This window comes from Haliotis cracherodii, unplaced genomic scaffold (assembly GCF_022045235.1).
Source record: "Haliotis cracherodii isolate W230 unplaced genomic scaffold, xgHalCrac1.p SCAF_1, whole genome shotgun sequence".
Lineage (NCBI taxonomy): Eukaryota > Metazoa > Mollusca > Gastropoda > Lepetellida > Haliotidae > Haliotis > Haliotis cracherodii.
The window spans coordinates 23,860,777-24,096,990 of NW_027266264.1; the positions used below are offsets into that span (position 1 = coordinate 23,860,777).

General features: G+C 40.1%; 3 protein-coding genes across 7 annotated transcripts; all 3 read right to left on the bottom strand.

Annotated features, from left to right (window-relative positions):
• Positions 1–468: 468 nt before the first annotated feature.
• Positions 469–144,032, bottom strand: LOC139474770 (solute carrier organic anion transporter family member 4A1-like). Of its 5 annotated transcripts, XR_011653993.1 has the most exons (16): positions 143,590–144,032; positions 113,253–113,466; positions 91,857–91,901; positions 60,193–60,992; positions 22,764–23,217; positions 20,864–20,966; positions 19,890–20,011; positions 18,416–18,589; positions 17,248–17,337; positions 14,069–14,276; positions 13,355–13,511; positions 12,675–12,689; positions 9,912–10,078; positions 7,583–7,647; positions 4,908–5,562; positions 469–4,863 (listed from the first exon to the last, which is right to left on the bottom strand). XR_011653993.1 is itself a non-coding variant. In XM_071257904.1 (15 exons), exons 4-15 carry the CDS (start codon positions 60,421–60,423, stop codon positions 5,177–5,179), a joined length of 2,172 nt encoding a protein of 723 aa, XP_071114005.1. In that variant the 5' UTR covers positions 60,424–60,992; positions 91,857–91,901; positions 113,253–113,466; positions 143,590–144,032; the 3' UTR covers positions 4,880–5,176. The 5 variants fall into 5 exon arrangements, 1 of the variants encoding a protein (XP_071114005.1); XR_011653996.1 differs by lacking the exon at positions 12,675–12,689 and having other exon boundaries at positions 143,590–144,031; XR_011653995.1 differs by lacking the exons at positions 113,253–113,466; positions 143,590–144,032 and adding an exon at positions 109,431–109,450.
• On the bottom strand, positions 106,840–107,483 carry LOC139454872 (A-kinase anchor protein 5-like). Its single transcript, XM_071236491.1, has 2 exons — positions 107,176–107,483; positions 106,840–107,083 (listed from the first exon to the last, which is right to left on the bottom strand). Exons 1-2 carry the CDS (start codon positions 107,481–107,483, stop codon positions 106,840–106,842), a joined length of 552 nt encoding a protein of 183 aa, XP_071092592.1.
• On the bottom strand, positions 107,583–108,505 carry LOC139454883 (A-kinase anchor protein 5-like). Its single transcript, XM_071236501.1, has 2 exons — positions 107,879–108,505; positions 107,583–107,672 (listed from the first exon to the last, which is right to left on the bottom strand). The coding sequence occupies exons 1-2, from the start codon at positions 108,503–108,505 to the stop codon at positions 107,583–107,585; spliced, it is 717 nt and encodes a 238-aa protein (XP_071092602.1).
• Positions 144,033–236,214: the final 92,182 nt, after the last annotated feature.

Here is a 236,214-nt window from a genome sequence, read left to right on the forward strand (position 1 = left end):
CCTGACAATGACATGGTCTGCTTGTTCCAGTGTTGTTCCTGACAATGACATGGTCTGCTTGTTCCAGTGTTGTTCCTGACAATGACATGGTCTGCTTGTTCCAGAGTTGTTCCTGACAATGACATGGTCTGCTTGTTCCAGTGTTGTTCCTGACAATGACATGGTCTGCTTGTTCCAGTGTTGTTCCCGACAATGACATGGTCTGCTTGTTGCAGTGTTGTTCCTGACAATGACATGGTCTGCTTGTTCCAGAGTTGTTCCTGACAATGACATGGTCTGCTTGTTCCAGTGTTGTTCACGACAATGACATGGTCTGCTTGTTACAGTGTTGTTCCTGACAATGACATGGTCTGCTTGTTGTTAGAGGGTTGCTGTCAGTCATGTTGTTTCTTGTGTACCAATTATTTTCCACGCTGCTGTGAAGATTCATGAAGGTAAGGAATACAGCAATAAAACTTTGTATTAAATACAAAACAGTTTATTCAACAAAAATAATTTGTACAACCTCTGATAATCACTCACAACTCTCTCACTCATCAACTCTACCACACCAATGAACTTGACAGCACACGTACAATGCTGGTGGTGTCGACACATACTATACCAGCACGTTGCTGTAAAATGTACTATAATTTTCCCCTTACACTGACTGAAGTATCATCTGAAGTTGCATCACAAAAAAAATTGAAATTGTAAACATCAAACTTTAAAAAAAGCAACGAGAATTATCAGTCAGGATTGTCTCCCGAAACAGATTCATTTAGATTTGGTTTAAAACTAAACATTTTTCACCATCATGTTTAAATTACACACTAACCTTTGCAATGACAAAAAGACAGACATAAACAATTTCATATTGTCATCAAGAAATAAGAAAACAAATTTTGTCATAAGATACTTTAAGATGACAAATGTATAAATGGAACATTCGTAGCCTCCTGTAATGAAGTCATCAGCCAAACCTCCCCCCACTCCCCCAGCAATGTTCAACCCCCAACACCACCAGTTGACACACCCATATTACAGCTAGTCATGCCTTGAGCACAAGCATCAACAGCTTTGTGTTTCTTCTACATTATATTTATCACAATTTCTATTTACAAACTGAAACAGATCAAATAAATATAACTGTGATTTGCTAACATAAAGTACAAGAACAGCAGACCTTTGAGTTATGCTTCTGGCCATATTATGTGAAAGAGCTGGATTTGTTATTTCCAAACTCAGCCTCCCTGAAGAACTGTCACTGAAACCCTCAAAGATTTCTAGCAAATACTTTCTTTCATCCAACATTATAGTAGCTGCCATCTCACCATCTCCTAGTCTTTGTTAACAATCAGCAACACAAATAAACCACATGTAATGTTTCAAAATTCTTTCATAAAGCAGGAAACACTGCTTTAACAGTAAAGACCATACCTATCTGATTCTTGTCTTACAGACTTCATCTTTGACAATATGACCCAAAAAACAATGGTTTCATTCCAATTTGCAAACTTAACAGTAGATTCATTTGTGAATTGAAAAACGCAGTTGCCTTGTCTATTTATTTAAATTCAATTCAAAGATATAAAACACATACTTAAATGTCAAAATATGTGTCAAGTATGATGAAATACCTTACCAAAATGGCCTGAATTTCGATTAGTACATCACATCTGAAAACTAAGGACAAACATATTGCTCCAGGTTGTGTTGGCCAACAAACAACAGCAAAACAAACTGAATAAAATCCTCAACTAAATGATCAGTTAGATACAAAATATTCTCAACAAGAATGAACCAAAATATTGATGTACAAATTAAATGATCTGATTTGTAATGAACACAGTAAATCGAGTATTCAATTCAATATTGTGCCTTTTCAGTTGTCAGTTAACAATGTGATGCCCTATATACACTTGTGAGGTTTTGTAGTGTGTTAAATAGTATTGATGAGATGACTATATACAACCACATGCACATTTTAATGTAATCAACAATTCACATTTCTGTCTTTTTTATATCCTTAGCTGTTCAAATCATGTATCTAAAGACTTTGACCTAAGAATCATATCCACTGACTACTACAGTAAAACAGCCATTAAGTATCGTCATGTCCGATGACTGCGAGAGTCTCATGCACAACCAAATTGTTTGGATAAACGGAAGCCTCGTTTCACACAGTGTGTGAAACTATCATGCAAAGGTAAATACACAGAGTCACAACATCCACTCATGAACATGATAACTTGATACTGTGACATGGAGAAGCACAAAAATGTTCATGTTATTCACAGTAAATGCTGCCTTTTAAACAAAGAATGTTGAAACAGGCTTCGAGTAATCTGATGGTCAGCTGTAGCTCAAAATGGTTGGTTTGTTGTTTTACATCGCACACAGCAATATTCCAGCTATATGGCGGCAGTCTGTAAATAATTGAGTCTGGACCAGACAATCCAGTGACTGATATCATGAGCATCAATCCACGCAATTGGGATCGATGACATGCTTCAACCAAGTCAGCGAGTCTGACCACCCGATCCCATTAGTCGGCTCTTACGACAAGCATAGTCGCCTTTTACAGCAAGCTCAAATTAACTGTATATCATCTGATATCAACAAAATGTATGCCAAGCTAACCTCTGTTCATAAGCCCAAAGTTCAATGATTCTCTTGTATGAATAATTTTTGTTAATTTCCTTGTTTGTGCTCAGTCTCTTTAATGCTCTCTTCTCATAGTCAATTTGGAAGGGAAGAAGATAAGCTCAGAATCTACACAATTTGGACAGACCAATTTTATTTCTTGGTAGCCATTGATCAATATTCAAAGGCATGAAAACCTCAAGTAACATGTGACCAAAATATATCATGTGTAACAGAATTTCCAATTTGTACACGACTCCCTTTACTGTTTGTTTGTAAGCACCTTGCCTATGGACTTGTAGGTAGAAAACCTGCGATGTTAAAAATATCCTGATAATGTCAGCCCAGCCTAAGTTTTAATTAGAGCTAGAAACAAGCCGTCACCTCAACAGATTGTCAATAACAAAGACACAAAAATAATAATTAGTACTGGGGTAAGAATTGACTTAAATACAGCATGGCAAAAAACAAAGAAGAATTCTGTCAAACTAAACAAATAATTTTGAAAATTGTCCATTTGTTGTTAAGCTTGATATTATACTTTTTGCCCTTGAACTAGAAGTCATAGAAACTGTTCACTTGTAAGATTGGTTCATAAGGAGCATACTTTTGAATCAAACATGATTTCTTTTATTGCCTTTGCATCATTTAGGGCAAGGTTGTCTATAAGACATGAACAAAATGGTCTGGTCCTATTATACTACTCAAAAGAAGCCAAAGAACACCCAATCCTTTCATACTACTACATGTATAGTTAATCTATACATAGATTAATGCCATGGCAGAATAACTAAAACAATATGAATTGATCATGTTTTCTCTAACTTCTTTGGACAAGTATACATAAAAGTACAAATGAAAAGTATCCTCAGAAAATAACCATGAAATGTGCAAAAACAACAGTGTTGTATTGTAAAATATATTTGTTCAAAAGCATTAAAATATGGCACTGATAACTGATGTGTCATGTGATGTGTCATGTGACATAAATCCTACAACATGAACAGACAACATAATATATTGCATTGATAATATCACAGTTATTGTAACAATCAAACTTGTGTGACACACATGGTAAAGCTCTCTACACAAACATATGACAACATCTTTATACTGCATTGTTATTCAATCTACATACAGTCTTGTTGCTTTCTTACAAACATTAACCCACAAGGTCTTTATGCGGTCTTTATTATGTATTATTATGCTAGATCTACAACTAACATATAACTTTCACATGTTTTCTTTTGTAAAGCAACCATTGAGCACACAAACATATTCCATAAGAACAACTGAGATATCCACTGAGAGTATGAATGAAAGATATCCCGTAGTTCTAGGTCATGCACTGACTAATATCACCCATATGTCATTATCACCAGAAAGTAGTGTTTAAAAACATGGGACTTATATAGTCTCTAAAACTAAGTGCCTGTGGCAGGCATCTTTCGTTTAAGAATTCTACCAATTTGGAATTTTTGTAAAGTTAATATCCTTTGCAAAACAAAGAAACGCAAAAAGTAGCAAAATCATAAATATCTGACAAAGTGTTGCCAACATCCACACCAAATTAATACCAATTTATACCAGTTCAAGGGGTCATTTTGATGGACCTGCATTGTTGGCCAATTTGGCATCTTGACAAGTGAGAAAATTATAAACAAACACCTAAACCTCCATCTGATGCATTGTCTGTGCAACCATCTGGACCTCTGAGGATACCTCCATTGCATTGTCTGTGCAACCATCTGGACCTCTGAGGATACCTCCGTTGCATTGTCTGTGCAACCATCTGGACCTCTAAGGATGCGTCCGTTGCAATGTCTGTGCAACCATCTGGACCTCTGAGGATACCTCCATTGCATTGTCTGTGCAACCATCTGGACCTCTAAGGATACCTCCGTTGCATTGTCTGTGCAACCATCTGGACCTCTAAGGATGCCTCCGTTGCAATGTCTGTGCAATCATCTGGACCTCTAAGGATGCGTCCGTTGCAATGTCTTTGCAATCATCTGGACCTCTAAGGATCCCTCCGTTGCAATGTCTGTGCAATCATCTGGACCTCTGATGATGCCTCCGTTGCAATGTCTGTGCAACCATCTGGACCTCTATGGATGCCTCCTTTGCAATGTCTGTGCAATCATCTGGACCTCTGAGGATGCCTCCGTTGCAATGTCTGTGCAACCATCTGGATGTCTAAGTATGCCTCTGTTGCAATGTCAGTCCAGCCATCTGGACCTCTGATGATGCATCCGTTGCAATGTCTGTGCAACCATCTGGACCTCCATGGATGCCTTTGTTGTTGCAGTCAGTGTAGGTGTAGTCTAAACCATCTGAATGTTTCATGGTTGCCATTGATCAGGGACACAGTATTGACTGTGTTGACCTTAATGAAAGTTAGTTCTCTTCTGCAACATTGGCAACAAGTGGGAGACCCACAATATTCTCTCAATGTCATTTCCATTTTATACAATTACGCCACTGATATTTACAAACACTATTTATTCCTTACTGTACTACGTACAGTCTCAGTAGTGCTCTAAGACACCAACTATAAACTTGTTTTAACGATATTTCCATTGGACTTTGCAGTTCCGTTGGCAACACTGTCAGGAACTCTAATCACTGTGTTAATTTCAGTGCCATTTGTCTGAGCATTGAGAGTTGTTCGGCTGGTGGATGATATGGCTGACACAGAAGTGTTGTCATTCAATCCTACTTCTTCAATATTTTCAGGAGGTTTTTTATACATCACAAGAGCAAGAAAGAAGAATAGAGATGACAATGCTTTCAGGGACAACCCAAGTGCCAGAAGATAGTAACTCATTTTTCTGTTGTCATAGAAAAAACAAGCCCCATCACCATCACATTTCTTCTGCCACAGGAGACAGGTCAAGTCAATCATCTTCCCAAACAGGATTGGCCCTGGGATGGAACCTGTGTTCAAACAGAGCAATGAGTTGGTTTTGTCATACAGCAATGAGTTGGTTTTGTCATACTGCAAGTGAGTTGAACTGTTTTGTCATACAGCAATGACTTGAATTGTTTTGTCATACAGCAAGTGAGTTGAATTGTTTTGTCATACAGCAATGAGTTGGTTTTGTCATACAGCAATGAGTTGGTTTTGTCATACAGCAATGAGTTGAATTGTTTTGTCATACAGCAATGACTTGAATTGTTTTGTCATACAGCGAGTGAGTTGAATTGTTTTGTCATACAGCAATGAGTTGAATTGTTTTGTCTTACAGCAATGACTTGAATTGTTTTGTCATACAGCAATGACTTGAATTGTTTTGTCATACAGCAATGAGTTGAATTGTTTTGTCATACAGCAATGAGTTGAATTGTTTTGCCATACAGCAATGAGTTGAATTGTTTTGTCATACAGCAAGTGAGTTGAATTGTTTTGTCATACAGCAATGAGTTGAATTGTTTTGTCTTACAGCGAGCGAGTTGAATTGTTTTGTCTTACAGCGAGCGAGTTGAACTGTTTTGTCATACAGCAATGAATTGATTTGTTTTGTCATACAGCAATGAGTTGAATTGTTTTGCCATACAGCAAGTGAGTTGAACTGTTTTGTCATACAGCAATGAGTTGAATTGTTTTGTCATACAGCAAGTGAGTTGAATTGTTTTGTCATATAGCGAGTGAGTTGAATTGTTTTGTCATATAGCGAGTGAGTTGAATTGTTTTGTCATACAGCAAGTGAGTTGAATTGTTTTGTCATACAGCAATGAGTTGAATTGTTTTGTCATACAGCAAGTGAGTTGAATTGTTTTGTCATACAGCAAGTGAGTTTAATTGTTTTGTCATACAGCAATGAGTTGAATTGTTTTGTCATACAGCGAGTGAGTTGAATTGTTTTGTCATATAGCGAGTGAGTTGAATTGTTTTGTCATATAGCGAGTGAGTTGAATTGTTTTGTCATACAGCAAGTGAGTTGAATTGTTTTGTCATACAGCAATGAGTTGAATTGTTTTGTCATACAGCAAGTGAGTTGAATTGTTTTGTCATACAGCAAGTGAGTTTAATTGTTTTGTCATATAGCGAGTGAGTTGAATTGTTTTGTCATACAGCGAGTGAGTTGAATTGTTTTGTCATACAGCGAGTGAGTTGAATTATTTTGTCATACAGCAATGAGTTGAATTGTTTTGTCAGACAGCAAGAGAGTGAATTGTTTTGTCATACAGCGAGTGAGTTGAATTGTATTCTGTGATAATGGACTTTCAACCGTGAAAAGCTTTTTCTCATCAAATGACAAATAGAAATAAACTTCTTGATGATATATACCAGTACATATTAATTTAGCCATTCATTTCTAATAATTGTCATCTATGCTATGTTTCATTACATTACAGGCAGTGTAGGCCTCCCTTCTGGTCAAACTCATGTTGACAAAAGTACAAAACAACTCTGTTGATACTAACATGTGGGTTCGAATCCTGGATGGGCCTCAATCCCAAAAAGTACAAGAATCTGTACTTTACTAAGAAAGTGTTATCCCAAATATAACATCTGTTAGGCTAAAAAAAATAATAATCTTGGTTCTCAGGCACCGCCTGCATCATCATAAAGTTTGCTATATGGTCCTTTTTTTATTTCTATATAAATTTTTGTTTAGAAAATCCTAATAAGTAAAACAAATGCAATCCAATATAGCACACAGTTACTTCCCTTTACATACGCATTGCTTTACTGTGCATCTCATGTTATTGTCATGGCGGCAATAGGAGTTTGTATGGTTGTTTATGTAGGGATGCCCTTTCCCAGGTTGATGGTACACAACTGTTTATTTGGTTACATACTAGTTTGAACAAGCGAAAAAAACAAAAACACAGCCCGCCTGCACTATATTTTCAAAAATCATTGCCAGAGAACCAATTCTCTTTTTTAAGGCTTAGATATTAACATGGCAAGCATTCTTCATAAAACAGAAAAGATATTCCTCTACATTACCTAGACAACGAGCTATAATCCACTGTATTCCAAGACCAAATGACCGCTGTTTTTCTGGCACACATCTAAACAAAATGAAGAGAAAGATTATGGATTGGCAAAATCAAAGAAGGGAATTTGCCCAAGGAGTTTAACTTAAGTATACTGATTATCTGATTGCGTTCAATAATGGTCAAATAACCAATTTCCCTTCGACTGATTCACCCACCTGAACTAGAAATAAAGGAGACCAGTGAAGCAAACCTCACCTGATCCATATTTACATCTATGCATTAAGAATCACAGTGACAAAAACTATCAACAAGACTATTTTACAAGAAGTATGACTTCAACTTTCCAATAGTCATCTTTCCCTCCATGCCGTGACATATTCCATCAGCTCCAGCCTTTGGTGTCTACATTTCACAACTTTTGATGTATAATCAGGCATGCTCTTTCTATGAAGATTTCAAAGAGCATCTTACGATTCTTCCTCAAAATATGTTTGATCAGGGTTAGAACATTCAAGACCTCATTACAGCTTTATAACTGTTGTATAGAAGACATGTGGTGGACATTGCCCAATTTGATACTTCTTTGACAATAATGATGTCTGATGCAATTCCCTATTTGGACTTGTATCTTGTGTTCACATGTTTTCCAGGCCACAGTTGACTTGCCTTTGGGCCACCAGTGGGGAAGGATATGCTCACCTTTTCACAAACGCCTCTGTCCTAACTATTTGACAGTGATTCATAAACACATGCTCATGATACAGTTTGAATCATACAATTGACTCTGTTTTGGGCAGAGATTCTTGTGGCTATGGAAACCATAACTACCAAGAAGTCTCTGAGAACCATGACTATCAAGAAGTCTCTGAGAACAATGACTACCTGAAGTCTCTATAAAGATTGACTACCAAGATGTCTCTGAGAACTATGACTACCAAGAAGTCTCTGAGAACCATGACTACCAAGTTGTTTCTGAGAACCATGACTACCAAAATTGTCTTCAAGAAGCATGACTACCGAGACATCTCTGAAAACCATGACTACCAAGAAGTCTCTGAGAACCATGACTACCAAGATGTTTCTGAGAACCATGAATATCAAGAGGTCTCTGAGAACCATGACTTCCAAGAAGTCTATGAGAACCATGACTACCAAGATGTTTCTGAGAACCATGACTACCAAAATTGTCTTCAAGAAGCATGACTACCGAGACATCTCTGAGAACCATGACTACCAAGAGGTCTCTGAGAACCATGACTACCAAGATGTTTCTGAGAACCATGAATATCAAGAAGTCTCTGAGAACCATGACTACCAAGATGTTTCTGAGAACCATGACTACCAAAATTGTCTTCAAGAAGCATGACTACCGAGACATCTCTGAAAACCATGACTACCAAGAAGTCTCTGAGAACCATGACTACCAAAATTGTCTTCAAGAAGCATGACTACCGAGACATCTCTGAAAACCATGACTACCAAGAAGTCTCTGAGAACCATGACTACCAAGATGTTTCTGAGAACCATGAATATCAAGAAGTCTCTGAGAACCATGACTTCCAAGAAGTCTATGAGAACCATGACTACCAAGATGTTTCTGAGAACCATGACTACCAAAATTGTCTTCAAGAAGCATGACTACCGAGACATCTCTGAGAACCATGACTACCAAGAGGTCTCTGAGAACCATGACTACCAAGATGTTTCTGAGAACCATGACTACCAAAATTGTCTTCAAGAAGCATGACTACCGAGACATCTCTGAAAACCATGACTACCAAGAAGTCTCTGAGAACCATGACTACCAAGATGTTTCTGAGAACCATGAATATCAAGAAGTCTCTGAGAACCATGACTACCAAAAAGTCTCTGAGAATCATGACTACCAAGACGTCTTCAAGAAGCATGACTAACGAGAAAGCACTGAAACCATGACTTCCAAGAAGTCTCTGAAACCAAGACTTCCAAGAAGTCTCTGAAACCATGACCACCAATAAGTCTCTGAAAACCATGACTACCAGGAAGTCTCTCAAAATTATGACCACCAAGGATCCTCTGAACCATGACCACCAAGAAGCCTTTTAACCATGACTACCAAGAATTCTCTGAACCATGACCACCAAGAAGCCTTTTAACCATGACTACCAAGAATTCTCTGAAACATTACTACCAAAACACCTCTGAACCATGACTACCAAGAAGTCTTTAAGAATCATGATAACCAGGATGTCTCTGAAAACCATATCTACAAGACTGTCTCTGAAAATCGTGACGACCCAATAAGTCTTTGAACCATGACTACCAAGAAGTCATGACCCATGCTATAAACCACTGACCTGAGTGTTGCTGACAGTGCAGGCATGCTGGTGACAAAGGTGAGTAGCATCATCATGGCAAAGAACGGCATGAAGAGAGGTAGCCAGATGCAAGATGTCTCACACTTGCCAAACTCTGCCATGTAGTCTGAGGTGTTACTGTTTATACAGGAGCAGTTGGAGTAGCGCTGAAACAAAGCAACACAGTCTTACATTTGCTCATGGCTGCTGTACAATAGGAGCGATTGAGTGTTTGCCAGAAAAAGGCCTTATTCTATCACCATTAAGTTAAGATTACTGGTAATACCAGCCATCATTCAATGGGTGCATTCTGGGTATACACGTAATATAGGATAGCGTACGGATTCTCATGTTAGTGTGCAAATGTTTCAGCATATATTATTGTCACAAAAAATGGTTTCAGAAAATATCCTATTATCCCAACTATATATCACTTTAGTTGTTGATACATACTTGTCAACTTGTAGTGGTAAAGATTATTTGTTTCTGTTATTGAATGATATATTTGAGTTAGCTATGAGAATATATCTTCATATGCATCAAACTTGAACAGGGCGACTAATCCTGGCATTATCAACACAGAAGGCAGGATATGAACATACTTTCGTACTGTTACACTGTGAAACATTATGTCACAATGAATCAAATTATATTGTGCAAGATGGACATATCACATACCATGGATACACTTAGTAAAAATGAACTATCATTGAAATTGTATTTTGAAATAGATATAATCAGTTTTACTGTAACTATCATATATTAAGGATGTCTGCTGGTAGCTGTCATAATGATATATTTTAAAGGGCATGAAAGGTCAACATAGCAACTATGCAGATTAATCGGTAATTCTTGACCAAAATTATAGTTTAAAAATGGAAATAGTGTAAAACAGACAATAGAAAATGAGGACATGAGGACATTGTCGTCCAAACAAAAAAATCCTCCAGTAATGGGAATCTCTTATTTGGTAATACATTATGCTGTTTTTGATTACCATGTCAACAACTAATGTCAGCTAAGTAACAACACTGAAGATGCCTTCAGTTTATGAGGGTATTAATCCATGACAGGCATTTATTGTGTGGAATTGCTGTGCGCAGCTTGTGTTTTTATTACCTGAACAGGACGTAATAATGAAAAGCTAGTTACCAATCGTTAAATTAATCACAGTGTCAAAATCAAACCCCATTTCACAGATTCAACAATGTATGCAATGTCGTTATTTTTTTAGAATTAGCACAGAAAGCAGAAACAGAATATGTATAACGGCTAAGAATCACAACAAAGGTAAACAAAGCGAACATATCAGCCAATGAAAACAGTTGTTAGCTTTAGGCCATGCCCCCAAATAGGTTTGTTTGGAAGCAGAGCATGAGGTTTCAGCACTTTCACTTGGACATTTAAATACTCTCTGTGAATATTATGAATTTTTCTCTCTCGGAAATTGCCTAAATGTATCGAGGAAAATCGCACTTTATTGGCCCTTTTAGTTAATCTATCACCAGTATGAACTGGCTTCGCTGTGCATCATGGACCAAACGTATAAGATCTTAAAAACATTGTATTACATATCCTACACACGGTGAATAATTCCCATTATACAACAGGTTGCATATTGTTTATGACAAAAGTGAGTAGCAAAGAATGATGTCACAGCACTGGAAATTCCTTGTATGATGTCATGGAGGGAAGTATGGGATGGATCACGATTTTATTCATTTGCTCAAAATTAACAAAATAATCACTTAGATCTTTATATACATTAACCTTTTATCCAAATGTAGATAAAATATCTTAAATGTTGAATATGATTATACCTTTATTGGAAACTGATACCACAGTGACAGATTTCCCCAAATCCGTATACAGTAAACTACGTTTATAGTGAACACTTTATAACAAATTTATGTTTTGGTTCTGACTGTATGCTGCATATATGCTGCATATATGCTTATAACGAACTGCGGTTGTTACAAACTAAAATTAGTGGTCCCTTAGAGTTTGTTTTAACCGTAGTTTACTGTACGTCCCTCAATTCTGAACTTGGCGCTGTGAGTTAATAAGTGCACCAGGCATAATAGAGCACAACATTACATTTTTCATTTAAACATTAAGATTATATCATGTCAATTTGAAAAATACCTATCTAAAAAAAATATAGATCTCCTGACACAGACAAGCAAACATCCCTAAGAAACTACACTGATAATATATAAAAGACACAACTGAAATGGCTATATGATCAGTGCTACCTGTCACCAGGGTGACTGTAGAAGACAAATATCAGCATACAAGTGACATTGGTTAATATTTCACACTTATACTAAGGTGCAGTGTAGAAGCAGAGAAAAAAAGTGTATGTTATTGCAGGTTATTCTATTAGAACCAGTGCTGAAATTCTTGTGCACAAAAACTGGGAAATATGTGTTGGGTGGCCACAATGAACCAGTCTATTAAGGCACTGGTCATTGTCATCAGCTTAGAAAAAAGCTGTCAAAATGAAACTTACCTGACTTACCTAATCACCATTCTACATACAGATGACTTAAACTATTATCACCATGCAATTATGATAATGTGGATTGTGTTAGTATTTAACCAGCTAAAAGAAAAGGTGTTTAGTGATGATGTGACTGGTGGAAATTGGAACAAATTTGATTTGACAAAAGTTGCAGTGAACATTTGTCATTCTACAAATGACAAAGTCAGTCCAACAAAGGGAGACAACCTGGCTGCCGAGATGATATGGGTGATAATTACCTCTTCTATTCCACTCTGTTTGGGGAGAAATTTCAGAATGTGAAAACAACTAACTACATAATAGAGAATCAGATTGCAAAAGAACCGGAACAAAATTCTAGGAAGCCTTTGGATAAATCAGGAGGAATTCATGCACGAAACAGCTCAGGCAAACAAACAGAATTCAACAGAACATTTCCAAAGAGAATAAAAAAATTTCTACTGAAGGTAGTTCCAAAACAGATGACATATATATTACTGCCTTACATTAGTCACAAACTGCAGAAACATAACATATGCTTAAGTTTTGTTCCTAATCAAAAAATTAGTATTTTTTACCCAGGTGTTGCATTTTTGACTGAAAAGAAATTGCTGGTATAATTTCAACCTCATAAAAAGCCCTGTATCACGTGTTTGATCATGTTTATTTTTTCTTGAAAGAGGTATAATCACCTGTATTCATAAGAAACAAGTTCAAATATGGCAGTTTGAAGTAAAAATAAATTTTAAATTTTTTTTCTATAAAATTTTCATGATACATTTAATACAAAATACCCCCCAAAAGGAAATCAACAATCAGTGGTAAAGAAACGGATATAAACACACGCCAACAGGCAAATGGTAACATAAATAAATACAGTGAACACAACTGACACTACCATGCTGACATTGACATAACTCGGTCTATATTTGGTGCTGACCTTGACATCGCCAGTCTCAGACACCTGGCATCCAGCATAGCAGGGGGAGAAGTACATGAGGCCGTCCCGCCCACACACCGGGTGATAGTCATCTTCTGTACACGCACAGTTGCTGTTGCATGTGTTGTCCAGCCTCTTGCCCAGGAATCCTATTGCCCTGTTCGTGAAAGAGTCAGCGAGTGAGTTTTTATGTTGCTTTGGACAAAATTTCAGCTATATCGTGAGGTGAGGTGAAATGGGGTTTAACATCGCGTCCACTTATATAGCGATGTGCATGCATGTACAAGACTGTACAAGTCCGGACTGATGCAGATTTATAGTGCTAGCTCACTGAGATACCATGCCACAGTTTAACATGAATACCCCACTCAGACACAGTATACTGACTCCGAGCCTCGTTTAGCCCCTTATTGCTGTGTGCCAGACAGGGTAACAACAAGTACCATTTTTTTTCCGTCTTTTGGTATGACGCGGCCGGGGATCAAACCCCTGAACCTTCAGCTCTCCGGGTGGACGCTCTGTAATAATCGAGTCTGGACCAGACAATCCAGTGATTGACATCATGTGTATCGATCCACACAATTGGATCGATGACACGCATCAACCAAGTCAGCGAGCCTGACCACCCGATCCCTTTAGTCGCCCTTTACGACAAGCATAGTCGCCTGTTATGGCAAGCATGGGTTGCTGAAGACCTAGGATGTATGTACTCACATGTTATTGGCACTGGCATTGTACTCTACATTGACACCAGCGAAGGGGACGTTTTCACAGTTGATCAAGAAGACTAAGGCAACAAATAGGACGATTAATGTAGCACCGAGACAGAATCTGATGATCCCGGACACCTTCATATTGAAGCGTTTGACAATGTAACCTCCAAGAAATGTACCGCCTCCACCGGCTGGGATGGCTGCATAACCTGCAGAGATAGGACATAGGTCTTGACACATACATTCACAAGATTAGTAGGAGCAAGATAGGCATCGCTGCTGATGACATAAACAATAGGCATCACATCTGATGACATCAACCATCATCATCACATCTGATGATACAAAATCGTGATGCTGTGACTTATCGGTACACCGGTTCATCCTCAGCAAACTTTGCATGATACAATTTAACCTAGCTCCTATCAATTTTCCTTGTTGATCTGTTTATTTGTTGTTTTGATAAAACAGACTGAACAGATTATTGAAACCGAAAGAAAAATTTGTTTGTTTCTTATTATTTTCTGATACAGAATACTTGACTTGACTCAGTGTCCAGTTGATGGGTATCAGCCAGTTGTCCTTCCTTAGCTTTATAAGTGAGTCTATGGACTCCATTCTCAGTCTAATGACTGGGCCTTCCACAAACAATGTTGCATATATGCCATATCGAGATACTTATCGTATCATGGCTTCTGTATTAAGATATGTATCGTATCACACCTGTATCGTGACATCCCTTATACCGACAATAGCCATCACATCTGATGATACCAACATCAGGCATCACATCTGATGATACCAACATCAGGCATCACATCTGATGATACCAACATTAGGCATCACATCTGATGATACCAACATTAACCATCACATCTGATGACATCAACCAACATCAGGCATCACATCTGATGATACCAACATCAGGCATCACATCTGATGATACCAACATTAACCATCACATCTGATGACATCAACCAACATTAAGTATCACATCTGATGATACCAACATCAGACATCACATCTGATGATACCAACAATAGGCATCATAGCGGTTGGCACAAACAATAGAAGCATCAAATCTGATGGCAGCTAAACTGCCATTACATTTATACCATTTAATTATGTGTGACCACCCTCACAGTGGTACAAGGCTGACCCTCACAGTGGTACAAGGACGATCCTCACAGTGGTATAAGGACAACCCTCACAGTGGTACAATTACAACCCTCACAGTGGCATAAGGACAACCATCACAGTGGTATAAGGACAACCCACATTGTGGTATAAGGACAACCCACATTGTGGTATAAGGACAACCCTAACAGTGGTATAAGGACGACCCTCACAGTGGTATAAGGACGACCCTCACAGTGGTATAAGGACCACCCTCACAGTGGTATAAGAATGACCCTCACAGTGGTATAAGGATGACCCTCACAGTGGTATAAGGACGATCCTCACAGTGGTATAAGAATGACCCTCACAGTGGTATAAGAATGACCCTCACAGTGGTATAAGGATGACCCTCACAGTGGTATAAGGACAACCCTCACAGTGGTACAAGGACAACCCTCATTGTGGTATAAGGACGATCCTCACAGTGGTATAAGGACGATCCTCACAGTGGTATAAGGACAACCCTCACAGTGGTACAATTACAACCCTCACAGTGGTATAAGGACAACCATCACAGTGGTATAAGAATGACCCTCACAGTGGTATAAGAATGACCCTCACAGTGGCATAAGGACAACCCTCACAGTGGTATAAGAATGACCCTCACAGTGGTATAAGGACAACCCTTACAGTGGTACAAGGACAACCCTCATTGTGGTACAAGGACAACCCTCACAGTGGTATAAGGACGACCCTCACAGTGGTATAAGGACAACCCTCACAGAGGTATAAGGACAACCCTCACAGTGGTACAGGGTCGACCCTTACAGTGGTATAAGGACGACCCTCACAGAGGTATAAGGACAACCCTAACAGTGGTATAAGGACGACCCTCACAGCGGTATAAGGACAACCCTCACAGTGGTACAGGGAAGACCCTCACAGTGGTATAAGGATGAACCTCACAGTGGTATAAGGATGACCCTCACAGTGGTACAAGGACGACCCTCACAGTGGTACAAGGACAACCCTCACAGTGGTATAAGGACAACCCTCACAGAGGTATAAGGACAACCCTCACATTGGTACAAGGACAACCCTCACAGTTGTACAAGGATGACCCTCACAGTGTTATAAGGACGACCCTCACAGTGGTATAAGGACAACCCTCACATTGGTACAAGGACAACCCTCACAGTGGTATAAGGACGACCCTCACAGTGTTATAAGGACGACCCTCACAGTGGTATAAGGACGACCCTCACAGTGGTACAAGGACGACCCTCACAGAGGTACAAGGACGACCCTCACAGTGGTACAAGGACGACCCTCACAGTGGTACAAGGACGACCCTCACAGAGGTATAAGGACGACCCTCACAGTGGTACAAGGACGACCCTCACAGTGGTACAAGGACGACCCTCACAGTGGTATAAGGACAACCCTCACAGAGGTATAAGGACGACCCTCACAGTGGTACAAGGACGACCCTCACAGTGGTATAAGGACAACCCTCACAGAGGTATAAGGACGACCCTCACAGTGGTACAAGGACGACCCTCACAGAGGTATAAGGACGACCCTCACAGAGGTATAAGGACGACCCTCACAGTGGTATAAGGACAACCCTCACAGAGGTATAAGGACGACCCTCACAGTGGTATAAGGACGACCCTCACAGTGGTATAAGGACGACCCTCATAGAGGTATAAGGACGACCCTCACAGTGGTACAAGGACGACCCTCACAGTGGTACAAGGACAACCCTCACAGTGGTACAAGGACGACCCTCACAGAGGTATAAGGACGACCCTCACAGTGGTACAAGGACGACCCTCACAGTGGTATAAGGACAACCCTCACAGTGGTACAAGGACGACCCTCACAGTGGTACAAGGACAACCCTCACAGAGGTGTAAGGACAATCCTCACAATGGTACAAGGACCACCCTCACAGAGGTATAAGGACGACCCTCACAGTGGTATAAGGACAACCCTCACAGTGGTACAAGGACGACCCTCACAGTGTACAAGGACGACCCTCACATGAACTAGACTTACCGACAAACTGGGCTGCACTTGCTGCTGGCAAACTGAACTGAGACTCGATGAACTTGGGAGCAAACGTGGAGAAGCCACTGAGGAGGATACCTGCAACAGGGAGAACACACAGTAGGAAAGTGAGGATGGTCTTATGCCCCTTTAGCTATATTTCAGCAATATTCCAGCAATTTCACAGAGGGGGACACCAGAAATGGGCTCCACACATTGTGGGGAAACGAACCCAGGCCTTCAGCATGATGATCAACACTGTAACCACTAGGCTACATCATCACTCTCAACAGTGAGGATAGCGTGGCTGTTACATTTGTTCTAAATACTTTTAATAGTTTTTGACTGCATAATAAGTATTTTTCATATGATCTAAGTGGTGTGTTTGATGTGGCAAGCATCAGGGCATCAATGTTACACTCAAATCAGGTAAAAACAATTTTCACTAGTATGATCTCCACAAGGATATGTCACAAGACTTGCAATGTTAACATAGAACCTTCCAAATGAAGTTTGTAGATACGTTAAGAGTGAGAAGAGTGAGAAGTTTCACTGGTGATTAGCTACAGCAGTTTCTCAGAGGTAACAACTATTATTATCTTCTACAAATGGTCAAAGATGTGAAAATGATGATGCCTCCTAGAAACATTCCTCAGTGTGTTGTCAGCAATATTCCAGATCTGGATCAGACAATCCAGTGATTGATGTCATGAGCATCGATCCACGCAATTAGGATACAATGACACGCATCAACCAAGTCAGCGAGCTTGACCACCCGATCCCATTAGTCACCTCTTAAAACAAGCATAGTTATTTTAACCTCATAGTTGCTGAAGACTTATTCTAACCCAGATCTTCACAGGGTGTTGGCTGACATCAACAATCTTCAGCTATGACAATGTTTCTAGTGGGACATTATTCTGACCTTACATCACAAAGAATCAAATTGCGCTAACAATACGGACGACGTAAACAATACACAGGTGTGTAAGAAGCGATATTTGCACTAGTGCACATACAATTTTTATGAACACGGTAATTTCTAACCCTAAGGGAAAAAAATAATTTTATTTCAGGGACTATATGACAGTCTGTGATCATGGTTGTGGAGTATCAGTATAACATACCAGAGTGTGTTGAGGATATGACAATGTAGAGGAGATAAAAACGGATGTACCTTCACTGGCTGCTGCAAAGTTGAGGAACATGAATGTCGGGTTGGTGACAAGTAGTTTGATGGAGAGTAGTATGTCTTTGATCCCTCTCTTATTGCCGATCTTGTTGGCTTCATCTTCAGTGCTGCCCTTGTTGTGCACCTCCTTGCCACGCTCGGCCATATACTTGCTGGAGCCTGCACACAACAATTAATTAATGCTACGTCCGCTAGGGATGGGATTGGAGGTTTAAAGCGTATCACAATATTTTGCAATGCACAAGGTCGTATTGCGATACGTATCACGATATGTTGTACAATTCTATATATTTTTAATTCAGAAGCAATCTGATACATGGAGGTATGAACTGAAGTTCATCAAATGAAGAATATATACGCAGCCATCTTGGAGCCCCAGCGAAGGCATTTGTCAAGTATATAACGTTAAACACACGTTAAAAATCGAAATCTGAAATCATCCGATATATCTTGCATGAAAAATGATATTGAGATACATATCGTGGAAAGAATGAGCCTCAATTTACCGATATACCGATAATGTCCCCACTCTAGGGGTCTGCATACAACACACTAATGTGAGCTCATGGTGCTATGTTGGGAAATGTTCTGTGTGCTCTTAATTTGTACACAAAAGAGAAAGAGGAACAAAACCAATGTTATTTTCACATCAGAGGCGGATTCATAATTTGTGTTTGTGTGTGTCTGTGTTCATATTCATGGGAGGGGACTTTACAACTTTACATGGGTGGTTAGTGATCTTATTAATACAGTAAGATTTAACATCTTAAATTTGACCATCAGTGTGGTCTTTGATCCGACCATATTAGATAAAAAAAACATCAGATGTGGTACAAGGACGACCCTCACAGTGGTACAAGGATGACCCTCACAGAGGTAGAAGGACAACCCTCACAGAGGTAGAAGGACAACCCTCACAGTGGTAGAAGGACAACCCTCACAGTGGTACAAGGACAACCCTCACAGTGGTACAAGGACAACCCTCACAGTGGTACAAGGACAACCCTCACAGTGGTACAAGGACAACCCTCACAGTGGTACAAGGACAACCCTCACAGTGGTACAAGGACGACCCTCACATTGGTACAAGGACGGCCCTCACAGTGGTACAAGGACAACCCTCACAGTGGTACAAGGACAACCCTCAAAGTGGTACAAGGACAACCCTCACAGTGGTACAAGGACAACCCTCAAAGTGGTACAAGGACAACCCTCACAGTGGTATAAGGATCTACTTCATGCCACTGGCATCCACAAGTGATTTAGGTCTCCCGGATCCACCATTCCACGGATGACTTACACTCTCAACAAAATTCTTGCCTCATGACCAACGCATGGTTCAACGCACATTCTGGTCTATGGGAGACACTGTACTCTGGTTTGGGTGTGCTGTTTCTGAGGGCAATTCTGATTGTGATCCTAGCTAGGTGTTAAACCAGATATTGATGTATGTGTTTACCTGGCAATGCTCGCGGGAATCCAAACAGGGGGACAGAGACAAAGAAAGCGAGGGCGCCACTGAACAGGAAGCCAATCCACCATGCCCCAACCCAGCGTGGGTTGTCCGGTGTAATGGAGAGACTGAAACACATGGCATGACTTTATACACCTCCATCATCAACAAAAGTGCTGACTACACCACAGATTCTACGTATGTGTGTGCTTGTATCAATAGCACCAGTGTCTGTGAACACCTGCTTGTATCAATAGCACCAGTGTCTGTGAACACCTGCATGTATCAATAGCACCGTAGTCTATGAACACCTGCATTACCTGGATGTATTAATAGCACCGGTGTCTATGAACACTTGCATTACCTGGATGTATTAATGGCACCAGAGTCTGTAAACACCTGCATTACTTGGATGTATTAATAGCACCGGTGTCTATGAACACCTGCATTACCTGGATGTATTAATAGCACCGGTGTCTGTGAACACCTGCATTACCTGGATGTATTAATGGCACCGGTGTCTGTGAACACCTGCATTACCTGGATGTATTAATGGCACCGGTGTCTGTGAACACCTGCATTACCTGGATGTATTAATGGCACCAGTGTCTGTGAACACCTGCATTACCTGGATGTATTAATAGCACCGGAGTCTGTAAACACCTGTGTTACCTGGTTGTATTAATAGCACCAGTGTCTGTGAACACCTGCATTACCTGTATGTATTAATAGCACCAGTGTCTGTGAACACCTGCATTACCTGGATGTATTAATAGCACCGGTGTCTGTGAACACCTGCATTACTTGGATGTATTAATAGCACCGGTGTCTGTGAACACCTGCATTACCTGGATGTATTAATGGCACCGGTGTCTGTGAACACCTGCATTACCTGGATGTATTAATGGCACCAGTGTCTGTGAACACCTGCATTACCTGGATGTATTAATAGCAATGGTGTCTGTGAACACCTGTATTACCTGGATGTATCAATAGCACCGGTGTCTGTGAATATCTTAAGGAACTCGCCACCTGCCATATATCCAATTGCTGGACCAATGATAGCAAAGGAGTAGAAGATTCCTGAAAGTCAAAGACATACACAGAATTAACACAGGACAAAAAGTGAGATGGTAACTGTATTTGATGAATACAGGATATCCATGGCCTATTTATGACAAAAAAACTAAAACAGGAAACCAACAGGACATGTATCGGACTTCAGAGAACATCAATGATATTCTTTAACCATGTCTTATATATATTTAAAGCATATGCTTGATGTTATTTAGAAGAAACCCTGTGGAGATCCATGTTAGGGATCGAACATTTGATATTCTGTGGTGGAGATTACATATTTTTTCAGGAACAGCTACAGATTTGAATTTTATTTTTAACAAAACCACCTTGCAGCAATGTAATTTTGTAGCAGGCAATTTTGGGGACATTTTATCTTTTTCAATAAAATCCTAGCACCCCCACCCCCAGAATATGAAATGGTCAGTCCTTCAGAATTGATCCCCCTGTGAAGAACCGTGTTAGAACAGATGTCTGATCTAAATCTACCAGGTGTCTGACAGATGTCTGATCTATATCTACCAGGTGTCTGACAGATGTCTGATCTATATCTACCATGTTTCTGACAGATGTTTGATCTATATCTACCAGGTGTCTCATCTATATCTACCATTTTTTTGACAGATGTCTAATCTATATCTACCATGTTTCTGACACATGTCTGATCTATATCTACCATGTTTCTGACAGATGTCTGATCTATACCTACCATGTTTCTGACAGATGTCTGATCTATATCTACCATGTTTCTGACACATGTCTGATCTATATCTACCATGTTTCTGACACATGTCTGATCTATATCTACCATGTTTCTGACAGATGTCTGATCTATATCGACCAGGTGTTTGACAGATGTCTGATCTATATCGACCAGGTGTTTGACAGATGTCTGATCTATATCTACCAGGTGTTTGACAGATGTCTGATCTATATCGACCAGGTGTTTGACAGATGTCTGATCTATATCTATCAGGTGTTTGACAGATGTCTGATCTATATCTACCATGTTTCTGACAGATGTCTGATCTATACCTACCATGTTTCTGACAGATGTCTGATCTATATCTATCAGGTGTTTTACAGATGTCTGATCTATATCTACCATGTTTCTGACACATGTCTGATCTATATCGACCAGGTGTTTGACAGATGTCTGATCTATATCTACCAGGTGTTTGACAGATGTCTGATCTATATCTACCAGGTGTTTGACAGATGTCTGATCTATATCTATCAGGTGTTTGACAGATGTCTGATCTATATCTACCATGTTTCTGACAGATGTCTGATCTATATCGACCAGATGTTTGACAGATGTCTGATCTATATCTACCATGTTTCTGACAGATGTCTGATCTATATCTACAAGGTGTTTGACAGATGTCTGATCTATATCTACCATGTTTCTGACAGATGTCTGATCTATATCTACCAGGTGTTTGACAGATGTCTGATCTATATCTCCCTAGTGTCTAACGGATGTCTGATCTATATCTACCTAGTGTCTAACGGATGTCTGATCTATATCTACCAGGTGTTTGACAGATGTCTGATCTATATCTATCTAGTGTCTAACGGATGTCTGATCTTTATCTACCAGGTGTTTGACAGATGTCTGATCTATATCTACCTAGTGTCTAACGGATGTCTGATCTATATCTACCTAGTGTCTAACGGATGTCTGATCTATATCTACCTAGTGTCTAAAGGATGTCTAAGAAAAGAATAATTTTGTGTGACTAGTGTTGTAGTGGTATCTGGTATTTTGGTGTCGTCCAACTTCCAGCAGCCTCCACTCACCCACATAGAATGACGATGACCGTAGAGGCAGGTTTTCATCAAGGTACGTGACTCCGAGTGTGTAGAGGGGCGACGCCCCAGCACCATGGAGCAGTTGGCCCAGGAAGAACACATACTTGTAGTCGGACAAAGACTCTGCTGAAACTGTGTCACAAGTCCCTGTAGTGTTGCCACCTATTCGACAAATGTTCTCCTGACTGCTCTGAACGGTGTACAGGGGTGTTGTGAAATGTGGCAAAGAGAACACAAAGGAACCAACTCCAAGAATGAATATTCCAATGCCGAGATATCTGGGCTTGATCCCGAGACCTCCGAAGTAGCTGACCGGTATAAGACAGAGAACTGATGCAATGTCATAGCAGCTGGCTATTGTGCCTGACTGGGTACTGCTGATCTCAAACCGTCTCTCAATGTTGGATATCACCACGTTCACGAAGCCATTGACCACCATGCCCTGCAACAAGAAGTAGATCACATTAGTTTCTTTTTGTGTTTTGTGTTTGATGTTTAATGCTGCACTCAGCAATATTCCAGCTATATAACAGAGGTTTTTAAATAATTGAGTCTGGACAAGACAATCCAGTCATTGACCGTGAACATCGATCCACGCAATTGGGATATGATGACATGCATCAACCAAGTCAGGTAGCCTGACCTCCCGATCCCATTAGTCGCCTCTTATGACAAGCATAGTCACACAAAACTAACACACCATGACATAACTGACACGTTGTTCAAACTGACATCAAACCCTCTCACTCAGTGTATCTATGTCCCTGCTGTTTATAACACAAACAATGATATATTAAGCACACTAATTTTGAAAGAAACACAATTTTGTTCTCGGAAACAAATATTTGCTATGAGCCTCATTGCTGCTGTAGGTTGGATAATCAAGGGAGATAACTCATGTAGCTCTAAAACTCAACCAGTGTTTGAAGTGCAGTAAAATATCCTTCCAGTTTCTGGATGTGTTGTTTTTTCTCTGAAATCAACTCTGAATAAGTGCATCCCTTTCCACACAGTAACTTTAGCCTGCCAACATCTGTAACAATACATCACCTACACCACTGTCATCCTGTCTGCCTGCTTCTATGAAATACCTGCTGAAGGTCTTACAGTGTACAAAAACACTTCACACACTGCCAAGTTATTTTTTTTCCAAAGATCTTGAGATTTTCAGAATTCTAAATAGGCTCCTAAGTGAGGAAAAGACTTTCACATTAGCACATTTTTTCAACCTGATTGCTTATACAACAGGTATAAGTTATTGCCAATGTCTCTGATTTGACAAAGAATCATTTACACAATTATCCCAAGGAGTTTTTGTCATTCTTTCAGACAGATGCTGTTATTTTACATACCTGACGAAATACAGAAAAACTATGCTGAAAGGTCATTCACACCTCTTCCTTAAGAAGCAATACAAATACTATTTTCTAATTACATACATGTGGTTAGAATATTTTGAAACCTGGATAACAAAAAACAGGATAATAACACGGATTTGGTGTACCTTCTCCACTGTGCACCGCCAGCCACACAGTACATACAATGATGCTAACTAGTATTGCCCTCAGAATATACTGTTATACGAAAAAAACTGCATTGGGCCAAGATGATACGATACAGTGAAGACTGGCTCCATGGTCTTGTGGACAGAGGGTCTCCCCAGGGAGGGGAAGGTTCGGGGTTCGATCCTCGGACACGTCACACCAAAAGACATCAAAGGACGATACTTGATCTTACTCTGCTTGGTGCTAGTGGAACACTTGGTTTTTTTTTGGTTTTGGTTTGTTGTTTAACGCCGCACTCAGCAATATTCCAGCTATATGACGGCGGTCTGTAAATAATCGACAACATGATTGACAACATGAGCATAGATCCACACAGTTGGGACCGATGACATGCATCAACCAAGTCAGCCAGCCTGACCACACGATCCCGTTAGTCGCCTTTTACGACAAGCATAGTCACCTTTTATGGCAAGCATGGGTTGCTGAAGAACTATTCTACCTCGAATCTTCACAGGCCAGTGGAACGCTTGATAACCTTACTTAGTTGTGTGTTATGGAAATACACATAGTTGTTGTTTCTCCTTCTCTTGGCAGACATTATTATATCTAAGGTTGTACTGGATGGGTTTTATTTCAGGCACTGCCCTAAGTTATCGTGGATTAACACTGGTGAATAGAGTCACCCTGGCCGCCTGAAATGTGGCAAACTCGGGTGACTCAGGTGACCCAATCTTAAACTAATCAAATGCACGTACAGGGAAATGCTCGTAAACATAATTCAGTCATGTAAAACTATTACAGGAATGGGTAACTCGGGTACCTGGGTTGGGTGGGTACTTAGTAGGACCCGGGTACCCACAGGACTACTGGACCCATGGTTAGTCACGTGATATATTGTTTAATGACAAAAATGATCTAGAACTCTATAGTTACACTACAAGTGACTAATGTTCACATTTCTTTCTGACTATGCACCCATTCCTTCTGATTTTTCATATTGTTGAATAAAGATATAACTTAAATCAACTTCAGTGTATGAATGACCAGATTGTTTAATACTTGTATCGGAATACATTTTGCCAGGGCTATGCTACAAATGTTCCCAATCTGACATTTTGAGACATCTCCTGAGACCTACAGTGGGTTCCCAGGTCACTTAGGGTCGGGTAATAGGGGGATGGGTACCCGGGCAGTAAATCTGGATTCGTCCCAGCCCTAAACACCATGCTATTACCAAAAAAACAACACATGATTGAGGTTTGTTTGTTTCCTTGTTGTTTTACGCCGCACTCAGCAAGAAACCAGCAAAATGACGGTGGTCAGTAAATAATTGAGTCTGGACCAGACAATCCAGTCATTGATGTGATGAGCATTGATCCACGCAATCGGGATACGATGACATGCATCAACCAAGTCAGCGAGTCTGACCACCCGATCCCGTTAGTCGCCTCTTACGACAAGCATAGTCACACAAAACTAACACACCATGACATAACTGACACATTGTTCAAACTGACATTAAACCCAACTCACTCACTCACTCACTCACTCAGTGTATCCATGTCCCTGCTGTTTATAACACAAACAATGATATATTAAGCACACTAATTTTGAAAGAAACACAATTTTGTTCTCGGAAACAAATATTTGCTATGAGCCTCATTCCTGCTGTAGGTTGGATCTTTTACGGCAAGCACAGGTTGAAGATTTATTCTACCCCAGATCTTCATATGATTGAGCTATACTCAATAAATTAAATGTAAAATAGAAACAGATATCTGAAAAAGCTGTGCCATGTATCCATTAACATTAAATCTGGAATGAATCTGTGTCAGTGTTGAACAAAGTCGGGTGACACAGCATGATTCAAAGCCATGACCCTGTATGTTTATTTTGACTTAAAGGCCTACTGTTGACACATCATGGTCCACACAGTGGAAATACCAGCCGACCCCCAGGCTACCAACTGTCTATACCATGTACATATAATCCTAATCATTTTGCCTTGTGTAAATAATATTATAATCACAGAAATATATTGTACTCTGCCCTATAGAACCCTATTAAAATGTCTTCAGTATTAACAGTAAAGTCTCAATGTTTATTGGTCTCCAGGACAGTCTATCATTGACATTACACTAAATGGTTTTACAGACTTGTTACAACCAAATTAACTAAGTCTAGTCTGAAATAAAATGAGCATAAATGAGCCTATCTGTATATGAGGGCAATGGGGTCGCTTAGTGGTTGAAGCAATTGATCTTCATGCTTAAGGCCAGGGTTCTATTCTCCATATAAGTTAACGTGTGAAACCCATTTCTGGTGATATTGGTTGAATATTGCTTAAAGCAGCATAAAATCCAACTCACTCACTCACTCACAAGTCACTTTCTGCATAACTCTTGTTTCCTTGTCCTTAGTATGGGTCAGGCATACCAGAGAAAACACTAAATGCAAATACTGATTCATAAATTGATATACTAAATTATAACCTAAAGCTGTTTTAAGCAGTTTTATAGTTGTTTTATTTTTTTCTTATTAATCAGGATCAGAACTAAACAAACTTCTCCTTGTTTCATAAATATATACTGAACAAAAAAAGTTAGCGATCATGAATATTTTCTGATAATTTTATGAAATTGTGTGCTCAGTCTTCACCTACAACAACAAAAATCCCCAAATGTATTCATGATCCCCAACCCTTTTGTAGCTCAGTATATTTTGATGGGAGCTTTTAGCTCCTATCTATCAATTTATAAGCCAAGAACACGTGTCTCCCTTCCCTCAAATAACATATATCTAGCCTATAGCAAGGAGGAAATGGCAAGTATAAAAACTTCACCTCCCAGAATCTCCTGAGTGAGCCAGAACGTTTGCTAACTGTGTTGGAGCTGTCCATTGCTGCTTTGTTGAGTTTAGAGCCACATGACAAAGTACACCCTTGTTTCATTCAAACGTCCCAGTTTCACTGGATAATCTATTTCACCACGATTTAACAAAATGTTTCCAAAATGTCACAAGAGGTAAGACAATATGTGAAATGGCAACCTCTATGATCAGCGTCAGACAGACAAACACACCACTTCCCCTTCTTCCACTTAACATGGAAAAGTAAATATCACAGTGCACCTGTATAAGTAGAGCTGTGCAGGGAACTACTTCCATGGTTCTACCGGACAGACAGATAGGTAGGTACCGCTTGACAGCCAACTGGAATCATCTCCAGTTTGATGTATCTCTCTCCAAGATGCTGTACCTATATTTTGCGTATTTGTTTGTTTGTTTGTTGTTTAACGCCCCATTCAGTAATATTGCAAATATATGGTTGTAAACATGAAATAATCCAATCTGGATCAAACAATCCAGTGACTGACATCATGAGCATCGATTTATGCAATTGGGATACAATGATATACATCATCCAAGTCAGCAAGCCTGACGTCTTACAAGGAGCATGGGCTGCTGAAGACCTATACTAACCTGGATCTTTATGGGGTGTACCTATAACAGTGTTTGTACCAGGTGTGTGCAGCAATACTGTGAAATCCTGAGTTAAGTTTCTGTATGACTACTGTTGGAAAGTTTATTATTGTTAACAGACAGACCTTCATGCTTTGTTATCTGGAAGACTTAACAGAAGCTATGCTGTCTGGATGAATTGTGGCCCCTTAGACAACTGGGCCATCCATACCCCGAATGCCTTCTGGGTGAATTGTGGCCCCTTAGACAACTGGGCCATCCATACCCCCAATACCTTCTGGGTGAATTGTGGCCCCTTAGACAACTGGGCCATCCATACCCCGAATGCCTTCTGGGTGAATTGTGGCCCCTTAGACAACTGGGCCATCCATACCCCCAATACCTTCTGGGTGAATTGTGGCCCCTTAGACAACTGGGCCATCCATACCCCCAATACCTTCTGGGTGAATTGTGGCCCCTTAGACAACTGGGCCATCCATACCCCCAATACCTTCTGGGTGAATTGTGGCCCCTTAGACAACTGGGCCATCCATACCCCCAATACCTTCTGGGTGAATTGTGGCCCCTTAGACAACCGGGCCATCCATACCCCCAATACCTTCTGGGTGAATTGTGGCCCCTTAGACAACTGGGCCATCCATACCCCCAGTGCCTTCTGGGTGAATTGTGGCCGCTAACAGACGACTGGGCCATCCATACCCCCAATGCCTTTTGGATGAATTGTGGCCCCTTAGACAACTGGGCCATCCATACCCCCAATGCCTTCTGGGTGAATTGTGGGCCCTAATAGACGACTAGGCTCCCTATGCTGTCTGGATTACGAGGTTTCATTGTATATGGAACTACCAGCTATTTAGTCATTTGACAACCACAAGATGTCCAATGATACCCTTGTAACTTAGAATGTTCTGATGTGTAATATCTGCCAATAACTTACTCATGTTAACTGATCCACTTACCAAAACAATCTAAGATAAAATAGAACTCTATTAACATATCAAGAATCAATATTCTGAGAAGCATCCCAGAGAAATGTCAGAAGACAAACATTGAGATGTTTCATGAGACTGCCCAGCATTTCAGATTCCCAACTCAAATTCTGTGTATTCATCTATAAAAACTTATTTTTTCTCTTGGTCCTAAACATTATGACATATGAACGTATCTGCTTCCCCTTGCTCTATCAGCTGCATGAGTTATGGGATGGGAGATTACTGCTGCTGATTGGTTGAGAGCTGTAGGTAGCAGACGGCCATCTTGATACCTGGCGGCCATGTTGATAAAGTTGTGAAGAGGGTGTTTCAACACTGATATAAACATCTTTCACTGGTGATGACATGATAGCAGAGTTCAAGAAACTCACGACAAACATATTAAAACTGTTGGAGTTACCAGAATCATTTACTTCACATCACTTAGTCTGATAGATGGCAGCAGGGCTCTGCCAATGAAATTACTGATTTGCAAGAACCTTAAAGTTTACTCACTAGTATCAAGAAAGCAGGGCCAACCTTATCAAGTGTAAATAGAATGTGATAACACTTGTCTTGTCTTGACCATACTTTGTTGTGAACTAATGTTTTTTTCAGTTAATTTTCCTGAATGAGAACAAAGTAATTAACTCACTTTCATTCTAAAAATGTCCTAATAATGACACATTTTCTTGTTAAAAACAAGTGAAAATTTGGATCAAAATGTAAATACAACTGATGTTTATGACATCAATTTGAAACATTAACCATCCAGAAAGAACTTAACAGGAGAACAAGAGATAATGACATAATATGATAAAGTCCACTAAGACAATATGAAAACAGTGCTGATCTAGATTTCATCAAAAGTCTGAATGTGTACAAACAAGGCAAAAAGTGAGCAGGGCTCTCTTATACACCCGACCTCCAACATATTTGTAAGTTCAAAACAGGAAAAAAGCAATGTTTTCTCAGAAAATCAACTTATCGAAATCAAACTGTACACTGCACCTTTAGGTAATAAATATAAACGAGACTAATAGGTCACCAGTCATTACCACCCCTATCCCATGACCACGTCTGAAGTTTGTGATTCCACTGTTCCGGTATCCACATCTGTAGCTACGTGGGCGGTCGGGTAGCCTGGTGGTTCAAGCGTTCGCTCGTCACGCCGAAGACCCGGGTTCGATCCCCCACATGGGTACAATGTGTGAAGCCCATTACTGGTGTCCCCCGCTGTGATATTGCAGAAATATTGCTAAAAGCGGCGTAAAACCTCACTCCCTCACTCACTGTAGCTACATGGGTGAGACAATCTTGTAAAGGTCTCTGAAACTGCTACCCGACTAACCTGACATCAACATGACATAGAACACCAGCCCCCTTTAACACAGGTAGCTGTAGGGTCACATGTTGGTATCTTCATTACAACTTTATAGGCTGTGTAATCAAGTGGCCATTTTCAGGTTTTAAGAATTTATTGAGTATATTGTCCTACTGTCATGTCAATATTTATTTGAGACCACCTCCACTGTCGAGAAGATAGAGGGTGTGAGTGAGTGAGTATGGTTTTACATCGCTTTTAGCAGTATTCCAGCAATATCATGGCGGGGGACTCCGGAAATGGACTTCACACATTATACCCATGTCGGGAATCGAACCTGGGTCTTCAGCGTGACGGGATAGAGGGTGTGACCGGAGAGTGAAATGTCGTTGGTTTGATACCCGCCGTGTCTTACCAAAAGATGTTAAAAGATGTACTTAATGCTACCCTGCCTGGCGCTTAGCATTAAGAGGATAAAACAAGGACTGGTCAGCTCAGGGTCAGTATACTGTGTCTGAGTGGGGTATCCATGTTAAACTGCCGCATAGTATCTCAGTGGGCTATCAGTATAAAACCAGTATTATTCCAGACTAGTACAAGCAGCCACATACAGACACACACGTGCCTGCCTGCACATCACTATCTAAGTGCAATAATCTTGGACCCCATTTCACCTCACCTCACCTCACCTCAGTTCACCCCACCTCATATTATTTATTTCATGACGTAAAAGAGCACATCCTATTTTGTTCTTATCTTCTCTCCAACAGAGAGAAATTCTGAGCACTATCTTGTCTGAAATTACATCATGTAAATATACAGATAACACAGCCATTGGACCCCATTAGGATGACTCAGTGGCTTAGATCATTGATGTAGATGAAAGATGTACAGTCGGTCAAGATGTGTCTCATCAAACCTTTGATGTACCTCGAGCAACCCTACCCAGGTAAACTGACGAAAGTTACACAGCACCCAGTGCAATCCTACCCTGGTAAACTGACGAAAGTTACACAGCACCCAGTGCAACCCTACCCAGGTATACTGACGAAAGTTACACTGCACCCAGCACAAACCTACCCAGGTAAACTGACGAAAGTTACACAGCACCCAGCACAAACCTACCCAGGTAAACTGACGAAAGTTTCACAGCACCCAGTGCAACCCTACCCAGGTAAACTGACGAAAGTTACACAGTACCCAGTGCAACCCTACCCAGGTAAACTGACGAAAGTTACACTGCACCCAGCACAAACCTACCTAGGTAAACTGACGAAAGTTACACAGCACCCAGTGCAACCCTACCTAGGTAAACTGACGAAAGTTACACTGCACCCAGTGCAACCCTACCTAGGTAAACTGACGAAAGTTACACTGCACCCAGTGCAACCCTACCTAGGTAAACTGACGAAAGTTACACTGCACCCAGCACAAACCTACCTAGGTAAACTGACGAAAGTTACACAGCACCCAGTGCAACCCTACCTAGGTAAACTGACGAAAGTTACACTGCACCCAGTGCAACCCTACCTAGGTAAACTGACGAAAGTTACACTGCACCCAGTGCAACCCTACCTAGGTAAACTGACGAAAGTTACACTGCACCCAGCACAAACCTACCTAGGTAAACTGACGAAAGTTACACAGCACCCAGTGCAACCCTACCTAGGTAAACTGACGAAAGTTACACTGCACCCAGTGCAACCCTACCTAGGTAAACTGACGAAAGTTACACTGCACCCAGTGCAACCCTACCTAGGTAAACTGACGAAAGTTACACTGCACCCAGTGCAACCCTACCCAGGTAAACCGACACAAGCAACACTATAGCCTGGTGGGTTTAAACCTATCCAGGTAGATTGATGAAGGCTTTACTACATGTATACCCTTTATGAAAGCTTTACTGAAGCCTTGAATGTCATTATCACATGGCGCTCTTTGAAATCCTCGAAATCTGCATCTCAAAAGTTGTGAAATGTAGACACCACAAGTTGTAGCTTCTGGAATATTGCTCAACATAAATGGAAAACTGACTATTGAAAAGTTGAAGTCATCAGGTTTTTTTTATAACTATCATGCCTACATTCGTAGAAAGTGCACTTTTCCCTTTTTTCCAAATATTTGAGGGTGTTGACAAACCTTAAACCAACAACAAAAAGTATCACCTTCACAAACATCAATTCTAATGTTTACCTGTTAAACCATCAATCAACCATTTTTCTTTCTTCACCCAGTTGAACTATAAACAAACACAGCATAAAACAAACAGACACTGTTTACAATGAAAACCTTTGATAAGTTTTATCAAGACCTTTACCTCATAATTTTTAGTACTTAAGAGATAAATGAATTAATTTTTTTAATATCCGGTTTATGTTTTGACACAGAGACTCTGATACAAACATGCCCCAGTGGGCCTGCATATCAACATGCATGCTGCACAGTTCTTGGACGCCATGTTTGCTATTTTTCGGAATTATCTTGTGTCACAGATACAAACTTGTGACAGCCATCAAGATTGGGCAACATATATATTAATTACAGCTGGTTGGATGCAGACTTCTCGTCAATGCCTCCAAGTTGTATCTGCATCACGGTATCCACATCTCACTGACAGGCCCAACAGGTTTTCAGCTGCGAACACATCAGAAAACCAAACTGTTCACTGTGAGTCTTAACTTATACTTCATCCAAATTAAAGGGGGCACGGGTGGCCCAGTCCTCTAAGGCGCCGCGATTCGCTGTGCAGAGTTGCGTTCCTTGGGCATGCCAGAAACCTATGATTGTGGGTTCGAATCCCGGTTCGCCCCGATTATGTTTCTAGGTTTGTCAGCACCATACCCATGCTCGTGGGTTTCACCGAAGTGGTAAACGTCTGAGACATGCATCACTTCGGGCTTTCCTCCCACATTAAGCTGACACGCCGCGATTTAACAGGAATACTGTTAAAAGCGGCATTAAACCCAACTCACTCACTCACTCACTCATCCAAATTAAAAGAGAATTTACTGCGAAATAAAGGGCATACTGATATAAAATGATGTACCATTGCAAAAGCCTTTGTTTTTTATCTAAATAAGTCAGTGAGTGACAAAGTGAATGTGTTGAGATTTACGTATGCTGTATGCTGTGTGGTGGTTCTAAGGTGTCAAAGCCCCCAGCTAAAAAATGATTTGAACCATTTGGACTTCTCTGGTTGAAAATTGATCATAAATTCTACTATGAATTTGGAATTTTACTCAATCCAGATTGGTTAGTCAGAGGTATCAAATCACAATAACCACCTCTGATTGAAACAGCCATGCTTAATTTAACATTTGAAACCTCATGTTGCATGTTTGGTTCCAAATTCAATTCAGCATGGTAAAATGAACAGGTAACTTAGCTCTACATTGAAAACACATTATGTTTATTTCCTAATTTTCTTAACTAAGAGATGTAGAAAAATAACTCTGAAGTACCAGTGATCATGTATAAACTAATGTACAACTTCCTGTAGTGATAATGAGAGCTTGATCTGTGATGTACAGACTGATCTGAACACTGAAGAGCAGGGGGGATTTGTGTCAATATGTAACCGACAACAGTTTACTTAGCCTACAATCCATCTCAACCCCTTAATCAGGGCGGTCAGGTAGCCTAGTGGTTAAAGCGTTCGCTCATCACACCGAAGACCCGGGTTCGAATCCCGACATGGGTACAATGTGTGAGGCCCATTTCTGGTGTCCCCCGCCGTGATATTGCTGGAATATTGCTAAAAGCGGCATTAAACCAAAGTCACTCACTCACTCAATCTGCTTATCACTTTACAGAGCTTTCTAGAGGCTTCTATTCCATTCAAGGCATTATTGAAATATCATTATCATGGTTTGTGAGTCAATTAATTTATGTGTTAAACACAATATTATTATTATTTAGCTCCTGTATATTGCTTGGCAACCAGCAGGTGCTTCCCTCTGCTTCATTACCCCAGGACATGGTCTAGACAAGAAGCTGCAGAATGTGCATGTAATTTCCATCTAGTCTGTAAACACATTAACCAATAATCATTTAAACACTTTAAACATCTTTAAGAACGGAACACACCAAAAAAATGAGAAACTAATATTATTCTGTTGCGCAAAAGCAGGATGTTTCACACTTGGTTAATGAGGCCAATGTATGCACTTTTAGCTGGTGATGAGAATTTGAAGAATGTAATGAAAAATTGAAGATGATTCCACCTGTGAGACACTTAAACTGTAATAAACATAAGATGCATCCATCAAGCCTTTCACCACACCACTTCAGCTCTATCGGCAGTGACCATGAAATTGTTGTACCACTGACACAATGACCATTCACATCTTGTCAAGATTAGGCAAAAAAATATAAAATAAATGCTTCTAGTCAGTGTACAGGTTATTTCAAAACAAGTGGGTTAATCCTTTTTACCGGTTCCAAATTCAGCCATTCCTAATTTTGCACATTTTAGATACTAATCTTCAATTAGAGTTATCTTTCCTTTACTGCGTTACCGCCATGTTATGTACATTCACTAAAGTATTATAGTTTGGTTGTATGCAAATTCATGGAATCTATAGCTACTACAATTTTTTTCCTTGTAGGGATTAAATACTCACTATTATATTAGCGTCTCTGGTTGTCTTCCTTCATTTGCTGTTTGAAAACATGACCATGCACACAAAATGTTGTTAAAAAGAAGCCTAAAATAACTGCCTGGCCACCTTGTTATTTTTATAATTTGGAATTAATGAGGAACATTTTTGTGTGTGGCCTAATCTGTAATTCAGGCAATTTGAAAAAAGAAAAAGAAATGAAAGACAATCATTAGGTACGTACTTCAAAGGATCCTTTGCAGAATTGTTTTATAGAATTCAATCAATCCTTTCTATTGTGCATGTACACAATATTGTTATTTGGCAAGACTAAGTTAGGTCATTGCTTTCAGATTTTCAGGGTCAGTATTCCAAGCCTGATCAGGCTAAATATAAAGAGAAACGGTCAAGTTTGATATTAGGTTAATTTCATAAAAAAGAATAATGAAAAAATACAAAAACTAAAATGTTAAAAAGAATAAGCTATTTTACAATGGATCACAGAATTTATCATTTGTTTGCTAACTGTATGATAGACTCATTCATCAAACAATAAGAAAACTGTCCAGGATACAAATGTCAAAAGTAGTAGGAATAATGATAACTGCCACCAGGCAACACTACATCCTTCTGTTCTCCACATCAATATTTCAGTTATATCATGACAATTGTTTGGTTCAAGTTGTGACAGTCTGATATGAGGAGATGCTGTTAGATCCTCATCATGCTCGATCCAGTACTTAACAGCACCATCTCTCTCACCACAGTGACATGGGAGATATAGGATATAGCCCACAGGGACAGATCACCTTTCTGTCATGATATACACAAAGTAACCACAAAGAGAAACATAGTTCTACTTTCCATTCCTGCCAAATGTCAAAACCAGCATTGCTAACCCTGAAGAGTTCCTCCTCAGATAAATGGCAATAAGATCCTTGTATAAATGCCAAAGCACTGAGAATCTTTCAGGGTGAAATGGTTATTGCACAAATAGATGATGACTTCTCAAAGAAAATAGCGTACTACAGGAAAAGAAATGTGAAAAAAAATGAAAAAGGGATAGCAGACTGTTGTTTTTGTCAGTCAAGAAGACAAATTTTCTATGGCTGGGTTTGTCTAAGAATTCAACTCCTATGATCAGTTTTCCCAACACGATGTTCCAAGAATATTTTCTTTTCTTCTTCTCACTTGATGTCCTAAGAATGTTTTCATTTCCCCTTTCTAACATGATGCTCCAAGAATAAACTCTTGGCCTACTACACAATGTGTTGAAGGTATCAAGAGATGTGTATGAAACATGTATGTAGAAGAATATGAGGAAATCTATCAACGATCAGGATCACATTTGCACATCTGTTAATGAGCTAAAACAACATTCAATCCAATTTTTAGGTGGTAATGCTGCTGAAGGAGTGGTTTTTGGCATGGGTACTACAGATATGTAACCCGGGTACTACAGATATGTAACCCGGGTACTACAGATATGTAACCCAGGTACTACAGATATGTAACCGGGGTACTACAGATATGTAACACGTGTACAACAGATATGTAACCAAGGTACTACAGATATGTAACCCGGGTACTACAGATATGTAACACGTGTACAACAGATATGTAACCAAGGTACTACAGATATGTAACCCGGGTACTACAGATATGTAACCCGGGTACTACAGATATGTATCCCAGGTATCTAGCATGCCGTAAGGCTAATCATACAACAGTATGACAGTTCCGATCCAGAAACTGAAGAAAAGCTTCTATGTCAAGAAACTAGTTGAGCGCACTGCACAATGCAGAATGGACTCATCCTACGGTACTGTTCTGTATTCTGATTTTGGCTAGGATACATTTCTGTATACCTAGGGTACATATCTGTAGTAGCGTTGCCGACAATGACCCCTTCAGCTGTGTCTGGCAAACAACCTGTACAAGTATACGCTAAGAAGTCAAGGAGACAGGAATTGTAGAGTGTTGTTACTTCTGGCTCCTCATAGAGTTTCATGACATACAAATCGGATAAGTTGACGCAATATCAACGTCAGCACTGCTATCAGGATCATCAGAGCCAATGGGGGTTTCATCATGGGAGGTCGACCTCACAGCTGTCACAACGTCACAACACAACGTCACAACACAACTTTCATGCTTCTCTGAACATTGATATAGTTCACATGAGGTGTTTCCAGTGTGTACCACTTAATGACAAAACTAACAATCAATCAAGTCTTACCACAGAGTGACTTTATTCTGATCACAATATGCTGCTCTGTGATTTCCAAACATAACATGCTAATCCTGCACGAGGAAAATAGTGCATCTCGAGTCATGGATCGATGAGGTCACATGTGATGTGTTCATGAGCATCGGTTCACATAACTTGTCAGTATGTTCACTTGTGAATCAAACCAATTGAATATCTCTTGACCATGAGATCATATATCAATCAACATGTATGATGTTGGCATTTCTTTTGGCGGTGAGTATACTTGGTCTCGTTACTCTACTTACAGTGAGTGAGTATGGTTTTACGCCGCCTTTAGCAATATTCCAGCAATATCAAGGCGGGGGACACCAGAAATGGGCTTCACACATTGTACCCATGTCGGGAATCGAACACGGGTCTTCGGCGTGACAAGCGAACGCTTTAACCACTGGGCTACCCGACCGCCCCCTCTACTTACAAGTTTGTTACCAATTTTAGATTTTGCTGTGACAGTTTGCGATTTTAGGCACTAGCAGCATGAGTCCTGTAAAATGCTGTCTGGTCTAGGTAATAATACTCCATATACATGTATCAACACCAACCTACTGAAAGTGAAACTGTCATATCAGACAAAAACACTTTCAACAAGGAAGCAACATCTACAAAGAGGAAATCAGTTTTCAAACAGAATAATATCAAGTACTGTGATGAAATACATACAATTTCGTGAAAAAAAACCAAGAATGATTTACGAGAAATTGACATAAGTTGTGGCCCCTCTTTTCCTGTAGTCTGAACTCAGCTCTGCGACACTTCTCTTAGGTTATGTCATGAATACATTGTGACATGCCGACCACATGCCCTCCATTCCCCGCTGTGGAATGAGAAGCCTGAAGTGACGAGATGAATGGTTACGCAGACCCCAACATCCGGAAAACTAATATGGGTTGTTACATAATACTGCTCGTAATACATATAGGTTTCCTTAGGAATCTGACCGACTTTTTTTTTAAGGTAAAATCTGTTACATTCATAAACCTTTCTATTTACAAGGCTGTAATATCTCCATCATCATCAACAGAAAGAAGAACATTGATGGTGAGATCACTATCAGCAGGTCTACTGAAGTTGTGCCGCAACTGACTGGTGCCAACATCCTCGACAATTACCTATCGCAGCTCATTCGTGACCAACTCGTGTTATTCTGGGACAAGCCGAATAGCGACTCTTGCCCCTCTCGTGGCCATTTTTGCGACTGGGTTCCGTTTTAGCGCAAACGGGCATACCTAAAACAATTGTCATCTCGTTGCGTAAAGTGTGGAATTATACAGTATGATTGAACACATTTAACTGTGCCTTGGGTATATTTTTGGATACAAGATGCAAAAATTATTAAGAGGGATTATTTGACAAAGAACTCGAAATCATACGCCCATTCTGATTGGTTTGTTGTATTTTCGCACATACAGTCATCGATAGAGGGACGAGTCTTCTTGCAGGTTACGGAAAGGGGTGAGTGGTGACGAATGATCGCAGCTCTACTCAACATCAAGTTAACTTTTCAATCTAACATATCAGTGATACCTTTCAAAAAATGTTTACACATTTCCTATCCGAAACAAGAATCATCAGAGAGATGACATATCCCCCTGGCAGCTGTCTGTAAAGTAACCACAAGTAAATGTGCAATTCTGACAGCAAAAGCGTACTGATCCAGAAATACTCTGAGAAAGAAACTGTGAGAGAGACAACTTCTAGAAAGGAAAAGCAAAATGATCCAGAATATTCGTGCAACATTATCCGTGAAACTAGCAATTGTGTCCTTGTCCAATTTCTTTCCATAAAGATTTTTTTAAATAAATTTTTAAAAAATCATAAAATAGCAAAAGGCACCACTTCAGCATGTGACTGATACATCTTTCAAGTTTCGATCAAATGCACTGAATCGTTTTGGAATAATGCCCCGGAAACGAACCCCATCCCCAATTTTACTCTCAAAAAACCTGTGCGATCAATCACTGCAACAAATCTGTCTGTGCATTCACTGCAACAAATCTATCTGTGCATTCACTGCATCAATTCTATCTGTGCATTCACTGCAACAAATCTGTCTGTACATTCACTGCAACAAATCTGTCTGTACTATCACTGCAACAAATATATTTGTGCATTCACTGCAACAAATATATCTGTGCATTCACTGCAACAAATCTGTCTGTACATTCACTGCAACAAATCTATCTCTGCATTCACTGCAACAGATCTGTCTGTACATTCACTGCAACAAATCTGTCGGTACATTCACTGCAACAAATCTGTCTGTACTATCACTGCAACAAATCTATCTGTGCATTCACTGCAACAAATCTATCTGTGCATTCACTGCAACAAATCTGCCTGTTAGGGCTGGGACGAGTCCCTATTTATGACCCAGGTCCTCGACCCCCTATTACCCGACCCTTCCTATGTACCGTATATCTCTGTGTATTAGGCGATTTTTTCGTACCTAGAATGAGGGGGTTAAGAAGGGGGGTCGTCTTATACACAGAGTCGAAGATCTCACGTTTTTTTCCAGGTGTGTCACTTTCAGCTTCCACTGACGATGTCATCCGGCGTCCGATAGCAAGCCCAGCATTTGACAATAAAACTTCGCATTTCGTCCTAAATAACTGTTCCAATAACTATTTCCATACATAAACATGATTTGTATCTGTTTTGCTTGAATAAAGTTGAATATTTTTTGCAAATAAAGTCGAAATGACCCTCGCCTCGATCCAGAATGTCAAGTCAGCTGACACGGTAAAACAATCAACATCCGTGAGTAGAGAGCCGGAAGTACCGGTAAGCATTTGCATATTTCACATGTGACCTAACATGTGATAACCGGTGAAGCTGAAATCAATTCCAGTTGTTTTTACAGTTGTATTAACAACTGTTGGAGACGGTGTGTATAAGTGAATGTTGAATAAACACACTAAATGTGACGCAAACATAAGCCTAGTTAGATACAACATAGTTAATTGGCGATTTAATTACCCCCATTATCTCACCAAAGATCCAAACCCATTGTTTCTTTTCATAGTCGGAGGGAAGCCGTGTAGTGTAGTGGGTACCTACCCATTGTAGGTCTCAAGAGTTTGGACATAATGTCCGATTGGGAATTGTTTTTCCCGGCGCACTGGCAAATGCTACTTACATACACACATAAAACGAACAGATCGGGCATTCACTGAAGTTGACTGAAGTTATATCTTTACAAAAACGTATCAGGTGAGGTGAAATGGGGTTTAACGTTGCGTTCAAGATTATTGCACTTATATAGCGACTTGCATGTACTTGTGTGTGTGGCTGCTTGTACTAGTCCGGACTGATGCCGATTTATAGTGCTAGCTCACTGAGATACCATGCCGCAGTTTAACATGAATACCCCAGTCAGGCACGGTATACTCACTCCGAGCCGACCAGTCCTTGTTTTAGTCCCATAATGCCGAGCGCCAGACAGGGTATTAAAGTCAGAAACAGTGTGTGCATAGTTAGAAAGAAATGCAAACATAAGCAACTTTTATTGTTATTGTATTTAAACAATATATAACGTGACTAACCACAGGTCTGGGTAGTCTTGGTGTCTTGACAGCAAAGTGGAAGTGAGAGTTAATCATTATCAGTGAAGTTCAACATCAAACACTTCCGATGACATTGTAGCATTCCTTCATGCTTTTTCATCTAATGTAAATAGCTCCCAGAATCGTTTTTTACCAAAATAAATTCAGAATAATTGGCCCCATTTGTCTCCTTGATCTCACACACGAACCACCAGCAGACCAATAAGCAAGATAACTGTTCCCTGATTGGCATCTTTTTATTTCCAATCATGTGTTTTTTATCAAAGAAAATGTTGTTGGCATTAAAGGTGCAGGCTTAAGATCAGAATTATATCATAGAATTATATCATGTACAATACACAATAAACACCTCTAACTGTGGCCACCCTATTTAATACTCATGTTCCTGGTGACACATTCTGATTTTTGACATTGCAAATGTTTTGGATTTCTGTCTAAATTTTGAATGAGTTGCGCCATACAACTTTGCAAGCAGGAAAAAAACAATAAGAGATTTTCAGATTTTCATTTCTTACTTTACATTTTTTTAGGGTTGAAAATCTGTAAACCAATTAAGAAATATGTCTGCCAAAAAATGTCATTGAGGAGGGGATTTAGGTCCCCCCCCCTGCTTGTTTGTTTGTTTGGCGTTTAACGCTGCACTCAGCAATTTTCTAGCTATATGACAGAGGTCTGTAAATAATCGAGTCTGGACCAGACAATCCAGTGATTGACATCATGAGTATTGATCTACGCAGTTGGGATACGATGATATCCCTCAACCAAGTCAGAGAGCCTGATCATCGATCCCATTAGTCGCCTTTTATGACAAGCATAGTCGCATTTTGTAGCAAGTATGGGTTGCTGAAGACCTATTTACCTCCGATCTTCACGGGTCGTTTCCTACCTGCAAACTACAAAACACATTTTCAGCCCAGCGTCTGTCTGTGAGATGATGTGTGTGACACTGTGAGTGCCAGTTAGAAACAGGCATAGCACTAATGGACTGGACGGATATTCTCATTCAGGGGAGATAATTTGTCTCCACAGGCTTTATTGCAAGTTTTTATAAAGGTTTTTCTTACCTATATTCTGTACACCAAGACAATTACCCCTGTGTGACTATGTTTGTCCATGAAAAATAGGGTACACTAGATGTTAGATTATCACTATTATCACACACAGCGGACACATACTTGGAAGTGATAAAGTTCTCTGGTCGCTTGATGCTACAATGGTTGAACAGAGAATTTCCTTGCGTCCTTGAATTTTTGTTTTGAAGCCTGGTTTTAGTGCAGCAGTGGATCAACCCGACCACCATGAATCCCAGAGTTATCTCCCCCTATCACCCCCAAACACGTCTTCCTTACATGACCCCAACCCCCCAAATCACCCTGTCTCCCCTTCACTCAGCACGCTTCAAACACTCCATTCATCATGCTTTGAATAGACAGTAGGTAAAGTCGTCATGAAGAAATAAATACCCCTACAGCAACATGATGGTAGACACGTTTGTTTAAACAACGGAAACTTAATGAAAGTGTGAGCCACAGCCTTCGCCGACATCATCAAGATGCGTCAGTTGTATCAGGTGGATCATGGTACAACATGCACACACACGGTGAGGTGGATCATGGTACAACATGCACACACACGGTGAGGTGGATCATGGTACAACATGCACACACACGGTGAGGTGGATCATGGTACAACATGCACACACACGGTGAGGTGGATCATGGTACAACATGCACACACACGGTGAGGTGGATCATGGTACAACATGCACACACACGGTGAGGTGGATCATGGTACAACATGCACACACACGGTGAGGTGGATCATGGTACAACATGCACACACACGGTGAGGTGGATCATGGTACAACATGCACACACACGGTGAGGTGGATCATGGTACAACATGCACACACACGGTGAGAGGAATCAGGCAGATGATCCAATCAGGCAGCTGCAGTTTTTATATCCCTCTTAAAAATTAGCTGTATGATAAAAAGAGGATTTTTCACGAGTTTTTTATAATATGGGAAATGGGGCGGTCGTGTAGCCTGATGGTTTAAGCGTTCGATCGTCACACTGAAGACCCGGGTTCGATTCCCGACATGGGTACAATGTGTGAAGCCCATTTCTGGTGTCCCCCGCCATGATATTGCTGGAATATTGCTAAAAGCGGCATAAAACCATACTCACTCACTCACTATTATGGGAAATATCAACCGAGTCTAAGTTCATCGGTATTTGCCGAGACTATGAACAAGCAAATATTGATGATGTTGATATTTCCCATATTAAAAAACACTCGTGATGAATTCTAATTATCATTTTCACCTTTTAAGAAATTAATGCATTAAAATTAACATCAGTAACTTGTCGTATGGATTGTGCGTTGTGATACATGTTTACCATTGCTGTGGGAAGTTACTGTCAACCAAAATAAACAACCTCTTAACTCTGTCATGGCATATTCCTTTGCTGAGAAAAGATATTCCTCGGGTTATTTAAACAAAATACTTGAACAGAGTTTTGCAGAATAATTGAAACTTTAATAACGGTAAATACAACTATTCTGTGTCGTCTTATTATATCTCTGGTATATTTTCACTGATATATATAGCTTTCAAATCAAACCACGCTAACAAAAACATTTAGACTTGGGTTTGAAGGAAAAATACAAAATTGTCCTCTGGTACATGTTTTACGTTCATCTTGTCGTGTGAGAAAACATTGTACGTCTAAAAAACATATTCTGTCTCCAACATAAATCTCAGGTGTCCCTTGGGAGAGGAATGTTTTTGTTATGTTTAGAGTGTGCCAAATTCTGCTGTAAAAGCAAGATTTTATGTATATTTTTACAACCACATACTTTGCTGATACGTATCCTTGAATGAACGTACCTGTAAACCACATCTGTCTGTCTCCCACATATGTCTGTCTCCCACATATGAATGCCCTTCACCAATTCAGATCCGATATTTTTGCTACAGATATTTCCTGCTTCCAACGAGGCACTACAGTCCCTTATGTCAACAATTTCCATTTTCACATTTACAGCAGATTAGGACCTTGTCAATATTTACAAGGATATTTTGGGTGTGCTTGATAAAAACAAACACATTAGGCAGCTAAGTGTTTTTGCCACTGACATTAAAACAACCAAGCCAAATAGCAAACATTTTCTTTCTCAGCACACAAGCCATGCTTTTCCATTAACACCTACACAGCATGTGCAGAATATGCAGCTGAGTGTCAAAGCCATTCCTTTACCTTGAGGAAAATCTTACACAAAAACATTGATACACGTTGCATTAACAAAAACTTCGGCAAATGCCTCCACCAGGCTGAGTGACTTTGTTTACCGGGGCTAGTTCGCCTAACACAAGCAAACAGGTCCCCTGTGCAAGAACAACCCACCTACAATTATGTCTGATCCTTTAACTTTAATGAACGGTGCCTCCAAACTTTCCTCCGGAATGGTCACGTTGTAATCGACATGCAACACGTTTCATGTACATTTCAACAGGGGCCAATTAGCTTAACGAGGGTATTTGAATAATGGCATTCATTTCAAAGGTGATATTTCCCAGCTGTGTCGCACTCTTGATTAACCACTAACTTGCATCTAAAGGCAATTTTACATAGCAACTTGTTTTTTTCTTTCAGTGCTGTACAAACATTTAGAAAATGTGTTGCCAGTATTCAGTGAGCCACTAGATATGTTTTAAAGTAATCATGGCCATATGGATGTAAGCAAATGATTTCATCATGCCAGATAGCCTGCAGGTGGCTTCAAAACTAACCTAAAAATAGTTTCTTGTTTACTTTGACTTTTTTTTACCTTCAGAAAAAAACCCACAAAGAATTCTGTTACTTAACAGATACAGGATTTGCATTCTTCATAAATTCCTACTGCCACATAGTCTGTCAGACAGAGGGGATGCTAAGTCTCTCAAAAATGAGAAACGTTAACACAAAAAATCTATCTATTTATATTTGTGAAACAACTTAGAAACATTTGAAATAGTGAACCCCCCCGCTGAAGGCTATCTTGCCAGAGTGACTGAACATCATCTGGACAGAGTGACTGAACATCATCTGGTCAAAGTGACTGAACATCATCTGGACAGAGTGACTGAACATCATCTGGTCAGAGTTACTGAACATCATCTGGTCAGAGTTACTGCACATCATCTGGTCAAAGTGACTGAACATCATCTGGACAGAGTGACTGAACATCATCTGATAATAATGAATTTCTTGAGACAAATGAACTTGGAACTAATGACCAAACCAATAGAGGACATTACTATGTCCAGTAAGTTTTAGTGTTTTATTTTAAAGACTTGCACATCTTAATTTCATCCAATTCAATATTGTTTCTAAAGATCCAAGCAATTATTCAAAACCTGTATGTGTATATTGCAATCTAGACTTTCTAAATCATTCTAAACTTCAGTTTTATTCCTTTTTTAATTATTCTCTAGTGTCTGGGAGAAGATATTACACCATACATCCCAGCTGGATGTTACATGACCCATCTCCGCTGTGTTCAACCTCCTCCACCCTTCCTCATCACCACCACATGTCTGGCTACAAAGGCTACAGGTATTGATACCAGACACTGAACTTTCAAAGGTTGCACCAGTTTCAGAAGGAAGAATGCCTTTGCCACGCTCAAGTCTTCAATTATTGAAATTCTTTACTGGGCAAACAGGTCCCTTGGGACAATAAAATAGGATTAGACATTATGACATGCAGAAGAGAATTAGGAGCCTGCACTTAAAATAATGAAAACTACACTTTGTATTCAAAATTTGCAAAGTCCTCATTTTAAGGAATGATAACAGTGTGGTGTCACAAAGCTATTGGCGTAACGTTTGACAATCACAAAGCTACAACAACTAATCTACATTTTACAGATTTTTAGAACAATACCGAAGATTCAAGAGGCTCCCAAAAGTGATAACTCTTGACCATAAAACAGTTTGGGTCAAGAAGAATTAAGGACAATTATTCACAAAAGCATAAATATGTGTCTAAATATAGGACAATGTCCTTGCACTGTGTTTGGTCTTTGTGAGTAAAGGTATTTATGCTAATTATACTTGAAATCGAATTCACATGATTTCTTCACAAAAGCTCAATATCTTAAGCCAAATATGGATAAACTGTTTTAAGGACCATCAACACACAGAACCTTACGCAAGGGACTTGCATTTCCTCACAGCTATCAGACTCATTACAATGCCCAAGCTGCCGACACATAAGGCGATAATGTGCCATTCTTTCCTGTCTGAAATATTATCGAATATCATTGATTTTTCAACCATTATGTTCCATTAGACTGAAGGCAATATCAACCATTAGGCCATTGCCAGTAATTACCTACTGCTGCCTGATGTTGTTACCTGGTGTATTTTGTTTTATTTATCAGCCAGGTACACAGCATTTAGTAATTGACTGCTGCATAAATCACCAAGACCATGGATGAAAGATGGTGTCATTAGAGGATGGATCTAACCATGGACAAGAAAGAAAGTGTTGAGCAGTTGTTTGTTTGACTTTGCTGCTTTAGAAAAGTTCACACTTCCATTAGGAGCAGATTCGCCACAACCTGATTCTCATCAAGGGTTCTGCTGTCTAACCAAATGGCCCTAAGGCTGCATAGATAATCTAAGTAGCAGTGTTTTACCGCATTATCAATCCATAGTCATACATAAGTGACGAATATCATACTGTAGAATGTATGTCCTTTCCTTTCCTTTCCTTGGTCATCTCGTTTATCTCCTTTCCATCATGACATATACTCTGGACCTATTCACCACCAAACTATGGCATACCTTTACATTGCTGACTGCCATTGTACAAAGTGATGTTACTGCTAAGGTGATCGTAACTCCCATACTTTAACATAGACTTACAACAGTCATGGCGCTAAGGTTGTTTTGTCCAACAGCATCCTCATAGGTTTGTGGTTCATGACACTTAGACAACAATGACCTTGACAAATAGCAATGAAAGGTCAAGAGGCTCTGTAGCTCACTTGAAAATTGTTTTCCGTGAGCTTGACCTTACCATACTGACGGGACCTTACTTCGATGTAACATTGTTCAGTAACCAGAACAATACTTCCATATACAGTAATATGATGCAAGTTATGTAAGCTTTTTTTATCATTGTTTTATAAAGATGCATGAAACATAAATAAAATATGATTTTCTAGTTTTTTACAATTTCTGTTTTTTGGTTTTTTTTTAATACTTACTTTCTTTTACTTTTTTCTTATCTCCTCTTTGAATCTATTCTTTTTTGTCTCATTATTGTATTTATTATTCATTTTTCTGTATGATTCATTATTCACTTATTTCATATTATTATGTTTACTCTCTCTCTCTTGAACATATCCAACAGCTTCAGTCTCAGAGAGGCTGACTTTCTCCGTCACTCACCCTTTCTTCCCTCCCCCTCTCTCCCAAATACAAAAATTACATATGAAATGTTCTCTTTAAAGAATGAAAATGCTGCTTATATTTATATTCCTCTTAAATCCTATTTCATATTAGTGTATGCATTTCTTATATGATAATAGACAATATCACTTTCTCCCTGGCAAGACCTCAGCTGAAAGCTAAAGTCATGTTCCCCTAGGAACAAATCCATCTCTACCTTCCACAGCTATCCCTATAACATCCACATTACAAATAACATGTATTGCTTCAGGGCAATAACATAGCATATAAATAGCATGTCCGTACTCTATATCCCATGGCTGTGTAATAACTGACACCTTGATAAGGAGCCTGGACAATGTTTCAACCCTGGTGTACAGGTGATACACGTGTCGATGCCTGGTGGTTGTGGTACAGAAGAGGATGTTGATGCACAGTGTGCCCAGGTATATCCCTACAGACCTGTTCATCAACATGAGTGGTAGCAACACATAACAGACCCAAGGCAGCGACCAAATCGGTCCTATTTGTGGCTAAATTAAATCTGGCAGCTCATGCTTCATATGGGGAGGCCCCCAGGCTTTCTTACAAAATACAAGCACTGAATATCTAAATATTAACTCTCAATTTCAATTTCAAATTGTCTTAAAGAGAAAGCACTAATTTTTTGGTGTCAGTGATCCATTCACATAATTTTAGACTTAAAGGAATCTGTTTGGCAGGTAATAGAGACCGATTATTCTCTGGCTTTGATGTTAAATCTTTACATTAAACATGTTAAACACTTGCTACTGATGGATTGAATTGTCACATAGATTTTTTCACATAGGAGTAACTTTTTATACCCCTTACTGACACTTGTTGCTAAGGAGGGATAAGAATGTCTTAGAATTTCACGAATCATGATTGTTGTGTCTTAGTGACATACTCTCTGAAGCCTTGCATGCCGACTGCTTTACACTCCTTTCATTTTCTGCTTCTAAATGGAACAAAAGAAGTCATATTAGGTGACTAGACTGCGGCCTCTTCACAGTCTTCACACTAACTCAAGCTGTTCCACTACCACCTTGTTTGCATGCTAACTCAAATATTAAATATTATGATATATTATGATTATATATATATCATGTATAAGTGAGTTTGGTTTGACACCCTTTTGAGACATATCTCAGTTATTTCCACGACGTCTCAGCTTGTGATGGGAGGAAAGCCCGAAGTGATGCCGGTCTTAGACATCCATCACTTTGGTTGAACCCATTATGTGCAAACAGATTGAAAATCTTTATAAGCATAAACACATGGAGAGGATATTCTGTTCAGTATAACTTCCCAATCCTGTTCACTTTCATTAATAAAATCTATATCTGTCTTTACATTTAATCTATAACTGTCTGCATACAACGGCTGACTAATGCGTTGAAATGCCACAGGGAGCATTCAGCCAAACAAACAGACAAACAAACAGACAAACAAACAAACAAACAAACAAACAAACAAACAAACAAACAAACGACCACTGACATTTGCAGGGTATTAAGTCATTGGTATGTATTCATTAGCAGCAGGTCACCGTGAACTGGATGTCCATGTGTCAACACGGCGTTCAGTTAGTGCAGAGACTGACTCCATCTTGTCTGTCAAAACAGTCTCAGTCAGCTAACACCAATGAGTTGATGCTACATTTTACCTGGAGAATCTAAAATTCCAATCACTGCCTATTCAATGTTATTGACAACAAGTATACTACTCAATAAAGGTAAGGATCCCCCATTTCTTCCATGTTACTATAGTTAACCTGTCCTGGCATGACAGATTAACTATAGTAATATGAAAGAATAATATGTACTCTGTATGGCCTTTCATACCAGCATACTGACACAAGGCATGTTAGGCTTAGTATGGGGGACATACTTGCACAAGTCTCTAAGGCAATAATGATTAGTTTAAATCATAATTTCTGGATCATATAAATAATAAGAACAAGTTGTCCCTATACTTATCTCAACTACCAATTATAAGGATAGAATTACTACACATCCATGGCCTTATCTTACAGTACAGCCTTGGAGCAAGGCTACATTGTGTGCCGACAGCAGTCTTGGACTACTGGGCAGGGAGATCCCAATACATGCTGGCATCGGACCAGGAATCATGCATGTGTGTCACACACACACTTAATAAACATGGGCACAGTACCCGGTGAGGTGGACATTTGTCAGGGAGCCAACTAACGCTGTGACGTTTTCGTCTTAATTACTTTAACATAGTTGTATTCGTAGAGGGATAGTAGCAGATAGAGCGTATGCCTGGTATGGTGTATGGCATTAAGGGATAAAACGTGGACTGGTGGGCTGAGCGTCTATCATGTCTGAGTAGGGTGTGCTGTGGCATGGTATCTCAGCACTGTAGCTACTTCAATACACCTAGCCTGGACAGACACTTTACGGACACTGACACTGCTACATATCAACACACCAATAATAATAAATCAACAGTAAGTATCAGAAGTAAGAAAGGCAGCATGAGATACAATAGCACCTCATTGTCTCAACTTCTTGGACCTCACAAAAGGTGGGGTAGTCTAGTGGTTGAAGCGCTGGCTTGCCACATCAAGGACCTGGGTCTGATTTTGTTGTATGGATGTGTGTGAAAACCCTGTCTTGGTGTCCATGCGATATTTCTGGAATATTGCTACAAGCATCTTCGCTGACTCACTCTGTAATGCTACATGATGCTATATCAATTTGTCCTATATTTCACAATACTTCCTCTTCAAGGTGGGAAACAACCCTCTGAAAACAAGGGTGAAAAGTCAAGAATGCTGTGAAACATACACCTGTCATTGACTGGAGAAAATAACGTGTAGATGACAGCTTAGTCACGATGATTCAGTGCAAGCACCTAGCTGCAATACCTTACATCAGAATGTACAGGCACATACAAGCACCTGCTTCAACTAACATCAGAATGTACAGGCACATACAAGCACCTGCTTCAACTAACATCAAAATGTACAGGCACATACAAGCACCTGCTTCAACTAACATCAAAATGTACAGGCACATACAAGCACCTGCTTCAACTAACATCAAAATGTACAGGCACATACAAGCACCTGCTACAACTAACATCAAAATGTACAGGCACATACAAGCACCTGCTTCAACTAACATCAGAATGTACAGGCACATACAAGCACCTGCTTCAACTAACATCAAAATGTACATGTACATACAAGCACCTGCTTCAACTAACATCAGAATGTACAGGCACATACAAGCACCTGCTACAACTAACATCAGAATGTACAGGCTCATATAAGCACCTGCTTCAACTAACATCAGAATGTACAGGCACATACAAGCACCTGCTACAACTAACATCAGAATGTACTGGCACATACAAGCACCTGCTTCAACTAACATCAGAATGTACAGGCACATACAAGCACCTGCTACAACTAACATCAGAATGTACAGGCTCATACAAGCACCTGCTGCAACTACCATCAGAATGTACAGGCACATACAAGCACCTGCTACAACTAACATCAGAATGTACAGGCACATACAATCAGATCATACACACAGATCAGGGTGAGTCACCAGTGTTGGTAGTTATACATCTTCAGATCCATATTATACAATCCAAACAGTCATTGATGTGTAAAGTCCCAGTGAGGTAAGATTCCCGGGTGACTGTTACTCCCCCTGAGATAGCACCTTCAGAAACTCTGATGCCATGTATTATGATGGTGGGTAATGTCAGTTATTGAGTATGTGAGGTCACATCAACTTGGGAAAAATAGCTCATCTGTAGCTCCCCTGGATATGAAGTCAGCAGTCAACAACGACAGCCGTTTAACAAAGGTTGCTGTCAATACTGATATTGAAATATTTTCTGCATAAATTTTGAAAAAGGATACAAACTAATACTAAAATCTAATGATTTGAACAAAATAAGTCCTGAGTAACTGAAACTGTCTCACTCACACTGAAATAAACGTGTTACCCTGGGATGATATGATGTTGTTACATACATTTTTAGCAAAATGCAGCAGAAAATTAACAAAATAGAATATTCATTTTAACATTAAACAAGTCAAACACAATATATACTACTCAAATGAAGTTGGGGAACACCAGCATTTTCAAAGAACTAAAGTAAATCTGTCATAGCCGTCAGACATACTGCGCTTAAGAAAAGCATTCATATTCATATTCAGTCTTCAAATTCCTATAACAAGTTTTCTAACAATGATATTGCAGCACACACTCCATTTATTTGATTTGTTTCCTGGTCCACTGTATTGGCTCCTCGGCAAGAGGTCCATAAATCAGAAACGCCATCTATCACCAGTCTCAAGAGTGTGTTTTAGCACAGTGCAATATCTCACCCAACACACAGGTCAAGGTGACAGGTCAGCATGCAGAGTTACAACAACACATTCAATGTCCACTGCATTCTCACTTGTTGGCATCCACTTTCCCATTGATCTAACAGGTCCTCACACTCAAACCTACCATGTTTACTGGTAACAGAATTTTAAGGTATTCTCCTGCCTGTGAGTGTTTCACGAAGACTATTACATGCGTAAAAATATATATGTGTGTATGCTTGCTGTTCTTGGAATGTTTGTAAAATTCTCACAAATTGTTGATGACAGATTGTGTGTGTGTTGTTTAATGCTGCACTCAGCAATATTTCGGCTATATGACTGGGGTGGGGTGGGTGAGTTTGGGTGAGTTTGGTGGGGTGGGGTTTGGGTGGTTTTTTTTAGGTGGGTTGTCAGAAGGTAATCAAGTCAATCCATGGCCAGTGATTGACATAAAAAATATTGATCTATGCAAATGAGAAATGAAATTCATCAACCAAGTCAGCGAGTCTGACCACCTGATGCTGTTTGTCGCCCCTTATGACAAGCATGGGTTGCTGAAGACCTATTCTAAGCCTGATCTTCACGGGAGACATAGCTAATGCTTCAGTTAAAATTTGTTAAATAAATATGCAAAGCAAACCAAATCTACCATGATATATATTAACACCAAAGAAAATCTACAGTGATATATATTGACACCAGATCACATCTACTGTGATATATATTGACACCAGAATGCACTTACTATGATTTATCATATAACGGGTAGGTTTCTCGGCAGGATCACCTGATGAATACGATATCTGTTGGGGTCATATGTAAATTGAGATGTAAATATCAAAGGGCAAGTAGGGACAACTTTCAGTGTTTACAAGCAAACATGGTGTCGTCCTTGTCCTTAGGCGATTGAGTCAGAAATATCCATCGGGAATCTGGAGAAACTACTGGGATAATTGCTATCATTAACACCACAATAGTCTAATATACTGAAAATCAGTGTCTTAATGCGACGTAGCTAAGGCATTTTCCAGGTTTTGGCAACTTTGGAGATATAAATTGCGAAACAATTTAGTGATTTCACTAGGCATTGGAATCAGATTCCAGATATATGCCTGTAGACCTCTGTAGTTTGGTACCCTGAATAGACACTATGTATTTAGCTCGGCAAAGCTCACTGAGTACAGTGTTTATTTCTAATACAGGATATTTGCCATCGCTAATGATAACCTCTCTATATATTGACACCAGACCTCATCTACCATGGTAAATATGGACACCAGACCGCATCTACCATGGTATATATTGACACCAGACCATATCTACCATGGTAAATATTGACACCAGACCACATCTACCATGGTATATATTGACACCAGACCACATCTACCATGGTATATATTGACCCCTGACCAAAACTACCATGGTATATATATATATATATATATATACCGTATTTTCTTGAGTATAGTGCGCACTTTTTTTCCAAAAAACACAGCTGTGTAGAAGGGGGTGCGCATTAAACACGAATTATGAGTTTGGATGTTTTTTTCCCCCATGGAAAGATATTACCGTGAGCACGAAACGCCGGAAATACCATGTCAACAAATCCATACTAAAGTACGCAAAATAATTATGTAATTACACTGTCTGTCTATTAAAAGTGTTCTTTGTATTTCTGGACTTATGTTTGTAACTTACTTTATTAATTTTATTCAAAATTCCTTATAATATTGTTTTTATTAATTTCGGCGAAATCGTGTGTGAAGCGATCGGAAGATCGCACAACTCACCGTTATTAACAGCAACCACGGTCAGAATACCGCTGTTGACGCCTTGAAACGAACTTTAGTTGACAGAGAATGGATACATATATCATAAATGACATACTTTGACTCGTTAAAAGTCATATTTGTTTTTGTTTGACGATTCTATGTCAACATGAAATTCTCGCGCTCACGTGATCCCGTGCGCGTGAGCCTTGACGGTGACTGGTCAGACATGTTCCATGTAAAAAATAATACCCGGGAATAGCGATCAGCTGCTTCGCTTAGGGTTATTATCATTTTAAATATGTTTAGTAAAGGCTGCATTTAATTAAGAAAATAATGGAATATATTATTCATGATAAATAAAATAGTTTCAGATACAATTGTTGCCGATCCTTGCATTAAAAATCCTGTAAAGTTATATCATTGGGTGTGTCTTGACCGAATCACCGGTCGATTCCAAGAAAACGTGTGTACAGCTGATTGCTGTTTCCGGCTTAGTTTACGAGAAAATACACAAGGTAATCTTAATCCCTAGATATAAAACAATGCCTAGCAGAACAATACTATTTAAACGGTAAATAAACATGTCTGGTGATTTTTTATCTCAAATTTCGAATTTGTACTGACGGAAGTTTCTCAGCACCCGTTCGTTTGCCGGACTTCGCTGAAAGGGTACGGTGTAAATTTTTTTCTGCGCATAATATTCAAATTTCTTTTTTTCCAAAATATTGAACCCGCTAGAGGGGGGTGCGCATTATACATGGGTGCGCACTATACTCAAGAAAATACGGTATATATATTGACACCAGACCACTTCTACAATGGTATATATTGACACCAAACCACATCTACCATGGTATATATTGACACCAGACCATGTCTACTGTGATATATATTGACACCAGACCACATATACTGTGACATATTCTGAAAGCTTCTGAAGGAAGGGCTTCACCTTCCACCTTGAACCACCTTGAACTAAATATGTTGGTATACAACATCCACTTGAACACAAATACAGTTCAGCACAATGTTTACCAACACTATTTGTACATGCAAATACAGTTCTTAAAGAGACATGAACTGGGTAGAACTGAGTGGGATTACTTTTGAAATCAAGATTGGCCAACATTCAAAAGTCAGTATTTAATGGATCAGAAAACAGATTATACACATGACATGATGGTGACAGGATTTATACTATACTAAATTTTGAAGTAGATTTTGTTTGCACAACTAATATAATTTTAACAAAGTAAGCTTAAAAGCTTTGGTTTGTTGTTTGTTTGTTGAACGCCGTATTCAGCAATATTCCAGCTATATGATTGCGGTCTGAAAATAATCGAGTCTGGACAAGACAATCCAGTGATTGACATCATGAGCATCGATCCACACAATTGGGATCGATGACATGCATCAACCAAGTCAGCGAGCCTGACCACCCGATCCCATTAGTCGCCTCTTATGACAAGCATAGTCACCTTTTAGGGCAAGCTTGGGTTGCTGAAGACCTATTCTACCCCAGATCTATCAGGGTGCTGTTCCACAAAGTGATGTTAGTACTAAGAAAATATAACTCGCATATTTTAATACTGGCCATGGCGCACGACAATCATGATCACATTGCGGAACAGTGCACTGATGGATACTATGTTAGCCAAACCAAAATCTGGAAACTTGTTTGACAAGTCTGAAACATGTAGGCCCTTTTTAACAAAGCAATCTTAGTGCAAAGACAATCAGAGGTGAGGTGAAATTGGGTTTAATGTCGAGTCCAAGATTATATAGCGACGTTGTGTGCGTGTGTGCGCGCGTACGTGCGCGCTCGTGTGCATGCTTGCTTGCACTTATTCAGACTGATGCCTATTTATAGTGCTAGCTCACGGAGATACCATGCCGCAGTTTAACATGAATACCCCACTCAGACACAGTATACTGACTCCAAGCCAACCAGTGCTTGTTTTCGCCCTTTATGCCGAGTGCCAGACAGGGTAACAAGTAGCAACTCTTAACGTTTTTTGGTATGACGTGGCCGGGGATCGAACCCTGGACGTTCTGCTATCCAGGCAGATGGAGGCAGTCAAAATAATCATAAAAAATCGTAATCATACTCTAACAGAATCATCATCATCATCATCATCATCATCATCATCATCATCTTGGTGCTATGACTGCCATACATAACAGAACCCTGGTTTCAACAATGTGGTTCAGTTTTCAGATTACTGTTGAAAATAGTCTTGTAATTGGGGCTCAACTATTCTTTTTTTTTCTGAACAAAATACGGAACCTAACATTTTGCACAACCTCTAACAAGCTGACCAATTGATCATTTTAGATTCATCGGTCCTGCATTCTTTATACTGGTATTTGTCCAGTTGAGTATTTGTCAAGCCTTGTTATAGTGCTGTAACTAGTGCACCTGCCTTACCAACAGCAAGCGTATTACGTGTACAGATGTAATTTGATATCATGCTTTGGATTCTAGTTTTAAAATCTCCCCAAATTGATACATTATTACTTTTTAAAATTGCAAAAAATGTCACACAAATTTTTTCTCCCTATATTTCCTCCATTCAGATGCTTAAAATATAATTGTCGGCTCTCGGCTTCAACTCAGACAATGTGAAAAGGGAATGTATTGAATAAGAACAAGTTACAAAGGCTATGCAGGGTGTATGTCCCTAGTGAAGGGGTAGGTCCTAAGTCTATAGTCATGGACTTATGACACTGAAGGGCAGATCAAGCATTCTTAAAAGGGAGGGGTCCAAAATATCAAAATCCTCTCTGGATCCACCTATAGAACTCATTCACAAAGAACGGAACACCTGTAGTTCTGAGAAGGTTATTCCACATACATGTATCACACAGTCATTTGATTAATTGTGGGGAGAAAACAATTTGTAATATCATGAACAATGAAAAACATTGTGACATTGTTCTCAACAACTGAATGATATGACATCAGGTGATTTCAGCTGACCAATAAAATAAAATTAACTAAAGCGTATGTTTATCACATGACCTAGTGTGGTATAATGGGGAAGTCCGTACTGTTACACTAACATGCCAGAAAAATGTGAAGTCATTCCACAATACAATTCATACTCTAAACTATAAGGAAAAAATCATGACACATGACATCTTTGGAGAATCATATCGAAATATTTGGCTCTGATATTTGAGCAATTATTTTTTAGGTATTGAAAACGCCTTGAATTCGGCACACAAAGGGCTCACTGAAGCATGTACTCTCATGATATTTATACATACAATTATGTCTGCATGGACATTTCTCAGGGACAAAAGTGACCTCACGTGAACTTACAGAACATTATGCCTTCCTGTATGCTACAGTCGTAATGTGACAGATCTGCTGTAAGCCAGATTGTAATACCCGTCAGCTCAGCCTTCAGAATACATTAAAAGTAGCTTCATGGTCCTTGGTCCTATCAGAACTTGCCACTCTGCTTGTCTCAAGCTAAGTTTGTTGCTCGTTTCTTGTTAAAGCTGCACTCAGCAATATTCCAGATATATGACGGAAGTCAGTATAAATAATCTAATCGGGACCAGACAATCCAGTGATTGACATCATGAGCATTGATCTACACAAGTTTGGGATACGATGACATGCATCAACCAGGTCAGCGAGTCTGACAACCCGATCCTGTTAGTCGCCTCTTACGACAAGCATGGGTTGCTGAAGACCAATTCTAACCCGGAATCTTCATGGGTCTCAAGCTAAGAATTCTATGGTATGCTACAAGTTAACAAAGTTCCTCCATCTTCAACTGCACTGAACATATCCAAACACATCCTCGATTGTCCAGGGTATAATACCTCCACTCATTTAGGATATATACCTTGGCCCAAATTGCCACAATAGCTTTGTTTAGGAAACATAAAATGTCCATTCAAGAGAAAGGGCAAAATAGCTGTTAAAATTATACGAAAGGACCACAGAAAGTCAGTGATGACACCAGGTGTCTGAGAAAATGGTGAGCATGTCCTGCCTGACTGGCAGAACCTGCATGTCTCCATCACTGATTTGGTACAGAATTTCTCTCACTTATTTGATTGGTCAGCTATTTTATGCATTGTGACATTCAAAATGAAACGAAGGGGGTGATTGGTCCAGTTTTATTATTGTAACAGAATGGAGTATTTACACACTGGATAAATGAGGGTGATTCAAACATGGTAACTACTCAATTGATAACACCCCACTTATTTCAATGTGTACAGAGAAACCTCACTAGTCTGGAGTGTGTTAATCTGAAACCCCTGCTTTCCGGATGATTCTTGTAGGTGAGGTGAGGTGAGGTGAGGTGAGGTGAGGTGAGGTGAGGTGAGGTGAGCTGAAAAGGGTTTAATGTCGCATTCAAGATTATTGCTCTTCTATAGCAGCAAGTGTGCATGTCTGTTTGTACAAGTCCTGTACAATACTGGTTTTATAGTGCTAGCCCACTGAGATACCATGAAGCAGTGTAATATAGATACCCCACTCAGACACAGCATACCGACTGCCAGGCAGGGTAACAAGTACCTTCTTTTAATGTGTTTTGGTATGATGCAGCCAGGGATTGAAAAAAACCAAAAAATCTCGAAAATTATGTCAAACCGTAACATCAAACCAGGGCAAAATGAATTGTCATTGTTTTCTAGTCTTAATTTCAGTCACAATGACCTTCCACGGCTCCCCTCATTGCCCCGTCCCTGAACTTGAAGAGGTTGCTAATGGCACTATACATGAGCATGCATGACAGGAAGACTGTTCTCATAGAAGAGCAAGATTTGCAATTTCTTAAAGCCATACCTTGACAACTAACAAATCTATTTGCCAAAATTTTCTTACCAAATATTTTCAAAAGAAAGTTTTTGATTAATCACTCTGCTTCTAATATGAGAACATTATCATAAAACATTATTAAAGTTTCTATTTCGAAATGATTCCACAATTATTGATTAACCATATCTTGCAGCCAACAGAACAACTCTTTGCAAATTTAGTTAAAGTTATGAAAAGTTATATTTAGATATTTAACCACATATAATCCTATCTATTAACAAAAGAAACAACTTAAAAAATCAATATTTTTGACCAGTAGAAATAGATACGAACACTGAGTTAGTCTAATTAAATATCTCAATAGAATTTTGCCATCATTTTTTATCCTTAGTTTGTCAGCATAATACCGAGTGGTAGCATCTAGGATTTGCATCACTTTGGGTTTTTAACCCACGCTAATGAATTAGAGGCACAGTCCTGGATTTTTATAGAGGTTTACAGGGTGGTGCTTCATTGAGAGAGAGTGAGTGAGTATAGATTTACGCCGCTTTTAGCAATATTCCAGAGATGGGCTTCACACATTGTACCCATGTCGGGAATCGAATCCGGGTCTTCGGTGTGACGAGTGAACGCTTTAACCACCAGGCTACCCGCCCGCCCCGGTTCATGGAGAAACTATGTATACGACTCAAAAGAAGCTGGAACACTCCATTCTTTCATATGAATTTCATCTGACCATGGTTAATCTGACATATCAAATTAAGTATAATCATATGAAAAAGTTGGTAGTTCTTTAACTTCTCTTGAATACCAGTGTTGTGGACTTCCAATTTCATTTAGACATGAGCACAGATTTTATACCCTATTAGACTGACCAAAAAAAAATTTTCAAGTTCATTCAAGTTTTTGTTCACTTTGGTCAAAGCAATTATTTGCTAGTCACTGCTATATCATCAGAAAATATATATTTTATCAAAATATTACATTACCATGACTTTTCCAAAAGTTTATAACCACAATTTTCTAAAACTATCCCAGACCTAGGAAACTCAAACTAAAACTTAGTCAATTTTCCGTACATAATGAGCCTTAGGAATCCTGCACTTGATGTATGAGATGTATAAAGACGACAGAAGTTGAATCATGGCATCTTTATACTCCTGTCTACTGCTAAGTATCAGGTAATATTGGGGTAACGTTGGTCTACTGACACGTGTGATATATGAGCTGTATTAATTGGTCCTGCCTAACTAACATAATAACATGGAGGTGCGATTTGTTTCAAATTGGTCATAAAACCCTCATGCATCATACCATATTTGCTGCAATATGCACCCGGGGGCACTAAGGAAATTGACACAACGGGGTGCTCATTAAAAGGAGTATAATTTGTTGTCAGAGATTGAGTGGTCGTAAACAAACTTAGTTCAAACGACAAGGAAACTAAATGATTTCAAAAAAAATTAACACGTAAATATATTCCCCTTGTACATAGCTGTCTTCTGAATATAATCTGCAATACTTACAACAAAATACAAACAGTCACTTATAAAGATTACTTACACTGGTCTAGAAGTTGGTCAGGGGTATTTACTGTAGCGGGGCACCTGACATGGTGAATATGGTGTATAATTTCCAGACCCCAGAAATAACAATTAAACATTCAGGGCATATTATTTATATATGGTACGACTTGTTTGTGTATATGTTTTACAAGCATCCAGAATGCTCCATTTGATATAAAAGTAGCAATACATTAATTTTATGTGAAAACTGGAAAAAACTGTTCATCACTTCAATTTCTGGTGTGTTTACAATATAAGTAGAAAACATCACAGGATCATGGAGTACGTTTAGCGATGTACTTGACAAATGAGGCTTGTCTGACAGTAGCTGTAATTCACAAGATTGATTTATTGATTAATCCATTTCTAAACAGAACATCTCAACTTGTCACATAATAGAAACCACATTGCATTATTTGTGACTTCAATAAGAAAAATGCTTCGCTAAAATCCTGTTATTCATGTTATGAATTAAAATGGAGTGTCAGGACCATTCAGGGTGTGTTTATTCAATGACTCAGTCATACGTAACAACGCATGTAATGTTAAACATCCCTGATCCAATGATCTCAAATGACCATTAAACTACTGAAAGAGGTATTAACTCACTCTACCTGACTAAACACCAAGGGGTCATCAATACATCACCACTGATCCAGAAAATTGACATCAGTTTGATGACCGTTGAACGGCATGTCAATATTACCTGCAATAACACCTGTTTCTACTAAGCCGTAATCATCAAAGTGGCCACTCACCTGTATTGCCCCTGCCCAGCAAAGCCAGAATAAAACCCATTTAGGGTTTCTGAAACGCTGACAACAACCAGGCTTGAATGGTCCCCATCCACATGACCCCCCATCATCCTCGGGGGCGTTTTTCTGGACATACGTCAGCTCATCGATGGGAGACACGGCATTCTTCGACTCCGCCATGGTCCCTTCCATGGCTGTGTAATCCACAACGGGGCGAGCTTTAAGCTTTGTCATGGTGAGCGATCTAGGTCAAGTTATTCAAGCGGCAATTTGACAAGTAGACTTCAGGTGAGATGTAGACAAGCTTTCTCACTCCCTTAACATTGCACGGACTAATCACTTAAGCCCTTATCACATCTGCATAGTTTTCATAAATGTGTTTGTAGGACATGAGACAATTGTAACTGCTTGTCTTCAATGTGGTACAGAAATTAATATGATATTTGATATTCTTTTGCACTTTATATCAGTGTTTGTCTCTCCTGCACAGATGATCACTGATGAGGACTAATCAATTAATTAATTAATTAATTAATTAATTTATTAATCAGTTGTACCAATATTTGTTCTCACACAAGGTGTTATTTCTCTTCCTGGGCACTTTGTTTATGAACAAACAATTATAAGATTTTCTTGAAGACGATGTGGATGTTGAGGTGAAGGATTCCTATGTCCATCAGGAGGCAGTTTGCCAGTGTGGCCGGGTACATATAGAGTGGTCACACACCAGCTGCATGTCACACAACACCTCCGGCACCGCTGTGCTCCTCCCCATCATTCATCACAGTACCAGTGATGGCTACCTGCAAACACAAGTACATACTGTTTACCACAACATCAACATAGAAATGAAATATTTGATGAGGACAATCATCACATATATATTCAACCACAAGTACACATTGTTTACCACAACATTAACATAGAAATGAAATACTTAATGTTAGTTGGTTTGTTGTTTAACGCCACACTCAGCAATATTCCAGCTATATGACGGCGGTCTGTAAATAATGGAGGCTGGCCCAAGCAATCCAGTGATTAATGTCATGAGCATCAATCCACACAATTGTAATGGTGAGATAACTACATATATACATTGTATTACATTGCACACAATTATTACAGACTTTGTACTGTGGGAAATGTTGTACAAACTAATACAATCATCACACCTGCACACATTGTATTACATTGTACACGATTTATTACCAATAGTCATCACACCTGCAAACATTGTATTAGATTGCATAACATTACCCAAATACAGTACAATTATCACATATGTATATACAATGTATAAGATTGTATAAATATTTACTAACAGTACAATGTCATATATGTATACATGGCATAAGATCCATAACACTTACAAACAGAATACTACTGTTAGAGGAAATAATCAGTGTGTGGTAGGTCAGCGACAGTGCATGTGATACATACTGTATACATAATATAATACATAAACTGTAAATGATGCTTGACATAAGGAATATATAACAGATATCAGATCATTATCACATTCAAAATTACAGCAATCTAGAAAATGTCATCCTTGGATGAGAAATCCATGACATTATACCGGTATAGTGCATGAACATATATTTGGGTAAAATCATATTTATTTTCAAAACAAAAACTGGATTGTTCAACAGGAAAAGGCCTATTTTAAGACATCTCCCACACAAATATGTTTACAACAGCTGGAAGTATAGTACACGATGTGGGTCCAATCAATCAAATATATGCATAATTTAAAGTATGTTCTTGTGTATGCAAATAAATATTCTATAAATACTCTGTGGCTAACCAAAATGTTTAGTAAGGCTGACAAATTCATGGACAGATGCTTTTGTTTAATCACTGTTCAGATACCTTGCATCTTGACCTCAGGCTCATTTCTTCAAATCTTTAATCAGTTATACAATTCTCTACACACTAACATTGGTACCTTTCATACGTCTAAAAACCTGATTATGTCTGATTGATAAATTAATCTGCTATTAACATTTGTCTGCTCCAAATATTTTCTATGTTTGAAAGCCAACTTCATCTTTACAACAGTCGTGTTAATCGATACCTCTATTACGAAACACTAGAGCATGATTTACAGATATCCGATAAACAGCTTTATATGTCAACAGATCTGTGTGGAGTTTTTTATTCACATAACACAGACTGTTGAAACATGACTGGTAAACATTTAAAGGTCAGTGTGTCAACATGACCTTGTGTCTCACTGTCGCCTAATATGTGAGTGAGTGAGTGAGTGAGTGAGTGAGTGAGTCTGCAACTCAGAATGTTTAATTTTGATGTTGTCAGATCATGTTGAAGTAAGAATAACCTTAGCTGATAGCTTTATATAAAAGCTTCAACCAGAAACTGAATGTGATACAGATATGAAATATGACCATACAAATCTAGCTTATATAAGGAAATAACACATCTCATATTCAAACACTGATGTATCAGTCACAAATACATCAACAAAGCAATGAAATGAGTTTGACCTGGCTAACAAGGCCTATGGTATGGTATATGCCATATTCACCTTCTGAAGTAAGTAATACTTGGCTAACAAGGCCTATGGTATGGTATATGCCATATTCACCTTCTTAAGTAAGTAATACCTGGCTAACGAGGCCTATGGTATAGTATATGCCATATTTACCTTCTTAAGTAAGTAATACCTGGCTAACAAAGCCTATATTTACCTTATTAAGTAAGTAATACCTGGTTAACAAGGCCTATGGTATGGTATATGCCATATTTACCTTCTTAAGTAAGTAATACCTGACTAACAAGGCCTATAGTATGGTATATGCCATATTCACCTTCTTAAGTAAGTAATACCTGGCTAACAAGGCCTATGCAGTGAGCCATGACATGAGCATCAAAAAGGACATGAACAGTAAAGATATGTAGCCATCTACTGTCTGTTCATACCAGGGGAGCACAGTGAGTGAGTTGTTCAGTTCAGTTGGGGGACATCACTGATGGGGCTTGACTGGGAATGAGCTGTTGGGTAGGAGTCATATCACAGAGCATCGGCTTAATGTGGGAGAAAAGCGTTGCAGGTGATAGTTCACCACTGCGGTGAACCATAGGTTTGGTGCTGACAAACCAAAGATCGTAATCAGGGAGAATCTGGGATTTGTACACACGATCATTTAATCCTGTTAGCCTAAGGGATGCAACTCTGTACAGCGAATTGTAGCACCTCAGACTACAGGACCCTGGTTCAGTGTAAGGCTGATGACAGACTTAGTAATAATATAAACTTGTGAATGCATGAATTAAGGCACACAGCTTGGGCAAATAATGCTATATCAGTGGTTCTTCATTTTGAAAATTACAACTGAAAACCAAATATTTTGAAATTAATATAATTCATTCCTCATCTCCAGGCAAGCCCCTACTCTACAAGCTATGGTATGGACATATAATCCTAACCACCAACCAGATGTTTCTGACAGTATTACTGGCTACACATATGGACTGTAGCTAAACAAATATACATTCATATATCACATTTCTAAATGCTGATCCTATCGTAAAAAGATTAATTTCATGTTCCTTTGCTTGAGCCAAATGAAGAAATAGGAACAGCTCATATCTAAACCTTGAATATAAACAGGCAATTTCCTCTCTAAACAGAGCGAGTTGAATTACTTTAAGATATGCTTTTTTGGTAAATATTTACATGTGAAGTGAAATTGTGGTCAGGTGTTTTTAACTCAGTGTGGAAAGCAGGCGTAAGGGAAGCTTATGTATTACGTAAATCCAGTCAAATGTTTCACAGATAGGCCTACCCTAAATATTGCCAATGTTTCACAGATAGGCCTACCCTAAATATTGCCAATGTTTCACAGATAGGCCTACCCTAAATATTGCCAATGCTTCACAGATAGGCCTACCCTAAATATTGCCAATGTTTCACAGATAGGCCTACCCTAAATATTGCCAATGCTTCACAGATAGGCCTACCCTAAATATTGCCAATGTTTCACAGATAGGCCGACCCTAAATATTGCCATGTAAAACAATAGAAGTGAGTGCATTTTACCCTCTTTCAGCAATATTCCAGCAATATCACAGAGCGTGACACCTGAAATGGGCTTCACACGAATGTGAGGAATCAAATCCAGGCCTTTGGCATGGTGAGCAAACACTTTAACCACTAGGCTACCCACCTCCCTTAAAAAAATAGAATGTAAGTCTGTTTGATTTAACTATATCATTAATTCAAATATCTACTTTTTTGTATTCAATGCCTTTATAGGTCAATATTATGATATAAATGTCAAAAATACATTTTTAAAACGACCTGTCAGTTCTATTTAGTTTCCATTTAACCTTCTGTGTTTTGTCATATTGGTCTTCCAATTTTATTAAACAGGAAACATAAATTGTTGGCTTAATGTTTACAATCTGTGACTGAGACTGATAAAGATTTCAGAAAACACATAAAAGTGTGAGGACTGCACGAGGCTGCAGGTGTTTGCTGCATGATGCACTATTGCACCATCAGGCGACACCACTACACCATCACCTGTTGGGGTCGATCACCAATTGACAGACTGCCATGTCCAGATAAAATCATAACTTTATATTCTCACTCTCTAGATCAACATTTGACGATACACTACATCAAAGTATATCTTAGGAGAGCTAATTCTTTATGAATTTATGTGCAATGAAGTGTTATGGTGATATCAGTTTCATAAATACTGCTAATGCTACTTCATGGCAATTTGAGGTCTTTTCATCTATAGTCTGCTACTACAGAAACAGGTGTTGAATGATGTACATGAGAACAGTGTCATGGAGCTGTCTACATATATAAGTGAAATATCCGGATGGTTCAACTGTGTTGTCAGAATGAGGCAATAGTGTTGATATGCAGTGGTGTTGATGCAATAGGTTTTTTTTGTGGCTAACAATTTTTTTTATTCTTCGTAATGACATTTCTGACTGACTGACTGACTGACTGACTTGCCCTGGAAGCAACTCTGTCTATGAACTACTGCTGGTTACAGCATGTCAGTCCCTCAACTGAACACCAGACCATCACCATCAGCACGTGCCCTGGAAGCAACTCTGTCTATGAACTACTGCTGGTTACAGCATGTCAGTCCCTCAACTGAACACCAGACCATCACCATCAACACGTGCCCTGGAAGCAACTCTGTCTATGAACTACTGCTGGTTACAGCATGTCAGTCCCTCAACTGAACACCAGACCATCACCATCAGCACGTGCCCTGGAAGCAACTCTGTCTATGAACTACTGCTGGTTACAGCATGTCAGTCCCTCAACTGAACACCAGACCATCACCATCAGCACGTGCCCTGGAAGTAACTCTGTCTATGAACTACTGCTGGTTACAGCATGTCAGTCCCTCAACTGAACACCAGACCATCACCATCAGCACGTGCCCTGGAAGCAACTCTGTCTATGAACTACTGCTGGTTACATCATGTCAGTCCCTCAACTGAACACCAGACCATCACCATCAGCACGTGCCCTGGAAGCAACTCTGTCTATGAACTACTGCTGGTTACAGCATGTCAGTCCCTCAACTGAACACCTCACCATCAGCACGTGCCCTGGAAGCAACTCTGTCTATGAACTACTGCTGGTTACAGCATGTCAGTCCCTCAACTGAACACCAGACCATCACCATCAGCACGTGCCCTGGAAGCAACTCTGTCTATGAACTACTGCTGGTTACAGCATGTCAGTCCCTCAACTGAACACCAGACCATCACCATCAGCACGTGCCCTGGAAGTAACTCTGTCTATGAACTACTGCTGGTTACAGCATGTCAGTCCCTCAACTGAACACCAGACCATCACCATCAGCACGTGCCCTGGAAGTAACTCTGTCTATGAACTACTGCTGGTTACAGCATGTCAGTCCCTCAACTGAACACCTCACCATCAGCATGTGCCCTGGAAGTAACTCTGTCTATGAACTACTGCTGGTTACAGCATGTCAGTCCCTCAACTGAACACCAGACCATCTCCATCAGCACGTGCCCTGGAAGTAACTCTGTCTATGAACTACTGCTGGTTACAGCATGTCAGTCCCTCAACTGAACACCAGACCATCACCATCAGCACGTGCCCTGGAAGCAACTCTGTCTATGAACTACTTCAGATATAAAATTATATCAGAATACTACCCAAAAGAAGCTAAGGACCACCCAATTCTTTCATATTACAAAAGGTAATCTGTCATATAGACTAACATCTAGCCTTCTGAAATGAACATATCTTACAGAAAAAACAAGGCATCTTAATAAAAATATAATAAAAAGGAGCGCAGTCTGGGCTCTTCATTTTCAAATAGTAATCTACACTTGCCAAACATTATAGACTTGCATTGGCTGTATTGGATATATTTCTATCAGGATCTGAATGACAGATTAACTATTGTAATATGCAAGAATTGGGTGGTCCTTAACTTCTTTTGAGTAGTATATATCCAACATGCTCATGTCACTGATGACATGCAATACACATACAGCAATAGTTTTTTCCTATATACAAGTAATTCAATACAAACCGATAATTTAAGAAATATTTTTTGTCCCAGTACCAATTAAACTTTTAAATTGAAAGTTACAACTTGTGCCATCTACCTTTCTAGGTGAGCCAGAAGACCCAGGAGAGCCTGTGTACACAGTGCTCCTATCTCTACATGCTGGAACTGACATGGGGCATGTTGTGATGTCAACATCTGGTAACTCTACCTCCTCGGGCCCACTTTCTAATTAATGTCTGCACAATTCAGCAACAGGCTGTGCAGAGGAAGGGAGATAACTCTTGGACCTGTCACCTACTTCTGTGACCGAGATAACAGACTTCACATCAGCGTGGGAGTGAGTGAGTGAGTGAGTGAGAGAATTTTGGAATACTGAGTAATAAATCCAGGACAGCATAACAAAGATATCTTTGGCATTGATGCATGCTTTAGTGGCGTGTTATACGAACCTGTTCACTGCTAGATTGTGTTTCAGGCTGTTTGTTATTAAATGGGAACGGTACAGATAATCTGCTGACACACTGAAGGGAGACAGGCTGACCATAAACAGTGTCATTTGTACACCATGTGGTCCAGTTATTAAATTTGTTGAGTGACTTTGACACCACTTTGCACAGCATTTCAGTTACATCTAGGATCTTAGCCTACTGCATCGAGCATCTTAGCCTACTGCATCTGGCATCTGAGCCTACTACATCTAGCATCTTAGCCTACTGCATCTAGCATCTTAGCCTACTGCATCTGGCATCTTAGCCTACTATATCTAGCATCTTAGCCCACTGCATCTAGCATCTTAGCCTACTGCATCTGGCATTTTAGCCTACTGCATCTAGCATCTTAGCCTAATGTTTGAAGAAAGCCCAAAGTTATGTTTACCACTTTGGTGAAACCCACGAGTTTTGAAATGACAAACCAAACATCATAATGAGGGTGAATCTGGGATTCGAACCCACGATTGTACGATTTGGCACGCGGGATGAATGATACTGTGCAGCAAACCACAGTGTCTTACATGAGTGGCCACACACACACGCCTAAATAAAACATCAGCTCTCGTGGAAATCAGCATCACAAGGCATTCCATACAAAACCAGACAATATTAGGGATCGAGGGTCACTATTAAATTGATACATTTTAGGTTAGATTCAAATCTATGATAAGATCCTTGTGGGTCAAAACATGTCCGATGACAAATGACTTTTCAACAGCAGGAAGTCCTTGGGCTTCGCTGTGTCAATCAATCACTGTAAGGAATGTCCATGTGGACTTCAGCTCGCCATTGTATACTCAACTAAAAACTTAGTGATCATGAATATTTGGGGGGATATTTTTATGAAATTGTGTGCTCAGTCTTCTCTACAAAAAAACATCCCTCAAAATATTCATGATTCATAACTTTTTTTGTTCAGTGTATATAATGATAGGAGATATTTTAACAGCGACAATTTGTAGTTGGTGTAGTGGACATAAAATTTCTGAGCCCACTGACAGGATTCAAACCACGAACCTTCTGATCCACGGTCAGACGCCTTGTCCACCTGACAAAAGAGGTTAACCCCATCTGTGGGATGACTCCACGACTCCACGACCTGCTACATACTCAACTAAAGGCTCTAAAGGCTGCAGAGTAGAATACTGAGACTTATGTTGCTCAAATTTAATATGAATGTGCTAAGCCCCATGTTGGGCGCCAATGTATGCGGCCATAAAATTTCTGAGTCCCTTGATGGGATTCGAACCTGGGACCTTCTGATTCAAGGTCGGACGCCTTCTCAACATGACCAAAGAGGTTAACCCTGTGGGATGACTCCACACCCTACTACATAAGCAACAGCTAGCTGCTAGAATGATTTCATCTCAATAGACACTCTAATCAATGCCAGCCATAAAAAAAGAAAAAAAAACATCCAAATGAAAAAAAAATAAATTTACCGGAGCAAGCATTTACTCCACCAACTGATACCAAACACTGATGGAATCAGAGTTTATGGCAAGTTTATAGTAAAGATGGGTTTAGGATAGAAAGAGTAAAATAATAAATCTTGTTGTAATGGTTCCACAATCAACAATATTCTGATAGTTGCATTTAACACCTTATCATTACTCTCAGCAGCTGTAACGCGAACACACACGATTGCAAACTTATCTTCAAGTTATCAGTGGTTTGCATGTTTTTATAGCATCAAATATGTATTTCACTCTGTGTGAGTTTGATATACCCTGCACAATGAGGGCCCCAGTGCTGTTAGAACTGTGTGAATGGCCATTGTAAACAGGGTTTTACACCATCAACAGCAGCATAGTGACAGCTACTTACTCCCACCCAATAAGAACATCCCACTTTATGCAAAGTAGTGAGTGGGTAACATTCTCTTAACGCTATATCATGGCAGGGTTCCATGAATGGGATTCACACACTGTAACCATATGGGAAGTCAAACCCGGGTCTACATAGTGACAAGTGAACACTTTGACCACTAGGCTACCTTCCATGTACATGTACATTCTCAGAGAGCACCAGCACAGACTTTCCTCAAGGCATTGTATGGACGTTATTGATAGCATATGAATCATACATAAAAGTTCTCATTATCACAACCTTAGAGCCCTTTTCAAGAAAGCAATGAAAGACCTTATAGAAGAGGCAGATCCAGGATTTTGAAAAAACGGGGTGAACATTACACCCGCGTCACAAGTTGAAGAGAAACCCATGATTGGACGGTATGTTAGGTGTCTGAAAAATGGCCACGCCTCATCACCTGTTGATGAGCATTATATATATATATTGTATATGTCTTGATACATTTCATGAAGTGTGAAGCAATCATTAGACATGTAGAAACTGCTGTTATACCACAGCTACTCCACTGCTAAGAATAATATGCTGACATGACTATTTTACCTCATTTCAGCTTGTCGTCCAATAAAGAATTTGATAGAAACTAATGTAAATTGATTTAGCTTGTCGGGAATCTGTAGGAAATGTTTCTCTGATACATTCTGGCTTCGCTAATTGAATCCTTGATAATTGAATGTCAATAAACCTGAATAGCAAATAAACAGCTGTGACAAATATATATATTCTTAATGAAATTTGCCTTAATTAGAGACACATTTCAGATGGAATCCCACCACACTGATGAAAACCAACAGCCATTGATTGACTTGTTGAGGTAAAAAAGCAATTAAAAAGTCCTTTAATAAATATTTTCCGCATGAATGTTTAGCTGTAGGTGACTGCATAGCATCAACTCTGACGTGAACACAAGCGATAATTGATGCAATCATGTGGGTGATGTAAATAGGCCATTTAAACCCAGCATGGCCAACACAAGCAATCTCCTTCATCCTGGATACACGCGGAAGTGTGCCAACTCTATCTGTTATATAATCCTGGCTGTTTATCTTGAACAGACCTACACTGCATGTAAATAGTAACTGTTTAAGCAAAACGTCAGCTTTTAAAACAGCCTGAATCAATTCTACCTATAAACAAAGACAAGACATTTCCCAGGCCTATGTAATACAAGGACATGCTTTTACCGAAAGAGAAATAAGCAAGAAACTTTTCCAAGCACTATCACGTGAATCATGCCTGTAGTCAGCTGTCTAAAATAATATTCTCCTTCTACTTAGCTTGATCTAATTACACAAAACAATTCAGAATAATTAGTGGGAGTTATTAATCCCCTTGTTAATGAGAAAGTGAATGTTTTTCTGGCGTGGCATGTGTTCGGCCCGATTATGAAGCTCTCGCTCTGGATAATCACTTTCTACTATTCCTGTTATTACATATTTAACAGTTGCAGGTTGCAGGTTGCAATAAACAACAGGTTTTAGTGGCTTTTAACATACCAATTTGACCCAGAATTTCATGCATTTCCATATTTTTGTATGCCAGCATCACTTCTCTACAGTACGTAGTAACGAACTAAGAAACTCTTCCAGATAGGTAGCAACTTCATAATTTGTTCACCTGCTTGCAATCAGTTTTCTTAGGTGTAAAATAAATACTCAGAATTCCTGCCTTTGATATCTATCCAACTGGTTTAATAATTTGGCAAGCATGAAACCCAGAGCTGAACCAAACATTACATGGCCAATTCAAAACTTCAGAAGTAAAGTCATTCTGACGATATGCCCTAGTTAATGTCTCTGAATGTGACTTTTCCCTTCCATTCAGGTTGATACTAGATAGCCAACTGGTACAAATCCAGACCTCATCAGACCCTGCATGTCTCAACCATAGATGCTACTGATAATACAACCAACTCCAGATGCCAACACACACAAGGGAATTGAAATCACATTTCCGGAAATATCCCCCCACCCCTGCAAAAAACTGACATGAAATCCTATGATTATCATTGACAACATTGCCCTAGGGTCATGTGCAGGCTGTCTTCCTGGGTAACAAGAATGGCACATCTCGGGATTCACCTGAGCACCTCCGCCATTACCAGATACTGTAGAGGACTCTTGTTTCTGCCACTGAGGAATTCCTATGACAAGATAGAGGGGCCACATGACTGCATATGTCACACTGTGGCTGTTCTACTAGATCTGTTTCGTACAAATTGTCAGCCACCTCCTGCAGATCAGTCAGCCCAGGAACAACTTGCACAAACTTATTGTTGTACAACTTTTGCAGGTGTATGCTATGGATGGTGATGCAAGAGCCAGCATAATACGATAGCTCTTGACAATGCCCTTGACAACCTGATTCTGAGTGACAAACTGTCCGGAGGGTAACATGTGAATTACCTGGTGGTCCTCGGTAGGTAATGTTTAGTGCCACAGTCTGAGTGAGTGAGTGATGTATTTTGAGTGAGTGAGTGAGTGATTGATGTATTTGGAGTGAGTGAGTGAGTGAGTGATGTATTTGGAGTGAGTGAGTGAGTGAGTGATGTATTTGGAGTGAGTGAGTAGGTGAGTGATGTATTTGGAGTGAGTGATGTATTTGGAGTGCGTGAGTGATGTACTTTGAGTGAGTGAGTGAGGTATTTGGAGTGAGTGAGTGAGTGAGTGAGTGATGTATTTGGAGTGAGTGAGTAGGTGAGTGATGTATTTGGAGTGCGTGAGTGATGTACTTTGAGTGAGTGAGTGAGGTATTTGGAGTGAGTGAGTGAGTGATGTATTTGGAGTGAGTGAGTGAGTGATGTATTTGGAGTGAGTTAGTGAGTGAGTGAGTGAGTGAGTCTAGAGTTGAAAAGGGGGATGAACACGGGATGGAGTGGCAATGGGATTGTTTTACACAAATACATGTTTGGTGCCTGTCAGAGAAACTATATAACATCCCCTCCCCTATACACCATGTGGTGATCCAATTTACCTCCAACATCAGTCAGGCTATCAGTGTGACATCATCTGGTTACCCAGTTCATCCTCCATACAATCACATAAGTCCTGGTTCAAACAGTTCTACGATGGGGTGATATGTACATGTCTTAAGGTCTGTCTGATCTGATGGCAACAGCTTTTGTGATTTTTTTGCCATATTTCCTGTTTTGACAGATGTACATGCGTACTGAGTTTGTGTTGGTATATAGCCTGTGTATGCACAGCAGGGTTCCCCAGTACACCACAATGATGGTGTTTGGAAATCACCCTATTTTTCCCTATGAACACACCAGTCTCAATATACATCAACATTAAACTCTGACTTTATATTTCCGGTCCTCATCAATATAATATCTCCAAGAATGATGCACTGAAATAACATGAACCCTGGTTCAAGCTAATATGCTTTTATAGCAGTATCTTGATTCCAGGACATGACAGGGTCCTGGTACCACGGCTGGCTTCTACACGGAACCTCAACACCAGCAGTGCAGAAGGTCAAACCTGGCAATGTCAGGAAATGAAATGTTGAAAAAATCCTAACTTGACATATGTGTGAATTCAGTGAAAGGCTTGAGGTATCTGGTATCTTACACACAAGGTACACAATACACATGTGTTTGTTGTTTGGTCAGTCTAATGTTATGGAGAATCGGGCTGGATTTGGCAGCTACAGTTCAGATGCTGTGACTGGCAACGATAGAGAAGGTGGAGGCAAGAACCATATGTATACATTGTCTCACAGTGTCACTACGATGTCAACACTGTCTCACAGTGTCACTACGATGTCAACACTGTCTCACAGTGTCACTACGATGTCAACACTGTCTCACAGTTTCACTACGATGTGAACACTGTCTCACAGTGTCACTACGATGTCAACACTGTCTCACAGTGTCACTACGATGTCAACACTGTCTCACATTGTCACTACGATGTCAACACTGTCTCACAGTGTCACTACGATGTCAACACTGTCTCACAGTTTCACTACGATGTGAACACTGTCTCACAGTTTCACTACGATGTGAACACTATCTCAGATTAACACTGCCATGTATACATTGTCTCAGATTAACACTACCATGTATATATTGTCTCAGATTAACACTGCCATGTATACACTGTTTCAGATTAACACTACCATGTATATATTGTCTCAGAGTGACATGCCATGTGTATATATTGTTTCAAATCTACACTGAGATTCATCATGTATACAATGTTTCAGATTAACACTACCATGTATATATTGTCTCAGAGTGACATGCCATGTGTATACATTGTTTCAAATCTACACTGAGATTCATCATGTATACAATGTTTCAGATTAACACTAGTAAGTATACACTGATTCAGATTAACACTACCAAGTATTGACTATTTCAGATTAACACTACCAAGTATACACTGTTTCAGATTAACACTACCAAGTATACACTGATTCAGATTAACACTACCAAGTATTGACTATTTCAGATTAACACTACCAAGTATAAACTGTTTCAGATTAACACTACCAAGTATACACTGTCTCAGATTAGCACTACCAAGTATTGACTGTTTCAGATTAACACTACCAAGTATACACTGTTTCAGATTAACATTACCAAGTATACACTGTTTCAGTTAACACTACCAAGTATTCACTGTTTCAGATTAACACTACAAAGTATACACTGTTTCAGATTAACACTTCCAAGTATACACTGTTTCAGATTAACATTACCAAGTATACCAGGCGAGACTTGCTACTAGAAAATATTACATGTTCTTGTCTCAAAGTATAAAGAATCAAAAAGTGGTGATTGATCTCTTTTTGTGTTGCCTGTTACTGTGAACTTGAATTAGGGTCGTTTAGTTTTTCTACAAAAGAAACATTTTGGAAATATGTATTACAAACTGGCAGAAGAACATGGCCAGGTAAACTCTGTATTTCACGTGGAATGGATTGGCCACGGGCTGTGGGACGGGCTGCAACTCTAGCATACACTGTCTGCATCTGTCTTAGCATGTGTATACACTGTTTCAGCTCATATAATATTCAAAAGTACAGGAAACTACGTTTATAACAAACTCACACCAACAGGAAAATAACATCATTACTCGTGAGTCAACTCCATGACATCTCAATGCTAATCGAGCATGCTCAGTGAAATGAAATGGGGTTTAATGTCATGTTTGAGAATACTGCACTTACCGGGTATAAAGCATGTGTTGTACCTGCGCTTGGACCAGTCCAGGCTAATTTTTATTTTAAGTTTAATTGCGCTGTCCCACTGACATACCGTGCAACATTTTAACATGGATACCCCACTCACACACTCTCATAAATCATGGGTCCAGTTTCAATATCCTTGAGCCTTACTCTTGTGGTTATGATATTCATGCTGAATGTGAAACATCACAAAAGCTGAAATATCTGTTGAGTATAGAAACAGCTTAGAGGAAATTCTGTCCTCAAAACAAATATATTTCCCTGTTATGACCTTTGAGAGGATAATACAGACATTCTTCACCTATGTTCTGCAACGTTCACATCATATTTGCAAAGTCAAATATGCAGCCACATAACGGATTATTTAAAAACATATGGAAAAACAGTTGTGTAACAAAAAGCATCCTTCACAAGTGATTGGTGGCACGACTCGGGGTCAAATGTCATCCATAGTTATATGAGATATATATACCGTATTCGACGTAATAAGCGCCCTGCTCTAATAAGCGCCCACGGTGATATTTGCTAATATATTGACTAGTGAACAATCCCAATTAGCACCCCTTTGGATTGATGAATGTACGCAAGACATATTTATTCGCGTATAATACACACTCGTGTGTTATATGCACCCTTAATTACAGGCAATTAAATTCTGGAAAAATATATATGTCGTATATAAACATTTCAGGCTGTCAGCATAAACCACAAAATATATCTTTCAACTCTGTTGTTTTTTCACCAGAATTATATTCTAATAAGAGCCCCCTTTTTCTAATTTTGAGAGCGCCCTGGGCGCTTATTACGTAGAATACGGTACTCAAAGTAAGTGATGAAAAAGGTTCAGTGAAAACTGAGACTGATAATAATTTGGATGATATGATATACAATTGTACCAGACTGATCAGTCCTTGTACTGTGCAGACAGTAAGGCCACTTTATTGATGCGGTTATAAAATGTAACAGAAAGTTACATCTCACTATTCCAACAAACTGATCCACAACTCAGATGAATGGGATTGAGTGAGTGAGTATGGTTTTTCACTGCTTATTACTCCAGCAATCTGATGGCGGGAGATACCAGAAATGGGCTTCACACATTGTAACCACGTCGGCGATCAGCATGGCGATCGAAACGCTTTAACCACTAGGCTACCTGACTGTCCCTCTGACGAATGGAAATAACCAGGCATATCACAAAAACTTGTGTAAACAGAAAGAACATCTATTTGGCAGAATTTGAATTTGTTGAATTTTTAATATGATTTCTTTTATAAATTATTTCCGTTTTATGTTAAATAAAAATCACAAAATGTTAGACAGGATGGGTGGGACAGACATGGTCACAGCTACTGGATGCCACTGATCAACATGACATCAAAATACATAATCTGCAACAGTTCTGGTAGGTCAACCACGATTCAGAAAATAAATTAATAAAAAAAACTATGTAGCTCACCTAGCACACCGATTTTGCAAATTCAACAAATAAGGCCAAGAATAAAAAAAAAGTAGTAAAAGCATGGGCAAGTCAAGATGAAACTAAACTAAGACTATAGTTTCTATGAAAACAGTTCCTTTGAAAAGAATAAATTAACATTACTTACTTTATATTTAATAAATAATTTGAAAAACAGTTAACAGAAATTCCATCCATGTCACGACCATATACCAGCAGTTGACCACATTGATGTCTAGTCATAATCAAATGACCACCCATGTTGATATGAAATGTCAATGCCAGAGAAAAATAAGTCCAGATTATCTGCCCAGATTCCACAGGGTGTAAAAAGTAAAACAGTTTTGAAAATTATATAAACTGATCACTGAAAATTGATAATGACACCAGGCATTTGTGAAAAGGGTAAGCATGTCCTGCCCTACCAAAAGCAGGGAAATTAGTGACTTGTGTCAAACTTTAACAGAAAACAAACGATGCATTCTCACTTGTTTCAGTCTAGTCCAGCACCCTTGTATTTCTTCATCTTTTGAAATTGACATAAATGCTCCCCTGGTCACATGACACATATAAAGTATCAAGAATTTATTCAAACAGGGGCTTAAAATGCCAAAATAATGCAGCAACATCTGTGATCAACTTGTTGAAAAGAAGCAACCTAAAAACATTACTGCATTGTTCAACAGTCAGTTTTATCAGAGAAAAACATGTGAAATGTCCGCAAACCTTCAGAGGCCATGATGGTTGAATTCTGCAGGGTGTACAATGTGGTTCCTATACAAAAGCCAAATGTATTAGTGGCAATGCCAGCTGAATAAATCGGCAACACACGGAGGAATCTCTATCGTGATACAACGGAAAACATATTTCCGTTAATTTCCGCATGCGTAACACTGTGTGCTGGAGTCGACCATTTTAATATTGGATACAATTGACAGAAGAATGCTTTGAGAAATATACCAATTTCCAACTATACTTCTACAACACATCATGAAGAATGTTGCATGCTGATGTATCATGAATGTAACCAGCATTAAGGAATGAAATCATAGTTTACCAGAAAATTCATTCTTCATGACAAACACAGGAGTATTATAAAGCCATGATGAGAAGCCTCGCTGTGTAGAATATATAGGAAAATATCTTGTTACATGGAGTGAGTGAGTATGGTTTTACGCCGCTTTTAGCAATATTCCAGCAAAATCACAGCAGGGAATACCGGAAACAGTCTTCAAACATTGTACCCATGTCGGGAATCGAACCCGGGTCTCTGGTGTGACGAGCTAACGCTTTAACCACTGGGCTACCCGACTGCCCACCTGGAGTAAGACAAGACGAGTGCAAATATAAAAATATAAAACGTCAATGCCAGAGAATAACCAGGTAGACTGTCTGCTGAAACAGATTCCTTTGGGCATACAAGGCAAAATAACAGAGAAACTTATATGAATGGATCACTGAAACTCAGCCATGACACTGGGTGTTCACAAAAAGGGTAAGCATGTCCTGCCATACAGGTAGCACACGCCACTCACGTAGATGTTGTATCATGACCAGAGAGTTCAAGAACAAGAGGTCACACTGAACATGTGATCTACTCCATACTAAGAGACTATGCTGTGTCAATTAGACCAGTCCATGAAAGCCAAATAACGATAGACTAGAACTATAATTTCCTTTAAACCTCCTATTGATTCAATTTTATGTTTACAAGTTTGAGAAACCTTTGTTCTCTATTGTTTACCCAGAGATGTTTGTAGCACAGTCTCAGTCTCACATGTAATCCCTAATTTCAGTTTTTGGACAATCAAAAGCAAGCACACCATCAGTTTTGTCTCCTCCGATGGGCCAACATTCTGGACAGAAAACACATAGATTATTTTCTGTTTCCTTGGTTTAAAAAAATTTGATTTTTTTCCTTTTCACAAGGAAATAATACAAGGTGTTGACAAGAACCAGAAGGCCCTAAGAACAATGTACAGTAAGCTGCTATCTTATCAACTCATTACAGGATGTGCAGTTCACCTGATACAATCTTGTCTCAATTTCAACTAAAACAAATAATTTGAAGACATGCATTACGGAAATATATAACTGGCAGGAGGTGACCAAGGTAGGATTATTAGGGGAATTCCACCATGTGAATTATTTACTTACAAAGGAGTGTACGCCTCCGAGGTGCTGATTGTCATGGGCCCCTGACGTGATGTATGCCTATTTATATACTCCGACTACATTTACCGCACATAATTCAGATGAAGCGAGAGATAGGACGGACATGCTCCTCCTTCCTGCATCTAATCACTTCCATAAATTTCTGATAAAATTCCCCGCCTGCTGAAAGTTAATTCAACTGCATCATAGCACAGGCAAAAAAAACCCAACAATGGTGACTCACATCTTGAAGTGACTGTTGACAGTTACCGATAGTATTGTTAGACAGTGTTGGGGTCTTGGAAGCCCTCATCTGTTTGAATTGTCATTGAGGATGGTCATTGGAGTGAGTGAGTGAGTGAGTGAGTGAGTGAGTGAGTGAGTGAGTGAGTGAGTGAGTGGGCGGGATTTGGGTAGGTGAGTGAGTGAGTGAGTGAGTTGATGGGTGGGTGTGTGGGTGGGTGAGTGAGTGAGGGAGAGAGGGAGCAAGCAAGAGTATGGTTTTACGCCACTTTTAGCAATATTCCAGTAATATCACGGTAGAGGACAGCAGAAATGGGCTTCACACAATGTACCAAACACGGGCCTTCAGCGTCATGAGCAAACCACTAGGCTACCCCACCACACCTGATGTTCACAAAAATACAGCAAGGCATGTTGCTTGTGATTGTAGGGTCAGTCACACTTGTACTGCACATGTAACACTGCTGCTGTCACACACTACATTGCTGTCAATGATGGGCATGTTGGTGCATGAGGGCCCAGCTTCTAATGAATGACTTCGTGAAATATCACAGAGTTGACATGGAGGGAGTGAGTGAGTTGGGTTAATGCCAGTTTGAGGAGTATTCCAGTTGTATCAAGGTGTGTCAGCTTTATGTGGGAAGAAAGCCTGAAGTGATGCAGATCTTAGATCTTACCACTGAAGTGATGCAGATCTTACCACTTTGGTGAAACCCACGAGCATGAGTATGGTGCTGACAAACCTAGAAACATAACTTGGGCGAACTGGGAATGGAACCTCCAATCATAGGTTTCTGGCGTGCCCAAGGGACGCAACTCTGCACATCAAATTGGAGCACCTTAGACGGCTGGGCCACCCGTGCCCCTGAGTTGACATAGAGAAGGAATCACTGGTCAAGACTAGAGAGAATGTCTTGACATGAAGAAAGTTATTTAAAATATTTGTATAACTTTGGTACGATGTTGACAGATCAAAGTGATAACTGGGGCAAATTAGTAATAACAAACACAGACAATTGGCCCTGGCAGCTAAGAGGTGCACTAACTGTGCACAGCAAGCCTTAGACCACCGGCCACTTGAGCAGATAACGTGTGTAAATAATTAGATGGTTAACTGGTTGGATTAGTTGGTTTCTTGATGGGTGACAAGACGTTTTGGAGAGTTCCATGAGTGTTTACATGTGTGGATGACAAGTGTAACAAAGTCTATAGCATATGGATGGGTAGCCGCGAGGGATGATAAATGATTAAAACCACATAGTCAGTGAGTAGTTTGATGGATAAATTAATTGACTAGAAAGATGTCGACTGCATAAAATAAAAGCCTAACTGGCCACAAAAATTCCCACCTGAACAAGTCCCCTGCAACCTGTTCCATAAAGTAATCGTAACATTAAGATGATTGTAACTAATATACTTAAACATTGGCTTACGAGTCAGTGAGTATGGTTTTATGCTGCTTTTAGCAATATTCCTGCAATATCAAGGCAGGGCACACCAGAAATGGGCTTCACACATTGTACCCATGTCAGGATTTGAACCCAGGTCTTTGGAGTGACAAGCAAACGCTTTAACCACTAAGCTACCCCACCGCCCCACATTGACTTGTGACTGTTGTAGCACTACGACTGCTCTGAGGAACAGGACTGTGAATATGTTGCACTTCACCAAATCAGCTGCTTGGCCACCTCACCAATATCTATCTATCATCATCTTTGACCTATAAAGCTGTCTAATGAAGTACAGATGCAGTGCAAAAACGTCTCTACCTAAATAACAAAGTTTATAACCATTACCTAGTCTGTCTTACAGACCCTGATACAAATATATCCAATACAGCCCATGCAAGTCCATAATGTTTGGCAAGTCTAGATTACTGCAGTATCAGGAAAATGAAGAGAGTCTTTGTGCTCCTTTTTATTAAATTTTTATTAAGATAATTTAACAACTGTTTTTTTCTGTATGATATGTTCATTTCAGAGACTAGATGTTTGTCTAAACCACTACCTTTAGAGGTGTACTGAAAGAAAAAAGAGGTTGCAATCCCATCAGTCACTCATCTTCAATACTACAACTTGCCTGTTGAGACATCAGTGGTATTGTTTGTCAGCCTATGTGAGGCTGTGAATGAAATGCCTGGCATGCCTTCACCTCTTGGTGGACTTTCAGGGTTGGATTGAGTCCCCTGCATCAGTGACATTGAACAAGCAGATTATTGTAGCATAATGATGGCTTGCAATAGTCACAGAATAGAAGACATACTGTGTGGCAGCACACTTCATCAACACTGTAGAAATGGGTATATAAACGTGTTCCAGTTGATGGCATCTCCTTGCTGAATCTACCAGCACCAGTGATCCCTGCGTGTGGATGCTCTCAAGCAATCAAAATGATGAATGATTTTCAACAAGGTCACTACGTATGCTAAACAAATATCAACATAATTATACATGGGATACAATCACGGGTTAGCTATATCAGCTTAAATAGAACTGCTTATTTTATGGATTTCTAGACCATTATTCCATTGTTAAAATGTACCTCCTTTGTATCTGGAATATATGTGTGTTTGTATTCACTAGGCATATATTTGGTATTGTGTAGAATATTTCCACTTTCTTCCAAGAATATTTCTTCTCTTTTCTACCATGCTGAAGGAGGAAAAATCAAATTAACCGTTTGTAAATCATAAACAAAGGATGAAATAACTCAAATAAAATAACATGCGAATTCAAGATAAAAGCATGTTTTAATAGTATAGATTTACCTCAAAGCGGTCTAAATTTAAAACGTGTTAAAAAGTAACAAAAAGAAGGTTCAAATGGGCTTACTTCAACAAAGGCCATATTACTCTTTTCACTGTTTTCATAAATTTAAGTAAAGCCTCGTTAAACAATGTTAACAAACTGGTGTGATGCTATGATGAGTAAATATAAGGCTTTACATGAATACACTGATAGAATACACAAATAGGTACAGTATTTTCTAAAGTGGCATGAAATTAAGATCAGGAGACCAAACAACCCAGAACAAATTCTTGAAATCTTACATACAATTTCTAACATAGGGACAAACTAAACTATCACACAGAATACTTCTGAACACAAATATGTTCTGGTCCAACACAAAGCGATCTTAGCGCTATAAATATTGTTAGCCTATGTTAAAATATGGAAGTTACGATCATCGTAGCGCTAAGATCGCTTGGTGCAAGTGGGCCCAGGTCAGGCAGGTCAGAAGCCTATGGTTGTTGGTTCGAATCCTGGTTCACCCCGATTATGTTTCGAGGTATGTCAGCACATACCTAGATAACATCTAGTTTCTAAAATGAACATATCTTACAGAAAAAAACAGCTGTTAAATCATCTTAATAAAATATATTAAAAAGTAGCCCAGAGATTCTGTTCATTTTTAGACAGTAATCTAGACTTGCCAAACATTATAGACTTGCATCAGGGTCTGTATGATAGACTACACCATAACCATACTCTTGGGTTTCGCCAAAGTGGTAAACGCATAAGACCTGCACCACTTCGGGCTTTCCTCCCGCATTAACACATGATTAAGCTGACACGCCCTGATATAACTGGAATACTGATGAAGAGGCATTAAACTCAACTTACTCACCCACTCACTCGCTCAAAAGACACACACTTGTATACATAAAATACTTCAAATACACAATGGAGAAGAAGAGTCTTGACATTACCTGGACTTGAAGGAATGGACTATCTGGATCCCCTACAGAGGTTGGCTGCTGTGTGTTACTGTTAAGTGCATAAACCAACAAACTAGCTCATGTAATCCTTCCAGTCTTCATGTCTCTCCTGAAGGCATCACCAGCTTGAACTTTAATTATGTTCAGCAGACAGACAGAGTTATGTGACTTCAATTAAAGCAGCATTCCCATAGAAGCCCCGGAGCAGTCAGCTGTGGATGTCCTACAACACTCAGGCTGGGGAGATGCTGCTCGGGGTGAGAGAAGCTGCTCGGGGCTCAACATGCTCCTTCCATGGTGCCTGAACCAGAGTCTTTGTATTGTCATTCAGTGTTTCTTCAATGGATTGTCACTGACAGAAGGAGCGAGGGAGCTGAGTTGTGCTTTTAACGGTATTTCAGTCATGGCACGGAGTGAGAAACAAGTGTGGGAGGAGGAGAACCCAAAGTGATGAAGGTCTTATGCATTTACACTTTGATGAAACCCAGGAACATTAATATTGACAAACCATGGATCACAGTCAGGAGGAATCTGGTGACTGAACTTCTAGCAGTGGATCCTGAGAGTTAAAGGGCTGCAACTGAATTGAATTATAGAATGGAAATAAACAAAATATTTCTTTTACATGACATACTTTTATGTGTCCTGAAGATTATCTGAGGCAGAGAGGTAATATCAATGTTCTTGTTGATATGAAGTGTAAATGTTAAACACAACAACCTTCCTTCTACACTCATGGGGCGGTTCGGGTAGCCTAGTGGTTAAAGCGTTTGCTCCTTATGCCGAAGACCCGGGTTCGAATCCCGACATGGGTACAATGTGTGAAGCCCATTTCTAGTGTCCCCCGCCGTGATATTGCTGGAATATTGCTAAAAGCGGCGTAAAACCAAACTCACTCACTCTACACTCATGCCATGTATTCCCCTTGATTCACAGAGGGGCTGGGCCATTGACCATTGAAACAACAAATGCCACTCCATTCTGGCCCAATATATCTTATACATGGTCCGCATTTTCACAGACACTTTCTTTACAATAAGTATTTGAATCAATCTGAAACTCCTGTATAAATAAAGTGTCTTATGTTTTTAAATATGTGACGCTAGCAGAAAATAAGAATACAAAGATAGAGTTATATAAATCATGAATAAAAAAATGGTACCATTATACATTGTACATTAAATGTATATTTTCCTTTCAAAGAAAATCTGCATCTCCTCTCTAGCAATATCAGCATCTCCTCTCTAGCAATATAATCATAGCAATATTTGTATTCTATTGTGTATGTCAACAATGTCAATGGTTTTTAATAAGTCATGTTCATGTTTTGTACCCTGCCCCCATGGGTATTTATGTATAATAAATCTTCTACTTCTTCTGATTGCAATTATATTTACTCCAAATGTAGCTAATTTGAACTCTGTCCTATTAAAGTGTTTTGTACAGTACAATTCTTGATTCTTGATGCCTACAAGAGCAACCGAGCAACATGGTTGACATGTTCATATCAGATAGCCATTTATCTTTTGCTGATTCCTAGAAACATGAGATATATGGATTTCAACTACTGGGTTCCTTGCACACAAGTTTCTGGGTAGTCCTGCACCATGACCGTGGAAAATATTTATTTTATGAAAAAATAATAATCTAGATATGCATACAAAAGCAAGTCTAGCCAGCTCAAGCTAGCTCTATTCCACATCTGAAATCAGCATGCATAGGGAATTTTTTTAATTTTTAGAGTCAAGAAGGGTATTGTATATTATAAGATTTCAGAGACTAAATGTTAGTCTAGTTTCTGGGCTACTTCTTGGTTGAAATGTTTCTCAAATATGACAAACTGTGTTTGCAAGGCCCTGCTGTGGCTAGCAGTCAACAGACAAGGATTTCAGTAATGCCTGTTCCAGACAGCTCAACTGATGACTACTGACAGACTAGGTGCAGGGTCTTGTTGATGTATGTCCAGGTGACCAGGCTCTGAACCCTGTTGGCTGGCAGTGTTTATTTGGCAGCGTCTTGCCCAATTTCATGCTTAATTGCCCCAATTAGCCATCTCGTTTGCGAGGTTGATACAATCAGGGAACACTAATCAGGTAGTACTTGGAGTAAATGACTTGATTAAAGTCACACATCAAAGTGTTCACCTTCACCATGGGAGCCTCTCCCTGAGACCACGGGCAGATAGCACCTCATGCCATGTTTCTTACAAAGGACTGCCTTTTCTTGTTGCTGTGTCCTTATAGACTAACATCTAGTCTCTGAAATGAACATATCAAACCGAAAAAAATTGTTGTTCAATTATCTTAATAAATATATGATAAAAAGGAGCCCAGAGACTCTCTTCATCATTCAGTAGTCTGTCTGTCTTACAGACCCTGATACAAATATATCAAATACAGTCCATGCAAGTCTATAATGTTTGGCAAGTCTAGATTACTGCAGTATCAGGGTCTCTGAAAATGAAAGTCTCTGGGCTCCTTTTTATTATATCTTTATTAAGATAATTGAACAACTGTTTTTCTTCAGAAACTAGATGTTATCTAGACTTGCCAAACATTATAGACTTGCAAGGGCTGTATTTGATCATGATATATTTGTATCAGGGTCTGTAAGACAGACTAGTGTCTTCAGTGGATGGAGGTACATTCCAGGATATCAGCTGATGATCAGCTGGCTCAGTTTGCAGGAGGTTTTGTATTTTATTCAATATGACATTGATCTACTGACATAACACAGTATGGATTACCAAATTATCTACTGATGCGGACACTATCAAACTTCGTTAAACTGAAGACCCGGGTTCAATTCCCGACATGGGTACAATGTGTGAGGCCCATTTCTGGTGTCCCCCGCCGTGATATTGCTGGAATATCGCTAAAAGCGGCATAAAACCAAACTCACTCACTCACTCAATGGACAGTCAAACCCCCCCAAATAATCTCTTTTCCAATGAAATTTCCATTGAAAGCAAACAACTTTCTAAAAATGGCAAGCATTCATGGCTTCGCCCATGCAACCTTACAACATTATTGCTACTTTGCTTCAGAAGAAGATCTTCAAAATTTGAAGTCTTTTCCAAAAGTTTAAGCTCAATCCTTCAAGGAGTTTTGGAGATGAAAAGTACTTTCTGCAACATCGTCTACAAAGGCCAAAGTTGATAATCAATCATGAAGCTTCGAACAGACCAAAAGATACTTATAGTCATTGCCAAGGATAAAACATTTAAATATCTTGTTCCCCGAGATGATATTTAAGAACATTAATTATTACAATTAGATTTTTTTTTTACAGAAAATCAAAACGCCAATTCAAAATCTTGAGTAAGCGAGCCTTTTGTGGTCAGGAACACTTTGGAAACATTTGAGCACAATTATCAAGTGGTTTAGGAGTAGCAGCTAAAAATGTGTTAGGTTATGGACATGAAGCTCTTGTGTCCCTCTGGACCAGATGAGATAAAAGCGTAACTCTCAACCTATATCTCAAAGAGATTTACATTCCTAAATACCCGTCCATCAACCTACTACTCAATTGGAATCTTAGTGATGTGAATCATGCTATTTACTTTTTAAGCCGTAGTGCGAGATGCTGGATAGAGCAATGTATCAACCAGTCTAGCCATGCTAAACGAATGACATTGGGATGAGTAAGGTCACATTTGACCAACCATGTATGTTCAAGTAACACTGTTAAGTATGTAACAGGGTCTCGATAGAAGAAGTCCTAGACAGGAAAACAAACCATGGCACACACTGGTAGAGATTGGTGTAAAAGATAGCACCCCAGACATGACAGTGAGTCTTTAAGTTGCATTACATGAAATAGATAGCGTATTCTTCCTCTGCACATTTCAAGGGTTAGAGAAAATAATCACCCACCATTGACTGGATCAATACGGTTTGTAAAGTCCTGGAATTCCTTCTTTTATTGGACTGATGAGCTGGACAGGCAACAGACTGAGATGGAGTCTATACACTTTATTGACACAAGGAAGGAAGGCCCTGTGGCCAGGCATTTCTGTGTGAGGGTGTGGTGTGTGGTGTGTGGTGTGTGGTGTGTGGTGATGTGTGGTGTGGTGTGGTGTGGTGTGGTGTGGTGTGGTGTGGTGTGGTGTGGTGTGTGGTGTGTGGTGTGTGGTGTGGTGTGTGGTGTGTGGTGTGGTGTGTGGTGTGTGGTGTGTGGTGTGGTGTGGTGTGGTGTGGTGTGGTGTGGTGTGTGGTGTGGTGTGGTGTGGTATGGTGTGGTGTGTGGTGTGGTGTGGAGTGGTCAGTCATTCAGTCAGTCAGTCAGTCAGTCACCACTTCCCTTCTATCACACCTATGACAAGCATGGGATATTGGGGATGCCCACTGGGAATGGAAGTGAATGGGATTAACGCTTCATAAGCACTTCCATAACAAGTTTAATTAAAATGATTCAGAGCAGCAAAACAAATCATGTCATCCATGGGTCAATTATCAGTGGATATAGGTTCTATTAATGGCTGTCCATCCTAGTACCAATAGCTGTCTCGCCCGCCTGAGTACCAACAAAATGCACAGCTCTGTTGAGCTAGCTATTGCGACTACGAATCTGAAACAGTTATGTCATGACATATTCACGGTGTAACTGGTGACATACTCTGCCTATAGTTCCATCAGGGTGACATTTATTGACCCAACAGCACATTACATCTGAAGACCTATTTGCCCCGGAATTACAAGAGTGACATTTAGTGGCAACAGCTTTGTAATTGCCTCAATGAGGTGAGTGGTTCTGGGTTAGAACAGGTTCTCAGCAACCTATGCTGGTCGTACTGGGTGACTAAATGGAACATGTAGTAAGCCCTAGTCCTGCAACATAACTGGAATTTGTATTTTTTAGGTATTTTCTTTTTACTAAAAGCCTAGGCAAGTCTAGATCAAACTAACCAAGTTTAGTTTGCTTCATTCCACATACAGTAAACTACGGTTATAACGAACTCATAGGGACTACTAATGTTAGTTCATTATAACCGTAGTTCGTTATAAGCATATATACAGCATAACCACAGCAAATAGTCGTGACCAAAAAAGTAAGTTTGTTATATCCGTCAGTTTGTTATAAGCGTGTTCGTTATAACCGTAGTTTACTGTATATGAAAACAGCAGATAAGGAAAGGATCTTTCGAAGAATGTTTTTTTAACATTACTGAAAGACATGTTTTCATTGACTAAGTGTCAGTCTAGGGGAGCCCCATTACCCTGGTTTATTGCACATCATTGTAACCCAACTGTGAGGGACGTTGCTTATAATATCAAAGACTGGTGTCTGGTCTAGACACAATTATTTCCATGCTGTAGTCTTAAAACAACCAACTGAACAATGGTTTATGAAAACCAGTCCAAAAAATCATGACCTCAGTATCTTCCTTTTGTCAGCCTCAGTGACAATATAATTATGAAATGAACTTGTTACACAAACATACTCAATCCTGATTGTCCAAGAGATTTTGCAAACTTGCATTCATACTTCGATGAATGCAAAACAAGATGCATTCATACTTCGATAAAAGGAGGTTTTCTCTATGTCAACTCAGGGGCACGGGTGGCCAAGCCGTCTGAGGTGCTGCAATTTGATGTGCAGAGTTGCGTCCCCTGGGCAAGCCAGAAACCTATGATTGTGGGTTTGAATCCCGGTTTGCCCTGATTATGTTTCTAGGTTTGTCAGCACCATACCCGTGCTCGTGGGTTTCCCCGAAGTGGTAAACGTCTGAGACCTGCATCACTTCAGGCTTTCCTCCCACATTAAGCTGACACGCCGCGATATAACTGGAATACTGTTAAAAGCGGCGTTAAACCCAACTCACTCACTCACTCACACACTAGTTGACCTTGACAGGTTACGTGTTTATATCTATAAATAGATCATGTCAGGGATTCCTTATCAAAATGCCCCATGATATTTTAAAACTTGGATGAAAAGGTTCACAATTGAAGTGTTGAATACTTGCTTACTATTTACCATTTTTCATTCATGGAATTCCCAGCGAGGGAGGGGAGACACGAAAGAGGTCATGTTTGACAGTAAAAGAGACAATAATTGGATTAATCAAAACTTCAGATGTTATTAATATGTACAAAGAATCAGCACATCACAATGATAACATCTACTCCTTGACCAACGTCCTCCCATCCTGAGATTGGACGCAACAGTTTATCACCGGTGCTTCTGGGTTGGAGGTATAAGTTACTCCTGAACGTGATCAGCCATGAACAAAGGAGTGCAGAGATTGACAAGCGTATCATGAATGCAATGACATTAAGCCATTCTGATCATCCAGCCTCTCTGTAATTGAAGCATCTGGAACGTCACCCTATGTTCAGATGACACAGATTTGGATCCTAATCCTCCCCTAAGCCAATAAAAGCTACGTCGCCATCGTTCCTGTCGCCTGGCCTCACTAAGCAGTGTTTAACCATGACGCACCTTTCAAAGACATGAAAGAAGAGTTACAAGAAAATCCCAACTCATCTTTTAAGGAATCATAAAATAGATGAACTAAGTCTGTGATTACATGCATGGTGTAATATTACACTGCACCGCAGTGGGGCACTGCTATCTGGTTGTGTGAAACTGAAGGAAGATGTACGCAGGTGGGGATGACAGTCTAAAGACCAGGTTATATTGCATCGCCGTCAGGAATCTGGCCTGATAACAATGGCTACAAAATGGGAAAATATCTGAAATCACAATCATATATCCTCTGCTTGTTGGTTTAGTGATATAAATTGAGTAACAAACACGGTGAGTGAGTGAGTGAGTGAGTGAGTGGGTGAGTGGGTTGGTGGGTGAGTGAGTGAGTGAGTGAGTGAGTGAGTGAGTGAGTGAGTGAGTGAGTGAGTGAGCGAGCGAGTCCATTTTGATTTTGATTTCCATTCCTTAACCAGAAAGAATATTCATGTACAAAATGCCAAACACTACTGCATGCATCCAGCAGCAGAATCTGTACGTCAGCCCACATGCATGTGTTTACTCATGTCCCACATCAAAGCACACATATCTGAATGTTTCCAAATCAGTCACCACATGGCTGTAAACAAGAAGGCTATTTCAGACAAAACCTCATCGGCTTGCCCAGCGTGTGAATGGAAAGTTTGTTAATATGATCATAGATTGGTAATGAGTATTACTGATCGTTATTACATTTACCGCACCTCAGGAGATAATAAACATCCCAGCATCAAGTTGACAAGTTTCAAATAAACCTAAGCACAGCAGATTTAAACACTATTCCATCATTTGAGGTATCAAATATAAAATGTATACACTAGAGAATAATCAATTATCATCTGAAACAAATTCCATTTGGCGTAAAAGGCAAAATTACATGATTGGATCACTGAAAATCTGAAAAGCACAATCGACACCTCTGATTGAAACAGAAGCTACTATATATATATAGAAACATACTTCTTTCTCAGTCATTCTCAAGTAATAGTACAAATAAGGTGACAAAATTCAGAGTTGTGTATCATACGGTACTCAAAGTAACATATCTAAGCTAACACTGAAAAATTTGTATCTAATTTTGTCCTAGAAGGATGGAGATAAACATACTGTGTGTTGAGCTTGGTTACCTTGAGATTTAATTGTACTAAATACAACTTTGGACAATCTATAACATTTTATTTTCTCCTTTATACTAAACTATAGACAACAGTTTCCCAAATATTAATTTCGATTCGACAATGTTGATGTGCCTTCTGTCCCTAATTCTGTGAGTCTAAAACAGATAAAATAAATTACTTTTTAAGTGTTCCTTGAAAGGAATATTTACGGTATGTACCTGAACTGTACACCATGAACTAAAGTTATACCTGTAATTGCAGTCATTATGTCAGCCCCATCTGTAGGTAGCATGTATATACCTGCATCTGCCTGGTCTGTGTATTTACACTACACCATGCCCTCAATAGCACATTGACAGCTGCTTGTCAATAACTAATTAAGTGGATTGCTTCCAGAAACAGTCGGCCATATTGATTACAGCTATCATACTGATTACTGTACGACTACTTCAGATCCATTTAATCAGCTGGATATGATTATCATTGCATATCAAGGTGATGACACCTCACAACTGATGATAAACACTGGTACTAAACATAGATGGTCCTGTTTATCAATAGATACTATTTGCAAACAACTAATGTTATCAATTGAGATTAATAATATGATTTAAGCCATGATTTTTAAAAGGTAAGAGCCAAAATCTTCAAAGCAGTTTGGTACATATACATGTTCCTTATTACAAAATGAGGTGAACTTACGGGATACTATTTCCCTACCACAAGAGATGTTAAGGTCAGAGCATCAGATGAAAACAATCACTGCACGTGTCTGATATGGAGATTGGACTCCTGGCTATGCAGCACACATGTTACCGTAAAGACTCCATGATAACCACATTACAGGAAAGCCTCAATGATAATCACATGTTAAAGCAAAGACTCCATGATCACCAAACACATGTGTGGCAGGTTGTCAGTACAAGGATATCTGGAAACCTGCACAGTACTAGTAGGATGACCAAACCAACCTTATATATGTATCATTTTTCTGCTGCTGAAATTCTGGCATGTTTTTCCAAGAACAGCAAGTCTGTGATTATGTGTATTGTTTTTGCAGCTGTAAAACATCTGAACCTGTCCTGCTCTAGATTAGTGTAACACTTTGTAAAAAACAATCAATAATTTGCGTGGAACCAATTGAATTCCTGACAACACAGTTTTTCAAACTGATGTTTCACATAATTGCAATATAATCATGTTTAGAACTGTTTTAGAAGGAGATAGTAACTTGCACAAGAAAACATGGAAGACATTATGTAAAATATAAATTGGCTAAAAAAAGTGAACCATTTAATCCATGCCTGGCTGTCTTCTTGAAAAGATACAGGTGTTTTTTAAAACTGTTGACAACAATATGTTCAATTATCATAAAAAAAACTATCTTCCACAAGAGATATTATTTGGATATGGACAAGCGATTAGTTCTAGGAGACATTACTTCAATAAAATTGCATCACAATTCTTTGCAGACCATTGTGACATCATTGGTTATCATGACATCACAATCAAATGACATCGCTAATCTCTCTGACACTGAAGCTGGTTAGCTGTACTTACTACATTCTATTATTACTGTTAACAAACTGAGAAAGTTGGAAGAATGATTTTTGACCATAAATAGGATCACACCCTTGTTTCATTTAATATCAAACATATCCCCGTCAATGAAAGTTTAAATCTCCTTGGCGATCTCCTTGGATTACATCAAAATATTTGATATCAAAAGACACTCAGGTGAGATTCTTCACATACGAAATGTCCATTCTCCCCCACCAAAAGGCTATTGCCTGTTTTAAAGCTACAGGCAGAGTGGGCCATGCAGGTGAAGGCTATCCTATAGCCGCAGCATTGATCTACTTGGATCAGGAACACATGTATGGAAACCTGTCTTGTAGGGTGGACCTTGTTTTGTGTAAAGGCAGTCAAACATCCAATGATGCAGCTAGCTGCTTCTAATTGACACTGAGTGACACACGCTACTTGCACAGTCAGCAATATTCCAAGGTTGGGTAGTGGTCAAGGTGTAAACTAAAGCATGCTAACATAATCAATACTACATCCATAAACAGAGTTACAAGGCACTGTAGCTCACCTGAAATAATTTTATGACACTTCAACCTTATTTTGGAACAAACATATTTAAAAAAAAAGAAGAAACAGTTAAAGCTGAAGAAAAATTGGTTCAAAAGATTCTAGGTAAAAGAAAAAACCATTTATGTTTGCCACAGTGTGTATGACAATGATGTTGAGAGCCAAAAAGGATGCCTTAAATAAACTTCGGTCTCCTTATACTCAATAAAAATGCGAAAGTAAACTGGACAGGCACCATGACATAACCTCACATAGTCTCCCTAAGTCGGGCGAGATAAAAATGAGTTTTAATGGCGTCCTACTTACTGGTCTCAAGTCTTGAATTTCTTCAGATTAGCCACACAAGAGATCCTGAAACAGATACAAATAATAACATTATGACAATTCACATTATTTCCTGCATATGTATGAACCAGGCAAAAGATGTATAAAACCATGCATAACCATTTAGTGATGTGCATGAATATATACCATATAGATCACACTTAGACCCATTGATATCAAGATATGCTTTACATGATATCAAGATATACCTTCTTGGACTCCGAGGCAGCTCTGACATAACTCTGGCACACGTACAATTCCATACTCCTACAGCCCAGGTATAGCAGATGGATAGCTCGTTAATTCACGCAAGAAACTGTTAAATATTGTAAAACCTTCCGCAGAATGTCACAATGTCATCTGTGTCAATAATACATCATCCATCTAGCTACCATAAAATGAATGTCACCATGACTGACAAATGGTGATCAATCCTCAGCGGAAAATGTTGATCAAACACTTGTGGAGCTAAAGTCAATAAACTATATATACAGTGTTTATCATTGAAACAGCCTGTGAGGTTAGAATAGGCCCCTTACAACCTATGCTGGTCATAAGGGGTGACTTAGTGGATTGGGTGGTCAGACTCGGTAAGTTGTTTGCTGGCATGTCATCGTATTCTCTATGAGTGGATTGATGCTCATAATATCAATCACCCCAAAACCATGCTTGTTGCCCCTCCCTGCCATGCCCCGCCCATGCCCACGCCCACACACACATACAAAAACACCAACATTGAAACAACTGGCCTCGTGTCCTTGAAGTCATGGAATATGACAAATATCACACTCCTTGTATTAACCACTGAGCACGGCTATGTTACAGTGACCAATGGCCAGCAGCTTGTGTTGGTTCCTGTCTGCCACAAGACACCATCGTTGGCGCAATGATCACTGCAAACCTTATGATATATACTGAGTGTTTACAGAGACTGAACTGTCACAAGTAAACATCTCTCGATCACAGATTACTTTATCTGTGAGTCATTACTGTGTGATCACACAAGTATCACACATATTATCAGTATCAGCTATTTCATTGGTGGAGGCATGTTCACTTTACTGATAACATTGTACTGTAACCATGCACTCTACACTGTCATTCATATTTCATTATCGTCTGGAATACAGGACAAGCTTTAGAATTATATTACACATGAAGGTCATACATGAAGGGGTCCTTCTTCACTATAATAGACAAACACACACCATAAAGAATAAAACTGTGGGTTAAGTAGGGGTTACAAGAGCAGTTGAAACAAATGGCTACTAGTTGCCCTCTTGTTGATAGACAGCTGGAGCTCGGCCTACAGCCCAGGTGAGAAGGACGCTGTTTGAAGGCACAAGTGGGTAGTGTTGAACGTCACACTTCTATATCATCTCCATGTTTCAGTGAAAGAGGCCCCTTCGAGATCAGGGAAAGAATAAGTCTTCACCAACCCATGCTTGCCGTAAAGACTACTGAGATCGAGTGTTCAGCATGCTGACTTGATTGACGCCTGTCATTGTATCCTATTTGCGTATATCGATGCTCATGATGTCCATCACCGGATTTCTGGTTGAGACTTGACTATTTACAGACTACAGTTGTTTGTTTGTTGCTTAACTCCACACTAAGCAGTATTCCAGCTATATGAAGGTGGTATCTATAAATAATCGAGTCTGGACCAGACAATCCAGTGATTAACATCATGAGCATTGATCCATGCAATTGGGATCGATGACATGCATCAACCAAGTCAGCCAGCCTGACCACCCGATCCCATTAGTCGCCTCTTACGACAAGCATAGTCACCTTTTACGGCAAGCATGGGTTGCTGAAGATCTATTCTACGCCAGATCTTCATGGGTCTTACAGACTTAAGTCATACAGGTGAATAATGCTGAGTACAGCTAAAACAACAAACAATCATAATAGAAGATGGGTTGTGTGTAGCTTAGTGGTTAAAGTGCTAGCTCATCATGCCAATGGTCCAGGTTTGATTCCCTACATGGATATACTGTGTGAAGCACTTTCAGATGTCCCTGTGCCATTAAATTAGTGAAATAATGCCAACAGTGGTGTAAAACCATAGTCAATCACTCTTAATGGAAGAGGGTGTGTTAAGATTTTACTTCTCATCAGAATGTCTAAAGCTATATGGCAACTGCTAAATGGAAACATATCTGGAAAACCTTTGGCTTCTGAGGGGTTATTACATACATAGTTGTTAGGTCTTGGTTTTGTTTGCTGTTTAATGCCTCACTCAGCAATATTCCAGCTTTATGAGAGCAGTCTGTAAATATTTGAGTCTGGACCAAACAATCCAGTGACTGACATCTTGAGCATCGATTTACGCAATTGGGAAACAATGACATGCATCAACCAAGTCAGTGGGTCTGACCACCTGATCCCATCAGTCTCCTCTTAAGACAAGCATGGTCGCCTTTTACAGCAAGCATGGGTTGCTGAGGACCTATTCTACCCTGGATCTTCACGGGTCAGTAGTAGGAAACAGGAACCTCATCATAAAAGATGTCTTGTATCATTCAGTATTTATACCTAACACAAAATATGGCAGGTATTCTGTCACTACAAGGGAAACAGTAAAATCTCCCTTAATTACCACATTCACAACAAATGACATGACTCTTTGACTTAACTCGTAAGAAAAGTACAAAAGTTTATGACCCTGATTAAAGTAATTACATTTATCAACATTTTTCTTCTGTAAAGATCTGCAACCAAGAAAGTCATTAACAGCATGGATGTATAAAAAATTCATTATATATACACTAAAGAAGTTACAGAACACCTGATATTTTTTTTATATGACTATAGTAAATCTGTCATGACATGACAGAATAACTCTAGTCATATAAAATAAATTTGGTGCTCTTTAACTTCTTAAGAGTTTATATATTTACTACCTCAGCAATAATTCAGCCAATAACAGGGTGAGAAAATGACATATAATGTAGTAGGCAGCCCCAAGTCTCTTCACAATGTAACTGTTTGCACAGTGTGGTGGACATAATCTCCAGTCAGGGATCAGATGTGTGTGTATGATAAACCCAGCACAACCAGGTGTCAGGGTTAAGCTCAAACACATAATGTGTCACCCCATGGATTTACTCTTGCATTTCCTGCTCAGCTACAAACCCCCATACATACCAGCATACTGTCCATTCTAAATGCCACCTGGGCCATACACAACTGGTGGCAGACCTCTTCGTTAATAACACAAATAACTAACTGAAATGTGCTGCACACTCATAAGTTAACGATCAACAAAGACACAGATTAATTGATCAAGTAGTCATAGGAGCATTAAAGCAACACATTCGAGTAAGCAATTCACAAATGGAATTACAGATTTTCCATAAACCATATGTAAAAAATGCCTAATTCCATGAACTGACATACAATTGTTTGTTTGTTGTTTATTGCCACACTCAGCAATATTCCAGCTATGACAGCGGTCTGTAAATAATCGTAGATGGACCAGACAATCCAGTGACTGACATCATGAGCATCGATCCACACAATTGAGATCAATGACATGCATCAACCAAGTCAACAAGGCTGACCATCCAATCCCGTAAGTCGCCTCTTACGACAAGCATAGTAGCCTTTTACGGCAAGCATGGTTTGCTGAAGACCTATTCTACCCCGGAACTTCATGGGCTGACATACAACTGAGATGATAGTATCAGAGACCATATACTGTAGTAAGTCATACAGACCCTGAAACAAATGCATCCACAACAGCCCAGGCAATGTAAGCAAGTCTACATTACTTTGTAGCGGCCATAAAATGTCCGAGTCCCGTGATGGGATTTGAACCACGGACCTTCTGATCAGAGGTCGAACACCTTGTCCACATGACCAAATAGGTTAAACCCGTCAGCAAGCTGACAAGGTAAGGATGTCATCTGTTGGATGACTCCACATCCTACCACATTCTCAAAACTATGATAATTTAACAACTGTTTTCTCTGTAAAATAATTTCATCTCAGAGACTAAATGTTAGACTACATATATCGGTATATGATTTCTGATTGTATGGTCATGGCAGATAATCAACAATGCACATCACATTACACTAGAGATGGTGAAAAAGTCTACCTTCAAGATGACAATTAATAATGACAAACCTACAGCAAGACCTCTGGGATAATGATCCTATATGTAATGTGACTGTCTCCATACAACCTATGACCTTTGACCTGACCTCTGACCAGGTCATGTAAGGAGACAGGATTAAAAGTTGACAGATCGTAGGGTAAGGTTGTCACATGTGACCCCATATGGTGACCACATGCCAACTAACAGGCGCAACCTTCATGTTACAAGAAAAGCTCAAAATAAACGTCCACCCTCCTCTCAGCTGAGCAGCATTTAACGTGAGCCATCTCCCCACCAGATTGAATGTCAGGAGTGTTTATTTCTGCATATATTTATCTCCCGAGTGAGTGAAAAAGGGAGGTTTAACAATGGTGTAGTTTAATATGGCAGCAGAGTGTCAGATCCACAATCAAGCTTCTGGTAATCAAACCCAGGAATTGTGAATGTTGAGAGACACTATCATATTACTTGAGCTTTCCAGATGTTTTGTTTTTGTTTGTTTGTTGTTTAACGCTGCACTCAGCAATATTCCAGCTATATGACGGTAAATAATCAAGTCTGGACAAGACAATCTCGTGATTAATATCATGAGCATCCATTCACGCAACTGGGATCGATGATATGCATCAACCAAGTCAGCGAGTCTGACCACCGGATCCCGTTAGTTGCCTCTTGCGACAAGCATAGCCACCTTGATAAGCTACAGAGCATTGGGAGCCATTTTAACTTCACAGGGGGACTGTTTGGTGACATATATACAAATGACATTACTCCCTCACAATTATTCATTGATCCAGACACTTGTTGTCTGGATGATTTCATTGGAACCAGTATGTCTGGATACACAGGGTTTTACTGTACAAAATGCAAGATAATGGAACATATCATACCTTGTTACCATGGCAACTGTGACTACTCATATTGCATAGTAATCTTTAAAACATCCAATTTTCTTGTTCTAGTCCACATAGGACACAACCATGAGATCTCAGAAATGAGTTCTCATGCTTGCCCTTCCATATAATTTTAAGAAATATTTTATGCAGATGAGTGGTGTTCCCGTAAATTATGACACGGAAATCCACCCGTACTCATGAATTTATCTGGGAGATTACCTCAGTGCAGAAGTCTAAGCCTGGTTAAAGTGCATCTCCCCTCACAACTACCCCTGTATGAACATCGTTCATCTCATCTGCTGCCATGGCCTAATTCCTTATCCTGCATATTCACGGTAGCAGACACTATGGCTTATTCTTAAAAAAGTGTATATATCAGTTCAGCCGTTAATGCACTTTATCAGACAGCCTTATCCATGGTACACTCTGACGTAGGGTGAAGAAATAAACTAAAGTTTATTTCACCGAGAACACTAGGTGCACTCTTCAATGTGCGTAATTCATGAGGAAATCCGAGACATGTAAAACATATTTACCAAATGTTATAAAATAACAGAGTGGGCAAGCAAAGGAAGTAGTTTTGAGGTTATTATTACTCTATAGCAGAATCAAATTCCGGTACTTGCTTCTCTCAATCTGTATATGATTAGGTTTGAGTTATGATATTATCTATATCAGTGATGCTCACCAAACAACTAAACAATACCATCTGGCTGTTAAGCATTTTGCGTCTTGGAGTATTTTATATTAAGTTAACACATAAGGAAGTGCGATGGTTCAGTGGGATTTATCTGTATAACATCTTTCACCATTAAAAAGAAAGTATCTGGGTGGATAAAACAACCTCCACAATCATAGGACAAGAATTGTAAGCTGCATCTTATGCATGTCTGCTTCATGTGTGAGGAAACCTTGACAGGAAGCAAACCTCATATGTTTACCACTTGGGTTAAAACCAAAGCACAGAACTTATGGTATGGTGCAAATAAACCCAAGAAGCATAATCTGGCGGAATGTGGGATCAAACCCATGATCATAGGATTCTGGCATGTCAAAGGGATGCAACTCTGCAAAGTGAACTGGGGCACCTTAGTCAACTGGGCCCCCCATGTCCCAGGGTACGAACTAAGCCTCTGCACACCTCATGATCATAGCATCCAGACGCTGCCAACTATAGCATGTACATGTCACGCAGACTGTCTGAAACACCTAGAAACATGTCACTGACTTTTAAGATGTATGAGTGCAATAATGTTTCATCATCCCCTGCTCAAATAACACAGAGAACATGCTCCTGGGGATTCCCCAGACAAATATTGATTACACAGAGAACATGCTCCTGGGGATTCCCCAGACAAATATTGATTACACAGAGTGCTGGCTCCTGGGGATTCCCCAGACAAATATAGATTTGACTGTGACAACTCTTGTAGCTGAAGTGCAGAGACTCTATACCATTGTGCCAAGATTCAGGGGGGAGGATTGAGGGGGGTGGGGAGGATTGAGGGGGTTTGAAGGGGGTTGAAGTGGGGTGAGAGGGAGGGAAGGGGGGGTGTTGAGAGAGATTAAATGTCATAGTGATTTGAGTTTAATTTCCTAAAAGAACCCGTGGAAACTATAGTGTATGATTGCATGTACATAGCTCAAAGAAAGTTAAGGGCCACCCAACCCCTTCTATCACTATAAATTTATTTTATCACGGCATGGCCGATTAACTTTAACAGTATGAAAGAATCGGGGGGGTCCATAACTTTCTTTGACTAGTATATATAAATACAACATCTACTTTATTTACTTTAAAAAATACCAAACTTTCATATCTGTTGTTTAAGTGCTTTAGTATCAATGGTGATAATTTGTCTTATATAAATGCATTTTTTTCAAATCTCTGTTTGTGTTAATATGAGTTTTGTAAACTATTCTGAATTAAAATGTCCCAACTCCCAGGCAAAAATTACACTATAGTTTTACTGAAGTTAGTGTAGTTTTACTACTGTATACTACAGTATGATTAGTGTACTGTAGAAGTATTATAGTTACTACAGAAATAAAGTAGCTATAGTAACTACAGTTACATAACTCACTTTATCATTTAACTTAAGCATTTATCCATGACATAAGCTTATGACATAAAAACATGTATGTCATACCCCAAAGACATAAGTATGCAAATTAGATATGCAAATTAGATAACCGGAAGAGGGAGCGGTTTGATTTGAAACTATATATTATAAGTGAAGTTACTCCAGAGATATAATCAGATTACACAGAATCGTTGTTGTTACCGTTATTTAAGTTTCAATTATTTTTGCAAAAGTCTGTTCAAGTATTTTGTTTAAAATAATCCGAGGAACTTTTTTTCTCAGTGCATTGTTTATTTTGGTTTACATGGCTATGGAAAACATGTATCACTATGCACGATCTATCGTAAGATTTCGACAAGTTGCTGATGTTAATGTTTAATGCAATTATTCCTTAATTTGGAAGCAAAAATGTGAAAATGATAAATAGAATTCATCACGAGTGTTTTTTAATATGGGAAATATCAACCTCGTCCCGTTAATCGGTATTTGCCTCGCCAAAGGCTTGGCAAATACAGATTAACTAAGACTCGGTTGATATTTCCCATATTAAAAAACACTCGTGATGAATCCTCTATGTCTGAATACTGTAGTATTACTGTAGTGTAATGTTTGCCTGGGGTGACTATAACAACAAGGACAAGCAAAGACAAGAAAAACAAACATGATATTTGTAAATGAAGACATGTATCAATTATAGATTAAATCTGCAGTCCGCCAGCCATAGGGTATCCCTCAGTTTGAGCTCATTGGAAAGACATGCTGCAGTCATCAGAAAAATGTGAACCTCACTGCATGTATGAAAACATAATAATAGCCACCTACCTTCCAGCCCTATCACTGCCAGTTTTGTAACCTTACACACACATGCCACCCACATATAATGTGAAACACAAATGCAACGCTTTCCTACGACTACTTGTAAGTTACCCAAGCCTTTCCCCATGCTTGTAACGGAAGTATCATCAACATGCCGGGCTATTGTTGTCTGCTTCATGTTATTCTAACACACAAAACATCTGCTTGTTCCCTCAACTTATTTACCAAAACATGCTCCTAATGCAGTTGTGGAGTCCATTGGTTCTGTTTGAAGTAATTATTTATTTCAATTATAATGTTTAAAAGCCTTGCAGCAAGTACTACACCTGTGCTAATAATCCTAGATCAGGGGCTTGCTTATCTCTTGCAGGTTTTTACGATAAATGCATGTTTTTTCTCGTAGTCGACTGGCGCCAGTATTACCCACTTGTGCATCTGGGCAATAGATCATAGTGCAATATGTCTGATATACACATCTACCACATCAAATAAACATCTAACCTTCACCTTTTACATCCTTGCATATTTCCTTGAGGCTAAAAAACAAGTATATTTAAACATCAATGCCAAGAGAGCTCTGGTCTTGTTGTTATCATTCATAGTTTACAAACTTGAAAACCTCACAGAATTGTAACCTATTCAGTGCAAGTTCAATTGTCTTTTGGATCTGCCTCTACAAATATACACTAAACTCCCTTTACTCAAGGGACAAAGCAATCTTAGTGCTAAGATGATCGCAACTCCCATACTTTAACACTGACCTACAAGCGTCATAGTTTTAAGAACACTTTGTGAAGCATGTCCCAGGAACATATCACTCTCATACATTAACAATAACTTCTTACAGTCGTAGCGCTAAGATGGTCAGAATTCCTGTACTTTGACATTAACTTACTTAGTCAAAGCACTAAGATGGTCATAACTCTCATACTTTAACATTAACTTGCAACAGCCATAGCGTTAAGGTGATTGTAGCTTGCATACTTTAACATTAACTTATGACAGTCATAGCGCTAAGATGGTCATAATTCCTGTACTTTAACATTAACTTGCAACAGCCATAGCGCTAAGATAATTGTAGCTTGCAAACTTTAACATTAAGCTATGACAGTCGTAGCGCTAAGATGATCGTAACTCCCATACTTTATAGTCATTGTTTTAATATCGCTTTGTGAAATAGGGCCCAGGGTGCCGTTGTACAAAACAACCATAGCACTACGACTGTCGTAAGTCTATGTTAAGGTATGGGAGTTACGATTACCTTAGCGCTAAGATCGCTTCGTACAACGGCTCCCAGGGCACGGAGACCAGTGCAAGTGAATATTATTTGACCTTGCGATGAATAGTAGATACTTACATCCCTTATTACTGACCCAAATCCATCCCATGTTGACTCCAATGCACATGTTCCTCTGACATAAAGGAACAGATCAAATTAATCTAAATAAGGAACCAGTTAAATTTCCTAATGTTTTGAATGAGCAAGAGAGTTGGGGTGAACCCTGTTTAGATTTGTTTCAGCTAATGTAGGAGTAGAGCCGATAGTGTTGGACTGTGAATATAACTAACAGACCAAGTTTAGTTCTAGATAAATATGTTCCCTTTGCAATTGAGCCATTTTACATTTCATAGATGTTTCAACCAACAAATAAGTGACGTATCAGTTACACTATGAGTATAGATATACTACAAGCTGGACCTGTAGAGATCCGGGGTAGAAAAGGTCTTCAGCAAACCATGCTTGCCGTAAAAGGCGACTATGCTTGTCGTCTTTAAGAGGCAACTTTTAAGATCGGGTGGTCAGGCTCGCTGACTTGGTTGATGCATGTCATTGTTCCCAATTGCGTGGACTGCGTACTGATTGTGGACAGGCTACAAGCTGCCCTGTACCACGTTTACCTGTACAACGTACTGACTGTGGACATGCTACAAGCTGCGCTGTACCAAGTTTATCTGCACAAAATACTGACTGTGGACATGCTACAAGCTGCCCTGTACCAAGTTTACCTACACAACGTACTGACTGTGGTCATGCTACAAGCTGCCTTGTACCAAGTTTACCTACACAACGTACTGACTGTGGACATGCTACAAGCTGCCTTGTACCAAGTTTACCTGCACAACGTACTGACTGTGGTCATGCTACAAGCTGCCTTGTACCAAGTTTACCTGCACAACGTACTGACTGTGGTCATGCTACAAGCTGCCCTGTACCAAGTTTACCTGCACAACGTACTGACTGTGGACATGCTACAAGCTGCCCTGTACCAAGTTTACCTGTACAACGTACTGACTGTGGACATGCTACAAGCTGCCCTGTACCAAGTTTACCTGTACAACATACTGACTGTGGACATGCTACAAGCTGCCCTGTACCAAGTTTACCTGCAGAACGTACTGACTGTGGTCATGCTACAAGCTGCCTTGTACCAAGTTTATCTGCACAAAATACTGACTGTGGACATGCTACAAGCTGCCCTGTACCAAGTTTACCTACACAACGTACTGACTGTGGTCATGCTACAAGCTGCCCTGTACCAAGTTTACCTGCACAACGTACTGACTGTGGTCATGCTACAAGCTGCCTTGTACCAAGTTTACCTACACAACGTACTGACTGTGGTCATGCTACAAGCTGCCCTGTACCACGTTTACCTGTACAACGTACTGACTGTGGACATGCTACAAGCTGCCCTGTACCAAGTTTACCTACACAACGTACTGACTGTGGACATGCTACAAGCTGTGCTGTACCAAGTTTACCTGCACAACGTACTGACTGTAGACATGCTACAAGCTGCCCTGTACCAAGTTAACCTCTTAAAGGTACATGTACTGGATGTGGATATACTTAATATATAAAGTTTACCTGTACACCATCCTGACACAACCACCGCAGAATAATACATGCTCAGGTTCTGTGAAACACTTTCAATATTCTTGTTTTACACAGTGATCTTGTATTGTTATACACAGTCACATCCCAGTATCACACAGTGTATATAGTGGTGTTCTACACAGTCACATCCCAGTATCACACAGTGTATATAGTGGTGTTCTACAGAGTCACATTCCAGTATCACACAGTGTATATAGTCAGGTATTATACGCAGATCACAGTATCACACAGTGTATATAGTGTTATATACAGATCACAGTACCACAGTGTATATAGTCGTGTTATACACAGTCACATCCCAGTATCACACAGTGTTTATAGTGGTGTTATACACAGTCACATCCCAGTATCATACAGTGTTTATAATGGTGTTATACACAGTCACATCCCAGTATCACACAGTGTTTATAGTGGTGTTATACAAGGATCCCAGTATCACACAGTGTTTATAGTTGTGTTATACAAAGATCACATCCCAGTATCACACATTGTACATAGTGGTGTTATATAAGGATCCCAGTATCACACAGTGTATATAGTGGTATTATACACAGATCCCAGTATCACACAGTGTATATAGTGTTATACACAGATCACAGTATCACACAGTGTATATAGTGTTATACACAGATCACAGTACCACAGTGTATATAGTAGTGTTATACACAGTCACATCCCAGTATCACACAGTGTATATAGTCAGGTATTATACACAGATCACAGTATCACACAGTGTATATAGTGTTATACACAGATCACAGTACCACAGTGTATATAGTGGTGTTATACACAGTCACATCCCAGTATCACACATTGTACATAGTGGTGTTATACAAGGATCCCAGGATCACACAGTGTATATAGTGGTATTATACACAGTCACATCCCAGTATCACACAGTGTATATAGTGGTATTATACACAGATCACAGTATCACACAGTGTATATAGTGGTATACACAGATCACAGTATCACACAGTGTATATAGTGTTATACACAGATCACAGAACCACAGTGTATATAGTGGTGTTCTACTCCAATGGCATCACAATCCCTTATCTCTACCTGCCTCATGTCAACTGAGATTGTTCTATTATCTGTCAGAATGGTGACACTCCCCTCTCAGTGAAATGTTGATTTAGTCCCTAATCTTCTTCATACCACAACTCAAGCAGAAGTTTGTGAATGAGGCAGTAAAAGTGCTTGCATGTGTGCACAGTAGCGAGACCAGTCACAGTAGTATAAACACTCCCAGTGATGATGTGGTGATAATAACTTCATGTGACGCAAGATCATACTTTTCATTCACCATTTCCATGCTGACAGCTACATAGGAGCACTGTCCACCATTTTAATTCCCAGTCTTTGAATCCCCTTCACACGTGACATTGTCAAAACCAGATTTACTTCCATTACTTATTGTTCTTTAACACTGATCAAGGTGAACAATGGTGGCATCAAAGTGAAAATAGATATTTAATTGATGGATGGAAATAGTCCCATGTTGTGCAATAACACAATCATGAGTGATACGCTAGAAAATCAATACCTGGCTCATGAATGACCAATTCTTGTGAATGAACAGATTTTACCTTATACAAAGACAACACAAGATACACTCATCTTCATCAAAAATGCTTGTATCTTCTCATTGTAAAATCTGGAGCAGCAAATGCTATTCAAAGAAGTTAATTGAAGTTTGTCAAATCAATACATATTGGTATTACCATTTACTGATTATTTCTTGAAAGAGGCTGATTGACGTGGGCGGATGATGCAGTTGTGGTTGCTATGCTCCATTGTTGTAAATCATTACACTGTGTATAGTTTATATTTCCACTTCTTGTAGCAATGGAGTTCAGAGTTTGCATACTGAAAGATAGTGAGTTGGGCTTAACGCCATTCCGAACAGTGCTCCAATTGTTTTATTGGTGTCAGATTAATATTTGAGGAAAGCTAAACTGATGCTGATAACAACTGTTGACTTTGGTAAACTCCACGTGCATTGGCATAGTGTTAAGAGACCAAGGATGATAATCAAGGTGAATCTTGACTTTGACACACAAAGCATATCCTGGCTCAGCTAAAGGGAGATAACCCTGCATCTGCTGTTCACACAACCCTAACACTACACCCAGTGTTCACACAACACCTCATCTAACCCGTGAAGATCCAGGTTGGAATAGGTCTTCTGCAACCCATGCTTGCCGTAAGAGGTGACTAGCGGGATCGGGTGGTCAGGCTCACTGACTTGGTTCATGCATGTCATCGTATCCCAATTGTGTTGGACCTGTGAAGATCCGGGGTACATTAGGTCTTCAGCAACCCATGCTAGGCAACTATGCTTGTCGTAAGAGGCCACTAATGGGATCGGGTGGTCAGACTCACCGACTTGGTTGATGCATGTCATCGATCCCAATTGCTGTGATCAATGCTCATGATGTCATTCACTGGATTGTCTGGTCCAGACTCGATTAGTTACAGACCGCCGTCATATAGCTGGAACATTGCTAAGTGTCGCATTAAACAACAAACAAACCAAACCAAACCAAACCAATTGCTCGGACTGATGCTCATGATGTCAATCACTGGATTGTCTGGTCCAGACTTAAATATTTACAGATCTCTGTCATATAGAAGGAATATAACAAACAAACAAACAAATTTACACCTCACCTGGTTTAGGAGTCACAAATCATCTAAGTAAACCATTTATGCTCTTTCTCTCACATGAAGAAACATTCACCAACATTCTATGTCACCCTCTATCTCCCTGTTTGCAAATAGTTGTCAGGCAAGCCATACATCACAGTTACTTTTTCTGCCGGCTCGTGTTCGACATCCCTAGCATTCCGTCACCAATGTGCAGCCACACTTGTAGCTGCCATGCATCGTGTATTACCAGATCCAGTGTTTAGTCAACGCGGTTCAAGTCAATAACACATTCATAAGATTGTGTCAATGCCATTATACACTGTGGTCCCACCTGCACACAGGTTTTTATCCCCTGTTTCTTCTTAACAACCTTCTGTAACATTCTGGAGTCACAGCGCTGGTGTCTGCAGTCAGAAACTGGACGGGAAAGTTTATTGTCTTGAGGAATGTGTGCTATAGAAACTGCAGGTACTGAATGTTGACAGGGGATAATCTGAACAAGGGCAGGTAATGCAGTATTACGTAGCATGCCTTTGTACCCTCACTTCAATGCAGATTGTATGTACAAGTTTATCTATCTAGGCATAGCATTGGCAGTGTTGTCAAATACCACCGACATGTGCACAATGACAGTCTTAAATAACCACATACCTCTCTGATCCATGTTACAGCTACTGCATAAATACCTAGCTTACCCTCCATATCTCGGGATCTCCTTCACCAACTTTCTCTCACATACTTACACATTCTAAATTTTTCACACTTTTTTCTCAAGACGTTTTCACCTTAACCCATTCTAAGGAGAGAAAATGAATGACAGATCCCAGGTAACAGCAGGCATCCTCCCTTGTTTATTCAGTGTTGTAATGAGCTGCTCAAATGTCATATTGTCTAGTATCTGTCTTACAGGGGAAATTAAAGTCCTTCATGAGAGATGTGTTCTGATGCAGGCGGTAATGGCTGTCTCATGACAAGGATGGTTTCAAAGCAGTCGATACAATCTGTTGCAATAATAGCCACCTTTCCAAGACACTGACCATCAAACTGCTTTTTCAAACTGAGAGGTGGGCTGTAAACTGTGAGATGGCCAACTTCACTCAACCAGTAAGAATAGGGGTGGAGTCATGCTACAGGGCCATGACTGTGACACCATGGTATTGTCTCCCTTAATCCCCCCCATGCTCTGTCTCTCAATCTCCCCATACTGCCTCTCAATTTCCCCACTGCTCTGTTTCTCAATCTCCCCATACTGCCTCTCAATCTCCCCAATGCTCTGCCTCTCAATCTCCCCCATGCTCTGTCTCTCAATCTCCCCCATGCTGCCTCTCAATCTTCCCATACTGCCTCTCAATCTCTCCAAAACTCTGCCTCTCAATATCCCCCATGTTCTTTTTCTAAATCTCCCCAATGCTCTGCCTCTCAATCTCCCCAATGCTCTGTTTCTCAATCTCACCCATGCTCTGTTTCTCAATCTCCCCAATTCTCTGTTTCTCAATCTCCCCCATCCTCAGTCTCTCAATCCCCCCATGCTCTGCCTCTCAATCTCCCCAATGCACTGTTTCTCAATCTCCCCACTGCTCTGTCTCTCAATCTCACCCATGCTCTGCCTCTCAATCTCCCCAATGCTCTGTTTCTCAATCTCCCCAATTCTCTGTTTCTCAATCTCCCCCATGCTCTGCCTCTCAATCTCTCCCATGCTCTGTTTCTCAATCTCCCCAATTCTCTGTTTCTCAATCTCTCCACTGCTCTGCCTTTCAATCTCACCCAATGCTCTGTTTCTCAATCTCCCCAATGCTCTGTTTCTCAATCTCCCCCATGCTCAGTCTCTCAATCTCCCCAATGCTGTTTCTCAATCTCCCCTATGCTCTGTTTCTCAATCTCCCCAATGTTCTGTTTCTCAATCCCCCCCATGATCTGCCTCTCAATCTCCCCAATGCTCTGTTTCTCAATCTCCCCAATGCTCTGCCTCTCAATTTCCCCAATGCTCTGTTTTTCAATCTCCCCCATGCTCTGCCTCTCAATCTCCCCCATGCTCAGTCTCTCAATCTCCCCCATGCTCTGCCTCTCAATCTCCCCACTGCTCTGTTTCTCAATCTCCCCCATGCTCTGCCTCTCAATCTCCCCCATGCTCTGCCTCTCAATCTCCCCCATGCTGTCTCTCAATCTCCCCCATGCTGCCTCTCAATCTCCCCCATGCTGCCTCTCAATCTCTCCCATGCTCTGCCTCTCAATCTCCCCCATGTTTTCTTTCTAAACCTCCCCAATGCTCTGCCTCTCAATCTCCCCAATGCTCTGTTTTTCAATCTCCCCCATGCTCTGTCTCTCAATCTCCCCAATGCTCTGTTTCTCAATCTCCCCAATTCTGTTTCTCAATCTCCCCAATGCTCTGTTTCTCAATCTCCCCAATTCTCTGCCTTACAATCTCTCCAATGCTCTGCCTCTCAATCCCCCCATGCTCTGCCTCTCAATCTCCCCAATGCTCTTTTTCTCAATCTCCCCAATGCTCTGCCTCTCAATCTCCCCAATGCTCTGTTTCTCAATCTCACCCATGCTCTGTTTCTCAACCTCCCCAATGCTCTGTTTCTCAATCTCCCCAATGCTCTGCCTCTCAATCTCCCCCATGCTCTGTCTCTCAATCCCCCCATGCTCTGCCTCTCAATCTCCCCAATGCTCTGTTTCTCAATCTCCCCCATGCTCTGTTTCTCAATCTCCCAAATTCTCTGTTTCTCAATCTCCCCAATTCCCTGCCTCTCAATCTCTCGCATGCTCTGTCTCTCAATCTCCCCAATTCTCTGTTTCTCAATCTCCCCACTGCTCTGTCTCTCAATCTCACCCATGCTCTGCCTCTCAATCTCCCCAATGCTCTGTTTCTCAATCTCCCCAATTCTCTGTTTCTCAATCTCCCCCATGCTCTGCCTCTCAATCTCTCCCATGCTCTGCCTCTCAATCTCCCCAATTCTCTGTCTCTCAATCTCCCCAATGCTCTGTTTTTCAATTTCCCCAATTCTCTGTTTCTCAATCTCCCCAATGCTCTGCCTCTCAACCTCTCCCATGCTCAGCCTCTCAATCTCCCCAATTCTCTGTTTCTCAATCTCCCCACTGCTCTGTCTCTCAATCTCACCCATGCTCTGCCTCTCAATCTCCCCAATGCTCTGTTTCTCAATCTCCCCCATCCTCAGTCTCTCAATCCCCCCATGCTCTGCCTCTCAATCTCCCCAATGCTCTGTTTCTCAATCTCCTCCATGCTCTGCCTCTCAATCTTCCCCATGCTCAGTCTCTCAATCTCCCCAATGCTCTGCCTCTCAGTCTCCCCAATGCTCTGTTTCTCAATCTCCCAAATGCTCTGCCTCTCAATCTCCCCAATGCTCAGTCTCTCAATCTCCCAAATGCTCAGTCTCTCAATCTCCCTCATGCTCTGCCTCTCAATCTCCCCAATGCTCTGTTTCTCAATCTCCCCCATGCTCTGCCTCTCAATCTCTCTTGCACAGCCTCTTCTGCCTAAATTCTTCCAAACACTACTTCAAAGCATCATGTTTTTACCAAATTGCCTGAGGTGACCAACTTCAATCACTTACATCCACATAAAGATTTTCAAACACTCCAGACTGTTTCTACAGCTTAGCCTGAAGTCGAATTTAGAATGTGTAAGTCCTGTGTCAGCCCTGTGCATCACTCCCAGGTGTGTTGGGACATAGGGTGAGTGAGTGAGTGAGTGAGTGAGTGAGTGAGTGAGTGAGTGAGTGACTGAGCAGTATTTCAGCCATATTGCAGGTATAATAGTATATTAAAATCTGTCAACGATGGATAGTACAACAACTAGTATATGCATATACTAACATAGTTTGTTTTAAAACTAGTAAAGGAGAATTAAAAGGCTATGACTATATTAGAACATAAAAACAGGCGATGGATCACCATACTAGGGACCATGGGGACTTACAGTACCTCTGCTACCTGCATAGTGCCCCAACAGGATTTACACCATCCATCTAGCTGCCCGTAATTGTTAACAGGTTAAGCTGAAAATTAACATAAAGACATATTCTACGATTATTCATGGTGGCAGATATAAACATTCTTTGAATGACATGGACTTACATTGGAAGATGGTGTAGGAAAGAAAGCATCTTCTTGCTTTACTGTGAGGTTTCAGGCCCCTGACAGAAGAAAACAGTGTTATTTAATGCCTGTGTAATCTCAGCACTTCCTAGACTCAACTTCTGGCTAAATCCGTCAACTAGCAAATCCCAGTGCTTTCAAATTTTCAGCGAGTGATCTGGATTTTGTGCTGGTTAGGCAACATTTAAGCTATATGTTCATTGGTTACACTTGCACAAGTCACTAAGGCAATGATTGTTAGTTTAAATCATAATTCCTAGATTCTAAAAATAATGAGAACAAGTCGTCCCCCCCCAAAACTGGCGTCCCTACGGTCCGTTTATCTAGACAAGGAGAGAATTACTATACATCCATGGACTTATCATTCAGTACAGACTTGGAGCAAGGCTAGTCACTAGTCTAAAGTCATAAATATCACATCTGTATAGTGGTCAGCAACATTATCATATATATCACAGAAACCTGTAGTCGCCAATAAAGCAATGACATCACGAGGACCTATCCAGCAACAAGCCTTATGTCACTGGTCTACGGTGTGCAACAAAAACAAACAGCAAGACAACTACTTTCAGATACGTAATCTGAATATAAAATGAAAAATTTAAATAATTTCAAGTTTTTATCATATCCAACATTTATTTCACTTTCTCCAACCAGCAACCAGATGAATACAAGAATGTCATAGGACGAGTAACAGAGACGGTCACAATGAGGTCTAACAGGATAGTCTCATATGCTATTCAACAGCTACTTTTTATGAAACAGCCGCCCGTACATCAAAATGTCGCTCCCATGACCAAATCACCGCATTGCTAGTGGGAGACATTATTTGACTTGTTAATAAGGTGAATCATCTTTCTGCTACAGCCACAAGAAAGTTAATGGTATCAGTGGGGAGACAAAAATCCTGACATTGAAACATGCAATTTTGAAATTATAATAACTCTCCTGTGGGGGAAGTGAATAATGTTTCGTTATAAGCTGGTGTAACAAAGCACCATCCTAATGGAGTGAAACATTAAACACAACCAGCTCTTCTATTGAGTTACTTTGAGTGTTTTATGGGGTCATAAAAACACAAAACACATTAATGTAATTTGTAGCTAAATTAAAAATGTACCGCTTGGTCATGAAGCAGAGCTGTTTTCTAAACATGAGAGTTCTTAATGACCGAAAATGTGGGAAAAAGAGACTGGAAATAATTTGATTAAAGTTGAAATCAAGTTACAACAATTGTTAATATAACAGTGACAGGAATGACAGCTTTGTGTGATATTTAACATGGGGTATTCCAAATGACAAATACAGGCTTTACGACGGAATCCATACAATGTAGACCATCTGGTAACCATTCCAGAATGTTCTTTTGTTCATGTTTTTTTTTTAACTTTTAATCGAGAATTTGTCAAAATATGTTTTGAAGGAGAGTCGTCAGTTTGAAACTAGTGCCATAAAGCAGGAGAAAGCTGCCTTCTGTTTGGCCAATGTCAACTTCTTGTCATCATTCCAGTGGTCGGTCAAAGTTTGTGAACAGTCAGTCTGACTGGACCCGTAATCAGATGTCCTCAGATCTTTGTTTAGCGGTAGCGAGAACTAATATCTGATTTTAATGAGATTGTGTGTGATAGGTAATACAAGTCGGGGATAAATGTATATGAACAGGGTTAGAAATTCCTTGTATTTCAGTGACAATGACACTGTTAAAATAGGCTCCCATAACACTAATAAATAATGTTTTTTAAACAACAGTACCACGCGACAAGGGTTGTTAAATGAGTGAGTGAGTGAGTGAGTTGGGTTTAAAGCCGCTTTTAACAGTATTCAAGTTATATCAGGGCGTGTCAGCATAATGTGGGAGGAAAGCCTGAAGTGATGCAGAGCTAAGACGTTTACCACTTCGGTGAAACCCACGAGCACAGGTATGGTGCTGACAGACCTTGAAACATAATTGGGGCGAACCAGGATTCGAACTCACAATCATAGGTTTCTGGCTTGCCCAAGGGACGCAACTCTGCACAGCGAATCGCGGCGCCTTAGGCGACTGGGCCCCCCGTGTCCCCGGTTGTTAAATGAAGCCAGGGGGTAAATGTACTTTCGCAGAAGTAACCATGACAAACACATGGAAAATTATGAAGATGTGAACATGCTCAATGCACAGTATGATGCACGATATAAAGTTGGCTATCATCAATCTCAGTGATGAGAAGGGATCAAGTCTTTCTAAATTGTGACTGCTTGTTACCTAGCCTTAGTGAAATGATATTCACGAAGTCCGCAGATGGATCACAAGTGAGTGAGTGAGTATGGTTTTAATCTGCTTTTAGCAATATTCCAGCGATATCACGGCGGGGGAGACTGAAACATCTTTATGAGTGCACTGGCGCACCTGAAAAAATATGCATATCTTACCCTGATGAATAAAATGCTACTCAAAAAAAGTTAAGGAGCACCCAATTCTTTCATATCACTGTAGTATTTCTATAGCAATATGAAAGAACGGGTGGTGTTTAACTTTTTGAGAGTGGTGTGCAAATCCTCACAAATGATCATCCATTACAGCCCAAGTACAAATCAGCAACCATTATGACCAGCCACACCCAGGCTAAGACTCAAACCCACATTCCCTCGCTCCCCACATATTTGATCACGAGTCCCAATACAGGGGTAAAGCTCAGCAGGCTAAGTGTATTACCCTGTAGTGATTTGTTTCATTCATTACCCATTAGACCAGGGGGGTCTACAACAGTGTTCTGACAATGTTCATAATAACTAGTCAACTCATTCTATACATAATTCCTATGATAAATGTGTAGGTAGATTAGAGGCTGGTAAAGCATGAACACTTTCTTTGAGATCTGAACCAGAAGAAAAACATCTTATTCAAACTTCTTAATGTATTATGTCAACTTGTTGTTGCTGTTCCCTGTAAATCCAGATAGGCATATAACCAGCTTAGACTGCCAGCTGCATTCACAGACAAAAAGAAAGAATTTCACCGGCACTTTACAAACTGTATCATAATACCACAGTGATGGTAGGATAGGATAAGTTTTATTCCATACTGAAAGGCCTCAGGCCCATAGTACAAATCTGTTTTCGGGTAGTGATGGTAGTTAAGGGGGTCTGTGTGGTTTGCTGCAGGTATTTGAATCTAGGGACCCTCTTAAGTTCCGTTTTTCACATTAGACATTAGCAAGGATAGAATAAAGTTTATGCAGAATTTCAAACACTAACATAACCTACTAAACATTGGACCACACCTTTGCCCAAAGCTGACTATGTTGGTCCTTGGCATAATACTCAGATGAGGGAGGGCATTACACACGTTAAGTCTAACCATACCTGCAATAAATCATGCTGAAGACTACTATGATCTGTGTATAATGTCGTACATTGTTTCCACACACTTATAGTCCCACTGCTTGTGGAATTCCAACTCACACCAACATTCAAACCTGCCCTGCAGTGTCCTACACTGTTATCAGATTAATAACCACTCTTTTCCCCTTGGGGAGTGATATGTACTTGAAGTGCTGGTGTAAGGTCCACACATAGTCCCACCCGGATGACTCTCTACCCACTTAGTTACTCCACCTTCTTACTAATAAAGGTGAAAAAAACAATTAAGACTCCAAAAATACTTATTTTTACCACAATCACAAATTCACAAATCAAACTGGATAAGAGGACTGCAAATATTCACATACAGATTAGCCAGAAGATTGGAAGTTATAAAGTCCTGCCCTCTCCACTCAAGTGAACATGGAGTGAGTCTGGATACAGAGTCGTTACTTGGCTCACCTTCACAAGCAGCGTAGATCCTCCACATCAGCCCCTACATCCAAGTCCACTACTTGCTGCAGCGGCCGCCACTCACTGTTACATCCACGTGTAACTGTTTAGTCACGGTAGTGGCCGCAGTCCGCTAATCCTGAACGCTGTGGCTAGGCAGCCAGACTGGTCGAGAGAGAGACAGATAAGCCTGGCGACGTATGACACAGGTGACACAGCCTACCTAAAGACAGAGAGGAATGAGAGACACAATAAACTCCTATGGTTTGAGAAGTTACTATGCTGTTGACATCCAACTGGTGCAGCATGTTGGATTGTGTTATTACTACCCAACTCATAATATGTACCTGCTGGGTTAGTGTAATAAACTAAATCAGAGTTACATGAACAAATTCTAAATTATAATTATTTTATCTTAACTCAGATTTTACTTCAAAATTAAGGATAATTTATACTTAAATACAGATATGAAACAACTAAAATAAGAATTCTTTACATGAAAATTATTAATATTGTTATTAATTTGTATGATTATTGCATATGAAAGTATCACATAACTCCTGCACAATAATACCAATATATTTTACGTCACAGGATTAATAAATCAAAAATACATGTCCTTATTCACAAACTGTATATATCTACCTGCAAAAAACATGTATGATCTTATTGATATGATCAACACTGAAAATGTAACTATTACAATCCATTGTTGACAGATTTCCCCTGTTCAAGCTGGGCACTAAATCTCAGTTTCTGAAGCCATGAAACCAAGGGTTAGTGTTATCTACTCATATACAGCCTCTCAGTGAAGCCGATCACACTGGCTAACTGATGTATAACAATTAAGTACTCCTTGCTTTACAAGTCCTGTATTACTACCTACCTATGAATAACAATAGAGAATAGCATCACTCTAGCAGAGCCTGGTAAGTGATGTATAACAAAGTTACACACCTGCCTTGGTGTATTAATCCCTTATCACTTCCATCCACTTGGAAATAGCATTCTTTAACAGAGAATTGGCAAAGTAAGTGGTGGTGATGATGATGATGATGATGATGATGATGATGATGGTGGTGGTGATGATGATGGTGGTGATGATGATTATGATGATGATGACATTTTAAAAAGTCCATAATTGTTTATTTATTACTGATAATTGGTTGCGTGCAGGTTATGGTACAGGCAAGACAGTAAGATAGCAAATTTACAATGTGATACGGTGCATAATAATCCAAAGAAAAATAAGTGTCATTATTAAACCTGCATGATGATGACTCCAAACTTCAAAGACATATAACATTAAATGAATACGGCATGAGATGGTATGATATGGTCCTGTTCTTGTGTTAGTTTTTCAAGCTGAAATATTGCTTGAGAAGATAGGAAAAATACGCAAAATATTTTCATAATCAATAACAATTTATCCTAATTAGATGAAATAATCCCAAAACAACTAGTGATCAATGATAACATTCCAGCCATTAACTAGCACTACAATTAACTGTTGTGAATAGCCAGCTACAGTACACGCTGAATCAAGACCTAGCCATGGTGATAAGGATATTTGCACGTAAAGGGGCAGGCTATAGTAGGAAGACAATATAGCCCTGGTTAACAGAACTTAAAAGCTGGTGTGTGATAAAAATGATAACTAAACACTGCAAGTGTTATCAGCCGACTAATGCCCAGTGTTGGTGGAATCCACTGGTGGACATTACACTGTGTGGAGATGGGGAGACGGGTGATACTGTAAGTGCCAGTTCCTGTTACAAGCTCCCATTATCATATTAACACAGCACTAAATGAAGGATATAGGTCTGTGTGGGGAGAACAAATTGCTGGGGCCCTGAGGTTATAATAACTGGACCCCTATGGAGGACCTACTCCAGCAGTCACTGATCAGTCTCGCTACAAACATATCAATGTTACTCATAGCTGTTCATATAAAGCGAAAAACATGATTAGGTATGATGCAGCTAATAATACTTAAAGAACACCCCATTCTTTCATATTACCATAGTTAATCTGTCATTCTATGACAGATTAACTATAGCATATGAAAGAAATGGGTATTCTTTAACTTCTTTTGAGTATAATATTATGAGAATAGTTCTGAAAATGTTAAAATTGGATATAAGTGTTTCATCTAACTATGCTAATATTTGCATAATGTAACAGTCAAAAACATTATTTATACCCATCCAGGAATAATGCATGCTTTGGAAGCATTAGAAATATTCATTACATAAAAAGTGGAAGGAAAACGTGTAGCATCCATATATCTTTTCTCAGCACTTAAATAACACTTAACGTGAGCCCCCCAAGCCACTGAAGCTTGTCTGCGAGCTATTGTTTGTCGTTGCGTGTGTGTACTATCCACAAGTGAAAACCTAAACCAGATTGTTCACCTCAAAGTTCAGATGCAAATAGGTGTCATGTTAGACTCAATGGTGAAGAAACAGTTTTAACAGAATGGTGTTGAAACTGTTTTAACTGGAACATCCACTTTATGCCGTGTCATCATTCCTTTGTCTGCAGCACACAAAAGTTTCAGTGTTATGATATCAGTTTCGTAGCTACTCCAAAAACTGGGGAGCTGCTGACATCATTTGACTTGTAGTTGCTGTCTCTCCGTAAATATGGCATTTATGTGGCTTAATGGCAGTAGTCAAGCAAACACCATGGGGGAATGTACACTGTATAGCTTGACATTGATGTCGCTGAGTAGCTCACATACATCAAAATACTTAAATTCTCATAAACAAAAGAGATGTCTTTTTGATGGCCAATCTACTTCAAGACTGTTGTATTTCTTAAAAAAGTTTACAGGTCCAACACAGCTATGAGGTCCAACATTCATTTTAGAAAAGTGACAGAAATATCATGGCAGGGAAGCTATGAGTGAGTGAGTGAGTGAGTGAGTGAGTGTTGTTCTATGCAACAGTCTGCAATAATAAAAACCAAGAGAGTGAGTGAGTGAGTGAGTGAGTGAGTGTCACAGTCAGCAACACCCAAGCTACATCACTGTAAATAAACAATCCTTTGAACAGTTTTCCAGTCATATCACGGCATGTCAGCTTATCGTTGGAGGAAAGCCTGAAGTGATGCAAGTCTCAGACATTTACCAGTTAGGTGAACCTATGAGGACGAGTATGGTGCTGACAAACCTCGAAACATAATAGGGGCAAACTGGGATCCCACCCAGGGGAACAGTAAGCAAGAACAATGATACAGGGTATGAGGTCAAGCAATCAGTCAAGTCACAGATCCTCTAAGGTTGGCTCCTGTGGCAAGCATGGGAACTGGGGACAAGAATCCCTTCAGAGGGAAAAGGGAGGGGGGCCAAGATGGAAAGCCCATCTTGGGAATTATATTCAGGACTTCGAATTGGAATGACTATATTTACTGAAAGTCCTTACTGTTGGAATTTTATGCTTACCCGGTATGCTTCTTAACGTCACAACTCTACACTATAATAGATGATGTTTATCAATCCCAAATTTGTACTTGAGAAATCAAACCAATTCAAGACTAATTTCCCGACAACATATACTAATAACATCAAAACAAAAAATGAAAAGATTGTTATTCAAGTATATTTAGCCAAAAAACATTAATAAGAAAACACATACTTGTGAAAGTGTGAAGAATGACTAAGGTGTCGGCAGTCGTTCTTATCAGCTGATGTTGGTTGGTTGGTTGGTTGTTTAACGCCGCACTCAGCAATATTCGTGACAACACAAACATGTCCAACTCCGTAATACAAGAAGACATACGTGGAGGTCCTTTTGTTTACTATCGTCATGCAATCTCCAAATAAGCAAATTATACAAACAAGTCAGGATTTTACTTTGCTATAAATCTGAACAAGGTGTGTAATGTCACTTAGTGCAACATAAGTTGTCGGAATACATTTTCTACTCCAGCTGATAATGAATCTCTGTGTAGTCACAACACACGACTCTAAGAAAACAACACTGTAAGGAGACTACAGCGAAGGAACAATCAGGCCATGATATGAGTCTACACATAAGATTTACATGCATTCCTTCAAGGGGTGGTTTTTCTGTGTTTAAGAAACATTTCCAGTGTCAAACAGATTATCTCTTTCCCATTCTTTAAAGGTTTTGCCAAGGTAACATGACCTGCTTTGGGTTCTAATGCTATATTAAAGCTTTTAACTCTTTTATGATGTATTGTGCCTTAAAAATATGTATATTATCTATCATATGTATCATATGCAGCATATCTATCCAGTGATCACTGAGAAATACATTTGGAGAGTGAGTCACATCGGCAGTGTTTCAACCATATCGTGACTAGAATAAATTATACATTAATATAATATAATAGCATTTTAAAATCTGTCAATGATGGACAGTACCAATGTAACAAGTAGTATATCATAGTTTTGTCTTTAAATCAAGTATTAGAGCATTAAATAGTTGCAATTTGATATTACAACATAAAAACAGGCTATTTATCGCCAGCAACAAAAGTAAGGTATGCTAAATAATTTTGTATTCCAGTCCTATTGCAAATTTGGAATTGAACACGCTAAAGCTGTTGACCCAATAAGGCAATCTAACCTATTGACCCAATAAGGCGACATAGTTTTTACTAATCAGTTTACAGATCATGAGACCTTAAAGAAATTTAAAAGCAAACAGACGCAAAAAAACTAGAAAGTTCTGTTTATTATGATGATGATTTAAACTAACAAAATCGACGTGTGAAACATTAAACTACAAGACCAGCTTAACAAACACTGCAATCCTGACAACATATTTAGATAACTCATTAGAGAAAACACAAAATATCTGAAACAATATTATTATTTTTTTATCTTTTTCTCCCACAAAAATTTGGCCTTAATTTATGTCATACTTGTTCCCCTTATGGCAAGAACAGAACACTTTTAGCTCACACAAATTAAATTATTTGATAATTTATGATGAGGAATTTTATTAGACATTTGTTGGTTTTGAAGAGTGAGTGAGCAAGTGAGTATGGTTTTACGCCGCTTTTAGCAATATTCTAGCAATATCACCAGAAGGGGGGACACCAGAAATGGGCTTTACACATTGTACCTATGTCGGGAATTGAACCCGGGTCTTCGGCGTGACGAGCGAACGCTTTAACCACCAGGCTACCCGACTGCCCCTGGTTTTGAAGACAAATAGTTTGATAATGGCTCATAACTAATGTTTATACCCTAATTAAGATAAGATTTTATGACGCTGTAGGGGTCATTGTATCGTTTATCATTGTGACAGTTCAGTTCCTACATTCACATTATCTAAATTGGCTAAAACATGGAACTCTATACTTACTTGGGAATAGTGACAAAATGCTAACCTCTTGTTTGATCAAATAAGTATTTAAATGCCCACTACTTCCCAATGAGCTATATCATGGTGGCATTCAATATTTACTGTTATATCTTGATTGTATTTAATATCTACTGTTATATCATGGTGGTATTTAATATTTACTGTTATATCATGACAGTATTCACCATTTACTGTTATATCATGGTGGCATTAAATATTTACTGTTATATCTTGATTGTATTTAATATTTACTGTTATACCATGGTGGTATTTAACATTTACTGTTATATCATGACAGTATTCACCATTTACTCTTATATCATGGTGGCATTAAATATTTACTGTCACACATGTATGGCATGTATAATATTTAAACTTATATTTATGTGGTATTCAATATTTAAAGCTATATAATAGTGGTATTCAATAGTTACTATTATATATAAAGGGGCATCAAATATTTGAAGTTATATCATGGTGTGTTCAATATTTAAAGTTATATTATAACATGGTGGTATTAAGTACTTAAAGTTATATCATACAGGTATTCAGTTTTTAAAGTTATATTATAACAGTGGTTTTAAGTAGTTAAAGTTATATCATGGGGGTATTCAATATTTACTGTTATATCTTGATTGCATTTAATATTTACTGTTATATCATGGTGGTATTTAACATTTACTGTTATATCATGACAGTATTCACCATTTACTGTTATATCATGATGGTATTCAATATTTACTGTTATATGTTGATACATGTAGTATTTAACATTTACTGTTATACCACGATAGTATTCACCATTTACTGTTTTATCATGGTGGTATTCAATATTTACTGTTATATGTTGATAGTATTTAACATTTACTGTTATACCATGATAGTATTGACCATTTACTGTTTTATCATGGTGGTATTCAATATTTACTGTTATATGTTGATAGTATTTAACATTTACTGTTATACCATGATAGTATTCACCATTTACTGTTTTATCATGGTGGTATTCAATATTTACTGTCCTTCAACTCAAGGGTCACATTATCTATGCTAGTATGGAAACCTCACACCAGTATTCTACCCTAATATGCAAAGGACATTCCTATCAATGAAAGGATAACCTGTTTACAAAGCTTTCACCAATGAGTCTCTATATTATTACGGTGTTTGATCAATCATAAACTCGCGACTAAGCAAATTATTTACGCTAAACTGCCCTGGTAATTCCACTCCTAGTAGACTAATGTACCATTTATTCATGAGTATACATCTACTAGAGGTACAAATTGCTGTATGTATGTACTAATAGCTCAGATAGTGTCAAAATACTTGACAAAGGGCAATACAGATTGTTATGAAACTATATATCATGAAATATTCATGAGGATTTAAGATGTTAATGTTAAGAGAGTTCAGGCAGTTGGCGATGGGCGGAGAAGGTTGTTTGTTTGCTTGTATATAGTGTGATGATGTGAGAAGGTTGTTTGTTTGCTTGTATATAGTGTGATGATGTACTGTGACTGGTCAAAATCGTTCCAAACATAAAAAAATATCCTGCATACAATCTGTACCAAAGTGCTACGCTTATGGTTCTTATAATTTTAAGTATATATGGTGGCAGCTGCAACTAAAATAACATGATATTGAAATATATATTATTCCTGATATAATAATAATTTCAGATACAATTTCGTCCGACCATTGTTTCAAAATACTTTGAAGTTGTATCATTGGGTACTTTTTAAGTGAATCAGTGGTAGATTGACAGGAAATGTGTGCACAGCTGATTGCTATTTCCGGCTTAGTTTACAAGAAGATACACACAGTAATCTTAATCTCTGCATATAAAACAATGTCTTGGAGAGCAGGAAATACATTTTAAATGGTAAATCATCATGTCCAGTGATGTTTTATATCAAATTTCATACTTTTATTGACCAAGTTTGTTATACCTGTTTATTCACCTGAATTCACTGAAGTGTGAGTGTGAAGTGTGAAGGCTGGATCAAGGCAGCCTGAATATATTCAAGTCTTGGACAGAAAAAACAGTGCTTGATAGCATGACCATCACTCCATGCTATAGGATCCTGATGACACACAATCAATCAGGTCACAATAGTATGCCCCAAAAACCCCACAGGGATGGTAATATCTTACCTGTGAGAGAAGGGAGCAGAAGGTCTGCAAAATCCCAGTTTCATCAAGCACCTACATGTGACATCCCTATGGCAAAGTCTTCCCATAATGCCAGCTCTAAATACAGGTAGGATCCTATTTATCTTTGAGTTCCTCCTCCATCAACTAAAGCTCCTCACACTGCTGCTACCATCTCTTCCTGCAGCAAACAGTACTGACCAGATTGTCCTGTTAATGCATCGTGTACTGAATTAGGTCATCTTTATACGGACTCCACAACATGATCTTCTGTGACAGTGTAGTTCAAGTGGATGTCTTTCAAGCACTTAGATGGGCACTGTTACACCATACATCATCAACAAGTATTCAAATGACAACATTCACAATCAAGTCCAGAGTTTGCAGTCATCCTTTCTGGTTTGTTAAGATAGAGATAAGATATTTCATGTGTTTCACGAAGAAACAGTGGCAATATTCTACCAACTTCAAATATATGCACAGTAATAACAAAACACACAGGTACATTCCACTTACAAATGAGGTACATTCTAACGATTTCATTTGAAACAAATGTAGTATAATGTTTAACTTCTTTCAGTGGCATTTAGAAGTTTGTGTGATGAAGAAAGACAAGTTCTATGGATGAACAACTTCTTTATTACAATTAGTGCGACGTTTCGGTGTAGATCCTAACACCTTTATCAAGCATGTGACGTTGCACTAATTGTAATAAAGAAGCTGTTCATCCATAGAACTTATCTTTCTTCTAGTATAATGTTATGGAAACAATATGAGATTTGAGCAAAATTATGGTTGTACGTCATACACACGAGGAATTTATTTAAAATTGTAGATATTGTAACAGATCTTTGAAATTCTGGATAACTGTTAGTACAAAGTGTAACAAATTCTTTATCATGAGATTAATTTTAGATATCAGCACAACTGTGATGAGTAATATAAATGTGAAAATAGACTCTCAGATGCCACACACATGCTGTGAGATAAACACAAGCAGACAATTGAAATATTTCCTTTAAATAAATTCCTCAACAAGAATGCAGACAGAATGTCTGTTTTATACTTCACAATTTCTGTACAACAGAGCAAACTATTATCCAAGCTATCATGTATTTGTGAATTGACATAGTCAGTCCATGTCAAATAAGGCCCTGAAAGGCTAAACACCCGAGTGACACCTCTCCCCACGCCTTTCTCACCCCTCTACAAAGCCCACAAAACACTCAGCACGAACCTTTCTTCTCGACCACAGACCATCAGCACCTTGTATTCATCACTGAAGGCTGGTTTTGTTGCCCTAATCTCCACAACACACCTGCAATTTGTCTGTATTTGAGCTTGGTGTTGGTACACCATGGTAATGACCATGAATGATTGGTGGGACTTGGGGTCAGGTATGTTTTTTTCAGGTCACCTCGCAGAATACAATTATGCATGCCGTAATTAACACCTCTGGAAATGAATTACCGATGTGAGAAAGAAAAAAATCTCGATATAAATGTCTTTGAATTATCAAACAGATCCAAAAGAATATCCTTTGAAGTTGAAGTTGAACAGACATAAAAAATATTTTGTTTTTGTAACATATAACATCATTTGTTTCTGATTTTTAGTTGCACAATCAGCAATATTCTAGTTATAGATATTACACAAAAGAAAGTAAAGAACACCCAATCCTTTCATATTGCTATAGTTAATTTGTCATGCCATGATATGTTAACTATAGTAATATGAAAGAATGAGTTGTGATATTAAGTGAGTGAGTGAGCTGGGTTTAACGCCGCTTTTAACATTATTCCAGTTATATCACGGCTTGTGTCAGCTTAATGTGGGAGGAAAGCCCGAAGTGATGCAGGTCTCAGAAGTTTACCGTTTCGGTGGAACCCACAAGCAGTGGTATGGTGCTGACGAACCTAGAAACATACGTACTCAGGGCGAACAGGGATCAGAACCCAGTCATGGGTTTCTGGTGTGTCTAAGGCATGCAACTCTGCACAGCAAATCACGGCGCCTTGGACAACTGGGCCACCCGTGCCTCCCAGTTGTAATTTTTAACTTCTTTTGAGTAGTATATAATAGCAGCCATGGAAATGACTCTTTGAGTATAATTCTACTTGAATTAATTTAGCATAGCTAGACAAGCTGATATCCTTCCCCTTCAATGATCCCTTGCACCTACAAACTAACACTGTCCTAACTCTGCTAGACAAGCTGATACCACCCCCTTCAATGATCCCTTGCACCTACAAACTAACACTGTCCTAACTCTGCTAGACAAGCTGATATCACCCTCTTCAATGATCCCTTGCACCAACAAACTAACACTGTCCTAGCTCTGCTAGACAAGCTGATATCACCCCCTTCAATGATCCCTTGCACCAACAAACTAACACTGTCCTAACTCTGCTAGACAAGCTGATATCACCCCCTTCAATGATCCCTTGCACCTACAAACTAACACTGTCCTAACTCTACTAGACAAGCTGATATCACCCTCTTCAATGATCCTTTGCACCAACAAACAAACACTGTCCTAACTCTGCTAGACAAGCTGATATCACCCCCTTCAATGATCCCTTGAACCTACAAACTACCATAGTGTCATTGCCAGCATGATTTGGGGCTGCTTGTGGTTTACTAGGCTCATCTGGCAGACATATACCATTATAGTACGTGCTCCCAATAAGATAGACATTAAAATCTATATCATCTGGGAGCCAGAGATGCTAAACACCTCCTTCCTCTGTAATTAATTAGCTAACGGCATGTAGATGTCTGCTATGTCTAACAAGGATTACCTCATTACACGGGCTTCCTGACCGGTGTATGCACATGGTGTTACAGTGACTGCACTCAGAGCTGTGACAACCTAACTGCATCTACTGAAGGTACTGTGTTGGCACATGGTGTTACAGTGACTGCACTCAGAGCTGTGACAACCTAACTGCATCTACTGAAGGTACTGTGTTGGCACATGGTGTTACAGTGACTGCACTCAGAGCTGTGACAACCTAACTGCATCTACTGAAGGTACTGTGTTGGCACATGGTGTTACAGTGACTGCACTCAGAGCTGTGACAACCTAACTGCATCTACTGAAGGTACTGTGTTGGCACATGGTGTTACAGTGACTGCACTCAGAGCTGTGACAACCTAACTGCATCTACTGAAGGTACTGTGTTGGCACATGGTGTTACAGTGACTGCACTCAGAGCTGTGACAACCTAACTGCATCTACTGAAGGTACTGTGTTGACACATGGTGTTACAGTGACTGCACTCAGAGCTGTGACAATCTAACTGCATCTACTGAAGGTACTGTGTTGGCACATGGTGTTACAGTGACTGCACCCAGAGCTGTGACAATCTAACTGCATCTACTGAAGGTACTGTGTTGGCACATGGTGTTACAGTGACTGCACCCAGAGCTGTGACAATCTAACTGCATCTACTGAAGGTACTGTGTTGGCGCATGGTATTACAGTGACTGCACCCAAAGCTGTGACAGTCTAACTTATTCTACTGATGGTACTCTGTTGATTCTTCGTATAGAAGATTTTTTTATCACTATACATGCCTTTTTAAGGGACTAAATGTTAATTTACACAGTTGTAGAACATGTAAGTTAACTTTGGAGTAAGTGAGTATGACTTAACACCACTTTTAGCAATGTTCCAGCAATATCATGGCTGGGGACATCGGAAATGGGCTTCACACATTGTACCCATGTGGAGAATCAAACCCTTCGGCATGATGAGCGAACACTTTAATCACTAAGCTACCTCTCTGCCCCAGTTAAAACTGGAATGAGCTAGCACTGCCTTAAACTAACATTTAGTCCCAGAAATATGTTATCTTTAATAAAAATATATATCTACAAAACAAAATATAATACAAATGGAGCCCTGAACAATGATTAATTTCAACTGAGGCAATCTAGACTTGCCAAATTATTCTAGACTTCAGTTGGTTTCATTTTTAATTACTTCTCTGGAGTGTGGGAGACAAACCTGCACTGCCTTTGAGAACTCAGTGACAGGTTTAGTCTGGAGTCAGCTTGCTCTTCTATCTACAAGGAACACGCGGAGAGGGACTGTGTGAAGATGCAGCACAATCACATCATGCTGAGGTCAGGGCGCCAGGCAGTGTAATCAGGGCCGATCATCTTGTTACACAGTCACAGGAAAATCTAATACCCCCCACATGTTCATTTAACAAATTAAGTAAGGAAAATCTAGGTGAATTATGTGGTTGTAATTAGTAAGGTGAAAGTCTATCTACTCGACAGTTTATAATCTGTTAGGGATTTGGTTTCCTTTTCTCGCCTTTCTCTCAATGACCCTGTACCCTTTCTGCCCCACTCCTCAGACATATATGGTATTCATTCAAACATACACACCAAATATGGACAATACAGTAAATGGGCTACACATGCTTGCTTCAAGATACATCTTTCTCAGAAAAAAGACTTGTTGACAGATTGAGATATTTGTTATAAAAAAAGAAGGAAATGAAAATGTCTTATATTTCATGCTACATTATGAATACAAAACAGGGCCAATACTGTGCTACCGACTGGCATGTGTTAAAATGGTTCTGGTTGTCACACACTCATAACGGTCTTGGTATATTTCTAGCTGTTGTTTACAGCTGTGAAATAATTATACTAAGATACCATTATCTTGAAAATATGTAATACTCAAAGAAGTTGGTTGGTTGGTTTGTTGTTTAACGCCGCACTCAGCAATATTCCAGCTATATGATGGCGGTCTATATATAATCGAGTCTGGACCAGACAATCCAGTGATTGATATCATGAGCATCGATCCACGCAATTGGGATCGATAACATGCATCAACCAAGTCACCAAACCTGAAAACCCGATCCCGTTAGTCGCCTCTTACGACAAGCATAATCGCCTTTTACAGCAAGCATGGTTTGCTGAAGACCTATTCTTCCCCGGATCTTTAAGGGTCACTCAAAGAAGTAGTCATGGCATGACAGATTAACTATAGTAATATGAAAGAATTGCGTGTTCTTTAACTTATTTTGAGTAGCATATATTGACGTTCATTGCAGATAACTTTAGAATTTGTATTACCATTTATGGAAAGGGTTTTTTGTCACTTTTATTTTCATGCATTTATGATTTATATTTATAAAATTAACTATGTACTTATAAGCGTGCCATATACAGGTAAATGTAATATGTTTTTCATATTGACGAAAGTGGGCATTTTTGTACAATAAATTTATTGATCTATCAACACAGACTTCATGAATTGTAGATGAATATTGTGCTCATAAAAACCTCTAGGTCCATTGAACACACAATGCCATTTAGAAAGTAGTCAACTGTAACAAATGTTAGACTAACAGTTGTTGGACTTTCATTTTTGTGGAAGCCTCGGTGCTAGATCGTTGATTTTGCGTGCTGGCGACTAGGTACCACACTCTGGCAGTGTGGGTTTGAATCCCATATGGGACTCACCTTCTCCCCCCCCCCCCCACCCCAACTCTTTCATCCTCCAGGCTACTGTCACACACAGAATATATCAATGTCATCACACCATTCCATTGAACAAAGATTTGCTTATCACATAGAACATTTGACATCCCGAAAAAAAAATAAGCTCATTTAAAGTCTTAGGATATTATGAGATCAAAACTAATAGGAATCTCTCATACAGAAAATAACATTTATCAACTAGTCCACTTCTTATTAACCTGGAAACTGCCTACAGCCAGAACTTACCCATCAACTGAAGACCTTTGAACAAAGGTTTGCACCATGTTTGACATCCTGGAAAGCATTCAGGATTTAGGATTTTATAAACAAAGTAATATAAACCTTCTTCCACATAAAACTAAAAATTTATGGACTTGATTTCCGGTAGTAAAAGCGATGATATGAAGGAACAATATTTTTTATATTTCAGTACACAGGCAACAATGTTTGACACTAGCCTTCTGGACTTCTCAGGACGACATACCAACATCAGCGTCCACAGTGGGGAAAAAGGGAGATTTATGTACAAACCTCATACTGTGTAACCCTATTACACTTCATGCAATGTGAAAAGTGTATCTTCATGACAAAACTACTGTCAGCATGATCGCCTTTCCTAGCCACATGGGACAACCATATGTTCATGGTTGTGTTAACTATTAACAATTCAGGGAGAAAGTCGGATATTTGAATACCTGCCACGAAACACTAACACCACACTCTACTGTCACCTTGTGTCAACATCTAACAGACAATTGTAAAGTTACGTTTTGATTTCAAATTCCCCCCAACAGCCGAAATGAACTTTCAGTGTGATTAAGACAAAAGCCGAGTTTCATCCAATTGCATCAATTTAATTTAAAACAACAGAAAAAAATATTTAATTATTAATAAATTTCTTAATGTAAGCACCATTGCTTCTGCAAATGCAACTGCTAGAAAGAGTTCTCTCTTATGTAGCAATAAATATGCTTTACATTTTCCATAAAGAACAAACAGTTTTGCCTCCTTGATAAGTGTGTGAGTGAATGAGTATGGTTTTACGCCGCTTTTAGCAATATTCCAGCAATATACCAGCAGGGGACACCAGATATGGGCTTCACACATTGTACCCATGTTGGAAATCGAACCGCCGCCTTGATAAAAAGTAACTGCTGGATAACAACCTTCATTTTCTTGTACACAATATAAATCTGGAATGCATGATAAAAAGAATGTGATATTGTTGACCAGGTGAGCTTCAGTAATTAGAGAAACGCCCTGTAGTTTATCAGCCCACCTCTGAAGGTGTCAGAAGGCTGGCAATAAAAGACAAGCTACACGCCCATGGTTCACTGGCAACAATTATCTACTCCATTGCAACAGAACACCTCTATAACTCAGCCATAAACCATTTACTCCTCATCAGGGCTAGCATTTTTAAATGCAAGGCCCTCACTATGGATATCAATCTATATTGATGGCACTTGTATGTTTTGCAACAAACACTAAATCCAACCTCAAAGGAAGAAAGAAGACACACAACAGTGAAGTGACAACAACTTTCCTTCTGAATTATTCTAACAGGTTGCCATGAGTACACAATGCTTAGCATGACTGCCTCAAGAGAAGATACATAATGATCTAGTGTTGAGTAGGGCCAGAGATTGGTATATGGCACTCCAAGGGTTGCATCACAATACACACCATACCATGACACACTGCATGAAGAGATGTAACACTTTATACACCATGAAACAGGGGCATATGAAATGTTGTATCACAATACACACCATGACACACTGCATGAAGAGATGTAACACTTTATACACCATGAAACAGGGGCATATGAAATGTTGTATCACAATACATACCATGGCACACTGCATGAAGAGATGTAACACTTTATACACCATGAAACAGGGGCATATGAAATGTTGTATCACAATACACACCATGGCACTCTGCATGAAGAGATGTAACACTTTATACACCATGAAACAGGGGCATATGAAATGTTGTATCACAATACACACCATGGCACACTGCATGAAGAGATGTAACACTTTATACACCATGAAACAGGGACATATGAAATGTTGTATCACAATACACACCATGACACACTGCATGAAGAGATGTAACACTTTATACACCATGAAACAGGGGCATATGAAATGTTGTATCACAATACACACCATGGCACACTGCATGAAGAGATGTAACACTTTATACACCATGAAACAGGGACATATGAAATGTTGTATCACAATACACACCATGACACACTGCATGAAGTTTTTGGTTTGGTTTGTCGTTTAACGCCGCACTCAGCAATATTCCAGCTATATGATGGCGGTCTGTAAGTAATCGAGTCTGGACCAGACAATCCAGTGATTGATATCATGAGCATGAAGAGATGTATCACATTATATACCATGAAATATGGTATATATACAGTTGTATCACAGTACATACCATGATACAATGTGCTTAAAAAGAAATGTATTACAATATATACCATGACGTGCAGAAAAACACATGGGAGATATACAACTTCTTTATTACAATGAATGTGACGTTTTAGAGACTAACACTGTTATGAAGCAAGTGATGATCACTTGTTTGATAATGGTGTTAGTATCAACACCATTTAATGAAATAAAGAAGTTGCACATCCATAGGACTATCTCCCTTGTTCATCATCCTAACATCTAAATGCCACTTAAAAGAGGTTGCTTAAAAAGAGTTGTATTACACGATATACCATGACACAATGTGTATGAATAATTGTATCACAAGACACATCATAACACAATGTGCATAAAGAGTTTCAAATACAGACATGTTTCATGACACATTGTATACAAAGAGCAGTAAAACATTACAACACACTGCACATAAAGGGCCGTATCACAATACATACCACGACACACCTTGTAGAAGGAATTGTCTCAGAATACAGTATTTTTACTACATGAAACACCCATCACTTAAGGTTATTTTTAGTTCAACACAAAACAAATACTCTTAACGATCCCAACTACTAATTGCATGTAAATGAGTGGAGACTGGCCAGTGTGGCTCCACCAGCTGACAACCCTGGTGGTCTCGCCTCAGAGGTCATCCCACACCAACAGGTTCCCTCCCTTACAACTGGAGAATGCATGACCAGTATTGGGAAAATATAACATGGTGTTAACCTGTTGCTTCCACTGATCCATGTTGCTGTACTGGAAGACTCAACACAGGAGGACAAGCGGATAAATGGAAGTTATTCTTGTGCCATGGTGATACTCTTGGCATATGGGAGTTCTTCACATAATGCACCTCTCTCTATGGAATAACAAGGATGCTATTGGAGACTGAATGATAGCACTATGACCCCATCCGATATGAGATGTTAACTGTTCCATAACTCCTGTATTTCACCCTGAAAGTTTACATTGGACCAGATATTTATTTGGCTTTCACTATCATAGATCTTTTACGGAAAAAAAAATGAATTACATAGCCATTGAAAAATTTACACATTTTCTCATTTTTTTTAAATGTATTTTTTATTCTTTTCAATGAGATAAGTTTGACTCCAGTTTCTAAAAAAGTAAACTTGTCTTTTTCACACCATCCAATTTCGAAAGCCAGTAATCCATAAACCAAGCAGTAAAAAAGGTTCTGGTCTCATTTTATTTTCTCATAAAGAAGGAATGTCCACAGTGATGTGTCCATAGGACCTGAGGGAGATATTTATCACTCCAACCCCATACAGGGAGGCTGCAATCACTCTGGGACATGTTGAAAGTGTATTTTATGACTTTCACAAACCAATATCAGCATGGAGACTTCCCTATCATCTCTGATATACACACAGACTTATTACAGTACAATTGACCAGAGGTCAAATACCAGCATATGGTCCTTGCACTGACCCAAAAAGCATGGACTGTCTGGGGTTTTATGCCAGATAGCAACATCATGGCGAAGAAAGAAGTGTCAGAAGAACCAAATGCTAACATAAAGTTGTCATCACCTTGAGGTCCTGACTGAACTAATAGCCTTCTAGTCGAGGCCATCAGGTTAGAGAGTATGTATGGCTTTAGCACCTTGTTTAGCAATAACCCAGCAGGGATAACCTATGGAATATATGACCAAAAAAACAAGACCACGCCAGCTTTATTCCACAGTCCATGAAATCAGCATCAAGAAAAAAACAAATTAGAGGAGAAAAATGCTTTGTGCAATAAAAGACAAAATGTTAGTGAACAATGGCTCCAGCAGAACTATATATGCAAAGCATGCCTGTTTGTTTGTTGTTTAACGCCACACTCAGCAGTATTCCAGCTATATGGTGGTAGTCTGTAAATAATCCAGTCTTGACCAGACAATCCAGTGATTGACATCATGACCATCGATCCATGCAATTGGGGTACGATGACATGCATCAACCAAGTCAGAAAGCCTGACCACCCGATCCCGTTAGTCGCCTCTTATGACAAGCATGGTCACCTTTTACGGCAAGCATGGGTTGCTGAAGACCTATTCTACCCCGGATCTTCACGGGTCTGAATGTGATGTTCACCAGTAGGGGAACTCATCTCTCTCTACTTCTGCCCCATGACTGTGGAATATATGTATTTCATTAAACCAAAACAACTCTAGAATATAAAAAAGCAACTCTAGACAACTCTATCTAAATCAACATCAAGAAAAGAATATTTAGAGGAAATAACTGTAGTGTGTGATAAAAGATTTTAAAGACTGCATGTTAGCCTAAATTTCTCCATTGCATTGTTTGATTAGGCCATTCCATTTGTTCACATCATGAGAATCAAAATTGACAATTAGAATTATCTATTTGTCTACTGCAGTGCTGGAATCTAATTTTAAGTTTCTTAATTCATGATTTAGCTATGATAATGTTAATTAACAACAGTGGCTATTAAAATGCTCATTAACAAGACGATGCTTGTTATTAAGAGGCGACTAACGGGATCAGATCGTCAAGCTCGCTGACTTGGTTGATGCATGTCACCATATCCCAATTGCGTGGATCGATGCTCATGATGTCAATCACTGGATTGTCTGGTCCAAACTGGATTATTTACAGACCCATATCACTAGAATATTGCTGAGTGCGGCGTTAAACAACAAACAAACATTAACAAGAAAAAACATCTCCCTCATTCACTGAACCGAAGTAAAAATGTGTGTAATCTGACACTGGGAAGGAACAGGAGGCAGTTGACAGGCCAGCAGTATCTGGTGTGTAATGGCAATACTGCCTGCCCCATCTGTACCACAGGGTGACAGAGGCTAAACACAACAACCAGTACCTTCTGATGCCAACAGTGGCCACATTGTGTCTGTGTCAACTCACCAGCGATGCCCGTAAACACACTTGCCCATATATTGACTAAACAGACCCGAAAAAGATCCAAAACAGATTCTGAGGAACATTGAGATCACTTTACAGCACCCCTACAAGACAGGAAGTTAATGAATAGGGAATAATGGGAAGTGTAGTTAGTTCATGAAATGTTTAAGGAAGGAAGCATAGATGTGGATATTATTAAAGTCTTCTCATATTACACAATGGACATATTGCTATTAACAAATAGAAGGGATGCCTGCCATTGAAACATGACTAACCGAGAAAATGATGGAAGATTGATTTCAATGTTGTGAAAATAGACAAGCCACGAGACAGAAGTTTTAGATAATATATGATGGATTAATATTGTAAGGCATACTTGGAGGAATCTCCAAGTCCTAAGTTATAAACTTAAAAAGAGCCACAGCCAACTTATTCAGCATGATCCAACCAACTACATAGATTTCAAAATATTTTTTTATAGCCAGTGAGTTGTTTGTAAGTCAGTAGGTGAGGTGGGATGTTTTTCCTGGCGGGGTCTGCATATGTGCTGTAAAAACATGTCCATATGGCGAATACAGCCTCCAGAGACTGGTGCAAGGACACAGATATCACACAGCATGAGATACACAACGTCAACATTCACAGCACCAGCATACCAGAAACAGCACCAGAAGAAAGACAAAAAAATGGACAAAAACATCCTCAACAGACTACAAAACACACCCTCAGCAAACAGACAACCACGGCTCTTGCAAGCAGACAATCACGGCTCTTGCAAGCAGACAATCACGGCTCTTGCAAGCAGACAATCACGGCTCTTGCAAGCAGACAATCACAACTCCAGCAGACAATCACAGCTCCAGAAAACAATTACATTCCAAATAAACAGGCAAATACAGTCTCAACGAAAAAGCCATCACCAGCCCTGCAAATACACAATCACGGCCCCAACAAACAGATAATCTCAGCCCAACAAACAGACAATTGCACTCCCAACAGACAATCACAGCCCCAACAAGCAGACAATCACAGCCCGAGCAAACACACAATCACAGATCTAGCAATCACAGCCCAATAATAGACAATCACAGCCCCAGCAATCATGGCCCCAGCAACAGACAATCCCAGCCCAACAATAGACAATCACAGCCCAAGCAATCAGACAATCACAAACCCAGCAACAGACAATCACAGCCCAACAATAGACAATCACAGCCCCAGCAACAGACAATCACAGCCCCAGCAATCAGACAATCACAGCCCTTGCAACAGACAATCACAGCCCAACAATAGACAATCACAGCCCAACAATAGACAATCACAGCCCCAGCAACAGACAATCACAGCCCAACAATAGACAATCACAGCCCAGCAACAGACAATCACAGCCCCAGCAATCAGACAATCACAGCCCAGCAGAACATACTCTGGAAAGTAGCCTTGCTCCAAGGCTCTACTGAAAGATAAGTACATGGATGTGCAGTAATTCTATCTTTATAATACAAATAGGCAAGTCTAGATAAGTGGACAGGACACCAGTCTTTTATGGGGACAACCTTTTTCTTATCATTTATATCATCAAGAAATTATGATTTAACCTAATGATAATTGCCTTAGAGACGTGTGCAATTCTATCTGGAGAGGTCAGTTATCTTAATTGAGGGGTGTTACCTATTGGATTATAGATAAGGTCAGTGAGGTAAGGTTGGACACGCCAGCTACACTCAATCACCATGTTTCTCCACAGTCTCAGCTCCCGTTCCACAGTACAACTGTGGCAGTAGTCCCGACCACAGTTCACACAGAGCAGGGACAGAGATCAAGTCTTCAAACTGGAGTTGATGTATGATAAACATGTGCTGGTAGCAAATGTCAAATGTATTACATGTACAATCCCTTGGAAGGGCACACTGCCCTGTTCATGGCTTCTCTATTGATAGCTTACTTGTACCATTAGGATAATTAGAATAACACTATTGATGGATGCTAACAAGTTACCCATTACAAATCAGAATTATATGTTATGTATAACACATTCCAGAAGCTATTTAATAATAAACATGAAAGAATGGTGATTTCTAGAAATCAAAATACAAATCAATATCACTGTTTATTTGTTTTATGTTTTTCACAAGAGACCGCAATACTCCAGTGATTGATATTATGAGTAATTCCCCTTGTCATTTGGGTACAATGACATGCAAATCAACCAAGTAACTCAACTTGACCATCGGATCCATGTAGATGTCAAGTATGATAAGCAACCTAGAATGTCTAAAGTGTATGACCATGAATGGCATCAATTCCAGGTACCGGTATCCATGTGTGTTTCCTTATCACGTGTTTTAATCAATTGAAAGCTGATTATGATCTATAGAAACTCAGAAACAACAAAGGTAATGCTGACAACAATATTTGAATATGCAAAGGATTCATAAAAGAAAAGAATTTGCACCAAAATATATATTATTGAAGATCTCATTTATACAGAGGATCTTTATTCTTTACAAAAATGTCAACAGTAATACATTCAAGATACATAAATTTGGCAGTTGATTCAAACTGAACATTAAAAAGGCATAACTGCTAATAGTTTACACCACTGTGACAAGGCGTAATTCTTTTCAGTGAATGCATTATCCAAATAGAGAAAGACAGCAGTGTGTTGAAAGGTGTCAGGTATGATTCCTCTTCCACTGTTTCACCTGACATTCCTACCAACATCTGACCATTCCCTTCACAACGCCCATACAAACACACCTGACAGCACACAAACGCCATCACTTCAGGACCTGTTACCAAGGCCATAATTTGGATGGGCAATCCTGAAATGTCTCTGCAGGCACTGAAACGACCAGAAAACATGCCTGACCTGCTGAGAGTGGTGTAGCAACAAGTAGACATCCATGTGAGGTTAGTTGCACTGGCCTGGGGCTGGCCTGAAGCTGGCCTGAAGCTGGCCTGAATACTGGACACATGGTTCAGTTTGTGATGCTAATGAGAGCCACCACAACTGTATCCAGTGAGGAGGAAGGTCATGGGTCAGCCGTAGACTGGACCACACTGACCAGCTGGACATATATGCCATGTGTCCATCAGTGCATGGTTGATACGGGATCTATTGACTGTGTACATGGTTGATACGGGATCCTTAACTGAGTGCAAGGTCGATACAAGATCCATTAACTGAGTGCATGATCGATACAGGATCCTTACACTGAATGCATGGTTGCTACGGAATCTTTAAACTGAATGCATGGTTCATACTGGATCCTGAAACTGATTGCATGGTCGATACTGGGTCCATGGTCAATACTGCGTCCAAGGTCAATATTGAGTGATTGGTCATACAATACTGTGTGGCATTGTTTCAGCTGTTCAATGTTATATCATTTTTTCATTTGAAGTTTACACGATATACAACTTTTCCATTGGACGAGAGAGCGGTCACATGACCACGAAATTGACGTTCATCAGTGTATGAACGACACAATTTGACGTTCATACGTTTTTCACGAGACCGTGTTCTTGAAATGACGTAAACAATGACGGACTAATTCCACATTCCTGGGGAAACCCCTAGGAATTCCCTAGCACGAAAACACACATAAGCGTTCTTTCTGATCATTTTGAACCTTTATTCTTGGTCTCTGCGTTTCAGTATACATTGAGAAATGTCAGAGAGCGTGACTGCATGATTGTTCACGAATATCCTCGCTGCGGCCTATCCTAATGAACAAACGATGAAATGCACATCTAAACTATCGTAGTGTCGACTCGATCCGTGCCTAGGCTGACATTGACCATCTCCAACAATCTATGAATTTACCTTAGTGTAGAACCTGTAAAATCTAAGAAACTGAACAAAATATGATGGAGAAACATAAGGAGAACATGCATGACAAAGTTCAGCTCCCACAGGCTTGCAATTTCATAGGAGAAGTTTACAGAGGCAAATATGCATCTTGAGAGAATTTAAGATCAAGGTCAAATAAGGTTAGATATTACATATCACAACAAACGTAACATTAATCTGACCCCCACTACCAACTACATATGTACTAAATTTGATTACATTGCGAATACAACTGACATAGTAATGGCCATCATGGTGGCCATATTAAAAATCAGATTAAAAAAGGGTCAGTTCAGGTGTCATCATTGGTGGGAACAAGATTGTGAAGTTTCAGCTTCTTTGGTCCAGTGGCTTAGGAGGAGAGTGAGTGAGTGAGTATGGTTTTACGCCCCTTTTAGAAATATTCCAGCAATATCACGGCGGGGGACACCAGAAATGGGCTTCACACATTGTACCCATGTCGGGAATCGAACCCGGGTCTTCGGCGTGATGAGCGAACGCTTTAACCACTAGGCTACCCGACCGCCCCCTTAGGAGGAGAAGATGCTCATGGTGGATGACGGACAACAGATGACGGACAAACAGCAGCAGCTCACACGACTTTCAAACTACCTCACAGGCTGGTTCAAGCATCATGAAACTGACTCACTCACACTCCTATACTGTCTCCTATGACATCTTTATTCATAAGTAAGATTGAGTACAAGAATGTATGTTTTCCCATGTCTCCATGTCAGATTCCACACTTTGAGACCTCATGTCTACCATCCCACAAGGGCACTCACTAAACATCAATATCCTTACGTATTCTACCTCGAATGTCTTTTCTGTTAGCCAGTGTATCTCAACAGCCAAACACTAAAAAGTAAGGAATCTTTGGTGCCTCCATTTTTACACATGCCACTGTACAATCCCTTCACCAACATTTGTCCCACCAAACACTTGGCCTCGTAGAAATATAGAAACAACCAATTACATTTAAATTACTGGCTACTGGAGCGAATATGTGACCATGTTAATGTACTTAACATTCTTCACTTTAAACAGAATTGCAATATTTCTCCCACTTTTTCCCCATTAAACTGACAAAACCCATATAACAATAACAATATATGTTTATATTTATTTTGAACTACCACAGCTAATTGGTTAGCCAAGAATTTGTAAACCATAAAATATTAAAAAAAGTGTGGCCTGATACCTGGTTAAGTAAATTGATGGATCCTTAATCAGGTTTTGAAAGAAGAAACAATGACTGTCACACAAGAACATATGACATATGATAGCCATCAACCATATATATATGTTTCTTGTATCAAAATGGTATCTTACCAGATCCTTTTAAGAAGGTAAAACACATATGGACAGTCTGAAAATGGCTACTTAGGCATAAGAAAACTCACATGACATCATTGCTGTTAAAAAACTGCCATCATCAGGTTACTTAGAAAACATTGACGAGTTATTTCTTTTATCTCTTACCTGTAAAAAACCTAACATATTCAACACGAGGGCTGGTGAGGCCATTTTGCAGGGCCCCTACTGAGGAAACAGATAATCAGATTGCCATTCAGATATCTGCGATGTTACCAAGCAATGTCAGACTGGTCTAACCGTGCCTGAGACAGTGACACACAAACTACAATACCATGGCGCATCACAAAGCAAAGCGCACAGCAGGCTTGCACAGCCCGATCAGACACTATGGCCCTGGGTCTAGTACTGGAGCACTGCCAGCTTCCATGAAGGTAAGAACAGCATCACAACATTACACAACCTCAACCATTTCTTGTACTGTCTGCACATTGGATATGAACTACAAGAATTAGATAATTAGGGATAATGACATTACTCTTTGTGATAATTAAATTCTGCCCCAAAGGCCATTATATAGACTTACACATAGTCTATGAAAACATTTCTTTTAAATTATTGTAATTTATTTTTTTCAAAAGAACCATTCCTCCTCTGTCGTTTCATACTTGCCTAGTCTTTTAGAAAAAAATAATTTAAAAATATTTAAATTCCGGAGTCATGATGCAAGACTAGTCATATAAGCTACAAGCTTTAAGAGATATCACTGCAGCTGGGATAACAGCCAAGAGAGATCTTGGCTTGATACACTCATGTTCATAGAGAACATTTCTTCAGTTAGTCCATGCCAATGTATTTCCTTGTTTTACAGACAACAAATCCTAAGTTTTGCAAAACTGAAAAATATGAATTGATATGCTGCTTGTTATTAGGTTTTTTTTCAGTTAATTAACATTTAATCAACCCTGACAATGTTCAACTTTCCTCCTGTCTCTGAACTTAATTGTCGTATTGACAAAAAAAATTGTGAAATAATTAATCAGGACATGTGTAAAATAAGATTACTTTAGTACTGTTAAACGTCACAAATCTTTAAATATACCCTGCAATGAACTACAAACTACTGAAAACATCAGGGCATAAATATTCACATCCATCACAAGAAGATTCAAAACAAATTGGTAGCGACATATTCAAGAATCCACACTATTAAATCAAAGGTATCATATTTAAAGGTGTAAACAGTATAGCACTGCTACCCGTGTACCGATGTAACTACATACATGATGTTATAGTAATGACACTATCAACTACCACCCTCCCTGGTAGCAGGTGCTTGTGGGATGTACCTCCACTGTACTACACATACTACAGGTGTAATGAGGCACACAGGTAATGTAGAGGCATTACCTCTACTGTACATCTACGTACATTACTGAATAGTGCAGTAACCACACCATGGACTACTACGTACCACCCTCCCTGGTAGCAGGTGCTTGTCGGATGTACCTCCACTGTACTACACATACTACAGGTGTAATGAGGCACACAGGTAATGTAGAGGCATTACCTTCACTGTACATCTACGTACATTACTGAATAGTGCAGTAACCACACCATGGACTACTACGTACCACCCTCCCTGGTAGCAGGTGCTTGTGGGATGTACCTCCACTGTAGTACACATACTACAGGTGTAATGAGGCACACAGATAATGTAGAGGCAATACCTCCACTGTACATCTACGTACATTACTGAATAGTGCAGTAACCACACCATGGACTACTACGTACATGTACCACCCTCCCTGGTAGCAGGTGCTTGTCGGATGTACCTCCACTGTACTACACATACTACAGGTGTAATGAGGCACACAGGTAATGTAGAGACATTACCTCCACTGTACATCTATGTACATTACTGAATAGTGCAGTAGCCACACCATGGACTACTACGTACCACCCTCCCTGGTAGCAGGTGCTTGTCGGATGTACCTCCACTGTACTACACATACTACAGGTGTAATGAGGCACACAGGTAATGTAGAGACATTACCTCCACTGTACATCTACGTACATTACTGAATAGTGCAGTAGCCACACCATGGACTACTACGTACCACCCTCCCTGGTAGCAGGTGCTTGTGGGATGCACTAAACATACTACTGAGTACTATTGGGTACTGACATACTGCTTGCTTGTTTGTTGTTTAACCACTATATGACAGTGGTCTGTAAATAATCAAGTCTGGATCAGACAATCCAGTGATTGACATTGTTCGTTTGTTTATTGTTTAACGCCGCACTCAGCAATATTCCAGCTATATGACGGCGGTCTGTAAAAAATCGAGTCTGGATCAGACAATCCAGTGATTGACATTGTTCGTTTGTTTATTGTTTAACGGCACACTCAGCAATATTCCAGCTATATGACGGCGGTCTATAAATAATCGAGTCTGGATCAGACAATCCAGTGATTGACATCATGAGCATCAATCCATGCAATTGGGATCGATGACATGCATCAACCATGTCAGCGAACCTGACCACCCGATCCTGTTAGTCGCCTCTTACGACAAGCATAGTCGCCTATTACTGCAAGCATGGGTTGCTGAAGATCTATTCTACCCCGGATCTTCCCAGGTCAATTGACATTGTGAGCACTGCAATTGGGATTTGATGATGACATGCATCAATCACAATAGCAAGCCTGACCACTGGATCCCATCACCTTAGGAGTTGCTTAAGTTCAGTTCTAACATGAAACTTCACGGTACAGGTGAACTTAGGCACACAGGTCATCATATTATAGGTGTCGATGCATTATCTCCAATATGTACCTATGTATGTGATTACTGGATATTACAGTGATGACACTATAGACTACCACCCTCCCTATCAACAGGTGTTTGTGATGTTCCTCTAAAGGTGCTCTGAGGCACACAGGTAATCACAATACAGATTTAAACTCTCTCCTATTACCTTCATAGCTTAGACCTCCTAAATACTATAGACAAGCATCAATGTGGGGTGTTATTGTTACACACCCTAGTTTAGAGTCATCATCAGCTAAAGACAATGTTATCTTACCATATCTAGAAAGCTTAAAGGGGCTCTCTCACCAGGGAGTCTGGACCAGGCAAACCAATGACTGAAAACAATCCCCACCATCAAGGCATGATGCAGTCTGCCAAACCACAGTCTGAACATCACTGATAAGTAAGCTGAAATCTCCACTTGGAGGTTCTGGCATAGCAGAATGACTTCACTTTCTGTTGTCTCTGGGGGCACAGGTGGCCCAGTTGTTTAAGGCGCCGTGATTCGCTGTGCAGAGTTGCGTCACTTGGGCATGCCAGAAACCTATGATTGTGGGTTCGAATCCCGGTTCGCCCCGATTGTGTTTCTAGGTTTGTCACCATACCCGTGCTTGTGGGTTTCACTGAAGTGGTAAACATCTGAGACCTGCATCACTTCGGGCTTTCCTCCCACAATAAGCTGACAGGCTGTGATATAACTGGAATAATGTTAAAAGCAGCGTTAAACCCAACTCACTCACTCACTCTATTGTCTCTGTTTTCATTGTTTCCAGTATAACAGAAGACATCAGACAATATTATCTATATTATTCCCTGGTTGGGCAGTAACAGATGATACCACTATATTTGATAAAATTCTCTCAATGTCTGGCACAAAAGATGATGTCATTCAATATCATCTTTTTATTCCCTGTTTCTAGGGCAACAGTAGTCTGTCACACAGATCTGAAACAAAAATATCTAAAAAGACCATGCAATTCTATGATATTTTTGCAAGTCTAGATAACTGCAGTATCTGAAAATGAAGAATGTCTCTTGGCGCCTTTTGATTATATTCCATAATCATAATTTAACAACTCTTCTATAAAAGTGTTCATTTTAGAGACCAGATGTTAGTCTAGAATAACAGAAAACATCAGGTGCTATTATCTAATCTGTACAGTCTCTTTATTCCCCGTTTCTAGCACAACAGAAGACACATCAGGCCCTATTACCTAGTCTACATTGTCTATTTATTCCGTGTCTGTGGAATAGTAGACATTATCAGTCAGTATTGTCTAATTATTTCCTCTCTGGGCACAACAGATGACACCAGCATACATCCAGCCTGTTTCTATCATTACTACGCCAGTTCTGCTCTGGAACAACGTACAACAAGACATGATATCTTTTCTTTTCCCTCAATAAAAACTAACTTCTGAAAACAAATACCTCTTTGGGACTGGACCGTTTCATTGCTTTCACACAGACATAAATCACATACTTTTTTTAAAGACAAGGAACAGAAAGATTCTGGCCATAACATCCCAAACTTTGTGGAACAAATAATTACACTGTGAATTATGGAGATCATAGAAAACCTCAAGCTGCTGCCAAATATGCCATGATAAAATGTCAGTGTGTAAACATTCCTCAACAAGGATATACCCCTGGCCACAACAGTAATGGCTGACAATGGCCATCAAATCCAACACTATCTGTCTCCTTCAATGACATCAAGGGATATGTATACAAACAAGAGGAAGATGTGGCGAACAGGTTCCATCACAATGTTTCATTTCATCATTAACCCTGGAACAAGCAAGGCTGGTATTCTTCACGTACTACAGTACCCCACTTATGATAGGGATATTTTTATATCTTTCCATGATACACAAAACTGATCTCCATAATATGTCTGCCCAGTGCATATTTAAACAGAATGACAAATCCCTATCAAAAGTGGAGTAGTATGCTATATGTATATTGTACTGTCACGAAGAAACACCTCGCTGCACATCTTCCCGAGGCAAGAGAGTTAACTGACTACAAAAGTCCAGTTTCCACCCTTGCCGAACTAGGCTGGTATTATGGAGTTACGTTTTGTCTGTACTAACGAGTCTATGCATAGTCCAATCAAAATCGCGCATCGAAATCAAGATCCGATTCGTAAACTGTCCTGCAGATTTTGATCGATTGCAGGATTTGCAAAACATGTGCATCGCCAATTCGGAGTCAGCAGATATTTTCCAAATCCTTTCATGTTTTTAATCAAGGTGCTCACGTGATTTGATTCACTTCGCGATGTAAGACTCATTTTATCACAATATAGATCTTGATTATCGATCAGATCGTCTTGACTGGGCGCCACCGTTTTGTTTGAAGCAAATGTGATATGAGAGGTTGAATCTGATTGGTCAATAGGAGAGGCATAGATAGGACATAACTCGTAATAGCCACTGGTGGCGCTACGATCGAGCCCAGGAATTCCAGCCTAGTTCGGCAAGGTTGATAACTGGACTTTTAAAGTCGGTTAACTCCCTTGCATCGGGAAGATGCTCGCTGCATAGTCAGAGCCGTTACTTTTTTCATTTGTTGGCCCACGGATCCACCAACCATTTTTTTAAATAAAAAAATGAAAAAAATAAATAAAAACATTTACACACTGTATTTCGCACACATTTATCATTTCCATGCCTTTCCAGTAATTATTGTGTACCTCATCTTTGGTAATTAATGGGTATCTAATAGTTGGTAATTAATGGGTATCTAATAGTTGGTAATTAATGGGTATCTAATAGTTGGTAATTAATGGGTATCTAATAGTTGGTAATTAAGGGGTATCTTATAGTTGGTAATTAATGGGTATCTAATAGTTGGTAATTAAGGGGTATCTTATAGTTGGTAATTAATGGGTATCTAATTGTAAATATACTGTCATAATCCCCTGACTCTCTCATGGCTTAATCCTCAAGCCTTATACTAGGAGAATGAGTGTTAACACATGAGTCAATATTTCATTATAACATTGATGCCAATATCAGCATTGACTCTGTAATATCCGTGATCCAACGAATAAAACAAATGTTGGCCTGTAACACATATATCAATTTTATATTCCAGAAAAAAACCATGAGAAATCTCATGTGCAGGAGTCTCCCATTTTAACATCATACTTAGCCTGTTATCATTATTGAAGAAAGTCCCGAGAATTTGATTGTTTTGTGTCTATATCATATTCTTCCTAAAATGTATTAAAACCAACAGTAATCAAAAACTGTGTTTGAAAATTTAAGTGGTCATTACGTAATTATCGGAGCTCAGGAATAGAGCAGTAACGATGGGGTATTAAGCGAACTCGTGTAAGATGTTATCACTCCTCCTTTAGCTGGAGAGGCTTACCAGGTGTATTTCAGCCCTCCTATCTCATGCTCTGGCTTTTTTACCATTTACACAAGGACTTAAAAGTCTGCATCTTTATCAGATAAAATGCTTACACACCAACAACACCTTCACGTGTAAGAAAATTACATACCAAATCCATGGAGCCAAGAGAGTTAGGTGATGACAATACAGCCTTTGGCATCAGTCATCAGATCCAGTACAGCACAGAACTGTAGACTATTGTACCGTGCTGTCAATCTCCTTCACTTGCAATACATCATTTAGAATTTACCAATGTATATTAACTCATTTCACTGTATCGTTCCTCTAATACCTAATACACCAAGTAATCAACCAGCTGATAACTGTCAGGCCAGCTGGTCAACATACCACATCAATCTTCATATGTTTAGTATTACACCCACTAGAAACACAACACTAACACCCCCACAGCCCTGGAGGAACGTGTGATATAATCTACCTGTGCCATGATTTACTGAGAGGCCTAATTCCCCCTTCACCTGGAGGGATGTCACAGCCGAGCCTCTGTGGTCAAGAGTCTGTGTGACAGTTACCGGCCAAACATGCAGCCTCCATCCTGACCATGCTCTCATTACCCACTCCATTCCCTTGTACTCACCCAATTATCTTAGACAGCTCCAAGAGGTCACTGGAGCCATCAAGGGAACATTAATTCCTCCGGTTGACTTGACTGTCAACTCACTGACTATGGTCACTTGGTCTGTCCAGGTTATGGTCAACCCCGAGAATTATAACGCTTCTGTATACAGCTCTTACGGCACTACAAAGCAATCATCGCTTTGACTGCTACACACACACGCTACACGAGTAAACACTCTCTACTTGCATAGGCACACTGTTATTGCCTCTCTTTGGAGCCAAGCTAACGGTTTTCCCATATCAAACCAGAGAGAGGTTGGCTCACTGCTTACCACCGCTGCCAGTGTTCAAGACAGAAGCTCAGCTCCCCCAATACTATGAGAGGCTATCCACTCCGCTACCTCCACCGCTGAGGCTTTCATCAATGAAGTTAGTTGTGTGTACGTCGGTGAACTGGGCTGATCTCGGCACTGGAGGCTGCTCGGGAGTCCCACTGAGGGTTTACCTTCAATGATAGACCTTGCTTCCCATGTAACACTGTAGTCTCCAAGCTAAGACTTGGCTGCGAAAGCTTTTATAGAATTTTCTCTGTGAATATCCTCACCCTTAGTGTGTACTTCAAAGGAGAAAGAAATCGATTTTGAAATGTCAGAATTAAGGAGAATCCCTACACTAATGTATGAGGATAATAAATTTGTTTTTATTTTGGTTTCATTTCTTAAATAGTAATGTGACAAGAGTTAAGTAAAGAAAATATTGCATTGAAAAAATAAAATTTCTGAGTTCCTAAGAAATAGGATGAACAGACCATTCTGAAATGTACAGAAACATGACCACATAACAGTGCATTGCAAACCTAATACAACATTAAAATATATGGATATCAGTTGGATTTATGATGCAGTATAATGTCCATAAAAAATGCCTAATTAATACTTTAATTAATCGCCATAACACAAGGGGTGAGGTTGCTGCACATCTGAACCATCCGCTGCACTGATGTGTCCGCCCTTCAAGACACGTGATTTATGGCACACACGACATCACGTGAGACACCATCGGGACCCATCTATACGTTGTTGAAAGACTGGATATCCTACCCCACAGCCGGAAGTGATGGCTGCTCATTCCTACTACGGCTTGCTCAAACATCGAGAGAATGAATCAAGAAATGATCCTCTGTATATTCTATTCTCTACTGTGTAGACTGTAGACTGCTCGGGTGCAAGTGTATCCAGTCATCAAGTAGTGAGTCTCCATAATACAGTCTCATCGTCAGGTCCATGATAAGCATACACCCATGTTTAATAGTGGCTAAATATGAAACAAACAAGAATGGTTACTAAGTCAGCAGTGTTAAGGTGACTGTTTTCAGCCTAGTAACATTTTTAATTTCTTGGTCAATTCCAATTTTCATGTTTATTTATTCAACAGTGTGCACACTGTGCCTAAATCCGCTATGCATATTTACACTGTGCATAACGTTTTTTAAGTTGATACCTCCATAAACACAAAAATTATTGTAGTCAATTTTCAAGTATTTATGAGGAGAGTGATCTCAATTTTTATATCATAAGAATCTTTTTCATCTTTCAATCAATCCAAAATGCCACTTTCCGCCGCTGTGGTCTAGAGGATCAGAGACCATAAAATAATTTTTATTATCTCTGAGTGGATAGAGCATCTCCCTGGAGAGCAGAAGGTCATGCCAAAAGAGGTTAAAAGGTGGTACTTGTTGTTACCCTGCCTGGCGCTTAGCGGGGGGATAATACAAGGACTGGTCAGCTCGGAGTCAGTATACTGTGAGTAGGGTATCCACTGTATTAACTGTGGCATGGTATCTTAGTGGGCTGGCACTATAAAATCACACAAGTACACACACACACACACGTGCATGAATGTAAGTGCAATAATCTTGAATGCGAAATTTAACCTCATTTAATCCCACCTCTAGAACCAGATGAAAAATAAACACATCTGTAGTTTCTTTGGAGTTGGATCCTCTGATTTGTGAACCTCACTCTTCAGCACACACAGCATCTTTCTCTCAAGGCTCAACATGTACCTCAAAACCTGACTCAACAAACCATCTTCTGGCTTTAATAATCATGCAAAAGTGAATCTGCATTTCATGTCAGGATTGAAATCTTAACCCAAACATGCCAAAACCTTTTCACCTAACTGAGAAAAGATAAGTTTGTGAATTGTGAATTTGTAATGGAACTACCGTATTTGCCATAAAGCCAGGCGTTTTATATTTTTTGGATTACAGACTCGCCGACTCTAATTTTTTAGAAAATGTAAAAAAAATAATGTCAGCCCCGTAGTCAGTTATTTTATTTGTTATCATCACCTTTTAATAAAAAACATATGAATTTACCTTTGTAAACTAGTAAAGAGATACACAATCAATCTTTGTTGATCTCGAAGCCGAACATGAATAGCCTCCCTTGACAATTGTCCGTGTTGTAATTTGTAGAATTTTTATTGTTACAAGGGGCTTTATCGTCACAAATGGCGGTCTTTTGAGCACAGAATATGTTCATAAAGTATGCCAGAGGCATTCTGGATAAAAAAGATGCATCTGACTTTTTTTTCTTCTTTTTTTCCCCCCTCCTCCAACCATGGACTTTGGGCTGAAAAATCCGTAATCCTAAAAATAAAAAAAAGCCTGGCCTAATAAGCATTTTGGGCACTTAGAAAACAGGCGACTAACGGGATCGGGTTGTCAGGCTCTCTGACTTGGTTGATGTATGTCATCATATCTCTGTTGCATAGATCGATGATCATTATGTCAATCACTGGATTGTCTGGTCCAGACTTGATTAATTACAGACTGATGTCATATATCTGGGATATTGCTGAGTGCAATGTAAGCAACAAACAAACTTAGAAAATAGACAAAAAGTGGCGCATATTACAACCATACACAAGCGGAAGTGAAAAAACTTAGTTCAAACATCAATAAAACTAAAATATTATTAATAATTGTTACTAGGCAGTTATATACCCCTTCTATGCTGCTGTTTTCTGCGAAACATGTCATATACACAAGAAAATATGGACTATAAATTTTCAGCATTATACAGATAAGGAACCCTTATACAGATTACCTATACGTACAGACCAGAGCACTAAATATTGAAAATACGGTACTTGTAGTGAACTGCTGCAAACTTGTGCCTCAGTTCAAACATCTCCTGTTACAGGTTAGTGAAACTGCTACTCCCAGAAGGAGACACAAAGAGAAGACAGTCCAGTGCTCAGACCAGCGGTATCTGTGCCTCGACAGTCATACATGCTAGATGGCACACCACATGCGATGGATGATATTCATCAGCAATGGTGTTCTTTGAAGTGATTTGCAATGTATATTTCATAATCCATGACAAAAAGTCAGTTGTATCAGTGATAAGTATAGAGACAGCATGTTCCTTCTTGTAGAAGCATTTGCTTCTTGTTAGTAGATGTGGCCATCACATGAGGAAGAATTGAAGGATCAACCACTAAGTATGTGATGGTAAATGAAGTGAAATGTTTGACATTTTCGGCAGATAGTGTTGTGTGTTTATGTTTACGTGTCATCACCTCCACAGTAGATATCAGAAACGGATCCTGGGTCTACTGATTAGAAGCACATCTGTACAGGAGGGATGCCACAACATCTGCCTGGGCACACACACACAGGACACCACCATACACTCACACAGCCACTCACACAGCACAAAACCATCCACTCACACAGCCACACAGACAGGACAACACCATCCAATCACACATACACTCACACAGCCACTCACACAGGACACCACCATACACTCACACAGCCACTCACACAGGACACCACCATTCACTCACACAGCCACTCACACAGGACACCACCATACATTCACACAGCCACTCACACAGGACACCACCATACATTCACACAGCCACTCACACAGGACACCACCATACATTCACACAGCCACTCACACAGGACAACACCATACACTCACACAGCCACTCACACAGGACACCACCATACACTCACACAGCCACTCACACAGGACACCACCATACACTCACACAGCCACTCACACAGGACACCACCATACACTCACACAGCCACTCACACAGGACACCACCATCCACTCACACAGCCACTCACACAGGACACCACCATACACTCACACAGCCACTCACACAGGACACCACCATATACTCACACAGCCACTCACACAGGACACCACCATACATCCACACAGCCACTCACACAGGACACAACCATACATTCACTTAGCCACTCACACAGGACACCACCATACACTCACACAGCCACACACACAGGACACCACCATACATTCACTTAGCCACTCACACATGACACCACCATACACTCACACAGCCACACACATAGGACACCACCATACACTCAAACAGCCACTCACACAGGACACCACCATCCACTCACACAGCCACTCACACAGGACACCACCATACACTCACACAGCCACTCACACAGGACACCACCATACACTCACACAGCCACTCACACAGGACACCACCATCCACTCACACAGCCACTCACACAGGACACCACCATATACTCACACAGCCACTCACACAGGACACCACCATACACTCACACAGCCACACACACAGGACACCACCATACATTCACACAGCCACACACACAGGACAACACCATACATTCACACAGCCACTCACACAGGACACCACCATCCACTCACACAGCCACTCACACAGGACACCACCATACACTCAAACAGCCACTCACACAGGACACCACCATACACTCACACAGCCACACACACAGGACACCACCATACATTCACACAGCCACACACACAGGACAACACCATACATTCACACAGCCACTCACACAGGACACCACCATCCACTCACACAGCCACTCACACAGGACACCACCATACACTCAAACAGCCACTCACACAGGACACCACCATACACTCACACAGCCACACACACAGGACAACACCATACATTCACTTAGCCACTCACACAGGACACCACCATACACTCACAGAGCCACACACACAGGACTCCACCATACACTCACACAGCCACACACACAGGACACCACCATACACTCACACAGCCACTCACACAGGACACCACCATTCACTCACACAGCCACTCACACAGGACACCACCATACACTCACACAGCCACACACACAGGACACAACCATACATTCACTTAGCCACTCACACAGGAAACCACCATACACTCACACAGCCACTCACACAGGACACCACCATACACTCACACAGCCACTCACACAGGACACCACCATTCACTCACACAGCCACTCACACAGGACACCACCATACATTCACACAGCCACTCACACAGGACACCACCATACACTCACACAGCCACTCACACAGGACACCACCATACACTCACACAGCCACTCACACAGGACACCACCATACACTCACACAGCCACTCACACAGGACACCACCATACACTCACACAGCCACTCACACAGGACACCACCATACACTCACACAGCCACTCACACAGGACACCACCATCCACTCACACAGCCACTCACACAGGACACCACCATCCACTCACACAGCCACACACACAGGACACCACCATACACTCACACAGCCACACACACAGGACACCACCATCCACTCACACAGCCACACACACAGGACAACACCATACACTCACACAGCCACTCACACAGGAAACCACCATACATTCACTTAGCCACTCACACAGGACACCACCATACATTCGCACAGCCACTCACACAGGACACCACCATACACTCACAGAGCCACTCACACAGGACACCACCATCCACTCACACAGCCACTCACACAGGACACCACCATACACTCACACAGCCACACACACAGGACACCACCATCCACTCACACAGCCACTCACACAGGACACCACCATCCACTCACACAGCCACTCACACAGGAAACCACCATACATTCACTTAGCCACTCACACAGGACACCACCATACATTCGCACAGCCACTCACACAGGACACCACCATACACTCACACAGCCACTCACACAGGACACCACCATACACTCACACAGCCACACACACTGGACACCACCATCCACTCACACAGCCACTCACACAGGACACCATACACTCACACAGCCACTCACACAGGACACCACCATACACTCACACAGCCACTCACACAGGACACCACCATCCACTCACACAGCCACTCACACAGGACACCACCATCCACTCACATACACGCACGCACGCACGCACACACTCACTCACTCACTCACTCACACACATGGCAACACAATACACTCACACAGTCATGCAGTCATTGTCCATTCACACATTAATCCTCCTTTACTGTCTTGTTGAAGCCTGGCTTACGGTACTGCTGAAACCCTTACTGAGCTACTGAATCCTTGCTTACTCTGCTACTAAATCCTTGTTTACTCTTCTACTGAATCCTTGTTTACTCTGCTACTGAATCCTTGCTTACTCTGCTACTGAATCCTTGTTTACTCTACTACTGAATCCTTGTTTACACTGCTACTGAATCCTTGCTTACTCTGCTACTAAATCCTTGTTTACTCTACTACTGAATCCTTGTTTACACTGCTACTGAATCCTTGCTTACTCTGCTACTGAATCCTTGTTTACACTGCTACTGAATCCTTGCTTACTATACTACTGAATCCTTGCTTACTCTACTACTGAATCCTTGTTTACTCTGCTACTGAATCCTTGCTTACTCTACTACTGAACCCTTGTTTACTCTGCTACTGAATCCTTGCTTACTCTGCTACTGAATCCTTGCTTACTCTGCTACTGAATCCTTGCTTACTCTACTACTGAATCCTTGCTTACTCTACTACTGAATCCTTGCTTACTCTACTACTGAATCCTTGCTTACTCTACTACTGAATCCTTGCTTACTCTACTACTGAATCCTTGTTTACACTGCTACTCAAACCTTGCTTACTCTACAACTGATTCCTTGTGTATTCTACTACTGATTCCTTGTTTACAACTGAATCCTTGTTTGCTCTATAACTGAATCCTTTGGTTTGCGCCGCTTTAGCAATATTCCAGCAATATCATGGCGGGGGACACCAGAAATGTATCCATGTGTGTGTGTGGCTGCTTGTACTAGTTCGGACTAATGCCAATTTTATTGTGCTGGCCCACTGACATACCATGAAACAGTGTAACACGGATAACCCACTCACAGTATATACTGACTCCAAGGCGGCCAGTCTTTGTTATATCCCCTTAATACCAAGCGCCAGGAGGGGTAACAACAAGAACCATGTTTCAGCGTCTTTTAGTATGATGCAGCCCAACGTTCGAACTACCGATCTTTCTCAGCTCTATCCACTGCACTACAGATGTGGTGTTACCAAACACTGAGCTAATCATACAAAATATCAAAGTTTTCAACTCCAGATTTAAGCTTCAACCACAAAAACAAGAATATTCGGGAGATTTCAATGTTTCCATGGTATCTTTGAAAACCTGTTTGACCATCTGGCAGAAGGAAAGAACTACAACAGGGACATTATGTCCGAGTCGTATTCCATTCTCGCTGTGCAAGCCGCTCCTGATCTGCCTGCTGTGGAGATAAGGCTGTGGGACATACGGCCTCGTGTTTGTACTCGCAGCAGAAGGTATGAGAATCCCCCACAAACACACAGTCAAAGCACAATCTAACAAATGTTGCCTGCTCCCAGAGACAATGCTCTGGCAAGAACTCCCTCAGCGCAGATCTATTTTGGGTGATGGGGAATACTAAACAGCAAAAAGTGCACTTTTGTATGCCCACCTTTGATATATGAAGATAAATATTGCACTGTTGATGTAGTAATGTTATCAGGCCAATATTAAATGTCTAAGGTTAGCTGATGATTATGCTGTGAAGCTGCCAGCAAGGCACAGGAAGATCACTTGTTCTGTATTTGACATATGAAGAGTTTGTGGTGGTGGTGTTGCACTTCAACACAAAAACACCGGGGTGAAAATTGCAACATTTCATTTTACACAAACAGGAAGTTAAGCATCTCAAGATATGGATACAACGACAGGCGATAGATTTCATTTTGGAATTAACTCCTTTTTACCTGAAAGCCATCATGCTGATAAAAATTGAACACACCAGGCCAATTTACTATCTTGCTTTACAGACAAGCCTACAATAAAAATTACATGACATAGCTATCGCTGAGCAGTCCGTTTCGGGAGACAACCTGGACTTGTTAACTGGTGTCGATTGTTATATTTTCATTTTATTGAATACATTACTCCTTTTTCACATTGTTTTGCTTGTGTTATTGTTAAAGAGGTTTGTAGGAAAGTGACTTCATTAGTGTGTTAACCTCCAGTCGTGGCATATTGCTCCAAACGTTACCTAAGACTTTTAATGTTTCTTGTCACTGTAAATCCTGCATGTCATTCATTTTAATTGGCAACAAGTGCAAAAGTGAGCGTGGCTAGTTTAAGAGAAATCGCGCGGACAAAGTTTTCGGACGGACGTTAGGGTTTGAAAAATTCATAAAAAAATGGAAAATTAATAAAAACAATTTTTTCTTTTGACTGCACCCCTCCATATGACACAGATTATATGTACTAAGTTTGAGATGAATCCACTGAATAGTTTAAGAGAAATCGCGCGGACAAAGTTTTCGGACGGACGTTAGGGTTTGAAAAATTCATAAAAAAAATGGAAAATTAATAAAAACAATTTTTTCTTTTGACTGCACCCCTCCATATGACACAGATTATATGTACTAAGTGTGAGATGATCCACTGAATAGTTTAACAGAAATCTCACTGACAAAGTTTTCAGACGGACGTTAGGGTTTGAAAAATTCCAAAAAAAATGTAAAATTAATAAAAACATTTTTTTTCTTTTGACTGCACCCCTCCATGTGACACAGATTATATGTACTAAGTTTGAGATGAATCCACTGAATAGTTTAAGAGAAATCGCGCGGACAAGGTTTTCGGATGGACGGACGGGTGGCGCAACCTTGGTATAACTATATACCCCCGACATTTTGTCGGGGGTATAATTAAAAAGATACATTTCAATTTCCTGCATCATATGAAGCAGACACTGTTATCCATACTTGACAACTGACACTGTATTAAAAGCCGAGTTCAATGTGTGCAAAGAGGGGGGGGGGGGGGGGGGGAAGGGGGGTTGGAAGAAGTCATGTCCCATCCTCATTTATGAGGAAAATGTGCCTATGTAACATTTCATTTTTATGCAGCCTCTAAGAAATTACATGAATTCTAAACAAACTTTCTTCAGATACCCTAAGAGATTTCTTGTAACCCATTCCCACTACCTCCTCCATGTGTAGAGATAACAATGAAACACATATACCAACAGCATCAACTCCAAGTGATTTCAACCATCTATACAAATAAACTGATGCACTATTTTAGTTTGACCTGCTGTCATTCTATCTAGGAACTTTCACCATGAGTGTAATTGATCACACAATATGTGTTTAGCATAACTATCATATTCATTGTTTTTAAATACCTAAAATGTGTGCATGCACATTAGGGTGTACATGTTCAGCAGATATAAAACATTATTGGAACTTCTTCATTATGCATTGGGGCGTGGCCCAGTTGTCTTTGAACATTGTGCCACAGAACTGTAGCTCATCTGGATATGTCGTCAACGGTTATATAACAAAAGTTGTCAGTATTGTTATCCAAATATTTTCTGCTTAAATAAAGAAAATAATACTAAAAACCAATCTATCGTTTGCTTGTTGTTTGTTGTTAACGCCACACTCAGCAATATTCCAGCTATATGACGGCGGTCCGTAAAATAATCGAGTCTGGACCAGACAATCCAGTGATTGATATCATGAGCATCAATCTACACAGTTGGGATTCAGTGACATGCATCAACCAAGTCAGCGAGCCTGACCACCTAATCCCGTTAGTCGCCTCTTACAACAAGCATAGTCGCCTTTTACAGCAAGCAAGGGTTGCTGAAAACCTATTTTAACCGGGATCTTTACAGGTTACTGTTGTCATCATAAGTAGAAACATCAGGCACAAGTCCAGCTCCTGACAGTTTCAGGAGACGTTTACAGAACCAATTATGCATTTTATGAACATGTAAAAGCATGGTCAAGGCAAGGGTAAAAATTAACATAATGAACATGAAACTGAACTTATTCCAGAGCTAGCTACAAGATACCAAATGTTATTACATTTGTACCAAAAATGGCAGATTATTGACCATAATTAGCTTTCCTTGAACAAATTCAGGTGTCCTTGGTGGAGAAAAGCATATGCAGTTTCAGCTTCACTGGTCCAGTGGTTTCCAAGGAGAAGATACTGACAGTTGGAGGAAATTAATTTTGAAACAATTTAGGAACATGATCAAAATGCAAAGGTAAAAAAAAAGTCAAAATCTAAACTATCGGTATCTGAAAAAACGGAACATGTGATGAGACTCACTCCCAACTACACATATTCCACATTTCGTAAGCAAAGTTTTTAACAAAGATGGCCAAGTAATGGCCATAAGAAATGTTTCATGTTTAAGTATTGTCAATCCACAAAGGTCAAATCAAGGTCAAAATTTAAAATATTTGTGAAAAAACGGAACATATATGTTGAATACAAACTACAAATTACAATTTGATCTATAATGACAGAGAAAAGGCAAAAAATACTTGTCACATTCAAAATATTTGAACTTATTCGGGTGTCATCATTGGTGGGAACAATGTGCTCCCCAGGCACCCCAGGTTCACCCACTTGACTATATGCAATCACCTATTGATTTGTCGATTTTCCACGACACTCAACTAGTTGTGGACCTTCCAGGATACTCAACTATCCAACTAGTTAGAGATCTTCCAGATACTCAGCCATCCAAGTAGATCTTTCAGGATACTCAACTACGATCATGAAGGTTAATGATTAGGCATCTTTATTTCCATCCAACAAATAAACTCTTTTGTTTTGACTATCCTATTTCAACATTACCTAAGAAACAACAACCTGTGGTCCAGATTTAAAAACTAGGGTCAGTGAGCAAATCAATTTCTACTTGTATTGTATGTAATTCTGCAGAGGGGGCACGGGGGGCTCAGTCGTCTAAGGTGCACGCCAGAAACCCATGATTGTGGGTTCGAATCCCGGTTCACCCCAATTATGTTTCAAGGTTTGTCAGCACCATACCCGAGCTCGTGGGTTTCACCGAAGTGGTAAACGTCTGAGACCTGCATCACTTTGGGCTTTCCTCCCACATAAAGCTGGCACGCCACGATATAACTGGAATACTGTTAAAAGCTGCATGAAACCCAACTCACTCACTCACTCACTAATGCTGCAGAAATGTGACGAAAGCCATCAAGCAGCACCACCAGCCCTGAGTGAGAATGATCTATAGTTGCCTGCTGTAGTCCCAAACTTCCACCAAGCCCCAGTTTTCTAAACATGCTAAATTTATCAACAAGAAAGTTCTCTGCAAACTTTGGCAAAAACAGGCCCTTTGAACATTACTGAAGATCGGAGATGGATAAACACATTTTCTTGCTAAAAGGGATTTCTGATTCAAAACTTTTGGCCACGGAAACCATGGTTTTCTTTTGCCACTTAAAATATATTTTGATTAGTTTATACAGCAAGAGCCAGCATCTGAATATACATGTTCGGTTCATAGCAAGTCAGAAGCAAAGGTTTTTCTTTAGAAAAAAACAAATTAAAGAGAGCAAAAACATATAGTCACGTGATGTTCATTTCAGTCATTGATATATATCTTTTTATTACTCGGCTCGCTTCCTTTCAATTTGAAATCATACCTCGTAATTTGATATGAAAACATCACAACCCTCAAAGAGTTGCCATGTTTTTACATACAACTGGAGTTCTGCAAATCTCATAAATCATTTTTTTTTGTAAATTCACAATAGTGTCTAAAGCAATCAAGAAACGAAAGCATTGTAAGAATTCATGCAGCTATCCCAAAATAAAGTCAATAATGAAATAGATGACACATCCTCATTTGGGGCTACAGAGAAAGGCTGCATGGACCAAGCCATGGAAATGTATCATCAAATTCTTGATCATAATATATCTTCTCCTATAACTCATTCGATTTCCTGGAACTGAAAATTTCAAAATGATGTTTAATGTTCACATTTATTCATTTGAGTCTGGTATTCACATACTTCAAGTGTTCCCCGAGGCTGCTCAGAAGCATAAGCTTGTTTGTGTAACAGGCAGTAATTTTAAAAAGACTTCAACATTAGAGTTTGTATATTTCATAATACTTACAACTATCCTGTTTCAGGATATATAGTTTTTTTACATGCAAAACATGCTCCACAACAAATATCTATGTGCATTAAGTCAATATTTAGAAGAGTGTGTGTTTATTGTTACATTCTGCGCTTATACATGATATATTATATGACAGCAGTCTGTAAATAATTGAGTCTGGACCAGACAATCCAGCGATTGACACCATGTGTGAGTGGGTTGGTGAGTGAGTGGGTGAGTGGGTGAGTGGGTGAGTGGGTGAGTGAGTGAGTGGGTGAGTGAGTGAGTGAGTGAGTGAGTGAGTGAGTGAGTGAGTGAGTGAGTTTGTGGGTGGGTGGGTGGGTGGGTGGGTGAGTGAGTGAGTGAGTGTCTGGGTGAGTGAGTGAGTGAGTGAGTGAGTGAGTGAGTGAGTGGGTGGGTGGGTGGGTGAGTGAGTGAGTGAGTGAGTGAGTGAGTGAGTGAGTGGGTGTCTGGGTGAGTGAGTGTTGTGCTGTATTCAGCAACATTACATCTTTTCCACAGTAGCCTGTAAATACCCAAATATGGGCCAGGTAAACCAGAATTTTGAGAGAATGGGGTATGATCCACTCCAGGATATTATGACAAATTATCACCAAGGTCACAAATTTTGACCATCCGATCCTCATTTCAGACCTAGTTCCCATGAAGATTCTGGGTTAGACTTGGTCTCCAGCAACCCATGCTCGTCGTAAGAAGCAACTAGCGGGATTTGGTGGTCAGCTTCACTGACATGGTTGATGCATGTCATCGTTTCCCAATTGCATAGATCGATGATCATGATGTCAATTACTGAATTGTCTGGTCCAGATTGGATTATTTACGAACCATCGTCATATAGCTGGAAAATTTCGGAGTGCATGTTAAACAAACAAACAAACAAATTTTAGACCAAGTTTACCTGAAGCAGGGGCTACTTGTGACCTTCTGTGGCTTGCAAAACCTGCCCAGGTCTGCTGTAAGTATGCATCCCCTCATCCTTTCCCCGTTACAATCAGTGTTCTGTATGTCATGACTGGGGGCTAGGGATCCTGTAGTAAAAGTCAGCAGATTTGTGCAATAGGATTTACATATATGATTGGCTAAAAATCATAAAATATTTAAAATATCTACATTCTATTCTCTTCCAGGATCACTTACAACCAATAAGTATGCTGCATGTCATCAAAAGTGAACTTAGAACATGGATTCCACATGAAACACAAAACCAGTAGTGTTTTCAAGGGGCTACCATCTTTTTCTTCAAAAACACGTACCAGTTTTTCGTTTAGTTATAGAAAAACTGATGTTAAATAAAGGAAAAGATGAATGGATACAGTTATTATAAAACGTCAATACCAGAGAATAATCAGTGTTGATAATCAGACAAAATGGATTCAGTTGGGCGTAAAAGAGTGGTGAAATTGATTTGAATGGATCACTGAAAATTGTGATGACACCAGGTGTTCATTGAAAGGGTAAGCACGTCGTGCCATAGCTACTTCACAGTTATACCTGGGTACATTGTAAGGTCCAGGCACACCTGGGTCAATCAATCAAGGTTTATTCATGATCCTGAGGAGGTCATAAACGTACGGTATAAAACCCCTGGGTTAAACCACAGCCATCAGAAGCAAGTGGCAGTAGGGAGCAACCCAACACCTTCACATCACAATGAACACTGTGTCATAATTACACCTGATGGTGGTGCCGGCACTATGGAGGTATTCCCCAGTCAACACCGATAGGTGGCAAATGTCTCTCCACATCACATTAGTATTCAGTGTAAACGCCTCTGTTTGATCGTCATCTGACACAAGCAGCCCAGCGTCTAAGTTGTCTCCAGTTCTGTTTGACCAGGGTTACATTTGTTTGATTACGATTTTCGGACGGTAAAAAATGCTGACAAAAAAACTTTGTGTAGAATACTTTACATTCCTTTTTTCAGTTTCTGTCAAATTCCTTGTGTACCGTTTGCTTTTTTAACTTTCCTGTCAGTTACACTTATAAAATATTGGTGCAAACTTTTTTGTATTAAAAAAAGTCAATCTGGTAAATGTTTGGCAAGATTTCTCAAAAGATTTATTGTAACAAAAAGGATAAAAGTAGCATTAAATCAAATTCTGTAAATTTTAGACATATGTTTTTTTAAAGAAAAAACGTTTTTAAAAAGTTTAACAAAAACACCTGAAGGATCTGTTGTTTACCTTGCACAAACATTACATTCAACAAAAGGAATTTTCTAGCACATGTGTTTTTTACAATAGCATCCAATCAAAAGCTTAAGTAAGGATACAGATATGTATATTTAAATTCAAATGGGCATGCAAAAGATTCAGGCAGTGTGGATTCGAATCCCGGACAGGACTCAACCCAAAAGGAATGAGAATCTGTACTTTACTCAGAAAGTGTTATCCCAGATATAACATGTTTACTCGATAATGAGCAAAAAATTCTTTACAAAAGGTTTTTTGATGCATGTAGATAACAAAGTACTCATACCTGAAGAACACCAAGCACATTCCACACAGCCAACATGAGAAACTCAAAGACTGTCAGTGAATGCACATTGAGTTGCCTGCAACAAACTCAAAGACAACATTGCCCTTAGCAACTGACAGTGACTAACACTGATGAACACACACTCTACAAGACCATGTTTCACCAGCACCCCCAACACTGATGAACACACACTCTACAACACCATGTTTCACCAGTGCCCCCAACACTAATGAACACACACTCTACAAGACAATGTACCACCAGTGCCCCCAACACTGATGAACACACACTCTACAAGACCATGTTTCACCAGTGCCCCCAACACTGATGAACACACACTCTACAAGACCATGTTTCACCAGCACCCCCAACACTGATGAACACACACTCTACAAGACCATGTTTCACCAGTGCCCCCAACACTAATGAACACACACTCTACAAGACAATGTACCACCAGTGCCCCCAACACTGATGAACACACACTCTACAAGACCATGTTTCACCAGCACCCCCAACACTGATGAACACACACTCTACAAGACCATGTTTCACCAGTGCCCCCAACACTAATGAACACACACTCTAAAAGACAATGTACCACCAGTGCCCCCAACACTGATGAACACACACTCTACAAGACCATGTACCACCAGTGCCCCCAACACTGATGAACACACACTCTACAAGACCATGTACCACCAGTGCCCCCAACACTGGTGAACACACACTCTACAAGACCATGTACCACCAGTGCCCCCAACACTGATGAACACACACTCTACAAGACCATGTACCACCAGTGCCCCCAACACTGGTGAACACACACTCTAAAAGACCATGTACCACCAGTGCCCCATACACTGGTGAACACACACTCTAAAAGACCATGTACCACCAGTGCCCCCAACACTGATGAACACACACTCTACAAGACCATGTACCACCAGTGCCCCCAACACTGATGAACAAACACTCTACAAGACCATGTACCACCAGTGCCCCCAACACTGGTGAACACACATTCTACAAGACCATGTACCACCAGTGTCTCCAACACTGGTGAACACACTCTACAAGACCATGTGCCACCAGTGCCCCCAACACTGATGAACACACACTCTACAAGACCATGTACCACCAGTGCCCCCAACGCTGATGAACACACACTCTAAAAGACCATGTACCACCAGTGCTCCCAGCACTGATGAACACACACTCTACAAGACCATGTATCACCAGTGCCCCAAACACTGGTGAACACACACTCTACAAGACCATGTACCACCAGTGCCCCCAACACTGATGAACACACACTCTACAAGACCATGTACCACCAGTGCCCCCAACACTGATGAACACACACCCTACAAGACCATGTACCACCAGTGCCCCCAACACTGATGAACACACACTCTACAAGACCACGTATGGTGTCCTGCCCAACTACATCACTAATGTAGACTGTATGGTGCACCACAGGAAACCCTTTCAAGCTGTCAAAGACATAAAGAATGCCTAAACATCTCCTGATGAGATTACCTGTTGCCCTCTGCTGGGGTAACTGGCCTTTACAGGTGTTAAACCAGTAGCTCAAAGCTTAGGAACAAGCACCTGTTGAGGAACAAACTTGGTCAAAGCTTGTAATAGTCGTTTGTACAACCTTTGACAGTAAATGAAGTATGGATTTCAAAGTTTGGATACATCAAGACTTGTATTTTCCTTGTTGACTTGTACAGGTGGATAAGTATGATGGATTCTGCAAACCATGGCGCGATAACGATCACATCTGGAGCCAGATTTGCCTGTCACTATTTCATCTGAAGCTCATTTAACCACCTAACACAATATTTAGGTTTCTATTACTGGTTACTAATGTTGATCTTGAAAATGATAACGGAATTCTGTATATCTGACTTGTCACTGGACTTCAAAACACATTATTACATCTACTGTATATAACTATGAAGATACAGTGTGTTTGTTGTTTAAAGTCATACTCAGCAGTATTCCAGCTGTATGACAGCAGTATGTAAATAATCAAGTCAGGACCAGACAATCCAGTGATTAACATCACAAGGATCGATCTGCACAATTTGGATACGATGACATGCAACAACCAAGTCTGCAAGCCTACCCGATCCCATTAGTCACCTCTTATGACAACCATGGCTGCCAAAGACCAGTTCTAACCTGGGTCTTCCTGGGTAAATGAATAAGTGAGGGAGTAGGATTTTACTCCACTTAAGCATTATCACAGCTATATCACAACCAGAAATTAGCAGATTGTTCCATAATGAATAAATCACTTGAATCTCGATTCCAGATTTGAGTGATTTGTCCGACTTAAAACATGTTAATATGGTTGATATATAATTTCTCTGTTATTTTGCATAATGACCTATAGTTGCATCAGTTTTACTTCCACAAAATGCACGTTCAGAACGGCCAGTAAATTCCTGGCTCAGAATCAACTGTAACAACAATAGTGAGTGAGTGAGTTGGGTTTAACGCCGCTTTTAACAGTATTCCAGTCATCACGGCGTGTCAGCTTAAAGGGGCACTGATCTAACGCAATTCCCCGGGACTGGTTGTTGCCTTTGTTATTGTTTTTTCCCAGTGAGTACCCGGATGTATAGCAGAAATCTAGACTAGTTGCGACCTCTGTTGCGCCATTCGTAAGCGCATTAGTAACTTTATTGGTAGTAATAAGGGTGTATGGTCACATTGATCAACAAAATGAAATACAGTTTTCGAGATAATAAGGAAATGTAGGTATCTTTGAGGGTAGCATAATGGTGACCAAGTTTTGATAAGTCACCTGCTTGGTAATTTTGCGATTTTTCGTTTACACTATTTTGACTTGCAACACAAAGTAAATATTTCACCTGAGCCTTTTTTATAGTGTGTATATTTTTTTACTGTCAAATTGTGTAACATTATCAAATTTATTAAACGCCTAAATATTCAGTTATTTTACAAAGTGACTGAAAAACATTTCCATCTGTATTATTATGATAACGAATTCCAACCATTTTCATGTTTAATGTCATCACCAAGAGACTGAAAATGTTCCGTTGAAAAGTACATGTCTATGTTGTTTGGCTAGATCCTACATAATAATCTGTTGTGATGTTTTTAGGCCCGTTTGATCGTCTTAATCAATTTTAGTCAATCTGGACAGATTTTTCAGTCAAAATGACTGAAATATTTACACATTTTATAAATTGCCTGAGAGAATCACATTTTACAAATTGATGGTTATATATACACGCTTACAAAGGAAAAGACCTGTGAAAACAACGTCTATCTCGCATTGAAGAATTTCCCAACCAAGACGTAGAGAAACAAGGCCGAATCGGTTCAATGCTACAGCAAATGAAGGAAGCAAATACCATAATTACAACCTACCAAATTTATGTGTATAAATTTTAGGCAGCTTCCTTGTTCGAGGAATGTATCCGTGAATATCCACACAAAGGAACAATATCCCACTCGTCTGCAGCTGTACAAAGAAAATTATTCTATGTCACCTGTCTCTGTAAAAATCAAATATTTTAAAAGATATATATCGTTTCGGGATATTATAACCCGTGTTCGTTTCTCAACTGATCACTTGGATTGTTTCAGGTGTTTCACATACATGTAGGTGTCAAGTCTCAAGGGTCGGCTGAGAAAGCCCACGTGACAACTATTTTCATAACGTCCACGGTTCCTAAATGTCCATAGATAACAATGATCAATCAATCAACGTATTATCAGTTAACCCTTTGAACAAAGTATGTTGTTTTTCATCAGCACTTCACGCCATGATATGAGTGTATTCCCTTCGTTTTAGTAAACCTAGACATGTAAACACTCACTTTTGACATATCCACTGTGCAAGATAACAGTGATTAATCAATCAACGTATTTTCTGTTAATCCTTTGATGACTAGGAACGATCCGTTGATTTACCAAAAAGAGTAAATCAACTGATCATTCACCTCTTGCTGGTCTGCCACGTGCATATTACTTAACACACATTTCACCTCACTTCAAACCTGGATTTAGATTGAATAATTACCCCAGACACAATAAATGCCAAATGGGAACCTTTGTCAGGTAATCTAAGTGGTGCTACCATTAATTGTACCTGTAATAAATTCATTAACTGAGCATCAAGTGAATGGCGACAAATACACAAGTGTAGGGTTATACGAGAAAACGTGGATGACAACAAGGGAGTAGTAATCGTAATATCGACGCAATCCGAAATCCGAAAATGCTTTCACTGCATGGATACTTTTTTTAGTATTAAACTAATAGTATAATCATCTGGAGTATTTCCAAATGACGACATCCGATGAGCTGCGCCGTTCTTTTTGTCTGTTTGTTTAGGCTGAAGAAATTAATTAACATGCGCCCTTTGTCGAAATCTTTATAGATCACAGTTAACCAATCAGTGTTTATGCAAAAATGCGTAAAACAAATATTGCCTCCAGCCTCCAAGTTTATTTAACTGTCCTTGCACACGGTAGCCCAGTCTCTGGTCACACTCAGTTGCATTGCCTATCCTCCGGGTACTCACGGGAAAAAAAACAATAATAAAGGCAACAACCAGTCCGGGGAATTGCGTTAGATCAGTGCCCCTTTAATGTGGGAGGAAAGCCCGAAGTGATGCAGGTCTCAGACGTTTACCACTTCGGTGAAACCCACGAGCATGGGCATGGTGCTGACAAACCTAGAAAGACAACTGAGGTGAACTGGGATTCAAACCCACAATCATAGGTTTCTGGAGTGTCCAAGGGACGTAACTCTGCACAGCGAATCGCAGTGCCTTAGACGATTGGGCCACCCGTGCCCCTTGCAACAACAACAGCATGTCATCATAATGTGAATTTGTGGAGAATCAAACATATGAAGGCAAGATTGTTATAAAAAGACAAATCTGAGTTAGAAGAGTTATAAAAATGTTTTATAATGACTTGTCTCAACCATTCTAGGACAGCCAATGTGACTGGAGTCCACTGACTGCTGATATTATATGAGATTTGTCCATCACTGGAGAGAATATAGCACCAACACTGCTTTCACCAGGATCATGCGGAATGAAGACCTATGCCATGATGTCTTAACCAGCAGGTAATGAACAGGTGACATTTATGAGGGGTTCAAGTGATTTAATGAACACTCAGCTGTGTTTGTTGTCCTGTCTGCTCAATGTGAGGGGACAATGTGGAGTATGTTATAGTACAGGGAATTCTAAAATGTTATGGTTATAACATCCCTGTAATGTTTCATAATCATTTGGGTTTAACTAAACATACATGAATATTGGCCAAGAAAAGTTTGCTGACTTTTTCTTAACCTCACATTTGTACGAAATGCATTAGCCTACTCCATCACCATAGTGCTCCCAAAATGTGATAAGTGCTGCAATAAAAATATATACCCCGGTCAACTTTTCTTCTTCTTTCTGACATGATGTCCCCATGTGAGCTGAACTGTGATTTGTTTACCCTATCAGTAATGTCAGCATCCAACATTTGGAAAAACTTGCACAGCACCCCTCAGAAAGATCACCACCAGTATCAAAGAATGTCAAAAAGCTTATCTCTTTTACAAGAGTGACGTTCTTTCATCAGACATCAATTAACACACACTGGAACCTCCATTATCACTCGCCTGGAATCATCGCCCAAATAGCCCGGGGTCACCATAATCATTCTCTTGGTACAAGCAAAATAATTGAACCCACGTCTTTACTCTTATCGGGCAGTCGGGTAGCCTGGTGGTTAAAGCCTTCGCTCGTCAAGCCGAAGCCCCGGGTTCAATTCCCGACATGGGTACAATGTGTGAAGCCCATTTCTGGTATCCCCCGCCGTGATATTGCTGGAATATTGCTAAAAGCGGCGTAAAACCATACACACTCACTTTACTCTATCCAGAGTCAACCTTGTAAACGTGTTCCTCCTGTGGCTGAAACACTGAGCTCCAACTGCAATAACTCTGTTACCAGTGAAGGAGGTTGTGCATTACTGCATCACAGAATATATCTCCAGTTTGTAACTCTCTGCCTGCTGGCTAATACATCTTTATATTACAACATATATGTCCTGTAATGGCTGTTGTGCATTGCTACATTGTATATATCTCCAGTCAGTAATTCCGCTGGTTGTGATGGCTATTGTGCACTGCTACATTGTATATATCTCCCGTCAGTAATTCCGCTGGTTGTGATGGCTGTTGTGCATTGCTTTATTGTATAGAACTCCTGTGATGGCTATTGTGCATTGCTTCATAGTATATATCTCCTGTCAGTAATTCCATTGGTTGTGATGGCTATTGTGCATTGTTACAATGTATATATCTCCTGTCAGTAATTCCGTTGGTTGTAATGGCTATTGTGCATTGTTACATTGTATATATCTCCAGTCAGTAATTCCGCTGGTTGTAATGGGTATTGTGCATTGTTACATTGTATATATCTCCAGTCAGTAATTCCGCTGGTTGTGATGGCTGTTGTGCATTGTTACATTGTATATATCTCCTGTCAGTAATTCCGCTGGTTGTGATGGCTGTTGTGCATTGTTACATTGTATATATCTCCTGTCAGTAATTCCATTGGTTGTGATGGCTGTTGTGCATTGTTACATTGTATATATCTCCTGTCAGTAATTCCGCTGGTTGTGATGGCTATTGTGCATTGTTACATTGTATATATCTCCAGTCAGTAATTCCGCTGGTTGTGATGGCTGTTGTGCATTGTTACATTGTATATATCTCCAGTCAGTAATTCCGCTGGTTGTGATGGCTGTTGTGCATTGTTACATTGTATATATCTCCAGTCAGTAATTCCGCTTGTTATGATGGCTGTTGTGCATTGTTACATTGTATATATCTCCAGTCAGTAATTCCGCTGGTTGTGATGGCTATTGTGCATTGTTACATTGTATATATCTCCAGTCAGTAATTCCGTTGGTTGTAATGGCTATTGTGCATTGTTACATTGTATATATCTCCAGTCAGTAATTCCGTTGGTTGTAATGGCTATTGTGCATTGTTACATTGTATATATCTCCAGTCAGTAATTCCGTTGGTTGTAATGGCTATTGTGCATTGTTACATTGTATATATCTCCTGTCAGTAATTCCGCTGGTTGTGATGGCTATTGTGCATTGTTACATTGTATATATCTCCTGTCAGTAATTCCATTGGTTGTGATGGCTGTTGTGCATTGTTACATTGTATATATCTCCTGTCAGTAATTCCATTGGTTGTGATGGCTGTTGTGCATTGTTACATTGTATATATCTCCTGTCAGTAATTCCATTGGTTGTGATGGCTATTGTGCATTGTTACATTGTATATATCCCCTGTCAGTAATTCCGCTGGTTGTGATGGCTATTGTGCATTGTTACATTGAATATATCTCCTGTCAGTAATTCAGCTGGTTGTGATGGCTGTTGTGCATTGTTACATTGTATATATCTCCTGTCAGTAATTCCGCTGGTTGTGATGGCTATTGTGCATTGTTACATTGTATATATCTCCTGTCAGTAATTCCGCTGGTTGTGATGGCTGTTGTGCATTGTTACATTGTATATATCTCCAGTCAGTAATTCCGCTGGTTGTGATGGCTGTTGTGCATTGTTACATTGTATATATCTCCTGTCAGTAATTCCATTGGTTGTGATGGCTGTTGTGCATTGTTACATTGTATATATCTCCTGTCAGTAATTCCGCTTGTTGTGATGGCTATTGTGCATTGTTACATTGTATATATCTCCTGTCAGTAATTCCGCTGGTTGTGATGGCTATTGTGCATTGTTACATTGTATATATCTCCTGTCAGTAATTCCGCTGGTTGTGATGGCTGTTGTGCATTGTTACATTGTATATATCTCCTGTCAGTAATTCCGCTGGTTGTGATGGCTATTGTGCATTGTTACATTGTATATATCTCCTGTCAGTAATTCCGTTGGTTGTGATGGCTATTGTGCATTGTTACATTGTATATATCTCCTGTCAGTAATTCCGCTGGTTGTGATGGCTATTGTGCATTGTTACATTGTATATATCTCCTGTGATTGCTATTGTGCATTGTTACATTGTATATATCTCCAGTCAGTAATTCCGCTGGTTGTGATGGCTATTGTGCATTGCTACATTGTATATATCTCCTGTGATTGCTATTGAGCATTGCTACATTGTATATATCTCCTGTCAGTAATTCCGCTGGTTGTGATGGCTGTTGTGCATTGTTACATTGTATATATCTCCAGTCAGTAATTCCGCTGGTTGTGATGGCTATTGTGCATTGTTACATTGTATATATCTCCAGTCAGTAATTCCGATGGTTGTGATGGCTGTTGTGCATTGTTACATTGTATATATCTCCTGTCAGTAATTCCGCTGGTTGAGATGGCTATTGTGCATTGTTACATTGTATATATCTCCTGTCAGTAATTCCGCTGGTTGTGATGGCTATTGTGCATTGTTACATTGTATATATCTCCTGTCAGTAATTCCGCTGGTTGTGATGGCTATTGTGAATTGCTACATTGTATATATATATCCAGTCAGTAATTCTGTTTCTTGTGATTGCCTGTTAGGGCGGGGGACACCAGACGTAGGCTTCACACATTATACCCATGGGGGGGAATAGTACCTGGGCCTATGACATCATTAGAGAGCACATTTGAAGGTAACAGTCAAGGGAACAACAAGTACCATCTTTAAACGTCATTTGGTATGAGACAGCCAGGTGATCAAACTACAGATCTTCAACTCCTTGGGCACATACTCTATCCACTAGGCCACGGAGGTGGTCGACATGTCGAAACTCTTATGAGTACTAGTTTTATGACTGTCTAAATAATCATGAATATGCTCACACAACCACTGAAACCCACATTCATTAACACAAAACCTGCTGAAGATGTTTGGAAATTTCACCATTCTGCTAAGTTAAGTTGAAAGATTCACTCTCTAACCAAGTGTAAATCTAGTTTCTGTAAACCAGAATACTCTTCCTTGAAGTAACTTGTTAGCATTCATTTAGACAATGCTTATAACAGCATGAGTATTTTTTTGTCATGATACATTACAGACAGCTTCTGATGTTTGCTCAAACCGTACAACCCTGAAGCTGCAGGAGTATTCCATCTCACTGATGGAGGTATGATAGCCTGAAACAAATAAACATTAGATGGCCCTCTATCCAAGACCTCTTGTTTTTCTGGCAACTACTGTACAGATTTAGATAAGGTCAGAATATCAGCATATCTTATCAGACCCCACTCTTCTCATGAGAGGAACATCTGGTCACAAAGAGGAAATTAGCCTGGACTGTTATGTTAAATGAGGGTGGACATTCGTCAAGTGCAATGTACCGGTAAGGTAGATGACTCGTCCCTCACCTGTAGGTATAGCTTGCATTCCAGGGTGACAGGTAACAGATGTTCTGATGCAGGAAAGCCAGGTATCTGTCATCAGCTCGTCATCATTAAGTGTCACAGGTCAGAGGGCACCTGTTTTTATACATGAAGGGTATACAGGTCATGTTGGTCTGGCTTTGAAACACTTTGAAGTCTATAACATTGAGTGAGTGAGTAAGCATGTATATATACGCTACAGCATTATCACATCAGTCTGAATGTTATCATCCTTGACCAGATAAACTAGTGATTGATAGTGCGAGGAGCAATTTAATCCATGTTGCAAGGCAGAGTGACACACAATCTGACAGTCAGTCTTTGATTCTGGTTATCATCTAACCATTACTTCTATGTCTGGTGGACTTCATTAATTATCACCCATGCAAGTACCTACTGTCTGTATGTTCAGGTAGGTCACAGGTGAGAGATGGCTTTCCTCTCACAATAACTGGGATATTGGTAAAGTGGCATTAAATCCAATTCACTCACTCATTCAGTTCAAAGAAAGAGAGATGTCTTCAAGAACATCTTCCACACAAGTACTATCTATGGTCTGGCAGGTCACAGCACAATATTGGTAGAGGCGGTCGGGTAGCCTAGTGGTTAAAGCGTTCGCTCATCACGCCGAAGACCCGGGTTCGATTCCCGACATGGGTACAATGTGTGAAGCCCATTTCTGGTGTCCCCCGCTGTTATATTGCTGGAATATTGCTAAAAGCGGCATAAAACCATACACACTCACTCACTCACTCACTCACAATATTGGTCATACATGAAAGCACTACATTCATGAGACCACATAATCACCATTGAAGTCAGCTTTCACAAATACTGAGCAATGAATTGCTTCATAAATATTGCCCCCAATATTTCCTTGAAATTAAGCTTGTTGCAGTTGTCAGTCCTGGCATACACAGACATGCAGGCCTGGAGAAGTAACAGTTTATAACACCTTGAACACTGATATACCAGTACTATACACTATTCAGTATATACAAAACACTCTGGAGGCCCTTGTGTTGTATTAATGTTAACATTTCCTTCACAAAACTTAATTCAAGCAAGTCATTTAAGTCAAGCAAAGGTTGACTTGGTCATCAACAAAAACATCAGATGAGCTCCATTTGAGATGAACCAACGTCATATAGCTGGAATATTGCTGAGTACGGTGTAAAACAACAACCAATCGTTTGAGATGAACCGACGTCATATAGCTGGAATATTGCTGAGTACGGTGTAAAACAACAAACAAACATTTGAGATGAACCGACGTCATATAGCTGGAATATTGCTGAGTACGGTGTAAAACAACAAACAAACATTTGAGATGAACCGACGTCATATAGCTGGAATATTGCTGAGTACGGTGTAAAACAACAACCAATCGTTTGAGATGAACCGACGTCATATAGCTGGAATATTGCTGAGTACGGTGTAAAACAACAAACAAACATTTGAGATGAACCGACGTCATATAGCTGGAATATTGCTGAGTACGGTGTAAAACAACAACCAATCGTTTGAGATGAACCGACGTCATATAGCTGGAATATTGCTGAGTACGGTGTAAAACAACAACCAATCGTTTGAGATGAACCGACGTCATATAGCTGGAATATTGCTGAGTACGGTGTAAAACAACAAACAAACATTTGAGATGAACCGACGTCATATAGCTGGAATATTGCTGAGTACGGTGTAAAACAACAACCAATCGTTTGAGATGAACCGACGTCATATAGCTGGAATATTGCTGAGTACGGTGTAAAACAACAAACAAACATTTGAGATGAACCGACGTCATATAGCTGGAATATTGCTGAGTACGGTGTAAAACAACAACCAATCGTTTGAGATGAACCGACGTCATATAGCTGGAATATTGCTGAGTGACGTGTTAAACATGGATTGTTTCCCATCCTACAGAGTTCCACAGAATTTCTAGCCATTCCACCTTGAAAACAAAAAACTAGTTCTGTCACAGGATTTCAGGAGCATAAAACATTACTGGTGCTTCTCTCCAGGACATCCTCCCATGCAAGGTATATGACTGACACCCTGTTGAATATTTCCATATCTGATCAAGACCTACACTTTTCCTTCATCTTATATATTCCAGAATAAACATGCCATGTGTTCCATGTAACTGACATATTTAATATTTTCAGAAATAAACTTCTATTTCTTTTGGTTGTTTTGATTCTTATCTCTCTGGTATGAGCAAAACATAATCAAATGATTCTAAGATAACCTACAAATGTCAAAAGCATTTTTTTCTTGGCCAGAAATACTGGTAATAAAAGTGCAACATGTGAAATAGACTGCAGCAGATAAGAGTTTTTGTCCCATTTCATTTTCATATATTTCATAATCAGTGAGTAAATGAGGGAGTAAGGGAATGAGGGAGTCAGGTTAAACACTCATTGAACAATATTTCAGTTATATCCCAGTACTAGTGTGCCCGCTTCACATGGGATGGAAGTAGGTCTTCGATGTTTACAACTTCTGTGAAACCAAAGAGCAAGGGTATGGTGCTGACAAACCCAGAAACATAATCAAGACTTAATCAGGACAGCAATACAACATTTCAAAATTTCAGAGAGTATCTTGAGTTGATAACATGAACCGTGAGAGGAGGGCCAATGACAAAAAATTATGGTAATTTTTTTTCATGATCCCTCAAGAAGGTTTTTTTCCAAAGATTTATTATACATGATAGTGATTTGAAAGTCAAAAATACTTTATTTTACAACCCACATGTTTTTTGTTATGCCTGATTTTCACCGCCAAAATACAACACTGACACCTCATAAACAAATACTGATTGGAAAGTTCAACAGACATCAAACTCCTAAATACACTATTGGGTGCATGAATGTTATCAAAAACTGTCACACGATAAAAAGAGGAATGTGATTGCTAGTGCACATGCCAACACGATCTCATCACTTTTCTTGACCAACTAACCAACTTCTTGGGAAATCCTATAAACCACAAAATAAGAAAAATGTGTTGTCCTGGATACCTGCGTGTATCTGTATGACCCAGCATAGCGAGTTCCATTCATCGCCTCATTCTGAAGATGGTGGCCTGGTGCTCCTGTGAGAATAACCTTTCATCTCCAGATGGGTGGGTCAGCTATTTACTGCTTATGTTTCTTGTTTCGGAGATATATCAAAAAGAAATCAAAATATTTATACATTAACACAGAAACTCCTTCTGTTCTGTGGTCAAAGTGGAGACTTCAGATAAGGCCAAAATCAAATTATACCATCGCCCTTGAGAAACTGAAGTCCTCATTCCGATAGCCAAGACACTAATGTGGCCACTCTATCTGTTGCTTATACAAAGCCTGCTTTTGGGATAGTCTTCTGTGTAAGGACAACCAGGATAGCCATAGACACCTCATTGTAGTCTCCCAAACCCCAGAGGATAAGTTAAAAAATTAATCCAACTCAAGGCTAAAAATGCTTTGGCTAGATTGCCTCAGCTCTACAGGAAATTAAGCATTGTTATTGGACCCATTTGATCTTACTTTTTATTTTGAAGATATATATTTTTTATATAAGATAACTATTTCTTGGACTAGATGTTAGTCTATTGTCATTGTAGCGCATCATGACACAGCTGGAGTAGTCCTGCACCATGACCGTGGAATATATTAATTTTATTTCAAAACATAATCTAGAAATGCATACAAAAGCAAGTCTAGCCAGCTCAAGCTAGCTCTATTGGGGATTTTTTTAATTTTTGGAGTCAAGAAGGATTTTGTGTAATATAAGATTTCAGAGACTAAATGTTAGTCTACAGCTGGAGTAGTGATGACTGTGGCATAAAACATTCCCCTCCACTACAGAATGGCATACATTTGAGAGACAATGTTATTTAAGGGCTGGTCATCAATAGCAGCGGTGAGCGGGCTGAAGGGATATCCCTGGAGATTTCTCCGAGCACACTCATCAGATACATATAAAGTGGAATGTTATTGTACATATACACCCACGAGGGGTGGGATAAATACATGAAGACATTATACATTATGAGAATTGGAAATATTATACAATGAGACACAATGTCAGAAACTATAGTAATAGCACTGTACTAGCACCATGGTGGAACCATCATGTACGTCTGAGGTATTGTTGCTTCTGGTAGCAATACTGGACTTTTCTCCCTGCAGTCTTTGAATACTTGAGACTTTACTTTAATTGACATTAATATAAAGTCTACTTTTATTGTATATGTCCACTCATTTGATATACACTACCAACATTTAATAGGGAGAGAGAGAAAGAGAAGCCTTTCTAGGTGTATCACAAAATGGTCAGAATATCCCTATCAAAGATAATGTAGTATATGTGATATTATCATACCTCCAGGTCAGAATGAGATCTGATTGGTCCACATGATCTTGATAAAATACAGTGTATCCCACCTTGGAGGAGAATAAATTTCTCAGCGGGAAATAAATCCCTTATACCCCTTAACGAGCTTGTCGGGGTGCACATGGATTTCTGGGAGGCAGAATAAATCTTAAACCCCACTTCCAAGCAAAAAGCCACACGCTTTGTCCGAGAGTGGAAGTCACATGGTATAACGCAAACTAACTGAACAACTGTTTTCTATCAATTTTGAATTGGTTTGAATTCTGTTACAATGTCATATTAAAACATATCGACAAGATAAATTCCTTGCAGCAGGATCTCTCAGGGTACATGGAGTTTTATGCGTCCCGTGATGGGTTTTATACCATGAGCCAGAGGCGAGTAGTATAAAACCTAACTAGGGAAACATAAAAGCCAATGTACCCCTTGTGATCCTGCTACAACTTATGTTATTTTGATATGATTAGAGTGAACCCGTGAACACATTTTTACACTGCAATAGACAATATTCCAGTTACTTCATGGCAGCCTATAACACATAGCATGGACCAGACACCCAGTGGTCGACAGCATCAGCAAGTGATGATACGACACTTACAGCCAGGTGACTCGATCAGTAGTGTCCTCTCTTATATTCTATTTTTAGGACTGGAATCTATCCTGACACTGCATTCCCATGTGGTTAATAGAGATTCTAAGCAGAGTGTGTTTCCGTAACATAAATGACATATATAATAATTAAAAATGGTAGTGTGCAAGCCTTTGGTATTGATAACACATATTTAGTATCCTTAATATATGATAGACAATATTTACATGAGGGTATAATCTCTTTATCATCATATGTCATTCTTAAAATTGTGACATAATTTCACTCAATAAGTAGCTGACCTGTGAAGATCCGGGGTAGAATATGTCTTCAGCAACCCATGCTTGTCGTAAGAGGTGACTAACAGGATCGGGTGGTCAGGCTCGCTGACTTGGTTGATGCATGTCATTGTATCCCGATTGCGTGGATCGATGATCATGTTGTCAATCACTGGATTGTCTGGTCCAGACTCGATTATTTACAGACTGCCATCATATAGCTGGAATATTGCTGAGTGTGGTGTTAAACAACAAACAAACAAACAATAAGTAGCTTTAGAAACTTCAGATACAATGTTTGCGTGGGGCCCTTGTCTGATGCTTGGATACCTTGTTCCCGTGGGGCCCTTGTCTGATGCTTGGATACCTTGTTCCCATGGGGCCCTTGTCTGATGCTTGGATACCTTGTTCCCGTGGGGCCCTTGTCTGATGCTTGGATACCTTGTTCCCGTGGGACCCTTGTCTGATGCTTGGATACCTTGTTCCCGTGGGGCCCTTGTGTGACACCTTTCCTAGGCAAGAGTGTATAGTGACCATAAAAGTCCAGTTTCCACCCTTGCCGAACTAGGTTGGTATTATGGAGTTACATTTTGGCTGGACTAATGAGTCTATGCATAGTCCAATCAAAATCGCGCAACAAAATCAAAATCCTGTTCGTTAACTGTCGTGCAGATTTCGTTCGATTGCAGGATTTGCATTGCATGTGCACCGCCAACTCGGCGTCAACAGATCTTTTCCAAATCTTTTCATGTTTTTAATCAAGGTGCTCACGTGATTTGATGCACTTCGCAATGTAAGACCCATTTTATCACAACATAGATGTTGATTATCCATCAGATCATCTTGACAAGGCACCGCCATTTACGAGTGGTGATACGAGAGGTGGGATATGATTGGCCCATAGGCGAGGCTTAGAAAGGACATAACACGTAATGACCACTGGTGGCACTACGGTCGAGCCCAGGAATTCCAGCCTAGTTCAACAAGGGAGGAAACTGGACTTTTAAAGTCAGTTAACTCTCTTGCCTCGGGAAGATGTTGTGCGATGGTTGGATACAGTGCCCCCGTGGGGCCACTGTGCGATGGCATGACTGATACTGTGTCCAGGACATGCTGTTTCCAGCACACGGCTTATCTCAAACTGTCTCGGATAGGATGCCTATGGAAGCTGTGCACCTGTTGGCATACGTGGCTACGCTTGCTGATATCTTGTCATAAATGCCATAAAAAACCTAACTGGGGGATAAACTTTTTAAGAAGTTCTTTTGAACCTGAAAGCATTTTAAGATATAGCTGTAGAAAAATATGCCCTGATAGGTAAATAATGAACATCCATCAATAAATGCTTGATAATTCAATGTTTACAGCCAGGAGCTTTGGCAGAAATGTCACCTTGCTCAATTTCTAGAAATGAGAAAAATAAGTCTAATCTGAGCTGCCAGTGGTGATCTTGTGGCTTTAGCCTAATGAAATCAGTGTTTCCCAAATGTTGCGGTGTTGTATCTATGTCTGCCAGTTGTAGTGCTGTAGCCCTGGTGTAGAAGAAGGGGATGGCATTGACACCACTGCTCCCAACACAGTACACCTTCTAGACTTGCACAAGTCTCTTAGGCAAACATTATTAGTTTAAGTCATAAAATTTGATTATATAAAAAATAAGAACAAGTTGTCCCTGTAAGAGACTGGCATACTGTCCACGTATCTAGACTTGCCTATTTAGGATAGAAATACTATACACCCATGGACTTATCATTCAGTTTACCCTTGGAGCAAGGCTATACAGCTTTTATCTGTGGGAGCTCATTGTACAGCGCCTTAGACCAATATGCTTAGTCTCTGAAAATAATGATATTTTGATTATAAGCAATTACATTTAAATTGAATGGAGCCCAAGTGAGATGAATCTGTTGAAAATCTAGACTTCATCATTTAGGGCTATAACATTACAGAGAGGGATGGTGGAAGAAAAATATTATGATGCAAAAGGCTGCATATAAAACAAAGATTTCTCGGGCACATATTGTTTATCAAAGTGAGAAGGGTGGTAGGACTTTGTTCTATTTAGCTTTTTTTTTTTTAAAAAGTGACCACCACTTTTTTTCTCACCAAGAACACCAACAAACACAACTGGTCACACACTGAACTCAGCTCTTTGGTATCACATATCTTGTCAAGCAGGGATAACAGTATGTGCTTCATATGATGTGGACATTTTTACATTATTTTTATTGGTAATAAACAAGACTGACGAGCTGGATATACCAGGTCACTTGAAATAATGTATGTTATATTGGGCAATGGTTGTCATGAATTAGTTGCCATGACAGTACTGACAGAATAATGTTACCGGAAGGTGATATATTCTTAATTTCAGTTTGCATACGAAACAGTGTCTGAAATGGAAGCTAAAAACATTTCATTTCTAATTACAGTCACATAAAAAATGACAACTATGAAACATATAGCTTCCTACCTGTGGTTAAATATGAGTTTCTTTAACAAGGTAAGGCTTAACAAAAACAAAAGAATTGGTTCTCAGGCATTGACTTTTGAAAATATATTGCGGGCGGGCGGGCGGGCGGTGTTTCTTTTTTCGAGGGGTGGGGTTTAGTGTTCAAACTTGTATGTAACCAAATAAATAGCTGTGTACCATCAACCTGGGAAAGGGCCTCCGCACATAAACAATCAAACAAAATCCTTTTATTCATGAGACCTGAGCTTATATGTGAATTTTGTTCATGAGGCCTGTGCTAATATGTCAATTTTGTTCATGAGGTCTGTGCTTATATGTGAATTTTGTTCATGAGGCCTGTGCTAATATGTCAATTTTGTTCATGAGGTCTGTGCTTATATGTGAATTTTGTTCATGAGGCCTGTGCTAATATGTGAATTTTGTTCATGAAACCTGTGCTTATATGTGAATTTTGTTCATGAGGCCTGTGCTAATATGTCAATTTTGTTCATGAGGTCTGTGCTTATATGTGAATTTTGTTCATGCGACCAGTCCCTGATATCATAGTGAATTTTGTTCATAAGAGCCGAGCATACATACACATGAATCTGGTTCCTGCCATTGTAATGATGCAGAACACAGCATTTCTTCAGTAAAACCCAGCATCACTTTACACTTATTAGGATGGTCAATATACAATCTGTTTTATACAAGCATATTTGATTAAAATAGAAAATAAAAGTCATATTTGTCATGTACTTGACATATCTCATCAGCCAAATGAGAAACAACATGACATTTGTGAACATACGAATGTAAACAAGATAAAAGAAACCTGTTATTTAGTAGAAAAAGAAACACTACCATTAAGAAGTATGCATACAACTGCACAAATCCTGCTCTAAAAGAAAATCAACCCATTTTAAAAGAAACCAACTCAAGTTTTGTTTTTATAGCCTGAGAGAAGAAATATATTTCGAGGTCATGACAGGATATATACATCTCGTTGTGAGTTCAAGAGTTGTTAATAACCTTTAAAAGGAGATAATTAAATAATGACAAATCAAAATAATAACAAGACATAAGATGGTGTATTTTGACAACTGTGGTGTGTTATTGTCCCTCTTTGGGACGCAGGTTAAGCTACAAATACTGATGTCATGCTTCTTGTGGCCGTGCTGAGTGGCTGCATGGTAATAATGAATATTTATTCACATGTGATACGGTCTGTTATTGCCTGGTATGGGAGGGACTGTTTTCTCACAAGAAGGCTTGTTTATCTTGTAGTTTATTTCTGCTTTTTCTCACACAACGTTTTTTGTCCTAATGGATTTTAGAAATATAGAAGTGGACGTTTTATTTAATCACAAACCTACAGAAGCTTCTAGAGCTCCAAGTTATATTTTATGAAAGCATGGAGTGCATGCAGTCATGTTTCATATAAGATAGTATTTATTTCATTATTTTATTCTTAAAATAATGTGTTTTTGTGAGTGTGAATGCATGTGCATGTTGTGTGTGTGTGCATGTGGTGTTGTTTAACACTGCATGTAAGGTGGGGGCCGGTTGAGGCTTATAAAAACTGGAGTCTATTCTATCAAGTGATGTATATTATGAGCAACAATCCACTCGGACGGGGCACCATGACAAGCCATCAAGCAAGTCACTGAGTCTGACCATTTACCCACCTGATCTCTTAGGTCACCTCTTAAGACCAGCATTGGTTCCTAGGGACCAGATTCTACCCCAGGTCTCCACCTCTGACAACAATGGGGTGCTGGGGACACATTCTACCCCAGGCCTCCACCTCTGATGATAACAATGGGGTGCTGTGATAGAAATGCCACAGCGGTTTTCCGTGGTCCATTCATGTAGTTTTCACAGCTGTTTTGCTTTTTAGACACAATGGAATCTGTTTCGGTAAATCATCAAGACTGGATCTATTATCTGGTGTAGATGTTCTATAGCCAACCATGCCATCAGTCCCAGACCACCCAATCCCCTCTGTTGCTATTTTGTTACTTCTTACAACAAGCATGCGTTTATATGCCACAATCCCACTTTATTTGTCTTTATGCAAGCTGAGGACCAAATCTGTCTTTTCATCAATCTAACATAAAATCATGAAGACACATTGATATAAGACACAACATTAAATACCCAAGGCATATGATGACACAATGCTAACTAAAATCCAAATAAATCATAATCCAGTTATTAACATAAGCTTGTAGTGGAATGAAACAGTGTAATGAATAAGGTTTCAAGGTCACTAGGTTTCCAACAGGAAAGAATATATTTATATGGGAAAATATTCCAGTGTTAGTAAGCAGAGCTCCAGATAAGCTTTTGGTGTTGTGGGTATTTTACCCATGCATTTTAAAATCATTGGGTATCAGAAATTCTATCTGCGTATTCAAATTTCTGTTACCCACTAGTTTTAACACATGTGGGTATTTAAGTTAAATATTTAAAAACACTATTCATCTAGTCCCTGCAACTTGTTTCGTGTGTGTTCGAGAGCTTTATAGGACTCAAAAATACCACGATACTTCCACAAGAAAGTGTGATGGCAAATGATCATGATGTAACTGTCATCGTGGAGTTGGCAAGGTTGACGGAATGCCCGTTTATATTTTCAAAATAAGTTGGTGATTTGCTTATCAAATATGCAGGGTTACTTCACAATATTTTGATGATACGCACAAGTTTTATTTTTGTAGCATATCTGTATATGTTCGTTGCGTATTAGATACGCTTGGATTATAATTTACAGTGTATTTCTGCATTTCTGATGCGTATTTCATGTAGATACGTAGCTTATCTGGAGCTCTGTAGTAAGACACTGGCTGTGGAAATAATGCCCTTGGCAAACATTTCCACTGAATATTTTTACCTAGGATATTACTTTCTCCTGGAAAGAATCTCCAAGGGTAATAAATATCCTATTACAAGGGCACACGTTTGTGTATCTCTGTTTAATTAGTGTGGTGTTTTCAATTATCCAATCAAATGAAACAGAGCTCCTTCAACAAAATACTAATTTCTTATCAGCATTAAGTTAGAATGCTTCCAGTTAGAGTTAATGTTTCTGGTTTGCCCAGAATGGATTGGTGTTTTTTGTAGTAACAAAGATGATGGTATCCAGGATATCAAACAATCAGCTGTTCAAATTTGTCATTTTTCTTGTCTGGGGTAATTATTTAAATCTAGAATTGGGTAATAAAAACAGCCTTGATGTGATTTGTTAGGAAAATGGAAGCCTTGAAATTGACAACCTTGACACAGCATCTAGAATAAGGCTGGCCAGGTGAGCTTAACATGCTATTGGTCAGGGACATTATTAGAGTACATATCATAATGAGTCAGTAAGCTACAAGCAAGAGCAATGGAAACTAACAGCCTTTATACAGAGTCGAGGTGTAACAAGAGTGATTGTACAATGACAAATCACAGCTGCCCCCATAATTCAAAAGAACAAATCATCTGACCATTACTTTAGTCCAGCTTGATGAGAGAATTTTTATCTAATCTGTCTGTCTATCCGTATACAAGAGTAGTTATTGCTCCAGAAACAACACCTACCTTCATTTTAGCAAAATCTAACTTTTTTCCATGGAAACATGGAAAAATTCTGAAAATTGTTTTTGGAAACATTCCTAAATAGCAAAAGGCAAAACTTCAGCACCTGGTTAAGACAGACAGACAGACAGACAGACAGACAGACAGATAGACAGACAGACAGACAGACCATATGATGACTATATCAGTTGGATTGGTATATGATTAAAGTACATATCATAATATGGTCAGGTGAGCTACATCAAAATATATACCACAAGAGTCACTTGTGGTTTGAAGATATATAAAAACAGCCCCTGCTGGGCGTTACTTGGTGGCACCATCTGGTGGTATGTCAGGAACAATACACTTACCTGTTGGGCAGAGGCTTACACAGGTAGAGCCAGGAATCAGCAAGCACTCTCATGTCAACAATGTGTGCCAAACAATCACAGCTAGCTTGGCCATCTCTGGAATGGCAAGAAAATCATTTTTAGACACTGTGAACCTCCACCCTACTTACATTACAGACAGAAGGTGAAGAGGAAAACTGATCTTTGTGATTAGCATTGGAACCGCCAGCAAGACAACCAGAATTGGTGGCAATAGACCCAAAGACTGGATCTATCAACAGACAGTGCAACCAAGGACAGGACCTTTTCAACAGACAGTACAACCAAGGACTGGACCTATTTAACAGACAGTACAACCAAAGAGTGGATCTTTTCAACAGACAATACAAGGACAGGACCAATTCAACAGACTGTACAACCAAGGACAGGACCTATTCAACAGACAGCACAACAAGGACATGACTTATTTAACAGACAGTACAACCAAGGACAGGACACCATCTACAGACAGTACAACCAAGGACAGGACACCATCTACAGACAGCACAACCAAGGACAGGACCTATTTAACAGACAATACAACAAGGACAGGACACCATCTACAGACAGTACAACCAAGGACAGGACACCATCTACAGACAGCACAACCAAGGACAGGACCTATTTAACAGACAATACAACAAGGACAGGACACCATCTACAGACAGCACAACCAAGGACAGGACCTATTTAACAGACAATACAACAAGGACAGGACACCATCTACAGACAGCACAACCAAGGAAAGGACCTATTCAACATAGAGTACAAGGACAGGACCTATTTAACGGACAGTAAAACAAGGACAGGACACCATCAACAGACAATACAACCAAGGACAGGACCTATTTAACAGACAGTACAACCAAGGACTGGACACATCAACAGACAATACAACCAAGGACAGGACCTATTCAACAGACAGTACAACCAAGGACTGGACCTATTTAACAGACAGTACAACCAAGGACAGGACACCATCTACAGACAGTACAACCAAGGGCACCACACCATCAACAGACTGTACAACCAAGGACAGGACCTATTCAATAGACAGTACAACCAAGGACAGGACCTATTTAACATACAGTACAACCAAGGTCAGGACACCATCTACAGACAGTACAACCAAGGACAGGACACCATCTACAGACAGTACAACCCAGGACTGGACCTATTTAACATACAGTACAACCAAGGACAGGACACCATCTACAGACAGCACAACCAAAGGACAGGACCTATTCAACAGACAGCACAACCAAGGACAGGACCTATTCAACAGACAGTACAACTAAGGACAGGACACCATCTACAGACAGTACAACCCAGGACTGGACCTATTTAACATAAAGTACAACCAAGGACAGGACACCATCTACAGACAGTAAAACCAAAGGACAGGACCTATTCAACAGACAGCACAACCAAGGACAGGACCTATTCAACAGACAGTACAACTAAGGACAGGACACCATCTACAGACAGCACAACCAAGGACAGGACCTATCTATTCAACAGACAGCACAACCAAGGACAGGACCTATTCAACATACAGTACAACCAAGGACTGGGCATTTAAACAGACAGTACAACCAAGGACAAGATAACCATGGACAATAGTGTGACAATATCACGGCATCTGATAAGACATGAACAATACCATGAAAATATCCTTTGTAAAAAGACCTGGGCCCTCTTCCACAAAGTGATCTAAGCACAACTGTCAGAAAACTTTCTCTATAACACAGACAAAGATAGTTATAGCACTAAGATCACTTTGTGGAACAGGGAACTGTAGACAATGGTGTGACCATCAGCTAGGTCACTGATGAAAGTTATCATTTTCAGAAAAGCTGCCATTGTGAATTCCCAATCCTCATTTTGTCTTTTCACCACAAGATCTGCACCGGAGAGGTAATACCATCATCATACCAATAGCCATGATAAGACAGCACTAAATGTATCTCTTGGCACTGTTTACGCAAGATCTCCCAATCCTACTTCAATGAATTCTTGATGTCCTCGCTGATTCATTACTCAATGAGCTTTTAGTTATATGTTCATTCAGTATCTCAAGTTTCACTTCTTATGGAAAAAGAATTGGTGATATGTTGCATGTGTTCCTATGTTCTTTGCTAGGAGTTCAAGTGTAGCTATGAAATCAGTCAAGTGAGATCCTACTGACAACTCCCAATCCTGGCTCTCTCGAGATTACGGGTCTGGCAGGCTCGTTGTGGTTGATACGCTGTGGGATTGTATGTATACATGAATAGCCCGTTAACCATAATGTTGAGTGAAAAAACATTAATGACAGACATTACATTAAAAACCTTACATTTTATTACATGGGGCAGCACAACTACACAGAGATTATACAAAGGAGTGCAGCAGAGACACTCTTCCTCATATGTAGAGACATGGTAACTTGCAGCAAAATGTCTATGAAATCCTTTAGTCAACTGTGTTACATATATTTGCTCTACATGCACACCAGCCGATCAAAGCACAAACATCTAACATGTCTAATTCATTGTAGGAAGCATAGTAATGAAAGAATAACATTATATATAATTATATATAAAGTTGCAAAGTTGTTTGTTTGTTTGTTGTTTAATGCCACACTCAGCAATATTCCAGCTAAATAATCGAGCCTATACCAGACAATCCAGTGACTGACATCATGAACACAATGACACAATTGTTGCATGAACCAAGTCAGCAGGTCTGACCACCCGATCCCATCAGTAGCCTCTTACGACAAGCATAGTCACCTCTTACAGCATGCATGGGTTGCTGAAGACCAATACTAACCCAGATCTTCACGGGTAAAAAAAAAGTTTGAAGAAGGCCTGTTATAAAATATTTCCACCAATATGTCATATACTTTATGACTTCTATCAATACCATTTGTTTACATATTCCCAATTTCAACCATTAAATCATGATACATCAACATGCCCATCATTTAAAATAGTTTATTCATGACTTACATTATTTGGCCTTAGCCTTGTTTTCTTTGTATGCATGGTTTATGTGCTCCATGGCATCTGTTCTTTAATGGAGTGGATTGCAATCAATATTATCTTATCTTATTACATAATATTTAAGATAAGAAAAACGCTATCTTATCTTATTACAGGGGCGGTCAGGTGGCCTAGTGGTTAAAGCGTTCGCTCGTCACGCTGAAGACCGGGGTTCGATTCCCGGTATGGGTATAATGTGTGAATCCCATTTCTGGTGGCCCCCGCCATGATATTGCTGGAATATTGCTTAAAGCGGCGTAAAACCATACTCACTCACTCACTTACCTTATTACAGAAAGTTGAATTTGTAATTAACTTAGCCCAGTTTAACACAAAGAAAACACTGAACTTCAAGAACAACAAAATGTGTTTTAACAATCCCTGCGATCAGGATTTGTTAGATCCCCCAAAGCGATTGAGTGATTTTGGTTTAACGGCGCTTTTAACGGTATTTCAGTTCCATCACAGATGTCTTTCCTGAGAATCTCAACTGAAACTAGTTCGCTCAGACAACTGGGCCACCCAAGCCCCCGGATCCACCAAAGCTGCATATTTAATTCTTCTAAAAAATGAAACACTATGTGAACCATTTCACTTCATGCATATACATAGGTGCAATGTAATAACATCAGATCAGTCTAATTTCGTGTCTCACAGACTTTCTTGAACTATATGCCAAGGGGATTCATAAAAAAATATTAACCCAGATGTTGATTTTAAAAACAGACTGCTTAAAATATACTCTTTAAATTAAATACAAACAAAAATCTGGTTAAAAAACATTTTTTCAGTCAAACAGAATATTTAATGAAATTTATCTTACTTTTGCAAACTCAAAGCAGAGCATGAAAATGAACTGTCCTGGCCTAAATATACTTGTGCAAGTAATCTACAAGGATCTATATGTTCAATGACAGGTGGCCCTGTCAGTCATCCTGTCACTCTCTGGACATCAGGCAATCATCCTCTACTGCCTCCAAGTCTGAATTAGAACAACATCTGTTGTGCGGGACAAAAACAATTTCAAGTACTTTTATAAGAAAAGAAACATGCACCCTTTTTTTTTAATCGCATGTGAACAGACAGAATTCTTTACAAATCTTATGGCACAGCTATCTTTTTATAACTGACAATGTAGAGGTAGAGGTAAAGTAGAGTTATTTTCTCAGTTATTTATATAAAAACTATATTTACACTTAACATGGCCAGAATTGAGCAAGGCACACTCATACCTCCTACTTTAACTCAAACATATTTCTAAGTTAAAAAGTCCACTTACCAAATTCAAACTTTGCACCTCTCCTATAAGTACAGAAACTGTACCCCTAATTGGAAAAGAATCCATGAAGTAGTTTACAAGTCATTGGTCACACAAATGTTGAAGTAAAACCATTCTAAGTAAAAAAAATGTTGAAAACAAACTTTGCACGGCTCCTCTCCTATAAGTACAGAAACTGTACCCCTAATTGGAAAAGAATGCATGAAGTAGTTTTCAAGTCATCGGTCGCACAAATGTTGAAGTAAGAAAACATATCCTAAGTTCACAACATCAAAAACATCTTATTTGTTTCAGGAAATACACATATGAAAATCAATCTTTGCACAGAACCTCTTCTATTAGTAAGGAAACTAAATTTGAAAAGAATCCATGAGGCAGTTTTCAAGTTATTGGTCACAAAAATATAAAAAATAAGTAAAAAAATGCAAAATAGCTGTACTGGTATATTTTAGAAACTAAAAATATTGAAATCAAAGTTGGCACTGCACCTGTCCTATAGGTATAAAAAGTGTTCACTAAGTTTGAAAAGAATCTATGTTATAGTTTTCAAGTTATAGGTTAAACAAAAAACTATCTTCAGAACGACGGCAGAGGTGGTAGACGGATGGAAGGATGGTCGGAAGGAAGAATGGATGGCAGGACAGACAGAATTCCTTGGTATAACTAAATACTCCCGAACTAAAAGGGCAGGACTATAAAGAGATACCAAGGAATTCTGAAAAGTAAAAGGAAACAAGGGCAAAAGTGAGCATGGCTCACTAATACCCCCGACCCGCCTAGTGTGTCAGTAGTTTCAAATAAAATGATGGATAGGGTTAGGGTTTGAAAAATTCATAAAAAAATGGAAAATTAATCAAAACAATTTTTTTCTTTTGACTGCACCCCTCCATATGACACAGATTATATGTACTAAGTTTGAGATCATAGTTTAAGAGAAATAGCGTGGACAAAGTTTTCGGACGGACAGACGGAACCTTGGTATAACTATATACCCCCGACCTAAAAAGTCGGGGGTATAATTAGAGACGTCCAAATTAATCTACACTTGGACCTCTGTAAACTTCACTTTTAATTTTCATTCACAGAAAAACTGGTAGCAGTGATAAGATTTACTGAATCCCATAAAGTGACGCAGAATGGCGCAAACATCCCAAACTTTGTGGCCCTCTACAGATGATCTGTTATTGAAACCCTAAATCACCCTTGTGCATTTCTTTCATATCACACAACACAGCACAGCACACTTCACATCACACAACACATCATATCACACAACACAGCACAGCACACTTCACATCACACAGCACATCACACAACACATCATATCACACAACACATCATATCACACAACACAGCACAGCACACTTCACATCACACAGCACATCACACAGCACATCACATCACACAACACATCATATCACACAACACAGCACAGCACACTTCACATCACACAGCACATCACATCACACAACACATCATATCACACAACACATCATATCACACAACACATCACAGCAAACTTCACATCACACAGCACATCACATCACACAACACATCATATCACACAACACATCACAGCAAACTTCACATCACACAGCACATCATATCACACAACACAGCACAGCACATCACATCACACAACACATCATATCACACAACACATCATATCACACAACACATCATATCACACAACACATCACAGCAAACTTCACATCACACAGTACATCACATCACACAACACATCATATCACACAACACAGCACAGCACACTTCACATCACACAGCACATCACATCACACAACACATCACAGCAAACTTCACATCACACAGCACATCATATCACACAACACAGCACACAACACATCACAGCATGTCACACAGCATAATACAATACATATCACACAACACATCAAATAGCACATCACACAACACAACACACAACACACAGCACACAGCACAGCACATCACTCATCACACAGCACAGCACTCATCACACAACACATCACACTTCACATCACACTGCATATCACACAGCACGGCACATCACAACATATCACACAACATATTACACAGCACAGCACACTGTACAGTACAGTACAGCACATCACACAGCACATCACACAGCATATCACACAGCACATCACACAACTCAGCAATATTCCAGCTATTTGACGTGATGATCTGGGGTAGAATAGGTCTTCAGCCACCCATGCTTGCCATAATTGGTGACTATGCTTGTGATAAGAGGCCACTAACGGGATCGGATGGTTACGAATGTCATTATATCCCAGTTGTGTGGATCGATGCTCATGATGTCAATGGATGGATTGTCAGGCCCAGACTTAAATTATTTTTCAGACTGCCGTCATATAGCTGGATTACTGCTGAATGTTGTGTTCAACCACAAACAAACAAAACTGCAAATAACCAAGTCTGGGCCAGATCATCCAATGATTGATACCATGAGCATAGATCAAGGTAATTGGGATACAATGACATGCATCAACCAAGTCAGCGATCTGGAATATACGATCCCGTTAGTCGCCACTTACTACAAGCATGGGTTACTGAAGACCACTTTTAACCTGGACCACTGTCCACTGATCCAAATTTCTTAATGAAATGAAACTTTGCATGTCACATCAGTTCCATAAGCATGGCTTACACTGAAAGGCACTTTCATATAAATAGTGAAATATTCTATACAGTAAACTATGTTTATAACGAACTGATGGATATAACAAACTGTTATTTGGTCCCATTCATTTGCAGTATATTTGTTGTATATATGCTTACAATGAACTACGGTTATACCAAACCAAAATTATGTTTGTTATAACAGAAGTTTACTATACCATGAAGCCCATTTTACACCACGATGGATGGTTGTCTATGGAAAGGTGTCAGTTATATTGCAGTTAAATACACTACGTTTTGAGTGAGTGAGTGAGTGAGTATGGTTTTACGTCGCTTTTAGCAATATTCCAGCAATATCACGGTGGGTGGACACCAGAAATGGGCTTCACACATTGTACCCATGTCGGGAATCGAACCCGGGTCTTCGGCGTGACGAGCGAACGCTTTAACCACTAGGCTACCCGACCGCCCCCTACACTACACTTTGAATATACGCAGATGGCAATAACTACAATTTTTCAACGCATGTTGTCATGTGCTTGCTTGCTTCCTGTGTAAACATGAATTTAGCAGAAAGAAATACTGAAGCTAATTACCTAATTACAAAGTAATTGGTGGCTAGAACCAAAACAATTTCCTGTTAAGTACTTTTTGTGAAGAAATATTTAAAAGCCGCTCAATATTTTCTTACCAATAAATACAGGCTTATGAACAGAACTGGTGGCTAGCTTATTTCTAAAGCATATGAAGGCAAAGCTAGAATTACAAGCGGAAAAGTAAGTCAAGTGTGGCAAAGGTGCTGATTGCTTTATCAGGTCAACTAGGGGATAAAACCTACTCTAAAGTATTGCTGAGGCTAGGGAATGTGTAAATTAAAATTCACTTGCAGAAAATTTCATGATAAAAAACTCCCTTTGGTCGCTATCCAACCAACCATGAGTTGGTTCAACCTATTGGCCAACATATTGTACAGTTACGTACATATATATATCTTCCTGGACAGCAGATGATTGAAGAGGGACTGGTGCAACATCCCAGTATATGGCGGAGACCTGGAGATGCATTTAGCGAGTGTGTGTGGCCCACCTCAGAGGAGGGTCAGTTGATGACCTGGGGGGGTTACTACAACAGAGGTGGAACCATTACTGCTGTAAATGGTGACATTATTGCCCTGAAACATGTCAATGTCTAAAAACCACCTGGTCGGTCGCTGCAGTAGGCTTCCTGCAAGAGTTCAGGGACGGTAGTTCCTCCTGGTGCTGCCCTGACGAGCTGGAAGTAAGGACACACACATAAGGCACCGCCCGTTTCATCATAAAGTTCACTGCACGTTTCGTTTTTATTTCCATTTTAAAAAAATCATTAATAATTCCATGTCCAACGGTAGTCAAATACTGTATTCCAGTATTTTACTCATCATAGAATACACTTATGTAGGGAGGCCCTTTCCCAGGTTGATTGTACACAACTGTTTATTTGGTTACATACTAATTTGAACAACCAAAAGTAAAAAAAAGACACCGCCCGCCCAGAGTATATTTTAAAAAACCATTGCCTGAGAACCAATTCTTATATCTTTTTTAAGCCTAAGCTGTTCAATAAAATGGCTTGTACACTTGTACAGTGATGGAAAATATCTGAGCAGGAATTATAAAAACAAACTGTTCTATATAAATAGTATTACCACACTGATCAACTCAACTAATAATCTAGCATCCATGTGTACATTGTACAACAGGTGCGGGTTTTCCATGAGACAAGAGGTTGGTCACTTTACCATGACACAGTTTGATATTAGTAATGTTTTTCACTTGTTTAACGCTGCACTCAGCAATACTCCATCTATATGACAGTGGTCTGTAAATAATCAAGTCTGTACCATACAATCCAGTGATTGAGTCATGAGCATCGATCCACGCAATTGTGATACTGTAGCAGGGCAGTGAATATGCAAGAGACAAACACATGCTACGTCAATGGAAGATCATAAATTTTACACCCTGCAACATAAAACAGGAATACAAGTAATCCTCCACATAATCAAGTCATCTTACATTACAAACAGATCTTACTCTTCTATTGGTTGTTATTGTGTACAGTAATCTGGCAATTGATGTCAGAGCCAAATAGATAACATAACGAAGAGCTGATTGTAAATTAAATTAAAAATAAACTAAGCAAGCTAAATTCAACAAAACTAAACAATACTGAACTAAACTAAACTAACAATACTAAACTAAACTGAACTAAACACATGATATTACAAAAGAACCTGTAGCTGTAGCTCCGTAGCTGTTTCATACAGTCTGATGAAAGTCAAATGTTAATTAAACAGCAATGAGACATCAACTGCTACACAAACTCATCAATTTAAAGAATAGTTCCTGATATCTTTTCTTCATGAGTGCGTCAGTCCACCCTGGACAACTTTTGAGTTATAACACAGCCTAATGTGGGAGAGGGGGCGATGGGAAAGCCTAGAAATCATATAGCATTTGCTTGCCACACCAAAGACCTGGGTTTGATGCTCCACACAGGTATAATTTGTGAAGCCCATTTCTGGTGTCCCGCCCCCCCCACCCCCACCCCGATATTTCTGGAACATTGCTAAAAGAGGTGTAAGACCCAACTCACTATATGCATGTCTATGGTGCAGACAAACCAATGATAATAATCCGGAGAACCTGGGATACAAGCCATATTAGCAGATCCTGGCATGGCCAAGGGGTGCAACTCTCCCCAGAAGGACATATCATGTTTTGTTTCACCACTGGGCAGCCAGTCTTATGTCAGTCAGACACTTTAATCTCTGTCAACCATGACTTACACACATTTTGGTCTACAAAACATTTCCTGATTTCCATAACTGGGAGGCTGTAATCTTTCCCCCATAACAGCTGTGTGTGTGCCAAGAGAGATACATTCCGCTCACTTATCTGCATATCTTGCAGCGAGTGATAGACTCCGGGATGTGAAACAGATCATGTGTATAAATCACAGTCTGTCACAAGAGGACGCTGCTATGCCTATCCTGCAAGGACGGAGTGGATACCTGCAAGGTCTTGGAGGTCGTATATGTGCCATTTGTACGCAAATACTCAGACAGGGAGAGCCCATGGTTCCGGAATCAGGAAACATTTTCTCTAGAGAACCGAACCATGTACCTACCTGAATGCAGTATGAAGATTTTAGAGAACGTTCAAAAGCTGTTATATATCAATAATTTCTGGCATCATTTGACGATTCTAATGCCAAAACAAATGTCTACCTCTATACATTAAGTTCCTGTAGTAGACAATACAACAACCAGCCAGCACATGAGTTAGATAGAGACTATTGCATTCAATGATGGATATTACGACGTGATATTAAGTTAAACTAGACAAGACATTAGCAGTGACAACAGGGGACGGGAAAAAATAAAAAATAATAATCTCTTAATATAGCGATAAATAAAAGATGAATACACCATGTCATGAATACACAATGCCTTTCAGAAAATGGTCAAATGTAACAAATGTTAAGGGACTCAATGCAAAAACATACGAGAACTTGTACTTTACTGAGAAAGGGTTTAATGTCGCGTTCAAGATTATTCAACTTACATAAGATTGTGTATGCACATGTGTGGGTGCTGCTTGTACAGGTCCAGTGATGCTGGTTTTTATAGTGCTAGCCAACTGAGATAACAAGACACAGTGTATACTGACTCCATGCTGACCAGTTATTTATTGTTTTAACCCTTTAACATTGTGTGCTAAGCAGGTTAACAACTACAGTCTTTTACACCCTCCGTATGACACAGCCAGGGATCGAACCAATGACCTCTATCCACTACACCACAGCGAAGAACTCTCGACAGACATTCTATCCACTAGGCCATGGAGGTGGTTTCTGGGCCAACATTCTATCCACTACACCACAAAGGTGGTCACCACACAGAGTCTCTATCCAGTACACCACAAAGATGGTCACTATGCAGGGTCTCTATCCACTATACCACAAAGGTGGTCACCATGGAGAGGCTCTATCCACTACACCACAAAGGTGGTCACTATGCAGAGTCTCTATCCACTATACCACAAAGGTGGTCGCCATGGAGAGGCTCTATCCACTACACCACAAAGGTGGTCACTATGCAGAGTCTCAATCCACTACACCACGAAGGTGGTCGCCATGGAGAGGCTCTATCCACTACAACACGAAGGTGGTCACCACGCAGAGGCTCAATCCACTACACCATGGAGGTGGTCACCACACAGAGTCTCTATCCAGTACACCACAAAGATGGTCACCACGCAGAGGCTCTATCCACTACACCACGGAGGCAATCACCATACACAGGCTCAATCCACTACACAATAAAGGTGATCACCACACAGAGTCTCTATCCACTACACCAGGGAGGCAATCACCACACAGAGTCTCTATCCACTACACCAGGGAGGCAATCACCATACAGAGGCTCAATCCACTACACCACAAAGGTGGTCACTATGCAGGGTCTCTATCCACTATACCACAAAGGTGGTCACCATGGAGAGGCTCTATCCACTACACCACAAAGGTGGTCACTATGCAGGGTCTCTATCCACTATACCACAAAGGTGGTCACCATGGAGAGGCTCTATCCACTACACCACAAAGGTGGTCACTATGCAGAGTCTCTATCCACTATACCACAAAGGTGGTCGCCATGGAGAGGCTCTATCCACTACACCACAAAGGTGGTCACTATGCAGAGTCTCAATCCACTACACCACAAAGGTGGTCGCCATGGAGAGGCTCTATCCACTACAACACGGAGGTGGTCACCAAACAGAGTCTCAATTCACTACACCACGAAGGTGGTCACCACACAGAGTCTCTATCAAATACAACACGAAGGTGGTCACCACACAGAGGCTCAATCCACTACACCATGGAGTGGTCACCACACAGAGTCTCTATCCAGTACACCACAAAGATGGTCACCACGCAGAGGCTCTATCCACTACACCACGGAGGCAATCACCATACAGAGGCTCAATCCACTACACCACAAAGGTGATCACCACACAGAGTCTCTATCCACTACACCAGGGAGGCAATCACCACACAGAGTCTCTATCCACTACACCAGGGAGGCAATCACCATACAGAGGCTCAATCCACTACACCACGAAGGTGGTCACCACACAGAGTCTCTATCCAGTACACCACAAAGATGGTCGCCATGGAGAGGCTCTATCCACAACAACACGGAGGTGGTCACCACACAGAGGCTCTATCCACTACACCACGGAGGCAATCACCATACAGAGGCTCAATCCACTACACCACAAAGGTGGTCACCACACAGAGTCTCTATCCACTACACCAGGGAGGCAATCACCATACAGAGTCTCAATCCACTACGCCACGAAGGTGGTCACCACACAGAGTCTCTATCCAGTACACCACAAAGGTGGTCACCACGCAGAGGCTTTATCCACTACACCACGGAGGTGGTCACCACGCAGAGGCTCTATCAACTACAACACAGAGGTGGTCACCATGCAGAGGCTCTATCCACTACAACACAGAGGTGGTGGCCATGCAGAGTCTCTATCCACTACAACAAAGAGGTGGTCACAACGCAGAGTCTCTATCCACTACACCAGGGAGGTGGTCACCATGCAGAGTCTCTATCCAGTACAACACAGAGGTGGTCACCACACAGAGTCTCTATCCACTACAACACAGAGATGGTCACCACACAGAGTCTCTATCCACTACAACACAGAAGTGGTCGCCATGGAGAGGCTCCATCCACTACACCACGGAGGTGGTCACCATGCAGAGGCTCTATCAACTACAACACAGAGGTGGTCACCATGCAGAGGCTCTATCCACTACAACACAGAGGTGGTCGCCATGCAGAGTCTCTATCCACTACAACAAAGAGGTGGTCACCATGCAGAGGCTCTATCCAGTACAACACAGAGGTGGTCACCATGCAGAGTCTCTATCCAGTACAACACAGGTGGTCACCACACAGAGTCTCTATCCACTACAACACAGAGATGGTCACCACACAGAGTCTCTATCCACTACAACACAGAAGTGGTCACCATGCAGAGTCTCTATCCAGTACAACACAGAGGTGGTCACCACACAGAGTCTCCATCCACTACAACACAGAGGTGGTCACCATGCAGAGGCTCTATCCACTACAACACAGAGGTGGTCACCACACAGAGTCTCTATCCACTACAACACAGAAGTGGTCACCATGCAGAGGCTCTATCCACTACAACACAGAAGTGGTCACCATGCAGAGTCTCTATCCACTACAACACAGAAGTGGTCACCACACAGAGGCTCTATCCACTACAACACAGAGGTGGTCACCATGCAGAGGCTCTATCCACTACAACACAGAGATGGTCACCACACAGAGTCTCTATCCACTACAACACAGAGGTGGTCACCATGCAGAGGCTCTATCCACTACAACACGAAGGTGGTCGCCATGCAGAGTCTCTATCCACTACAACACAGAGGTGGTCACCATGCAGAGGCTCTATCCACTACAACACAGAGGTGGTCACCATGCAGAGTCTCTATCCACTCCAACACAGAGGTGGTCACCACACAGAGGCTCTATCCACTACACCAGGGAGGTGGTCACCATGCAGAGTCTCTATCCACTACAACACACAGGTGGTCGCCATGCAGAGTCTCTATCCACTACAACACGGAGGTGGTCACCACACAGAGGCTCTATCCACTACAACACAGAGATGGTCACCACACAGAGTCTCTATCCACTACAACACAGAGGTGGTCACCACACAGAGTCTCTATCCACTACAACACAGAGGTGGTCACCACACAGAGTCTCTATCCACTACACCAGGGAGGTGGTCACCATGCAGAGGCTCTATCCACTACAACACAGAGGTGGTCACCAAACAGAGTCTCTATCCACTACAACACAGAGGTGGTCACCATGCAGAGGCTCTATCCAATACAACACAGAGGTGGTCACCATGCAGAGTCTCTATCCACTACACCAGGGAGGTGGTCACCATGCAGAGGCTCTATCCACTACAACACAGATGTGGTCGCCATGTAGTCTGTCTTACAGACCCTGATACAAATATATATCAAATACAGCCCATGCAAGTCTATAATGTTTGGCAATTCTAGATCAATGCAGTATCTGAAAATGAAGAGAGTCACTGGGTTCCTTTTTATTATATTTTTATTAAGATAACTGAATAACTGTTTTTTTATGTACGATATGTTCATTTCAGAGACTATATGTTAGTCTAGTCGCCATGCAGAGTCTCTATCCACTACACCAGGGAGGTGGTCACCATGCAGAGGCTCTATCCACTACAACACAGATGTGGTCACCACTGTTGGAGAGGCTCTATATAAGATCAATGACTAAAGGTGTTACTGCATTGTTTCAATTACTGGATTTCCTTGTGGATGATATGATGCCATCATTTCTCTATTGGTGATACCTTACTGATGTGAGCAGGAGAGAACTAACAGTCAAATGACAATGCAACTGTAAATGTTTAGTTAAAACGTTACAAGGCCATTTTTTCCTGTTACACATTAATTTATTTTATTTTGAAAAATTGCTTAAAAAAATGAATGATATGTAAAACATGATCAAATTTAGAATGAATGAGTGAGTGAGTTGGTTATTATAACCAAAGTGTGGGACAGGAGAGCCAATACTGAAGCAGACCTTAGACATTTACCATATTTTGGTTTTGTTTGTTTGTTGTTAAACGCTGCACTCAGCAATATTCCAGCTATATGATGGCGGTCTGTAAAATAATCGAGTCCGGACCAGACAATCCAGTGATCGACATCATGAGCATTGATACACGTAATTGGGGTCCATGACATGAATAAAAAAACTCAGTGAGTCTGACCACCCGATCCCGTTAGTCGCTTTTTACAGCAAGCATGGGTTGTTGAAGACCTATTCTACCCCGGAATCTTCACGGATCCCCATATTTTGGTCAAACCCACAAGCACAGGTATGGTGCTGTTAACCCAGCTGGATCATAATCAGGGCAATTCTGAGATTCAAACCCAAAACTAAGGGAAGCAACTGTGCACACAAAGATGGAACATTAGATGACTGTATTGACAGAAATTCATGCCACAATTCTACCACTGGAGAGCAGATAAAATTCTGTTTGCATCATCACAATCCAGTCGTACATCAGACGAGGAATCAAGTGGTATCTGACTCACATCAAACACAAGACCTTGTTGCATCTGGAGTATGTCTTCCACAGCTTCAGTTAAATGAAAACAAAATATCCGCCATCTGCCGACAAATGCCACAGCAAGTCTACAGGGCAACATCATTTCATTCCTCAAGTTTCAGACTCATATAGCCTTTTCTTTCTCATTTCAAAATGTACATTTTGTTACAAAATTGGTTTTGATTTTATTTCTCGGGTCTGCATGACAAATCATGTCTTAAAGAGTCGGCTTTGATTCATTTCCTGTCAGACTGAACCAAGTTTTACGCAACTCTCTCGGTGCAGAGCAATAAACCACAGCAATTGACTGATAGCGTCCATGGATATGACAGACACAATATTGCCTGTACATTTCCCTACCTAAACAGCAGCAATCATTTGTCTATAAAAAGGCATAGCGTCAAATATCAGTAAATTGTCCAGACATTTATGTTATTCAGGAAACACCACAGCCGATAACTCACATGATGCTGTCCTACAACTAATCCTAAATATTCTGTCATCTTCAAAGATTACCAATATCCCTAACAGGAACCTTTACCAGTGCCACTGCTTACTTTGTGTGAGTGAGTTTAACACCTCCGAGACAATATTTCGGTTATATCACAGCATGTCTGCTCAGTGATACAGGTTGCAGACGTTTACCAAATCGAGGCACATCTTGGATTTGAACACAGGACCAGCTAAGTGAATTCAGGTTAGAGCAGGTCCTTGCACATTTAATGGACTTCACTTTACACGGGGATCACAACGCCTTAGACCAGACCCTGTAACATTAAATGGACTTCACGTTACACAGTGATCACAATACCTAAGACCAGGGTCCACTTTCACAAAGCGATCTTAGCGCTAAGACTATTGTAAGCCTATGTTAAAGCATGGGAGTTACGATCATCTTAGCGCTAGGATCGCTTTGTGCAAGTGAGACCAGGTTCTGGCACATTTAATGGACTTCACTTTGCATGGGGATCACAACGCCTTAGAGCAAGTCCTGGCACATTTAATGGACTTCACTTTGCATGGGGATCACAACGCCTTAGAGCAGGTCCTTGCACATTTAATGGACTTCACTTTACATGGGGATCACAACGCCTTAGACCAGATCCTGGCACATTTAATGGACTTCACTTTACATGGGTATCACGCCTTAGACCAGATCCTGGCACATTTAATGGACTTCACTTTACACAGGGATCATAATACCTAAGAGCAGGTCCTTGCACATTTAATGGACTTCACTTTACATGGGTATCACAAAGCCTTAGACCAGATCCTGGCACATTTAATGGACTTCACTTTACACAGGGATCACAATACCTTAGACCAGATCCTGGCACATTTAATGGACTTCACTTTACATGGGGATCACAATACCTTAAGAGCAGGTCCTTGCACATTTAATGGACTTCACTTTACATGGGTATCACGCCTTAGACCAGGTCCTGGCACATTTAATGGACTTCACTTTACATGGGGATCACAAAGCCTTAGACCAGATCCTGGCACATTTAATGGACTTCACTTTACACAGGGATCACAATACCTTAGACCAGATCCTTGCACATTTAATGGACTTCACTTTACATGGGGATCACAAAGTCTTAGACCAGGTCCTGGCACATTTAATGGACTTCACTTTACATGGGTATCACGCCTTAGACCAGATCCTGGCACATTTAATGGACTTCACATTACATGGGGATCACAAAGTCTTAGACCAGGTCCTGGCACATTTAATGGACTTCACTTTACATGGGGATCACAAAGCCTTAGACCAGATCCTGGCACATTTAATGGACTTCACTTTACACAGGGATCACAATACCTTAGAGCAGGTCCTTGCACATTTAATGGACTTCACTTTACATGGGGATCACAAAGTCTTAGACCAGGTCCTGGCACATTTAATGGACTTCACTTTACATGGGTATCACGCCTTAGACCAGATCCTGGCACATTTAATGGACTTCACATTACATGGGGATCACAAAGTCTTAGACCAGGTCCTGGCACATTTAATGGACTTCACTTTACATGGGGATCACAAAGCCTTAGACCAGATCCTGGCACATTTAATGGACTTCACATTACACAGGGATCACAATGCCTTAGACCAGGTCCTGGCACATTTAATGGGCTTCACTTTACATGGGGATCACAAAGCCTTAGACCAGGTCCTGGCACATTTAATGGACTTCACTTTACATGGGGATCACAAAGCCTTAGACCAGATCCTGGCACATTTAATGGACTTCACTTTACACAGGGATCACAACGCCTTAGACCAGGTCCTGGCACATTTAATGGACTTCACTTTACATGGATATCAAGCCTTAGACCAGATCCTGGCACATTTAATGGACTTCACTTTACATCGGGATCACAACGCCTTAGACCAGATCCTGGCACATTTAATGGACTTCACTTTACATGGGGATCACAAAGCCTTAGACCACATCCTGGCACATTTAATGGACTTCACTTTACATGGGGATCACAATACCTTAGACCAGATCCTGGCACATTTAATGGACTTCACTTTACATGGGGATCACAAAGCCTTAGACCAGATCCTGGCACATTTAATGGACTTCACTTTACATGGGTATCACGCCTTAGACCAGATCCTGGCACATTTAATGGACTTCACTTTACATGGGTATCAAGCCTTAGACCAGGTCCTGGCACATTTAATGGACTTCACTTTACATGAGGATCACAAAGCCTTAGACCAGATCCTGGCACATTTAATGGACTTCACTTTACATGGGTATCAAGCCTTAGACCAGGTCCTGGCACATTTAATGGACTTCACTTTACATGGGTATCAAGCCTTAGACCAGGTCCTGGCACATTTAATGGACTTCACTTTACATGGGTATCAAGCCTTAGACCAGGTCCTGGCACATTTAATGGACTTCACTTTACACAGGGATCACAACGCCTTAGACCAGGTCCTGGCACATTCAATGGACTTCACTTTACACAGGGATCACAACGCCTTAGACCAGGTCCTGGCACATTCAATGGACTTCACTTTACACAGGGATCACAATACCTTACAACAGATCCTGGCACATTTAATGGACTTCACTTTACACAGGGATCACAACGCCTTAGACCAGGTCCTGGCACATTTAATGGACTTCACATTACACAGGGATCACAATGCCTTAGACCAGGTCCTGGCACATTTAATGGGCTTCACTTTACATGGGGATCACAAAGCCTTAGACCAGGTCCTGGCACATTTAATGGACTTCACTTTACATGGGGATCACAAAGCCTTAGACCAGATCCTGGCACATTTAATGGACTTCACATTACACAGGGATCACAATACCTTAGACCAGATCCTGGCACATTTAATGGACTTCACTTTACATGGGGATCACAAAGCCTTAGACCAGGTCCTGGCACATTTAATGGGCTTCACTTTACATGGGGATCACAAAGCCTTAGACCAGATCCTGGCACATTTAATGGGCTTCACATTACACAGGGATCACAATACCTTAGAGCAGGTCCTGGCACATTTAATGGACTTCACTTTACATGGGGATCACAACGCCTTAGACCAGATCCTGGCACATTTAATGGACTTCACATTACACAGGGATCAAATCACCTTAGACCAGATCCTGGCACATTAATTTTCCAGGGGATCACAATACCTCAGACTACTGGGTCATCCACGGCACCATGATTTCTAGTTATAGTCTAGTTTTTCCCCATCCTTTATTCAGCCATGAAGATGAATGAAAGACCACCCGTTTTACACATGCACTAAAAATTAATGAAAAAATGAATGAAAAAGCAAATGTGCTTCAGTTTGTGACAGTAGTACAGGTGAGCATTTCAAATGAACAGCTCTATCCATTGTTATTTGTTGGGTTTTTTTCTAATTAGCCCTATTTTTATGTTGGATGGATACACAAGAGAGTTGGCAGGAATATATATAATACACATTGGTAGTGAAACATTGATGGTCAGGTGATTAAAAATAACCAAAAAAAAGCTCTTGAAAACTACAAGCGCTACTCTTAGTTTCAAAACACAGACAAATATGCTTTACGATACCATGCTTCCATGTTGTGAATAGTGTTAACTCTGACTCAAACTGAAGCCAATTTCTGGTGTCCCCCGCCGTGATATTGCTGAAATATTGCTAAAAGCGGCGTAAAACCAAACTCACTCACTCTGACTCAAACAAAGCATTTCCAAAAGACATAGCAGCTAACAGGTGCTTCTTCCTGACAGCACATCCTTCCCTACTATAGAACACATTCCACCATCTGACATATGAGGAAGGTGGCATAGCCTAGCGGCTGAAGTATTCACTCGTCAGATTACACCCGTCATTTTGGTTCCCCAAATGGAAGTCATATTACTGGAATATTGCTAAATATTGGCGTAAAATACCCACCAACCCTTTGTCAAACCACGGAGAGGGCAAAAACATATTGTTGCTTTTCATTACACTTGAACAGGTGCCCTTATGATTCATGTAACTACATGTTGTGGTGTCGATGCAAGTCTGTCCTACTGCATCAATAGATGGAGGGTCTTTATACTGTCCACCCAAATACCATGTTTAGTCAACACATTTGTACTTTTCAGTGACAGACTTAACAAAATATACAAAAAGATATGGTAACTAAATAAATAATAACTGATGAAATGGATTGTATTTTGTCTCCGGCCACTGTGAGTGAGTGAGTGAGTGAGTGAGTGAGTGAGTGAGTGAGTGAGTGAGTGAGTGAGTGAGTGAGTGAGTGAGTGAGTCGGTGAGTGAGTCGGTGAGTGAGTGAGTGAGTGAGTGAGTGAGTGAGTGAGTGAGTGAGTGAGTGAGTGAGTCGGTGGGTTGGTGGGTGAGTGAGTGAGTGAGTGAGTGAGTGAGTGAGTGAGTGAGTGAGAGAGAGTGTATTGGTGAGTTGGGTTTAACCCCACTTTGAACACTATTTCAGTCAGAAGAACATGGCATGACAACTTGTTGTTGTAGGAAAGGACGAAGTGATGCAGGTCTTAGATGCTTACCATTATAGCAAAATCCACAAACTGACAAACCTGGGAACATGGTCAGAATGAACCAGGATTCGAACCCATGATCAAGGGTTTAAGCAAGCCTAAAGGATTCAACTCTGCACAGCAAATATCAGCATCTTAGACTGGGCCACCCATGCCCCCTCTGACAGAAGAACATGCATGTTACCATACAAAAAGTCAAGTCTTGCACTTCAATCACAATTTGCATTTGTTTTTCCCACTTACCCAACCGACAAAACAAACATGCACAACACAAGTTCAGTCTGATTTGTATTTCGACTTACCCAAGCCTATTGGTTCGATGAGCAGATCTGAAAACCATAACACATAAAAAAAAATCAGCATATTCCATCAAGAGAATGAGCAAGTGGCACAGCCACAAGTGAAATGAGTTTTTCAAGATAAAAATGATATAGTACAGACAACATGAATGTGAAAACAATGGTTATATGTGCCAGTATATAAGAAAACTGAATATTCAATACAATTGCATCGTTTGGCTGGAGTATGGAAAAGATTGCTTGCCAGTCTTTTATCAACTCGGACTCAGACTCAGATTTGCTTAATGAATTTCAATTGGGTCTATCATTCTTTTCAAAGAAGATATACTATTCCATACATTCAAAGTTTTAGGCTGCATAAAAAAATCTACATGTTTCTTGGGCACTTTTCCCCAAAAGTGAAATCAGTTGGACCTTTATTCACATTTTGTTATTGAAAACAAAAGTGATGATGGACCATGTTATATTTTGTTCCCACTAAGAATACCAATAAACTCAACTGGGCACACTATGAACTTGGCCCTTCAAATTACAATGTCAGTTTCAATCCGAGATAACAGTGTCTGCTTCATGGTACAAACTCTTTTTATTGGCATTAAAACTTGCTGAATACCAATTGTAACCCCGATCTTCACGATTGGTATGTTGCTGAAGCTGGCCTTCTGACATACTGAATGTAAGGTCCATTAACAGACTGAACAGTCCCGGACTGGATCCAGAGAGGTCAAGATTTTGTTTTGGTCATGTTCTTGCCTCTGAACCCAGGAAAATCCTGACGGCCGCAGGAAGAACTACAGGTAGGGTCAACACAGCTTAATTACTTTAAATGCATCCAATCATCATAGTGGTGGTTGCCGTCGGCAGCCAAGTTCTCATGGAAAGCAGACTACATGCAACATAGATGACATCAGAACGACTGACCTTGGGAATTAGCACGAGCTGGGGAAAACCCCATACTATTAATAGTGTACACGAACACTACTTCTTGTTGTTTCTTGTCTTACACTGAACTCAGCAATATACCAGCTACATGATAGTGGCCTGTAAATAAGCAAGTCAGGACCAGACAATCCAGTGATGAATATTGTGAGCAATGATCCATGCATTGGGGGTACGATCACACGCAATGAATCAAGTCACTGCCCCGATTCATTAGGTCAACAGTATAGATGGTTGGGACCTATTCTAACACAGAATCCTCACAGGGGAAGAGAGTATAGATGGCTGGGGACCTATTCTAACACGTGATCCTCACAGGGGAAGAGTGTATAGATTGCTCGGGACCTATTCTAACACGTGATCCTCACAGGGGAAGAGTGTCTAGATTTCTGGGGACCTATTCTCACACGGAATCCTCACAGGGCAAGAGCGTATAGATTTCTGGGGACCTATTCTAACACGGAATCCTCACAGGGGAAGAGTGTATAGATTGCTGGGGACCTATTCTAACACAGGATCCTCAAAGGGGAAGAGTGTCTAGATTGCTGGGGACCTATTCTAACACGGGATCACTCACAGGGGAAGAGTGTATAGATTGTTAGGGACCTATTCTAACACGGAATCCTCACAGGGGAAGAGTGTATAGATGGCTGGGGACCTATTCTAACACGGAATCCTCACAGGGCAAGAGTGTATAGATTGCTGGGGACCTATTCTAACACGTGATCCTCACAGGGGAAGAGTGTCTAGATTTCTGGGGACCTATTCTCACACGGAATCCTCACAGGGCAAGAGGGTATAGATTTCTGGGGACCTATTCTAACACGGAATCCTCACAGGGGAAGAGTGTCTAGATTGCTGGGGACCTATTCTAACACGGGATCCTCAAAGGGGAAGAGTGTATAGATGGCTGGGGACCTATTCTAACACGGGATCATCAAAGGGGAAGAGTGTATAGATTGCTGGGGACCTATTCTCACACGGAATCCTCACAGGGCAAGAGGGTATAGATTTCTGGGGACCTATTCTAACACGGGATCCTCAAAGGGGAAGAGTGTATAGATTTCTGGGGACCTATTCTAACACGGGATCCTCAAAGGGGAAGAGTGTATAGATTGCTGGGGACCTATTCTCACACGGAATCCTCACAGGGCAAGAGGGTATAGATTTCTGGGGACCTATTCTAACACGGAATCCTCACAGGGGAAGAGTGTATAGATTGCTGGGGACCTATTCTCACACGGAATCCTCACAGGGCAAGAGGGTATAGATTTCTGGGGACCTATTCTAACACGTGATCCTCACAGGGGAAGAGTGTCTAGATTGCTGGGGACCTATTCTAACACGGGATCCTCACAGGGGAAGAGTGTCTAGATTGCTGGGGACCTATTCTAACACGGGATCCTCAAAGGGGAAGAGTGTCTAGATTGCTGGGGACCTATTCTAACACGGGATCACTCACAGGGGAAGAGTGTATAGATTGTTAGGGACCTATTCTAACACGGAATCCTCACAGGGGAAAAGTGTATAGATTGCTGGGAACCCATTCTAACACGGAATCCTCACAGGGCAAGAGTGTATAGATTGCTGGGGACCCATTCTAACACGGAATCCTCACGGGGGGGGGGGGAAGAGTGTATAGATTGCTGGGGACCCATTCTAACACGGAATCCTCACGGGGGGGGGGGGGGAAGAGTGTATAGATTGCTGGGGACCCATTCTAACACGGAATCCTCACAGGGCAAGAGTGTATAGATTGCTGGGAACCCATTCTAACACGGAATCCTCACAGGGCAAGAGTGTATAGATTGCTGGGGACCCATTCTAACACGGAATCCTCACGGGGGGGGGGGGGAAGAGTGTATAGATTGCTGGGGACCCATTCTAACACGGAATCCTCACGGGGGGGGGGGGGGGAAGAGTGTATAGATTGCTGGGGACCCATTCTAACACGGAATCCTCACAGGGGAAGTGTGGTCAAGAGGTCAAATCAACTCAAACAACTGCATACCATGTCTCATACCATGAGGGATCAAGAGATAACATGTCAAACAAAAGGTTCATCACCTTCTAAGATGCAAGTACATTGAGTATAGTCTATAACACACGTCACATGACCTCATGGTTAGGCCATAAGAAATAAATTATTCGATTTTCATCCACATTTTTCAAAGATGTTTCACAGATTTCAATGCACCAGTCTACATTTACTGTCGATGGATGTTTGACATAAAGTGTGAATGTTTGGTAGGTCTATGTATATGCACTTTACATATATATATATATATAGATGGTCTAGTGGTAGAGCGTCTGCCCGGAGAGAGGAAGGTCAGTGGTTCAATCCCAGGCCACGTCATTATACCAAAAGAGATTAAAAGATGGTGCTTGTTGTTACCCTGTCTGGCGCTCGGCATTAAGGGGCTAAAACAAGGACTAGTCACCTCAGAGTCAGTATACTGTATCTGAGTGGGGTATTCATGTTAAACTGCGGCATGGTATCTCAGTTGGCTAGGACAATAAAATCGGCATCAGTCCGGACTAGTACAAGCAGCCACACACGTGCATACACATCGCAATATAGGTGCAATAATCTTGGATGCGACGTTAAACCCATTTTCACCTCACCTGTTTGGTCAGCTCATGCTTGCCTTAAGCAGCGACATGGCTTGTCGTAAGAGGCGACAAACGGGATCGGTGGTCATGTTCACTCACCAGTTGCGTGGATCGATGCTCATAATATCAATCACTGGATTGTCTGGTTCAGGCTCGATTGTTTGCAAACCGCCGTCATATACCTGGGTGCGGCGTAAACAAGCAAAGGAATCTTTATGAGGCACGCGGCCTATATGTCTAAGGTGCCGCGATTCCCTGAGTTTATTCACTTGGTCATTTTAGAATCCTTTGAGTTCAAGATCTGCCCTGAGTTTGATTCTTGGTTTGTCGGCCCAAAGCCCCTGCTCGTGGGTTTAACCAACATGGTCGTCGTCTAGGACTTTGTCACTTTGCCCTTTCGTACAATTTACTGGAACATGCGCAGGTGCCGTACCTAACAGATGGCATTTCCAGAAACAACGTGTATGTGGCGGAGAAGAGACCACATATGTAGCGATATTGATTCCTCTGTTAGTACTTGATGACAATAAAATGATGGAGGCCGGGTGTCTGGTAGCCAGAGAGTCTGGGACATATATATGTAATATTTGATTTATTATGGTCGCATTTTGGATTTCTTTTCAACTAGGCTGGACAATTTCATTCCGACATTTAAACCATTTGACCTACATATTTCAACCCATAATAACTGTGTACATCAACACTCTGGCGACACTGGCGCCTCTATGATCACACAGCTGAAGACAGACAACATTTCCTTATGGCTACCCAACAGCCATGCATTTACATTTTTTTCAAAAATATTTTTTCTGTGCAACCCTACCCAGCCCACCTGTGTGTAAGGCTGTCGGAGAGGGAGAGATTTGTACAAGCATGGTGGGCACTAGCCTTGCTGCAGGGCCATACAGAACAAAAAAACCATGTCATTCCGGTTAGCGAATCTAGGTAATTAGCAAATCTAGATACGCCAAGATGTCTAGGGATGTCAGTCTTCTATGGCAACAGACTTAATTTAACGGTTAATTCCTGCGATTTATGCAAGTCTAGGTACTCACCTACACCTACATCTTCCATCCTTAATCCATGGAACACGAGCTAAATATTCATTCCCACTCAAGTCTCTGCTTAAAGTCTGTGGATCACCAACTACAAACAGTTCATCAGTCTTGTGGTAATCAGGTATCTGGATGCGTCAGACACCATTAGCAAAACACCCTTCTCCATTGTTTTCCCCAAAACATGAGATTTACAGTCCGATAGACGATAAGAAAGCAGATCTTGTATGTTGTGTGTTAGTTTTACTGGGAATGCAGTCTTTGAGCGAGACCTTCCTCCTTCAGATAGTGTTGACTTAACATACATTTCCAAACTTGCTTCAGTACTTCCAACTCCATGATGTAACGAGACTATCACATATTTTCTTATATCACTTCTTTACCATAATGTGCAGTGTTCAGGTAAAGAAATATGAAAGTAAATTGAATCTGAGCACATATGAATTTCAAAACCATGAAATATTATCCTGTGTGAACAAGAGTGTATTTGGAAGTACCTAGTCAGCAATATTTCCAGTCAAACCAGCCATTGACTGGGCTACATTGTCAATAGGCCATACTGTACTGTTGGTATTTCTTGTTTTACTTGTGAAAAAAAATGGTTCAGGGTAAAAAAATAGAGAAGACATTCCAGAATATTTTTTTGTTCTTCAAACAGTCATCTGAATATTCTGCCATGTGCAGTGTCAGTTAAACTTGTTTCATCATATCTCATTGAACCAATTGTATGTTTAACAATTCTTCCACTTTTCATTTGGGGTTAGCGTAATCCCAAAACAATTTTTTTTTCAAAGACTCACTTATCGTCAGCTGATCCAGTACACCCAACTGGTACGACACATGTGATAAATTGTTCATTACACGTTAATAAATTATAAAGTTTTTGCTGAAATATTTTTTGTGATCATTACATCTTACTTGTCCTGGCCAGCTGACTCTTCGTGTGACTCATAGTGCAAACAGGATGAACTTACCAGGCAGTGACAGCTAATCAGATTCTAAGCCAGATCATATGACAGTACCCATATGACAAGTGATAATTAACACCAGACAACATCACTGGGGTACAAGGCTCTTCCATTGTCTCCCCATATAAGCACTGCAACAAAGGTTAACAGATTACAATACATGGTCACTAAGTCCAGTTCAAACTGTGAAGAAATGTCTTCTTTGTACCAGTAGTTTTACAAGCAAACAAGAAACTATTAGAAATGAAACATTTTATTGGTTGCTTTTGTCTGAATTTTTTAAAATCTTTCAACAACCTGGCAGACTTGCACAGGTGGGCCTTATCAGAAATTGAGTCTGTTTACGAGACCGACTGACAAAAAAACGCTCAAATTAAGAATAAAGAAAGAAAAGAATTTTGACAATGCGGTTTTATTCAAGTCTGTCTAACAATTTGGTGCGAAATAAAAGAAAGAGTTTTTACCATAATTGTTCGTAAGAAATGGTTCGAAATATTTACAGAAATCTTCATTTGAACAAAAGAAAAACAATCACTTATCTTACAGTATCATTACACAATTGTACTTTCCTGTTTGCATGACCTAATTCATTAGTAGCTGTAGACAGTTGAAAATTGTTCTTTACTTTTTTGCGACCACCTTTAAATAAATAAATTAAATTGTAAACAAAGTAATAAAAACTACAAGGCCCTGGCGTTTATGTACAGTGGAACCCTGTTAACCTGGACTGTTCCTGTGGAATGGTCCAGATTAACCAATGTCTGAGTGAATGAATCATGTACTTTATGTGTAGCCAGCTCAGCACTCTATGTGTGGAAGATGCAGATGTCACGATTGTTTATTATTAGTGCAGTTATGTCCCTTTATTTGAAATTAAACATTACTAACAGGACTAACAAGATTTTACTGTTTGGCTTCTCAAGACAAACTTAATTTCTCATTTTACAGGGCTTGGCAAAACCACAATCATGCAACCTTTCTGCATTTCTTTTACGGAGAAGGTGCGGTGTCCCCGAAATTCTGTTTAAAGCAAGAAAAAATCCAACTCAGTCACATAAAGAGCATTTCAGAGGGAAAAACAACTTGTCGACAAGTTACTCGCATACCCTGACATAGAGCTGAAGGAAAAGAATAACAACTAAAAAATGTTCCAGATCTCCTGAATCATCTCTCATTACTAACAAGCATTGCTAATGAAGACGAACATTCATCACATCTAGTGCCAGGCCGACTGACATTATTGACATTTCCTGTCACTGTCAGAACTATGCAGTAATGAAGGAACCCATGTCGTCATATGATGTTTGCATTAATTGAGGGACACGCCCACTCATAAATACTGTGTCAACATGCTTTTGCAGATATAGGGATTTGCAAGAAAAAAAGTTGATCATTTTCAATTATTTTTGATGACTACTTACAGGTGTGAAGAAAAACATTTGGGTTAAAAACATATGACGGATGAATCAGATTACCTGAAAATAAATATATTGCAAGTGATTATGAGGCACTTGATTGGCTAACCAAACCAAATAAATTTAGTTCCATAAACCAAAAACAATTAAGACACGCCCACCATGAGACTACTGTTTCCTGATTGGTGGATAAAGATTGGGTAGGGTTTGTGTTGCGTTATTGCCCAGTTTTTGTTAATGTTAAATAAATAAGCAGTCTGAGAAGTTATTATTGTTGACATATTTATTTATAAGAATTGACATCATAATATTTTTGCATTTAAGGCGATATTATATGAACATAAAAAGCTGAGCGCACACTACGTGGATTTATACACTGTATGTCAATTCTTAAAGTTGAGCGCACACTACGTGGATTTATACACTGTATGTCAATTCTTAAAGCTGAGCGCACACTAAGTGGATTTATACACTGTATGTCAATTCTTAAAGCTGAGCGCACACTACGTGGATTTATACACTGTATGTCAATTCTTAAAGCTGAGCGCACACTACGTAGATTTATACACTGTATGTCAATTCTTAAAGCTGAGCGCACACTACGTAGATTTATACACTGTATGTCAATTCTTAAAGCTGAGCGCACACTACGTGGATGTATACACTGTATGTCAATTCATAAAGCTGAGCGCACACTACGTGGATTTATACACTGTATGTCAATTCTTAAAGCTAAGTACACACTACGTGGATTTATACACTGTATGTCAATTCTTAAGCTAAGTACACACTACGTGGATTTATACACTGTATGTCAATTCTTAAAGGGACTACTGTTAATCTGACAGTCTCGCACTCCAACTCCGACACAAAAAAAGCACTGATTTAATCGGTTCCCATCATTAGTGTCGGATAAAGCCAATTGTCGGATTAACGAGAATTGACTGTTTCAAAGATCCTCGTTAATTTTGAGTCATCTAAAAAAGAATCAGCATTACATTCATCTTTCCTCCAATAATTAGCTAACGATATATACCTGAAATACTATTTACCTGGTTAATTTAATTCACTCACTCACTCACTCAGAATGGGTGGTGTTGACTTTTCTGATTTATTATGATCATGTATCTGTATAAGCATCATAATTTTGCCATTAATCAACTCTGCATATATATCTCCAATACATTTTGAAATCTGGTCATTGCGGCAGAACTTTATAATTACTTATATGACAGATCTTAGTAACACTCTTTACCTATTTTAGGAAGTGAATAATTATTTAATGTCACATCGGCAATATTTCAGTCATAATGCAGGTAATTTAACATACATTGTAACATAACAATGTAACAATACAGTATGAATATTGCCTTTTTCCTCTTTTTATTTTATTACGTGTTTGAATCGTTATCTATCGTGTAGTTGACCAATTTTCGGTCACGATCATTGATACTACCTGATTTTGTTTCTCCGACATACTCGTTAATCCAACATAAACATATGCAACCAACAATGTCAGATTAACAGGACTTGACTGTTTATACAATGTTAATGATATGGACCAATTTCTTAATGATTTATCCATGAAAATATTTTTTTACAGATCGGTAATTTTGTTTTTTAGATATTTTCATGATCGAGGTAGTCTCCCAAGCATAACCATATCTGGTAACTAAGGAATCTTGTGATCCCCAAGCAACCATACTCACCAGAATCCTAGAAAATAGAACAAAAACGTAAATGTAACTGAGAGCACTTTATTTTTTTATCCACAATAGAAACATAAAATACAAAGCTTTCAAAATTTCCCTCAGAGAAATATCTACAAATAAAATGTTTGTTGCCATTGTTCAGGGTGCAGTTTTAGATGCCAGGGTTTAATTCTTTGGATTCACCTTGGAAAGTTCAACACAGCTGACACACTTCCTCTATTTGCAAGAATTAACCTACAGGATTCCCATACTTCAACAAAGTGGCTAAATAAATGGTGAACATCTGCTACATAAAACATTGTCAGTTCAGGCACAGTTTCACACTGAACAGCGCGTTTAATTCTCCATTACATGTATGTCTAAAAGCACAGGGCAGTTTATTTCTTAATGTTTACATCAATTAATTTGTTGAGATAATCCTCCGTTACTGATTGCCGAGACTGGTCTTCCACTTTCACAGGTGGTGGTCTAGTTTCCTTCATTAAGCCAATCAGTCATGTTGGAAACAAACTGATGAGCATCTAAAGTGAGTGAGTGAGTGAGTGAGCATGGTTTTATGTCGCTTTTAGCAATATTCCAGCAATATCACAAGTGAGTGAGTGAGTGAGTGAGTGAGCATGGTTTTATGTCGCTTTTAGCAATATTCCAGCAACATCACGACGGGGGACACCAGAAATGGACTTCACACATTGTACCCATGTTAGGAATCGAAACCTGGGTCTTCGGCATGCCGAGCGAATGCTACTAGCGCCTCAATGTAACCAGGAAATTGTGACCAAATTATTTCATACACACTACTGTCCCCATTTCTCCCATGACAAGAACATTATCTATTATGATGTCATTTCATTATGATGTCATAAAACAATATTTTGACATTGTCAGTTACATAGTGCTAACACATTCTTTATCAAGAGTCTAAGGTCAAACCAGTTATTGAAGCTGTCTGATTGGTGTTCATCAAAGCTGTCTGTTGGTGTTAGGCAGATTGTCCCTGACGACATTCCTTGTACAGTAAATACACTCTTTCTTTGTACATTTCTTATTTCTTCAATAGTTATCTACTGATACACCAATCAGTAAGTTTAATAACTACATGAAAATATGGTAACAGGCATATCGCAGTAAAAAATTCACTCATTGCTTTCTTATCTTCTTTTTTTTCCTTTAATCCTAACCGTGTAAGGTTATTTTGGAGACAAAAATCTGTAAAACAAGTAATTAAATTGATTTGACCTTAATAAAGTCAAAGAAGGCGAAACACAGCCATATTTCTTGAAAAGAACATACTTTCTTTGTCTTTGTTAAACAGATTCGGCTGGCATTACCAAGGTAATGTCGTTGCTAACTGCCATCAAGAAATAATCCAACAAATCACATGAAAGAATTGCCACCATGGTTGTCTATTTTGAGAGACATTTGACTGTTTGTTTCCAGTCAAAGTGATTTATCTGGTCATCAGGATCTCAAAGGAGAGTTGGTGAATGAATGAGTGAGATGAGTTTAACACCATCTTAAACATATTTGAGTAACATTTGAGAAAATGTAAAAAAGAAAATATATATATCAGATTTCCATTTTTTTCCCCCGCCGATAGCTGTGTAGTCAGTTATTTCATTTGTTACCATCACCTTTTAGTACAAAAAATATGCATTTATCGATGTAAACTAGTAAAGAGATACATAATTCATCTTTGTTGATCTCGAAGCCGAACATGAATAGCCTCCCTTGACAATTGTCCGTTGTTGGAATTTTTATTGTTACAAGGGGCTTTATCGTCACAAATGGTGGTCTTTTGAGCGCAGAATATGTTCATAAAGTACGCCAGAGGCATTCTGCATTAAAAAAAAATATGCATCTGAACTTTTTTTTTTTACTTTTTTTTCCCCTCCAACCTGCACCTTGGACTTTGGGCTGAAAAATCCGTAATCCTAAAAATAAAAAAAAGTCTGGCCTTAAGCCTTCCTCAGGAGAAATCAACCAAATCCACACAGTTTTTAAGACTCAATCTACATATTGGTACTGTCTCAGCCTCAGTTTAAGCATCTGAGGATGAAAGAAAGCTGTTCCAAGTGAGTGAGTGAGTGAGTATGGTCTTACACCGCTTTTAGCAATATTTCAGCAATATCACGGCGGTGGACACCAGAAATCGGCTTCACACATTATACCCATGTCGGGAATCAAACCCAGGTCTTCGGCATGACGAGCGAACGCTTTAACCACTAGGCAACCCGACCGCCCCAGCTGTTTAGAAACCCCACCTACCAGGTTGCACACTCACGTGCTCCATGTGCTATGACCTTTTTGTGGAGATCACTGAGTGAGTATGGCTTTACGCAGATTTTAGCAACATTGTGGGGTACGTGTCAAACCCGGGCCTTAGCATGACAAGCAAACACCTTAACCACTAGGCTACCACAACGCCCAACATATATGCCAGTAATGAAAGCAAAGTTACACAAAGACCAGCGCATGTAATGGAATTATTGCTTGTGATACTTGCTCCAGTTTGTATACATTACGTGGAAATAGTTGTTTATCAAACACATACGCCTATTACACCTATAAACACACTTCATCAAAACAAACTTTCATTAATCTTTCATTAAACTGAGAAAACAAACAAACATCTGCAAGGTCTTTAAGGTAATACAAGAGTTGTGATGTAGAAGCGTGTTGCGACAACCAGTGCTAACACAAACATGACAATCTCAAATATTTCCACTACAATCACCTTGTGCAACATCTGAGTTACATTGAAGACTGTTGGAGCACAATTATCAAACATTGGCACAGAACGACACTCCTACAAGAAATTTGGACTTCACTCTCTGATAAAATTCTGTTTTGGTCAAAACACTCCTTAGAGTTTGTTTATTTCCTGCCAATTTAGATTTGTTCTGGTTAAAGTGCTTGTAAAAAGGGTGCAGCAACACTCCCAGAATCTACTGCAGTGAGAGTTGTCCGTGCCACTCAGTTGTTATTGTCGGCTATGCGGCAGTATTCTCACACCTACAACTGAGAATACACCAGTCAAACTGCCCTGGCTCCAGCCCGGCCTTACAGTACTCCTGCTGAAGATACATGTGTACAACTCCAAAAAGGTTAAGTGAGTGAGTGAGTGAGTATGGTTTTACACCGCTTTTAGCAACATTCCAGCAATATCATGGCGGGGTACATTGTACCCATGTCGGGATTCGAACCCGGGTCTTCGGCGTGACGAGCGAACGCTTTCCAAAGGTTGAATTTAGTAACATTCTGCTTGGTCTGTTATGCTCCACTCATACCTGTCTATAACATAACACAAGCATCTACTGTACATGATGTCCAGAGCCTAGTTCGGGCATGTAGGCTCCAATGGGTTCTGTGCACAGATGGCAGTAACTGATTCTATTCTGGTAACAGTTCTCTTTGCATTGTGCAGTTTGCAGTGTGTTGTGTCTAGGGGTGTCACGATAAATCAAACTATAGATATATTGCTATTGGTTAGCACTTAAAGTCAATAAATCAGTTTCTGATCAATAGTATCGATTTCAGTTAGGATTCACACATTATACCCATGTCGGGAATCGAACCCGGGTCTACGGCGTGACGAGCGAACGCTTTAACCACTAGGCTATATTGTGATACACTGTAAACCTCCAATACCCATCCCTAATATCCACAAAAATACCCAATACATAATGACAGGTAAGGAAGAAACCAGTCATGTGTTACATAAGTATGTTCGATGTCTACCTTATAATATATACATGGAGGTGTCATAAGTAATCTTACTCTTCTGCACTTTCATAAACAACAAACTAACATCTTAAGGATTTGGAGAAAAATATGTCATCATAAGAGAAACAAACACACCCAAGTTCAGCTCCCTCAGTGAGGCAATATCAGAGATTTGTATAGAGCCCAAAGTGCAGTTTGTGAGAGACATTTTTAACAGAAATGGCTGAGCCAAAGACATATATATAGAGGTTATCACGCGAGTGTGTTTGGGGATGGTAAATATCCTGCATAAGGAATAAACATTGTATTTAGCGAGCCTTGGCGAGCTAAATACATAGTGTTTATTCCTAATACAGGATATTTACCATCCCCAAACACACAAGCGTGATAACCTCTTTATCATATAATGTCATTCTTTAATTCTGTGCTTCAAAATCGCTTTCCCTCTCTCACAAATATTACCGAAACATTGCGAGTTTTCCTGGAATGCGCTCATTAATATTTATTACGTCACAGGGTAAGTGATTTGTCAGTCGGACAGTGACAGTAGCCAATATAGTTCCAACTGAAATCTGTTTCTTATACAGTAGCGAAGCAACATATACGCAAAACAACAATTGTTTTTAATTGCCTTTCGCGGCATTCCATCGGTCTGTCCGCTAGAGTAACTGCCCTTTGTCAAAGGGAAGCTACTCTAACCCTAGTCTATGAGACGTCACGACCACGGTCAGACGTTGTTGACAGTCGGTCTGTCCTGTCATAATGTTAAGAAGTGTAGTCAGATGTTTACACAGCGACAAAACAAAACAAGGTAGCAATTCAAACATATTTCGGCCAAATCCAACTATTTTAATTTGTGGAGAATGTTTCAAGCCGCAGAGGTCTACAATCACAGATATGGCTACTGATCCCGCTTGGCTAGGCCTCGTGCCCTCGCAAAATTGTTTCGAAATTTATATCTCCAAAGTTGCCAAAACTTATAAAATGCCTTTGCTACGTAACAGTTAGACACTGATTTTCAGTATAATAGACTGTTCTTTTGATAATAATAGCAATTATCCCTGTAGTTTATCCAGATTCCCAATGGTTAATTCTGACTGGATCGCCGAATGACGAGGGCGACGCCATGTTTGTTTATAAACAGTGAAAGTAGTCCCTATTTGACCTTTGATATTTGCATCTCTATCCGCATATGACCCCAACGGATATCGTTTTTATCCGTTGGCTTTATCCTGCCGAGAAACCTACCAATTATATGATAAAGATAACTATACGTCTTTGGTTAAGCAGTGGTAAGAATAAGATTTTCAATATGGCTGCTGTGGTGGACATATTGAAAATCAGATTCAAACCTCTTGAACAAATTAAGTGAGTGAGAGAGTGAGTTTGGTTTTACGCCCCTTTTAACAATATTCCAGCAATATCATGGCGGGGGACACCAGAAATGGGATTCACACATTGTACCCATGTCGGGAATCGAACCCGGGTCTTCGTGCATGACGAGCGAATGCTTTAACCACTAGGCTACCCGACCGCCCCTAAACAAATTAAGGTGTCATCAGAAGATGATATTACAGTGCTAAGGAAATCGGGATCGGGTGGTCAGGCTCGCTGACTTGGTTAATGCACGTCATCGTATCCCAATTGCATGGATCGATGCTCATGATGTCAATTTCTGGATTGTCTGGTCCAGACTCAATTATTTACAGACCGCCATCATATTGCTGGAATATTGCTGAGTGAGGTTTTCAACAACAAACAATCAAACAAAACAAAGCATACAGAGAGATTTTTGGAGCATGGTCAACATGCGAAGGTCCCATAAAGGTCAAACTTGAAAACATCACAGGAAATATGGAACATATGTCTTGGATCCAACTACTAACGACACATATACCAAATTTCATTACATTTTAAAACAATGGCTGAGAAATGTCCATAAGAAGATTTAGCTTTCAGTATATCAAAGTGCAACAGTCAAATCAAGGTCAAAATCTAAACTACATCTGTATCATAAACAAAACTGGAACATGTATGTTGAGTCGAACTTGTAACTGCACATGAACCAGACTACATCACATTTTTGACAAAAAGGACTGAGTAATGGCCATCAATATTTGTTTCAATATGAAAATCAGATTTGAACCTCTTGAACAAGTTCAGAGTGAGTGAGTGAGTGAGTGAGTTGGGTTTAATGCCGCTTTAAACATTATTCCAGTTATATCACGGCATGTCAGCTTACTGTGGGAGGAAAGCCCGAAGTGACGTTTCAGACGTTTACCACCTCGGTGAAACCTAAAAGCACAGGTATGGTGCTGACAAACCTAGAAACATAATCGGGGTGAACCAGGATTCGAACCCACAATCATAGGTTTCTGGCGTGTCCGAGGGACGCAACTCTGCACAGCGAATCGCGGCGCCTTGGACGACTGGGCCACCGGTGCCCCCGAACAAGTTCAGATATCATCACTGCTGACAACATGTATGCATTTTCCAACATGGCCACTGGCCACGGCAGCCATATCTGATTTCCAACCAAGAGGCCATGTACAAATTTGGCACTACATAAAGTCACAACACCCACCAAGTTTTTGAGAAGATTTATGAAATTCCAACTTTGATGCCTTTAACAAACTTGAAGAGGAACAAACATCCACATTTGAATCCAGCAAGCCATTTGCAGGGAAGAAAGTATTCATGGCCAAAAACAGCTTGCTGATTTCATGTCACACCAAGATTGAACAAACTTTCATCCAATAAGCATAAAATCACCAGGGCCTACTAGCACAAAGCGATCTTAGCGCTAAGATGATCGTAACTCCCATGCTTTAACATAGGCTTACAATAGTCGTAGCGCTAACATTGCTTTGTGCAAGTGGGCCCAGAAAGATAGAAAAAAACATCCAGTGCATCTGGTGGATGTTAAAGGGGCAAACCATTTGCCATATACTTATCATATACATCTCCTCCTCTTTTTGGAGTTGTTGTCAGCTTAGGCATCAATGTAAATTCCTCAAAGGTGAAGCAGCATTTTCATTTCCTCTTTAGCATAAGAACAAAAAGTAGAAATCCCTTCGTGGAACAGCATTGATTGTTTAAGACATGGATGTTAAAAAACATTTATATACATTCTTTCACCAACAGACATATTTTGAATATTGCAAGAAGATAAGCACAGATCTTCATTAACACACATTTATAGCATGAAAACTTGACGCCAAACATCCACATTATATAACAGGACATCTCCGTAAGTATAGTATTTTATAACCACACTATCTTAAAAAGCACCATGACACACAATGTGTTTAAAGACAGACAATTTGAAAAAATAAATTTTGTCATTGTAAAAAACTTAAACACACCAGGGTGAATTTTCTGTAACAAACAGATAGTAGTTTTTTCTGCAATGCTTTACATAGGGAAGGAGTTTGGTGCTGATTTTAGAGATATTGTGTGTTGTTGTTGGGGAAATAGTCTTACTTCCTGGTTCAATCTGCATGCAAGTTCCCTTCATCCTTATCAGAATGATGTAGGTCACAAAGACGGCTAACCTGATTTGGTTTATTACATAAATAACCTAAGGTACCGTTTTTGTCCAACATTTTCTTAACAGATCTGCTGGTTTATTTTCAGTATCTATGTTGAGATTGACAGATAGGGAAGTGCCTTTGTGGTTTTGCTGATAAAAGTTTTTCTCTCTGGTTTAAAACAGATATATCTGAAAATGTAGCTGTGAGAACACAGGCTCTCTCGCAAGATAAGCTCTGAACAGTCACTGTAGGGATTTGAGGCTTAAGATGAGGGACAAAATAACATAAAATATGTTTTAAGTTTGTCTACCCAGTGGCAGATCAAGGTGATCCAAGTTACATGATAGAGAGCTGTGCCAGACTACCAAGCTGAAGGAACTGTGAAAATCCGGGGTAGAATAGGTCTTCAGCATCCCATGCTTGCCGTGAAATGCGACTATGCTTATCGTAAGAGGCGGCTAACAGGATCTAGTGATCAGACTCACTGATCATATCCCAATAACGTGGATCGATGCTCATGATTTCAATCACTGGATTGTCTGGTCCAGACTTGATTACTTACAGACCGCTGTCATATAGCTGGAATATTGATGGGTGCGGCATTAAACAACAAACAAACAAACCAAGATAGAGAAGAGGTGGATCCAGGTGATCCAAGCCACAGGACAGAGAGCTGTGCCAGACTACCAAGATAAAGCAGAGATGGATCAAGGTGATCCAAGGCACAAGACAGAGAGCTGTGCCAGACTACCAAGATAAAGCAGAGATGGATCAAGGTGATCCAAGGCACAAGACAGAGAGCTGTGCCAGACTACCAAGATAAAGCAGAGATGGATCAAGGTGATCCAAGGCACAAGACAGAGAGCTGTGCCAGACTACCAAGATAAAGCAGAGATGGATCAAGGTGATCCAAGGCACAAGACAGAGAGCTGTGCCAGACTACCAAGATAAAGCAGAGGTGGGTGCAGGTGATCCAAGGCACATGACAGAGAGTTGTGCCAGACTACCAAGATAAAGCAGAGGTGGATCCAGTTGATCCAAGGCACATGACAGAGAGCTGTGCCAGACTACCAAGATCAAGCAGAGGTGTATACAGGTGATCCAAGGCACATGACAGAGAGTTGTGCCAGACTACCAAGATAAAGCAGAGGTGGATCCAGTTGATCCAAGGCACATGACAGAGAGCTGTGCCAGACTACCAAGATCAAGCAGAGGTGTATACAGGTGATCCAAGGCACATGACAGAGAGTTGTGCCAGACTACCAAGATAAAGCAGAGGTGGATCCAGGTGATCCAAGCCACAGGACAGAGAGTTGTGCCAGACTACCAAGATAAAGCAGAGGTGGATCCAGTTGATCCAAGGCACATGACAGAGAGCTGTGCCAGACTACCAAGATCAAGCAGAGGTGTATACAGGTGATCCAAGGCACATGACAGAGAGTTGTGCCAGACTACCAAGATAAAGCAGAGGTGGATCCAGTTGATCCAAGGCACATGACAGAGAGCTGTGCCAGACTACCAAGATCAAGCAGAGGTGTATACAGGTGATCCAAGGCACATGACAGAGAGTTGTGCCAGACTACCAAGATAAAGCAGAGGTGGATCCAGGTGATCCAAGCCACAGGACAGAGAGTTGTGCCAGACTACCAAGATAAAGCAGAGGTGGATCCAGTTGATCCAAGGCACATGACAGAGAGCTGTGTCAGACTACCAAGATAAAGCAGAGGTGGATCCAGGTGATCCAAGGCACATGACAGAGAGTTGTGCCAGACTACCAAGATAAAGCAGAGATGGATCCAGGTGATCCAAGGCACATGAAACAAGAGTTGTGCCAGACTACCAAGATAAAGCAGAGGTGGGTGCAGGTGATGCAAGCCACAGGACAGAGAGTTGTGCCAGACTACCAAGATAAAGCAGAGGTGGATCTAGGTGATCCAAGCCACAGGACAGAGAGTTGTGCCAGACTACCAAGATAAAGCAGAGGTGGATCCAGGTGATCCAAGTCACTTGATAGAGAGCTGTGCCAGACTACCAAGATAAAGCAGAGGTGGATCTAGGTGATCCAAGGCACAACAGATACTGTGTGCAAAATACGCTACAGTCGGAAAGCGCACGTAAAATCTCCAACATAACTAACTAACTAACTAACTAACTAACTAACTAACTAACTAACTAACTAACTAACTAACTAACTAACTAATTAACTAACGACAGAGAGCAGTGCCAGACTACCAAGATCAAGCAGAGATGGATCCAGGTGATCCAAGTCACTTGATAGAGAGTTGTGCCAGACTACCAAGATAAAGCAGAGATTGATCCAGGTGATCCAAGTCACTTGATAGAGAGTTGTGCCAGACTACCAAGATAAGGCAGAGATGGATCCAGGTGATCCAAGTCACTTGACAGATGGACAGGCTACAAAGGGGGATGCGCAGCAGTGCATCTTGCCTCAGGATCTGCCAGTGGTATGCAAGTCACTGTAAAACACCATAAAGCTCTTATATGGCCCTTCCACTGACATGTGAAGCATATGTGGTAGATTCTGCTTCTAAAATCAATTTTGGATGGGAACAGTATTGAAGTCAGATTTCATTATAAATATTTACAATTAATATGAGAACAACATAACTCTGATTCAATCCCAAATGGGCAGATGCTATACTATAATATTATCAACTCTCTGCACACCACCACAAGGGGCTAGCGATATTGTACTAAATGTAATAAAATAAAGACTGCTATTTGACCTGATCTATAAACAGTTGTACATTTCTAATAATCCTCACTGAGGATGCAACATTTCAAAAACTATTTTTTGTCACGGAAATCCTTCAATATTATTGATAGTCTATCTTAAAATCTAATGACTGTCACTCACCTCCATTGCCCCTCCCAGAACTATTTATGCAGGAACATGACAAATACTAACTCCCACAACCACCCATCATCTAGACTAACATTTACTCTCTGAAATGTTATATTACACAATTCTTGACTCTAAAACTAAAAAAAATTCCCTATGCTGATTTCAGAATAGAGCTAGCTTGAGCTGGCTAGACTTGCTTACGTATACATTTATAGATTATTATTTTTTCATAAAATAAATATATTCCACGGTCATGGTGCAAGACTACCCATCATCTTCCGCGCCCATATCCTTACCCTCACTCCAACCCCCAACCCAATCAACACCCCCTGACACCCCTAAGTTGCTTCACCCCACACGCCTCAATCACCAATCGCAATGACAGGTCCCTTGAAATAAAATTCATTCAAAAACATAACTGTCACTCCTTACAGTAGTCATCAAAATTATCCCCCAAAATGGTTATCTTCACTAAATATCATAAACATAGATTTGTACTTGAAAATATGCTTACTGTATTATCATTCACCTACCGGTCTCAAGTGACTCGTTGCCCAAACACCAGGTCAGACGTCTAATACACGTATGGCACGTGCTCGACTATGGTGCAAGGGAGGCAACTCTGTGTGCAATGGTGTAATCCATAGTTCGCTATCCTAATCAATGCTCAGTGTGAATTTGCATGTATGACAATCACTATCATAAAACAAATTCACTCACATATTCACAGATACTGGGGAGTAGGAATAGAAATAAGAGTGTGAGTAAAATGATTCATTAGCTAAGGCCCTTTTGAAAGAATACAATTAGCAAAGCTTCATAAAATCATTCGAATTGATCTTTTCTACGTGCACGTGCAACAACATTTTGAATTTCACACTCAAGGCCGACCTAAACGAATAAAAAGTTGTATTAATTTCAAAATCCATTTTCTTTGTGCCGCGTTAAGTTATTTACTGTAAGAAGGTTCAATATATCTGAATCTTGAGTAATGATGAAACCTCAGCCAATATTTACTTACTATAGGCATATGTTAGGGGATAGTGTAAGTATGATAAGGGGTTTTGTGAATAATTTCTTGCGTTGTCTACACACGACGTTTCGGGGCTACTTCTTACCCCTTCGTCAGGTGATTGATACACTGGGGGAACATCACACACACACACACACACACACACACACACACACGCACGCACGCACGCACGCACATGCACACGCACACGCTCACGCACACACACACACACGCACGCACGCACGCACGCACACAATTGAAACCAGTTATTATCTTATAACATAAACTGCCGGGTACAAGAAAGAAAACACCCACGTTTGTTTGATGGTGACTTATGATGAAAGAATCAAGAAATGGTTACTCGATGGTGATGTACATGTATGTAATGCGGGCATCATAGTCGATATCACATGCATCAGTGAGTGAGTTGTGTTTAACGCCGCTTTTAACAGTATTCCAGTCATATCACGGCGTGTCAGCTTAATGTGGGAGGAAAGCCCGAAGTGATGCAGGTCTCAGACGTTTACCACTTCGGTGAAACCCACGAGCACGGGTATGGTTCTGACAAACCCAGAAACATAATCTGTATCATAAACAAAACTGGAACATGTATGTTGAGTCCAACAAGTAACTGCGCATGAACCAGACTACATCACATTTTTGACAAAAAGGACTGAGTAATGGCCATCAATATTTGTTTCAATATGAAAATCAGATTTGAACCTCTTGAACAAGTTCAGAGTGAGTGAGTGAGTGAGTGAGTGAGTGAGTTGGGTTTAACGCCGCTTTTAACATTATTCCAGTTATATCACGGCGTGTCAGCTTAATGTGGGAGGAAAACCCGAAGTGATGCAGGTCTCAACCGTTTACCACCTCGGTGAAACCCACGAGCACGGGTATGGTTCTGACAAACCTAGAAACATAATCGGGGCGAACCGGGATTCGAACCCACAATCATAGATTTCTGGCGTGCCCAAGGGACGCAACTCTGCACAGCGAATCACATAAGGCACATGACAACAGCACAGAATTTATCCACACGAGTGAAATGTCCAGCTAATAAGGCAGCCACTGTACACTTGTAAAATACTTTTAGAATAAATGTCAACATTAAAAAATAATAATAATCACGGATGATGATACGGCCACACAAGAATATATGTGTGGGTGGGTGTATGTTATGTACATACGCTGCAATGGTCACGGAAGCGTACGTAAATGTACTGCTAGTACTTTCTTTCTTTGTTGTTTTGACGCCGCACTCGGCAATATTCCAGCTATATGACGGCGGTCTGTAAATAATCGAGTCTGGACCAGACAATCCAGTGATTGACATCATGCCCATTGATCCACGCAATTGGCATCGATGACATGCATCAACCAAGTCAGCGAGCCTGACCACCCGATCGCGTCAGTCGCCTCTTACGACAAGCATAGTCGCCTGCAAGCATGGGTTTGCTGAAGACCTATTCTACCCCGGAACTTCACGGGTCGTGAGGAAATCATGTCTCCCTATTGTTAAGGCGAATCCAAGGCGCCTTGATATTTTTCACAAATGGTCTCCAAACCATAAGATATAAACACACTTTACTCATGAATCAAATTGGCAAAGCCAAACACTTTTGATTCAGACTGTTGAGAATGTAGAGGGAAAAGGGCTTCATTTTGAGCACCTTGTTTTCTTTAAATACACTGATCTAAGATACTATAAAGTGGTATATAGGTAGATATAATACTAATCTATAGATTTAAAATCATTTGATGATACATCTGCGTGTTAGAAGTTGATTTTAACAGCCCGGGCCAAGTCGGACCGAACACTTCTGACAGAGATTTTCTTAGAAAATATAGTAAAAGCGTTTGACTTTATCGGATCAGTTTTCTTTCAATGCGGTGTACTGTGACATTATAAAGTGGTATATGGGTAGATATGATACTAATTTATACATGTAAACACATTTGGTGATACATCTGTGTGTTTAAATTTAATTTTGACAGCCCGGACCAAGTCGGACGCAACACAAGCCAAACACTTTTGATAGAGACTATGTTGAGAATGTAGAGGGAAAAGGGCTTCACTTTGAGCACCTTGTTTTCTTTAAATACAGTGATCTAAATAAAGTGGTATATAGGTACATATAATACTAATCTATAGATTTAAAATCATTTGATGATACATCTGCGTGTTTGAAGTTGATTTTGACAGCCCGGGCAAGTCGGACCGAACACTTGTGAGACTGTCGAGAGGTCTACTTCAACCAACGTGTCTGCTTTAAACACGATAAACAGTGACATTATAAAGTGGTATTTACTTAGATATAGTACAATCCTATAAATGTGAATGCTATGCCGACAGATTGAAATTTGTATCACGACAGCTAGAAGTATTGGATACGTTTCAAATCCTATTTCGTTTACCGATTGCTCATTTACATATTACCTAGATTAGCGACGCTTACACACAGTTCCACTTTCTGGTTTTCAAGCGATTTACTCCGAATCACTTAACTATGGTGCACGTTTTTGGTTTGTGATTGTTCATTAATGTCATGTGTGTATGTTGCATCAATAATATGTACGTATGGTTGCCGATAATGGAGTAATTAGCCATCAAAACTTTGGTCCGTCTTGGCCCGTCTTGGCCCGGTATGGCCCGGCCCGGCCCGACGTTTAGGCCAAGTCTGACTACCGGGTTACACAGAGTGCCCGACGTTTAGGCCAAGTCTGACTACCGGGTTACACAGAGTGGACCCATCCCATCGATCCTCATTAATCGGCTCAGATGACAAACATGGGGTACTGGAGGCTAGTCCGCTTCGAAACATTAAAAAAACAACATTTCATAGCATTTTGCCACATTAAAGAAACAAATCCCGTCAGATCTACACTTCAGACAAAAAAATCTGACGACCAAATCACACGCACGCACACACACGCACTCAAAAAGGTGACTTCTAGGTTGTTTGGTAACGATGATATGCTCATGGGACATACTTAGTAGATTAAAGTAAATTTTGCACGGGCTAATCAGTGGTTCACAGGTGTATCCCAGGTGTATTCCCTTGGCGGTTCGAGACGCCTAAGAGGAAACTTACTTAAACGCTACAGTTTCGATCATTCGTCTCATTTGTGACATTATTGAAAGGCTCCGATTTTTAAAACCGGTTCGATTTTCAAAGCGGTGGCAACAATTCTTTGTGCTGCATGTCTTCATGTCTACAAAGGGTCTATAGATTCTACTACCGTAAGTTGACCAGGAGGCCTTGTTTCTGAAACACCGCCATGATGAGGATTGCACTGTGGGTAGTGATGAGCTTCGCCCAGACAGTTCGCCCGGACGGGAAACTGCTTCTCCTCGCTGCCAAGAAACCCGCCAGTTCTGGGGGACCAAAACAGTACATGATGGCCCAAGACGCACGTTACAGTGGTGTAACCATGTCATCCATTGACGCCATACTGTCTACGTCGACCACAGACACGGTGACAGGCTGTGTTCGACTCTGTGGGCGGGAGGACGACTGTGTGGCAGTGTTCTTTAATAGGCTGACCGGCGTGTGTCAGGTTCTCAACGTCGCGTACGGAAAAACAAAATCGAAAGTTGTAAAAGAGACCGGCAATGTGTACTACACGAAAATAACGCAAAGTAAGTTCTAGTAATATCACATACATATTAAAGGGGGTTTACGCTCAGGCAACTTGGCAGTCCCAGGACATCTTATTCAAGTCTGTTTAACACCACAGCTGGTGTCTGTTAGTTCACTTTGTTAATGTACATCAAGCTAACAGTTACTGACTGCCGAAATTAAAGAGACAACGTCTCAGTTTCACGAAACCAGTAAAAGTAGGTAGAAGATGGCCACGTGACCTCAGAGCATCGATCCCCTTTACAGGACATGACAGTATATATATATATATATATAGATATATTAGATTTATTTCATTATTTCCATTTTTTGCTATACCCCCTTACCGCAATAACATATTCTAATTTCAACAGTTTTTATGTTTGATTTATTGATATTTAATAACTACGTGACCCTCGTAATATACTGAACCGCAAAAGAAACGTCACCCCAATAACAATGCACGAAAAGTTGTCATTTAAATATCTGGGTAATTTTTGTCAAAGTTTCTAAAATTTAACATTATCTTGTCTGGAAAAATGAAATTTGATGATAAAAAAACAAAGCAGATGACAATAAAACCGATCGCCCAAACGCATCACGGCAACGGCCATGGTAACCCGATGCACGTGAGTTCCGTGCAAATTGAAATGCGTTCCCCCATTTTTTGCCCTATAAAAATCCACCCAGATCGGATAACATTCATTCGTTATTGAATTGCTACCACATGCCAAGATTGACAAGAAATCAGCGACACCAAGCCCTTGGACGATTGCAAGCGGGACAAACCGCCCGGCAAGAAGCCAATGCATTTCAAGTCCACGTAAGGACCATATACAGGCTCCAGCAACGGTACCAGACCATCCACTCTACTGATGACCGATCACGTAGTGGAAAACCAAGGGTCACCACCCGACGTCAGGATCGTCAGATTGTGCGATAGCATCTTCAAGATCGCTTTGTTACTCCTGCGGAAACTGCTCGACAGACCATGGAGACACACCAACGATACATTAGTGCGGACACCGTGCGTCGACGACTGACGAGCAGACTGTCACAGGCCACACCGAGAACATTCTGACACCACGTCATTGCTGGGAACGTCTTCAGTGGGCAACACAGGACCGACATTGGCGCCACCAGCAGTGGAGAAGAGTCCTCTTCTCAGACAAGAGCCGTTACTGTATCTCAACAGCAGATAGCAGAGACAGAGTCTGGCGACGCTGTGGGGAACGTTATTCGGATGCTTGTGTTGTTGAGAGAGACTCGTGGAGTGGCCCGAGCATCATTGGTCTTGCACAGATGGTCGGTCCTGTGGTCTTCCAGAACATCCGTCCAGGGAGAGGCATTGGTGTCACAGCAGCTCGGTTCATTGATTAAGTCTTGAGACCACACGCCATACCTCATTTGGCACGTCGCCGCAACCACGAGTTTCAGCATGGTAACGCCCGTGCCTACACTGCGAGAGCAACAAGAGGCTTCCTCCAGCAGAATGGCATCAGAACCATGCAGTGGCCTGCCCTCAGTCCCGATTTAAATCCCATTGAGCACCTGTGGGACGAGATTCAAAGAGAGCTGAATGACGTCCGACCGAGGCCGACAACAGCAGCTGAACTGCGTCAGGTTGCCTTCATCAACCGCCTCATCCAATGCACATGGCGGACACACGAGATACTGACTTGTGATGCCATTTCTCAGAGACTAGTGTTGTGTTTCACTTTAAGAACATTTGACGCTTTAATTTCAACCTTGATGATCAGTTTTGCCAAGTTTCATCTTTTTAATATGTCTCCAAGTATGTTTACAGTGTTTGTACTAATAATCTTTCTAATATATCTATCCATAGTGTTGTTTCTTTTGCGGTTCAGTATATTTGGCTGTCCGATCCATGGGAGTTCCCAATATACTAACGTCTTCGACCTTTATCACTCAAATCAAATAAATGGACATACATATGGTGTTTCTGATCAATGATATTCCCCGGTGTCAGTAAATAAAAAGTATGCAACAGAGAATAGACACAATATCCTTTAGTTCTCACGAAGCTCTTTGTTCTACCCGTTTCATTTTTCAAAGCCAATTAACAGGTGTGTTTTGTAATAGACTCTCTCTTTGGCTGTTTCAGCTCCCTTTTCAGTCCCTGTTGTGGCTCCCGTTCCTTCTGTTCCATCTGAAGGCGCCCTGAAAAAGTCTCGAACTGGTTGAGTGCATGCGCAGGACCCAGAGCAGTATTACGTGGACCTTTCACAGCTTACAATTAAACTTCCTAGATTTGTAGATTTCAGAAAACTGTTTAAAGCACCTATCCTACCAAACCTGAGGCCCGTGTAAATATCCGGCGGTTTCAGCAAGAGATGCAAACATTCGAGATGTTTCCTATTTGATATATTTCCCCACAAAAATATAAACACAATCATATTCCGCATATAAATCGCCGTACGCATTTCGAGTTAACCGGAGACATGATCACAGGAAATGGGGTTTTACAAACTTGTGTAATGAGCCTGCCAGTTCGGGTCGTATCTCACTATGGTCGCTACAATCGTACACAGGGAAGAACAGGTAAAAGTCACTGCTTGAAGGCATACGTTTTATTCTCTGAAATAGAAGTGAAACTTTTTTTTGTAAAACCTAGGACAAAATCTTTTTTTTCCCTCGTGTTCTCTGAAACAAATATTTTCAAAACAATTCCCGCCCAATCCACCCACGGTGTCTTCCCAGTGGACCCATTCCTTATTCCCGTTACCGGCTCTTGTCAAAGTTTGTTCCAAACTTGTCAGATTAGTTTCTGTGTTCACATTTTTGTTCATAACAATATCAATTTATTAATCGGGGCATTATCAATAGTCTGGTGTTCCCACAAATAGCCATATCCAGTAGAGGAAATTAAATGTTTAACCTTTGAAACCCAATTTAATTTTCCAGACTGTACCAGTTTTAGAAGCATATCATAAGACTCTAGAGAGCATACTATTCGTGACTAAAATGTTACAATTCTTTTATAAATGCATATGGATAACGACCACATAAGACAACGTTACACATCTAGACGCTTGTAAGCATATTTGTATTTGTAAACCTCTGCAGTGCGAGTAGGGGTTCTAGCTACATTCCACCGATTTAACGTCTTAAGAGGACGCATATGGATCGCATACCAATAATCGTTTGGGGCTTTTTAATATCCTATTATTATTTATGTTTCATAGGTTTTGTGATTTTTCTTACTTTTATCCTTGTTCACCCATTCTTTATACCAATAATATTATTTTGTGAATACGAAATTCCAAGTGTATATGTTTCAGGAACATAGTCTCTCGTAATCCGTTTTCGGAATGGCATTTGTAATTTTATATGATTTCATGTCATTGTATAATTTAATGTATTGTACACACATGGCGAGACTCTAATAAAATGTCTGTCTGGTTGTCTTTAATAAATTATACGGCTGAACCTTCAACATTCATGTATTTTCATGTTGGACGATGTGGCGGTGGATGAGACACAAAACGTTTTTCCATCGTGCACTTAATGTTATTAGTATAATTGAACCTTAGATGAAGAAAGCTGATTGTGACAAATGTTCGGATACACAACTAAGCTGCAACCGACTTGTTCATGTGATATTATTGCAGCTGCTGTGGGATACTCGAGTTAGAAAAAGAAAAAATGTCAAGCTTTCTTGATGCAACACACCCATCCAGCCATAACTACTGGGTGCGACATCGTTCATGTTGCAGGTGGTTGGCTGAGCGTACCATTCAATTAAGTTTAAAAGCAATGCCCGACAAAACTTGATACAGAACTATCTCTTAGTTTTATGACCAGTCTTGCCAATTACCGAATCCAGCTCTATATGGTTATAACGAACTAAAATTTGTGGTACCTTGGAGTTCGTTATAACCGTAGTTTACTGCACTTCAATATTTGACTGGTGTGGCACATATGACTAATACTATGTATATCATCACCGTTCTGGGGAATGGAAGCCAATTCGGCCTACAACGCAAGAGCCAACTGCTGCAACGTCTGGGGTTGTGGTTGACGTCGGCGTAGCCGTCTATCCAATTCATCCAAAAGGTTTGTTTGTGTGTTGTTTAACGCCGCACTCAGCAATATTCCAGCTATATGAAGGCGGTCTGTAAATAATCAAGTCTGGACCAGACAATCCAGGGGAGAACATCAACGTTGTTGTTGTGTAGACAGGCTCATGTGATCCGTGCTGTATGCAGTCGAGCGTTGTCCTGCTGGAATACACCGTTGCCTTTGGCTGCAATTTGAAGGATGTGGAATTTCGTTGATGTATCGCTGAACCGTATGACTGCCTTGGATATGGACCAAACCTGTCCTGCCATGAAGACAGATAGCCGCCCACATCATAACGCTACCCCCACCAAACCTGTCCATTTCCTGTACGCAGTTTCCGGCGTAACGTTCTCCCCGACGGCTGTAGACCCGTGCTCTTCCATCCCCGACGGAGGAGAAATCTTGATTCGTCGCTGAACCAGACATCTCTCCATCGCGGTTGAGGCCATACCGTGTGTTGACGACACCAATGCAGTCGTTGTTGACGATGTTGTCGACTCAGTATGACGAGTCGAACAGGACGTCTTGCTCGTAGACCTGCTGCTCTTAAACGGTTTCGTACGGTCTTGTCCTAGATTCTGAGCAGTCCGGGTATTTGGGATGCGGTTGAGGTTGTAGTGGTCGTCCTTTCACGTAGGTGGCGTAGTCGGATGAAGCGATCTTGGGCGGTGGTGGTTATTCTTGGTCGTCCCGACCTTGGCCGATCCCGTGTTGACCCATGCTGTTGAAACCGATCAAATAGCCTTGTGTTGGTGCTTGGTGCATCGACTATAGCTGATCAGGATTCCCCTACCTGCAAGTGGCCTATATGACGTTGTTTCTTTGAACTTCTGTTTATCTTGGCATGTTGTTGAACTGTCATTGTTCCATTGACGCAGATGCCAGGCATTCAAAAGCCCTGCACTTAATATCGTTCATATTGCTGCTGACGTGCAGTGCGTGCAGCTCCATGGCCCTATTGTTAACGAACTGGGTGCGTTTTTTCCCGAATCGTACGTGTTTACGGCTAATGGTTTGCATGCCCTTGTTGTGATCATTTTGATCCGGGAAATTTGTCACTCACAGTATTACACATTAAACCTCTTCACCTTGCACCTCTAATTTTGCTTTTATGGCCAAAAATATCCGTATTGCGTTTCTTTTCTGGTAGAATTTACATTAGCCAATGAATAGCCAACTGCTACCTTTGTTTTGATGGGTGATCTTAATGCTAGTATGCAGGATGATTCCACAGGATATATACCAATAGATTATTCTGACAATTAATAATGATTTTCTTCGGTAGAAAATCAACAGATAAAATTGTTAATACGGAGTGGAAAAGGTTGTGTAGAAATTTTAACAAGCTCATGCTGAATGTGGCAGAACAGAGAACGATTTACGCGGTGACTTGACGTTTATCAGACACCGAGTTTACAGTGTGGTAGATAATTTCATTGTTAAAAGTAGTTCGTATTGTTGCTTTAAAAAAATTGATAGTATTTCACGATCCGATTTACCTATTACAGTTGCTGACAATTGGTAGAACCAGTTTAGATCTCTGAAGCCCTACAGTTAAAGACACTAACCCTTTCGGGGATCATGATAAGGCTTACTCTCCTAAATGCCATGAGTGCAATGATGCCGCTACATTTCTTGGAAGTGAGATTTTGGATGATGAAATATTATTCTCATTAGACAAAATGAAAAAAAACGTAAAAAGTCTGGCCAGGATGATTACCTGTTAAAGCATTCAAAGTAACCTGTCTTATTGCTTCCTCTGCTTAGAAAGTTATTTAATCGTATATTTGAATCATTTTCCTGCACATTGGAACGTCGGTTTAATCATTCCCGTGTAACAAATCAGGTGATATGAAAGAAGCACATAATTACAGAATCTTACTGTATATTTGAAAAAAAGCCTTTGATTCTGTGGACAGACGAACTACGGTTATAACGAACTCAAATGGGCCATTAATATAAGTTCGTTATAACCGTAGTTCGTTATAAGCATATATACAACATCTATACAGCAAATGGCCGTGACCAAGAATTAAGTTCGTAATATCCGTCAGTTCGTTATAAGCGTATTTTACTGTAATGTATTTCTGGCTTATATACGGTATTCATGGGAGACGTTTATTACACAATAGGTACAAAAATACTAAAGCATCTGTACGAGTTAACAAGTATGTAACGGCTTATATATTTACAACAGAGATGGGCGTCAGACAAGGCTACATAGTGTCACCTGTTTGGTTAACATCTATGCACATTGTATATTCAAGAATTAGTTAAAGAAATATTCTCAAACGGCAGTAGAGGAAGCTTTATTGACGACACCATTCATGATCAATCAACACTGTTGTTTCCCGAAGATGTCCCGATCTTTGATGACTGTTATATTATTATTATATTGTGTCCTAAGTGAATATTGATCCAAATGGAAATTGTCTAGTAATGTTGTAAGAAAATGTGGGTGTGGGTTGTAGATAAAATGACAAAGCATCAGTCATTGAAATTGAGACGAAATATGATTTTCTTCTCTCATAATGTGTTATTATGTGCTTTGCCAGACATTTAATACCAAGTGGCCTCTTCAGATGGCCTGGGTATTATGAACTGATGCTGAGGGCCACACGTCTGTGCGATAATCATTGCGTGGAAACCGGATTGCTGAAGCGGACGTAAAATATCACACTGACCGTAATAATGTCGAGATTAATGTGATATTAATATTTGTCATGGAGAAGACTCATGTCATCTATACCTGCCTTGAAAGAAGCGGCACTGATGGAGATCACAGGTCCAAAACTAGCAGACCATAGGCAGAGGACAGGCAGACTACAGGTGCAGAAGTAGCAGACTATAGACAGAGGACAGGCAGACCACATGCGGACAAAAGGTGCAAAACTAGCAGACTATAGGCAGGGGACAGGCAGACCACATGCAGACTACAGGTGCAAAACTAGCAGACTATAGGCAGAGGACAGGAAGACCACATGCCGCGACCACAGGTGCACAACTAGCAGATTATAGACAGAGGAAAGGTAGACCACATGCCGACCACAGGTGCAAAACTAGCAGACTATAGGCATAGGACAGGTAGACCACATGCCGCGACCACAGGTGCACAACTAGCAGACTATAGACAGAGGACAGGTAGACCACATGCCGACCACAGGTGTAAAACTAGCAGACTATAGGCATAGGACAGGTAGACCACATGCCGACAAAAGGTGCAAAACTAGCAGACTATAGGCAGAGGACAGGTAGACCACATGCCGACAAAAGGTGCAAAACTAGCAGACTATAGGCAGAGGACAGGTAGACCACATGCCGACAAAAGGTGCAAAACTAGCAGACTATAGGCAGAGGACAGGTAGACCACATGCAGACTACAGGTGCAAAACTAGCAGACCATAGGCAGAGGACAGGTAGACCACATGCCGACCACAGGTGTAAAACTAGCAGACTATAGACAGAGGACAGGTAGACCACATGCTGATCACAGGTGCAAAACTAGCAGACTATAGGCATAGGACAGGTAGACCACATGCCGCGACCACAGGTGCACAACTAGCAGACTATAGACAGAGGACAGGTAGACCACATGCCGACCACAGTTGCAAAACTAGCAGACTATAAGACAGAGGACAGGTTTACCACGGGTGCAAAACTAGCAGACCATAGACAGAGGACAGGTAGACCACATGCAGACTACAGGTGCAAAACTATTGTCTAGTGTTCATCACAGCGGGCCGAACAAGCTGTGCCAACCAGTGTGTATATCCTACTTGCTCGTGTGAGCACCTACATAAAACGTCTCATATTTGATTCTGACAACCTGAAACAGGAAATCAGAGCCGTTCTGTAATATCAAATTGAACGATAATAAATTACACAGATATAGCTACCATTATACATGTAACACAGCTAGAGTGACCTGCCTCGTGACCTTTCGACCTTCAGCCCCTGGTCAACTGCATCTGGCGCCAGAGAGAGAGCAATTTTTGACAGCCAAAAGCAAGTGATATGACAAAAATACTCGAATTGTTTACTTTTCGATATTTTGGCACACTGTCCCCATTTTTTATGTATTTGTATTTCGCTCAGCTAACCAAAACATTATTTAACCGTTTCTTGCACTTCGTATTTAACATTTTTCATTTAAAAAAAATATTTTATTGAGATACGTAAATAGGCATATAACTTCAGATATAGCATATACTCAGCAAAACAAGATAAGGGTCAAAGCATCATTATGTAGATAATATGTTTTAAAGCCAATGAGGACCCGGGTAGAATATATCTTCAGCAACCCATGCTTGCCGTAAAAGGCAACTAACGGGATCGGGTGGTCAGGCTAGCTGACTTGGTTTATGCATGTCATCGTATTCCAATTGCGTGGATCGATGCTCATGATGTCAATCACAGGATTGTCTTGTGAATACTCGAATACTTACAGACCTCCGTCATATTGCTGGGATATTGCTGAGTGCGGCGATAAACAAAATACAAACAAATAATGAAACCAATGACACTTTAAGGTGTCAGAACCTGCAAAATGGCTGGACCTGCCGGTGAATGAACAGTTCGTTTCTCAGGAAAATTGATCGGACACTAGTCCAGGGAATACATCATCAATCCCAACCCGGCTGTGTGTACCTAAGTGAAGCTACTGCTGGTAGTACTGGTCCTGTGTGGTCGTTTAACAATCTCAAACATAGGGCATCTGTCAAGGATCCATTCCTTGTGATGTTCACCTCCATGGACCCGTTCAAAAACCAGGACGGATCATAACCACCCGTAGTTCAATCTCTACTATTGTAGGACATCGTTGTAATACAGGACGGATCATAACCACCCGTAGTTCAACCTCTACTATAGTAGGACATCGTTGTAATACAGGACGGATCATAACCACCCCTAGTTCAATCTCTACTATTGTAGGACATCGTTGTAATACAGGACGGATCATAACCACCCCTGGTTCAATCTCTACTATTGTAGGACATCGTTGTAATACAGGACGGATCATAACCACCCCTAGTTCAATCTCTACTATTGTAGGACATCGTTGTAATACAGGACGGATCATAACCACCCCTATTTCAATCTCCTTTATTGTAGGACATCGTTGTAATACAGGACGGATCATAACCACCCCTTGTTCAATCTCTACTATTGTAGGACATCGTTGTAATACAGGAGGGATCATAACCACCCCTGGTTCAATCTCTACTATCGTAGGACATCGTTGTAATACAGGACGGATCATAACCACCCCTAGTTCAATCTCTACTATTGTAGGACATCGTTGTAATACAGGACGGATCATAACCACCCCTAGTTCAATCTCTACTATTGTAGGACATCGTTGTAATACAGGACGGGTCATAACCACCCGTAGTTCAATCTCTACTATTGTAGGACATCGTTGTAATACAGGACGGATCATAACCACCCCTATTTCAATCTCCTTTATTGTAGGACATCGTTGTAATACAGGACGGATCATAACCACCCCTTGTTCAATCTCTACTATTGTAGGACATCGTTGTAATACAGGACGGGTCATAACCGCCCCTAGTTCAATCTCTACTATTGTTGGACATCGTTGTAATACAGGACGGGTTATAACCACCCCTAGTTCAATCTCTACTATTGTAGGACATCGTTGTAATACAGGACGGGTCATAACCACCCCTAGTTCAACCTCTACTATAGTAGGACATCGTTGTAATACAGGACGGATCATAACCACCCCTAGTTCAACCTCTACTATAGTAGGACATCGTTGTAATACAGGACGGATCATGACCCACCCTAGTTCAATTTCTTCTATTATAGGACATCGTTGTAATACAGGACGGATCATAACCACCCCTAGTTTAATCTCTACTATTGTAGGACATCGTTGTAATACAGGACGGATCATAACCTGCCCTAGTTCAATCTCTACTATAGTAGGACATCGTTGTAATACAGGACGGATCATAACCACCCCTTGTTCAATCTCTACTATTGTAGGACCTCGTTGTAATACAGGACGGATCATAACCTGCCCTAGTTCAATCTCTACTATTGTAGGACATCGTTGTAATACACAACAGTTACAGATACTTTACTCAAAGTTTCAACTCTGAGCCTCAGAACCTACTTTTTTCCGTAGCGAGGAAATTCGTGAACAATCATGCAGTCAAGCTCTCTTACGTTTCTCAATATATACTGAAATTCTGAGACCAAGATTAAAGGTTCTAAATGATCAGAAATAATGCTTATGTTTGTTTTCGTGCTAGGGAATTCCCAGGGGTTTCCCCAGGAATGTGAAAGTAGTTTCAAGAACACAGTCTCGTGAACGTCAATTTCGCGGTCAAGTTACCGACCTCTCGTCCAATGGAAAAGCCGAAATCGTGTAAACGTCAAATTAAAAAAATTGGAAGTGTATGGACGACAAAATTTGACGTTTATACGTTTTTCACGAGAACGTGTTCTTGAAATGACGTAAACACTGACGGACTACTTCCACATTCCTGGGGAAACCCCTGGGAATTCCATAGCACGAAAACATACATAAGCATTAATTCTGATCATACAGTATGGCCCTCACACTATGAAGGTTCATACTCCAATGAACTCACACAATTCTTAAATACAGTCAGCGTTCTTCAGCTGTCACAGGTGGATATAACGTCATATAGTCAGCGTTCTTCAGCTGCCACAGGTCTGTGTGACCTCATATAGTCAGCGTTCTTCAGTTCCGACTGCTTACGTGTGTATTACATGGGCGATGGACTTGTAATAATACTCAATAATGTGAAGTTCTCACGACGTTCGGCTTTTCTTTTCTTTTTACACGGGGGGTCGGTCAGATGACCGCGACTCTGACGTCCGTACAGTTTCACACTCGCTCTATGAAGGTTCATAATCCACTCGAAAAGACAACTAATGTCTTGGGAGTGACCCTCACGCAAAGTGGGAGCTGGGGTTTACCTCATCCATGCATATACGGCTCGGTTATGAAAGACAAACGGGCCAGTCTGCTGTATCGATTACCCTGAAGGCATATTTGTCATAAGATTTCGACGATCATGGGTGGATATACTTCGCCATGGTCTCCTAAAAATAAATACATCCAAAACACCCTCTGAATTCATTTTCTAGACACGTTCTTAGTGCGGTTGGCAATGAAACTCTACTCACCGTAGTCGCTGTATTGATTGGATCAGGGTATATATGGCAATGTCTACAACAGTTCACCTGGTAGCCATGAGGGCGCTTGCTGTAAAAGAAACCCCACAAATTAGAAACCCTATCTAAACTAAAAATCTGAATTGTGTCTCATAAAAAAAAGATCAGGTCACCAGTTTGTGTCTTCTTTTCTTGTAAAAGCCAACAAAATGCAAGCAAAACAAAAATGTTCAATGTGAGGTTGAGAACGTGGAATAGAGGTGCAAAAACATCCTCAGTTACCTTAATGATTCAAAAGTATTTCATATACAAAATCGAAAGTTAAATTTCCCTGAAGCATATATACTATCAATACCTAGTTAAGTATATTCATTGACACGTTTTTATTCATGAAAGAATCAATATATGAAACTAATTAGCTTTGACGATGACGTCACTAGGAGGCTGCTAAACAAAGCACCGCTCCCCAGGGGCTCGATGGTGTTGGCAACTTTGGTCAACCGAAGTATGACGTAAATCCGTTAATATGTGCAAGCATGGGTCAACCGAAATTAATTTGGGTCATACCTCACATGGTCAACGAGGGATCATCACCAGGGTTGTGCAGGGTGTTGAAATCGAACACGGATAATGTTCATGCGCAGACCAATATCAGAGCTATTGTCTGTCTGTCTGTCTGCTAACCGACGCAAACCGGACTAAACACTGCACGAGGAGCACCGCAGATAGAGATCGGGGCTTCGTTTGTGTCTACCCTTTTGCATATATATTATAACAGGTTCCGGTTAATTGGATTAGTCTCGAAAGTTCGAAAATCAAATGATTTATAGGCTACGGTGTCAGGTACCCAAAGTACTTGAGGTAATATATCACATTTCTTATAGTAGGTCCATCTAATCAGAGAATGCTGGATGACAATGCTATTGTACGGTTTTCATATTTAGAAACTATTGTCTACAGTTATAATATTCACTGTTTGTAAATAAATATTACATGATTGATTGTAGGTTGGTTTGTTGTTTAACGCCGCACTCGGCAATATTCCAGCTATGTGACGGCGGTCTGTAAATAATCGAGTCTGGATCAGGCATTCCAGTGATTGATATCATAAAACAGCATCGATCCACGCAGTTGGGATCGATGACATGCTTCAACCAAGTCAGCTAGCCTGATCACCCGATCCCGTTAGTCGCCTTTTACGGCAAGCATGGGTTGCTGGATATCCACGGGTCCTCATGCCTATTTACGTATTTCAATAAAATATTTTTTAAAAACGAAAAATGTTAATTACGAAGTGCAAGAAACGCCACGGCTCGCTAAATACAATGTTTTTTCCTAATGCAGGATATTTACCATCCCCAAACACACTCGCGTGATAACCTATATATATATAGGTTATCACGCGAGTGTGTTTGGGGATGGTAAATATCCTGCATTAGGAAAAAACATTGTATTTAGCGAGCCGTGGATATTTACCATCCCCAAACACACTCGCGTGATAA

What these genes read in the sequence shown, in the direction of transcription:
- LOC139454872 (XM_071236491.1), bottom strand. Translation starts at nt 107,483, where the DNA reads ATGGGGGAGATTGAGAGGCAGAGCATGGGGGAGATTGAGAGGCAGAGC. An exon ending in ATAGGGGAGATTGAGAAACA is followed by an intron (nt 107,084 to 107,175) that starts GCATTGGGGAGA and finishes TGAGATTGAAAG; the next exon opens with GCAGAGCAGTGGAGAGATTG.
- LOC139454883 (XM_071236501.1), bottom strand. Translation starts at nt 108,505, where the DNA reads ATGGGGGAGATTGAGAAACAGAGCATTGGGGAGATTGAGAGGCAGAGC. An exon ending in GGTTGAGAAACAGAGCATGG is followed by an intron (nt 107,673 to 107,878) that starts GTGAGATTGAGA and finishes ATTGAGAAACAG; the next exon opens with AGCATTGGGGAGATTGAGAG.
- LOC139474770 (XM_071257904.1), bottom strand. Translation starts at nt 60,423, where the DNA reads ATGACAAAGCTTAAAGCTCGCCCCGTTGTGGATTACACAGCCATGGAA. An exon ending in GTCATCGTCATTCTATGTGG is followed by an intron (nt 20,967 to 22,763) that starts GTGAGTGGAGGC and finishes TTTGACTTTCAG; the next exon opens with GAATCTTCTACTCCTTTGCT. An exon ending in AAGTGCAGCCCAGTTTGTCG is followed by an intron (nt 14,277 to 17,247) that starts GTAAGTCTAGTT and finishes CTATCTCTGCAG; the next exon opens with GTTATGCAGCCATCCCAGCC.